This window comes from Anomaloglossus baeobatrachus, chromosome 2 (genome assembly GCF_048569485.1).
Source record: "Anomaloglossus baeobatrachus isolate aAnoBae1 chromosome 2, aAnoBae1.hap1, whole genome shotgun sequence".
Taxonomy (NCBI): domain Eukaryota; kingdom Metazoa; phylum Chordata; class Amphibia; order Anura; family Aromobatidae; genus Anomaloglossus; species Anomaloglossus baeobatrachus.
The window spans coordinates 468,115,331-468,403,688 of NC_134354.1; positions in this window are offsets into that span (position 1 = coordinate 468,115,331).

Consider the following 288,358-nt stretch of genomic DNA (forward strand, 5'->3'; position numbering starts at 1 on the left):
CCTTGTGACGACCTGAGATAAGAGGGCGTCACATTTGCGTGGGTTTCCTCTGGGTACTCCAGTTTCTTCCCATACTCCAAAGACATACAGATAGGGACTCTAGATTGTGAGCCCCAAAGGGGACAATGTTGCCAATGTATGTAAAGCGCTGTGGAATTAATAGCGCAACATAAAAAAATAAAATTATTATTATAATAATTTAGAAACAGTAATACTAATGTTTTAACTCAGGAAGAGTTCAGAAATCAATATTTTGTGGAATAACCATGATTTTTAATCACAGCTTTCGTGCATCTTGGCATGCTTTCCACCAGTCTTTCACACTACTTTTGGGTGACGTTATGCCACTCCTGGTATAAAAATTTAAGCAGTTCTTCCTTGTTTGATGGTTTGTGACTATCCATCTTCCTCTTGATTACATTCCAGAGGTTTTCAATGGGGATCAGGTCTCGAGATTGGGCTGGCCTTGACAGGGTTTTGATGTGGTCATCCTTCATTCACACATTGATTAACCTAGCTGTGTGGCATGGCGCAGTGTCCTGCTGGAAAAAACAGTCCTCAGAGTTGGGGAACAATGCCTGAGCAGAAAGAAGCAACTGTTTTTCCAGGATAACCTTGTATGCGGCTGATTTCATACGTCCTTTGCAAAGTTTAATCTGCCCAATTCCAGCCTTGCTGAAGCATCATCAGATCATCGCCAATCCTCCACCAAATTTCACAGTGGGTGCAAGATACTTTGGCTTCTACATCTCTCCAGGTCTCTATCTAACCATTAGACGACCAGGTGCTGGGCAAAGCTAAAAATTAGACTCATCAGAAAAGATTACCTTACTCTAGAAATTGGGCAGAATAAACTTTGTGAGGGTAACTAAAGATTAGTCTGGAGACCACATGGGCAATGCCATGAAGAGGCTATCTGAGACATCACATTGGTCCTACATTACTCTAGGGATTATGATTTGAGATGTTATGTTGTACATTGGCTGGTATCTCTCTCTAGTCTTCATTCTAGGTACTCTAACAATAACTGTGTTACATTGATTTGGTTGTTTAAACAGAAGTATGGCCTTTTCACTAGGATATCGCTGGATCTCTTTTTCATGGGAATGCCAGACCACATGCTACTGTAAGCAGTATTTGTTGCTTAAATGTGCTATTGTGGCATTTCTGGAATTACCTCACATTAAGCAAATCTTGGATTTCATTTGTGACTAATTGCAAAAAATGCTGCAAGAGGTAGATCTTAATAATTTGCATGTATTAGTGCATTCAGCATTGAAAAACATTCCTCAGACAAACTTTAATGACCTCACTGATATCATGAAGTATACTGTAAGGCTATGTGCCCACGCTGCGGAAAATGTGCGGATTTTGCCCCGGATTTCTCGCGGAAAAGCCGCGGATTTCCCGAAAATCTGCAGCAGCGGCACTTCCCAGCCATTTCTATGGCTTTTTGAAAATGCTGTGCCCATGCTGCGGATTTTTCCACAGCGGATTTGGTGCGGATTTTGATCCGGAAAAATCTGCAACATGTCAATTATTGTTGCGGATTTTGATCCGGATTTTGGCTTCAGAATTGGGAAAAAAAAATAAAAAATCCGCACCAAAATCCGCGGCAATTCCACGGAAAATCCGCGGTAAATCCGCGGCAAATCCGCACCTTTGAAAAGGTGCGGATTTTGCGGGAAAGCCGCGGATTTTCATGCAGAAAAATCCGCACCAACATTCTACCGTGGACACATAGCCTAAGTGGTTTAATGGGAACCTGTCGCCAAATTTGTTCCTTATAAATTGCGGCCACTAGCAGTGAGCCCTTATATACAGAATTCCGCTCTGTATAACATAAAAAAATCTTTTAATATATTCATCTGCAGGGAGGTCAGATCCTATGGGTGTCACTGGTTTCGGTCCAGCGTCTCCTCTCTTCCTTCCATCATCGTCCTCCTTCCCAGCTCTGGGTAGATGATGCATCCTCCATTGGGCTCCTGCACACATGCACTTTTCTCTGCACTGCTGAGGGCAGAGCAAAGTACTGAAGTGTGCATGTGTGAGTGTACTTTGACCTTCCCCCGAGCCTGTGCATTAAAGTACTTTGCTCTGTCCTAAGAAGGGTAGAGAGAACTGTAGGTGCACAGGAGCACAATTGAGGCCTAGGTTTGGATGATTTAAGACACGTCATCAACACGCAGCTGGGAGGATGGCAATAGAAGGAAGAGAGAAGGTGTCAGACCGAGACCTGTGACGCCTTATACAGACCAGCCTGGGCTCTTATATACAGTACTAGAAGGTGGCCCGATTCTACGCATCGGGTATTCTAGAATTTACGTATTGTCTAGTTAATGTATGATTTTTGTTATATATATATATATATATATATATATATATATATATATATATATATATATATATATATATATATAGATGTTGTTGTGTGCAGTTACCAAGTGTTTGTGTAGGGAGCTGTACATGTTCTGGGTGTTGTCTGGGTGTGGCGGGGGGTGAGAGCGGTGTTGTTTGTGTGTTGCATTGTGTGTGTTGCATTGTTTGTAGAGCGCTGTGTGTCTGTAGCGTTGTGTGTGTGTGTTGCGCGGTTTGTGTGGGTGTGGGGTGTGTGTGTGTGTTTTGGTGGGAGGTATGTTTTGTGCAATGTGTGTGTGGTGCGGCATGTGCGTATATTTGTGTGTGCCGTGGTGTTTGTGTGTGCAGCGTTTTCTGTGTGTGTGGGTGTCTGTGTAGGGCGGTGTTTGTGGTTCCCAGTGTGTGTGTGGTGTGTTGTGCAGTGCGTGTGTGGCGGTGTGTGTGTGTGTTTTGGGGGGAGGTGTGCACCCCCCATCGTGCTCCATCCCCCATGCTGTGCACCCCCCATCATGCTCCATCCCCCATGCTGCGCACCCCCCATCGTGCTCCATCCCCCATGCTGCGCACCCCCCATCATGCTCCATCCCCCATGCTGTGCACCCCCTATCGTGCTCCATCCCCCATGCTGCGCACCCCCCATCGTGCTCCATCCCCCATGCTGCACACTCCCCATTGTGCTCCATCCTCCATGCTGCGCACTCCCCATCGTGCTCAATCCCTCATGCTGCGCATTTCCCATCGTGCTCCATCCCTCATGCTGCGCATTCCCCATCGTGCTCCATCACCCATGCTGCGCACTCCCAAACGTGCTCCATCCCCCATGCTGCGCACCCCCCATCGTGCTCCATCCCCCATGCTGCGCACCCCCCATCGTGATTCATCCCCCATGCTGCACACTCCCCATTGTACTCCATCCTCCATGCTGCGCACTCCCCATCGTGCTCAATCCCTCATGCTGTGCATTCCCCATTGTGCTCCATCCCTCATGCTGCGCATTCCCCATCGTGCTCCATCACCCATGCTGCGCACTCCCAAACGTGCTCTATCCCCATGCTGCGCACTCCCCATTGTGCTCCATCCCTCATGCTGCGCACTCCCCATCGTGCTCCATCCCCATGCTGCGCACTCCCAAACGTGCTCCATCCCCCATGCTGCACACTCCCAAACGTGCTCCATCCCCCATGCTGTGCACTCCCCATCGTGCTCCATCACCCATGCTGCGCATTCCCCATCGTGCTCCATCCCCCATGCTGCACACTCCCCATCGTGCTCCATCCCCCATGCTGCTCATTCCCCATCGTGCTCCATCCCCTATGCTGTGCACTCCCCATTGTGCTCCATCCGACATGCTGCGCACTCCCCATTGTGCTCCATCCCCAATGCTGCGCACTCCCCATTGTGCTCCATCCGCCATGCTGCGCACTCCCCATTATGCTCCATCCCCCATGTTGCACACTCCCCATTGTGCTCCATCCTCCATGCTGCGCACTCCCCATCATGCTCCATCCCTCATGCTGCGCACTCCCCATCATGCTCCATCCCTCATGCTGCGCATTCCCCATCGTGCTCCATCCCTCATGCTGCGCATTCCCCATCGTGCTCCATCACCCATGCTGCACACTCCCAAACGTGCTCCATCCCCATGCTGTGCACTCCCCATTGTGCTCCATCCACCATGCTGCACACTCCCCATCGTGCTCCATCCCCCATGCTGCGTATTCCCCATCGTGCTCCATCCCCCCATGCTGCGCATTCCCAAACGTGCTCCATCCCCCATGCTGCGCACTCCCAAACGTGCTCCATCCCCCATGCTGCGCACTCCCCATCGTGCTCCATCCCCCATGCTGCGCATTCCCCATCGTGCTCCATCCCCCATGCTGCGCACTCCCCATCATGCTCCATCCCCCATGCTGCGCATTCCCCATCGTGCTCCATCCCCTATGCTGCGCACTCCCCATCGTGCTCCATCCCCCATGTTGCGCACTCCCCATCGTGCTCCATCCCCCATGCTGCGCACCCCCCATCGTGCTCCATCCCCCATGCTGCGCATTCCCCATCGTGCTCCATCCCCCATGCTGCGCACCCCCCATCGTGCTCCATCCCCCATGCACATCCTATCGCATACACGCACACATCCTATCGCATACACGCACACATCCTATCGCATACACGCACACATCCTATCGCATACACGCACACATCCTATAGCATACACGCACACATCCTATCGCATACACGCACACATCCTATCGCATACACGCACACATCCTATCGCATACACGCACACACACTGACGATATCGCACATACGCGCTCATAACATCCGGAGATACCACATGCTTCTGGCCATGTGATCCTCCAGCAGGTCCTGGAAGGTCACTGCACGCACAGGATCGCCGCCGAGAAGCAAGCGATATCACGGGATGTTGTGAATGTGTGGATGTGATCTGATGTGTGTGTGAGGTGTGTGTGAGAGTGAGTGTGATCTGATGTGTGTGTGTGTGTGTCTGTTCTTATGTGTGTGTGTGTGTGTGTGTGTGTGTTCCGCCACTGCAGGACCTTGATGCTCTCACCTGGGAGCCGGTGTACGCTGGTAACCATGCAACACAATATTACATGGTTACCAGCGTACCCCGCCCCCCGGTCGCGCGGGAGCCCACACCAGCGTACACCGGCATACGCTGATGTGGGCTCCCGGGGGTATAGCACTCACCTGGGAGTTGGGGCTCCGTGTCGTTTCGGGGAATGCGTGCAGGGGGCGGGGCCAGAGCGAGCGTGCAATGCGTGAGGGGGGCGCGGCGTAGCCGAGTTGCTAATGCGTGCAGGGGGCCGGGGCGAGAGGCCAATCCGTGTGGGGGGCGGAGCCTGGGTGAGCGGCCAATCCGTGCAGGGGGGCGGAGCCAAGGCAAGGCGAACGGCCAATCCGTGCGGGGGCGGAGCCGAGGCAAGGCGAACGACCAATCCGTGCGGGGGGCGGAGCTGAGGCGAGCGGCCAATCCGCTGTTTGTCACCGTAAGGACACAATTTTGGAGCAAGACAGACAGACAGACAGAATAAGGCAATTATATATATAGATTCTAGAATGCTAAATATAAGAGCTCACTGGTGGTGGCCACAGTCTATAAGGGACAAATTTGGTGACAGGTGCTCTTTAATTTCTTCATGTGTGCTCATAGTCAATGCTGAATAAATCAAGTTGTTTTAAAAAATATGTGTTTCCATGTTTTCATTATTTGTATATTATTAGCATGTTTATTGATTTTGTGATTTTCATAATTACATAACTTCTCCTTTTTGTTGTTGCAAATTCAATCTTGAGGAGTGTATTTACCATTGACAAATCATTGTCACCCATCTGACTCTGCCACTTCCAATAGAATTTTAGCAGAATATTATACTTTAAATTAATGCAGTTTGCTTGGAAAACTAATAATGTACTTCTGGACTAGTGATAGAATGCAAGCAATATATCAAAAATCCATTTCCTGGAATAAATGGATGCATTTTCACATTAGGTTGAGTCTGTAATGTACTATGTGGGTCAGTTCCTCTTCAACCTTATCTGGTGTTTTTATTACAGTGCCCGTTATCATATAACCATGAAAAATGTTATATTCACTCATTACTTCTTTAGTGCTTTTGTGTTCCACCTACTGCCCTTTGGCTCTTGGCCTATTTTCTCTTCTCGTACAATATCATGATCATTTGAGTTCTGACTTTACACGGTCTTCTGATTCACTGCATCATGCTATTCTACAATCAAGTCTACAGTATTTTAAACTGTCCCTGTATAGTCCTTTGTGTGTTTGAGATTCAACCTTCTATTCCTTCCCTTTTCATCTCCATCCCTGTCTGTTACCCTTCGCTCATTTCGGTTCTGCTTTCTCTTATTCTTTTGCGATTTCTCCTATTCTTTTCCGCTCTCCATGTCTTTTCCAATCCTTTTCTGTTTTGGAGTGAATGTTTCATGCACCAGTAAACCCACTCTATCATGCCACTGCCTTTTAATATCCAACTCAGTGCAACATCTAGACAATGCAAACCTTCAGTTTCAAACAGTAACCTTGCAGCACAGGAGGTAAAAAAAAATCTTTGGATGGATGAAGAACATTTAACTGGCTGCAGCATATTAGCCAGAAACAGAGTTAAAGTTCAACCGTCATTCTTCTTTGAAAAGCACTGTAACCCATGGCCACCAGCTTGTAAAATGCAAAAACGAATCTTTAATATGACAGCAAGGCCTAAACAGTCTAAATTATTAATGTAAACTGTCACATACATTTGTACCAAGAAGAGCTTTACTTACAGTTGACATGTGTAAGATCATTTTTTACGACAGTGGATTCCAGCTTTTGTTTCAATAAAATGTAGAAATGTGTAACTTTACTTAGCATTGAACAATGTAAAAATGTTCAATCATAAAATTTCTCTAATAATAAAAAACAAATTTAAGAGAATAAAAGAGAAATAATAGCATAAAAGTTAAAATAGAATAATGTATTAAGTTTTTCTATTTTTACATCTTTTTTTACAAGTAGTAGTATAAGTAATAGTAAATGCTATTAAGTATATGGGAATAATTCATTTCTCGATTTTTTTTTAATATAACCATTTGCTTTCATAATGATGAATGTAAGATTTTTTGCACACAAACAAAAAATCATGATCTGGTTCTAAATATGTTTTTTTATCTAATATATAAAGCTGAATGTGTGTGTGTGTGTGTGTGTGTGTGTGTATGTGTATGTGTGTATGTCCGGGATTGGCATCTGCACCGTCGAAGCTACAGCCACAAAATTTTGCACACTCACACGTCTGGACCCCGAGAGCGTCATAGGCTATGTTTTGAGGGGAAATTTTAACCCCATGCTTTACAGTTATTCGCCAAAAAACCTGCCTCCATTAAAGCGAATGGAGCTGGGAGCCACAGTGCAGCCAGAACTTCAGAAGAATGCGCAGCCACGCCCTTATATGGAATGTTGGCGTGTCACAATGCAGCCAGGGAAAGAGACAGACACAGACAGGGAAAGAGGCAGACACAGACAGGGTAAGAAAGAGACATAGACAGGGTAAGAGACAGACACAAAGAGACAGACACAGACAAAGAGACAGACTGACAGGGAAAGAGAGACAGGGAAAGAGAGGGAAAGAGAGAGACAGGTTAAGAGACAGACACAGACAGGTAAAGAGACAGACAAAGAGTCAGACACAGGGAAACAAACAGACAGGGAAAGAGAAGGAAAGAGACAGACAGGGTAAGAGACAGACAAAGACAGGTAAAGAGACAGACAAAGAGACAGACACAGGGAAAGAGACAGAGGGAAAGAGACAGACAGGGAAAGAGACAGAGGGAAAGAGGGAAAGAGACAGACAGGGAAAGAGACAGACAGGGAAAGAGAGGAAAAGAGACAGACAGGGAAAGAGACAGACAGGGAAAGAGACAGAGGGAAAGAGGGAAAGAGACAGACAGGGAAAGAGACAGACAGGGAAAGAGAGGAAAAGAGACAGACAGGGAAAGAGACAGACAAGAAAAGTGACAGACAGGGAAAGTGACAGAGATAGATAGACAAACAGGGAAAGAGATTGAGACAGACAGGGAAGGAGACAGACAGACAAAGAGATAGAGAGAGAGAGACAGAGAGATATATACAGAGAGGGAGACAGACATTATAATTACATTTATATCTATTTGTTTTGTGTTTTTTGTGTGCAGAATAAATTTTTGTTAATACAGTCTATTTTGTTAACAGCAGTTATTAACCCGGGCGAAGCCGGGTAGTACAGCTAGTGTACTTATAAAAAAATTTCAAAAATAGAACAGAGGAATGTTCACTCTGAAAAATAGGGAGCTCACGCATGTCTCATGCTGGAGCTGTATATGAATGATAGGAAGTCCAGTGTAGAAACAAATGTTCCAGGTAGGTATAGGTAAAATGTGACTTTTATTTATATAATGAAAATCTCCAAAAGTGTCAGATGGAATATAACCATAATGAAAAACAAAATATGTATATGCTAGGATCAAGCATGTAACTATTATATCCTGCATTACGGTTATATTCCATCTGGTACTTTTAGAAATGTTAAATATATAAATAAAATTTACATTTTACCTATACTTATTGTAAGGCCGGTGTCACACTTGCGCGAGACTCGCGTTGCATCACCCAGCACGGACTCACTCTCCTCACAGGAGTGGGTCAGTTGCATGCATCTCTATGCAGCTGAGATGCTCCTGTGAGGAGAGAGTGAGTCTGTGACAGGTGATACACTGCGAGACTCGCGCGAGATACACGCAAAGCAATCGAAAGTGTGACACCGGCCTAAGATGGTAAGTCTGGTTCTTGTAGTACTATGAGACTCATTGGGGCAAGCCTGTCTATTCACATACCTCCACCCATGGGTGTGTCTCATATGTTATAATGGTGTCTGTTTGTTTGACACATGGTCATTGTCTGAAGGCTGCTATGCCTCTGGAAAAAATCCCTGAGAGAGAGGATTTGCTTGTCATGATAAAATACATGTATAATTGATCACAATAGCGGGATCAAAAGTATGTATCATATGCTAATTATTGTGTCCCATGGTCTCATTTGCTAAAATATATCATATGGATGCAGGTAGAAGACATTACTTTTGAAATTGACAATTTTAATTTTTGATCTTAAACTGGTTGTCTATAACCAAAATATTGATGACACTTCCTAAAGATAGGTCACCAATATGAGATCGGTGGTAGTATTACACCTGGAGACCCTTTAGTCAGCTATTGCCATGTCCTGAGGCTTCTGAAAGTCACCACTGTACTGAGCTGGAAGAGTGTGGCGCCCCTAAGGCTTCAGTAGCCCCAGGGTAGTGCACCTCACCAGAGGTGCAGTATTCATCCCGGGGACAGAGGAGGTCATTGCTGGTAAACCACCACAGTCCACCACAGCACACAGTTAGATGTCCTCACACTGGGACTGGGCTAGGGTAGAGACTTGAGGGGTGGCCATCACTAATGTAGTGGACCCTCTGCTCATTAGTTCAGGAACCTGGTGGGGGAGGAACTTGACACAGGGGAGTGAGGTGACACATGCAAACTCAGACAGTTAGACGCTGACACTAGAAAGTGACAGACCAAGGAACAAATGAGATATGGGGAGAACACGGTCGCTGAGGGGAGATCTGCGCCATGGCTGCTTCAGGACCGAGCGCACTTCACATCCCGCCAGCAGAATCTGCCGGGCAGAGGAATGCAAGTCTTCTGGCCCACACAAAGTGCCTGGGGCAGAGCAGCACATAGAGCCAGGAGTCATGACAAAAGAGCGGCACCAGTAACGGACTCGCGCTGCCTGCCATACTGGACAGGAACGGAGACCTTCCATGGACTCAGGTCCCAGCATAGCTTCAAGCCACAGGGACTCACACAACAGTGCAAGTAGGAAGGACTCACCGGTTCTGACCTCCGATCTATCTAAGATCGGCTGGAGCCCATCACAGCTGAGTCCGGCAGTCCAAAGGTGGTGACATCTCAGGGAGTAAAGAACTTTAACTGCAACTCCTGTGTCGTACAATCCTTCCTGCTCCATAGCTGCCTAGCAGCAGGAGACTACAACTCCCAACCTCCCTTTGGGACTGAGCTCTGCCTGTAAAGAGCTGTACCAACATAGCTGCACTTCCATCTACCCTCAGAGGAAACCTCTTGCAGTGGTGGCTCCAATTTTAGCCGCACACCACATGTGTCGTTACGAATAACTACTATCCCCATCATCATCCCCCATTTATTGACACCGGCGGGGTCTCGGAACTGGGCCTAGCCGCTGTGACAACTACAATCCCTACATTGGCTCAGTGATGAGTTATTCCCCCCAAGACCCCGTGGGCACGTCAACTTGGCATCTTGAACAGGATTTCGTGCCTGCAACCATGGGTACTGTGCGTCTTCAAGAACTGTGTAAAATGCGTATTCTAAAAACAACCGTCATTATTAACCGCGTGGTGCGGGAGGAAGAAGGGGTGTGCCATCGTGGGTGGAACCCATCAAAGTGCGCAAACGGAAACCCAACCCCGGCAGTCGAGAGGAGTAAACCCCAGATTTCCCAAGAGAAACCAGAGGGCAAGAACATGTTGAATCAGGAGGAAAAATTCCTGCGCAGGAGACGGACCGGGTGTGAGCCCTGGCAGACAACAACCTGGAGCGCATGGTGGAAGCGATATGCTCTACTGGTTGTCCAGCGGCAACAACGGTAGTGTGGCCCACACTAAAATCGGAGCTCATAAAGGAGGAGATGGAGGAGCTCACACCAAAGACTGCTTCCTGTGACCAGGAGACACAGATTCATGTTCTCAGTTACGTCAGGCCCGGGCATGTGCACTACAATGAACTGGGAATCTGCAGACCCGAAGCCAAAAGAGAGTAAAAAATAATTGTGGAAATGTAAATAGTCATTTAACAGTATGCTGCTAGTGTTTTAATAAGTGTTTGGTTAAAATGGACATCTAGGCCACTGGACTATGTATGGCCAGGACTGCCTTGTACATAATTGGCACCTGTTGTGCTCCATACCAGAATTAACATGACCACAGGACCCCAAAAGCTGTCGCGCATTGCAGAAGTAACGAAGAGTGGTCTGGCATGCTCTAAAGCACGCCCAGAGCCTACGTTGGGGGTTTGAGGCAGGTCCCCCATACTGCTTATTTGTTGCTAATTGGTTGCACATGGTCAGAGCGATGCAAGGTTCAAAAGCAAATGATTTACTGCATTTTATGGTAGTAAGAGTTTTACCTTTTTTAATGTAGAAAATGTAAGCGTTTGTAACGTTCAAGAAACCATGCCTCCCATAAAGGGAAGAAATGTTAATGTTTGACAGCATCACAAAATTTTGCAGCCATAAACCATTGCATTGCTTTTTTTCCAGCTCATGGACGTGCTGGGATTCGCTGTGGGAGAGTGTGGCGCCCCTGAGGCTTCAGTCACCACAGGGTACTGCACCTGAACAGAGGTGCAGTATTCATCCCGGGTACAGAAGAGGTCATTGCCAGTAAACCACCACAATCCACCACAACACACAGTTAAATGCCCTCTCACGGGGACTGGGCTAGGGTAGAGACTTGGGGGGTGGCCATCACTAATGTAGTGGACCCTCTGCTCACTAGATCAGGGACCCAGCGGGGGAGGAGCTTGACACAGAGGAGCGAGGTGACACACGCACATTAAAACAGTTAGATGCTGACAATAGATAGTGACAGACCAAGGAAAAATTGAGACGTGGGGAGAACACGGTCACTGAGGGGAGAGCTGCGCCATAGTTCCCTAAGGACCGACCACACAGAACAGGGTACAGAGTCATAGGCTTGTGGGCACGTCACATCCTGCCAGCAAAATCTGTCGGGCAGAGAATTTCAAGTCTTCTGGCCCACACAAAGCGCCCGGAGCACAACAGCACATAGAGCCAGGAGTCGTGACAAAAGAGCGGCACCAGTAACGGACTCACGTTGCCTGTATTGGACTCAGGTCCCAGAGTAGCTTCAAGCCGCGGGAACTCACACAAGACAGTGCAAGTAGGAAGGACTCAGAGAACGAAACAACGGTTCTGTCCTCCAAACTATCCAGAATCGGTTAGAGCCCATGACAGCTGAGTCCGGCAGTCCAAAGGCGGTGACATCTCAGTGAGTAAAGAACTTTAACTGCAACCCCTGAGTCATCCAATCCTTCCTGCGCCATAGCTGCTTAGCAGCAGGAGACTACAACTTCCAACCTCCCTGTGGGCCTGAGCTCTGCCTGTGGAGAGCTGTACCAACATAGCTGCACTACCATCTGCCCTCAGAGGAAACCTCTTGCAGTGGTGGCTCTAATTTTAGCCGCACACCACAGGTGGCATCACGAATAACTACTATCCCTATCATCCTCCCCCATTAATTGACACCGACAGGGTCATGGAACCGGGCCTGGCTGCTGTAACAACCCCAATCCCTATCCCCCCCAAGACCCAGTGGGCGCATCAAGAGCATAGCTCTATACACCATGTATTGACCATCCTCTACGTACTGGATAGCTCCCATTCGTTTCATTAGGAGCTGAGCTGCAATAACCTAGAATAGCCACTATACAGTGTAAGGTGCTGTGCCATTCCAGTTCTGTAAACCAAACTTCCAATAACTGTTGGAAATGAAAACAGCTGATTGATGGGGATACCAAGTGTTGGACCTTTACCGATCTCATATTAATAACCTATCTTAAATTATTAGCTGAACAACTTTTGATATTTTTATTTTTTATTAAGAAGTTAATTTCTACTGCAGCTTCATGTCAGAAAATATCATAATCAGCAAGTGTGATCAGGAACCTTTATAAATTGTTAAAATGTGCTGTTTACAATTGATTCAAAGTAAATTGATTTTGTCTCGAATTTCACAAAAAATCCAAGAATTTAAATTATTGCAATTTGATTCACTCTAATTCGGCAAAGTAGCTGCTGGGTGGTTGTCATGTTGCTGAATTATTATAGGTCTACGAAGGGTTAAAACATATTATACCCACTTTGCCCTTCATCTATCCCACCACTGCAGCTGTTCACCCTGTCCTCTTTTGGCTCTTTTTATCTCTGGCACTAGTCGTCTTTGCTTCCATCTTTACACATAGATTTTAGCCGTATCTTTGTACACTTTCTACTAGCTTAGGATGTTTAGATAACACAATGTGAAACTTCATATTTCAATGGGGGATTCAAGTAATGGCTCTTGACTTGACAGAATTATGCAACCCTAATAGGACTCTAAGTCTTTTACAATGTAATATATAAAGCTGAGTGTATGTATGTGTGTGTGTATGTGTGTATGTCCACTAAAAGGAATCCGAACCGTCGCATTTACAATCACGAAATTTTTCACAGACACTCCCTGTGATCCAGGGAACGTCATAGACTATGTTTTGACGGCAAAAATTTAACCCCACGCTTTACAGTTACTCTCCAAAAAACCTGCCTACATTAAAGTGAATGGAGCCTGGAACTACGGGTTATTAATAGTGTCGCGGGTAGCGGGGCGCTGCGCTCGCAAGCGCTCGGGTCCGGCGCTGCTGCTGCCACTCGGTGGCTCAAGCGGTGGGCCGGATCCGGGGACTCGAGCGGCGCTCCTCGCCCGTGAGTGAAAAGGGGGTGGTTTGTTTGGGGATTTAGTCCGTGACGCCACCCACGGGTTGTGGTGAAGGTGGGCACCACCGCTGCTGGTGACGGGGATCCCGGGAGCGATGGTAGGGAGCAGCTGGGATGTTGTTTTCCCCCTCCATGGGTAGGGGTTGGTGGTCCCGGGGCCCGGTGGTGTAACGGGGAGGCAGGGTCGGTGAGGTGCAGGGTTGCAGGGACAGCGCGGCGCTGTGCCGGATGGCACGGGTGTACTCACTTAGCAAGAGATGCACAAAGTCTCCGGTAAACCAAACGGCTGGATGGATGGGTCCCGCAGCCGGCTACAGTGTCTCTCCCTGGACAGGTGATGGTGGCTTTCTTTCCCTGCACCTTTGTGTACTGAGTTGACTCCAATGGCTTCCCAATGGTAGTCCGCTCCCCGGTGTATAGATACCGGAGGAGCCTGTTTTGCCCGCAGGCGCTGGCCCTTCGATTTCTAGCCAGTGGCGGTGGCTGTGTATCCTCACGGTGTGAGCGGTTGCCTTCAATCGGGACTTGGTTGTTAGGGAACCCCGGGGGTTCTTGTCACATTCGGATTCGACTATTGATGGCGGCTCCAAGCCTGGTCGGGGTTCGATGGCCCTGCCTGTGTGCTTAGCTTCACTCCATTCCCCGGTCTGGTACCGGTGGGCCACTGCCCAGCCCCGGTCCTTACGGCTCTGCGGAGTTCCACCAACTCCTGCAGGCGGCCACCACCGTCTGCCAACCTTGCTGCCAGTGCCTGGGCTCCTACCCAGACACCTCAAGTGTTTACTCCTCTCACTTTCACCTCCAAGACTAATCTGTCACTTTTCCCGCCTCCAGGCCTGTGAACTCCTCGGTGGGTGGGGCCAACCTCCTAGCTCTGCCCCACCTGGTGTGGACATCAGACCCTGGAGGGAGGCAACAAGGGTTTTGGGTCTGACTAATGTAACTGTCCGGGGGTGGGGGTGTGTGTGTGTTTTGTCTGTGGCTACCTGGCTAGACCAGGGCGCCACAATAGCAGCTCTGATTGGTTGCTATAAGAACAAAGGACAGTCACAGTATAAGAAGCTTATGTGTGAGGTAATATGATGTCGGTGGGGAGACGGATAGAGAGAAAGGCAGAGAGAGACAGAAAGAGAGATAGAGACAGACAGAGACAGACAGTAAAAGAGACAGACAGAGACAGACGGTAAAAGAGACAGACAGAGACAGATGATGAAAGAGACAGACAGAGACAGACGGGGAAAGAGAGTGACCGGGGCAAGAGACTGACTGGGAAAAGAGACTGACTGGGAAAAGAGACTGACTAGAAAAAAGAGACAGACAGTTAAAGAGACAGGCAGACAGGGACAGAGACAGGCAGACAGGGAAAAAGACAGTCAGAGAGACAGACAAAGACAGATGGGGAAACAGACAGACCTAGATAGAGACAGACAAGGAAAGAGACAGACAGGACAACAGGGAAGGAGACATACAGCAAAAGACACAGGCAAAGAGATGGACAAAGACAAACAGGGAAAGAGACAGGAAAAGAGACAGCGAGGCAGACGGGGAAACAGACAGACCTGGGAAAAAGACAGACCTGGAAAGAGACAGATGGGGAAAGAAACATAGAGATAGAGACAGATGGGGAAAGAGACAGATGGGAAAAGAGACAGGTAGGGAAAAAGACAAGCCGGGAAAGAGACAGGGGGGGAAAGAGACAGACGGGGAAAGAGAGACACAGAGATAGAGAGACAGACAGACACAGAGACACAGAGATAGAGACAGATAGACTGATACAGAGACAGACAGAGAGATAGAAACAGACAGACAGAGACATAGACACAGACAGACAAGGAAAGAGACAGACAGAGAGACAGACAGACAGAGACACACAGACAGAGACTGGGAGAGAAACAGGGAGAGTTACTATCCCGGGCAACGCCCGGGTACTACAGCTAGTACAAGATAAGTACATGAATTGGTACTGATACCTTTCACAGGTAATAATTCCAGATAAACTGTAACCTTTTATTACTGGTTCATAGTACTGATTCTTACTGGCTTATAGTATATAAAAAAAACCTTTGCTTTAGATACCATTACATTCTCCTATTATTAATATTTTTTTTTAAATCCTGTCAATTTAGTATCTTAGCAATTGTGGTGAAAGAGTAGGACATTGAAGAGTAGATGACTAGATCTGCAGTGTGAATATATAGAGAAATGCTTTTTCCGACCTCTTTTGAAGTAGTCTACTTGACACTAGAGAATGTTGAGTGTAATTCACATTTACACTTCGAACTACAATAAGAGCTTTCAACTGCTCGAGTTGACCGCTTATTGCTAAAGAAGTGGTCCAACGAATAAAAGAAAATTTATATTAAGAGTATATCCAAAAGTGATAGTAAATTGTGAAGGGCAGACAGAAATACAAAGGCCTGCTGCAAAAACAATGACTAATTGCTGTTGAAGCTAGCAATCAAATTCTCACAAAAATGTGTCCTTCCGTCTCTTGGCTAAACATATCCATAAATTTGTGGTACAAAATGATCATCTTTTTAAGAAAGGCTGTCTCAGGTACCTTGTTTGTCAGTTTGTGTCTCCTATATATTTCTCAACTATTTTAGATTACTTGACCCCCAACTTGCATCTTAGATCAAAACTGATAACTGGCATCTGAATAGATCACACTATAAAGATAATCATTGTCCATATTATGTACTTTAAGCTATTAAATCAAATTTTTTATTATTATACTCATTTTAGAGCAATACTTTTTGTCAGACTTAAAGTGTAAATGTACTTTCAAATAACTTTTGAGAATAAGCTGGCCAATAATACATGGCGAAAAATACTAGTTCAGGCCATGATATGACTTGAATCCTGCAATTTTATCATTTATCCCCTCTGCAGACTATATCTCTTATTTTGCAATCCACTCTGAGCTGCTGGAAGGGGACTAGCTGCTGTGATCTTTCCCATACTCAGCACAATACACAGAAAGGAAATACGTCATTCCTTCTAGCACAAAGATAGAAGCAGCAACAGTATGGAGAAAGTTATATTGCAGACCTGAGCTGTCTGGATGTGACTCAAGCTCTGATATGCGGTAAAAGACTTGTTAGAAAGCTCACTAGGGTCCTTCTTTGTCCCCCTCTGTTTTCTCACTGTGCTTTTCAATATTCCTCCTCCTTCTCTCTCCATAGAGCATAATTGGCTGTGTCAAATGACACCACACTGAGGTGACAGTCCATCTAGATGGATTTCAGCTATTTTATTCAGAGTGGATGGTGAGCTTAGGATGCTGGGGGAGATTAAGACATGTCTTATAAGTAGAAAAAGAAGCAGATATCGCTGAAATATATTACAAAGTTTGTTTTTTTTCTCCACAAATACTGATTTATGTAAAGTTTGTTGAATATAAAGTTCTATCTTAAATACAGCATAATTTAATTTTTTGGTAATTATCAAGTATTGTTTAAAGCATTAGATTGCAACCTTTTTGAGAGTCACACTCAGGTTTGAGAGATAATCAGATAATATAATATATTCAAAGAAATCAATGGAGCCATATTGCGACTAATGACAGATTACTGATCATTAATAAGTTATCAACAGTCATGAAAGAGTTATTCTGACTCGTCTTGCTTCAAAATCAGGGAAACAAGCTGTGACAGTGACATCATGTCTAGAGATACCTGCAGGGATGCATGTGTGATCAGCAGGTGTTATACACCTGCTTTATTATAATGAGTACGACAGGTACTCAATATTTGCCATTCATGCACATTGCTACACATATCTGTATACTTGACATCACCAGTCCTCTTTGCCTTCTTGATATGGAAGAGAACAGAGCCAGATAATCCTTTCAGGCCAACCAAATGGCACAGACCTCAGATTCATGTTTAAAAAATGATCCAACTCTGCTACCATACTTGGAGATGAACAGCACCTTTGACATCATGTATGCAGATCATTTTTGTGAGGAATGCACCAATTACAAGTCTTGTGCACCTGTTCTGATAAACAAGAGTTGCGCAGAACTGTCACACACCTGTCCCAGATCTGGGCTTTGCTTTCCTCACCCTGGTCTGCTGAAGTCAGCTGTGATCCACATTGAGCTTTGCAGGTAGTCCAGCATGCTCTTACTGTATATGATCAACTGACTGGGCCAATAAAAGGCTCACCAAGATACACAGCTGTGTCTTGGTATTAAGACTTGTAGTGTGTCCTGAGTCCTGTTTGTGTGCAGCTTCCAGTACGTTTACTAACAGTTTCCTGTCTGCTTGCGAATTTCACTATTTCTGAAACCATTATACTGTCTGCCTGAGGCTTCCAGTACCTCTGCTGCTGGTTTCTTGTCTACCTATGGCTTCCAATACCTCTGCTTCTAGTCCTATATGCTAACAGCTTCCAGTTCCTCTGCTACTTGCTTCCCGGCTTCTAGGACCTTTACTACCTATTTTGTGCATGCCTCACCTGCGTTCTTCACTTATGCCAATGGCCCATGTACCCACCCCAAATTCGGTTTGGGAGGATCCACCTCATCAGGTGAGCCTAAACAAATACCTGTTGATCCACCTCATCAGGTGAGCCTAAACAAATACCTGTTGATCCACCTCATCAGGTGAGCCTAAACAAATACCTGTTGATCCCAAATTTGCCCCAGCAAATTTCTAGTCATGATGCACCACTCACCTCCAAAATTGGAAGCGAGTGGAGTCGGCGTAATCCTTAACAATGAACTGTGATTACATAACATTACTATACTTATGACTTACTTTTTTTATCACTAAATAACTGTTATTGGAGAATAGCGTGGAAGAAGGTAGGTCGGGAGGAGCAGTGGAAGTAGAGGAGTATGCAATTAGGAACAGTAAGCCTGGGACTTTTGAAGTGACCCGAAGAATACAGCACATAACAAGCCTGAACAAAGAGGTGGAGAAAGCTGTACACTGTGAGGGTTTACGTCATCAGAATTTAGGAGAAGACAGTCCCAGCAACACTTTTCTATTGCATTTTTCAAGGCTCATTCTCTTCCTTTTCTACTCTGTCCTGCTCATGGCTGCCTGCCATACCCAGAGCTAATGTGCTAAGCAAGTAGATAGTAGCAAGCTACAATACTGCCACTCGCAGTATTAATTTGCCTGCACTTTTATGTTATGATGAGATTATGTCCGCAGGGAGCAAATGTATATGAACAGCACCTTAAACTATAATGAGTGTGTTCTATTCCCAGAAAACAAAGAACACGTACATGAAAAAGGTACATTTCAATGAAGCATTGGTCCTGACCTTGTCGATCACCTACCCGTCATTCATCTATCACATCTGCTACCTAAAAATGGAAAGATTCAGTGAAGAAATCAACACCTGTCTTCTATTCAAGATTTCTACAGGACTATGTGATTCAGAGCATGAAGAATGACAAACAATTTGGACAACATAATCTTCTTTTTTAATCATTACTTATTTTTTAAAAAATTTCTTACTTATCATTATACATAGTAGTTTTCATTTAAATTGGTTTTCACAATGAACAGTATTTATGAATAGGGATGATCGAATACCTCAAATATTCGGCTTTGCGAGTATTTTCTGAATAGGTCGCCGCTATGTGAATATTCGATGCGCAATATAAGTCTATGAGAAGCCCGAATAGTTCCGAATAGTTGGTATTCGGGTTTCTTATAGACTTACATTGCGCATCGAATATTCGTGAATAGTCGAATAGCGGCAACCTATTCGGAAAATATTCGCAAAGCCGAATATTTGAGGTATTCGATCATCCCTATTTATGAACTATAGGATGAGTGATAAATGTATGATTACTGGAACCCCTAGCAGTGAATACGAGATGGAATAATGAGCGGCCTGCATTTTCAAAAGAGGAGAAGCCGCTGGAGCAGTGTGACAGCTGTGCAGTGCCATGCAGTGCCAGTGATCGGTGAGTATGAGAGAGGGGGTGAGAGGGAGAGACCGACCAACAGACCGACACAGAGAGAGAAAGACTCACATTGACAGAAAAACAGAGAGACCGAATGACCGACAAACAGAGAGAGAGAGACTGACAGACAGAGAGAGAGAGATATTTTTTAAACAGAAAGGAAATTACATATCTGAGCATGCTCGGTGGCTTAAAGACAGAACCGTCATCAGAATACGTCATTTGACAGATTCCACCGGATTCCGCCGCCCATAGGCTTCCGCCGATGCATCCGTTGCTGTCAGTTTTTTCACCACACAGAAAAAACGTTACATTCTGCGTCACTAAACAACTGATCCATCGCATGGCGGATGCAACGCAGGGCTATCAGTCGCAATCCATCGTTAATAGAAGTCTATGGGGAAAAAAACGGAATCCTGCAAAATAGTTTGCAGGATACCGTATTTACTCAAGATGACGGATTGTGACTGATGCAAAAAGACGGAAGTATGAAAGCGGCCTAAAGCTGACTTCAAGTTCTGGTTTGTTTCATATGTATTTCTTCACTTCTTGTTTCCACATGTGTTCCTTCATGCTTTTTTCCCCTACAATCCAAATTTACAATGTGCACATTCAAATAACAAGGAAAATCACTGCATGTGTGTTTAAAGTTTTGATCAGTACTGAATCTTGTGAATAAGTGATAAAAATTGTGTATCAGAAACTCATTTAATAGATTTGCCCTTAACTGTGTTACTATATAGTGACCATATTTAGCCAAAATTTTAATGAAATAGTGGCCAAAATGTGAAATAATCTGTGTTGGACAGATAAAATAATTTACTTTCAAAGACACTATTACAATTGAACAAGTTGAGTTTCTCCTGGTGTGTAGTAGTTGTGAAATTTGGGGGAGACCTGTGAAATGTTGATCTATATTTTACATCAGTATATTTATATTAATTATTAAATGTATGTTTTTACTCATAAATCCAGCATAGAAAAGTGAGGGACTAGTATTTTCTTTAGTACGTCATGTGTTGAGTGGTAATGACCATAGACAGTATTACTGACAGAATGAATGTGACAAGCACAGGCTTTACTCTGCACTTACCTCAACGTAATGTGCAATGTTCTTGACCCACAAGATGTTAAAAATGAAGCCTATTAATAGTGAAAGCTTGAAATGTATGAATGTGATAGACTGTACATTGGGAAATCTGCCAATATACTTGATGGAATCTTTTAGAATCTCCCTGAGGGACTACTGTAGTCCTACTTTGAAGTGAAGCCAAATTTGATATTACACAAAAATGGAGATATTTGTTAAAGGATGAATGATAGCTATATTATTTTAATTTAAAATAAACATTAACAATTTCTCTATGTTGGAACAGTTCTCCAAATGCTCAACATAATTTAGGCATCTTTGAAACAAGAATGTCAAACTTGGACACATACAGAATACTAATATAATTTATGTATCGAAGCACTGAGAAGTCTAGAGATCATCACTAGTAGAAACTGAAGTACAAAGACTAAGTACCTGCTGTTCACTATTAATTGGCAGATGAGAAAGAGAGAAACTGGCTAATAAATAATCAAAATGGCTAAAGGCCCTGTCACACACAGAGATAAATCTTTGGCAGATCTGTGGTTGCAGTGAAATCATGGACATATTGTTCCATTTGTACACAGCCACAAACCTGGCACTTATTGTCCACAATTTCACTGCAACCACAGATCTGCCGCAGATTTATCTCTGTGTGTTAGAGGTTAACTCCGGCACACTACCACTTCCCATATGCCCAAAAAAAGAAGGAATACAGTTGTTGGATGTCAAAAATCCTTTTTCTCTTATTTTATTTAGTGCCAAAAAGTGAAACAGTGCTGTACAATTGTCCGCCAGGAGTCGACGTTTCGGCTAGCAAGCCTTCATCAGGTCGGACAGGCTGAATATATTATTTACAAGTGAGAAAACAAAACAAAAGAACAAAGATAAATAAAATTAATGACATTGAATCAGTATGTTCATCTGGGTACAATAGGCAAAATTTGGGAACACGGAGAGAATCAGGGATGATGCCAAGAACATAGGAACAAGGGTACATCATACAGATATTGTAACATTGAAACACTGTGTACTATAAATATATAGGACCTAATAGTCATGGTGGTGGTGCCACATGGTAGCAGGGTGGAGGTGAGATACAAGAATTTGTGGAGTGTCCGCACAAAGTGCATGGTAAGGGTGCTCACCTTGGTTGGTAATGAGATGGTAACGTAATATAAATGCAGAGTAGTTGCAAGAATGTAGGGCCCTCCGTTTGGAGATAGCTGAAGGAGAAAGACAAGTAGAATGAGGGAAATTGTTTTGGTGGAACAGAAAGAGCACAGTAAGGAAAAGCTGAAAGTCGTGATCATTAAAACATACCCAGTGCCAGAAGCCGTGGAAAGCCCCGGGAGATCTATGGTATGTTGGATCCTACGAGGTTTTTGGACTAGGACCAGGGAGATTTGAGAAAGAGAGTATCAAGTATATCTAGAAGAATAGAAAATGTAAAATGATCAACTGGGCTATGGAGTATGTCTGCCTTAGTAAGTGCTCCTATTCAAGAGGTATAGTGGTGGTTACCTTGTTGGTAGGTTATATCCCTTTTGGTATATAGGGCCGCAATCGTGACCACGTATATCCCAGGTGAATGGCAGTTCTTGCAGTGGGATGTTGGTATCTATGGTTCCAATAGGACATCATATTATCAAACTCACCGTCGCCATAAATAGAGATAGCGAGTGTGGTAAAATGCAATATTACCTATTAGCTCTGAAAGTTTAGCCTAGGGGGATCGCTGCGGCTCGAGGTATATCCGGAAATGACTCTTATGGAGTAGAATAGACGTCCCAGATTCACGTGTAGAATCAGGATGGTATGCCTGATCGAGAATCTGTAGTCCCAGAAGGATGACATGAGAATAATGTTACCCACAATAGGAGGTGAAGACACAGTAACTAAAAAGGGAATTATAGGGAGTTACCTAGTAATTTTGTTAGGTGAAGTACTGTGATGGAGATTATATGAAAAAGGGACGTTCCTATAATGAGGAGTCAGGGTCCAGGATTCATCCCGGTGATCGAGATAAGGAGACTAACTGCCGCTTATAGCTGTATTGAAAGAAAGTGGAGAGGGATTAGGTGAGAATAGAGAGGGAGAGAGATGAGGAAGAAAGGAAAGAAAAAGTTACCTAGTGACTCTGAGGGATATGGCATGGAGGGAGGTCCGTTGGCCCAGGATAGAGTCAAATCTAGCTAGTCAGGGAGAGAGGAAGATTAGTGAAATGACGGATGATAGATATACAATGCGTTGGTGGTATAGGTATGGTAATGTCTGAGTGAGCCACCTTACCAGGCGCCAGTGGTGCCGCAGAGCTGGATCGCACGTCCTGTGGAGTGAAAGGAGTGCAGGAAAAGCTTCTATTTAACCCCGGGCGTGCTGTGACGTTACTTCCGGTTTTCATGTGGAATGGTGTCTGCTGGGAACCGGCGTCCTGCGCATGCGTAGGGGAATTCCAATGGTGGAGGTGGTGCCTCGTGGAACGCGGAAGTGGAGCCTTGGAACGCACATGTGACAGGCATGTGATGATGGGGGCGTAACAGTGAGTCACATGGCCGTGTGTCCGAGACCGTATCAACAACCGGACCCGGTTTACATGTTGCGGTGCAGAAGTGAGTGACATGCTGATATACCATTGTCACGCAGTGGTATTAGTTCTGTGAAGCAGAAGAAAGGAATTAGAATACAATGTAATACGACGGTCACATATTCACGTATTTAATCACATTTTTAACACCGTATTTGCGCTGTGAAAAATAAAATAATAATGAGGACACAATCAGTACATAGGATTTCACATATTTGGAAAAGTAGTGAATCGACTGTTTGGTCTGGTATAACCATATGCATCACTAAATGAGAGCTGAGTCGGAGATAGGGACTCCGGATGCCTATGATGGATTATGCATGTATATGGCCTACGTATGTATGTGATACGGATATACTAATAGTGGTATCGATACAATGGGTTCTTTGTCTCTTAATGTAGAGAGGATGGGGAAGAAAGGAAAAAGGGAAGTCCTACCACTTACATAAGAATGGGATTAAGCTATGTGAAAGGACCGTGCTTCAGTGCAACACTCTGGTCATTGGTGGATATTGTTATGCGGGCACTGCAACAATGGGGATCAAAAAGCTTGTTCATATCTCCGGTTCAGGCCATGGGGCTCAAGAGTGCCAAGGGTATGGATCCATCTAGCTTCCTTCTCCCGAAGGAGTTTGACCCTGTCGCCACCTCTGCGACTAGTGCCAACTACATCTATAACTTGAAACCTCAACTGTGAGATCCTATGTCCTGCTGTAATGAAGTGGAGGGGGATGGGAAGTAGGGTATGGCCGCATCTGATGTCCGATTTATGTTTGTTGATACGGTCTCGGATATGTTGGGTGGTCTCTCCAACATATCCGAGACCGCAAGGACACTTAATTAGATAGACTACAAATGAACTGTCACAAGTAAAAAAATTTTTAATTGGGAAGGCTCTACCAGTTCTGGGGTGTGTGAAAGAGCTCCCTTTCGTGATGTTCGAGCATTGGGCACATCTTAGACATGGGAAGGTGCCAAATTGCGGGTTATTGAGAAACCTCTGTCTGGGAACGTGATGACTGGGGCCTATATCAGCCCGGACCAATTTGTCCCTGATGTTTGGGGATTTTCTGTAACAAAAAAGTGGTGGTGTCTTGAATTCACTGATTTGAGGGTAAGCCAGGCCAAGAAGTGGCCAGTGCTTCAGAATGATTCTCTTGACCATTGGAGAGAAGGGGTGAAATGTGTTGATAAGGGGTATACGGTCTGATTGTATTTGCGGCCTATGGGATACGGGTCTCGTATTAGTCGCTATGTTATCAGGGTAGCCCCTCTGCCTGAACTTGTTGGTCATCTCAACATGTCTCGTCCTACGTGTGTTGTTGTCACTCACGATCCGATCCACCCTTGTATGCTGGCTGATGGGCAGGGAATTTTTAGTGTGTTTAGGGTGGTTGCTGGTATAATGGAGAAGACTGTTTTTGTCCGTGGGCTTGGTATAGATGTCAGTCGTAATGGAACCATCTCCGTTTTTGATGACCCAACAATCTAGGAAGTTGATCTTCTCAGTGCTATGATTAATGGAGAATGTTAAGCCTGGTTGGAAGGTGTTGATCTCTCCATAAAATGTGAGTAGGGAGTCTAGATCGCCGTCCCAGATCAGGAAGACATCATCTATGTATCTTCGCCAGATCAACGCGTGGCGTATGATCAGAGGGTGAGAATGTATGTACCTGTCTTCGAATGCGGTCATGAAGACAGTTCATTTGTAGTCTATCTAATTAAGTGTCCTTGCGGTCTCGGATATGTTGGAGAGACCACCCAACATATCCGAGACCGTATCAACAAACATAAATCGGACATCAGATGCGGCCATACCCTACTTCCCATCCCCCTCCACTTCATTACAGCAGGACATAGGATCTCACAGTTGAGGTTTCAAGTTATAGATGTAGTTGGCACTAGTCGCAGAGGTGGCGACAGGGTCAAACTCCTTCGGGAGAAGGAAGCTAGATGGATCCATACCCTTGGCACTCTTGAGCCCCATGGCCTGAACCGGAGATATGAACAAGCTTTTTGATCCCCATTGTTGCAGTGCCCGCATAACAATATCCACCAATGACCAGAGTGTTGCACTGAAGCACGGTCCTTTCACATAGCTTAATCCCATTCTTATGTAAGTGGTAGGACTTCCCTTTTTCCTTTCTTCCCCATCCTCTCTACATTAAGAGACAAAGAACCCATTGTATCGATACCACTATTAGTATATCCGTATCACATACATACGTAGGCCATATACATGCATAATCCATCATAGGCATCCGGAGTCCCTATCTCCGACTCAGCTCTCATTTAGTGATGCATATGGTTATACCAGACCAAACAGTCGATTCACTACTTTTCCAAATATGTGAAATCCTATGTACTGATTGTGTCCTCATTATTATTTTATTTTTCACAGCGCAAATACGGTGTTAAAAATGTGATTAAATACGTGAATATGTGACCGTCGTATTACATTGTATTCTAATTCCTTTCTTCTGCTTCACAGAACTAATACCACTGCGTGACAATGGTATATCAGCATGTCACTCACTTCTGCACCGCAACATGTAAACCGGGTCCGGTTGTTGATACGGTCTCGGACACACGGCCATGTGACTCACTGTTACGCCCCCATCATCACATGCCTGTCACATGTGCGTTCCAAGGCTCCACTTCCGCGTTCCACGAGGCACCACCTCCACCATTGGAATTCCCCTACGCATGCGCAGGACGCCGGTTCCCAGCAGACACCATTCCACATGAAAACCGGAAGTAACGTCACAGCACGCCCGGGGTTAAATAGAAGCTTTTCCTGCACTCCTTTCACTCCACAGGACGTGCGATCCAGCTCTGCGGCACCACTGGCGCCTGGTAAGGTGGCTCACTCAGACATTACCATACCTATACCACCAACGCATTGTATATCTATCATCCGTCATTTCACTAATCTTCCTCTCTCCCTGACTAGCTAGATTTGACTCTATCCTGGGCCAACGGACCTCCCTCCATGCCATATCCCTCAGAGTCACTAGGTAACTTTTTCTTTCCTTTCTTCCTCATCTCTCTCCCTCTCTATTCTCACCTAATCCCTCTCCACTTTCTTTCAATACAGCTATAAGCGGCAGTTAGTCTCCTTATCTCGATCACCGGGATGAATCCTGGACCCTGACTCCTCATTATAGGAACGTCCCTTTTTCATATAATCTCCATCACAGTACTTCACCTAACAAAATTACTAGGTAACTCCCTATAATTCCCTTTTTAGTTACTGTGTCTTCACCTCCTATTGTGGGTAACATTATTCTCATGTCATCCTTCTGGGACTACAGATTCTCGATCAGGCATACCATCCTGATTCTACACGTGAATCTGGGACGTCTATTCTACTCCATAAGAGTCATTTCCGGATATACCTCGAGCCGCAGCGATCCCCCTAGGCTAAACTTTCAGAGCTAATAGGTAATATTGCATTTTACCACACTCGCTATCTCTATTTATGGCGACGGTGAGTTTGATAATATGATGTCCTATTGGAACCATAGATACCAACATCCCACTGCAAGAACTGCCATTCACCTGGGATATACGTGGTCACGATTGCGGCCCTATATACCAAAAGGGATATAACCTACCAACAAGGTAACCACCACTATACCTCTTGAATAGGAGCACTTACTAAGGCAGACATACTCCATAGCCCAGTTGATCATTTTACATTTTCTATTCTTCTAGATATACTTGATACTCTCTTTCTCAAATCTCCCTGGTCCTAGTCCAAAAACCTCGTAGGATCCAACATACCATAGATCTCCCGGGGCTTTCCACGGCTTCTGGCACTGGGTATGTTTTAATGATCACGACTTTCAGCTTTTCCTTACTGTGCTCTTTCTGTTCCACCAAAACAATTTCCCTCATTCTACTTGTCTTTCTCCTTCAGCTATCTCCAAACGGAGGGCCCTACATTCTTGCAACTACTCTGCATTTATATTACGTTACCATCTCATTACCAACCAAGGTGAGCACCCTTACCATGCACTTTGTGCGGACACTCCACAAATTCTTGTATCTCACCTCCACCCTGCTACCATGTGGCACCACCACCATGACTATTAGGTCCTATATATTTATAGTACACAGTGTTTCAATGTTACAATATCTGTATGATGTACCCTTGTTCCTATGTTCTTGGCATCATCCCTGATTCTCTCCGTGTTCCCAAATTTTGCCTATTGTACCCAGATGAACATACTGATTCAATGTCATTAATTTTATTTATCTTTGTTCTTTTGTTTTGTTTTCTCACTTGTAAATAATATATTCAGCCTGTCCGACCTGATGAAGGCTTGCTAGCCGAAACGTCGACTCCTGGCGGACAATTGTACAGCACTGTTTCACTTTTTGGCACTAAATAAAATAAGAGAAAAAGGATTTTTGACATCCAACAACTGTATTCCTTCTTTTTTTGGGCATATGGGAAGTGGTAGTGTGCCGGAGTTAACCTCTAATGCTTGTCTTGATTTCTCCTGAGCACCTACAAGAGGTGATGCATGGTCTTTACCACTTTATTATCTCTGTGTGTGACAGGGCCCTAAGGCCTCCTTCACACATCCGTATCTCCAGTACGTGTAACGTCCGTTTTCACACGTACCGGAGACACGGACACATGTAGACTAGGGATGATCGAATACCGCAAATATTTGGCAATGCCCATATTCACCAAATAGGTCGCCGCTATTCGACGATTTGTGAATATTCGATGCGCAATGTAAGTCTATGGGAAATATTCGCAAAGCCAAATATTGCCGAATATTTGTGATATTCGATCATTTCTAATGTAGACCCATTAAAATCAATCGACTTGCACACACGTCCGTGTTATGACATGAATTGTGTGTTCATATGGAGCACACACGTGTCCATGTGCACCACATGGCAACATGTCCATTTTATGCGGACAGCTTGGATGTCACACGGACCGCACACTGATGTGATCCATGTGACATCAGTGTGACATGTCCAGAGGAAACACGTGTCACAGAGAAATAAATGTATTTTTATACTTACCTGTCTCTGACGCTGCTCTCACACTTGCTTCCAGGCCTGCTTATTATGCTCATGAATATTAACTGCACTGACTGTGGAACCGGAAGCAAGTGTGACAGCAGCGCCGGAGACAGCAGTGTCAGAGACAGGTAAGTATAGGTTTGTGATGTCTGTATGCTAATGTGACGCCCTGGACTAGCCAGGTAGTCCCAGACAGGCCCTTGCACAAACACCCGTCCCCTAACAAGGTAACAGCAGCCAACCTAAAAACCCTGAGTCACCCCTCTCAGGTATTGACGTTCACACCAGGGGGCGGAGCCAGGCAGTTGGCCATGCCCACCAAGGAGTTCGGATAGCCTTAGGCGGGAGAACACAACAGATCAGTTTGGAAGGGAGAGGAGTGAGGAGTAGTAAACGTCTGTCAGGGATCTGGGTCGTAGCTCGGATAACCTGTGGCCAGGAGGCAGACGGTGGTTGCTGCCTGTATGAGCCGGGAAGATGGCTGGTGGAACCGTAAGGGACCGGGACAGGTAGTGGCCCGCCGGTACCGAACCGGGGAACCGACTGGAAACTGGGGCACCAGGAGGGGTACTCAGACCCAGAACGAGGCCCAGAAGCCACTGGACCGAGTCGAATTCACTGATTGGGGTCTGGACCTTAGGTTCTTTCCCACCAAAGTCCCGACGGAAGACAACAGCCCAACAAGGGGGATAGAAAGCCAACGCTCAGGCAGAGAGATCCCATGGGCCAGCGGCTGCTGGCAAATGGGCTCTCCCGGCACACACAAAGCTGGGGAATGGACTACCATCGCTGAAGCTTAGGCAGTCAAAATCTACAAAATGAGGTGCAGGAGAAAGGCGGGATCCACCGAACCGGGTGGGGGACCAGACGCAGCCGGCTGCAGGCACCGACCAACATCTTTTTGGTTTACCTGAGACTCCGGTGTATCTGTCATAGTGAGTACAACAGTGCCCTCGGGCCGCGCACCGCACCGCACTAACATGCCCGCACCTCGCAACCACCGGGCCTCGGGACCATCACACCCTGCCCACGGAGGGGTCAACACCAGGCTGCACAACACCGTCCCCGGGAGCCTAGTTAATGGCAGCGGTGGTGTCCACACTCACCACAACCCGTGGGTGGCATCATGAACTTAAATCCCTAAACACCACGGCGCCGGCCGTCAACCTCCCCAACGAATACCAACCCCCTCTCACATAGCGCCAGCTTCCCTTCAGAGCGACGTGACCCTCGGGTCCAGAGGCGCTCGAGCCAATCACCAAACGAGCCCGGACCCGAGCGGCTCGGCTGCCAGCCGAGCCCCGGGGCGGTACTCTATCGCAATGTTACATGGATAGCACGTCAACAACACATGGAACACACACACAAGGAATCATGGCCAGACATACATACCTACACTACCAACTGTGCAAAACGTTCATTTTTTGCACGGATGTAGGAAGGGGGTCTAAGAAATGAAGGTCTTCCTTAGGCAACAACAATAGGACATCCCTCAGATGGTCTTCGGTTGGGTGTTTAAGGAATTGCATCGTCCAAAACATTGTAAATGTGTACCTCACTAAACCTTTAAAAAATGAGTAAGAGTATAAACAAGCAGAATTGAGAGGAGCTCAGAAGTAACAGAAGTTTGAATAAAAGAAGAGGATATAAAGAAACATATATGGCATGTAATGTGATGCCCTGGACTAGCCAGGTCGTCACAGGTAACACACACACACCCCCACCCCCACTAGACAGTAACATTAGCCAGACACAAAACCCTTGTTGCCTCCTTCCAGGGTCTGATGTCCACACCAGGTGGGGCGGAGCCAAGCGGTTGACCCCGCCCACCGAGGAGTTCACAGGCCTGGAGGCGAGGAAAGTGACAGTTCAGTTGAGGAGTTCAGTGGAGGAGGTTGAAGTGAGAGGAGTAAAGTAGAGAGTGTCTGGGTTTGTGGCCCAGGAACTGACAACAAGGTTGGCAGATGGTGGTGGCCGTCTGCAGGAGTGGTGGATCGACACGGAACCGTAGGACCGGGGTCGGGCGGTGGCCCACCGGTAATGACCAGGGAGCGAAGTGAAGCCAGCACACACAGTCAGGGCCATCGGACCCCGACTAGGCTTCGAGTCGCCGTCAACAGTCAAATCTGAGTGTGACAGGAACCCCAGGGGTTTCCTAACAACCAAAGACCCGTTAGAAGGCAACCATCTGCACCGTGAGGGTATACAGCTACCGCCAAAGGCTAGAGACCCAAGGGCCAGCGCCTGCAGGCAAACGGGCTCCTCCGGCATCCATACACCAGGGAGCGGACTACCGTTGGGGACCCATTGTAGTCAAGACAGTACACAAAGGTGCAGGGAAAGACAGCCGCCATCACCTGTCCGGGGAGAGACACTGCAGCCGGCTGTGGGACCCATCAATCCAGCCGTTGGGTTTACCGGAGACTTTGTGCATCTCTTGCTGAGTGAGTACACCCGTGCCATCCGGCACCTCGCCGCGCTGTCCCTGCAACCCTGCACCTCACCTACCCTGCCTCCCCGTCACACCACCGGGCCCTGGGACCACCAACCCCTACCCACGGAGGGGGAAAACAACATCCCAGCTGCTCCCTACCCTCCCCGTCACCAGCAGTGGTGGTGCCCATCTTCACCACAACCCGTGGGTGGCGTCACGGACTAAATCCCCAAAACAAACCAACCCCCCTTTTCACTCACGGGCGAGGAGCGCCGCTCGAGTCCCGGATCCGGCCCACCACTCGAGCCACCGAGCAGCAGCAGCAGCGCCGGACCGGAGCATTAGCGAGCGCAGCGCCCCGCCTCCCGCGACATGTAACATATCTTTAAAATTGTTTTATCTATTATCATAAGGGGGCTTTACACGCTGCAACATCGCTAATGCGGAGTCGTTAAGGTCACAGAATTTATGACGCACATCCGGCCGCATTAGCGATGTTGCTGCGTGTGACACCGATGAGCGTTTTTGCATCGTTGCAAAAACGTGCAAAATCGCTCATCGGTGACATGGGTGTCCATTCTCGATTATCGTTACTGCAGCAGTAACGATGTAGTTCGTCGCTCCTGCGGCAGCACACATCGCTATGTGTGACGCCGCAGGAACGAGGAACCTCTCCTTACCTGCCTCCCGGCCGCTATGAGGAAGGAAGGAGGTGGGCGGGATGTTCCAGCCACTCATCTCCGTCCCTCCGCTTCTATTGGGCAGCCGCTCAGTGACATCGCTGTGACGCCGCACGGACCGCCCCCTTAGAAAGGAGGTGGTTCGCCGGTCACAGCGACGTCGCCGGGCAGGTAAGTATGTGTGACGGGTCTGCGCGATGTTGTGCGGCACGGGCAGCGATTTGCCCGTGTCGCACAACAGATGGGGCCGGGTACCCACGCTAGCGATATTGGGACCGATATCGCAGCGTGTAGAGTAGCCTTTATTCCTCAAAACTCAGTATTTATTATTTAGCATATGTAGTAACAATTTTGTTATCCATATTTGGCTGCCCATAGACATCATCATAGTCAGTTCTTTGTTCTTTGTTCTTGAATTGTTAGTACATTCAGCACCAATGGCTCTTTAAATATTGATTTTTTTATGCAGATTATTCATCTACCACTCAGTAATGTAAGCCATTGCTATTTGAATTAAAATTGCTGTCGGTGAAGCGTCATATAGAAACCTAACATTTTTATTTAACATTTTTACAATTAACAATGCAGTTCAGTTTTTTTCTGATCAGTGTACAGAACAAGAGACCGAACCAAATTGTTGTTTGGAGGCAGAGCTGGATTAGCAGACAAAAACCTGGTTGTAGCAGAATTAAATGTATGAACAGCAGAAATGAGTTTGTCTGATGGCACACTTTAGACAGTCCAAGTCAGCTTGAAGGTAGCACTCCCTGAATCCTGAGGCCATGTGCATTCACCTAAGTAGGTCTTTAAGGCCTGGCTACATGATATCAGAGATGTGCACTGAATTACAATAGTAACCCAGCACACATTAGAACAAAAGTAGAGAGGAATACAGCTTCTGAAGATAGAACACACAGTGACCAACAGTTGGGTCAGAACAATTAAATTACAGTACCAACACTTTAGGGATCTCCAGAAGAGTCTGTAAGGCTATGTGCCCACGCTACGGATTTTGCGCGGATTTTGCCGCGGATTTGCCGCGGATTTACCGCGGATTTCCCGAAAATCTGCAGCAGCGGCACTTCCAAGCCATTTCAATGGCATTTTGGAAATGCTGTGTCCATGCTGCGGACTTTTCCGCGGCGGATTTGCCGCGGATTTTGATCCGGAAAAATCTGCAGCATGTCAATTATTCTTGCGGATTTTGGTGCGGATTTTGGGTATAGAATGGGGGAAAAAAAAAAAATCCGCATCAAAATCTGCGGCAAAATAGCGGTAAATCCGCGACAAATCCGCGGCAAAAATAAGGTGCGGATTTGCCGCGAAAGTCGCGGATTTTCATGCAGAAAAATCCGCAGGTACATTCTACCGTGGACACATAGCATTAAAGTAGATAGCGGATACCTGTGTTGTAAGGACACCTGACAAGCTATATATGCAGAAAAGCACGTGCATAAGTGGAGCTTGACAATCAAAAGACAACAGGTTTGAGAGTGCGGACAGCACCTGAGCACAGTAGAGATGAGCAGGTAAGTAAATACCTTGATGCAGTAGAAACAAGTGTGTGGACAGCACTTAGGATGAATACAGACAAGTGTAGCACCCTTAAGATATCAGGTGCCACAAAATGTAACCTGTGGAAACCCAAACCCCGGAATATCTGTGCCAGTCAACACACCAGCACCTTCAGGCCTTAATAACCTGGCAGCACACCCCAAGTGGCGTAGTCGAGAACTCTTTTATTTTTATTTTCCTTTTTATTTTTCACCCCTTTTTATCAGACCAACCCCCAGGGTCATGGAACCGGGCATCGGCCGCGACCATGACTGATCTCCCCTGCGCATTGAGTACCCCGCAGCCCTGGGGCGTCACACAAGTAACAAGACAGGTATATTAATGCAGCAGCATTGAGTGTTCAACACATTGAGCACATTGAATCAGCAAAGATAAGTAGGTAGGAAACTACCACTGATGCAGCAGAGTTGAACGTGAGGAAAGCACATTTCATTACCAAAGAAATTTAGTCAGTCAGGCATCTTGTTGTTCCAGGCTCAATTTGGAAGTGTGGTTTGACTCCTGCAAAGTATGTGGTGGCAGCATTTACTTGTTAGCTGAATATTAAGTTGCTGTGCAGTCATCAGAGGCGGTCTTAAAAGTACTTGGATGATGACATCATAGGTGTGCACCAGGTTACCATAGTAATCCAACATGCATTAGCACAAAGGGAGCGAGCTGCTGGGAAAGGAGGAATCAAAGACCAGAGCTGCAGCTGAGACCAACGAGTATGAGAACCTCTTTTTTTACAGCTCTTACCAGAAAGGTCAATAAATAAAGTGTCAAAGGGAAGTACGGATGGTACAGGCACTCTTAGGTTGACCCTAAGACTGGGGACCCTGTGCTGTCTCTTATCTCGAAAGTAATCTTGATGGTAGTCATGATCGAGCCTCCAATGTGGCCCTGTCTCCTGTCTAAGCCCTGACAATACCTCCCCTCACCCAGGGAGAGGGCCAGGAACCCAGTAACCAAAACTCCACAAATAATCACAGACAAGGGGGAACAGAAACTTGTACATACAGCACTCAAAATACACAGGATTGACAATAAGTGTATAGAGTGACAAAAAATGGGGGAACGTAACACACAAAAGGGAAGTGCAGCACAAATAATCATAAACAGGAGCAACAACAAGACCGGATTCGCATGAGCTAACATCGTCATGGAAAGGAAGAAAGGCATGCTAGATATAGGAATGAAACAGCTGCACATGGAAATAAGCAACCTGAGCATTTAGGTCCTGCTCACCAGTCTTCAGGGATTAACTCCTGCAGAGCTGGAGACCAGTGAACCAGAGCCAGCCAATGCCCGCCTCTGGCTGAACACTCCACCAGCCTCAGGTTGCTTGTCAGACTGACTCTACAGTGTGAAAGAAGTCTAACACCACAGTGGCAGCAGGTGTGTGAAGAGCTGAACATTGTGTGACATAAAGAGGATGCTTGATATGAAACTTCTTAAATAAAGTTGGAGCTTTATTGTGTTTTTTCATCTTTCTTCCTACTTTCCAGAATATGGTTAATTATTCCATATTATGATCCATAGCGGAGTAGGACCTGGCTTAATAGTGGTGTAAGATTTATTGAGATCTAGAAGACAAAGCAAGGAGATATGAAAAGCATTGGGAATTTTCAAACAGAAAGTGACCAGATTGATGTTCTCATTTATCTGGAATGGACCAAGGAGCTTAAAGGCCGCTTTACAGGCAACGACATAGCTAACGAGATGTCGTTGGGGTCACGGAATTCGTGACGCACATCCGGCCTCGTTAGCGACTTCGTTGCGTCTGAAATGCAGGAACGACCGTTAACGATCAAAATTACTCACCTTATCGTTGATCATTGACGCGTCGTTCCTTTCACTAATATCGTTGCTGCTGCAGGTACGATGTTGTTCGTCGTTCCTGCGGCAGCACACATCGCTATGTGTGACACCGCCGGAATGAGGAACTACATCGTACCTGAAGCCACCGACAATGAGGGAGGGAGGAGGTGGGCGGGATATTTCGCCCACTCATCTCCGCCTTTCCGCTTCTATTGGACGTCTGCCGTTCGACGTCGCTGTGACGCCGCACGAACCGCCCCCTTAGAAAGGAGGTGGTTCGCCATCCACAGCGATGTCGCAGGGAAGGTAAGTCCGTGTGCCGGGTGTTAACGATGTTGTGCGCCACGGGCAGCGATTTGAAGGTGACGCACAACCGATGGGGGCGGGTACGCTCGCTAGCGATATCGGTAACGATATCGCAGCATGTAAAGTGGGCTTAATAGTCAGCTTTTTGCAAGGAGTCTTTAACTTGATGTTTTTGCAGGAAAGCCAAACGTTGTCTCCAGAAGACATTTTTTGAACTGGTCAATAGTGTTTGTCAGCACTCTGCTTTAACTGCTGCCAAAATGGATTTCACTTCAGTTCAGATGTTATGTATGTCCTGAGAGAAACTGTTAACAGCAGGAAGTTGACTTTTATATGTTATGGGCAGAGAAAGAAGTGGATCACAACCATACACTGTGATAAAGGGAGTTTTACTGGAAGGTTCAGAAGCTGAATTGTTTTGGTCAAACTTAGGCCAAGGAATCAAATTCATCCATTTCTAATATGCATTAGAGAAAATTTGAAGGTATTGTTCCAGAGACGTAATTATAGTCTTTGCTTGATCTTTGAATTTGGAGATTAACTTGAGTCAGCTTTTTACAAGGAGTCTTTAACCAGCTGTTTTTTGAAAAGCCACCCCTTTTCTACAGAAGAGATGTTTGGAACTGTGATGATGTTTATCAGCACTCTTCTTTGCTTTAACAGTGGCTGCTACCAAATCGGATGACACTTAGTCCAGATCTTATGTATGTCCTGAGAGAAACTGTTCAAAGCAGGAAGTTGACTTTTACATGACAATTTTAGAAAAAAAAGAGAGTCCACACTGTGATAAAAGGAGTTTAAATAGAAGGTCCCGAAACAGATTTGTTGTGGCAAACTCAGCCCGTGGAATCAAATTTGTTCAATTCTCCCAGTATGCCTTAAAGAAAATCTTAAGGTATTGTTCATTAGACTGAATGATCCTCTTAGTTTAACCTTCAAATTTGCAAATGAAAGTTTAAGGCTATGTGCGCACGTTGCGTAATTACATGCAGTTACGCTGCGCTTTGTAGCGCAGCGTAACTGCATGCGTCCTGCGTCCCCTGCATAATCTATGAAGATTATGCAGGAGCCGTGCGCACGTGGTGTATTAGAGCGCAGCACTTCGGCTGCTGCCCGAAGCGCGCGTTCTAAGAAGTGACATGTCACTTCTTCCGTGCGCTTTGCCTGCAGCTCCTGCTCTGTCTATGGGAGGAGCTGCAGTCAGAGCGCATGGAATCAGCTTTTTTTTTTTTTCACTACGGACATTTTCTGCAGCGATTAGAAGTGCACGTGTGCTCTTCAGATCGCTGCAGAAATGTCTGCAGTGACTGTACGCAACGTGCGCACATAGCCTAAGAACCTTGCTCACTGCTGTTCAGAAACAGGAAAAAAATGTTTTCTCTGGTCTGAGAATATACACGTAAGAAGACTGTGGAAATGTCTCTGAGGAAAACTTGTTCTAATTATGAAGCACTAGGAGGAAATGGCACAAAAATGAAATATCTTGAAAAATAGGTTTAGTACAACTCTGATGGAAGTAAACCCTTGACCCTCAGGAAGATCTGAAAAAAAATTCAACCCCCTGAGTTTTAGTAAAGTAGGTGTTGGATGTAGAGGGCCAGAAAATTCTTGATGAGATTTAGAATGTGCACATTGAAAACAACTATGATGTCTTGTTTTTCCTTAGGCCACCAATAAAAAATGGTAAAGGAGTTCTGCTATTGCTTAACTTCTGGGTGACTGGAAAGATGAGAAGAATAGACCTGGCTCTCTCCTTTAGACTGGATGCAGTCCAGTTTCTGTACTCACTCTGTGGGTTGATCTGCATTAAGCTGTGCTCTGTTGATCCCACCGCTGGCACCAGTTGTGACGGGGTCCTTCTCCCATATCACACAATCAACAGAGTGAGAGATGAGTGAACAATCCAAAGAGCATTTATTCCATGCAAATCAAATGGTCCATAACATAATCCACAAAACAGATGGTAAATTTAGTCCAGTAACACAAATATAGTCCAGTAAGCGATAAATGTCCAGGTCTCTCTGAGAAGTCTTAGCTTCTCCCAGAGGATCAATCCTTCTCTCTTCAAGTTATCAAACAGACTGCCTCTTCCCCCCAGGTAAGCAGAGAGTTTACAGTAGGTGGATTCCATGCCCACCTCTCCCCAACACCTGAGGATAGAAGCATTTCAAGAAGCTATACCTTTGCACTATAGGGGGTGATTACATACAGACAATACAATGTACACACAAGCAGTACAAATAATGGACAGTGAACCAAGTTTAAAATAGTAATCTTTACAACATGATACACCTCCCCCAATATCCCACCATCACAAGTACTATGGTAACCTGATGTGCACTGGCGCAAAGGAAACCAGCTCCAAGTGAAGGAAAACACAAAACTGAGTAACATCCTGGTATGGAATATTTTAAGCAGAATTGAAGCATTAATATCCACTATTGGAACAAAGTTTCTCTCTTTGGGACCACATTGCTTCCAATTAATCAAGTGGAGAACTTTTACATGAATCTTATTATATTCCAAAATTTGTTTAATCTCATGCTTCACTTCAGGATCAGAAATAGAAAAATAAAAGCAAGAGAACTTGATGGTAGAGGAAAATATATTGAGAACCAATGGATGGAGTAAGTAAACATGGAAAGCATTGATAAGCTTTAGGGAGAAGGGTAGTTTCAAATGGAAGGTGACTGGATTTATTTGCTCATTTACTAGAAATGGGCCAATACATTTGTTTAGCCATCTTCCTGCAAGGAATATTTAACCAAATTTTCTATGTAGAAAGCCAAACTTTATTAATAGGAAAGATGTTGGGAGTAGGTCAATAGGTTTATCATCACCTTTCTTTGCTCTAGCCATGGCAGCAGCCGAATTGGATTGTGTGTATGTCAACGATATCAAGAGAAACACTATTAATAGCAGGATGTTGACCTTTAGATGCAATAGTTAGGGGAAGACAAGGCTAACCACCAAAGACAGACACAAATTGATTTTTCCAAAAAAACTTAAAAACAGAATTGTAGTGAGCACATGCAGACCATTGAAGCAAATCTAGTAAATTTGCTGATGGGCATTAGACACAATTCTAAGATGTTCTGTAGACTGATTTATGGTTTCAGTTTGTACATTACAATAGGGTGATAGGCCAAAAAGAAGTCTAAGGGGTACTTTGCACGCTGCGACATCGCTACTGCGATATCGTCAGGGTCAAATCGAAAGTGACGTACATCCGGCGCCGGTAACGATGTCGCAATGTGTAAAGCCTAGATGTGCTGATAAACGATCGCAAAAGCGTCGAAAATCGGTGATCTGTGTAGCGTCGGTCATTTTCATAATGTCGCACCAATAGGAGATACAATGTTGTTCCTCGTTCCTGCGGCAGCACACATCGCTGTGTGTGAAGCCGCAGGAGCGAGGAACATCTCCTTACCTGTCTCCACCGGCTATGCGGAAGGAAGGAGGTGGGCGGGATGTTTACGTCCCGCTCATCTCCGCCCCTCCGCTTCTATTGGCCGCCTGCTGTGTGATATCACTGTGACGCCGCACGACCTGCCCCCTTAGGAAGGCGGCGGGTCACCGGCCAGAGCGACGTCGCAGGGCAGGTAAGTTCGTGTGAAGCTGTTGTAGCGATAATGTTCGCTTTCGCTACAGCAGCTATCACAAGATATTGCATGTGCGATGGGGGCGGGTACTATCGCACTCGGCATCGCTAGCCGATGCTAGCGATGTCGCAACGTGCAAAGTACCCCTAAGGAGATGTTGAGAACTTTGAAACACGCCCTTCAAAACCAGGACACTAATGCCCGAAGCCTCACAAATAAGGTGGAGGAATTAGAATTAATATTGTTGGAAAAAAATTATGATATAATGGGGATATCAGAGACATGGCTGGATGAGAACTATGACTGGGCTGTTAATTTACAGGGTTATAGCCTATTCAGGAATGACCGTACAAATACGCGAGGGGGAGGTGTGTGTCTATATGTAAAATCATCCTTAAAACCCATCCTGCGTGACAACATATGTGAGGGTACTGAGAATGTAGAGTCCCTATGGGTGGAGATAAGGGGGGGTGAGAATGAATAATAAAAAACTGATAGGGGTGTGTTATAAGACGCCGAATAATATGGAAGAGGTAGAGAATCTCCTCATAAAGCAAATTGATAAAGCAGCGAGTCTCGGAGAGGTAATTATTTTGGGGGACTTTAACTATCCTGATAAAAATTGGGTTACAGAAACTTGCAGTTCCAGCAAAGGAAATAGATTTTTGATAACAATGAAAGATAATTACCTTTCACAAATGGTACAGGACCCCACAAGAGGGGCAGCACTACTAGACCTTGTACTAACCAATAGGCCAGACCGCATATCAAATATACAAGTTGGGGGTTACTTGGGGAATAGTGATCACAAAATAATACGTTTTCATGTATTCTTTAGTAAGATGTATAGTAGAGGGGCTACAAGGACACTAAACTTCAGGAAAGCAAATTTTAAACGGTTGAGAAATGATCTTAGTGCAATAAACTGGGATGATGTACTAAGTAATAAAAGTACACAAAGCAAATGGGAGACATTTATGAGCATCCTGAATAGGGCTTGTGCAGAAAATATACCCTATGTGGGAACAAACATGTTAGCAATAGGAGGAAACCCCTATGGCTAAATAGAGCTGTAAGGGAAGCAATAAAATAAAAACAGAAAGCCTTAAGCCCGCTTTACACGCTGCAATGTATCTTACAATGTGTCGGCGGGGTCACGTCGTAAGTGACGCACATCCGGCATTGTAAGGTACAGTGCAGTGTGTGACAGGTACGTGCGAATGCGATTGAACGGTAAAACGTTCATCGCATACACATCATACCTGTCTCTAGAATTGCATGTCAGATTGTTCATCGTACCCGGGGTAGCACACATTGCAGTGTGTGACACCCCGGGAACGATGAACAGATCTTATCAGCGTTCTGCGGCTCCCGGCCCACAATGCGGAAGGAAGGAGGTGGGCGGGATGTTTACATCCCGCTCAGCTCCGCCCCTCCGCTTCTATTGGCCGGCAGCCACGTGATGTCGATGTGACGCCGAACGTCCCTCCCACTCCAGGAAGTGGACGTTCGCCGCCCACATCGAGGTCGTATGGAAGGTAAGTATGTGTGACGGGGGTTACTCGTATGTGCGGCACATTCAACAAATTGAACGTGCCACACATACGATGGGGGCGTTGCAAATTGCATACGAAATCGTATGTGAAATTGCAACGTGTAAAGCAGGCTTTAAAAGAATTAAAGAGGGTAGGTAGTGATGAGGCATTATATAATTATAGAAAATTAAATAAATTATGTAAAAAGCAAATTAAGTTAGCTAAGTTTGAGACAGAGAGAATCATTGCGAGAGAAAGTAAAAATAATCCTAAAATATTATTTAACTAAATAAACAGTAAAAAACTGAAAAGCGATAGTGTTGGCCCCCTTAAAAATAGTCTTGGTGAAATGGTGGAGGGGGATGAGGGTAAAGCCAACCGCTGAATGACTTTTTTTCTACGGTTTTTATACAAGAAAATGCCATGGCAGATGACATGACCAGTGATACCATAAATTCACCCTTGAATATTACCTGCTTAACCCAGCAGGAAGTACGCCGCCACCTCGAAATCGCTAAGGTTGACAAATCTCCGGGCCCGGAAGGCATACACCCCAGAGTACTACAGGAATTGAGTTCTGTGATAGATAGACCATTATTTTTAATCTTCACAGATTTCTTAATAACAGGGTCGGTACCGCAGGACTGGCACATAGCAAATGTGGTGCCAATATTCAAAAAGGGGACAAAAACTGAGCCGGGAAATTATAGGTCGGTTAGTTTAACCTCTACGGTTGGTAAAATCCTTGAGGGTTTCTTAAGAGATGCTATACTGGAGTATCTCAAGAAAAATAACCTTATGACAGAGTATCACCATGGGATCGATCCTGTCAAACTAATTTGATCAGCTTCTATGAAGAGGTACGTTCAAGCCTGGACCAGGGAAATGCAGTGGATGTTGTGTATATGGACTTTTCCAAAGCTTTTGATATGGTGCCACACAAAAGGTTGGTACATAAAATGAGAATACAGTAATGGGGATAGGGGAAAATATGTGTAACTGGGTTAAAAACTGACTCAGTGATAGGAAACAAAGGGTGGTTATTAATAGTACGTACTCGGACTGGGTCTCAGTTCATAGTGGGGTTACACAGGGGTCAGTATTGGGCCCGCTTCTTTTCAACATATTTATTAATGACCTTGTTGGGGGCATGCGGAGGAGAATTTCAATATTTGCAGATGATACTAAACTCTGCAGGGTAATCAATACAGAGGAGGATAATTTTATATTACAGAGAGATTTATGTAAATTGGATTGGGCTGAGAAGTGGCAATTGAAGTTTAATGTAGATAAATGTAAGATCATGCACTTGGGTAGAGGAAATAAAATTAATAATTATGTACTTAATTGTAGAACACTGGGTAAAACAGACACAGAAAAAGACTTGGGTGTATGGGTGGATGGTAAACTTAACTTTAGTGGACAGGGTCAGGCAACTGATGCCAGGGCTAATAAAATAATGGGATGTATTAAAAGAGGTATAAGTGTTCATGAAAAAAATATAGTTCTACCTCTGTACAAGTCACTAGTGCGACCACACCTAGAATACTGTGTACAATTCTGGTCACCGATATTTAAGAAGGACATAGCTGAACTGGAGAGGGTGCAGAGAAGAGTGACCAAGATTATTAGAGGAATGGGTGGGCTGCAATACCAAGACAGGTTATTAAACTTGCGGTTATTTAGTTTGGAAAAATGAAGGCTTAGGAGGGATCTAATCCCAATGTATAAATATATGAGGGGACAGTACAGAGACCTTTCCAAAGATCTTTTTACACCTAGGCCTACGACTGGAACATGGGGGCATCCGCTACGTCTTGAGGAAAGAAGGTTTAATCATAATCACAGATGAGGCTATGGAACTCTCTGCCGCATGATGTTGTAATGAGTGATTCACTACTAACATTTAAGCAGAGCCTGGATGCCTTTCTTGAAAAATGTAATATTACCAGTTATGTATATTAGATTTTATGACAGGGTGTTGATCCAGGGAACTAGTCTGATTGCCGTATGTGGAGTCAGGACAGAATTTCTTTCCCCATTGGAGCTTGTTTGCCACATTGTTTTTTTTTGTTTTTTTTTTGCCCTCCTCTGGATCAACATGTTAGGCTACGGGTTGAACTAGATGGACTTAAAGTCTTCCTTCAACCTTAAAAAACTATGATACTATGACACAAATTCCACACAAACTTAAATCTATCAGAAGAACACTTGAACCAACAGTGGAGCACATGGAAATCCAAGTAATGAAACAAAATAAGTCATCTGGGAAAATTGATCCACCATGATCCAGATGGTATTGAATCCTTATGCCCAGATTTCATGTGAGATAGGTAACACCTGAAGAACGCGGCCAAGACACACCCGATGAGTAGATGTTACTAACTCACAGTTTCATTCTATGTTCACTAAGGCCATGTTACGTCACCGCCGGAGTCTGCTCCAGCGACTTCTGCTCCGATCACCAGGCGACGCCGTGTTCCTGCCGTGGATGGTGCTGGTGATGGGAGAGGAGTCGATGCCGGCGTCACCGGTGGGCGCAGGCTCCGATCATCCACTGGGCTGGGTTATCTTGGGATCTGCAGTACCGCTGGCTGACTGTGGGTGGCATGTGTATTCCAGCTGAAGTTGCCAGCGTTCAGCTACAGCCAATGGGCAGACACCACACCCTTCTTATTCCCCCTCCTGTCACATGACCACTGCCAGAGATAGTTCTGATTTTCCTGGCTCCTTTTACGTCCTATTGTTTGGTTATTCCTGTGTGCTGACTTCTGCGTGTTTTCTGACTACCGTCCTGCCTACTGTTTTTGTACCTCGCTGCCCGATCCGGATTTAACCTCTGCTATGTTTACTGACTACGTCACTGCCTGCCGATTCTGTCCCTGTTCCGCAATTCCTGGTTTGACCCTGCCTGACTACTACTCTGATCGGACTGCAGCCTTCCACAGGTAGTGATCACCAGGGCACTGTGTAATTCCAAATCCCTGTATAGGGGTTAAAGGGTTTCAGGGTTCTGGGGGTCCAGCTTGGTGAGTGGCTTCCCTCTAGCCTCCCCATTACAGCCCATCTGAGTCTGTGGATCCAGGCAGGCGTTACAAGCCATCAATACAAAATGGGAAAGAAGTTCACCAGAGACTAGCAAATTATGGGATCAAGATAAAAGAGATTAGTAGACAAGAGATTGTCCTTTACAAGGAACTCTAGATGAAGAAGAGATTGAGGTAAGGACCTATCCAGGCTCAATCATATGAAAGCGTTCTTTTTCAGAGGTGTCCCACGGATCAAAAGATGCGAATAGTGTGTCAGTACTATGTTTTGCTTTTTTTCTCAGGCAGGACAATAGGTGAAGATGAAGTTAAACCTTGAAAAGAAAAGTTATCACCGAGCTTCATTTAAGCCTGCTTTACACGTTGCAATTTCGCATACAATATCGTATGCGATTTGCAATGCCCCCATCGTATGTGCAGCACGTTCAATTTGTTGAACGTGCCGCACAGACGATTCACCCCCGTCACACGTACTTACCTACCATACGACCTCGATGTGGGCGGTGAACGTCCACTTCCTGGAGTGGGAGGGACGTTCGGCGTCACATCGACGTCACGCAGCATGCGGCTAATGGAAGCGGAGGGGCGGAGATGAGCGGGACGTAAACATCCCGCCCACCTCCTTCCTTCCGCATTGTCAGCAGGCACCGCGGACGGAGGTAAGCTGTCGTTCAATGTTCCCGGGGTGTCACACACTGCGATGTGTGCTGCCTCAGGAACATTGCACAACCTCACGTTCATTTTTTGAGGAATGAACGACGTGCATGCGATGAACGGATTTTCGTTCAATCGCAATTGCATGGAGGTTTTACACACTACAATCATACTTACAATGCCGGATGTGCGTCACTTACGACGTGACCCCGCCGACACATCGTAAGATTTATTGTAGCGTGTACAGCGGGCTTAAGATTTAGGCCCTGATTCATTTGCAGGTTTTTAAGCAACTTTCCTTTTTTGTCTTATGTTATTAGTTACAGTTATTGACTCCAAATCCATCCTTGAAAATGGAGCACACAATTCATGAATTTAGCACAAAGTAAAAAATGGGCTTTCCTCCTCTCTTGAACTTTTGCGTCTTTTGACACCAAAAATTGGAAAAATAATGCCACATTTTGAATATTCACGAAAATACACAAGTGATACTGGAGTAAAATTGCTCTAAATTTTCCCATTTTTTAAAAAGTTTCAATTGATGAATCAGGTGACATATCTGCTATTGCTAGACTGCTTACGAAGATTGTCTTTAAATACTTTAAATAATGTGCAAACAAAATAATGAATAGGGTGCAAATAAAGATGTCACAAACACAGAACTAGACAAACAAAAGGCGCAAAGGCAGTCATGATCAGATTGGTGATATTCAACATGTTTATAGTGGCTGGAAATTCTCACTAGGCACATTGCTCTTTTCAAGATGTTTCCACCCCTTCAAAACTAACTACCAGCTAAATGTTCTTGATCTCCATTGGAATAATTGCGTTCCACAGCAGAAAATTTCTTGGAGGAGATCTCACAGAGATTTTTTCTGGATTAAAGGAAAGTTTGTGAGGGATCTACATCAAGACAAAACAGTCTGTTCACATTTGAATGGTTTATAAGTAGAGCAAAGAAAAAACATGAAAAACTGAATGAGTTCACTTGGATTGTTGAGTCTGGAGTTGCGAGAATTAGCACCCTTTTGAATGAGAACTATAAAAGAAGCCACTATTTGAGACAAGTTCTTGATCAACTGACAATAATAGTTGGCAAAATCAAGAAATCTTTGAAAAACTTTGAGGCTTTTAGGTTGAGGCCAATCTATAGTAGCAAAAGTTGAATGTGTGAGACCAAATCTTGGGAAAACATTAGGATGTCATAAAAATAGAAAAAAGGTATTCTGATGAAGGACAATAGGGAAGATTTGATTAACAAAACTTTGGAACATTGCCACAGCATTGCAAACAGCAAAAGGCACTGCAAGATATTCATAGTGATCATTCCATGTGTTTAATGATTTTTTCAGTTTTGCTACCCTTTTTATTATGGTCCAGGTTGTAGGCACTAAGCTGGCATACTTTAATCACTGTTCACCTAAATAAAATATTTGACCTGTCTCCTTTTTTCTGGTATCTTTACCTCCTCCTTCAAACGCTTTCATAAATGTAAAGGGTGCTTGACATCACTAGCGAGATGTCGTTGGGGTCACGGAATTCGTGACGCACATCCGTCCTTGTTAGCGACGTTGTTGCGTGTGAAACGCACGAATGATCGCTAACGATCAAAATTACTCACCATATCGTTGATCATTGACACGTCATTCTAATCTCAAATATCGTTGCTGTTGCATGATGCAGGTTGTTCATCGTTCCTGCTGCAGCACACATCGCTATGTGTGACACCGCAGGAACGAGGAACAACATCGTACCTGCGGCCACCGGCAATGAGGAAGGAAGGAGGTGGGCGGGATGTTCCGGCCACTCATCTCCGCCCCTCCTCTTCTATCGGGTGGCTGCTTATTGACGTGGCTGTGACGCCGAACGAACCTCCCCCTTAGAAAGGAGGTGGTTCGCCGGTCACAGCGACGTCGCTAGGCAGGTAAGTATGTGTGACGGAGACTAACAATGTTGTGCGCCACGGGCAGCGATTTTCCTGTGATGCACAACCAACGGGGGCGGGTAGAATAAATTGGCCTTTATTCTATAAAAAATCCCTCTACCAGCATTTTACTGCTAACTACAGACCTGACTTTACTGTCTCTTTTATCTGTAAACTCCTGGAATACTTGGTCCACTATCATATTATATTCTGTCTTTCAGATAATTATTTGCCTCTTTTAGGCTATGGGCGCACCTAACCATATTTTGTGGCATCAAAAACACTGCGTTTCTGGCCACTAAAAACGCACAAAAACACAAGCGCAGCAAAAACATAGCGGTAAAACCGCTGTGTTTTTGTTTGCATTTTGCTGCGTTTTTGACTGAGTTTCACTGCGTTTTTGACCACTGCATTTTGCTGTTTTTCCAATACATTGGATGGGTGGAAAAAAGCAGCAAAACGCAGAAAAGAATTGACATGTCCATTTTTTTTTTCACTTCAAAAACGCAGCTTTAAAAAGAAGCTGTGTGCGGACAATCGAAATGAAAAGTCATAGACTTTACTGTGAAAGCAAAGTCAACCACATACCCTTACACCTTTTTTATTGGTTCTCCTCCTACCTCTCTGACGGCTTCATCGGTGTATCAATTGCTGTCTATTTCTCCATTACTGTCAGGGTTTCTCAGGATTCAGTACTAGGTCCCCTCTTCTTTTCTCTGTACACTGCCCCATTGGACAATCCATCAGCAGATTTGGTTTTCAGTGCCATCTCTATGCTCATGACTAGGGATGAGAAAACCTAACCGGTAAAGTTTGGGGTTTGTACTGGACGCCACGTTTTTGGGGCTTGAACTTCAACACAGACTGTTAAAACAATTCAGAGTCCAAGTTCAGAGTTTGGCTACAGATCGTATGCTAATAAAGTTTGTTGAAAAGTTTTATTTAAATAATTTAAAAAAATGGGGTGTTGTCGCCCCTATTTTTGTTAACTAGCCAAGGTAGAGCAGAAAGCTGGGGGCTGGTATTATCAGGTTGGGAAGGGCCACAGTTTTTTGGCCACTCCCAGTCTAAAAATAGCAGACCACAGCCGTCTCAGAAGTGGTTCATGCATTAGATGCGCCAATTCTGGGGTTGATGTCAGCTGGGAATTGGCAGGCATCAAGTTCAGGGGTTAGCAAGGGATAGGCAACTATCAGAAATCTCCATTACTAACCCAAAAAGTATAGCATTATAAATAACACACACAGGAAAAAAAAAGTTTATTTGAATAAAGACTCCCCCACACTTGCTCAATCACCAATTTATAAAAAAAATATTCCTATGAATCTCTGATGTAATTCAATTGGGAAATAAAGAATCCCCCACACTCCCTCATTCACCAATTTATTAATTGAAAATAAATCCTGGAAGGTCCAACATAATCAAATGGTGTAATGTCCCACGATTCCTATCCAATCTTATTGAGCTTTGTTCACAGAACATTCTCAGACCAAGGCAGGCTCAGAATTTCTCATGAGCTTGATGTAGATTTACAATTGAAGACCCTCTTTAAATTCTCTTTAATGCACATAGACATAGCTGTAGTCTCCAATAGAGATAGAGGATACACTCTTAATCCAGGTAGTTCAGATCCAGGGGAAGCGTATTAGTGTAGTCAAGCGGCTGGTAAGGCAGCAGAGTCTCAGCCTTTGGTTTGGAGAAGTTGTCCACGAAGTCCTGATAGGGAAAATAAATATTGGGTGAGATGACGGCACAACATAACACTAGAGAGGATAGGTGAGGAGGTAACACTTTAATGAATTTAATTTATTTATTAACATTAAAAAATCTCAGAATATTTTATAACAAAAATAGTTGTGCAAATCTAAACATCTATCCGTCCGCCCCACAAAAAAGTGAAGGCAAAAAAACAGTGATGAGGATCCCTATGGCCATAGGGATACAGTACTATGTGACTATCAACCATGTGTCAAGGTTAAAAATGACGATGATGATGAGACTCAAAGGATCTCTCGGGATCTGGCTGCTGTTTCTAATTAAAATGTCATGAGTGCACTTCGAGACTAAATAACTGGACAGCAAGTCAGTTACATCTATCTCCATGACTGGCTCTCACCAAGTAATCTTTATTATTTGAAAAAACTCTAGACCGAGCAGTGAGGGGGTGTAAACAAAAGTTTTAGTCCAATCAAGTATCACAGGGCAGGGCTTCATGACTTGGAGAGATCTACACATCCTCCTTGGATTGGTCAGTCCAGGCTCCAGGAATTTCTTTTGTATATCTGTCTTGGGTGCAAACAGGAAATGGCAGCCATCTTTACAATTACATGTGCTGGTATATACTGTGTCTAAGGAAAATACACTGAATATACAATATACATATATACATGTTAGTAAGAAACAAAAGCATTCACAAATATGTGTGTTAGTTTACATCTACTGAACTATATAACTGAGTCTATGAAATGGCTGAATTAAGTATTTTTGGATACTCAATTCTTTATCCTCAACAGTCCCCCCTAAAGACTTACTTCTGCCATTTCTAAATTCTAAGGGTACTGTGTTCCCTTAGGAAGAGAGGTAGAAAGATCTGTTGAAAAACCTGCCTAACTGAACGTTGAAACATGGGCGGAAGGGGAAAGGGGTTTTCTTCACCGGTTTGAGACCAAGGACTCCTAGGCGAGTCCTCACCCTTTGTAGTTGGACTTTCCCATGTCTCAATGTTCTTTAAGTCCTCTCTTCTAACTGATCTAGCAATGCTGGTCTAAGACTGTACAGGGTTTTCTGAAAAGGATAAGTATGAGCAGAACGCTCAGTGCAGCTCTGGTTGATCAACCCTTCTGCAATGCGAGGTGTGGATCCATAGATGTTTCTGCGGATTGGATCAGCTCCTCTAGTGTTGACTCATGGCTCTTTCTCGCTTGTCCTTTAGGATCATATGCTAATAGCTCTGATTTAAGATTAGAGATGAGCGAACCGGTCGCGGTTCGGCTCGAGGTCGGTTCGCCGAACGGAGCTCCCGTTCGAGTTCGGTTCGTCGAACGTTCGACGAACCGAACTCGAACCAATAGGCTATAATGGGAGGCAATCACAAACACATAAAAATGCATTATAAATGTACACATACAGTTAATAAACATTGCCATAACACTTACCGATACCCGCGATCCCTCCTGCACTCTGTCTCCTGCAGCTATTCCATCCGATGATCGCTGAATCCTCCCAGTGACCGGCACTGCCAGCAGAGATGCAGGACCTATCGTGACGTCAAAATAGCCATGTGACCAGTCACGTGGCTATTATCTCATTGGCTACAGACTGGTCACATGACTATGACGCGTGATGTAGGACCTGCGAGTGCATCTCTCCGGTACACGGTGCACATGTGTGTATCGCCGTGTACCGGCGACATGCTGTAGCACACGGTCGACTCCCCGTTCCGTTAGGGACCGGCTGACACAGCCGGTCATTAACGGAGATCACCGTTGCCATAGCAACGCCGTTAGCGGTGACGCCACCGCTATCCGCGGCTCTGGGAGCACCGTTGCTATGGTAACGCGTCTGTCAGCGTTACCGCTGTTACCGCTAGCAGCACTGATCACTCACGGAGTGAAGGCTGCACGCTGCTTCTCGTGCAGCTTTCACGGAGTGAATGCTCCACGGGAAGCAGCATCTTCCCCCATGCAGCAGTGATGGAGCAGAGCTGCATTTGTTGAACGAGAAAGACAGAAGACCATGGATCGTGGAGGGCTGACAGGGGGTAATAAAGATGGAGTCTCTAATGTGTCTGTGTATTTATTTCTATTAAAGTATTTTTTCTCTGTGTGGTGTCTTTTTTTTAACCCTTTATTGGAGATTCTTAATGGCTGGGTCAAACGTGCCTGACATTAAGAATCTCTGGCTTAATACTGGCTAGTAAAACAAAGCCAGTATTAACTCATGATTACCCAACAAGCCACCCGGCTCCAGGGCTGTTGGAAGAGTTGGATACAGCGCCAGATGATGGCGCTTCTATGAGAGCGACATTTTCTGGGACGGCTAAGGACTGAAATTCGCAGCAGAGGCGCCCAGAAACCTTGGGCTAACCTGTGCTGCGGATTCCAATCCCCAGCTGCCTAGTTGTACCTGGCTGGACACAAAAATGGGGCGAAGCCCACGTCATTTGTTTTTTAATTATTTCATGAAATAAGTGAAATAATTAAAAAAAACGGGCTTCCCTATATTTTTGGTTCCCAGCCGGGTACAAATAGGCAACTGGGGGTTGGAGGCAGCCCGTGGCTGCCTGCTGTACCTGGCTAGCATACAAAAATATGGCGAAGCCCACGTCATTTTTTTGGTGGGCAAAAAACTTCTGCATACAGTCCTGGATGGAGTATGCTGAGCCTTGTAGTTCTGCAGCTGCTGTCTGCTCTTCTCCATACAGACAGACAGCAGCTGCAGAACTACAAGGCTCAGCATACTCCATCCAGGACTGTATGCAGACGTTTTTTGCCCCCTGAAAAAATTATGTGGGCTTCGCCATATTTTTGTATGCTAGCCAGGTACAGCAGGCAGGTACGGCTGCCCCCAACCCCCAGTTGCCTATTTGTACCCGGCTGGGAACCAAAAATAAAGGGAAGCCCTTTTTTTATTATTTCATGAATTTCATGAAATAATTAGAAAACAAATGACATAGGCTTCGCCCCATTTTTGTGTCCAGCCAGGTACAACTAGGCAGCTGGGGATTGGAATCCGCAGCACAGGTTGGCCTGAGCTTTCTGGGCCCCACTGCTGCGAATTTCAGATGGCAGCCGCCTCAGAAAATGGCATTTTCATAGAAGCGCCTTCTTCTGGCATTGTATCCAACTCTTCCAGCACTTGCCTGCTATACCTGGCTAGCATACAAAAATATGGCGAAGCTCACGTCCTTTTTTTGTAGTTTTTTGGCAAAAAAATAAAAAATGCTTCCCTGGATTTTCCATTGCCAGTGAAGGTAACACCAAGCAGTGGGGGTTAGCAGCCAGTAGCTCCTTGGATTACCCTTAGCTAGCAATACAAAAAATGCAGCGGAAGCCCATATATATTCTTTTTAATTATTTATTTAAATAACTAAAAACAAAATGGGCTTCCCTGTATTTTGATTGCTGGACATCACAGTGCTGTAAAAATAAATCTTTAAAAAAATGACGTAGCGCTCTGCGGTATTTTTGATTCTCAGCGCAGATAAAGCAGACAGCTATGGGTTGCCACCCCCATCTGCCTGCCATTACCTTGGTTGGCAATCAAAATACAGGGAAGCCCATTAATTTTTTCTATTTAAAAAATAGTTAAAAAAAAAAATGACGTTGGGTCCCCCCATTTTTGATAGCCAGCTAGGGTAAAGCAGATGGCTGTAGCCTGAAAACCACAGCTGGCAGCTTTACCGTTGTTGGGGATCCAATGTGGAGGTCCCCTCAGGCTCTTTTTTATAATTATTTTATAAATATTAATAATTACACAATAAAAGTAGGGTCCCCCCCAAATTGGATCACCAGCCAAGGTAAAGCGGACTGCTGTGGTCTGGTATTCTCAGGGTGGGAAGGTCCATAGTTATTCGGCCTTCACAGCCTAAAAATAGCAGGCCGCAGGCACCCCAGACGTGGCGCATCCACTAGATGTGCCAATCCTGGCGCTTCACCCCAGCTCATCCCGTTCCCTGGTGCAGTGGCAAACGGGGTAATAAATCAGGTTGATACTAGCTGTAAGGTCACTTGACATGAAGCCCAGCAGTTTGTGATGTCATGGCGTCTATTAGATACCAACATCATAAACTGTCAGTACTAACAAAAAAAAAATCGACAAAAGAAATTTATTTGAAAAAACAGTCCCCAAAACATTCCCTCTTTCACCAATTTATTGTAAGAAAAAAAATAAAGGGGTCCCACGACGACTCTGGACCGTCTAGAATATGGGGGGAGACACTCAGGGAACGTATCCCCCATTTTCTATGAGTGCGGACCCCTCATGTGAGGAGTGTGGGTGCAATGAATCTGCACTCACTCTCCCCGGGTCCACAGCAGCAGAGTCCATGTCGTAATGGTTGCTACCAAAGCTGCAATGCCCTGCTCATGAGGTAAGGGCATGCCTAATCAGGAGAACTACTGTAGAGGAAGCTCTGCTCACTGGTATATAGGTGCTCAGAGGTAATAATAGATAAAATTAGTGAGCAACTTCGGCACTCTAAATCTCCCAGACTAAGTCAGTAAGTCACAACGGATAGTAATGCAAAATCACTCTTTATTGGTCCGTATTAAGAAAAAAATTTTTTTCATAAGCATATATGTTTTTGTCCAAAACAAGTTACAAATGACGTTTCGGCCTGAGCCTTCGTCAGATTGGACCTATCTGCATGTAATCATGAAAAATGACAATAATCAGTATCACATAAGAGTGAGAGAACAATAACATAAACTCGAACAATGTAGAGGTACAATTGGGATGCAGCAAAAAAATTGCAACACAGCAAGAAATTAAACACATGATACAAATGTCATAATACAGTACAAGGACAATATAGTAATGACAAATATGGGGTCAGAGTAGGCTTAGACAGCTCTGGTACGAAATAGATGTCAATCATAAAGTAACATGTGCAGTAGGTGTAGAGCTACACTATGCATGGCAGAGCTAATGGGTAGACCGACCATAGAAAAAGAACGGAGAAAAAGTGGAGAAAAAGTGGAGAAAAAATGGAGAAAAAAATGGAGAAAAAATGGAGAAAAAGTGGAGAAAAAGTGGAGAAAAAAATGAGAAAAAGTGGAGAAAAAGTGGAGAAAAAAAGGAGAAAAAGTGGAGAAAAAATGGAGAAAAAGTGGAGAAAAAATGGAGAAAAAGTAGAGAAAAAGTAGAGAAAAAGTTGAGAAAAAGTTGAGAAAAAATGGAGAAAAAGTGGAGAAAAAATGGAGAAAAAGTGGAGAAAAAGTGGAGAAAAAGTGGAGAAAAAGTGGAGAAAGAAATGTAGAAAGAGTGGAGAAAAAATGGAGAAACAGTGGAGAAAAGGTGGAGAAAAAGTAGAGAAGAAGTGGAGAAAAAGTGGAGAAAAAGTGGAGAAAAAAATGGAGAAAAAGTGGAGAAAAAGTGGAGAAAAAATGGAGAAAAAGTGGAGAAAAAGTGGAGAAAAAATAGAGAAAAAAAATGGAGAAAAAGTGGAGAAAAAATGGAGAAAAAGTGGAGAAAAGGTGGAGAAAAAGTGGAGAAGAAGTGGAGAAGAAGTGGAGAAAAAATGGAGAAAAAGTGGAGAAAAAGTGGAGAAAAAGTGGAGAAAAAATGGAGAAAAAGTGGAGAAAAAATGGAGAAAAAGTGGAGAAAAAGTGGAGAAAAAGTGGAGAAAAAATGAAGAAAAAGTGGAGAAAAAATGGAGAAAAAGTGGAGAAAAAGTGGAGAAAAAGTGGAGAAAAAGTGGAGAAAAAATGGAGAAAAAGTGGAGAAAAAGTGGAGAAAAAGTGGAGAAAAAATGGAGAAAAAGTGGAGAAAAAATGGAGAAAAAGTGGAGAAAAGGTGAAGAAAAAGTGGAGAAAAAATGGAGAAAAAGTGGAGAAAAAGTGGAGAAAAAATGGAGAAAAAGTGGAAAAAAAGTGGAGAAAAAGTGGAGAAAAAAATGTAGAAAAAGTGGAGAAAAAAAGGAGAAAAAGTGGAGAAAAGGTGGAGAAAAAGTGGAGAAGTGGAGAAAAAGTGGAGAAAAAATGGAGAAAAAGTGGAGAAAAAATGGAGAAAAAGTGGAGAAAAAAATGTAGAAAAAATGGAGAAAAAGTGGAGAAAAAGTGGAGAAAAAGTGGAGAAGAAGCGGAGAAGTGGAGAAAAAGTGGAGAAAAAATGGAAAAAAAGTGGAGAAAAAATGGAGAAAAAGTGGAGAAAAAGTGGAGAAAAAGTGGAGAAAAAGTGGAGAAAAAGTGGAGAAAAAGTGGAGAAAAAGTGGAGAAGAAGTGGAGAAGTGGAGAAGAAGTGGAGAAGTGGAGAAGAAGTGGAGAAGAAGTGTTTGTTCATGCCAGATGGGAGATAAATAATTTTTTACCGGCGCTGTCATTTACTGTAACGTGATCATCGGTGTACGGTGTATACCTGTGATCACGTGAGCGGGAACCGGAAAAACCATCCTGAATCATGATCTCCAGGGTCTCAGCTAGCCCTGAAACCCCGGAGATTTTCTGACGCCGGGGGGCGTTATTCACTTATTTCTGCCTGCTGTTTATAAACGGCAGATCAGAATAAGGCTACATTAACACGACCGATCCATTTTTGCGGTCTGCAAAAAACAGTCCGTTTTTTTTCACGGGTTCATCCGTGTGGCATCCGTTTCCGTTCCGTAGACGGTCCGTATGTCATCTGTTTGTCATCCGTGTGCCTTCCGTTTTTTTTGTGTACTGCAAAAAAACTGAAGGAGGGTAAATGCATAAATTTACCCAGGATCCATAGCTTCATCCTACACGAGGACGTCACATGTTCACTCCAGTGCCATTTTCTACAGCTTTTCACAGCGTAGAGCACTCTGGTGATTTTTCTTGTGCTTGTACACTTCATATCAGTCTTTTCTGTCATTATAATGGCAGAAAGACACATAATGTCCCACTCTCCTGCATTTTGTAATTTTGCACCCTTTGGTGCCTTTCATGTGGCACTAAGGGGTGCTTAGCTTTGTATTTAGCCAAAAAAAATGAAAAAAAAATGACGTAGGGTTCCCCCTAGTTTTGTAGCCAGCTAGGGTAAAGCAGATGGCTCCAGCCTGCAGACCACAGCTGGCAACCTCACCTTGGCTGGTAATCCAAAACTGAGGGCACCCCACGCTGTTATTTTAAATTAAATAATTTAAAAAAAAAACCACGTAGGGGTCCCCCCAAAATTGGATCACCAGCCAAGGTAAAGCAGACAGCTGGGGTCTGATATTCTCAGACTAGGGAGGTCCATGGTTATTGGACTCTCACCAGCCTAAAAATAGCAGGCCGCAGCCGCCCCAGAAGTGGCGCATCCATTAGATGCGCCAATCCTGGTGCTTCGCCCCAGCTCATCCCGCGCCCTGGTGCAGTGGCAAACGGGGTAATATATGGGGTTAATACCAGATGTGTAATGTCACTTGGCATCAAGCCCTGGGGTTGGTGAGGTCAGGCGTCTATCAGATACCCGACATAACCAACCCAGTCAGTAATAAAAAAAAATAGACGACAAACACATTTTTATTTGAAAAAACACTCCCCAAAACATTCCCTCTTTAACCAATTTATTAGAAAGAAAAACAAATCCAGGTCTGGTGTAATCAAGGGGTTGCCATGACGATCCACACTGTCCCAGTCAATGAAGAGCAGAATGTTCCCTATTGGCTGGGAGAGCAATGCAGTGACCTGAGCTAACATCAATGGGTCAGCCCAGGTCACTGCAGGGCATGACAAGTGCTGCTGTCAGCGAGGTACATTACCTGCGCTGATCTCCTGCACTGCCGACAGCACCTGTCACTGAGTTCAATGACCGCCGCCCTCACAGCCAAGTATCGCGAGAGGCCCGTGACGTCACCGCTAGTCAGTCTCGGGTCAGAAGCGAGAGAAGGTGAGGTGACAAGCCTCCATGGAGGACAGTGACAGCGCTGAGGTCGGGATGGCGGGACTTCATCACCGCAGGTAAGCCGAGCGGGACCATGTGTGCAGAGTGTGTCTGCAGAGTGTGTGTGCAGAGTGTGTGTGTGTGTGTGTGTGTGTGTGTGTACGTACGTGTGTACATGCCGCGGGCAGGAGGGGGCGGAGCGAGCTGAGCGGGGAAGTGTGGGCTTCCTGCACGTAACTAGGATAAACATCGGGTTACTAACCAAAGCGCTTTGCTTGGATACCCGATGTTTATCTTGGTTACCAGCTTGTGGCAGGCTGCCAGCGATGCCTCCTGCACACTGTAGCTGTAAAAAGCCTTGCTTTTTGCTGCTAGAACCGTTCTCGAACGTATCTAGAACTATCGAGCTTTAGCAAAAAGCTCGAGTTCTAGTTCGATCTAGAACAGCCCCCAAAATCACTCGAGCCGCGAACTGGAAAACCTCGAACCGCGAACCGAGCTCAACTCTATTTAAGATCTGGAATTGGAAAATACACCTGATTATCACACTATTCAGTTAATTATATAAAAATATACATGTCTGTGCTAAACCAAAAAGCATCTTACATAAAGACCTGTTTATTACGAAAAGAAAACAAATCATATACATTTTATACACGATTTACAAGTTTCCACTTTTCTATAAAATATACACTTTTTGTAAACCCATCTTTTTTTACATACCACCTTCATGTGCTTCTCAACAATAATGTCGTTTTCTGCACTGGAATACCTCTGACCAAAGCTGGAGAGAGATTTACACAACACGCACAGACTTGCATACAACGTGCTCATGATATACATTTATAATCAGTCTGCAGTCTCTAAGAATGGGTAGAACAGGTGCAGGGTGTTTCTGCGGATTCTTTACAGTTTTTTCTCACTTCGTTCTAGGCACTTGTCTTACAAGACTGGGTGAATCTGCCCACCTGGGTACTGAACCCTGGCATCACCAAACACACACTGACAATTGTCTTTCACAGATGTTACCTGGGCCATCATTAAGAAGAGTTCTCATGGCAGAGAAAGCTTACCACCCTTTGTCCACAGACCTTCCTCAGTCAGCTGGCTCCCTGCATGTCACACTCCATTCCTTGTTGAGTTGCTTGTTCCTGTAGGGATTTAAGAACACAAGGAGTGACAGAAGTCACTGACGTGACCGGTGTCACCGAGGCATGGTCTTTATGCATGGTGAAAGACTCTCAACTCTAGGCCCGTTCACTGCTTCTTAGTCAGTTGCACCTGTGCGAGGATCTCCATCCGAATCTATCAGCTCAGATCTAGACTTTCTTTTCGGCATACCTAATTCATTTGACAACAGGAAAAAATCTACAACCTACATACACATCTAAAAACTCTTACCCACTCCTGTTCTACCCATCTAGAGAGGCATTAATGCATCACTGTCTCCTGTATCAGTAGGATTGGAGGGAGTGGTCGAATTTAGACTACCTCATGTGGTGTAAACAGCAGCATATCCAGTGCAGAATCGACCACCATCTGGTTTCATCTATAAAAACAAAAACTAAAAAATATACATTAGATCATTCTTATAACTTTATCTCTGATCATAATACAGTTAGTGGTCATCTATACATCACATGACTGAAAATACTAAATAAATAAACAAACAAATAAACAAATAAGACAAGACTTTCCTATTTCAGTTAACAGATATGCCTCATAGTAATCTAATAAACATAGCCTGTGGGAAAAAGGTCAGCTTCAAAACCTATCTAATATGCCTACGGCACCCTCCAAGAAACTGGAGAATATAATTAATACCTTATTCCCCCCTTGTTTAATTGTTTATTTACCAATATGGCAAAAATCAGAGTTTTTATACTGGTATTCCCTAAAAGAAAAGATAAAACAGCAGGTAATAAATTAGCTACATACTAAAACCTAAAATGAACAAACACTGAAAATAGCGTATATCTTACAACAATATACATTGCTGGGGAATTTTAAAACCTTACAATAAACAACACTGTATCCATGAAGAAAAGAAAAACCTTTCATAGTAAAAATAACTGAGACGTGATTAAATGACAGCTGTGACTGGGTGACTAACCTGCAAAAATATATATATTGTTTAGAAATAATCGTAAAAACAGAAAGGGTGATAGAGTCACAAAATAAAAATATATTGTTCAAATAAATCGCCATTAAAAAAAACAAAACAACACAGAAATTAAATCGCACATCCCATGAAATCTTATATTCCCTATTCAGGTATAAGCAGTAAACTAAAAATGGGAAATCCTGAACTCTGAGGGTTAAACCAAACTTATGTCACTATTGGGGAAAGACAGATTCCATCAAGACACATTCCATCCTTTCTTATAACAAAGACATAGCAGTGAACACATCCATTTCCCATATCTACATTGGATGCATTATACATTTTTCCTTATTCCTTTTTACAAATGGATTTGATACATTTTGACATCAGTAGGGGTAAGTCATTTACAATTTTTGTTTTAAATTAACTAACACAGTACAAAGATATATATATTTACCTTCCTCTATTTTATTTTATGATATAATGCTGCAGGACTTCTAAAATACCAATTGATTTTATGTGAACAGATATTTCTATTCATCAATTCTGTATCTGTAACAGATCTGTAACAGATTTCTATTCATCAATTCTGTAAAAGTTTCACTTACTTATCTTTGACTTGCATTTATGGGATAGATGAGTAAACAAATATACTGTTTACACTTATTCAAATGTGTTAGTCATTTATACCACAGAACACCTCCCACCGGGGATGGGTGGAGAGCTTTGAACAAAGAGCCATTGCGAGGGGCATGGCTTATGATGTGTACTGCCATCAGTGGGTGTAGCAAGACGGCTGCCACAGGAAGTTCCAGGCACCTGTCTTCCGGGTGTAGCATCCATGTTGTGACTCCCTGGGTGTACTGGGAGTGGCTGGAACTACGTAGTAAACCAGGGATACTTTTAGTGCCTGTAAACCAATTTGCATTCCAACATAAAAAGAGAGACTTGATTAATACCAGATATAATGACTTCTAAAGGAAAACAATGAGGCACAGCTAGAGAAAAACATTTAGTGATTCTACAAACAGAAACACACAGTGAATAGGGTCTTTGTCCTCCAGTATACTCTCACTGGAGATTAATCTGAACTTCAATACATGGGTTGCAGCCTGCCATCTAGTGGTAGTCCAACGATTTTACACAACTTTTTGCAATCTTTTATATTTTTTCAGGTTTTTTTTTTGTAACTAGGGCGACAGCGTTCTCAGCTCCTACTAAGAAGAAACATATTTATTTTTTGAACAGAGTATACAGTGCTCTAATTGGACCGGCCGTTCCAACGGAGTCCTTTCTCGCCTCGTCCGCGTTTGTAATGCGCTGACAGTGACTTGCGTCTAATACGCAGGAGAATCCGCCTACTCCAGCACCCTTAACTTAACTAAAATGAAATCCTTTCCCGTCTTCTACGCAAACAGTGACTTGCGCCTGAACCGCAGGGGAATACGCTAATTCCACTTTAAGTTAACAGAACCCTTCCCGCCTCGTTTATTATCTATCCAATATTCAATATTCAATATTTAATATTTAATATTTAACAAACAGTGGCTGTGTCATCCGCAACACAGTGGAATCGCTAGTTCTCATACTTCTGTTCAAAAACAAACAATTTAAAAAGACTGAAAAACGCATGAACCCGTTAATTTCTCTCTAATCCAAACCAAAATAACACTTGTCTTTCTTTCAAATCATTACAACTCCTCCGATTGTTTTACTATACAAAGGCTGCAGCCCCCTCCACTGACCCCTCCTTTCTCCTCACTCCAAAGAGCTGCGCTGTTTTGACCCCCGGTCTCTGTCTCTTCACTCCTTGACCCCCCCTTGCTTCTCAGCTAAAAGAAAGCAGAGACGTAGCTGTGTAATTTGATCTCCGCTCTGTCTCAAGCAGCCGGTGGACATATGGTCCCCACCCCTTTTTTTTTTTCCTTTCCCTCAATGTAAAGACTGCAGGCAGTGGGTGATTGTTAACTTCCCCCCTGCTTTCTTTGTGTAAGAGACTGCAGGCACAGCGCGTAATACAACTCCCGCTCCCTGTCCCGTGTAAGCAGCCAGTGAGGGACTGACCCCCCTTCTTTTTCACAGAACAAAGACAGCAGCTGCATCCCTAGCCTCCGTTTCCTCTCCCTCCGTGAACAATAACAGACAATTAACTCTCCGAGAACCAAACAGAGTAATCACAAGCCTGATTAACCATACACTATATACAAATCAACAGCTACTCAAAAAGCCCCCCATTTCTACCTGACTTCGCAGGGCAGAAATACAGACAGTCAGATCCTTTAACACTTACGCCTAGTCCCTATGGGGACTGTGTCCTTTTCTAGATCACCGGCGAGTGACAGTCACACCGTTAGGTCGCCGGTGCACTACCATTCTCCGGACTAGTGACCACCCCTTTCGCCAGGTGTCTCTCGAACCACAGGTAAAACAGCACACACAATGTATATGATGCTCACCGTGGAATGGAGGGCGATCAATCCTATCGAGCGACCCCTGGATACTTGTGGAGTAGCCCCCAGACGTCCGGAAAATGGAAGATCTGACTCACCCTTCTCGGTGGTCCCACACTTGGCGCGCCAACTGTCAAGGTTAAAAATGACGATGATGATGAGACTCAAAGGATCTCTTGGGATCTGGCTGCTGTTTCTAATTAAAATGTCATGAGTGCACTTCGAGACTAAATAACTGGACAGCAAGTCAGTTACATCTATCTCCATGACTGGCTCTCACCAAGTAATCTTTATTATTTGAAAAAACTCTAGACCGAGCAGTAAGGGGGTGTAAACAAAAGTTTTAGTCCAATCAAGTATCGCAGGGCAGGGCTTCATGACGTAGAGAGATCTACACATCCTCCTTGGATTGGTCAGTCCAGGCTCCAGGAATTTCTTTTGTATATCTGTCTTGGGTGCAAACAGGAAATGGCAGCCATCTTTACAATTACATGTGCTGGTATATACTGTGTCTAAGGAAAATACACTGAATATGCAATATACATATATACATGTTAGTAAGAAACAAAAGCATTCACAAATATGTGTGTTAGTTTACATCTACTGAACTATATAACTGAGTCTATGAAATGGCTGTATTAAGTATTTTTGGATACTCAATTCTTTATCCTCAACACATGTATGATCCTCAATGTTTTCATAGTATAACATACAGATATGAACACTCAATCTCTTTCAAGCTACCCAGCTTGTTACCAGTATTTTAATACATCCATTCTATCTCACTTGCGCTCCTCAGCTTCTTTTGTAACATACCTTATAGCAGATTAAAGTTTTTTACACCCTTAGCAGTTTGTAATTATTCACTTTAACCTCTTTAATGCTATATAGTGCATCTTTTAACTTTTGTGGTATTTGAAATAAACTTTATTGCTTTCATGCAATTTTTCGTCACTTTATCACTGTGAGTTTGCCTTCACTTTTGGGGGGATTTTGAGATTTTTAAAATTAAGTAAATAAATACCAGGTGATATGCTCAGTCGACCGATCAATAACGCATTAACAGGCAACCCTGGCACACCAGCCTGACTAAAGAACTAAGGTGAGCTTCCAGGTTGCAGAATGGAGATGGAAAAGTACCAATTCTAAGAAGCACTTTACTGCATACAAATAGTCCCTCATCAATTTCAAGTTCATTCTTAGGGGTACTTTGCACGCTGCGACATCGCAGGCCGATGCTGCGATGCCGAGCGCGATAGTACCCGCCCCCGTCGCAGCAGCGATTTCCTTGTGATAGCTGCCGTAGCGAACATTATCGCTACGGCAGCTTCACATGGACTCACCTGTCCTGCGACCGTCAATCTGGCCGGCGACCCGCCTCCTTGTTAAGGGGGCGGGTCGTGCGGCGTCATAGCAACGTCACACGCCAGGCGGCCAATCGGAGCGGAGGGGCGGAGATGAGTGGGATGTAAACATCCCGCCCATTTCCTTCCTTCCGCATATCCTACGGAAGCCGCAGTGACGCCGGTAGGAGATGTTCCTCGCTCCTGCGGCTTCACACACAGCGATGTGTGCTGCCGCAGGAGCGAGGAACGACATCGGACTGTCGCGTCAGCGTAATCATGGATTACGCCGACGCTGCACCGATGATACGATTACGACGCTTTTGCGCTCGTTAATCGTATCATCTATGCTTTACACACTACGATGTCGCATGCGATGAAGTGCGTCATTTTCAATTTGACCCCACCGACATCGCACCTGCGATGTCGTAGTGTGCAAAGCCCGCCTTAGTGTTGCAAAACAAACTTACTTCTCATCTCTCATATCTTCCCTTTCTCACAACCCTAACCTGCTATTCAAGGTTGAACTAGATGGACTTAGGTCTTTTTTTTCAACCTATGCAACTATGTAACTATGTAACACTTTTAATTCTCTCCTCCCTCTCCTCTTATCTCAGCTGAAGACTTTCCCTCATTCTTCAAAGAAAGATTGACATCAGAGAAAGCTTTGATCTACAGTTGCCACAGCCTCTTCTCATAACCTTTCAGCCCTCTTCCTCCAAAACCAGCTTCTCCACTATGACAGAAGAGAAACTTTGATCTCTACTTTCCAGATTACATCTCACCACCTGTGCACTTGACCCGCTCCCATCCCACTTCATACCTAACCTCACCATCATCTTCATCCCAACACTAACCTATCTCTTCATCCTATCACTACCAGCTGGAGTCTGCCACTCATGCTTTAAACATGCCTTGATCTCACCCATCTTTAAAAATCATCCTTTGACCCATCCTCTACATCGTGTGCAGATTATTAGGCAACTTGTATTTTAGAGGAATTTTTTTATTATTGATCAACAACTATGTTCTCAGTCAACCCAAAAGACTCATAAATATCAAAGCTTAATATTTTTGGAAGTTGGAGGTTTTTTTTTTAATATTTGGCTATCTTAGGAGGATATCTGTTTTTTCAGGTAACTATTACTGTGAAGAATTATTAGGCAACTTAATAAAAACCAAATATATTCCCATCTCACTTGTTTATTTTCACCAGGTAAACCAATATAGCTGCACAAAAATTAGAAATAAACGATTCTGACATGCAAAAACAAAACTCAAAAAAATGAGTGACCAATATAGCCACCTTTCTTTATGATGACACTCAACAGCCTACCACCCATAGATTCTGTCAGTTTCTTGATCTGTTTACAATCAACATTGTGTGCAGCAGCCACCACAGCCTCCCAGACACTGTTCTGAGAGGTGTACCGTTTTCCCTCCCTGTAGATCTTACATTTTATGAGGGACCACAGGTTCTCTATGGGGATCAGATCAGGTGAACAAGGGGGCCACATCATTATTCATTATTTTTTCATCTCTTAGACCTTTACTGGCCAGCCACGCTATGGAGTGGTTGGATGCATGTGATGGTGCATTGTCCTTCATGAAAATCTTGTTTTCTTGAATAATACCGACTTCTTCCTGTACCACTGCTTGAAGAAGTTGTCTTCCAGAAACTGGCAGTAGGTCTGGGAGTTGAGCTTCATTCCATCCTCAACCCGAAAAGGTCCCACAAGTTCATTATTGATGATACCAGCCCATACCAGTACCCCACCTCCACCTTGCTGGCGTCTGAGTGGAGCTCTCTGCCCTTTACTGATCCACCATCTGGCCTATCCATCTGGCCCATCAAGAGTCACTCTCATTTCATCAGGCCATAAAACCTTTGAAAAATCAGTCTTAAGATATTTCTTGGCCCAGTCTTGACGTTTTATCTTATGTTTCTTGTTCAAAGGTAGTTGTTTTTCAGCCTTCCTTACCTTGGCCATGTCCCTGGGTATGGCACACCTTGTGCGTTTTGATACTCCAGCAATGTTGCAGCTCTGAAATATGGCCAAACTGGTGGCAAATGGCATCTTGGCAGCTTCAAGCTTGATTTTCCTCAATTCATGGGCATTTATTTTGTGCCTTTTTTGCCCAACACGCTTCTTGCGACCCTGTTGGCTATTTGCCATGAAATGCTTGATTGTTCGGTGATCACGCTTCAAAAGTTTGGCTATTTAAAGACTGCTACATCCCTCTGCAAGACATCTCACAATTTTGGACTTTTCTGGGCCCGTCAAATCTCTCTTTTTACCCATTTTGCTAAAGGAAAGGAAGTTGCCTAATAATTAAGCACACCTTACATAGGGTGTTGATGTCATAACACCACACCCCTCCTCATTACAGAGATGCACATCACCTGATTTACTTAATTGGTAGTAGACTCTCAAGCCTATACAGCTTGGAGTAGGACAACATGTATAAAAAGTATCATGTGATAAAAATACTCATTTGCCTAATAATTCTGCACACAGTATGTCTAGCTATTGCCCCATATCACTTTTCCCCTTTACCTCAAAACTACTGCAACAGTATTCATCTTGAACTGTCCTCCCACCTCATATCTAGCTCCCACTTTGACTGGTTACAATCTGCCTTCAGACCTCATTATTCAACTAAAAATGCATTAACTAAAGTCATCAATGACCTTATAACCACCAAAGCGAAGTGACTGTACTCTATCCTCCTCCTCCTCCTCTACCTTTCCTTTGCCTTGGACATAGTGGACTATTCCTTCCTATTAGAGACTCTTTCATCTCTTGATATTACAGACTTGACCCTATCTTTGATCTCTTCATACCTAGCAGACTAGACATTCAGTGTTTCCCACTCACACACCACCTCCTCATCTCGCTCCCTATCTGTTGGTGTCTCCCAATGTTCAGTTCTTGGTCCCCTGTTCTCCATCTACACTGTCAACCTGGGATAGCTCATTGAGTCCTATGGCTTTCAGTTTCATCCCTATGCCGACGACACACAGATCTACCTCTCCGGACTCGATATTACATTCTTAATAACCAGCATCTCACAATGTCTGTCTGCTATTTCTCACTTTTTCTCTGCTTGAGTTCTAAAACTTAACATGGAAAAAACAGAATTCAGCATTTTTCCCCATCACACTCAACCCGCTCAACAGACCTATCCATCAAAATCAATGACTGTTCCTCTCGCTATCTCGGGGAAACTCTTCAATGGCTGCTCCTCTCACTGTCTGAGGGCAACCCTTGACTCTGCTCTCTCTTGCAAGCCACATGCCCAAGCCTTTTCCACTTCCTGCCAACTCCAACTCAAAAATATTTCACAGATCCGTACATTATTTAACCAAGAATCTGCAAAAACACTAGTGCACATCCTTATCGTCTCCCGCCTCGACTACGGCAACCTCCGCTCTGGGTCCTCCTATCTTGCACTCTTGCAGCCCTCTAATCTATCTTAACCTCTTCACCCCTGGGAAATTTTCTGTTTTACTTTTTTTCCTCCTTTTTATTTTTCCATCAATATAGCCATATGGGGGCTTGTTTTTTTACAGAATGAGTTAAACTTTTTAACAACATTCATTCTGCCCCATGTTGTACTAGAAAACAGGAAAAAAATGTACAAGTGCAGTAAAATTGCAAAAAATGTGCAATTGCATGATTGTTTTTTATTTTTTTTATTTACCGTGTTCACTATTTTGAAGTTGACTTGGCATTATTATTCTTCATGTCAGTACGCATTCATAGAAACAAATATGTATAGTTTTACTTTTATCTAAGTGGTGGAAAAAAAATTAGCAGTTCGTAAAAAAAAAAAAAGAATTGTGCTTTTTTCACCATTTTCCAAGACTTGTAGATTTCTTACTTTTTAGGATCTGGGGCTCATTGATGGCTCATTTTTTCTGTCTTGAGCTGGCATTTTTAATTATACCCCTTTTGTATAGATGTTTTGATTACTTGTTATTGCATTTTAATGCAATGTTGTGGCAACCAAAACATAATGTAATTTTGGCATATATGTAATCTTCTCGCGACATCGTGTACCAAGCAGATTAATTTATTTTATAGTTTGATAGATCGTGCATATCTGAACTTGGAAATACCAAATATGTGGGGGTTTTAATTAGTGTATTATTTTCAAATGAGCAAAAGGGGGATAATTTGAACTTTTAGGTTTTTTGTTTTTTTTTCCAGATTTTTTCAAACTTATGTTTTACATTTTTATTCATTTTAATAGTTCCTCTAGGGGACTTTATGGCTTCACACTCCGATTGCTTCTCCTGATCAGAGTAATGCTGTGTTATTGTGAGTGCCAGCACTCTGCCGGCATTCACAGGAACCATGTCATAGCAATGATAGGAGTCATCATCTGACCCCACGCTGTCATGCCAACCCATTGCCACCCTGTGATCGCGTCTCAGGGCTGTCGATGGCACTGGGGAACAGCACAATCCCCATTAGAGCACTTTAGATCTCGCTGTCTAAGGGGTTAACAGGCGCATGTGGATCCAAGATCCACCCGCGCCTGTTAGCTGCACATGTCTGGTGATCGGATCATTAAAGGGACATAATATGTCCTTGGTAGTGAAGGGGTTAATGTCAGTTGTCTGACTAATCAACTTGTCCCCCCACTATTCCCTGGCTTCTTCACTCTGCCAATCCAATCACTTGATTCCCATTGCCTCAAGACTCCAGTTCAAAACCCTAACCATGACATACAAAGCCAACCACAACCTGTCTCCTCCATCTGTGACCTTATCTTCTGGTCCTTACCTTTATGCAAGCTCAAACTCTTGTTCTCCCCTCCCATCTTATTTGTTCTTCCCACAATCGCATACAAAATTTCTCCTGTCTATCCCCCATACTCTGGAACTCTTTAACGCAACATATCAAACCCTCGCTTACTATGGAAAAGTCCAAAAGGAATCTGAAGACCTACCTCTTCCGAGAAGCCTACAACCTGCAGATGGGGCTATAATAATAATAAATAATAATAATAATAAGAAGAAGAAGAACATGAAGGCTTAATCACATCAGTTTTAAAAGCATTGATGAATTGAGAAGAGGCAAAACTGAAAAATAAATGTCCATGAAATAAAGTGTTCAAACTTGTATGGAATTGGATAAGATGAAGCAGAATTGTGCTGACATTTATGGAAATAAGTTTCACTATAGTTTGAAAGACATTACAAAAATCTTTAGCCTTTTGGCCAGTAAAGAATCAATCAAGTTCTCAACAGCAGTGGAGTCTATCCAAAAACTTTGAGGACTGAAAAACTCAGGATTTCAAGAAGAAAGATAGAAGACAGACCACATATTTATCTTTAGTGGGATGTTATGTTAACCACAAGGAGATACCTACATCCTCACCTGGGGTTTGGAGTTTCCCTGTTTGACAATAAACTTGAGACTGTGCACATGGGTATAACAGCTCTCTACAATATAACCTAATTTGCACAGTCAGACAATGTGATCGCTCAGAAGATCAGAAAAAGGTAATTTTTATGGTATATTTGCATAGATTACTGCACAGTCATTCTGGGAGGAGACTAGGAAGGATCTCTGAATTCAGTAACTTGAAAATGTCAGACTTTTCCCTTAATCTCTCCTTGAAATGTAAATCCACTTTAGTAACAAGAGAAATTAAGTTGTTAAAGGAGGCCAGCATGAACCGATTGGAAAGATAAAATTTTATGCTGCTAGACAAGTGTAAAAGATAAAAGCCTGGTTATTAAACTAAACAGCATAAGATCTTACAGATTAGTTCCTTGTCTTTGGCAGAGAATAGAGTCAATAGCGAGCTGCTTTCGACCCAATTTAATGAACATTCTACGGAAAACAGAACAAAAAGGACAAGATGGAGCACATTTTAGGATAGTCTTGATTCCACAAAGGTGCAGCCTAGAAGAAGGCTTCCTATAACAGGAAAGAAAAGTTATAGGCTACTCTAGATCAGGACAAAAATATTGTTGCCAGCAAAGAAAAAAATGTACAGTGCATTGCACAGATTTAAAGAATTGTGACAGGATCTCTATCAAAATGAGCTAGCGTAGAGACATGTGGAGATAATACCAAAAGGAATGCCTCTCCTGAGAGAAATTGAGACAAATACTGCATTGCTAAAATGACGTAACTGGTGGTGGACAATGAATATTTATATGGGCTTAGAGTTTACACATAACCTGGACTACCTCCTGCTGACTCAAAGTTAGTTCTGCTGCCAGTCCTAGTAAATCCTCTGTATATAATGGCAATAGTGAAAATACTTATGCATCTTCTCCCCTTTCTCTCACTGTAGGGTCTCTCAAGGCTCAGTCCTTGGCCTTCTTCCTTTCTCTCTCCACACTGCCTCAATTGGACAGACCATCAGTAAATTTGGCTTCCAGTGCCATCTTTATACTGATAACAGACAACTATACACCTCATCCTCTGACCTCACCCCCGTTGTACTAAAGAACACCAGTGACTGTCTGTCTGCAGTTTCCAAAATCATATCTGCTTTCTATCTGAAACTTAAGGGTACTTTACACGCTGCGATATCGGTACCGATATCGCTAGCGAGCGTACCCGCCCCCGTCGGCTGTGCGTCACGGGCAAATCGCTGCCCGTGGCGCACAACATCGCTAACACCCATCACACGAACTTACCTTCCCAGCGGTGTTGCTCTGGCCAGCGATCCGCCTCCTTTCTAAGGGGGCAATTCATGCGGCGTTCATGCGGCATCACAGCAATGTCACACGGCAGCCATCCAATAGCAGAGGAGGGGCGGAGATGAGCTGCCAGAAAATGCCGCCCACCTCCTTCCTTCCTCATTGCCGGTGGACGCAGGTAAGGAGATGTTCGTCGTTCCTGCGGTGTCACACACAGCGATGTGTACCTGCAGCAGCAACGATATTTTGAAAAGGAGTGACGTGTCAACGAGCAACGATTTTTCACGTTTTTGCGCTCGTTGATCGTCGCTCCTAGCTGTCACATGCTGTGATGTCGCTAACGGCGCCGGATGTGCGTCACTAACGATGTGACCCCGACGATATAGCGTTAGTGATATCGCAGCGTGTAAAACACCCTTTAACCTTTCCAAAACTGAACTTGTTCTCCATCTTCTAACCTTCCTAAACCTGACATCCCCCTCTCTGTGTGCGGCACCATGATAACTCCTAGGCAGCAGGTTCGCTTTCTGGGTGTTATACTTGACACCAATCTTTCCTTCACCTCCTATATACTATCTCTCACCTGCTTCTGTCACTTGCACCTAAGGAACATTTCCAAAATCCACGTCTTTCTCACCATGGAAACTACAAAAACCCTCACAGTGGTCCTGATCTACTCCCGCCTTGACTACTGCAATTCTCTATTAATTGGTTCTCCCTAAGTAGACTTTCTCCTCTACAGTCCATCTGCAATGCAGCAGCAAGCGTTACCTATGTGGCTAATCGTTACTTGGACACTTTTGCTCTCTCTATGCCAGTTCTTACACTGGCTGCCCATATATCACAGGATCCAATTCAAATTGCTTGTTCTCACTCACAAAGCTCTCCACACTGCGGCAACCCCCTACATGTCCACTCTCATCTCTGCCTATCACCCTACCCGTTCTCTACACTCTGCAAACGACTTTGGACTGACATCCACACTAATCCGAACCTCTCACTCACACATCCAAGACTTCTCCTGAGCTGCACCAATCCTCTGGAATGTTCTACCCCAAGAAACTAGGATGAAACACAACTTAGCTTCAGACACTCCCTAAAGCACATCTTTTTAGGGTAGCCTATCACACTCCATAATTGAATTCAATTCACATTGAGTCCCTCCACTACTTCTCAGAACATAACTGTCCGTCAAACTGCACCTCACCCAAAAGGATCACAAAGATTAGCTGATGACTGGTTCATACAGCCTTTATCTATCCCCCATTTCTTTGAGATGGCTGGACTGTTGTTGTAAATAAGCACCTGTACCTTTGTCCCCCCCTCCCACCCCACCCCATTGTATATTGTAAGCTGTCATGAGTAGGGTTGTCTTTATTTTTGCTCTAATTATTGTATCTTCTATAACTCTTATTTGCTTGTTTATGAACTTCTGAATTGTAAAGCGCTGTGGAATATGTTGGCGCTCTAGAATTAAAGATTATTATTATAATTATCCAAGAGCTGAGTGCTCTGTTTTGCTCACCTGCTAACGTGAATTGACATCTTGGACTGATTTGGATAGTGCAGAAATGCCAGTGGAGCAGGATAACCAAAATGTGTAGAACTATGGAGCAACATATGTTGCGGATGGGTGCCGCCTCCGCTGCGCTACCGGGGCTGCTCCAGTGACGCTCGGGTCCGGGATCGTGTCTGGGGGCTCGAGTGGTGACCGGACCCGGGGCTCGCACAACCGCCCGTCCACACACACAGTGAAAGAGGGGGGTATTTACAGGGGAGATTGTCCGTGACGCCACCCGTGGGTTGCAGTGATGGGATGGTGGCACCGCCGCTGCCTCTCTGGGCCGACGTCCGGGACCGGTGATGTCGGGGGGCAGCAAGATGGTTCCCTCTCCACGGGTAGGGGTTTGTAGTAGTCCCGGGGCCCAGGTGTGGGTAAGGAGCAGGGCTGGGGCGTTGTCAGCAGGTTGGACCAGGTGACACCAGTGTACTCATGATTATGAATAATCCACACAAAGTCCGTACTGTAAACAAAGGCCGGATGCCAGTTGCCTCTGGAAGGGTGTGCTGGTCCTGCACACAGGTTAAGAATGTAGGAGCCCTTTCTCCTGCACTTGTGTCTTTTGGTGTGTGGATTAACCCCACTTGGAACGGGAGAAATCCGCTCCCCTGCCGCTTTGGACGCAGAGGGAGCCGTTGCCCGCAGATGCTGACCCGTGGGACTTCAGTGGGTTCTTGGTGGACACCCTGTCTCCCGCGTTGGGCTGCCGGTCTGCTCTATCTGGACTTCTCTCCTTGGGAACAAGGCCTGGTACCTTGTCCTGCTGGTCAATTAACAAGGGGCTTGAAGCTTGCGTCGTCCTAGGGTCCAGGTGCCCCTCCCGTGCACGGCCTCTGGACCGGATTCCCTCCGTCGGTACCGGTGGGCTACGACCCTGCCCCGGTCCACTGACTGAGTTGCCGTCTCCTGTGGCCCTACAGAGCCATCTGACACCTAGTTGGTCCTCTCGTGGTCCCAGGGCTCCAACCCTGACCACACTGCACTCCGACTTCCACTGATTAGACTCCACTCCACACTTCGAATATAACAAATGGCACTTCCTTGAAATGGAGAATATTGTGTAGATGGAAAGGGGTGCACTTAGTAGGCTCCAAAGCCAAGAAACTAAGTATAGACACAAGGCACTCCCAAAATTCTTGATGCTGTGATTTTATTTAACAGTGGATGTGCATAAATAACGTTTTCGGTCACAGAAGACCTTCATCAGTTGCACATGGGGAAACTGGATGGTGCTCGTGTCACAGCGCGGTATCCACCGCAGCATGGTAATGGCCATGCAGCGGTGGATACCGCGCTGTGACACGAGCACCATCAAGTTTCCCCATGTGCAACTGATGAAGGTCTTCTGTGACCGAAAACGTTATTTATGCACATCCACTGTTAAATAAAATCACAGCATCAAGAATTTTGGGAGTGCCTTGTGTCTATACTTAGTTTCCACTCCACACTTCAACTGACTCTGTCACTGAAAAACTCTCTTCTTTTTGTTCCTGCACCCTGTAACCTCAAGACCCTTAGGTGGGCATTCCTATCCACCTGGTCCCGCCCACTGGTGTGTACTGTGTGTCATGGGGGGCGCGACTAGGATTTGTGGCTGATGTTCCCCTGTGTGGGATGAGTGGTATAAATTCCCAAGGAGGAGGCGATTCCTGTACTCTTGGTGGGATGTACAGTCATCTGTGACTACCTGGTTTTGCCAGGGCGTCACACATGCACCTGAACGGTGCAATTACAGTGGAACCTTGGTTAACGAGAACAATCCGTTCTGGGAGTGTGCTTGTTAACCAAGTTACTCGTCGTGATGGTTACCGATATACATCCTGTTGCGGCGAACTACAAGAACCGTGAGGCCGGCAATGGAACAGAAGGTAAGGTAAGCATAATGCATGTGTGTTGTGTTTGTGCGTGTTTGTGTGTGCGTGTTTGTGTGTGTCTGTGTTTGTGCGGACTGGAAGAGCGGGTGAGAGAGTGGTGGATGTACGGAACTGGAAGTGTGTGCGGTGAGTATTTTGCTCGTACGGCAAAGCTTGCTCGTAAACTGAGTTACAAATTTACAGCAAGCTTTGCTCGTTAAGCGAAATACTCGCTAACTGGGTAAAGGCCCTGTCACACACACAGATAAATCTTTGGCAGATCTGTGGTTGCAGTGAAATTGTGGACAATCAGTGCCAGGTTTGTGGCTGTGTACAAATGGAACAATATGTCCATGATTTCACTGCAACCACAGATCTGCCAAAGATGTATCTCTGTGTGTGGCGGGGCCTTTACTCGTTAAGCGAGGTTCCACTGTACCTTGTTGTAGCAGAGATGAGTGAGCAGATAATACCCAGAAACAGCAAAGCAGCATTAGCTTAGTGCTTGGTAGATCTAAGGGAGCCTGCTTCTGAAGAGGGAAGACATGCAAACCGGTGTTGGGGACAATACATTGAGAAACAATATTTCTAAACTAATTGTGGTGTATGTTTTTTTCTGTCAATAGTAAGTCAAACTTTTTTAATAATAGTGGAAAAAAAGTGATGCATTTTAGTTTATTTTTGTTGTTTAATAAGATATCCATATATGTTTGTCAGAAATTAGCATAATTGTAATGATGCAGTATAAATAAATTACATTTTATTACAATACAGCAAAAATGCTCAAAGTGAACTTGCTTTCGGGAAATGACAGTCATAAGGTGGATATGGAAAGTGAGTTATGTGTCAAGCGTTAATATACAATCTGGAGCAGCCTGTCATAGGAAATGTGGAAATTGTATAAGTGGTGTGCAGTAGTAATGAGATACCCCAAGCTATGGGAAAAAAATTGCAGCATTACTCAATGGCATTCACACTGTCTGCTTTCTAGACAGTAGCAGTGACACATAAGGACATCATATTATAGCGAAATTAATTCCGTTGGCAGAGCAGCTCATATTTATTAATCAGACTCAAATCTGAGGGACTGGATGATGTATGATGGTGTATGATAAATATGATGAATTCTGATGAAGCAGCTGTTGACTTCATTTTCAATTTTTATTTGCAAACCTCATAAGTAAAGGAAACACAGAAATTTTTTTTGTTTAAGAAAAGATTTTAAATTATTAGTTTTCATTGCATTGCTGTAATAAGTATTTAATTTGATCTCGTAGCACAAATTTAGTAATTTCTTTTTTACTACATGCAAAGTGAAGAAAATTGCATAATTTCAAGTTTTCTGATATGTTTTTATTGGAAAGACATTAACCTAATTGAATTAAATTACAGTAAAATTAGGCAATGCAGTGTCTAGTATTTCAAACTTATGCCAAACTTCATGTAGGGTATAGATTCAAGTTGGCACCCAGAAAAAAAAGACAGAAGTGCTTTATTACTGTTTCTGTCTTCACTGTTTTCTTCTTGAGTTCTGTGTAAAGAATAGAGGCAGAGTTCAGGGCTGATGCCTGTATTGGTCATGTAACTAAAGTGATGACTGCGATACTTGTTACGGTTGCTGTGGCTCTGGAGACTATGTCCGGATTTCTTGCTACCTAGGCAGGTGCCATATCTAGTGGTTCGTGTCCTCGCACACTAGTGGAGCGAACGCAGGTAGGAGCTTTGTGCGGCTTACGCTGCTGTCCATCTCCTGGCACCACTAGAGGAACGGACCTAGGTAGGTGCCATTTCCCACTCACTGCTTTTGTCTCTGTGATCTTTAACAGAGACCATTCCACACACCCTCTAAGTAAGGGAGGAATTGCTTTATTTTCTAATTATATTCCTCTGTGAGTTTAACAGAGGTATTGCACTCTGCACTTGTGCTATTATTTTTTACAGTGGCACACTTATATACCCCTTATCCTCTGCCATAGTCTGCAGCAGAGTCTTTGCACGGTGGACCCTGACTGTCTGACATTCCTTTAGGTTTTATTATCAGACAGCCCCCCGTAAAAATACTAGTTTTACTTAAGAGCTGCATGGTCTAGACCTAGCAAAGTCCTTATAGTAACAGTGTTCATATCATCTGTCATTGGAGTGGTTATGGAAGTTAAAGGGAACCAATCGCCAGATTTTTTGTATATAACCTAAATCCAGTGCTATACTGGCACTATCAGGCTGATTCTATACATACCTTTAGTGGTCAGCTCAGATGCGTAGGTTTTGAAATCCAAGAAAGTAAAGTTTATAAAATCATTAACTTCTTAAGTGACAGCAGCTGAGGATCAGAAAATAGCAGGGGGGGTATTCATAGTTATCCCCTACCCCTGTTAAAATAGCATAAGTATTATACAATCGATTTAATTTTTGACTTGCAGGACCTGTGGTGAGGTCATACCCATGTGTCCAGAAGGGGCGGGGCCTCAGCCAACAAAGTTGATACCAGGAAGCAACATTTTGTGTTGGCTGAGGCCTCGCCCCTTGTGGTTGCATAGGTATCAACTCAGCACAGGTCCTGCAAGTCAAAAATTAAATCGATTTTAGAATATGTATGCAAATTCTAACAGGGGGAGGAGATAAGTATTACACAATTGATTTAATTTTTGACTTGCAAGACCTGTGCTAAGGTCATTCCCATGTGACCAGAAGGGACGGGGCCTCAGCCAACAAAGTTGATACCAGGAAGCAACATTTTTTGTTGCCTGAGGCCCTATCCCTTCTGGTCACATGGGTATGACCTCACACAGGTCCTACAAGTCAAAAATTAAATCGATTTTATAATACTTATGCTAATTCTAACAGGGGAAGGGGAAAGCTATTAATACCTCCACTGCTATTAACTGATCCTCAGCTGGTGTCTCTCAAGAAGCTGATGATTTTATAAACTTTACTTTCTTAGATTTCAAAACCTAAACATCTGAGCTGAAAACTAATGGTATGTAGATAAGAAGCACTGGCTTTAGGGTATATACAAAAATCCTGGTGATTGGTTCCCTTTAAAGAGAAAAAGTATAGTGTGGCGCCCTGGACAAGCCAGGACGTCAGAGGAACTGCAACAACACACCCCACACCCTGGTTAGGCACATTAGTCACACACGCAAAGCCTTGTTGCCTCCCTCCAGGGGCTGATGTCTACACCAGGTGGGGTGGAGCCAGGCGGTTGGCCCCAACCACCGAGGAGTTCACAGTCCTGGAGGCGGGGAAGGATGGAGTTGAGTTAAGGAAAGTGAAAGGAGAGGAGTGAAGTGGTAGTGGAGCAGACTGACCGTGTCCGGGTACATGGCCCGGGCACCCAAGAGCAAGGTCTGCAGACGGTGGTGACCGTCTGCAGGAGAGGCCGATTGACGCATAACTGTAAGGACCGGGGACGGGCGGTGGCCCACCGGTACCGAACCGGGGAGTGAAGAGAAGCCAGCACCATTTGGCAGGGCCTACGGACCCCGACCAGGCTTGGAGTCGCCGTTAAACCGGTCAAATCCGTCAGCAACGGGAACCTCCGGGGTTTCCCAGCAGCAAAGATCCGACTGAAGGCAACCGCTCAACCGTGAAGGGAAACACAGCTACCACCACAGCTAGAGTTCCCAGGGCCAGAGCCTGCGGGCAAAAAGGGGCTCCTCTGGCAAACACACCGCTGGGGAGCCGGCTACCGGTGGGAAGCCATCAGGGCTGAAAACACATCACAGGTGCAGGGAGAGACAGTCACCGCCAACCTACCGGGAGTGACCACCATAGCTGCTTGTGGGACCCGTCCATCCAGCCGTTTGTTTTACCAGAGACTCATGGCATCACAAACAGGATTCTTACCATTCTACCGCCTGGTAGAAGTGCGCCTTGTGTCCCGCCGGAGGTGTCCGGCCGAAAATTTTCAGAAGCCGCCATCTTGGGCGCGAAAAGTTCCCCGCTCGAGCGTCTTCCCAAGCAGTGGAGGCGCGAAAACCGAAGCTCCACCCCTGAAGAGGAGGTGCCGGAAAGAAACCAAGGGGGGACGGAAACAAGATGTCTGCGGCCGACGGAGCCACTGGAGGAGCGGTGGACGAAGCCACAGGAGTGCCTGTAGATGGGAATGGGCCTGGCCGTGCTCCGGCCGCAGAAGCGGGAGGGACTGCGGCCCCCGCCCTTGCTCAGGTGATGCCGTTCTCCCTGCCCTATGTGCCCGGAACTACCTGGCTGCCGCAGTATGACGGGAAACCTGACACTTTGCAGGTCTTCCGGAAGAAGCTTAGCCTGCTCCTAGAACTGTATCCCCTGACTGATAAGCAGCATGCAGTGGTAGTGCTGGGACAGCTAACCGGCGCGGCTGAGCAGGAGATGGAGACCTGGGCCGAGGGGGACCGATTCTCCGTGGCCACTATCTTTGAAAAGCTACAGATTGCCTTTGAGACTCGCACCGGAGCTGAGCTGCGAATGCAGTTTTACCAATGCCGACAGCGAACCTACCGACAGTATTAGAGACTATGCCCTGCGTCTGCAAACTTCTCTCCAAACGCTGAAGCGGGTGGATACCATCAATGATGCTGACAGTAACAAAATGCTGGTAGAGCAGTTCGTGCAGGGGATGAGATCCCCAGAGGACCGCAAACAGCTTCAGCTGTGGGCCTTAGAGCACCCTGATGTGGACTTTGCCATGTTGAAACAACGGGCCATTAAAGCTCTGCAGCCCCTGGCATCCGATGTCCCTGGAGCGGCCCCGTGGCCAGCTGAGATGGCTCCCATCGTGGTAGCCCCTTCTCCCCCAGCTCCCGCAGCGCCTGCAACTTCTGGCGGAATGATGGAGGAACTGGCTGTCCAAATCCGTCGCATGGATGGAGACCTCGCCAAAATCCTTGCCGCACTTCAGCCTCCAACGAGACCCAGGCCCCCAGGGGGGGTACAGCTCGCCGACCGCCCAGATGACGTACCCTGGATGCAGTGGAGGAGGGCCAATGATCCACGGTATGGACCTCCAATCCCGATGGTGTCCGTTAAACGAGCAACCCCTGGGGCCAAGGGACAATCCTCAGGAGTAGAACCCAGTGGCCCCCCCCCGACTAGCGGGACCGGTTCATCGGGGCCCGCCCCATCATCCCCCTGGCCGTGGACGGCATCCCGCTGATGGCGCTCCTGGACACTGGATCTCAGGTAACCACGATGCCATATACACTATATCAACGGTATTGGGGGAATGATGAACTTGCCTCTCCAGATGGCAGCATGACATTGATCGCCGCTGATGGCCTCCCCTTGACCCAAGTGGGGTACAAACGGGTGGCTATGACTGTGGGGCGGACCGAGCTGCAGCATCAAGGAATGATCGTGATAATGAATGACCCCAGCGATCATGATCCGAAGGTAGTGCTAGGAACGAATGTAATGGAGCATTGCATGAGTGAGGTGCTGACCCTACTACAACAGCTGGCCGCCACCGCAGCAGGAGGCCGACAGAGGGCTCTGCAGCGCAAGATTCGGGCCTTGATGTATCGGCAGCAAGTGAACTCTGAGGGAGGAGAGATTGGGGGAGTGAGAGTGATGGATGTTGCCCCTTTAATTGTGCCTCCCCGGAGCGAAATGATGATTTGGTATAGGGCAGCGGTAGGTCCCCAGGGACGTGATTACCCAGCCATGGTAGAGCCCATGCCCTCCGAACACTGGCCCACTGTAATGGCCGCCCGGGGAGTGGTAGACGTTAAGAAGGGGAGAGTGCCCGTGAGGGTGTTAAACTGTGGGGAGGAGGAGGTCAGGCTTCCCCGGTACGCTACCCTTGCCAAGCTGCTTACCCTGGACCCCCACGCCATCCAAGAGGCCGTTTCCCCGACCTCCCCGCCTTCCGAGAGTCACCACACGTCCCCTGAGCGGTTAGATGAGTGGTGTCGAGAGTTACACGTAGGCACTGACGATACCCCCACACATCACAGACGGGGTATACCGGGTAGTGCAAGAATATGAGCACGTTTTTAGCAAACACCCGCTTGATTTTGGGCGGATTAGAGGGGTCCAACACTACATCCCCACCGGCAAACACCCCCCCATTAAGGAGAGGTATAGACCTATCCCGCCCGCACACTATCAATGCGCCAAAGACATGTTGAAGAAGATGAAAGAGGCGGGGGTTATTCGGGATAGCTGCAGTCCCTGGGCAGCTCCACTGGTGCTGGTCAAGAAAAAGGATGGCACCATGAGAATGTGTGTGGATTACCGGAAGATCAACCAGATAACGCATAAAGATGCCTATCTTCTGCCCCGTATTGAAGAATCTCTAGCCGCGCTGAGAACCGCTAACTACTTCTCTACCCTTGACCTCACCAGCGGCTACTGGCAGGTGGCCGTGGCGCCCGGAGACTGTGAGAAGACCGCCTTTGCTACTCCCATGGGACTCTGCGAGTTCAACAGCATGCCGTTCGGGCTGTGCAACGCCCCTGGAACCTTCCAACGGCTAATGGAATGTTGTCTGGGACATCTGAATTTTGAGACCGTCTTGTTGTACCTAGACGGTGTAATTGTGTACTCACAGACGTATGAAGCCCACCTGGAGCACCTAGCTGAGGTGTTCACGTCCCTTGCCAAGTATGGGATGAAATTGAAACCCTACAAGTGTCACCTGTTGAAGCCCAGGGTGCAGTACCTCGGACATGTGGTGGGCACAGAAGGCATCGCCCCAGATCCAGAGAAGATCACTGCCATACAAGACTGGCCGAGACCGACCACGGTGATGGATGTGAGACAGTTCCTTGGTCTGGTGGGCTACTACCGCCGCTTCATCAAGGGGTACACGAGAATGGCTGCCCCCATGCAAGACCTCCTCATGGGACAGACCAAGGGTGGTAGACCTCCTGGAACCCCGTTGGCGTGGGGGGAAAAGCATGAAGAATCCTTCCGCCAGCTGAAGACGGCTTTGACCGGGGAAGAAATCCTAGCGTACCCCGACAACAGCCTCCGATTCATCCTCTACACCGATGCCAGCAATGTGGGCTTGGGGGCAGTATTATCCCAGGTCCAAGACGGAAGGGAGAAGGTGATCGCTTATGCTAGCCAAAAACTCCGACCTACGGAAAGGAACCCTGAGAACTACAGCTCTTTCAAGCTCGAGCTCTTAGCACTGGTGTGGGTTATCACCGAGCGGTTCCGCCATTACCTAGCAGCAGCAAGTTCACCGCTTACACGGACAATAACCCATTAACCCATCTGGATACAGCTAGGCTGGGTGCATTGGAGCAGCAGTGGGTGGCCAGGCTAGCAAATTACGACTTGACCATCAAATACTGGGCCGGCCGTACAAATGCTAATGCCGATGCACTCTTCCGGATGCCCCACCTGTCGGAAGAGGGGCCGGATGATGATGACCTCGAAGAGATCGAGTTGCCTGCGTTTCACCGGCCGCTAGTTGAGAAGTTGCGTGCCCATCAGCAACAAGTGAACCTAAACCCGCTGCCCAGTCAGGGGTGGCAAGAAGCTCAGGACCAGGCACCTGCTGTCCGCTTGGTCAAGACCCTGGTGGAACAGGGCTCTGCTGGGATAGACCCTGCCGCCCCTGCCGAGGCCCAACGCCTGTGGCGGGAACGAACCCGGGAAGTTGTATCAGGAGTTGATCAACCCGAAGACCCACGAGAAGGTTCGCCAGCTGGTGATTCCCCAGGCTAACGTGCCCACTATCTTACAGGCATACCATACCACAGGCACTTCGGATGGAAGAAGCTGGAAATGCTGTTGAGGGAGCGGTTCTATTGGAGTGGGATGTGGGAATCTGTGGAGGCCTGGTGCCGAGAATGCGGTCCCTGCGCACTGAGAAGAAGGGACGAGGCCAGCCAGAAGGCCCCTCTACGCCCAATCATTACGCATGAACCGCTGGAGCTGGTTGCCCTCGACCATGTGAAGCTCACTCCTAGCCGAAGTGGGTATACTTATGCTCTGACCATTGTGGACCACTATTCAAGATTCATGGTGGTTGTCCCAGTCAAGGACCTGACCGGCCGTACCGCCGCTAGAGCATTCCAGGCCTATTTCTGTCAGCCGCACGGATACCCAGAGAAGGTGCTCACTGACCGGGGCCCGGCCTTTGAAGCGGAGGTATTCCAAGAATTCTGCCAGTTTTACGGTTGCAAGAAAATTCGGACCATGCCTTACCATGCCCAAACCAATGGCATGTGTGAAAAGATGAACCACTTGATCCTGGGCCTCCTCAAGATGTTACCGCTGGAAGAGCGGAATCTGTGCCCGGAGAAGCTACATGACCTGGTCGATATGTACAACAACATCCCTTCCAGCTCGACGAAGTGCACACCAGCATACCTGATGAGAGCTCGGCCCGGTCGACTGCCAGTGGACCTAAAAATGGGGTTGGAGGCCCCAGAAGCACTCCCTTCGACTGCAGGATGGGATGCTCGGCGAAGAGCGCAGTACCGACAGGTCCAGGACTATGTGGAAAAGAACTTGTGTCGGAGTCGGAGGCAGCAGGAGCAGTGCTTCAACAAGAAGGCGCCTGCAGGTCTCTTTCAGCCGGGGGATGTAGTCTTGAAGCGAAAGCGAAAGACCCATAAGCTGGACGATCAATGGAAGAAGACCCCGTATGTAATACAACCCACCGATTGGGAGAATGGGAAAGCCTACCAGATCAGCCGTGACCAGGGGAAGACTTTGGCCACGGTTTCCCGAGACCACCTGAAGAAGTGCCCACCACCATTGAGGACGGCAACTGAAGCCCCGGCCACCGAACCGGTCGAGGAGAAGGAAAAAGGGGTAATCCACACCATGATGGGTGATTTCCCGGCCGATTGGCCTACACAGAACGGCGCCGTGATTCTTCCAGTAATACTGTTCGCACAACCCGTGGAGGAAAAAGAGATGGAAGTGGCCGTCAATGACCCAGCTCCCAGGGATGTGCCTGTACCCAGCTCCCCTATGCCTCTGCCTGCCCCACACGATAGCTGGGGGGAGGAACCAGATGTGTCCCCTGCCTCACTGCCTACCACCACAGACATTGGGCCCCGTAGGTCCACACGTCCCAACCTAGGTCGACCCCCGCTTAGGTACAGGGAGACTACCATTTAGGGGTGTGATCTGTTGAATGTATGAATAAGTAACTGAATGATAAGAAAAGTAATCAACCAAAGTTTATCTGATTTACAACCTTGATTGAACCGGCCGTTGCCGGCAACTAGTCCCCGTAGGGACTTTCTGCACCGCTTGCGTAAGAAACTGCTTACGGACACGCCCGAGAACTTGCAGGGCAACCACAAACTTGTGGCATGTAAATATATTTGTTTTATTCCGTGACCGCCTCCGGAGAGGCAGATTGGAGGAAGGGCCCGCAGCAGAGTAGGTTGGGGCCTGGTCACCACTTGGACCGGTGGCAATCCTCCGGGGGTCAGGGGTCCCCCATGGACGTGGGTCCCCTGAAAGGGACCGTACCCGCTCGGGCAGCCTGGTGATGGACTGGGGAAAGGGGTGCTGCCCACTTCTTAGGGGCAGCATCAGGGCCAGGTTGTTTGGGCGGGGGGAGAGCGGAAGCCGTTACCGTTAATAAAATTGACTACCGTTAGCAATGTTTAAGAAAGTGCCTCCCATAAGGGAAGATTTATAAAGTAATGCTTATGTTTAAATGTTTTATATGTTTCCCCTTTTTTTCTACAGTTACAAAATAAAACCGGTGATGGACGGGCAGCCCGCGGACGGTCTGCGTTTAACCAAGGGGGAATGTGGCGCCCTGGACAAGCCAGGACATCACAGGAACTGCAACAACACACCCCACACCCCGGTTAGGCACATCAGTCACACACGCAAATCCTTGTTGCCTCCCTCCAGGGGCTGATGTCCACACCAGGTGGGGTGGAGCCAGGCGGTTGGCCCCACCCACCGAGGAGTTCACAGTCCTGGAGGTGGGGAAGGACGGAGTTGAGTTAGGGAAAGTGAAAGGAGAGGAGTGAAGTGGTAGTGGAGCAGACTGACCGTGTCCGGGTACTTGGCCCGGGCACCCAAGAGCAAGGTCTGCAGACGGTGGTGACCGTCTGCAGGAGAGGCCGATTGACGCATAACCGTAAGGACCAGGGACGGGCGGTGGCCCGCTGGTACCGAACCGGGGAGCGAAGAGAAGCCAGCACCATTTGGCAGGGCCTACGGACCCCGACCAGGCTTGGAGTCGCCGTTAAACCGGTCAAATCCGTCAGCGACGGGAACCTCCGGGGTTTCCCAGCAGCAAAGACGCGACTGAAGGCAACCGCTCAACCGTGAAGGGAAATACAGCTACCACCACAGCTAGAGTTCCCAGGGCCAGAGCCTGCGGGCAAAAAGGGGCTCCTCTGGCAAGCACACTGCTGGGGAGCGGGCTACCGGTGGGAAGCCATCGGGGCCGAAAACACATCACAGGTGCAGGGAGAGACAGTCACCGCCAACCTACCGGGAGTGACCACCGTAGCCGCCTGCGGGACCCGTCCATCCAGCCGTTTGTTTTACCAGAGACTCCGTGTACGTTATTGGCTGAGTGAGTACCACCGTGCCGTCTGGCACCGCGCTGCCTCCGCGACCCTGCACCTCACCAAACCCCGCCATCCACCTTTCAGTCACCATCACCGGGCCCCGGGACCACCAAACCCCCCCCTACCTACGGAGGGGAGAGAAACATCTCGGCTGCTCCCTGTCATCGCTCCTGGGATCCCCATCCAGAGCAGCGGTGGTGTCCCAACCTCACCACAACCGTGGGTGGCATCACGGACTGACTTCCCAAACCCCAAAAACTATTTCCCTTTCACTCACGGGCGAGGGGCGTTGCTCGAGTCCCCGGATCCGGCCCACCGCTCGAGCCACCGAGCAGCAGCAGCAGCCGGACCCGAGCCGCGAGCGCGGTCGAGCAGCGCACCCCCCGCCCGCGACAATAGTGTAAAAAAATTAAAGCTATGTCATCACTTACCATCTCATCATAGTATGGGAACTATTCTAAGGGGATGTGCTCATGTGTGCGTATTGCATGCAGTTACGCTGCGTTCTGCACCGCAGCGTAATTGCATGCGTCCTGCGTCCCTTGCACAATCTATGGAGATTGTGCAGGAGCCGTGCGCACGTGGCATATTAGAACGCAGCGATTCGGCTGCTGCCCGAATCGCTGCGTTCTAAGAAGTGACATGTCACTTCTTTCGTGCGGTTTGCATGCTGTCTATAGGGAGAGGCAGCATGTAGAGCGCACGTTCTCTGCCGGCACCATGCGCTTCAGAACGGAGCTTTTCAGCTGCGCTCTGAAGCGCACCTTTTAGGTGCGGTGCAGAGCGCACACGTGCGCACATAGCCTAAAGCGGGCTTTACACGCTGCGACATCGCTAATGCGAACTCGTTGGGGTCACGGAATTCGTGACGCACATCCGGCCGCATTAGCGATGCCGTTGCGTGTAACATCGATAAGCGATTTTGCATCGTTGCAAAAACGTGCAAAATCGCTAATCGGCGACACGGGGGTCCATTCTCAAATCTCGTTACTGCAGCAGTAACGAGGTTGTTCCTCGTTCCTGCGGCATCACACATCGCTGCGTGTGACGCCGCACGAACGAGGAAGCTCCCCTTACCTGCCTCCCGGCCGCTATGCGGAAGGAAGGAGGTGGGCGGGATGTTACGTCCCGCTCAGCTCCGCCCCTCCGCTGCTATTGGGCGGCGGTTCAGTGATGTCGCTGTGACGCCGCACGGACCGCCCCCTTAGAAAGGAGGCGGTTCGCCCGTCACAGCGACGTCGCCGGACAGGTTTGTATGTGTGACCGGTCTGGGCGATGCTGTGCGGCACGGGCAGCGAGTTGCCCGTGTCGCGCAACAGATGGGGGCGGCTACCCACACTAGCGATATCGGGACCGATATCGCAGTGTGTGAAGTAGCCTTAAGACTTCAGTTTGAAAAAACAATGTGCTACTAAAAGGACATTTTTTGTTATTGTAAATTTGAGTTTTGTAATACTGTAAATATACACATGCATAATAAAAACAGTGCTTGAAAAAAAATGTAGCAGTTAAACCAGCTCAAATTAAAAATGTACGCATTTTTCCTTGTCATTAAAAGGATTGTCTCTAGAGGACTGCCCCGGTCTAGTTGCCCTGTTACGACATGTGAACAGGGCTTTACAAGATTCCATTCACATGATGGATAAAGAATACAGATTTCAGAGCATGCAGGGTATTTTTTTATCCCTTGTCGACACTGCATGTATTATTATGCTATATGTCTTGTCCCTGTTATGAAGCAGGCTCAAAAGCTGTGCCGGCATGATTGTTGGCAGATGATGGCTGTGTTTTTCATCCATCATCTGTCTCTAACAGCAGCAAGTGATATTTAGCTCTACCCACTTCTATCTACTTAAATGCCACTGTGATTCTCTGACAGCGATATATATACAGCATGATACAGGTTGGGGTGAGAGTGGTGGGGGAGAGTGTGACACTGAAAGAACCCCTTGCCTTTTATCCCCCCGCTACACTATGGAATACTATGTCATCCTTTTCATACTCATAGTATTCAAGTGTACGAAGTAACTCATCTTGTAGGATACTTACATATAGCTCAGCATTGTGACCACCATCAATCCTGGTCAAGTATCCAACGCCTTCCTCTACCAAACTTGACAGTTCCTTCAATTTATCTATCAGCTCCTTTTTTTCCTTGTTTCTTCCAGCCCATTTGCACCAATGAGAACATAGACTATTGACTTTCATCTCATCGATCCAAATTACCCTTTTCAAGAGATGAGCTGATCAGTTTAAGTTCGGGTTCGGTAGATTCAATCAGACTTTAGATAAAGTTCAGTTCGGCACCTGGACTTGACCTGAACCACATTGGACCTCATTGATTAGCTTGTTCGGCTCTCCCTCCACATACAGCCATCCATAAACAGAGCACTTCCAGGAAAGTGAGGGCGGGGGTTTTCATTTTTTTTTTGTGCACACTACATCGGATAACACTTATTTCACCCATGGTGCGAGCCATTCAATCACTGCAAACAGGTCGTTCTGGGCCGAGCACTGAGCGCACCTGTGAATACCGATGCTCATTCAAGTAGTTTGCACATGTAAAGCACCTCTAAACTCGAGTTCTCATTATTTTGTAATGTCTGTGTTCACTACGATCACCAAACTTTGCTTTTTGGGTTTGCTCATCTCTACTAGTTTCTATTCTTCTATTGTCCACTTTTTGTACCTTTTGACAAACTCGGGCCAATGCTTCTTATTACGATATTTAAGTTGATACTTCTTCACCTTTTTTGGGCCACCATTCCAGAGTTGTGTAATGTGCGTCAGCACGGTGTTTGTATTGATGTCCTTCTCCTCACTATATATGGGGGTTCACACTGTATACAGAGGGGCTATTTGGGGGTTCACATTGTGTATAGAGGGGCTATGTGGGGATTCAAATTATATATAGAGGAGCTATATGGGAGCTTACATTGTATATAGAGGGCTATGTGGGGACTCATGCTATATATAGGAAGTCTGTGTGGGGGCTAATCTGGTATATAGGGGGCTGTGTGAGGGCCCATACCGAATATAGGAGAAAGTTAGCATACTTAAATCTGCTCAATATTAAGTGATACAATTAATATCAATATAGAATTATATTTGTAATTAATATATTAATATAAATATTGAGCAGAATTAATTTCAGGCTATTGCTTTGGCCCTCAAAGGCGCTAGCCAATCAGTGGGTTTAGAATTGTGGCTTCACAATTGTTTTTTTGTAATAGCATACTGCAACCAGAAATGTAATTTAAAGGGAATAACTCCTTTAGTTGTCATAATCCTAAATTTGATATGAAGCTGAGTAAATTCTACTTATGTCAGTGACTCTTGCTTACCTTACCTCATCTTATCTTTATCCTTCCATGAGCTGGAAGAGTGGCATGGATCTTGAACATGTACTACTTTGTAAGTTGGGGAGTGGTTGGGTTTGACAAAGAAAATGGTATGGTATGGTAAAGGTATTGCATTATAATATAATGTGAAATGGCAATTGTAGCATCTAAGCATCAAAATGGTTGTTTATAGTTAGAGCAGCCAGAATGTGAAATGCCCTACCACAATAGGTAGTAATTAGAGATGAGCGTACTCGCAGATAACCGGTACCGGCGAGTCCCTGTTAATTTTTTTTAAAAAATACAGTTCCAGTCTGGAATCCGGTCACCATATAAGTCTATGGAGACCAGAATCTGGTGATTAAAAATGGTGGGGGAAGGAATGGGGGAATGACTGTGCTCACCGAGGCACCGTTATGGCTGTATACTCCTTCCAGGTCGCGCATTCCCTTCTGGAGCCGTTAATTGAATATTTCACTGCTTTCTCCGGCCACCAGCACCTGTGATTGGTTGCAATCATATGCGCCCCTACACTGAGTGACAGAGTGTTTGACACTTCCACTCACAGGCTGAAACTTCCACTCACAGGCGCTATGTGCGTCCAGATCATGCAGTAAAAATAAATAAATAAAACAATTGCTATAGGGTCCCCTCATATTATGATACTCAGCACAGATAAAGCCCATAGCTACAGGCTGCATTACCCAGCCATGCACTTATCTTGGCTGAGTATCAAAATAGGAGGAACCACTTGTGGCTTTTTTTTTTTAAACCATTTAAATAAATAATTAAAAAAACAGTGTGCTGGTATTCTCAGACTGGGGAGGCCTATGGTTATTAGACGCCCAGCCTAACAATAGCAACCTGTAGCTGTCCGAGATTGTCGCATTCGTTGAATGCGACAAGCTCTAGGCTTTACCCGGCTCTTTCCGATTTCCCTGATGCGGTGGCAATCGGGGTAATAAAAGGGGTTAATAACAGCCCACAGTTGACACTAAGTCCTAGATTAGTGATTGTAAGGAGTCTATGAGTCACCCCATCACTAATCTGTAAGTGAAAGTAAATAAACACAAATACTGACAAAATCCTTTATTTGGAATAAAATACAAAAAACACCCTCTTTCACCACTTTATTAACCCCCAAAACACCCATCCAGGTCCGAAGTAATCCACACGAGGTTATTCACTCAGGTTATTTTGCAGTCACAGCTGGAAATACCCATGGTCTTCTGCCTGTAACAGCAGGTATCTGTTACGGGGGCTGTCTGATTATAAAAACCAAAGGGATATCAGACAGTCAGGGTCCACCGTGCAAAGTCTCTGCTGCAGACTATGGCAGAGGATAAGGGGTATCTTGTACTACGGAAGCAGTACTGACACTGATACGTCTCAGTGACACTAGAGCCAATCACGGCGTGTACTGTTAAAGTCACAGCGACTACCGTATTTAGCATTAACGTAAAAGGGATAGGTTAATGAATGAGGAAGAGTATATAAGTGTGCCGCTGTAAATAGTAGTAGCACAAGTGCATAGTGCAATACCTCTGTTAAACTCACAGAGGCATATAGTTAGGAAATAAAGCAATTCCTCCCTTACTCGGAGGGTGTGTGGTATGGTCTCTGTTAATGATCACAGAGACAAAAGCAGTGAGTGTGAAATGGCACCTACCTAGGTCCGTTCCTCTAGTGGTGCCAGGAGACGGATAGAAGCGTAAGCCGCACAAAGCTCCTACCTGCGTTCGCTCCAATAGTGTGCGAGGACACAAACCACTAGATATGGCACCTTCCTATGTCCGCTCTACTAGTGGTGCAAAAGAGACGGACAGCAGCACAAGCCGCACAAAGCTCCTACCTATGTTCGCTCCCCTAATGTGCGAGGATACGAACAACTGCCAGACGCAGTATAAGGAACGTTACCCTAGCGGCAACGTCCACCTACGTGTAGAATCACAAGGCCAAGCCGGACCATGTGCCTCAGGCACCTGCCTATGTCCGCTCCACTAAGATGTAAGGATACGGACCGCAGCCGAAGCTGTAAGGTACAAGAACGCTACCCTGCCTGTAGCACTCACCTAGCATAGACAGAGAAATGCCTAGAGGGACATGCACAGAGCGTCTACTCTCATGCATGAACCAAGAGGACTGAGCACCGGGCGGCGTGCTTCAGGGTCTTATATAGACTCTGTGCCTCATCCAAGATGGAGGACACCAGAGCCAATCTGCTGCCAGAACGACAGCAATGACGTCACGCTGGCCTATCACCGAGCAAAGCAGCGACCAATCGGCATAGAAGGTGTCAGAGACATGTGACCACGTGTCACAAGCACATGACCAGCGGCCAATCAGCTTAGAAGGTGTCAGAGACATGTGACCTCATGTCAGCGATGATGTCACCCGCACATGTGCAATGGCTGCAAGATAGGACTTAGTCTCCAGCGCTTGCACATGTGCAGTAGCAAGAAATCCGAACATAGTCTCCAGTGCCACAGCAACCGTAACAGTACCTCCCCATCAAGGGCCCCCCTCCCGGCGATGCAGGTAATCGGAAACTAAGTCGGGAGCATGGACAGCCTCCTCAGGCTCCCAAGAGCGATGTTCCGGGCCCTAGCCCTCCCAATCTATCAAGAAGAACCTGCGCCCTCGAACCATTTTATAACCAACTATGGCTCGTACCTCATAGCTAGAGCGAGAGGAATCAGAGGCAGGAGAGTGCACTTCACGAGCGTGAGGTAAAATAGCCGGCTTTAACAGTGAGACATGGAATTTGTCATGGATCCTAAGATGGACGGGTATCTTCAATTGGTAGACTACAGGATTTACCTGTCGAAGAACCTCATAAGGACCCAGGAAGTGAGGAGCAAATTTGACAGAGCTCACTCTAAGTTTCACATGTTTTGCAGAGAGCCACACAAAGTCCCCCGGAGAAAAGACAGGAGCCGGGCGACGAAACCGATCGGACACCGTGTTCATACGGTCCTTAGCTGCTTGGATTGACTCTTGAGTCCAATCCCAAACCTCTCTGGGATTAGTTGCCACAAGAGGAGGAGGTGCAGCAGCGGGAAACGGTACCGGTACCCTAGGGTGTTGCCCATTATTGAGTACGAACGGTGTCTGCCCAGTGGCCTCAGCCAGCGAATTGTTACGGGCAAATTCTGCCCAGGGTAGGAGGAAGGACCAGTTATCGTGGTTCTCAGCAACAAAGTGTCGAAGGTATATAATCATGGATTGATTGGTACACTCAACCAAACCATTGGTCTCCGGATGGTATTCCGAAGAGAGATTCAACTAAATTTGCAGAAGGCTACAAAGATCTCGCCAGAAACGGGAAGCAAATTGCGGGCCTCTATCACAAATAATATGATCTGGCATCCCGTGAAGCCTAAAGACATGCTTGAGTAATATTTTGGCTAGTACCCTGGAAGATGGGATTCTTGATAACGGTACGAGATGAACCATCTGGGAGAAATGGTCCGTAATGACCCACACAACTCTATGTCCCTGTGAACACGGAAGATCACCCACAAAGTCCATGCCTACCACCTCCCATGGTCTATCTGGCACTGGTAAAGGATGCAAGAGCCCAGCTGGTCTCTGCCATAATGGACGGTTGCGAGCACACGAGTAGCAGGAACCGACATATCTCTTGACGTGGCTGGTTAAGTGTGGCCACCAATACCACCTCTCCAGCAACTCTCGTGTCCGTCTAATACCAAAATGCCCACCCACCTTTGAGGTGTGGGCCCACGATAGTATATCATTCTGACGATCAGGCGGAACAAAGGTCTTGCCCGGTGGGATTTGGTCTAACGTCACAGGGGAGAGTGTATGAAAAACCCTGGAGGGAAGGATAAGACGAGGTTCGTCAATATCTTCCTGGGTAGAAACCATAGAGCGAGACAGGGCGTCTGCCTTGTTATTCTTACTCCCAGACAGATAGTTGATGGAGAAGTGAAAGCGGGAGAAAAACAAGGACTAGCGGGCTTGGCGAGGATTCAGACGCTGAGCGGTTTGTAAGTACGTCAAATTCTTATGGTCTGTATAGACCTGTAAAGGATGTTTCGCTCCTTCTAGCAAGTGACACCACTCCTCCAAGGCTAATCTCAGGGCGAGCAGTTCCCTATCCCCAATGGTATAGTTTCTCTCTGCTGGTGAAAAGGTTTTAGCAAAGAAGAAACACGGCCTTTTTCTACCTACACCGTTCTTTTGATACAAGACCGCACCAGAACCCACTGAAGAGGCATCAACCTCCAAGAGTAAGGGCTTATTCTCATCGGGTCTTTGAAGAACGGGAGCAATTGAAAAGTGTCTTTTTACTGCCTCAAAAGCCTGGGATGTCTCAGTAGACCAGACTTTTGGATTAGCACCTTTCTTAGTCAAGGCCACCAAAGAGGCCACCAAAGTGGAGAAATGGGGTATGAACTGCCGGTAATAATTTATGAATCCTAAGAAGCGTTGCACCGCCTTGAAGTAATGAAGTTCGGACCATTCCAGGACAGCAGAGAGCTTTGCAGGATCCATAGCCAGACCCTCTTGTGAGATAATGTAACCCAAAAAAGGCAAGGATGACTGCTCGAATACACACTTTTCGAGTTTAGCAAACAATGAGTGCTCCCTTAAACGGGAAAGGACACGAACGACATCCTGACGATGAGTCTCCAGATCAGGAGAAAAAATCAGGATGTCGTCCAGATACACCACGACGGAGGATAACAGTAAATCCCTGAACACATCATTTACGAAGTCCTGAAATACTGCGGGTGCATTACATAAACCAAAAGGCATGACGAGGTATTCATAGTGACCGTCTCGGGTGTTAAAAGCGGTCTTCCATTCGTCACCCTCTCGAATTCGTACCAAGTTATACGCACCCCGCAGATCCAACTTCGTAAAAACCTGAGCTCCCCTCAGTCTGTCAAAGAGCTCCGAAATGAAAGGTTACGGGTATTTGTTCTTTATTGTGATTGCGTTGAGACCCCTGTAATCTATGCAGGGACGCAAATCACCCTCTTTCTTCCGATCAAAGAAAAACCCAGCTCCCGCGGGAGAGACAGACTTACGAATGAACCCCTTCTCTAAACTCTCTCTTATATAGGTCGACATGGCCTCCGACTCAGGTATCGACAGGGGGTAAACCCTGCCCTTAGGTGGAACCGAACCTGGAATAAGGTCTATGGTGCAGTCATACGGCCTATGGGGTGGAAGAACCTCAGCACCCTGTTTGGAGAACACGTCAGTGAAATCCAAATAGGGTGTAGGTATGGGAGAGAGATCAGTTGATGCAACCGCAATGACCTTAGGTGGTAAGGGAAGACATCGGGACTGACATTTCGAACCCCAACTAATAATGCTGTCAGACTCCCAGTCAATTAGAGGAGCATGAGTCCGAAGCCATGGGAGACCCAGAAGGACGTCGTCTATACCCTCAGGCAAAACAAGAAAAGAAATCTCCTCTATGTGACCCTGAGACAGGGAAAGGCGCAAGGGAACTGTCCTCAATGTAATGGAGTCAGACAACATAGTTCCATTAACAACATGGACATAGACAGAGAGATGCCTAGAGGGACGTGCACAGAGCGTCTACTCTCATGCATGAACCAAGAGGACTGAGCGCCGGGCGGTGTGCGTCAGGGTCTTATATAGACTCTGTGCCTCATCCAAAATGGAGGACACCAGAGCCAATCCGCTGCCAGAATGACAGCAATGACGTCACGCTGGCCTATTGTGGCGCCCTGGACAAGCCAGGGGCCACAGAGCACAACACCCACACACCCCACACTCCCAGCAGGCACACCAAAGCCAGAACACAAAACCCTTGTTGCCTTCCTCCAGGGGCTGATGATCACACCAGGGGGTGGGCCAGGTGGTTGGTCCCGCCCACCGAGGAGTTCACAGTCCTGGAGACGGGAAAACCAGGCAGATTAGTTTTGGAGAGGAGTGAGGACAGTTGAGAAGTGAAAGTGAGAGAGGAGAAAAGTGACAGCTAAGCAGCCTGAAGTTGGTCCGGGTGTGTGGCCCGGACAGAGCACCAAGGTTGGCAGACAGTGGTGACCGTCTGCAGGAGTGGCCGATTGGAGTCTACCGTGAGGACCGTGGACGGGCGGTGGCCCGGCGGTACCGGACCGGTACACAAAGAGAAGCCGGCACCATCTGGCAGGGGCTTTTCGGACCCCGGCAAGGCTAGGAGTCGCCATGAATTTGCCGAATCCGTTAGTGAAGGGGACCTCCTGGGATTCCAAACAGCCAAGTCCCGACAGAAGGCAACAGTCTAACCAAGTGAGAGAGACACCGCCACCGCCAAGGCAACCGTTTCTCAGGGCCAGCGCCTGCGGGCAAAAGGGGCTCCTCCGGCCAATATCGAAGCCGGGGAGCGGGTTACCGGTGGGAACCCATTGGAACCGTACAGACATCTTAGGTGCAGGAAAAGGCAGTTGCCACCAACCTGCTGGGAACAACAACACCACAGCCATCTGTGGGACCCGTCCATCCAGCCGTGTGTTTTACCGAGAACTGTGTCTTCATCATTGGGCTGAGTGAGTACCACCATGCCGTGCGGCACAGCGCTGTCCCCGCGACCCTGCACCTCCCCAGGCCCCGTAACCTGCCTGCCATCCATCCCTACCCCATCACCGGGCCCCGCGACAACCAAACCCCCTACCCACGGAGGGGAGAACTAACAACAAAGCTGCTCCCAGTCACCGCTCCCGGGATCCCCGTCTAGAGCAGCAGTGGTGTCACCAAAATCACCACAACCGTGGGTGGCGTCACGGACAATATCCATAATCAAAACCCCCACAACCAATCACCCCCCTTTTCACTCACGGGCGAGGAGCGCCGCTCGAGTCCCCGGGATCCGGCCCACCACTCGAGCCACCACCAAGCAGCAGCAGCGGCCGCAGCAGCAGCGGCAGCCGGACCCGAGCAGTGGGAGAGCGCAGCGTCCCCTCCTCCGCCCGCGACAACTTGGCGTCACGAACAGGATCCTACCGTTCTACCGATTGGTGGAAGTGCGCCTTGTGTGACCGCCGGAGGTGTCCGGCCGGAAAATTTGAAAAGCCGCCATCTTGGGCGCGAAGAGTTCCAGCTCGAGCGTCTCCTCGAGTAGTGGAGGCGCGAAGGCCTAAACCCCGCCCAGATAGAGGAGGAGCCGGAAAGAGGCTAAGGGGGACAAAATGGCGGCTGTCCGCATGTGAGCGTGGCTATAAAAGCAGGGACGCCAGGACCCTGTGGCCATCTTGCTGCTAGTTCCTGGAAAGCATCATTGCTGAGATGTCCGCTCCAGCTTACAACAGCGAGACCCCCACGCCCGGCACAGCGGCGTGGATGGAGGACCGAACTGCCCCGCTGAGTCATCGTCTGCAAGCCTCGATGCAGCTCCTCCTGGAGGAGTGGGAGGCCGACATGGCGGACGTGGTGGCTGCTATGCGGAGATGCGAGGTGGAGGAAGATCTGGAGGAACGGGTAAGAGACCCACGTCCCTGTATTCCCGATGGTTCGGCCACTGCGGCTGAGGGGCCCGGCCTACACCCGTTCACCCTGCTGCCTACCCCGCTACCCGCCTTAGCCGCTGCCGCCCCGCCACTAGGCCCGCTACCTGTCCAACCGGTAGCGGTACCCTGCCCGTCCGCCCAAGCGGACCAACCGGCTGCAGACGCCCGGGGCAGCCCTGAACTGCTTCCCCAGAGGCCACCGGAGCCTAGGCCCCTTAACGAAAATGTGTTGGAGGCCCCGGCAGTGATTGCGCCGGGTTCCGTGCCCGAGCCCGGGACGGTGGTGTGGATGAGGGCCAGAGTAGTTGAGTTCAACCAACGTCAACAGAATCAGATTTTCCAGATGATGGAGCAGTGGACCAGCGAGGTGGAAGCGCTGGTGGCGACTGTCCCGATGTATGCGATGGGAGCCGGCGTGATGGAGCCGATGGGTGACCCACGCCTCCATGTCCCACAGGGACCGGCCACTGCGGCTGGGGGGCCCGGTCCGGTCTCGGCTCTTGTATCGCCACTGCCATTACCTACGGGGCGTCCCAGTGTTGGTCGACCTGATCTGCTGCACCGTGCTACAACAGTGGAGCCTGATGTGCCAAGGGCCGGGGACCAGGAGAATGCGGCACCCAGCGTCGAACCCATCTCAGAGTTTGAGGGGGCAAGTGAGCGTCCCCGCTATGAAGGAGACCCGGTAGTTTTCTACACCCCACGCACCGGTGGGAACGGATACCAGGCACCCCTGTCACAAAAGGCATGTCAGTGCATGTTTGATATGCTGGTGGCGGAGGATGGGTCCGCCCCAGCTGAAGAATCAGGGTAAGGGCAGCGGAATGCCGTTGTCACCGTCCCCGTTGGGACTATGTGTGTGTTTTAAAGTTTGAAAGTTTGAAAATGATAAGTGAATGAAACAGAAGAAAGTTACCTGATTGTCAACTGTGATTTGGAACCGGTAATAGCCGGCAGCGGGTCCCCGTTGGGACCCCCTTCACTACTTTACATAAGAAACTACTTATGAACAGGCCCGAGAACTTGCAGGGCAACCACAAACTAGTGGCATGTAAATAAAAATGTTTGTTACAGCTCCCACCGTTACCGCCTCCGGAGAGGCAGATTGGAGGAAGGGCCCGCAGTGGAGCAGGCTGGGGCCCAGCCACCACCGGAACCGGTGGCAATCCTCTGGGGGTTTCAGGGGTTCCCCATGGACGTGGGTCCCCTGAAAAGGACAGAACCCGCTCGTGCAACTTGTGCAGGACTGGGGTCAAGGGGTGCTGCCTGGTTGCTTAGGGGCAGCATCAGGGCCAGGTTGCTTGGGTGGGAGAGAGCGGAAGCTGTAACCGTTTGCAACTGTTAGTAACTTTTAAGTAAGAGTACCTCCCGATGTGGGAAGATGTTATTATAATTGTATGTCTGTTACTGTTTTCTATCTTTTTTAGTTGGTGAAAATAAAACCGGTGATGGACGGGCAGCCCGCGGACGGTCTGCATTTAACTAAGGGGGAATGTGGCGCCCTGGACAAGCCAGGGGCCACAGAGCACAACACCCACACACCCCACACTCCCAGCAGGCACACCAAAGCCAGAACACAAAACCCTTGTTGCCTTCCTCCAGGGGCTGATGATCACACCAGGGGGTGGGCCAGGCGGTTGGTCCCGCCCACCGAGGAGTTCACAGTCCTGGAGGCGGGAAAACCAGGCAGAATAGTTTTGGAGAGGAGTGAGGACAGTTGAGAAGTGAAAGTGAGAGAGGAGAAAAGTGACAGCTAAGCAGCCTGAAGTTGGTCCGGGTGTGTGGCCCGGACAGAGCAGCAAGGTTGGCAGACGGTGGTGACCGTCTGCAGGAGTGGCCGATTGGAGTCTACCGTGAGGATCGTGGACGGGCGGTGGCCCGGCGGTACCGGACGGGTACACAAAGAGAAGCCGGCACCATCTGGCAGGGGCTTTTCGGACCCCGGCAAGGCTAAGAGTCGCCGTGAATTTGCCGAATCCGTTAGTGAAGGGGACCTCCTGGGTTTCCAAACAGTCAAGTCCCGACAGAAGGCAACAGTCCAACCGAGTAAGAGAGACACCGCCACCGCCAAGGCAACCGTTTCTCAGGGCCAGCGCCTGCAGGCAAAAGGGGCTCCTCTGGCCAATATCGAAGCCGGGGAGCGGGTTACCGGTGGGATCCCATTGGAACTGTACAGACATCTTAGGTGCAGGGAAAGGCAGTTGCCACCAACCTGCTGGGAGCAACAACACCACAGCCGTCTGTGGGACCCGTCCATCCAGCCGTGTGTTTTACCGAGAACTGTGTCTTCATCATTGGGCTGAGTGAGTACCACTGTGCCGTGCGGCACAGCGCTGCCCCCGCGACCCTGCTCCTCCCCAGGCCCCGTAACCTGCCTGCCATCCATCCCTACCCCATCACCAGGCCCCGGGACAACCAAACCCCCTACCCACGGAGGGGAGAACTAACAACAAAGCTGCTCCCAGTCACCGCTCCCGGGATCCCCGTCTAGAGCAGCGGTGGTGTCACCAAAATCACCACAAACGTGGGTGGCGTCACGGACAATATCCATAATCAAAACCCCCACAACCAATCACCCCCCTTTTCACTCACGGGCGAGGAGCGCCGCTCGAGTCCCCGGGATCCGGCCCACCGCTCGAGCCACCACCGAGCAGCAGCAGCGGCCGCAGCAGCAGCGGCAGCTGGACCCGAGCAGTGGGAGAGCGCAGCGTCCCCTCCTCCGCCCGCGACACTATCACCGAGCAAAGCGTCACAAGCACATGACCAACGACCAATCGGCATAGAAGGTGTCATAGACATGTGACCTCGTGTCAGCGATGATGTCACCCGCACATGTGCAATGGCTCCAAGATAGGACTTAAGGGGGCTTTACACGCTATGATATCGTTAATGTTTTGTCGTCCGGGTCAAGTTGTTAGTGACGCACATCCGGCATCATTAACGATATCGCAGCGTGTGACACTGACCAGCGACCTCAAAAATGGTGAAAATCGTTCACCATGGAGAGGTCATCCCAAAGTCAAAAATCGGTAAGGGTTGTTTATCCAGGTGGTTCATCGCTCATGCGGCAGCACACATTGCTATGTGTGACACCGCAGGAGCAAGGAACGTCTCCTTACCTGCCGCCGGCCACAATGAGGAAGGAAGGAGGTGGGCGGGATGTTACGTCCTGCTTATCTCCGCCCCTCCGCTTTGATTGGCCGGCCGCTTAGTGACGTTACGGTGATGTCGCTGTGATGCCGAACGTCCCTCCCCCTTGAAGGAGAGATTGTTCGGCAGTCACAGCAACGACGCCGACCAGGTAAGTATGTGTGACGCTGCCGTAGCGATAATGTTCACTACGGCAGCGATCACAAACAATCGCATGCGCGACAGGGGCGGGTGCTTACACGCTCGCTATCGCTACAAATTGCTAGCGATATCGCTACCGTGTAAAGCCCCCTTTAGTCTCCAGCGCTTGCACATGTGCAGTAGCAAGAAATCTGAACATAGTCTCCAGTGCTCGCACATGTGCAGTAGCAAGAAATCCAAACATAGTCTCCAGTGTCACAGCAACCGTAACAGTATCCTGACCTCAGGAGACCACAGAAAAGTCAGTGACCTCACCTACATCTGTGGCAGAAAAAACGCATTTTTTTGCCAAGAGATGCAGATTTAGTGCTGAAATTTTCAAATTATATCCATGCACGCAATTTACACCGCCTGGTAAAAAAGGCATCAATACTGCGGCAAAAACTGCGACAAAAATGCATCAAAAATACGTGTTTTTTTATCAGGAGGTGTAGATTGGGTGAAAGCGTATGGTGTAAAAATGTCATCACCAAATTTGCATCTCATGGCCCCAAAATGCAAAAAACCCTCTTTTTTTCTGCCAGGAGGTGCAAATTTGGTGCTGACATCTGGTGCAGACCATTTCAGAACCAAATGTACACCTACTGGCAGAAAACCGCAGCAAAAACCGTTGCAAAAGAATGTGTCAAAAAACCACGTTTATTTTCCATTAGGTGTAGATTGGGTGCAGGAATATGTGTAAAAATGGCATCACTAAATTTGCATCTCTTGGCCCAAAAATGCAAAAAAAGGTTTTTTTTTCTGCCAGGAGGATGCAAATTTGGTGCTGAAATTTGGTGCAGACTGTTTCAGCACCAAATGTGCTCTTCCTGGCAGAAAATCATGGCAAAAACCCGCTGCAAAATCTATGGCAAAAATTGTTTAAAAAAGACCATGTTTTTTTGCCGGGTGGTGTAGATTGGGTGCAGGACTATGATATAAAATTTTCAGAACCAAATCTACATCTCATCCCTGCAGTTTTCTGCCAGGAGATGCAGGTCTCACCCTAGGTGAGGTCGCTAACTTTACTGAGGTCACTTGAGGTCAGGTTACCTGCTGTTGTAGGTGAAGGAACATTGGAACCTCCAGCTGTGACCACAAATCTCCTGAGTGATGTCACCGCTAATCACTCAATCTCTGTCTGCACTCACAGTGGGCAGTCATGCTCTATGGCGGCTCGCTATGACTTATATGTAACAGAGCTGAATCGTCGAGGTACCTCGTGTGGATTACATTGAATCTGCAGGGGTGTTTTGGGGGTTAATAAAGTGGTAAAAGAGGGTGTTTTTTGTAATTTATTCCAAATAAAGAATTTTTTTGTGTTTGTGTTTATGTACTTTCACTTACAGATTAGTGATGGGAGTCTCATAGATTCCTGTGCCATTACTAATCTAAAACTTAGTAGCAGCTGTGGGCTATTATTAACCCCTTATTACTGCAATTGCCACCACACCAGAGCCACAAGAAGAGTCGGATAAAGTGCCAAGCTTGTCATATCTAATAGATCTTGGGTGGCTGCAGGTTACTATTTTTAGTTTGGGGTGGCCCAATAAGCATGGACCTCCCCGGTTTGAGAATACCAACCCCCAGCTGTCTTGCTTTATCTTGGCTGGGTATCAAAATTAGGGGGACCATATATTGTTTTTTTAAAATTATTTATTTAAATAATTAAAAAAAAAAGTTGCATGTGGTTCCTCTTATTTTGATACACAGCAAGAGAACCACAGGGCTGGGGGCTGTAGCTTGTAGCCATGGGCTTTATCTCTGCTGGGTATCATAATGTGGGGTAATCGTACGCCAATTATTTTGATTCCTTTATTTTTATACCACGATACTGACTCGCAGGCAGCGCCTGTGAGTGGTTGCAGTCAGACGCTGTTACACTGGCTGAGGACACATCTGACTGCAACCAATCACAGATGCCAGGATGGCCGGGGGCTGGGGAAAGCAGGGAAAGCAGTGCATATGCGATGAGCGGCTCAGGAAGTTAATGCAAGACCTGGAATCAGTTTGCTGCCATAATAGAGCCTCAATCAGTATGAAGCACTCACTTCATTCCTATTTTCTTTATTTTTCCTTTATTATTTTTTTTAAATTTCTTGAGTGCCAGATCCAAATCAAACACCCAAAATTCTGGGCCCGGCTCCGGCACCCGAGTGCCTTTGAAACTGCGCTGATCCGAACTTTTACAGTCCAGGTCCACTCATCCCTAGTAGTAATGGCAGATAATATAACAGCATTTAAACCACCACCCCTGAGGGGGGATTTCAGCACTGGAGTGGCATTTTAAAGGTAAGCTCCCTGCCATATACTCACCTTCCGGCATCTTTATTGTTAATAGCGCCATATTGTGATAGTACCTTCAGTAGTTACATCATAAGCTCTCAATGCAAGTCTATGAGAGCCTGAACGAGGCTCTGATAGACTTGTATTGAGTTGTGACCTCTACTGCACTTCATGAAAAGCTGCAGCAGGCAAAAATTGCTGGAGCCTGATGGAGCGGCAGCAATAACGGGTGAAGCCACTGGAAGGTGAGTATGAGAAAGGTAGCAGAGGACTGGGATTTAAAACATCACTCCAGTGTTTAAATAAAAAAATATATAGAAAATGTATAACTGGTGGAGAACGGTTGAGCTTGGACCTGTGTCTTTTTTTCATCCTATGTTACTATATCAAATATTTATTTTGTATATCCATTTACATGTATGTTTCATTTGTTTATTTTGCGGTACTGTGTATGTGCTACTATTTATAATATTTTCATTTTCAACTCACATGACATAATAAAAGATTGTACCCTCCCACTCCTGACAAGTTTTCAAGTTGTTAAACTTCAGTCTGGGCATTTTGCCAGATTAAATAAACTCTACAACAAATCTTTGCCAATTTTACAGTAGCATAAGAGGAGTTGCCAAATTAAGCTTGCATCTGGACGGTGGAACAAAAGAATTCCGCTATTCAATATTTGTTTAGAAAATGATTTCAGCTACTTGTGGGAACTTACAAACAATCAAATATTTATACTTTTTTTAATTAAGCATGTTCATTAATAAACAGTGAACATGAAAAACTTACTTTAGAAACGAATGACATTTTATGTAACTATTTCTTGCGGCAACCATTCATTTGTGCCATTTTTAGCTTCTATTTCACATTATAATGCATAGATATATTTCAAAGAACTTTTTACTAGGCTGAAATAAAAAATGCAGCAATTCTGTCATTGTTCTTTTAGTTTCCATTAGACAAAGCTAACTTTGTGGCAAGAATGACATGTTCACTTTACTATATATATACGGTACATACAGTGCCTTGAAAAAGTATTCATACCATGTGAACTTTCCGCATTTTTTTTACATTGCACAACCACAAACTTAACTGTATTTTTTGGGGATGATGTGACATACCAAGCATTTCTGAAGTTTAAAGGAAATGATACACGTTTGTCTCAATATTTTAAAATATAAATCTGAAAATTGTGACGTGTATTTATCTTCAGCCTCCTCTCGCTTGATACTCTTAAATGAAACCCTGATTGACCAATTGCCTCCAGAAGTCACCTAATTAGTAAATGGAGTCCACATGTGTGTAATTTATTCTGAGTATAACTACAGCTGTTCTGTGAAGGCTTCAGAGGTACTGTGGGACCCTCCAGCTGTGACCGCAGGTAAAATGAGTGTCTGCCTGAAGACGCAGTGGGCGGTCATGTTATGTAATGTGCCCTCACGATGCAACTTTAGTATATATTTGTCGCGGGCGGGGAGGGGGGCGCTGCGCTCACCACGCTCGGGTCCGGCGCTGCTGCTGCCTGCTGCTTGCTGCTCGCTGCTCGGTGGCTCAAGCGGTGGGCCGGATCCGGGGACTCGAGCGGCGCTCCTCGCCCGTGAGTGAAAGGGGATAGTTTTTGGGGTTTGGGAAGTCGGTCCGTGACGCCACCCACGGTTTGTGGTGAGGTTGGGACACCACCGCTGCTCTGGACGGGGATCCCGGGAGCAATGACAGGGAGCAGCCGAGATGTTTTCTCTCCCCTCCGTGGGTAGGGGGTTTTGGTGGTCCCGGGGCCCGGTGAGGTGACTGGAATGTGGATGGCAGGGTTTGGTGGGGTGCAGGGTCACGGGGGCAGCGCGGTGCCAGACGGCACGGTGGTACTCACTCAGCCAATAATGTATACGAAGTCTCTGGTAAAACAAATGGCTGGATGGATGGGTCCCACAGCCGGCTGCAGTGGTCACACCCGGTAGGTTGGCGGTGGCTGCCTTTCCCTACACCTGTAGTGTGTTTTCGGCCCCGATGGCTTCCCACCGGTAACCCGCTCCTCAGCTTGGATATGCGCCGGAGGAGCTCCTTTTGCCCGCAGGCTCTGTCCCTGGGAATTGTAGCCTTGGCGCTGACTGTATTTCCCTTGACAGTTTGGATGGTTGCCTTCAATCGGGTCTTTGCTGCTGGGAAACCCCAGAGGTTCCCGTCGCTAACGGATTTGACCGGTTTAACGGCGACTCCAAGCCTGGTCGGGGTCCGTAGGCCCTGCCGAATGGAGCTGGCTTCTTTTCGCTCCCCGGTTTGGTACCGGCGGGCCACCGCCCAACCCCGGTCCTACGGTTCCGCGTCGATCGGCCTTTCCTGCAGACGGCCACTACCATCTGCCAACGTTGCTGTATGTGCCCGGGCCATGTACCCGGACACGGTCAGACTGCTCCTCACTTGCCACTTACTCCTTCACTCTCCCTAACTACACTTCTTCCTTTTCCCGCCTCCAGGACTGTGAACTCCTCAGTGGGTGGGGCCAACCGCCTGGCTCCACCCCACCTGGTGTGGACATCAGCCCCTGGAGGGAGGCAACAAGGATTTGTGTGTGACTGATGTGCCTAACCGGGGTGTGGGGTGTGTTGTTGCAGTACCTGTGACGACCTGTCTTGTCCAGGGCGCCACATTCCCCCTTGGTTAAATGCAGACCGTCCGCGGGCTGCCTGTCTATCACCGGTTTTATTTTGTAACTGTAAAAGTGGTAGAAACAGGTAAAACATCAAACATAAGCATACTTTTATGAAACTTCCCTTAACGGGAGGCACTTTCTTTAACGTTACTAACGGTACATTTTTATTAACAATACACGGCTTCCGCTCTCCCCCCGCCCAAACAACCTGGCCCTGATGCTGCCCCTAAGAAGTGGGCAGCACCCCTTGCCCCAATCTATCACCAGGCTGCCCGAGTGGGTACGGTCTCTTTCAGGGGACCCATGTCCATGGGGGACCCCTGACCCCCGGAGGATCGCCACCGGTTGTGGTAGTGGCGGGCCTGGGCCATCCCTTTCCTCCAGGCCCATCCTCCAAAACAGCCTCTCCGGAGGTGGCCACGGAATAAAGGCCAGAAATTATTTACATGCCACAAGTTTGTGGTTGCCCTGCAAGTTCTCGGGCATGTCCGTAAGTAGTTCCTTACGCCAATGGTGCAAAGGGTCCCTTCAGGGACAACTTGCCGGCAACGGTCGGTTCAATCACGGTTGCTAATCAGGTTACAGTTCGGTTGATTCATTTTCATTTACTCACTTAACGGTGCTGGTGGTCCCAACGGGGACAATGGTGTAACGGAAGGACCGCTAACTCACTTCAAATCCACCACAGCGGCCGGAGGAGGGGGCTGGGCCGGTGCTTAGGCCTCCTGACTGCCCCTCAGTTTGGCGTCCAGGGCAAACCAGCCCCTCTCTCCGCAATGCCGCGTATACTGGACCAAATCCCCTGGCATCAGGTTACAGCCCGGGTGGTCCTCTGGTAAGTGGGCATTAACGTCCCGGCGGGCTACAAAAACTTCGGCCTCCAGGCCCGGCTCATAGATGAACCCGTATCCCCAACGGACATCAAATTTTCTTACTTGCCCCTCATGGATCGGGCCCCGTACCCGCAAGGTGGCTCTGCGGAGGCTTTCTTTTTCTTGGATGGTGCGGGCTATCAGTGCATCCTTCTGCCACTCCCTCTCCGCAATTTCTCGGCCCAGCGGGGTCGGTTCCCTGTCACAGTAAGGGGCTACTGCTTGCCCCTGCACGCAGGTCGGGCCCCGCGAGACTTCCACCATGCTGCCCACCACTTGTGCCCTCTGTGGAAGATCCCACGGTGTCATGGCCTGGGGCGCTGCCTTGCAGCAACGATCCAGCGCAGCCTCAGCCGAGATGTGGGGGATGGGTACAGGGTTACTCTCCCACTTGACCTCCGCCTCCTCCTGCCCGGGACGGGCTGCCGGGGTCGGTACGGGACCAGGCACGGTCACTGCATGTGCCTCCGGTACATCTTCGCTGACGGGCTTGGTCTTCGGCAGCTTTCAGGGAAGCGGTTCAGGACAGTTACGGGCTTCAGCTGCAAGTCGGTCCGCTTGGGCGGACGGGCAGGGTACCGCTACCGGTTGTTCGGGTAGCGGGCCTAGTGGCGGGGTGGTAGCAACTAACACGGGGTAGCGGGGGAGGAAGCAGGGTGAGTGGGTGCAGGCCGGGCCCCTCAGCCGCAGCGGCCGATCCCTTCGGACTACAGGGGCGTGGGTCGCTTACCCGCTCCTCCAAATCTTCCTCCACCTCACATCTCCGTATAGCTGCCACTACGTCCGCCATGTCGGCCTCCCACTCCTCCAGGAGGAGCTGCATTCGGACCTGCAGGCGGCTGCTCAACTGGATGGTCCAGACTTCCACCCACGTCGCGGTACCAGGTGCGGGCGCGGGGACTACGGTGTTGCCGGACGGACTATGCATCGTTGCAGCGGCCTCTTCCAGGAACCAAAGATGGCCGCAGAGTCCTGGCGTCCCTGCTTTTATAGCCGTGGTCTACATGCGGCCAGATGCCATCTGCCCCCCCTTTGGTTTCTTCCCCGCACCTCCTCTTCAGGGGCGGAGCTTCGGCTTTCGCGCTTCCACTGCTCGGGAAGACGCTCGAGCGGGGAACTCTTCGCACCCAAGATGGCGGATGCTGAAATTTTTCGGCCGGACACCTCCGGCGGGACACAAGGCGCACTTCTACCAGGCGGTAGAACGGTAAGATCCTGTTCGTGACGCCAAGTTGTCGCGGGCGGGGAGGGGGGCGCTGCGCTCACCACGCTCAGGTCTGGCGCTGCTGCTGCCTGCTGCTTGCTGCTCGCTGCTTGGTGGCTCGAGCAGTGGGCCGGATCCGGGGACTCGAGCGACGCTCCTCGCCCGTGAGTGAAAGGGGATAGTTTTTGGGGTTTGGGAAGTCGGTCCGTGATGCCACCCACGGTTTGTGGTGAGGTTGGGACTCCACCGCTGCTCTGGACGGGGATCCCGGGAGCGATGACAGGGAGCAGCCGAGATATTTTCTCTCCCCTCTGTGGGTAGGGGGTTTTGGTGGTCCCGGAGCCCGGTGAGGTGACTAGAATGTGGATGGCAGGGTTTGGTGGGGTGCAGGGTCGCGGGGGCAGCGCGGTGCCAGACGGCAAAGTGGTACTCACTCAGCCAATAATGTATACGGAGTCTCTGGTAAAACAAACGGCTGGATGGACGGGTCCCGCAGCCGGCTGCAGTGGTCACTCCCGGTAGGTTGGCGGTGGCTGCCTTTCCCTGCACCTGTAGTGTGTTTTCGGCCCCGATGGCTTCCCACCGGTAACCCGCTCCCCAGCTTGGATAGGCGCCGGAGGAGCTCCTTTTGCCCGCAGGCTCTGGCCCTGGGAATTGTAGCCTTGGCGGTGACTGTATTTCCCTTCACGGTTTAGACGGTTGCCTTCAATCGGGTCTTTGCTGCTGGGAAACCCCGGAGGTTCCCGTCGCTAACGGATTTGACCGGTTTAACGGCGACTCCAAGCCTGGTCGGGGTCCGTAGGCCCTGCCGAATGGTGCTGGCTTCTCTTCGCTCCCCGGTTCGGTACTAGCGGGCTACCGCCTGACCCCGGTCCTATGGTTTCGCATCAATCAGCCTCTCCTGCAGATGGCCACCACCGTCTGCCAACGTTGCTGTATGTGCCCGGGCCACGTACCCGGACACGGTCAGACTGCTCCTCACTTGCCACTTACTCCTTCACTCTCCCTAACTGCACTTCTTCCTTTTCCCGCCTCCAGGACTGTGAACTCCTCAGTGGGTGGGGCCAACCGCCTGGCTCCACCCCACCTGGTGTGGACATCAGCCCCTGGAGGGAGGTAGCAAGGATTTGTGTGTGACTGATGTGCCTAACCGGGGTGTGGGGTGTGTTGTTGCAGTACCTGTGATGACCTGGCTTGTCCAGGGCGCCACATATTAAAGCCTGTATCATCTTGGGATCTCGTGTAGATTACGTTGGACCTGGGTGTTTGAGGGCTTAATAAATTGGAGAAAGAATGTAGTTGTTTCAGTATTTTATTTCAAATAATGGATTTTTTTGGTGCTTGTGTTTCTTTCTTTTCACTTACAGGATTAGTCATGGTGGGGTTTCATAGACTCCTACTCATTACTAATTTAGGGCTTAGTAGCAGCTGTGAGCTGTAATTAACCCCCTTATATTATCCTGAGTGCCATCGCACCAGGGCAATCAGGATGAGCCCGGTAAAGTGTCAGAATTGTTAAATCAAACGAATGTGACAATTCTGGGTGGCTAAAGGCTGATATATTTAGCCTGGGGGGCCCATGAACCATGGACTTTCCCAGCCATATATATCATATATAACAGCTATTTTTTTAAATTATTTATTTCAATATTTTAAAAAAACCCACATGGGGTCCCTCTTATTTTGATACGCAGCCAAGATGCCAAGATAAGCACACAGCTGGGGGCTGCAGCCTGTAGCCATGCACTTTATCTGTGCTGTGTATCACAATATGGGGGATCCTATACCATTTTTATTTATTTTTTATACCGCTATAGGGATGCAGACAGTGTGTGGGATTCCAACCAATCACAGCCACTGTCACACAGAGTGGGAGCGCGATCTGACCGCAACCAAAGACACTGGGAATGACAGGGAGGGGAAGCAGTGGATATGTATGAGAGTTAAGAAGTGGACCCAGAAGTAGTGTTACAGACAAGAGACAGGTCAATACGTATAACGGTACTGCTTTATTTCCTTATTTTATTTCTTTTTCCTTTTTTAAAAAATTTCTATCATCTAGGTGTCTGAACCCGAACAGTAACACAGACTTCCCTGAAAAGTCTGTGTTCGGGGTCCGTGCATGGACACTAGGTATCCGGTATGGACCCTGAACTTTACAGTTCAGGTTTGACCATAACTACTTACCATCTCTCATGGCAGACTGTTCCACTCATTTATCACCTTCACTGTCAAAAAGTTTTTTCTAATAATCTTTAACTTCTCCTTTTTAGTTTACTTCCACTGCTTGATTGTGCAAATGAGAATAAGGATGATTCCTCTACACTGTGACATCCCTTACGATATTTGTAGACAGCTATTAAGTCTTCTCTTAACCTGCTTTTTTGCAAGGTAAGCATTTGTACTGTAGATCCTTTGGTCATTCCTTGTAGTTTGCAGTCCTCTCACCATCCTGGTAGCTCTTCTCTGAACTTGCTCTAGTTTTTCAACGTTTTTTTTTTAAATATGGTGCCCAGAATAGGATACAGTATTCCAAATGAGGTCTGACTATGAGATCAGTAACAGAATGGATAGCGTGGGTAGGGTGATAGACAGAGATGAATGAGAAGATGTAGTGCGGTGCAGAACTGTGAATAGCTTTTTGAATGACAGAGATAAGTTTGTATTGCATGCTGTAGTGGATGGGCAACCACTGTAATGATTTGAACAAGGTAGAAACAGTTGAGCAAAAATATAACCCTGGCTGCTGCATTCAGCATGGATTGTGGAGGAGAAATTTTGGTATAGAGACAGACTGATCAGTAAAGAGTTACAGTAGTCCAGATGAGAATGAATAAGAGCAACAGTAAATGTCTTTGCAGTTTCAAAGGTGAAAAAAGGTCAGATTCTATAAATGTTTTTAAGATGCAGGTAACATGAGCTCATTAGTGGTTGGATATAGGAAATAAAGGACATTTCTGTGTCAATTATAACCCCAAGACAGCGAGCATGCTGCTTGGGAGTTATGGTTGAACCACCAAAGGTAATTGAAATATAGGGTATAGATTGGTATTAGTGGAAGGAAACATGAGAAGTTTATTTTTGGAGAGTTTCAGTTTTAGAATGAGGGATGACATGGTGTTGTAAACAATGGACATACAATCCCTAGTGTGTTGTATCAAGGTGAGGGTAATGTCTGGAGAAAAGGTGTATAATTGGGTGTCAACAGCATAAAGATAGTACTGAAAATCAAATCTGCTGATGGCGTGACCAATGGGGCAGTGTATAGAGAGAAGAGGAGGGGATCTAGGACTGAGCCCTCAGGAACCCTGATAGTTGGGGTGATGAGGAGAGGGGTAAGAGCTGGCAAAGTATATAGATTGAAGGAGCAGTCAAAAAAGTAGGAGGAGAACCAAGAAAGAGCAGTGTCCTTGAGGCTGATGGAGCGGAGCATAGTGTGGAGGATTTGGTGATCCACAGTGTCAAATGTGACAGAGAGATCTAGGAGAAACAGACGTGACTAGTGGCTGTTAGATTTTGCTGTTAATAGGGCATCAGAGACATTAGTATGAGTGGTTTCAGTAGAGTGTAAAGAGCGGAAACTAAATTGTAAAGGATCAAGAAGAGCATTATTAAGTATGTCGTGAAACTCAAATGACACAGAAGGGGGGCGCAAATGGTATCTTATCCAGTGGTACAAGAATGAATTTAATTAGGTGCACTAACCTGGTGCGGTTGTGTTGTAGACTATAACCACGTTTTGATGAAGGCTGCTGCAGAACCCAGGAAGATAGCATTGGAGGAGATGGAAGAAAAGGGTTAACCCACGCTGCCAGAAGACGATCACTGAAGATCAATGGGGATTAAGACATCGGATTTTATTGTTCTACGTGTTTAGAAGCTGTATAACCCCTTCTTCAGGAGCAAAAGTCAATAATGTACATTATTGATTTTTGTTCCTGAAGAAGGAGTTATACAGCTCCTAAAAGCGTACAACAATAATATCCGATGTCTTAATCCCCATTGATCTTCAGTGATCTTCTTCTGGCAGCGCGGATTAACCCTGTTCTTCCATCTCCTCTAACGAAGCAGAGCATTATCTGAGAGATTGTGGATTAGACTGGAGTGAACCAAGCATTCCAAAAGTTCTATTTATCTGTCTATCTAGCTAATCTATTATCTATCTCTATCTATTATCTATCTCTAGAGCACTCATTAGTGTCCAAAAATGCTTGAGAAAAACTTATGCAAGAACCCACCAAAAAGAGGCAAAAATGCAGCAAAACTCATGTTTTAGCCATTATGTATTTCCTGCCGAGAGATGCAGAAATGATGCAGGAATTTCTGCATCCAAATACTCAACATGTGCACATACCCATTGTCATATACTGAACAAATTTGGCCTTTTCGGAAGAGTGGCAAAAAGAAAGACATTTTTGAAAGCAATCTATAAGAAGTACCATTTGGTCAGATGAGACCAAAGTAGAACTTTTTGGGATAAATGCAAAATGCTATGTGTGGCGTAAAACTAACACTGCACATCATCCAAAAAATACCATCCTCATCATCAAATGTGGTAGCATCATGCTATGAGGATGCTTTTCTACATCAGGAACAGGGAAGCCTGAGTTGATGGGAAGATTTATGAAGCTAAATACAGAGCAGTATTGGAGGAAAACCTGTTAGAGACTGCAGAAGTCTTGAGACTAGGGCATAGGTCCATCTTCTAGCAGGAGAACAATCCTAAACATACGGCTAGAGCTGCAATGGAATGATTTAGATTAAAGCCTATCTATGTGTTTGGATGGCCCACTCAAAGTCCAGACCTAAATTTCATTGAGAATCTGTGGCAAGACTTGTAAATTGCTGTTCATAGAGGCTCTCCATCCAACCTCACTGAGCTAGAGCTAGTTTGCAAAGAAAAATGTGAAAAATTTCAGCCTCTTGATATGCAAAGCTGGTAGAGACATACCCCCAAAAAGTTGCAGTAATTGTAACAAAAAAATAGTCCTACAGGGTATTGATTCATGGGTTCTGCATCCAAATGCACACCACAATTTTCAGATTTATATTTTTTAAAATATCTAAAAAACCATGCATCATCTCCTTTGCGCTTCACAAATGCTACGTTGCTAGAATTTCCTTTCCTGTCCTTTGGGTATTACTGTGGAAGCGCACTCCACTGCTCTCTCCTTGGCTGCTCCCCCAGCATTTCAGTGGTATTTGTGCATGCTTAGGAGCTACTGTGACGTGACCCCTGTCCCACACATGCCCCAATGACTGGTATGTATGACTGTATGTATGACTGTATGGGAGAGTTGAGATGGTACACGCATGCGCCGCTGTTGGCAGCCCCATTTATTTGCTGGCATTCATTGACGCACACCATGGATTTAAAAACTAGCCTCCATTCCCCTGTGCAATTAACTTTTCCTTCCCCTGATGAAGCAGACAAAGTAATATTGCGAAACATGCGTTGGTGATGTCTCCTTGAAGGGACTTGTGCTGTGGCTCAAGCTTATTGGGTCTATCTGACAACATGGGTATGTACATTTACGTTACGCATGGCCTTGTGATCTTTACTGAGAATATCTCACACATTCAGAGGCTCATTTGAGGCAGACTTATCTGTGACGCACAGTGAGAGGTGCTTTATATGTCCACATAGAAAGCACAAGTATTTCTTATGCAGGACTTATGCTATTTTGGGCATCATTGATTGTAGACCTAATTTACAATGTTTTAATATAATGTTAATGCACACTCTTTTTAGGACTTTATCAATACCACCAGTGAACTGTTGTTTGCCTCAGGTTGTTTTACTTGTTCCATCTTTTGTCCCAATTTTTTGCATGTGTTTTATATTAAAAATGTTTTTGCATGTTATTAATTATATACACTAATAAATTATATATTTTTATCTATGTAATTTTTCAGGTACGCTTGTATACAGACTCCCCTCTCATGATATTACATGATGGATAAAAATCCGACAGTATTTTTAAACATTGATGATACCAAGAAAGGGGCAAGATTGTGGACTATAAGAAACAATGGTCAACAACAGAAAACAGTGCAGCAGATGAAAGAAACAAATGGCTCAATCCATGAAGACTGGTGTTGTTCACATTGGCTTTGATGAGAAGACGTGCGGAAGTCTGATGCTCCTGATTCATGAAGAGGTGCCTCTTCATGAATCGGCTGCATTTGACAAGTGAGTTACTGGAGTGAGATTTCTTAGAAAAAACTCAAGATTAATACGTTAAATGAGCATATGCCCTATAATAAGTAGATAAATATTAGTAGTCCATATAAATAATATAGAGTACATAGTTAACAATGTTTGCTAAAAAATCATAAAATCCATCCCACCGTGACAAGATGCACCCAGTCGGAACGGTCCTACTCTAGTATTGAAACCTTACCTTGCATCAATGACATTAATGTTAAAAAGCGCAAAGAAGAGTTCTCCAACTACAGTACCTGTCCATGGGAAGCTATATAGATGAAATATCTATCTTCGAAAAAGAGACCACACCCCCATTTGTACAGAGTAGAAAAAAATAAATAAAATCAAGTAGTCTTCTGATTAGCTAGACATTTATTCTGAAGTAGAACAACGACCCCAAACATGCAGACAATGTCATTAAGAACATAGCTCTATCAACTCTTTAGTGTTTGCTTCTAGGACCTCCAGATCTGTCCCTATTCAAATTCTAAGAATAAGTCATCAATATCCTTATAGTAGAGCAACCGTTTTATGCCGAATGTTCATATGATATTAACTGTGTTTATGTAGTGTGTAGTGATGAGCGAGCCCTAAAATGCTCAAGTGCTCGGTACTCAAATCAAGCAGGCCAGACATTGAAACGGGCTCAATTTGAGTAACAAGTACAGACAAAGTCAATGGGAAATCTGAGCATTTTTCCGGCGAATCCACCAGGAGGTCGGGGGGCAGTAAAATCATTGAAATGGATGGAAAGAGTACTCAAATGGAATGGAAACAGCAAGGGGAAGGTGCCTAAATGCATCTCTGACTCCCAGGTCGTTGCTAGGAACAATGGTGTAAGAATATTGCACCAATTTTTTACACAGTGACAATGAAACATACAAAACCAAAGCTTAAATGGATTGTGCAGAAAAGCATGTTGGGAAACCTTTTTTTCCCCTGTATATTGGCATGTATATAAGTTAAATTAAAAAAGTGAAAAAATACACCTTTTTCACTGTGCATTTAAATATCATTACTAACTGTATACATTGCACATTTGGTAATTTTTACTGCTTTTATCATTGCTGCTTGTATGCGCTGTGCATTTAATGATTGCTGATACTCACAGGCATTGTGCACTTTATCATTACTGCTACTTACTAGAGATGAGCGAACCGGCCGTGGTTCGGCTCGAGTTCGGTTCGTCGAACGGAGGTCCCTTTCGAGTTCGATTCGTCGAACGTTCGACGAACCAAACTCGAACCTATAGGATATAATGGGAGGCAATCACAAACACATAAAAATGCATTATAAATGTACACATACAGTTAATAAACATTGCCATAACACTTACCGGTCCCCGCAATCCCTCCTGCACTCTGTCTCCTGCCGCTATTCCATCCGATGATCGCTGAATCCTCCCGGTGACCAGCACTGCCAGCAGTGATGCAGGACCTATCGTGACGTCAAAATAGCCATGTGACCAGTCACGTGGCTATTATGTCATTGGCTACAGACTGGTCACATGACTATGACGAGTCATGTAGGACCTGCGAGTGCATCTCTCAGGTACACAGTGCACATTTGTGTATCACCGTGTACCGGCGACATGCTCTAGCACACGGTCGACTCCCCGTTCCGTTAGGGCCCGGCTGACATAGCCGGTCATTAACGGAGATCACCGTTGCCATAGCAACGCAGTTAGCGGTGACGTCACCGCTATCCGCGGCTCCGGGAGCACCGTTGCTATGGTAACGCGTCTGTCAGCGTTACCGCTGTTACCGCTAGCAGCACTGATCTCTCACGGAGTGAAGGCTGCACGCTGCTTCCCGTGGAGCCTTCACGGAGTGAAGGCTCCACGGGAAGCAGCGTCTTCCCCCATGCAGCAGTGATATAGCAAAGCTGCATTTGTTGAACGAGAAAAAAAAAAGACCATGGATCGTAGAGGGCTGACAGTGGGTAATAAAGATGGAGTCTCTAATGTGTCTGTGTATTTATTTCTATTAAAGTATTTTTTCTCTGTGTGGTGTCTTTTTTTTAACCCTTTATTGGAGATTCTTAATGGCCGGGTCAAACGTGCCTGACATTAAGAATCTCTGGCTTAATACTGGCTAGTAAAACAAAGCCAGTATTAACTCATGATTACCCAACAAGCCACCCGGCTCCAGGGCTGTTGGAAGAGTTGGATATAGCGCCAGATGATGGCGCTTCTATGAGAGCGCCATTTTATGGGACGGCTGCGGACTGAAATTCGCAGCAGAGGCGCCCAGAAACCTCAGGCTAACCTGTGCTGCGGATTCCAATCCCCAGCTGCCTAGTTGTACCTGGCTGGACACAAAAATGGGGCGAAGCCCACGTCATTTGTTTTTTAATTATTTCATGAAATAAGTGAAATAATTAAAAAAAACGGGCTTCCCTATATTTTTGGTTCCCAGCCGGGTACAAATAGGCAACTGGGGATTGGAGGCAGCCTGTGGCTGCCTGCTGTACCTGGCTAGCATACAAAAATATGGCGAAGCCCACGTCATTTTTTTGGTGGGCAAAAAACTTCTGCATACAGTCCTGGATGGAGTATGCTGAGCCTTGTAGTTCTGCAGCTGCTGTCTGCTCTTCTCCATACAGACAGACAGCAGCTGCAGAACTACAAGGCTCAGCATACACCATCAAGGACTGTGTGCAGAAGTTTTTTGCCCCCTGAAAAAATTATGTGGGCTTCGCCATATTTTTGTATGCTAGCCAGGTACAGCAGGCAGGTACGGCTGCCCCCAACCCCCAGTTGCCTATTTGTGCCCGGCTGGGAACCAAAAATAAAGGTAAGCCCTTTTTTTATTATTTCATGAATTTCATGAAATAATTAGAAAACAAATGACGTATGCTTCGCCCCATTTTTGTGTCCAGCCAGGTACAACTAGGCAGCTGGGGATTGGAATCCGCAGCACAGGTTGGCCTGAGCTTTCTGGGCCCCACTGCTGCGAAATGCAGTCTGCAGCCGCCTCAGAAAATGGCACTTTCATAGAAGCGCCATCTTCTAGTCCTGTATCCAAGTCTTCCAGCACTTGCCTGCTATACCTGGCTAGCATACAAAAATAAGGCGAAGGTCACGTCCTTTTTTTGTAGTTTTTTGGCAAAAAAAATAAAAAATGCTTCCCTGGATTTTACATTGCCAGTGAAGGTAACACCAAGCAGTGGGGGTTAGCAGCCAGTAGCTGCTTGGATTACCCTTAGCTAGTAATACAAAAAATGCAGCGGGAGCCCATATATATTTTTTTTAATTATTTATTTAAATAACTAAAAACAAAATGGGCTTCCCTGTATTTTGATTGCTGGACATCATAGTGCTGTAAAAATAAATCTTTAAAAAAAATGAAGTAGTGCTCCGCGGTATTTTTGATTTTTGATTGATTGGTATTTTTGAGCGCAGATAAAGCAGACAGCTATGGGTTGCCACCCCCATCTGCCTGCCGTTACCTTGGTTGGCAATCAAAATACAGGGAAGCCCATTAATTTTTTCTATTTAAAAAATAGTTAAAAAAAAAATGACGTTGGGTCCCCCCATTTTTGATAGCCAGCTAGGGTAAAGCAGATGGCTGTAGCCTGAAAACCACAGCTGGCAGCTTTACCGTGGTTGGGGATCCAATGTGGAGGTCCCCTCAGGCTCTTTTTTTATAATTATTTTATAAATATTAATAATTACACAATAAAAGTAGGGTCCCCCCAAATTGAATCACCAGCCAAGGTAAAGCGGACAGCTGTGGTCTGGTATTCTCAGGGTGGGAAGGTCCATAGTTATTGAGCCTTCACAACCTAAAAATAGCAGGCCGCAGGCACCCCAGACGTGGCGCATGCACTAGATGCGCCAATCCTGGCGCTTCACCCCAGCTCATCCCGTGCCCTGGTGCAGTGGCAAACGGGGTAATAAATCGGGTTGATACTAGCTGCAAAGTCACCTGAGATCAAGCCCAGCAGTTTGTGATGTCATGGCATCTATTAGATACCCAACATCATAAACTGTCAGTACTAACAAAAAAAAAATCGACAAAAGAAATTTATTTGAAAAAACAGTCCCCAAAACATTTCCTCTTTCACCAATTTATTGTAAGAAAAAAAATAAAGGGGTCCCACGACGACTCTGGACCATCTAGAATATGGGGGAGACACTCAGGGAACGTATCCCCCATTTTCTAGGAGTACAGACCCTTCATGTGAGGAGTGTGGGTGCAATGAATCTGCACTCACTCTCCCCGGGTCCACAGCAGCAGAGTCCATGTCGTAATGGTTGCTACCAAAGTTGCAATGCCCTGCTCATGAGGTAAGGGCATGCCTAATCAGGAGAACTATTCTACATTTTCAAATATTGGTATTTGCTGATATTATTGCTATTCCACCTACTATATATTGGGGATAGGATCTTGGAGATGGAATACCCCTTTAAGTCCAGTTATCCAGCTGAATGAATACTTAACAACAGAGCTCGCTATTTAGATGTGTTTTCTTGTGGCGTATAACGGACTCTCATGTTTGGTAGTCATTCAGCAGGGAAACTATAAAAGCAAATCCCTCCATTTGGAAATGTAGTATATAGCTCTCCTGATCAATTATGTTCCTTACCTCATGAGCAGGGCATTGCAGTAATAATAATAATTTATTCATTTATATAGCGTTATTAATTCCATAGCGCTGTATGTCTTTGGAGTGTGGGAGGAAACCGGAGTACCCGGAGAAAACCCACGCAAACACGGGGAGAGCATACAAACTCCTTGCAGATGGTGTCTTTGGTGAGAATTGAACCCAGGACCTCAGCGCTGCAAGACTGCATTGCTAACCACTGAGCCACAGTGCCGCCCAATTAGCTTACAGATGCATAACCACCACTCACTGTGTCTGAACACAGGAAGCTGAGTTGACAGCCGCTCTGTGCATGCGGCAGTGTTTATTGTGAAGGAGAGGGCCGTGGGGGGATTAACGCTGCACAGGTACCGTGGGACACCGGGGAACACCGGTGGGGTTATAGGGGGTGACCTGGCAGGGCCTGGGGAGGAGTTTTCTGTCGCATGTGTCATGGCACATGTGACAGAAATCAGAGGAATAGGGTGAATGCGGCCGGCGCGCTGCTGTGCGTGCGGCCATCTTGGATTTCTGGGAGGGCATCAGGTGGGAGCACTTTGGCGACACCGGGGGACCGGAGGGGACCGGGGAGGAGATTTATCATGTTTGTTCATGCCAGGTGGGAGATAAATAATTTTTTACCGGCGCTGTCATTTACTGTAACGTGATCATCGGTGTACGGTGTATACCTGTGATCACGGGAGCGGGGACCGGAAAAACCGTCCTGAATCATGGTCTCCAGGGTCTCAGCTACCCCTGAAACCCCGGAGATTTTCTGACGCCGGGGGGCGTTATTCACTTATTTCTGCCTGCTGTTTATAAACGGCAGATCAGAATAAGGCAACATTAACACGACCGATCCATTTTTGCGGTCTGCAAAAAACAGTCCGGTTTTTTTCACGGGTGCATCCGTGTGGCATCCGTTTCCGTTCCGTAGACGGTCCGTATGTCATCTGTTTGTCATCCGTGTGCCTTCCGTTTTTTTTGTGTACTGCAAAAAAACTGAAGGAGGGTAAATGCATAAATTTACCCAGGATCCATAGCTTCATCCTACATGAGGCGGTCACATGTTCACTCCAGTGCCATTTTCTACTGCTTTTCACAGCGTAGAGCGCTCTGGTGATTTTCTTGTGCTTGTGCACTTCATATCAGTCTTTTCTGTCATTATAATGGCAGAAAGACACATAATGTCCCACTCTCCTACATTTTGTAATTTTGCACCCTTTGGTGCCTTTCATGTGGCACTAAGGGGTGCTTAGCTTTGTATTTAGCCAAAAAAATGAAAAAAAAAATGACGTAGGGTTCCCCCTATTTTTGTAGCCAGCTAGGGTAAAGCAGACGGCTGCAGCCTGCAGACCACAGCTGGCAACCTCACCTTGGCTGGTAATCCAAAACTGAGGGCACCCCACGCTGTTATTTTAAATTAAATAAATAATTAAAAAAAAAAAACACGTAGGGGTCCCCCCAAAATTGGATCACCAGCCAAGGTAAAGCAGACAGCTGTGGTCTGATATTCTCAGACTAGGGAGGTCCATGGTTATTGGACTCTCCCCAGCCTAAAAATAGCAGGCCGCAGCCGCCCCAGAAGTGGCGCATCCATTAGATGTGCCAATCCTGGTGCTTCGCCCCAGCTCATTCCGTGCCCTGGTGCGGTGGCAAACGGGGTAATATATGGGGTTAATACCAGATGTGTAATGTCACCTGGCATCAAGCCCTGGGGTTGGGGAGGTCAGGCGTCTATCAGATACCCGACATCACCAACCCAGTCAGTAATAAAAAAAAATAGACGACAAACACATTTTTATTTGAAAAAACACTCCCCAATACATTCCCTCTTTAACCAATTTATTAGAAAGAAAAACAAATCCAGGTCTGGTGTAATCCAAGGGGTTGCCATGGCGATCCACACTGTCCCAGTCAATGAAGAGCAGGATGTTCCCCATTGGCTGGGAGAGCAGTGCAGTGACCTGAGCTAACATCAATGGGTCAGCCCAGGTCACTGCAGGGCATGACAAGTGCTGCTGTCAGCGAGGTACATTACCTGCGCTGATCTCCTGCACTGCCGACAGCACCTGTCACTGAGTTCAATGACCGCCGCCTTCACAGCAAAGTATCGCGAGAGGCCCGTGACGTCACCGCTAGTCAGTCTCGGGTCGGAAGCGAGAGAAGGTGATGTGACAAGCGGCGGCCATGGAGGACAGTGACAGCACTGAGGTCGGGATGGCGGGACTTCATCACCGCAGGTAAGCCGAGCGGGACCATGTGTGCAGAGTGTGTGTGCAGAGTGTGTGTGTGTGTGTGTGTATACGTACGTGTGTACATGCTGCGGGCAGGAGGGGGCGGAGCAAGCTGAGCGGGGAAGTGTGGGCTTCCTGCACGTAACTAGGATAAACATCGGGTTACTAACCAAAGCGCTTTGCTTGGATACCCAATGTTTATCTCGGTTACCAGCTTCTGGCATGCTGCCAGCAATGGCTCCTGCACACTGTAGCTGTAAAAAGCCCTGCTTTTTTCTGCTAGAACCGTTCTCGAACGTATCTAGAACTATCGAGCTTTAGCAAAAAGCTTGAGTTCTAGTTCGATCTAGAACAGCTCCCAAAATCTCTCGAGCCGCGAACTGGAGAACCTCGAACCGCGAACGGCGCTCAACTCTAGTTGTAAGCCCCTCTCAAATTAACCAGTCGGGGACAAGGTTCCAGACATTGTCCCAATTTACTGCCCAGATAGAGCGAAATGGAAGCCCAATGCGGGGGATAGGGTGTCCACCAAGAACCCACTGAAATCCCAAGGGTCAGCTTTCGCAGGCCACAGCTCCCAACACAAATAGAACCGGGAGTGGACTTCTCCGTTCCATACAAAGTCGTCCAAAAGAGAAGGAAACACAAAGTGTAGGAGGAAGGGATATCTGTTCATCAGTCTGGGTGCGGGACCCGAATGCACCATCCAAGGGCAGCTGGCCACTGGCAACTTGGTTTACTACTGGACTTGTGTGAAATTACTGAACTGTGAGTACACCATTGTCCCCCGGTCCAGCCCGGAGTGCCACCTCCTGCAGCCATCACTCCCATGTTCCATCCGCGGGACTACATCTCCCCTACCCGTGGAGGGGATCCTCCCTTGCTGCCCTGCTCCATCGGCCCCGGGCACCCCATCACCAGGCAGCGGCGGTGCCACCATCCCTCACCGCAACCCATGGGTGGCGTCACAGACACAACAACTCCCCTGTAAATACCCCCTTTCTAACGGTTGTGAGGACGGGCGGGATTCATGGGAACCCCTTGGATTACACCAGACCTGGATTTGTTTTTCTTTCTAATAAATTGGTTAAAGAGGGAATGTATTGGGGAGTGTTTTTTCAAATAAAAATGTGTTTGTCGTCTATTTTTTTTTATTACTGACTGGGTTGGTGATGTCGGGTATCTGATAGACGCCTGACCTCACCAACCCCAGGGCTTGATGCCAGGTGACATTACACATCTGGTATTAACCCCATATATTACCCCATTTGCCACCGCACCAGGGCACGGGATGAGCTGGGGCGAAGCCCCAGGATTGGCACATCTAATGGATGCGCCACTTCTGGGGCGGCTGCGGCCTGCTATTTTTAGGCTGGGGAGAGTCCAATAACCATGGACCTCCCTAGTCTGAGAATATCAGACCACAGCTGTCTGCTTTACCTTGGCTGGTGATCCAATTTTGGGGGGACCCCTACGTGGTTTTTTTTTTAAATTATTTATTTAATTTAAAATAACAGCGTGGGGTGCCCTCAGTTTTGGATTACCAGCCAAGGTGAGGCTGCCAGCTGTGGTCTGCAGGCTGCAGCCGTCTGCTTTACCCTAGCTGGCTACAAAAATAGGGGGAACCCTACGTCATTTTTTTTTTTCATTTTTTTGGCTAAATACAAAGCTAAGCACCCCTTAGTGCCACATGAAAGGCACCAAAGGGTGCAAAATTACAAAATACAGGAGAGTGGGACATTATGTGTCTTTCTGCCATTATAATGACAGAAAAGACTGATATGAAGTGTACAAGCACAGGAAAATCACCAGAGCGCTCTACGCTGTGAAAAGCAGTAGAAAATGGCACTGGAGTGAACATGTGACCGCCTCATGTAGGTTGAAGCTATGGATCCTGGGTAAATTTATGTATTTTCCCTCCTTCAGTTTTTTTGCAGTACACAAAAAAAACGAAAGGCACACAGATGACAAACAGATGACATACGGACCGTCTACGGAACGGAAACGGATGCCACATGGATGCACCCGTGAAAATAACTGAACTGTTTTTTGCAGACCGCAAAAATGGATCGGTCATGTGAATGTAGCCTTATTCTGATCTGCCGTTTATAAACAGCAGGCAGAAATAAGTGAATAACGCCCCCCAGCATCAGAAAATCTCTGGGGTGTCAGGGATATCTGAGACCCTGGAGATCATGATTCAGGACGTTTTTTTCCGGTCCCAGCTCACGTGATCACAGGTATACACCGTATACCGATGATCACGTTACAGTAAATGACAGCGCCGGTAAAAAATTATTTATCTCCCATCTGGCATGAACAAACATGATAAATCTCCTCCCCGGTCCCCTCCGGTCCCCCGGTGTCGCCAAAGTGCCCCCCCTGATGCCCTCCCAGAAATCCAAGATGGATGCGCCGGCTGCATTCACCCTACTCCTCTGATTTCTGTCGCATGTGCCATGACACATGCGACAGAAAACTCCTCCCCAGGCCCTGCCAGGTCACCCCCTATAACCCCACCGGTGTTCCCCGGTGTCCCACGGTACCTGTGCAGCGTTAATCCCCCCACGGCCTTCTCCTTCACAATAGACGCTGCCGCATGCACATAGCGGCTGTCAGCTCAGCTTCCTGTGTTCAGACACAGTGAGTGGTGGTTATGCATCTGTAAGCTAAATGGGCGGCACGGTGGCTCAGTGGTTAACACTGCAGTCTTGCAGCGCTGAGGGCCTGGGTTCAATTCTCACCAAGGGCACCATCTGCAAGGAGTTTGTATGTTCTCCCCGTGTATACGTGGGGGTATTCCGGTTTCCTCCCACACTCCAAAGACATACAGCGCAATGAAATTAATAACGCTATATAAATTAATAAATTATTATTATTAATGCAATGTCCTGCTCATGAGGTAAGGAACATAACTGATCAGGAGAGCTATATACTACATTTCCAAATGGAGGGATTTGCTTTTATAGTTTCCCTGCTGAACGACTACCAAACATGAGAGTCCGTTATACGCCACAAGAAAACACATCTAAATAGCGAGCTCTGTTGTTAAGTATTCATTCAGCTGGATAACTGGACTTAAAGGGGTATTCCATCTCCAAGATCCTATCCCCAATATATAGTAGGTGGAATAGCAATAATATCAGCAAATACCAATATTTGGAAATGTAGAATAGTTCTCCTGATTAGGCATGCCCTTACCTCATGAGCAGGGCATTGCAGCTTTGGTAGCAACCATTACGACATGGACTCTGCTGCTGTGGACCCGGGGAGAGTGAGTGCAGATTCATTGCACCCACACTCCTCACATGAAGGGTCTGTACTCCTAGAAAATTGGGGATACGTTCCCTGAGTGTCTCCCCCCCATATTCTAGACAGTCCAGAGTCGTCGTGGGACCCCTTTATTTTTTCTCTTACAATAAATTGGTGAAAGAGGAAATGTTTTGGGGACTGTTTTTTCAAATAAATTTCTTTTGTCGATTTTTTTTTTTTGTTAGTACTGACAGTTTATGATGTTGGGTATCTAATAGACGCCATGACACCACAAACTGCTGGGCTTGATGTCAGGTGACTTTACAGCTAGTATCAACCCAATTTATTACCCTGTTTGCCACTGCACGAGGGCACGGGATGAGCTGGGGTGAAGCGCCAGGATTGGCGCATCTAGTGGATGCGCCACGTCTGGGGTGCCTGCGGCCTGCTATTTTTAGGCTGTGAAGGCCCAATAACTATGGACCTTCCCACCCTGAGAATACCAGACCACAGCTGTCCGCTTTACCTTGGCTGGTGATCAAATTTGGGGGGGACCCTACTTTTTTTGTGTAATTATTAATATTTGTAAAATAATAATAAAAAAAGAGCCTGGGGGGACCTCCACATTGGATCCTCAACCACGGTAAAGCTGACAGCTGTGGTTTTCAGGCTACAGCCGTCTGCTTTACCCTAGCTGGTTATCAAAAATGGGGGGACCCAACGTCATTTTTTTTTAACTATTTTTTAAATAGAAAAAATTAATGGGCTTCCCTGTATTTTGATTGCCAACCAAGGTAACGGCAGGCAGATGGGGGTGGCAACCCATAGCTGTCTGCTTTATCTGCGCTGAGAATCAAAAACACCGCGGAGTGCTACGTCATTTTTTTTAAAGATTTATTTTTACAGCACTGTGATGTCCAGCAATCAAAATACAGGGAAGCCCATTTTGTTTTTAGTTATTTAAATAAATAATTAAAAAAAATATATATGGGCTCCCGCTGCATTTTTTGTATTGCTAGCTAAGGGTAATCCAAGCAGCTACTGGCTGCTAACCCCCACTGCTTGGTGTTACCTTCACAGGCAATGGAAAATCCAGGGAAGCATTTTTTATTTTTTTTGCCAAAAAACTACAAAAAAAGGACGTGACCTTCGCCATATTTTTGTATGCTAGCCAGGTATAGCAGGCAAGTGCTGGAAGACTTGGATACAGGACTAGAAGATGGCGCTTCTATGAAAGTGCCATTTTCTGAGGCGGCTGCAGACTGCATTTCGCAGCAGTGGGGCCCAGAAAGCTCAGGCCAACCTGTGCTGCGGATTCCAATCCCCAGCTGCCTAGTTGTACCTGGCTGGACACAAAAATGGGGCGAAGCATACGTCATTTGTTTTCTAATTATTTCATGAAATTCATGAAATAATAAAAAAAGGGCTTCTCTTTATTTTTGGTTCCCAGCCGGGTACAAATAGGCAACTGGGGGTTGGGGGCTGCCGTACCTGCCTGCTGTACCTGGCTAGCATACAAAAATATGGCGAAGCCCACATAATTTTTTCAGGGGGCAAAAAACTTCTGCATACAGTCCTGGATGGAGTATGCTGAGCTTTGTAGTTCTGCAGCTGCTGTCTGTCTGTATGGAGAAGAGCAGACAGCAGCTGCAGAACTACAAGGCTCAGCATACTCCATCCAGGACTGTATGCAGAAGTTTTTTGCCCACCAAAAAAATGACGTGGGCTTCGCCATATTTTTGTATGCTAGACAGGTACAGCAGGCAGCCACGGGCTGCCTCCAACCCCCAATTGCCTATTTGTACCCGGCTGGGAACCAAAAATATAGGGAAGCCCGTTTTTTTTAATTATTTCACTTATTTCATGAAATAATTAAAAAACAAATGACGTGGGCTTCGCCCCATTTTTGTGTCCAGCCAGGTACAACTAGGCAGCTGGGGATTGGAATCCACAGCACAGGTTAGCCCGAGGTTTCTGGGCGCCTCTGCTGCGAATTGCAGTCCGCAGCCGCCCCAGAAAATGGTGCTCTCATAGAAGCGCCATCATCTGGCGCTGTATCCAACTCTTCCAACAGCCCTGGAGCCGGGTGGCTTGTAGGGTAATCATGAGTTAATACTGGCTTTGTTTTACTATCCAGTATTAAGCCAGATATTCTTAATGTCAGGCACGTTTGACCCGGCCATTAAGAATCTCCAATAAAGGGTTAAAAAAAAACACCACACAGAGAAAAATACTTTAATAGAAATAAATACACAGACACATTAGAGACTCCATCTTTATTACCCACTGTCAGCCCTCCACGATCCATGGTCTTCTGTCTTTCTCGTTCAACAAATGCAGCTCTGCTTCATCACTGCTGCATTTTGGAAGACGCTGCTTCCCGTGCAGCCTTCACTCCATGAGAGATCAGTGCTGCTGGCTGCTAGCGGTAACAGCGGTAACGCTGACAGATGCGTTACCATAGCAACAGGGCTCCGATCATGTGATTCCCGGAGCCGCGGTTAGCGGTGACGTCACCGCTAACTGCGTTGCTATGGCAACGGTGATCTCCGTTAATAACCGGTTGTGTCAGCCGGTCCCTAACGGAATGGGGAGTCAACCGTGTGCTAGAGCATGTCGCCGGTACACGGCGATACACAAATGTGCACCGTGTACCGGAGAGTGCAATGACAGGTCCTACATGACGCGTCATAGTCATGTGACCAGTCTGTAGCCAATGAGATAATAGCCACGTGACTGGTCACATGGCTATTTTGACGTCACGATAGGTCCTGCATCACTGCTGGCAGTGCCGGTTACCGGGAGATTTCAGCGATCATCGGATGGAATAGCGGCAGGAGACAGAGTGCAGGAGGGATCGCGGGGACCGGTAAGTGTTATGGCAATGTTTATTAACTGTATGTGTACATTTATAATGCTTTTTTATGTGTTTGTGATTGCCTCCCATCATTTCCTATTGGTTCGAGTTCGGTTCGTCGAACGTTCGCCGAACTGAATTCGAACGAGACCTCCATTCGACGAACCGAACTCGAGCCGAACCACGGCTGGTTCGCTCATCTCTACTTACAACCTTCATCACCCTAGGGTCCAAGCACCCCGACTGTGCACGGCATACGGACCGGATTCCCGCTGTCGGTACCGGCGGGCTACAACCCTTCCCTGGTCCACTTTAGGTCTCCCACAACCGGATCACCATCGCCTGTGGCTCTGCTCACTGTTTGCCAGCTAGCCAGGTAGTCCAAGTACTATGACCCCTGACTACACTGCTGTCAGCTCTCCACACTACCACCTGAACTTGATCTATCACTCAGACTCCTCTCAACTCACTGACGTGTTCCCGCCCCTGACACCTCAGGACCCCTAGGTGGGCATTCTCATCCATCTGATTCTGCCCACTGGTGTGTCCTTATAATCATGAGGGGGTGGCTAGGATTTAATGGCTGTGTGTTATGCCTAAGTGCGGGTTTCTGATGGTGACAAGGAGAATGTACATATCTGTGACTACCTGGTTTTGCCAGGGCGTCACACACTGACTTTAGTTTATATACAAAAATCCTGGTGATTGTTTGCCTTTAAGACTGGGTACGTCTTGGTGACATGGTGCTTAACGATCCATGACGTACCCAGTACATCATGGCGAAATTGCGGCTCCGGAGCCCCGGTGAGTGCGATTGGTTCACACAAACCTTAGGTTCGGGAAGGAGGGGACCTCTGCCTGACCTCAAGAGGGGTGATGCTGTGACGCCTTGGCCTTTCAGGTCGTCTCAGGGTATTGTGCAATCTGCCCTTCTGTGCAATATCCACCTCCTCCTTGGTTACTGGTCCCTAACCAATGGTGTTGCCAAAACCAGTTAATCAAAATCCTAGGAACACTCTACACCACACCCACCAGACACACCAGTTGACGGCCTGAGTGGAATAGGGTCGCCCACTTGGGGAGTTGGTTAAGGAGAGTTCAGGTGTGTCAGGAGTAGGTCAGTGTAGTGTTGGAAGTGAAGGAGAGAGGAGGTCAGGAGCTGGGCTCCTTTGAGGTACTAGGTAGCAGACGTTGGTCTGGGCCTGGTAGGAGCTGGACCCCCAGTCGCAGGGGATCATGACAAGGGGAATATATTGTCATGGAGGACAGCCGGCGGCCTTGTACCATCACCGAGCTGGGACCAGGGCATGACGGGGTACGTGGGTCCTAGGTCAGGGAGTATCTTCAGGCAACCTGACTATTCACCCGACGAGAATGGAGCCTTCAAGATCCTCTCACTACCCGCTCCAAAATTGGGGTACTAGCGCAACGAGGGGGATAGGACTTTCCACTAAAACGGTCCAGGAAATCCCAAGCGAGAACCCTGAGAGCATGCTCCCTTAGTTAGCCACACTAGGGATCGGGACCTGACTAGTTTAAAGATCTAGAGGCCAACTAAGAAGTGAACATGGTGCCAAGGGAAAGGTCACAGATCATCAGGCAACACCAGTAGAAATGGGACCAAACGTGCTCCCCCTCAGTAGCAGCAGTGTCCAGAACTTTGGTTTACTAAGTTGTCGGTGTCAGCATTATTGGACTGAGTGAGTACGCAAGTGACCCTTACATCCCTATCACCATCACCGAGTCCCGGGGCATTCCCCCTACCCGTGGAGGGGTTAAACACCTGGCTGCCCACTCCATTGCCACCGGGTACTCCCCAGCTGCAGCGGTGGTACATCACCTTACCACACACCACGGGTGGCATCACGAACTGTAAATACACCATCCCCTGTAAATATCCCCTTAATTCGAGTGGCCTCATGACCCCCGGGTTCAGAGACCCCTCGAGCCACCGTGAATCCGGATCCGAGCAGCCCAGCTGCTGACGTGAGGGCTGCACAATGCCTCATCCCTGGGCCTACGGAGGCTGTGTATGGCTGACGAATGCCGCTCAGCCAATCACAGCCACTGTAATGTTTCAGCCATTGAAAATGCCTGAAACATTGAAATCCAGCCATGATCAGTGCAGCTATAGCACTGATCATTGGCTGGAGCTGGGTGATCGCTGCTTCACCCCCTCCCAGTTCTGATTGGAGAGACCGGCCTTGTGACCGATCTCTCCAATCACTGTGGATCTGAGGCCGGTGACCACTCCACTCAGCTTCACTCAGTCCGTGGAAGCTGATGAGAGCGATCCCTTCAAGTGGCCTGGAAAGCCCCTGCTCGCCCAATCGGCTGCCCTGACCCAGATCCCCTGCCACCGCCACCGATCCACCGCCAATCTACTCTATCTGCTGCAGCCCCCTCCATCTGCCACCGCATCTCCCCCATCAGCCGCTGCCCCCCTCCGTAAGCTGCTGCCCGCTCTCTCCCATCCTCATCTGCTGCACCCTCCATGATCTTTCACCCTCACCAATCTGCTGCCGCTCTCTCCCATCTCACCCTCCTGGATCTGCTGCCCGTTCTCTCCCATCTGTCACTCTCCCCGATCTGCTGCCCACTCTCTCCCATCTCACCCTCCACAATCTGCTGCCCCCTCCACCATCTCTCACTCTCCTTGATCTGCTGCCTGCTCTCTCCTATCTCACCCTCCCCGATCTGCTGCTCCCTCCACCATCTCTCACCCTCCCTTATCTGCTGCCTGCTCTCTCCCATCTCTCCCCCTCCCTGATCTGCTTCCTGCTCTCCCTCATCAGCCACTGCCCCCCTCCCTGATCTGCTGCCTACTCTCTCCCATCCTCTTCATCTGCTGCACCCTCCCCCACCTCTCACCCTTCCTGATCTGCTGCACCCCCACCCCCACCTATCACCCTCCCCAATCTGCTGCTTCCTCCACCCCCTCTCACCCTCCCTAATATGCTGCCCCCTCCACCCCCTCTCACCCTCCCTGATCTGCTGCTTCCTCCACCACCTCCCACCCTGATCTGCTGCCCGTCCTCTCCCATCCTCTGCCGCCCTCTCCCATCCTCCACCGTGCACTCTCCTATCCTCCATCCAGCTTTTTTTCCGTCCCACCTAGTCCCCCCCCCTTTTTGCAGCACATCCGTGCATGCGTCCTGATTTTTTTTTATGTAAACTAAGAAAGAAGTACAAATAAACTTAGTTTAGGGCCAGTAAAATTATACTGTAGTAATTGTCAACTACAGTATTTTTTACTGAATATTGTAAGGGTCAGCCCAGTGGCACACATGAGAGTGATGCACGAGTCTCACATCGCATCATCCGGCATGGTCGCTCTCTTCCAGACAGGAGTGTGTGGCTGTGGCGGATGATGCGATGCAAGATTCGTGCATCGCTCTCACGTGTGGCACTTGCCTTAGTGTCAGTTGCAGGCGCTCATATTATTTTTTTTTTATCTTTTTTTTTACTAATGTCCGTATTTTTTATTTCACCAAACTAATTTTTTTGTATGGGGGGTCTAGTTTCCAAAATGGGGTCACATGTGGGGGAGCTCCATTGTTTAGGCACCTCAGGGGGTCTCCAAACGCAACATGGCGTCTGCTAATAATTCCAACCAATTTTGCTGTGAAATGGTGCTTCTTCTCTTCTGAGCCCTGCCGTGCACCAAAACACTTGATTTCCACTACATATGAGGTATCTGTGTACTCAGGAGAAACTGCACAATACGTTTTATAGTGCATTTTTTTCCTTATATCCTTGTAAAAAAAAAAGCTACCTTGTTGAAATAACAATTTCGTGGTAAATAAAAATATATATATTTTTACAGCTGAACATTATAAACTTTTGTGAAGCCTCCAGGGGTTCAAAGTGCTCACTAAACAACTAATTAAATTCCGTGAGGGGTCTAGTTTCCAAAATGGGGTCACTTGTGGGGGAGCTCTATTGTTTAGGCACCTCAGGGGGTCTCCAGACGCAACATCGCATCCGCTAATGATTCCAGACAATTTTGTTTTAAAACAGTCAAATCATGCTCCTTCTCTTCCGAGTCCTGCCGTGCACCCAAACAATTGATTTCCACCACATATGAGATATCGGGGAAATTGCTCAATTAATTTTATGGTCCATTTTTTCCTAATGCCCTTGTGAAAATGCTAAATTTTATGGCTAAAGTAACATTTTTTTTGTGAAAAAGTAAAATTTTCATTTTTTCCTTCTACATTACTTTGGTTGCTGTGAAGCTCTTAAAGGGTTACTAAACTTCTTGGATGTGGTTTTGAGCAGAGTGTGGGGTGCAGATTTTAGAATGGGGTCACTTTGGGTATTTTCTGTTGCCTAGGTTTCTCAAATCACTCCAAATGTGATGTGGTACCCAAAAATTTTGTTGGAAAAATGAGAAATTGCTGATGAACTTTGAACCCTTCTAACTTCCTAACGAAAAAAAAATTGTTTCGAAAATTGCGCTGGTGTACAGTAGACATGTGGGAAATGTTATTTAGTAACTATTTTGTGTGACATATCTCTCAGATTTATGGGCATAAAATTTCAAATTTTGAAAATCGCAATATTTTCAAAATTTTCGCCAAATTTCTGAAGTTTTCACAAATAAACGCAAAACATATTGGCCTAAATTTACCACTGACATGAAGTACAATATGTCATGAAAAAACAGTGTCAGAATCGCCAGGATCCGTTGAAGCGTTCCAGAGTTATATTCTCATAAAGTGACACTGGTCAAAATTGAAAAAAATGGCCGGGTCTTTAAGGTGAAAACAATCTGGGGGCTGAAGGGGTTAACTATTACATAAGAACTAAAATAGTCATATGCCAAAACTGTGAGCATAAAACTAATACAACTTATACATCTGGCTTAATAGGAAAAAAACCTCTGGAATTCAGACAATAATAACAATAAAAAGTGGCTTGGCTCTTAGATAGTTAATGCTGTCTTTGAATCACATTTACTTTATAAACGTTCCTGACAATGCAAAACTTTACAGATTTACACTTAATAGAAACATTGTATAGTAAATTACTTTTTTCTTCCCTGAATTTATTTTATTTGTACCAGGCACAGAGATTCCTCACTTGAGCTGCTCTGCTGAGAAATATCTCATTACATTAAAATGCCTTAAGAAAGAAAGCTAAAATAGATACTTTGTGCACTAGACTTTGCTTTTTACTCTTGCCAGTATGTCATCCCTAAGGTATTATAGCCTTATCAATAGACTACAATGGGACGACAAGCGGAATAAGATCACTTGCTTGTTAAGATAAAGGCTTTGCTTGTTCCAGTTGTTGGCTTATCAAGATTTATCAGTAAGCTTTGTAGGACTGCATCTAAATAGTTCATTGATTTGTAGCTTATTCTGAATTGTCATAGTTGCACAAGTAACAGCTTGTTGGTTTGACAATCAAAGCTTTTTTTCTTAATCGATAAAAACAGACTCAATGAAAGTGCCAAGGTGTTCACAACTATGCTGTAAGTCAGCAAACTTAGTAACGCTGTCAGGCTGAATTGAAATGAAATAGAAATCATACTCATACAACTTTATGAATAGAAATAAATTTGCACATATTCTGTTAAATACATGGCAAAAATGTAAAAAATAAAAACAAGTATAAAAAGTATTAAAATAAATGAAAACAGCCCCACATGTTTCTCGGCTGTTTTTAATCCAGTAAACATGCGGGGATTGCCTGCCAATCACGGAAATGCCATAGCCATGTTGGCTACTCTCATTACTATGATTGGCAGGCCACACCGCGTCATCAGTTCTATATAAGACCTAGTGACGTGATACTTGGCTCAGTCTACTCTGAAAAAAGTGTAGGGAGAGCTGCTGGAGAAGGGATAGTGTATTAGAGTGATTATTGCTTTACAGTCCTTGCTGCTACAACATAAAAAATATATTCTATTCTCTAATAATACCACAGATAGCTGTGTTTTGTGTAGGGAGAGCTGCTGAAGAAGGGATAGTACTTTACGGTTATTATTATCATACACTCCTTGCTGCTGCAACATAAAAAATATACATTCTATTATCTAATAATAACGCTGATAGCTGCATTTAGTGTAAAGACAGCTACTGGAGAAGGCATAGTGTATTAGAGTGATTATTGCCTTACAGTCCTTGTTGCTGCAACACAAAAATATATTCTATTCTCTAATAATACCACTGATAGCTGCAGCTAGTGTAGAGAGAGCTGCTGAAGAAGGGATTGTGTATTAGAGTTATTATTGTCATACACTCCTTGCTGCTGCAAGCTAAAAAAAATATATTCTATTTTCTATTAATACTGCTGATAGCTGCATTTAGTGTAAGGAGAGCTGCTGGTGAAGGGATAATGCATTATATTATTATTGACTTACAGTCCTTGCTGCTGCAACATAAAAAATATATTCTATTCTCTAATAATACCGTTGATAGCTGCATTTAGTGTAGGGAGAGCTGTTGAAGAAGGAATAGTTTATTAGAGTTATTATTGTCATACGCTCCTTGCTGCTGCAACATAAAAAAATCTATTATATTCTTTATTAATAACGCTGTTAGCTGCATTTAGAGTAGGGCTAGCTGCTGGAGAAGGGATGGTGTATTAGGCATCTTTCACAAGTCAGTGTTTAAACATGTATGTTTCACACGCACCAGTATGGCTATACGTGTGAAATTTGTTTGTCATATGCGTGACATCCGTGTTTGCATACCTGTGACAGCCCTGTGATAGAAAGATAGATAGATACATAGATAGAACAGATAAAATAGATGGAGAGATATAAAAAAAAGAAAATAAAGTACATATAGAAAGAAAAGAAAGAAAGAAAGAAAGAAAGAAAGAAAGAAAGAAGAATATATAGAATATCTAAATAGATGAAAAAAAAAACGGACGTGTGAAAGAGGCCTAAGAAGGAGTGCCTTTTTTTGTATGGCACATGCTATACATTGAATGAGAGGAATCCAGCATGGCTTCATAAAATATGTAAATTTGCCTTGGGAGAGATGTAGAAATACTTACTAGGTTATATCATGATTATTGATCAAAAGGTTTTGCTAGCTGTTTATGTCTGTACAACTGAGTGGCGGTGCATTATTATAACTCTACATGGCGGTTCTATTAAGGAAATGATCCAGTTTCAAGTTGAAGTGCATTTTTTTCTAACAGCACGCTATAGCAATACTTCAATGAAATATCTTCAGTTGTGTAACCAGTAAGTGCTTAAGTTCCTGATGGTTCCTTTTCAATGTGGCATTGGCATGCTGCAATTTACCATTTGCACATGATAGCAGCTCTCTATGATTATTGTCTCTAATGGCTCTTTTGGCTGCTACTTCAAAGGTTCATTATTACTGAATCTTATTTTTTGTGTATATCTGCTGCCTGTGAATGGCTTTGTAGATCACCTCTTATTCAAATAAATTACTAGCCCCTTTTATTTAATGTCAAAAAGCTGAATTGTTCAATGTCTGCTTTATAAACTGTTATGTATTAATCATGGGGTGACACTAAGCTACATCTGTTTTTTTTAGCACCATTAATTCCTAAAAACATTTTTGCCAAGAATTGGGCTACCTTTACCATTGACAAAGTTTTTAAAGATGATTAAGAAATACCAATGTGACCTATACATTTTGAGAGTAAAAAGCTTTTAATACAAATTTTTAATAAGAGAATTTTAGTCTCGAAACGCGTAGGATAAGTGTTTCCAATTCGTAACCTTTCTAATTTTAGAGCATATCAATTTAGGATCTTTTTATAAAACATTTTTGTGTTAGCTGCATTTCTCTCCATTTTTTTCCATTATTGCTTAACCATTCCAGGAGCCTTTCCGTGCACCGTGCTGATTGGGAATTCATCACCTGAGCTGGGGAGCTGATGTGAATACTTTCTTTTTCTTATGCATCTTTTAACTGTCATGTACCACTTTTAGAAATGTACACCAGGCATGAGCTGGCGTACATATACCGTGTTTTTCCAAAAATAATACCTCCCCCAAAAATAAGCCCTAGCAGAGATTTTCAGCATTTTTTGAGTAAGAGTTAAATATAAGCCTTACCCCGAAAATAAGCCCTAGTCGTGGTTCAATAATGAATTGTCTGTGTGGCTAAAAAAGTTAAATATACTGCAGGACACTTCATTATAGACAGCGGGCACCCTGCAATCACACTCACCCGACGCCGAGCAGAAGACTGCAGTGGAACGCACCCCAACACACATCCGATCTTACACACACACACAATCAGATCACATACACAAATTACACAAACACCACATCCAGCGACACCAATTTTTTCTCACCAGCAGAATCCTGAGAGGCAGTGCAGTGGAGCACAAGAACCTGCCGCAATGCTTGCTTACAGGACCTGAGACACGTGACGTCCTCCCAACGTTCCCTGGGGCCGGAAGCGTTCTGTAACGCTGGAAGTGATGAATGAGTGAGTCAGTGACTGAGTCTATGTGTGTGTGATCTGATGTATGTGAGTGTGTCAGTCAGATGCCAGAGAGGACAGCGTGCAGCATATCTGCTGAGAGCACCCACCGGAGATCACAGGGAGGACTTGGGAGCCACGCAGACGTCTGGGTCTGGTAAGTATGAGTCTCCTGGGAAGTGGGGGGGGGTGTCTGTTTTTTGGGGGTAAACTTACTCCCAACCATGTTTCTCCAAGAATAAGATTATCTCCAAAAATAAACCCTATTGCTTTATTGGGGGGCAAAAAAAGTATAAGACAGTGTTTAATTTTTGGAAAACGACGGTATGTTATAGATTACCCTCCTTTTGAAGAGTAGATTATGAGTTTGTTCGGTGCACTTATCTAGTAATGCTATTAACGTAAGATCCCTGTACCCAGTTTTATACTCACCACCTGCTGTCTTCAGCATTTTCTCAGTGCTGCTTCATTCCCATACCACCATCTTATGACGTTTTTACTGATACCATTTTGGGGTAGATAGGATGTTTTGATTGATTCTTATTGCATTTTAGTACAATGATGCAGCTGGAAAACAATTCTGCTGTTTTGGTTTTTTTTTCTTGTTATGCTGTATACCTGTATGATTAATTTATTTTATATTTTGATAGACTGGAATTTTACAAAGTTGGTATAGTAAGAGAAGCATAAAGGGTGGGTAAAGAAGAGCTAAGGGAACCCCCGTAATTAATTGCTTAGGCCCTCTACCAAATCACAAGAGGATCAAAAAATAAAATTTATATCCACCTTCAATCACGAATGGTCTAATATGCATAGAATTCTGAGCCTACATTGGCCCATGCTTAAAATGGAACCCTCACTATACAATTAATCATTATATATCATGTAAAAGTGCTAATGTGGTGTATTACGCTACGTGTGGTTGCCCAAAGATTTACATGGGACTCACCTCTAAAGAGCTAAGGGTTAGGATTCGTGAGCATGTGCTGGACATTGACGCAGCCAGGGTAGCCAAGGATGTTACGATTCTTAAGACTATACCGCACCACTTTCTCGATCACCATAATTATGACCCAAGATTATTAAGGGTCAGGGGCATTGACTTAGTACAAGGGGGCATAAGGGGAGTGACCTTAGAAGATCTGGGCTCAAAGGGAGGCAAAATGGATTGTGTCCATGGGCACTCTTGTTCCTAACAGATTAAATGAATCACTAAGTTTCTCGGATTTCCTATGACACGTTTACTTGTCAGATATATTTGTTTATCAGCATCTATTATAGTTATTATGCATATACCTTATTTGTATTATTTTATTTTTTCACCATTTTTTTCTTCCTTTTTTGCAATTGCTAGTAACTCATAACATGACCTTTTGGTTCTGTCGAAATTGTATTATATAGAGATCTACATGTCAGGATATGATGCAAGCAAGGATACAGCTACTGGAATACCCTATGATGTGACATATGTATTACTACTAAATCTTATTGAATTGATCTATATATCCTCTGATGTATTTGGTCTTATTTTATATATTTCTCCCTCTCATACTCGACATCAACATAGCGGTGGCATGTTTGCCCTGTCACCATGGAGATACTTCCTGGTGTCCAGGAAGGCGTGCTCCCCACTGACACCGCAGCAGTGATGGACGACGTCACGGGGACAGGGTGCATGCGCCACGATCTCACTCTCATTCGCACATCAGTACCATGTCACATGGTATAAAAGGTCTTGGAAGCCCAAAAACGACATTCCTCTTGATAAAGCAAGCAAACAGGACTCGAAATGCACATTGAGGTATCTAGTTTGGAATCTTCTGTGGTCTTCATTCATCTCCCTTGGTAACATTCTATGAACTTCATCCAGATAGCACTGGCTGTTTATTTACACTGATCATTTGTTTGACACTCTAGATCTACTACCTCTTACTTGCTATAACTGACGCATTTTGAATGCAGACACAGCATCATTCTGGCTCTTTTCTTTTTTTGTGAAACTCCTGAATTTATATTCATTGACAATGACACATGTCCAGAAAATACTGTATTTTTCATCTGGACTTTGTACTTGGGATTCTGAGCTCCTGCAGCTGTTAGAGGCAGATGATGGCTGAATAATTCAGCCATCATCTGCTGGGAAAAATGCAGTGTGAATCAGCATCTAATGCAGGATCATGACATATGATGTAACTTTATGTCATATCTTGGAAACAGGATAATGTAGGCGTTGCTATTTACCTTGAAGTAAGGACTGGTCTAGTCCTAAACAGATTAGTTACTTATACACCTATGACATATGACACCATAACTTCTGTGCTTCCATGGCATTACTCAAGTTAAGGGTATGGTTCTACTAACGTAAAGCTTCTGATGAGAGAGCATTGGAAACTATATGCTAATGACCCTCTGCTCCGGGTTTCAGCCGAGGGTCATGCGACTGTGATGCGATCTTGCGATTGGATCACAAGTGCGGAGAAGAGGGAGGGAGTACTTTCTCCCCATCTCGTCTGTTGCCTGTCTCAGCATATATATTGCACTGCAGTCGGATTACATGTGAGTGCAGTGCGATATTTCACACGCTCCCATAGACTTGTATGGAGGTGCATGAGGCGAGACTTGTTGCAAAACGCAGCATGCTGCGATTCATTCCTCATGCCGCTATGGCATGAGAAATCAGTCGCAGATGGAAACTGCCCCATAGTTTTGCGCTGGTGCGAGTGGAATCCGATGTTTTATCGGATTGCACTCGTCCGTGCAAATCGCAAGTGGAACCGAATCCTAATACAAACAGACGTGTTGGTCTATCAAAACTGGACAAATGCATGTGATATAGTTTCTTTTCGTTTACCCTTCCTTCCTATTTCCCTGGCAGAAGATAAAAATGATCTTTAGTTGGGGAGTTTGTAATCTAATTTCATTACATGAATTTAGGTCAGAATCTGGTGTCATTTTGGTCCCAGGTTAAACATAACCATATTAAACTATTGGATTCCTCTTTTTCATAACCGCTCTGTGTTTCTTATAATGTACATTTCACATGAATATAAGCCTTTTGAGACCTTACACAATGTTATTAGCACTTTCATTTGAGGCAAAACAAAAAATGAGTGCTTCCATTTTCTTTGCAGCGATCAATATTGATCTTAATTAACTCTGTCCACTGCAGAGCAATGCATTGCAAGAGTGCTACAAGTGATTAAATTAAGAGGGATTGTTCTTTTGCTGAGGTAATGAAGCTCATTTATCGAAATAAGTGTGTTTTCAACCTTCTGCTTACAGTTTTTTTTTACCATTATGAAACTGAAGATTTGATTTTTCAGCAGTGAACTGATACTCAGCTTAGAAAAAAAAATAAAAGGTTGTGCTCAGTTTTAAGTCACCTCGCCTTATTTTGTTACAATTAATTACTTCCCAAAAAAATCAGAGAAATAGAGGCTTTGTATAACTTCAGGGGGACGTTAGTATATTTGAAAAGCAATACAAATATTTCCCATGTTAAGACTATGTAAATGATCAGCGTGGTAAATTGCTGGTAATCCTTGATCAAAGTGTCATATTAAAAATTAAACCACTTTGCATTTTTAATAATTAATGCTGTAATAATTACTGGTGTTTTGCTGTAAAATTGGGTAATTAAGGCATTGATGTGCAGGTTTTTTCCACTTTTACTTATGCATTGTTATTTCATTGAAAAAACGTTGATTTATCGGTCTTGATAAACAACAAAGACAATTTCAAATACATTTATCGAAAGATGTATAATTTGCTGCAATGTTAAGAGATAAGTATAGCGGAAGTGAATACTGTATATGATTTACACTGGGGTGAGAGCTTCTTGCAAATTAATGTTATGACACAACCCTGTAAGGTATAAGAAATACTTTATGTTTTTTGTAAGACTTTACCCATTTGTGACACTATGACACTCATTGCACTGGTTGCCCACCTGGTACAGAATACAACATACATGTATCATTCTCACCTACAAAGTTCTCCAAAGTACAGCAACATCCTATGTTGAGGATAAAGAATTGAGTATCCAAAAATACTTAATTCAGCCATTTCATAGACTCAGTTATATAGTTCAGTAGATGTGAACTAATACACATATTTGTGAATGCTTTTGTTTCTTACTAACATGTATATATGTATATTGCATATTCAGTGTATTTTCCTTAGACACAGTATATACCAGCATATGTAATTGTAAAGATGGCCACCATTTCCTGTTCTCCACCCAAGACAGATCGACAAAGAAATTCCTGAAGCCTGGACTGTCCAATCCAAGAAGGATATGCAGATCTCTCTACGTCATGAAACCCTGACCTACGATACTTGATTGGACTAGAACTTTTGTTTACACCCCTTTTACTTCGTGGTCTAATCGTCCGAGAATAAAGATTTTCAGTCTTGCCTCAGCCTTGGTCGTGAGAGGAAGAGTTTTAATTGATTTCCAATTAATTATCATTCTTTTTCGCCGTGCACAAACGACATTTTAATTTGGAACAACGATCAGATCGGAAAAGGGATCACTTGTATCTCATCCCCAACAACTGGAGGCACTGCTGAGATACCGTAAGAAAGATTGGCCGAACTTCTATCTCGGATCCGAGGGATCGTTTCCTAGTACCCACAGGCCGCCGAAACAGGAGCTGATCACTCAAAATCGCAGGTAAGTGTCATATATAATGTATATGAGAACTGCCTGCGGTTTCGGAGACTTGTGGCGAAAGGTCTGATCCCTGAACTGAGGAAGGGGTTGACGCTATTGACCCTTAGCGGGCTTGAATCTTTCGCCGGTAGTCTAAGAACAAAGAGACGGACCCAGACCCCATAGCGTCATAGGGTCCGTGGGTCATACGATCTGATCGTTTGTTTTTTTTTATTGCTAATTGTGAACGGTGTTTTTAGCTTCATAGATAGCTTGTAGATTCTACGCTCTGATCTAGTTTTCAAAGAGTTAATTGTCTGTAGTTTTTTCTTCTTCGCTGTGAACAAAGAAAGCAGGGGGGTTGATAGTTAATCCCCCCTTGCCTGCATTTCTTCACTAAGAGGAAAGTTTGTGTGAGTTAGAAAGCGGGGGGGGGGGGGGGTTGTCGATCGCCCACTGCCTGCAGTTTTTTTTTCTTCTTCACTGAGAGCGAAGAGGCAGACTGCGGGGGTCTGGTTCAGCCCAGGGATATCCATGACAGTCTTTCTATTGAGAACAAAGAATGCGAGGGGGGGGAGCAGAAGCCCACTGAAGCAGCTACATCTTTACATTCTTACACTCAGAGGAAGCAAAAAGGTGGGGGCCATATGTCCACCAGCTGCTTGAGACAGAGCGGAGATCAAGTTACACAGCTCGGTCTCTGCTGTCTTTTAGCTAAGAAGCAAGGGGGGTGGAGGGTGAAGAGGCAGATACCGGGTGTTAAAACAGCGCAGCTCTTTGGAGCGAGGAGAGAGGAGGGGTCAGTGGGCTAATATACAGGAGGTGGCTGCAGCCTTTGTATACTACATTAAGTTGTAATGATTTGAAAGAAAAACAAGTGTTATTTCGGTTTGTATTAGAGAGAAATTAACGGGTTCATGCATTTTTCAGTTTTTTTAACTTGTTTGTTTTTGAACAGAAGTATGAGAACTAGCGATTCCCCTGTGTTGCGGTTAACACAGCCACTGTTTGTTAGATATTGAATGTTGAATATTAGATATTGAATATTAAATATTGAGTGTTGAATATTGAATATTGGATAGATAATAGACGAGGCGGGAAGGGTTCTGTTAACTTAAAGTGGATTTAGCGTATTCCCCGGCGGTTTAGGCGCATGTCACTGTCTGCGTGGCAGACGAGGCGGGAAAGGAACTCACTTTAGTTAAGGTAAAAGTGTCGGAATTAGCGTATTCCCCTGCGTATTAAACGTGAGTCACTGTTATGAGGCGGTAGGTCTTCATAACGAGACGGGAAAGAATTTCGGTTGGAGCCGGCCGGTCCAATTAAGCACTGTATACTCTGTTCAAAAGATAAATATGTTGTTTTTAGTAAAAGCTGAGAACGCTGTCGCCCTAGTTAAAAAAAAAAAAAAAACGGAAAAAATATAAAAGATTGCAAAAAGTTGTGTAAAATCGTTGGACTACCACTAGATGGCAGGCTGCAACCCATGTATTGAAGTTCAGATTAATCTGTAGTGAGTTTATAATGAAGGACAAAGACCCTATTCACTGTGTGTTGCTGTTTGTAGAATCACTAAATGTTTTTCTCTAGCGGTGCCTTATTGTTCTTCTCTAGAAGTCATTATATCTGGTGCTAATCATATCTCTCCTTTGTATGCTGGAATGCAAATTTACAGGCACTAAAGTATCCCTGGTTTACTACGTAGTTCCAGCCACTCCCAGTACACCCAGGGAGTCACAACATGGATGCTGCACCCGGAAGTCAGGTGCCTGGAACTTCCTGTGGCAGCCGTCTTGCTACACCCACTGATGGCAGTACACCTCATAAGCCACACCCCTCGCAATGGCTCTTTGTTCAAAGCTCTCCACCCATCCCCCGGTGGGAGGTGTTCTGTGGTATATATGACTAACACATTTGAATAAGCATAAATAGTATATTTGTTTACTCAGTTATCCCATAAATGCAAGTCAAAGATAAGTAAGTGAAACTTTTACAGAATTGATGTGGAAAGATATCTGTTTACATAAAATCAATTGGTATTTTAGAAGTCCTGCAGCATTATATCATAAAATAAAATAGAGGAAGGTAAATATATATATCTTTGTACTGTGTTAGTTAATTTAAAACAAAAATCGTAAACGACTTACCCCTACTGATGTCAAAATGTATCAAATCCATTTGTAAAAAGGAATTAGGAAAAATGTATAATGCATCCAATGTACATATGGGTAATGGATGTGTTCACTGCTACGTCTTTGTTATAACAAAGGATGAGGTTTTTTTTCTTCTTCCTCTCTCGCTTTTAAGAGACAGGGATGGAATGTGTCTTGATGGAATGTGTCTCTCTCCAATAGTGACGTAAGTTTGGTTTAACCCTTAGAGTTCAGGATTTCCCATTTTTAGTTTGCTGTTTATACCTGAATAGGGAATATTAAATTTTATGGGATGTGCGATATAATTTGTGTTGTTTTGTGTTTAATGGCGATTTATTTGAACAATATATTTTTATTTTGTGACTCTATCACCTTTTCTGTTTTTACGATTATTTCTAAACCATTCATATATTTTTTGCCAGTTAGTCGCCCAGTCACAGCTGTCATTTCATCATGTCTCAGTCGTTTCTACTATGAAAGGTTTTTCTTTTCTTTATGGATACAGTGTTGTTTATTGTAAAGTTTTGAAATTTCCCAGTAATGTATATTGTTGTGAGATGTACGTTATTTTCAGTGTTTGTTCATTTTAGTATGTGGCTAATTTATTACCTGCTGTTTTATCTTTTCTTTTAGGGAATACCAGTATAAAAATGCTGAATTTTGCCATATTGGTAAATAAACAATTAAACAAGGGGGGAATAAGGTATTAATTATATTCTCCAGTTTCTTGGAGGGCGCAGCAGGCATATTAGATAGGTTTTGAAGTTGACCTTGGTTTTGAAGTTGACCTTTTTTCCCATAGGTTATGTATATTAGATTACTATGAGGTATATCTGTTAACTGAAATAGGAAAGTCTTGTCTTATATGTTTATTTGTTTATTTATTTGTTTGTTTATTTATTTAGTATTCTCAGTCATGTGAGGTATAGATGACCACTAACTGTATTATGATCAGAGATAAAGTTATAAGAATGATCTAATGTATATTTTTTAGTTTTTGTTTTTATAGATGAAATCAGATGGTGGTCGATTCTGCACTGGATATGCTGCTGTTTACACCACATGAGGTAGTCTAAATTCGACCACTCCCTCCAATCCTATTGATACAGGAGACAGTGATGCATTAAATGCCTCTTTTTATGGGTAGAACAGGAGTGGGTAAGAGTCTTTAGAGGTGTATGTAGGTTGTAGATTTTTTCCTGTTGTCAAATGAATTAGGTATGCCGAAAAGAAAGTCTAGATCTGAGCTGATGGATTCGGATGGAGATCCTTGCACAGGTGCAGCTGACCAAGAAGCAGTGAACGGGCCTAGAGTTGAGAGTCTTTCACCAATACCGACCATGCCTTGGTGACATTGGTCACGTCAGTGACTTCTGTTACTCCTTGTGTTCTTAAATCCCTACAGGAACAAGCGATACAACAAGGAATGGAGTGTGACATGCAGGGAGCCAGCTGACTGAGGAAGGTCTGTGGATAAAGGGTGGTAAGCTTTCTCTGCCATGAGAGCTCTTCTTAATGATGGCCCAGGTAACATCTGTGAAAGACAATTGTCAGTGTGTGCTTTGGTGACACCGGGTTCAGTACCCAGGTGGGCAGATTCACCCAGTCTTGTGAGACAAGTGCCTAGAACGAAGTGAGAAAAAACTGTAAAGAGTCCGTAGAAACACCCTGCACCTACTCTACCCATTCTTAGAGACTGCAAACTGATTATAGATGTATATCATGAGCACGTTGTATGCAAGTCTGTGCGTGTTGTGTAAATTTCTTTCCCGGTTTGGTCAGAGGTATTCCAGTGCAGAAAACAACATTATTGTTGAGAAGCACATGAAGGTGGTATGTAAGAAAAATGTGTTTACAAAAAGTGTATATTTTATAGAAAAGTGAAAACTAGTAAATCGTATAAAATGTATATGTTTTGTTTTCTTTTTGTAATAAACAGGTTTTTATGTAAGATGTTTTTTGGTTTAGCATAGACATGTATATTTTTATATAATTGACTGAATAGTGTGATAAACAGGTGTATTTTCTAATTCCAGATCTTAAATCAGAGCTATTAGCATATGGTCTCCAGTCAGGAGACTGATTGATCCTAAAGGACAAGCGAGAAAGAGCTATGAGTCAACACTAGAGGAGCTGATCCAACCACAGAAACATCTATGGATCCACACCTCGCATTGTAGAAGGGTTAATCAACCAGAGCTGCACTGAGCGTTCTGCTCATACTTATCCTTTTCAGAAAACCCTGTACAGTTTTAGACCAGCATTGCCAGAACAGTTAGAAGAGAGGACTTAGAGAACCTTGAGACATGGGAAAGTCCAACTACAAAGGGTGAGGACTCGCCTAGGAGTCCTTAGTCTCAAACCGATGAAGAAAACCCCTTTCCCCTTTCCGCCCATGTTTCAACGTTCAGTTAGGCAGGTTTTTCAACAGATCTTTCTACCTCTCTTCCTAAGGGAACACAGTACCCTTAGAATTCAGAAATGGCAGAAGTAAGTCTTTAGGGGGGACTGTTGAGGATAAAGAATTGAGTATCCAAAAATACTTAATTCAGCCATTTCATAGACTCAGTTATATAGTTCAGTAGATGTGAACTAATACACATATTTGTGAATGCTTTTGTTTCTTACTAACATGTATATATGTATATTGCATATTCAGTGTATTTTCCTTAGACACAGTATATACCAGCATATGTAATTGTAAAGATGGCCACCATTTCCTGTTCTCCACCCAAGACAGATCGACAAAGAAATTCCTGAAGCCTGGACTGTCCAATCCAAGAAGGATATGCAGATCTCTCTACGTCATGAAACCCTGACCTACGATACTTGATTGGACTAGAACTTTTGTTTACACCCCTTTTACTTCGTGGTCTAATCGTCCGAGAATAAAGATTTTCAGTCTTGCCTCAGCCTTGGTCGTGAGAGGAAGAGTTTTAATTGATTTCCAATTAATTATCATTCTTTTTCGCCGTGCACAAACGACATTTTAATTTGGAACAACGATCAGATCGGAAAAAGGATCACTTGTATCTCATCCCCAACACCTACATTTCCAAAGTACTCAGTGCAGTGTCTGCAAGGATTGACACTGCCAGGCTGGCACACAAAAAGTTCCAGGGCCAGCCCAGCAGTGTCACTGCTAGCAGACAGTGCACTGTGCGCGGCCATGTCTGTTAAACTGATGGCCATAAAGCAATGCGTCCTGCACAGTCAAATGCCCGCCGGAGAGAAGTTGGATGAGAGATAAACAGGGGAGGTGAGTAAGGCTTGTTGCCAGCTTTCCCATATTTAAAATATCTCTAATTTATCTGTGTTTGTGCATGTATTATGTGTATATCTATGTCAGTGCATATGACTGTGTATATATTTATGGCTGTTTTATATATGTTTTTGTGAATTTATTGTCAAATATGTATAAGTAGTTATTCCTGCATGTGTATGCATCTGTGTATATGTTTGTGTATATACATGACTTCGTGTGCATGGGGCCAATGTAGACTCTTTTGCAAGGGGCCCACGAAAACCTGGAGCCATCCCTGTTTAGTAGTAATGTCCCCCATCCTGGTCTTCATCTTGTAGTAATGTCCACCATCCAAGTCCCCATCTTGTAGTAATATCAATCATCCTGGTTGCCATCTAGTAGCAATATCCACATTTATGAGTAATGTCTCCTATCTTGCTCCCCATCATGTAGCAATGTCCCCCATCCTGGTCACCATCTTGTAGTAAAGTCCTCTATTCTGTAGTAATGTCCTCATTATGGTCCACATCATTTAGCAATGTATCATTCTGTTCCTCATCTTGTAATAATGTCCCCCCATCCTTGTCCCCATCTTGTAGTAATGTCACCCATCTGGTCCCCATCTTGTAGTAATGTCCCCTTTCTGGTCATCCCCATCCTGTAGTAATGTCCCCATCTTCTGGTATTATCTCTATTATAATCCTAATCCTGTAGTAATGTCTGAATCCTTGTCACCATCTTGGAATAATGTTCCCATTTAGTAGTAATACCTTCCCTCTATGTCCCCATCTTGTAATAATGTTCCCATCTAGTAGTAATGCCTCCCCTTCAGGCCCCCTTCTTGTAGTAATATTCCCAATCCTGGTCCCCCTTTTCTACCAATGTTCCCCATCCTGTAGTAATGTCCTATAATGTGGCAATGACACTGAATTAGGGCTGGATGCACCACGCTGGATTACAGGAGCCTGTACCAGCCTGTATTACAGTTGTATGCACGAGGATATTTTAGCCCTGTATATACCAAGCTGTAGTAGGACTGGATGCACGAGGCTGTGTTAGGCCTGTATGGACAAGACTGTATTAGTGGTGTATGAACCATGATGTTTTAGGGCTGGATGCACAAAGCTGGATTACAGCAGAAGGGACCAGGTTTTATTAGGATTATATGCACGAGGCCTTTTTGGACCAGCTGGATGCATGAGGCTGGGTTAGAGCAGTAGGGATATGTTTGTTTTAGGGCTGGATGTACAAGGCTGGATTAGAGCAGTATGGGCCAGGCTGTTTTAGGGATGGATGCACGAGGTTGGATTACAATACTATTGACCAATATATTTTAGGCCTGGATGTACAATACTGGATTACAGCCCTATGGACCAGGATGTAATAGGACTGGATGCAAAAGACTGGATTAGATCAGTATGGACCAGTCTGTTTTAGGACTGGATGCACGAGGCTGCATTACCGCAGTATGGCCCAGGCTATTTTAGAGCTGGATGCACAAGGCTGTATCACAGCAAAATAGACCAGGCTGTATTAGAACTGGATGCACAAGGCTGAATTACAGCAGTATGGAACAGGCTGTTTTAGGGCTAGATGCATGAAGCTGCATTAAAAAGTATGTACCAGACTGTATTAGGACTGGATGTATAAGGCTGTGTTAAGCATGTTTGGACCAGGCTTTATTAGGGTCGGATGTATAAGGCTGGATTAGAGCAATATTGACCAGGCTGTTTTTAGACTGGATGCACAAGGCTTAATTAGAGAAATATGGACAAGGCTGTTTAAGAAATGGATGCATGAGGCTGGATTAAAGCAGTATGGACCAGGCTGTTTTAGGGCTTGATGCATAAGAATTAATTACAGCAGTATGTATCAGGCTGTTTTAGGGCTGGATGCACGAGGCTGGTTTAGACCAGTAAGGACCAGGCTGTTTTAGGGCTGGATGCACGAGGCTGGATTAAGGAAGTCAGCACCAGGAAGGATACACACAGCTCAATTGGGCCTGTAAGTGTGGGTCCCCTGAGGCTTCAGTCACCACAGGGTACTGCACCTCACCAGAGGAGGTCATTGCCGGTAAACCACCACAGTCCACCAAAACACACAGCCAGCTTGGAGGTGAGCTGGCTAATTAAGTGGGTGGGTGGAGAGAGCAGTACAGAGAGAGAGTCAGCAGTTTCACGGCAGACAGTCTGGGGGAAGGAGAGAGAAGCAGAGCTGCAGGTGAGAGGTCCTGGGGATGAGAGGCTGCAGGAATTTGTCCGAGGATGAGGAGTGAGTACAGACTGGGGAGCAAGGCGACACACACACACAGACAATCAGTCAGTGACGGTTAGTCAGCAACTAGGAAACACGGTCACTGAGGGGAGAAATGCGCCATGGCTCACTCAGGACCGAGCGCACAGAACAGGGAGCCCTAGGCTGGTGGGCACTGCATGTCCCGCCAGCAGAATCCACCAGGCAGAGGATTTTAAGTCTTCTGGTCCACACAAAGCACCCAGGGCACAGTAGCATATAGAGCCAGGAGTCGTGACAAAAGAGCGGTACCAGTAACGGACTCGCGCTGCCTACCATATGGGACAGGAATGGAGCCCATCCAAGGAATCAGGTCCTAGCATAGCTTCAAGTCGCAGGGACCAACACAACACGGTGCTAGTAGGAAGGATTCACATAACGAAACTGGTTCTGACCTCTGAACTATCCCGGATTGGCTGGAGCCCGTGACAGTGGAGTCCGGCAGTCCAAAGGTGGTGAAATCTCAGTGAGTAAAGAAATTTATCTGCAACCCCTGTATCATCCAATCCTTTCTGTGCCTTAGCTTCACAGCAGCAGGAGACTACTACTCCCAATATCCCTGGGGCCTGAGCTCTGCCTGTGGAGAGCTGCACCAACCCAGCTGTGCTACCATCTGTCTCAGAGGACATCTCCCGCAGTGGTGACTCCTATGTTGGCCGCAAACCACAGGTAGCGTCATGAATACAAACTCTATTCTCCCCTGTAAACAGCCCCTCCATCTTTATTGACACTGCCGGGGTCACGGAACCGGGCCTGGCCGCTGTTACATCCCAAACCCATAAACCGGCCTGGTGATGAGTCATCCTCCAGACCCCCGTGGGCACATCATATGCACCACCCTGGAATAGAGAGGTCTGTACAAGGCGCAGAAGTTTTAAAAATGGGGGCACAACCTGTGATCTGGTCTATGTACAGGCCAAGTCACATTGTATGTCGGCTAATCCCCACCATGCCAAGACTTGGCATGGCTGTGATGGCTGCGGAAGTGCCTATATCCAAAAAGCTGGTTGATTGGCTGCGCTGCAGCCTTCAACAATCTTTATTAGTAGATAAACAGTACACAAACTCAAACATGGACTTTTTTTAAAGTCTGTGTTAGGCTATATGGGCATGTTGCGTGTTATCATGCTTTTACGCTGCGTTCTCCACTGCAGCGTAAAAGCATGCGTCCTGCATCCCCAGCACAATCCTGCATACCCAGCACAATGAAGATTGTGCAAATTCAATCCGCATGTTGAGTTTTAGAATGCAGCGTTTCGGCTACTGCCAAGACGCTGCGTTCTAAAAAGCAACAAGTCACTTCTTTTGTGCGTTTTGGTTGCATTTTCCACCCACTTTCTTTCTCTCTGTCTGTCAATGTCGGTCTCTCTCTCTGTCGGTCGGTCTCTCTCTCTCTGTCAGTCTATCCCTCTCCCCCCCTCTCTCATACTCACTGATCACTGACCGATCACCAGCGCGGCGCTGCATGGCTGTCACACTGCGGCGGCTTCTCCAGCTTTTGAAAATGCCGGCCGCTCATTATTCCATCTCGTATTCACTGCTTCCCCCACCCACCAGCGCCTATGATTGGTTGCATTCAGATGCACACCCATGCTGAGTGACAGCTGTCTCAATGCAACCAATCACAGCCACCTGTGGGCGGGTCTATGCGTGGCGCCCTGGACAAACCAGAGGCCACAGAGCACAACATCCACACACCCCACACTCCCGGTCAGGCACACCGAAGTCAGACACAAAACCCTTGTTGCCTTCCTCCAGGGGCTGATGTTCACACCAGGGGGTGGGCCAGGCAGTTGGTCCCGCCCACCGAGGAGTTCACAGTCCTGGAGGCGGGAAAACAAACAGTTTAGTTTTGGAGGTGAAAGTGAGAGGAAGGAAAGTGGTAGTGGAGCAACTAACTGACAGCGTCCGGGTGTGTGGCCCGGGCGAGACAGCAAGGTTGGCAGACGGTCGTGACCGTCTGCAGGAGTGGCTGATTGGAGTCTACCGTAAGGATCGTGGTCAGGTGGTGGCCCGGCGGTACCGGACCGGTACGCAAAGAGAAGCCAGCACCATCTGGCACGGGCTTACGGACCCCGGCAAGGCTAGGAGTCGCCGTGAATTTGCCAAATTCGTTAGTGAAGGGAACCTCCTGGGTTTCCCAACAGCCAAGTCCCGACAGAAGGCAACAGTCCAACCAAGTGAGGGAGACACCGCCACCGCCAAGGCAACCGTTTCTCAGGGCCAGCGCCTGCGGGCAAAAGGGGCTCCTCCAGCCCATATCCAAGCTGGGGAGCGGGTTACCGGTGGGAACCCATTGGAACCATCTACCGTACATAGGTGCAGAGAAAGGCAGTCATCACCAACCTGCCGGGAGAAACAACACCGCAGCCGCCTGTTGGACCCGTCCATCCAGCCGTGTGTTTTACCGAGAACTGTGTCCTCATCATTGGCTGAGTGAGTACCACCATGCCGTGCGGCACAGTGCTGCCCCCGCGACCCTGCACCTCACCAGGCCCCGTAACCTGCCTGCCATCCATCCCTACCCCATCACCGGGCCCCGGGACAACCAACCCCCTACCCACGGAGGGGAGAACTAACAACAAAGCTGCTCCCTGTCACCGCTCCCGGGATCCCCGTCTAGAGCAGCGGTGGTGTCACCAATATCACCACAACCGTGGGTGGCGTCACGGACAATAATCAAAATCCCCACAATCAAAATCCCCTTTTCACTCACGGGCGAGGAGCGCGGCTCGAGTCCCCGGGATCTGGCCCACCGCTCGAGCCACCACCGAGCAGCAGCGGCAGCCGCAGCAGCAGCAGCAGCGGCCGGACCCGAGCAGTGGGAGAGCGCAGCATCCCCTCCTCCGCCCGCGACAACTTGGCATCACGAACAGGATCCTACCATTCTACCGACTGGTGGAAGTGCGCCTTGTGTGACCGCCGGAGGTGTCCGGCCAGAAAATTTGAAAAGCCGCCATCTTGGGCGCGAAGAATTCCCGCTCGAGCGTCTCCTCGAGTAGTAGAGGCGTGAGGGCCAAAACCCTGCCCCAGTAGAGGAGGAGCCGGAAAGAGACTAAGGGGGACGAAATGGCGACTGGTCGCATGTGAGCGCGGCTATAAAGGCAGAGACGCTAGGACTCTGCAGTGATACTGGGTTCCTGATAGACTTTATTGCCAAAATGCACAGTCCGACCCCCAATGAGGACACCCCGCGCCCGGCACGGCGATGTGGCTGAAAGACCGGACCGCCCTGCTGAACAAAAGTCTGCAAGCCCACATGCAGCTCCTCCTGGAGGAGTGGGAGACCGACATGGCGGACGTGGTGGCGGCTATGCGGAGACGTGAGGTGGAGGAGGATTTGGAAGGGAGGCTGAATGACCCACGCCCCTGTACCCCTAGCGGGTCGGTCATCGCGGCCGAGGGACCCGGTCCATCCCTGCTCGCCCTGCCTACTCCCCCACTACCCGTGTTAGCTGCTGCCGCCCCGCCACTAGGCCCGCTACCTATTCAACTGGTAGCGATACCCTGCCAATCTGCCTCGGCGGACCGACTGGCTGCAGACACGTGGAGTCGGCCTGAATCACCCCTGTGGGAACCGCCAGGATCGCAGCCCATTAGTAAAGACGTATCGGAGGCCCCGGCCAGGATGGCACCAGGCGCTGTGCCCGAGCCCGGGACCATGGAGTGGATGAAGGCCAGAATAATTGAGTTTAACCAAAGCCAGGAGAACCAGATATGCCTTATGATGGAGCAGTGGACCAATGAGGTGGAGATGCTGATTGCGACTGCCCCGGTGTACGGGATGGGAATAGATGTGACGGAGCCAACAGGTGACCCACGTCCCTATGACCTAACAGGACCGGCCACTGCGGCTGAGGGGCCCGGCCCAGTTTCGACTCACGCGTCACCCTTACCATTACTTATGGGGCGCCACAACGTGAAGCCACCTGACTTACTGCCCCACACTACCGCAGAAGAGTCTGATGTGCTGGATACTGGGAGCCGGGAGACTGCGGCAGCTGGCGGCAACCCGCCTGACGCAGAGACAAGTGAGAGTGACTCCAGTGACTCCAGCTCCGGTGCTGAGCCCACCCTTGAAAGTGAGGAGACAAGTGAGCGTCTCCGCTACGTGGGAGAACCGGTAGTTTATTACACTGCGCGCAATGGTGGAAACGGATACCAGGCACCCCTTTCACAGCAGGCCTGCCACTGCATGTTTGATATGCTGGTGGCAGAGGATGCAGCCGACTCAGAGGACTCAGAGTGATGGCAGCGGAATACCGTTGTCCTTGTTCCCGTTGGGACCACCAGTGTGTTTAAAGTTTTGGAAAATGATAAGTGAATAATCTACCGATGAAGTCATCTGATCTGCTGCTGATTTGAACCGGTCGTTGCCGGCAACTGGTCCCTGTTGGGACCCCCTTTACAATTTTTGCATAAGGAACTTCTTATGGACAAGCCTGAGAACTGGCAGGGCAACCACAAACTAGTGGCATGTAAATAATGTTGTTATGGCATCTACCGTGACCGCCTCCGGAGAGGCAGATTGGAGGAAGGGCCCGCAGTGGAGCAGGCTGGGGCCCAGCCACCACCGGAACCGGTGGCGATCCTCTGGGGTTTCAGGGGTTCCCCATGGACGTGGGTCCCCTGAAAAGGACAGAACCTGCTCGGGCAGCTTGTGCTGGACTGGGGTCAAGGGGTGCTGCCTGTTTGCTTAGGGGCAGCATCAGGGCCAGGTTGCTTGGGTGGGAGAGAGCGGAAGCCGTAACCGTTACGCAACGTTTAAGTAAGAGTACCTCCGATGTGAGAAGATGTTATTTTAACTGTAATCCCTGTTTTACCGTTTTTCTATTTTTCAGTTTGTGAAAATAAAACCGGTGATGGACGGGCAGCCCGCGGACGGTCTGCATTTAACTAAGGGGGAATGTGGCGCCCTGGACAAGCCAGGGGCCACAGAGCACAACATCCACACACCCCACACTCCCGGTCAGGCACACCGAAGTCAGACACAAAACCCTTGTTGCCTTCCTCCAGGGGCTGATGTTCACACCAGGGGGTGGGCCAGGCGGTTGGTCCCGCCCACCGAGGAGTTCACAGTCTTGGAGGCGGGAAAACAAACAGTTTAGTTTTGGAGGTGAAAGTGAGAGGAAGGAAAGTGGTAGTGGAGCAACTAACTGACAGCGTCCGGGTGTGTGGCCCGGGCGAGACAGCAAGGTTGGCAGACGGTGGTGACCGTCTGCAGGAGTGGCTGATTGGAGTCTACCATAAGGACCGTGGTCGGGCGGTGGCCCGGCGGTACTGGACCGGTACGCAAAGAGAAGCCAGCACCATCTGGCAGGGGCTTACGGACCCCGGCAAAGCTAGGAGTCGCCGTGAATTTGCCAAATTCGTTAGTGAAGGGAACCTCCTGGGTTTCCCAACAGCCAAGTCCCGACAGAAGGCAACAGTCCAACCAAGTGAGGGAGACACCGCCACCGCCAAGGCAACCGTTTCTCAGGGCCAGCGCCTGCGGGCAAAAGGGGCTCCTCCAGCCCATATCCAAGCTGGGGAGCGGGTTACCGGTGGGAACCCATTGGAACCATCTACCGTACATAGGTGCAGGGAAAGGCAGTCATGACCAACCTGCCGGGAGAAACAACACCGCAGCCGCCTGTGGGACCCGTCCATCCAGCCGTGTGTTTTACCGAGAACTGTGTCCTCATCATTGGCTGAGTGAGTACCACCGTGCCGTGCGGCACAGCGCTGCCCCCGCGACCCTGCACCTCACCAGGCCCCGTAACCCGCCTGCCATCCATCCCTACCCCATCACCGGGCCCCGGGACAACCAACCCCCTACCCACGGAGAGGAGAACTAACAACAAAGCTGCTCCCTGTCACCGCTCCCGGGATCCCCGTCTAGAGCAGCGGTGGTGTCACCAATATCACCACAACCGCGGGGGGCGTCACGGACAATAATCAAAACCCCCACAATCAAAATCCCCTTTTCACTCGCGGGCGAGGAGCGCCGCTCGAGTCCCCGGGATCCGGCCCACCTCTCGAGCCACCACCGAGCAGCAGCGGCAGCCGCAGCAGCAGTGGCCGGACCCGAGCAGTGGGAGAGCGCAGCGTCCCCTACTCCGCCCGCGACATATGTAGTGCAGTAAAATAAATAAATAAATTAAAAAAAAACAGCGTGCGGTCCCCTCCAATTTTGATACCAGACAAGATAAAGCCACACGGCTGAAGGCTGGTATTCTCAGGATGGCTCTGCTGCAAGTCTATGGGGATGCAGCAGAACCTAAAAAGGAGTGATCACACCTTGGAGAGCTGTTGAACCAAGTGGACTGACATGAATCATGGCTCCAACACGAGAAATGTCAATTAAAACAAAGGAGAGGATTATCAAACTCTTAAAAGAGGGTAAATCATCCAAGGTGTGATCACTCCTTTTTAGATGCAAACTAATGAGCAGATCTTATTTGATGCAGGTGTTAGTTTTGGGAATGAAAATTTACAGGGTGATTCCATCATTTTTTCCTCATAATTGAGTGATTCCATAATTTTTCCTCCTGTTTGGCTTTGAAAAGTAACAGTTACTGGCTAGCACATTATGTTTTCATGATTTGTTTTCGTGTTTCTTAAAGCCAGAAAGTTGCCATTTGAAATGACTTTAGTTTTATGCCATGTCTGTGATCTGCTTTTTTTAAGCAAAAGTAAATTACTGAATGAGCATCCTCAGAGCCAGGTGATTCCATAATATTTGCCAGGGGTTGTAGAACAAATCTCTGTCTACAGAAGAGTTGAAAAAATGTTATACATAATTTTATGTATGAGATTATGTCTCATTGTATTAACGCGCCTATTTAGATGCAAATTATAACTATATAGGCAAAAATGTTATTAACTTTAAAGATTTATTGCTGTAAAACAAGAAAAAAATACATTCCTTCAATATCCACCAATCTATTGCAAATGTTCCAGTAGTCTGCTTGGTATTTTTTAACAAGCAGTCAGCATGTGTCCACTGCAATCAATCAGTAGCATTAGCTGTTATGTGATAAACTACTCACATGCCACATGCTAAGCCATTATGTCAGCAAGTACGTCATGTGACCTCTGAGGCCACTTATTGACTGCAGCAGTTATTTGCTTGTAGCTTGTAAACTAAAGTTACAGTAGAATCTGTACTAGATTGATAGGGAATTGAAGCTTTTTTCTCTGTTTTATGGCATTATTTATGTTGTTTTCCCACTGCCCCACCCCTCAAATTGCAAAGCCTCTGTAATCTCATTTTGTGAAATATATTTTAGGTACCATATTCATGTTTGTATTTCCTAATGAAACCCTTTTATCATGTTGCCACATATCAGGAACAAAAATCGGTATGCACTGCAAAATAGGTTGTTTTCTGACTGGTAAAATAGTGAAAGAAAAATAGTGTGCAAGTTGGCTAATGTAAAAAGAATGTGTATTTAAGTCTACAAAAGTATTACTTTACGAGTACGGTTCCACTTGCGTATAGCGTCCAGTGTGAGAGCATCAGAAGCTATATGTTAATGACTCTCTGCTGCGAGCGTCAGCCAAGGGTCATGTGTGACGCCCTGGGTCACAGAATAACATCACATATACACACACCCCCTCCCCTGGTCAGGAACACCCGTCAAACAAAAACCCTTGTTGCATCCCTCCAGGGTCTGATGTCCATGATGTCCACACCAGGTGGGGCGGAGCCAAGCGGTTGGCCCCACCCACCAAGGAGTTCACAGGCCTGGAGGCGGGAAAAGGGAGTGCAGTTGAGTTAGGAGGAGAGGAGAGTTGTAGTTTGGAGTTGGGAGTTGAGGAGTGGAATTGGAGACTGTGTGTGTCTGTGTCGGAGCCCAGGCACTATCAGCAAGGTCAGCAGACGGAGGTGGCCGTCTGCAGGAGTAGGTGGACGTCTGCGGAACCGTAGGACTAGGGTCGGGCGTTGGCCCGCCGGTACCGAACCAGGGAGCGGATTGAAGCCAAGCACCAAGGCAGGGTACTCAGACCCCAACTAGGCTTGGAAGCCACCATAACGGTCAAATTCTCTGATTGCGGTCTGGACCTCAGGGGTTCATTCCCAACCAAGTCCCATCAGAAGGCAACAGCCCAACCTGTCCGGATAAGAGCCACCGCCAATGGCCAGAGATCCAAGGGCCAGCGCCTGCGGGCAAAACGGGCTCTCCCGACATGTACAAGCCGGGGAGTGGACCACCCGTGGGAATCCATAGGGGTCAAACACTTACACACAGGTGCAGGGAACGACAGCCACCATCAACCCGTCCGGGGAGAGTGAAGATACCGCATCCAACTGCGGGCCCCGTCCATCCAGCTGTTTGGTTTACCAGAGACTCTGTTATTGACTACCTGAGTGAGTACACCAGTGCCATCCGGCACAGCGCTGCATCGTAATGCTGCCCCGCATCCGCACTGCCTCCCCGCATCGGCACCTGCACCTATCCTCTACCCACCAACCAATTCCTCCCAACCGGGGTCCCGGGACTAACAGCCCCTACCCACGGAGGGGCCAACACCTCAGCTGCTCCTCGCCATTGCTCCCGGGAACCCCCGTCACCAGCAGCGGTGGTGCCCACCATCACCACAACCCCGTGGGTGGCGTCACAACCGACATCCCACTGCCAAACCTCCCCTTTTCACTCGTGGGCGAGGAGGCGCTGCTCGAGCCCCCGGGTCCGGCCCCGTGCTCGAGCCACCAAGGAGCAGAAGCACCGGACCCGAGCGCCAGAGATTCCCCAGGCGAGCAGCGTTCCCAAAACCCCTCCACCCGCGACACATGCGACTGTGATCTGATCTTCCAATCGTATCACAGCTATGGAAAAAAGGGGGAAAACACTTTCTCCCCATCTGCTTCCCGACCTGTCTCTGCATACACTACATCACATTGTGGTCAGATTACATGCGAATGCAGTGCGATGTTTTACATGCTCCCATAGATTTTTATGGGGTGCGTGAGCCGAGACTCGCTGCCAAACCCTTCATGAGAAATCAATTGCAGATGGACACTGCCCCATAGTTTTGCACTGGTACGAGTGCAATGAAATGTTTTGTTAGTTTTCACTTGTCCTTGCAAATCGCAAGTGGAACCATATGTGCCCACGATCAGGACTCTGCGTTCAGAACGCAGCGAGTCATGACCTGCGCACGTCTCCTCCGCAGGAGAATGCAGGAGACCGCAGCTGACTGTGCCCACAATCAGGGTTCAGTGCGCTGTCGTCTCCTGCTTGTATTCTCCCTATGGAGGACGCATGCAATTCCGCAGAAAACAATTGGCATGCTGCTTTCTCGAAAAACGCACCTCAGGTCAGTGTTTGCTGCGTAAAAAAGAAGCACAGTGGGCACGGGATTTCTAGAAATCCCATCCACTATGCTTTACTGTGCACTGCAGCATTTTAGACGCAGCTGACGTGTGCTGCGTCTAAAACGCTGCTAACACTGATCGTGGGAATACACCCTTAGACTCAGACTTTTTGCTTTTAGGTACTATTGCACAGTTAAGACTGCAACCTTTGCACCAGGAGCATAAATAATGTCCGATGGGCTCTGGTGCAAGATTTGGAGCTCTTGTATCCTTTTAAAGTGAACCTGTTAGGTGCAATATGCACTCAGAACCACGAGCAGTTCTGGGTGCATATTGCTAATCCCTGCCTAACCATCCCTGTAAATAGCAACATAAAAAAAGGGATCTTTAATAAAAGTATTTCTAAAGATTCTTTCTAATATGCTAATGAGGCCAGAACTAGTCACAAGAGCATTAGTTCCCTTGGTTAGTCAGCCCCCTTAGCATGTTAGTACACTACTGTGGGCGTACAAACATGCTAATGAATGCGCAGCATCAGAGTCATGGTCGCTCTCATCTCCACCACCACCGCTGGTTTTCGGCTCAGTGTGCATGATTAGAACATCCCAGGACATCCGGTCATGTGCACTTCACCAGTTTGAAGCTGGGACACGTACACCCGGCTTCATAGTGTGCATGATTGGAAGTCCGAGATCTCTGATCTTGTGCACTGAACTGAAATCCAGCATCGGGCATGGGACTGACAGACAGATCAACTCCCCAACTCTTATTGCACCCCAGTACACAGTCTAGTTTGTGTACCTGTGTACAAGTACCTCATACAGCAGTGGGGGTGCTGCCATTACCATGTATTGTGATCAAGTAAAGGACAACAATTTTGTCCTTATACTTGACCACCAACATGTTGTCACTACATCTGGCTCTGCTCTCACCCTTTCTGAGCAGTTATTCAATTGGCGTCCTCTCTGGTTTCATCATACATTACCACATGCTGACATAGATATGGCAGAGAGGAATTTGAAGAGTGGAACACTGATGAAGAAGTTATCTACATACAGGTGATAACCCTGATCCAACAGTGGGTGCACCAAATCCCAGAAAATGTTCCCACTTATTCCAAGGACAGGTGCATAAGGCATGTGTCCTTCCCCTAATAAACCCTAAAAATGGGGGTGTACCCTGAGGTACTCTCGCACACCTTGTGCAATTTTATTCCATACCTTGTCCTTTTACTCGGCAAGTACTGCCAAAGTTTCAGCCTCTTTTTGAAGTGTATTATGGATTCTTCTATGCAAATGTCCCTTTTGAGAATTTACACCTCAGCAAATTTATTGCTGAAGGGATCAATGAGATGCTGAATTTTGGAAAATTGGTTACATTTGGGGTTTTTAGGGGGAACCATGAACATTATCCTTAAAATGCAAAAATTTGGAATGGTCTCAAAACGTTTCCAGGTTATAGCCATGTGGAAAACTGGAGTGGTATATAAAACATCAACACTCCAATATTAAAGGGAACCTGTCACCAGATTTTTCACTATTAAACTAAAAGTGTCACCTTCTGCAGTTCCTGGGTTGCATTCTATGAAGGTGCACCTTGTGCCCTGACTCCCCTTCCAAACTCCAAAAATAACTTTATAAAACATGACCCCTATGTATGCTAATTACCTGTGGGGCTCAGATGGGTGTGCTCATTTTCTGCTCCTGTCCCCCCTCCTGCCGCTGTTCGCCGTCCTCCCTTCTTGATTGACGTGATGACGCCTCCGTCATCATCCTAGTTCCATTTTCAAATCTTGCGTCTGTGTAGTTATGTTGGCTCACGCAGGCGCAGTTCACTCTTCCATATCGAACAGAAAACATAGCTGTCATCGCGTGCGCTGGTGAGCTAAATGCCCAGGCACGAGATTATGGTCAGGTACAAGGATGACGCTTGTGAGGTCATGCACAGCGCCGACCATAATCTCGTGCCTGCGCATTTAGCTCACCGGTGAGGGCAGCTATGTTTTCTGTATGATACTTAATTTGATATTTAATTTGAGAATATTTATTCTTGGTTCTAATTTTATAAAATATAATACAAATAGAAATGAAAAATAGAAATGAAAAAATATTTAAAAAAATACATATATATTCATTTATTATAACCAATATTATTGAATATACATTTAAACCCGGTCCAGTAATTTAAAGAAATTGATTATTTATTTGTATTACAAAAAATAATTTTTATGAAAGCAATACTTTTATAACATGTATGCTTGGTGCTCAAGTAATTTAAACACCTGTGTTGTCCATCAGTAATTGTGTATAAAACTTGTAGTGCTGCCTTCCCAGCATCATGATTAAGGGTGATTGTTTCACCTGAAACGCGTAGTGCTGGTCATGCTATCCGTTGTTTCTGCATGCTAAAATAAAGACCGTAGCTTTCCTCGCTGAAGAGCTGGACTTTTCTTCTTTCTTCTCTTGCAATATTGGGCTGTGGCAGCGCCTGTCTGTGCTCCAGGGAGAAGCCAGGAGTGAGCTTATACACGGTGAGCTGATACATATAAATTGGATATTTTACTGTCCCTAATCTAGTCTATCAAGTAATTTAATCTATTATTTTTATTTGCTTCTTTTTTTTACACTTGTGGAGAAATAAAGCAACAAGTAGATGCCAATAAGTGATATGCATCACTGAGCAACGTTCAGCAGCTGCATAAATGTAGTGCAAAAGGGGAGAAAAAATTGGACAGGAAAAAAAAGTCCTGGCCAAAAGTGAGCATGGATGCCGATCAGTGATGTGCGTCACAGATCAGTGACTCTGCGGCTGCATTAAGCATTCATGAATGAGGTGCAAAAGGGGGGAAAATGCACAAGAAAAAAAAAGTCCTGGCCAAAAGTGAGCACGGACACTGACCAGTAATGTGCATCACTCATCAGCGCTCGGTGGCTTCAGGATGCATGCACATAAGTGGTGCAAAAGAAAACAAAAATGAAAAAGACAAAATGACTAATCAAGTATGGTGACAGATGGGGGGCTTGGAAATGAGTTAGGAAGAGGGAAGAGGATTGGGATGGACTGGAAACAAGCCCATGAAATGAACAAGCCAGGAAGATCTTTCTGCTTGTCTTCAGTCAACAATGTGAAGACTGAAAAGACAAAAGGCACTAGGGTACTAACGTTAAAAAACGTTTGTAGGAAATATCAGATGTGCTCACCTGATGCAGTTGTGAAATAGTCACAACTGCTATTGACAGTGTGTAAGTTATGGCTGCAGCAGGCACCACAAGGAGGTTAGCGTCAAAAATCAAATAGGCGTGGACTCCCATGCTGTCGGTAGAAGATTGTCAGCAGTAATAGTTAGATGATCATCTTTTTACGACAGCATGGGAGTCCACTTCTATTTGATCGTTTGACGCCTACATCAAACGGGTGGCACGGTGGCTCAGTGGTTAGTACTGCAGTCTTGTAGTGCTGGGGTCCTGGATTCAAATCCCACCAAGGACATCTGCAAGTAGTTTGTATGTTTTCCCAGTGTTTGCGAGGATATCCTCTCACACTCCAATAACATACTGCTAGGGAATTTAGATTGTGAAGCGCCATGGAATTACTGGTGCTGTATAAGTGAATAAATATTATTATATTATGTTTAATCTCTATTTATTAAGGTTTTAGAATAACAACAAAAGTGTCCATACAAACATTGCTTATCAACACATCCAAAGCATAGACATAAAACCTGAAAAATAAGAGTACCCCATCAGGTAAAAAACAGCAGTTGCTATTCAGACGAAGTACTCTATATGTTTTGAGGAAAAGGTCATTTACCAGTGTCTTCAATTCTTGTATACATTAACTAGAAAAATACAAAAAGAGGAGTGAAAAAAATATGGGAGAAGAGGTGATGGGATGGAGAGAGAAAAGAGAGAGGAGAATGAAAAGAAAAAAAATGCGGAGGGGATTGCATCAGATAATAAAAGGTGACCCTCCCCTATTGTGCATATATACTGATACTGCCTCAGTCTCCCTCCCAATCTCAGAATGCCCCCCAAGGGAACACACTCCGGGGGAAAGATCCAGTAGGAGGGGAGAGCCAGTGCGAAGGAAGGAGCAATATTCTCAGAAGCTAGGGAACAGGGATCAGAATGCCGGAGAGTCGAAAAACAGAACCCAGGGGCTCAATATTTTTAGGAATTTGTCTGTAGTGCCATTAAATTCTGCGGTCAGGTCTTCCATCTTATAACGGCTTTTCATCTCACCATACCACTCCTCCAGAGTTGGGGACTGTAAGGACCTCCAATGCCTGGGCATAACCATGCAGGCTGCAGTCAGACAAAATCTCAGTAGCCCATTCTTCTGGAACCCGACCCTGGGAAGACAGATAAGAAGGCCACCTGTGGCGTGGTAGGAGTATTATCCCCACTTGTTTTATAATGAACAGAAACAACAAAATCCCAAATGCTTTAATTCCACTACAGTTCCACCAAATCTGTAGAATGCTAACTTGCTCCGCTCCACACCTCCAACACCGATTGGGAACGAAGGGAAAGATGGCGTACAGTGCAGCAGGGCAACGGTATCAACGGGCTAATGACATACCTGTGCCAAGGCCGTGGGGATTACTTGTCATCGGGCTGCGGTGGCTCTGCTTTGGAGAACACCGCGGTGGCAAGGCCCGGTTCCGTGACCCCGGCGGTGTCAATCCATAGGGGATGGGGATAGTAGTTCATGAGCCACCTGTGGTATGCGGCAAGTAGGGTGCTACCGCTGTGGGATGGGGGCCTCTGGGACATATGGTGACGCAGCTTAGATGGTATAGCTCTTCACAGGCACAGCTGGGCCCCAGGGTGGATGGTGGTAATAGTAGTAGTCTTTGATGGCGGGCACAGGCGAATAACGGAGCAACACAGGGATGCAGTCTCAAGGTACTTACTCACTGTAGCCAGTTCCAAGGTTACACACACACACACCAGGGACTGCCTTTGGAGTGCCGGGATTCACCATGATGAGCTCCAGCCGATCCCGGGTAGTTCGGAGGTCGAGTCGGGTGCACCTTTCTAAAGTATACCCTTTCCTTGCCAAATCCTGTGCTAGTTTCTCCCTCCTGTATTGCACCTTCACTCACTAAACCCTGTATCAGTGCCCGTGAACCCTGTGGAGTAGTGTGAAGCTCTATCCCTTTGGTCCTTGAGGGTCACCTTCCAGTGAATTTGTGTGCAGTGGTAGCTTCAGTGCGTGCAGACACCTCAGCCGCTGGTTTTGCTAGTGGAGCCCATAGGTTATACTGCCCTAGCCTAGGGACCAGTCCCCGTTTTGCAGCCAAGTTCTTCCACCCAAAGATTATATGTGGAACAAGGCTATGTTAGCTCCCGTAGTCTCTAGGACCCCTTCTGTTTGTGCCCAGGCCGAGCAGTACCTGCTCCAGGCCGTGGGTCTTAGCTCCTCTACTGCTCCTCTTTCTCTTCTCCATACTCTACACTGTGTTCCAACTTGTACTGTGTTCCCAAACCTAAGACTCCACCTCCCCAGCCTGGCTTTAGGTATAATCACGCCCTTGCCATGTCTGATGAGGTGTGTCTGAGCCTGGGTGTCGTGCTGTGTGTGAACCGGTGTTGACCTCCTCCTTTCCCGAGATGGAATACCACACCTCTGGCTGAGGTGCAGTACATCTATGGTGACTAAAGCCTCAGGGGTGCCACATTAATATCTTCTAATGTTTCTCCTGAGCCACGCAGGCCATAGAGAATATGTGTGTAAATAGGAATGTCTTACCCCAATTGGCCTCTGAGATTTTTGTCCCCAGCTTCTCATTCCATCTCTCCATGAAGTTAGTACTTACTCTTTCAGTGTGTTGGATGAGTAGAGTCTAGATGGGGAGACTGTGTGTGCCGGCAGTGACTCCAAAAGAAATAACTGCTCAAATTATGTGGCAGCAGAAGAAGAACTCCGTTCCCGACCCCCCCAGACAGAATAGATCGAAACTGGAAATATTGGAACCACGGAAGAGGCCCCTCCTCCTCAGGGGCAGCCAATTCACCATAAGTTATTGCCACTGAGAATATGGAAAAAACGAATATCCTCACTTGACCTTCTACACAGAAAAAAATCCACTCCCCAGCCAGGGGGGAAATCTGGATTATAGAAAAAGGGTGAAAGGGGTCTAGGACCCCAAGAGGGAGGGCCACTACTAGCTTCCCACATCTTCAGCACAGCTTTTAAAAGGTCATCATGAGGGCCAAGTGAACCTCTATTTTTGGGATTGATCCAGGAAAGATAGTGCAGTAGGATAGTGGAGGAGTCCTGCTCTAATCCTACCCACTGTTTTGAGGACCTGTGGTGGTGCCAATCCAAAAGTCTGGTCAGAATAGCCACTTTGTGATACAATTTAAAATTAGGGAGGCCTGCCCCACCTGAGCACTTATGTCTGAATAGTGTATTCCTACCTATTCGGGGCCTACCTCGAATTATAAATTTTCTAGGACTTATTCCTAGAGAAATGTAAGAGGTACAAAATATCAAATAAAGAAGTTGTCCATTTTTTAACTAAAATACATGTGTTTGAAGTTAAAAAAAAAATCATTTTTGCAATCCAGTTAAATAAAACACACATTGGGACCGTTTGATGTTTACAGATTTTTTTTGTTTCCTTGCACATTTAATTTTGATGTGGTCTGTAATTTTTAAGCAATTAAAAAAACATAAAAAAGTTAGAAACTCTCCCTTTGTTCTGCCAAGATTAGCTCTCTGACCAGTTCTAAATAAACTCATTCTGCATTCAGCAACAGGCTGTGCAACATAGGGACTATAGAAAGCAAATGGTGCAAATTTTTTAATAAAACTTAATTGCAAAAATTTACATAATTTTTAGCCAATTTAAGCAGGAATTTTTTTTTTCCTAAGATGGCCAACAGCTTTAAGAAAAAAGTTATCTTCCTCCAAATAAAGTGTAGGGAGAAAAATCACATCCAATGGATGCGCCATTGCTGATGCTTTACCCTGCTCATGCCCTGATGTGATTGCAATCCAAGTAGTATATGGGGTTGATGTCAGCAGTGATTTGTCAAAAATCACAGCTGTTTTTAAGCCCTACGTTAGTAATGGGGAGGCGTCTAGGCGTCTATTAGACATTCAGTTGAACTTGCTGCCAGATTTCCAGACTGCTGTGTGGCCATGTCCCACAATCCGACAGTCCAACAGAGAGTTGAACTGAGTTCACTGAGGGCAGCAAGGGAGCTCCCGGCTGTGAATTCCAGTAGCCTGATTGATGAACTACTGTGGCACTGTTTCCTGCAATCTGGCAGTCTGGCAGTTCACTAGCAGTCACACTTGGTACCATGGGAACCCAGCTATGACCTCCGGTGAATTCACTGACGTCGCTACTTCTCACTGCCCTCAGGGGGCCCAAAGGCTGCAGTAGTGAGTGGTCATGTTTTCCATCCCTTCAGCCTCTGGATGTAGCAGAGCCAGGATCATCATGGAACGTTGTTGTCGATTATGTTGGGCTTGCAAGGGTGTTTGGGTGGTTAATAAAAGAGTGAAAAAGGTTGTGTGCATTTTTTTGTTCCAAATAAAGGATTTTTCAGTGTTTTTGTCTATTTCTTTAAACTTACACGGTTAAGGCCGCTTTACACGCGTCGATTTATCATGCAATCGCATGTGCGATCGCACCCACCCCCATCGTTTGTGCGTTACGGGCAATTTTTTGCCCGTGGCGCACAAAGTCGGTAACCCCCATCACACGTACTTACCTCCCGAATGACCTCGCTGTGGGCGGAGAACATCCTCTTCCTGAAAGGGGAGGGATGTTCGGCGTCACAGCGATGTCACACAGCGGCCGCCCAATAGAAGCAGAGGGGCGGAGATGAGCAGGACATAACAGCCCACCCACCTCCTTCCTTCCGCATTGCCGGCGGGACACAGGTAAGCTGTGTTCATTTTTCCTGGGGTGTCACACGGAGCGATGTGTGCTGCCTCGGGAACAATGAACAACCAGCGTGCAGAAGGATGCTCGATTTATCGAAAATGAGTGACGTGTCAACGAGCAACGATAAGGTGAGTATTTTTACTCATTCACAGTCACTCGTAGCTGTCACACACTACGATATGTCAAACGATGACGGATGTGCGTCACTAACGACGTGACCCCGACGAAATATCGTTAGTAGTGATGAGCGAGCATGCTTGTCACTACTCGGTACTCGCACGAGTATCACTGTACTCGGGCTGCTCGGCGGGGACCGAGTAATCTCGCGATACTCGTGCTTTACTCGTGGTCTTCATTTCTGCATGTTGGCGCTCTTTTGAGAGCCAGCCCTCATGCAGGGATTGGCTGGCAGACCACTGCAATGCCACAGCCCTGTTAGTTGTGGAATTGCAGTGATTGGCCGGCCTGCACAGCGTCACCGAGCCTTTATATAGGCCGGCGCGCTGTGCTCTGCTCACAGCTATTCTGACAGTGAGTGTAGGGAGAGTGTCGCCGATTCAGGGAAAGCTTTGCGGCCCTTTATAGCTTTTTCAGTTGCAGGGCTGCAAACAGTGTGACCAAAAGTCCTTCTCAGGACTATTCTAGTTGTATACAGGCAGGCAGGGTATAGCCAGGTCGGCGTACAGTAGCAGAGTCCTTCTCAGGACTATTGTTGCTATATACAGGCAGGGTATAGCCAGGTCTGAATACAGGCTAGTGACCAAAAGAGTCCTTGTCAGGACTATTGTAGCAGTATACAGGCAGGCAGGCAGGCAGGGTAGTGGTGACCGTATACCAGCCTTCATATCTGGGGCTGGTGTACACAGTGTAAAACAGTCCAGATAGTGTCTGACTTGTCTGTACTGTAATTGTCGCTCCCCAAAAAAACCTGTTAGGTTATTATTGCGTCCGTGCTTGGTTTTTAAAACCGCACGTGTGTGCCTGTTGGTGGCAGCGTACAGGTGCACTGGTGTGCGTTTTTACCAAACTATTATATAACGCACAAGTGTAGTGTATAATACACGTCAGTCAGCAGTGGCTGATAGTGTCAGAGTTCTTAATTTTTGCTCCTAAAACCTGTGTTAGGTTATTATTGCGTCCGTGCTTAGTTTTTAAAACCGCACGTGTGTGCCTGTTGGTGGCAGCGTACAGGTGCACTGGTGTGCGTTTTTACCAAACTATTATATAACGCACAAGTGTAGTGTATAATACACGTCAGTCAGCAGTGGCTGATAGTGTCAGAGTTCTTAATTTTTGCTCCTAAAACCTGTGTTAGGTTATTATTGCGTCCGTGCTTGGTTTTTAAAACCGCACGTGTGTGCCTGTTGGTGGCAGCGTACAGGTGCACTGGTGTGCGTTTTTACCAAACTATTATATAACGCACAAGTGTAGTGTATAATACACGTCAGTCAGCAGTGGCTGATAGTGTCAGAGTTCTTAATTTTTGCTCCTAAAACCTGTGTTAGGTTATTATTGCGTCCGTGCTTGGTTTTTAAAACCGCACGTGTGTGCCTGTTGGTGGCAGCGTACAGGTGCACTGGTGTGCGTTTTTACCAAACTATTATATAACGCACAAGTGTAGTGTATAATACACGTCAGTCAGCAGTGGCTGATAGTGTCAGAGTTCTTAATTTTTGCTCCTAAAACCTGTGTTAGGTTATTATTGCGTCCGTGCTTGGTTTTTAAAACCGCACGTGTGTGCCTGTTGGTGGCAGCGTACAGGTGCACTGGTGTGCGTTTTTACCAAACTATTATATAACGCACAAGTGTAGTGTATAATACACGTCAGTCAGCAGTGGCTGATAGTGTCAGAGTTCTTAATTTTTGCTCCTAAAACCTGTGTTAGGTTATTATTGCGTCCGTGCTTGGTTTTTAAAACCGCACGTGTGTGCCTGTTGGTGGCAGCGTACAGGTGCACTGGTGTGCGTTTTTACCAAACTATTATATAACGCACAAGTGTAGTGTATAATACACGTCAGTCAGCAGTGGCTGATAGTGTCAGAGTTCTTAATTTTTGCTCCTAAAACCTGTGTTAGGTTATTATTGCGTCCGTGCTTGGTTTTTAAAACCGCACGTGTGTGCCTGTTGGTGGCAGCGTACAGGTGCACTGGTGTGCGTTTTTACCAAACTATTATATAACGCACAAGTGTAGTGTATAATACACGTCAGTCAGCAGTGGCTGATAGTGTCAGAGTTCTTAATTTTTGCTCCTAAAACCTGTGTTAGGTTATTATTGCGTCCGTGCTTGGTTTTTAAAACCGCACGTGTGTGCCTGTTGGTGGCAGCGTACAGGTGCACTGGTGTGCGTTTTTACCAAACTATTATATAACGCACAAGTGTAGTGTATAATACACGTCAGTCAGCAGTGGCTGATAGTGTCAGAGTTCTTAATTTTTGCTCCTAAAACCTGTGTTAGGTTATTATTGCGTCCGTGCTTGGTTTTTAAAACCGCACGTGTGTGCCTGTTGGTGGCAGCGTACAGGTGCACTGGTGTGCGTTTTTACCAAACTATTATATAACGCACAAGTGTAGTGTATAATACACGTCAGTCAGCAGTGGCTGATAGTGTCAGAGTTCTTAATTTTTGCTCCTAAAACCTGTGTTAGGTTCTTAGTGCGTCCGTGCTTGCATTTAAAAACCGCACGTGTGTGCCTGTCGGTGGCAGCGTACAGGTGCACTTGTGTGCAATTTCCAGAAACTTTGATATAACGCACAAGTAGTGAATATACACGTCAGCAGTGCACAGCATTGCAAAATGCGCAAGGGCATTGGCAAGGAACAAGGAAGTGGACGTGATGGTGGTGCAGGCAGAGGCCGAGGTCGTGGGCAAGCTCTAATTTCGCCACAACAAAGGGCCACATCTAGTCGCTCGCACGTCCTGTCCCAAATTCTTGGGGACCGCAGCAGTACACCGCTCTTGAACCAAGACCAGTGTCAACAGGTTGTTAGTTGGATAGCGGATAATGCTTCCAGTCAGATTGGCACCACCACAAACACTCTGTCTTCCACACGGTCAAGTGTCAGTAGCCGTGATACTGCACCGCACATTTCTGAACCTGATCCTCCTTCCTACCACCAGGCTGAGTACACGTCCTCCTCGGACATTAATGATCCCACACTTGGACACTCGGAAGAGCTGTTCACGTTTCCATTCACACATTCTGGCCTCTCGCCAGCTCATATTGAAGTGGGTCATGAGGAGATCGTCTGTACAGATGGCCAAATATTTGAGCAGCCACGTTCTCACGAAGTTGGCAACGTGTCTCAACAAGTGGTGGACGATGATGAGACACAATTGTCAGCAAGTCAGGAGGAGGAGCAGGGTGCGGAAGAGGAAGACGACGTGGTGGATGATCCAGTAACTGACCCAACCTGGCAGGAGGATATGCAGAGCGAGGACAGCAGTGCACAGGGGGAGGGAGGCGTAGCATCACAACAGGCAGTAAGAAGCAGGGTGGTGGCCCCAGGCAGAAGTCAGGCAACCGTTCCCCGGAACAACACGACGACACAAGGTGCCTGTACAAATGTTAGGTCTTCACGAGTCTGGCAGTTTTTTAAGTTGGATCCAGATGATTCAAAAAAGGCCATTTGCAACACCTGCCGTGCCAGCATCAGCAGGGGTACCAAAACTAGCAGCCTGACCACCGCCAGCATGATCAGGCACATGTCAGCCAAGCACCCGACTTTGTGGGAAGTACAACAGAGTCGAGGAGCAGTGCTTGCTGATGTCACTGCTACGTCTTCGCTGGTTGTGCATGCGAGCCAATCCTCTGTCCATGCTGCCTGCGAACAAGCCTCCTCCACTCCTGCACCTGCAGTTGCCTACGCAGAAAGAACACCATCATCAAGCACGTCCTTGTCCCAGCGCAGCGTTCAGTTATCCATTCAGCAAACCTTTGAACGCAGGCGCAAATACACTGCCAACACCCCACATGCCACAGTTCTAAATGCTAACATTTCGCGACTGCTTGCGCTGGAAATGTTGCCTTTTAGGCTGGTGGAGACAGAAGCATTCCGTGACCTGATGGCGGCAGCTGTCCCACGTTACTCGGTCCCCAGCCGCCACTATTTCTCCCGGTGTGCCGTCCCCGCGTTGCATAACCACGTGTCACAAAACATCACACGTGCCCTGAACAACGCTGTTTCACCCAAGGTCCACCTAACCACAGACACGTGGACAAGTGCTTGTGGGCAAGGCCGCTACATCTCGTTGACGGCACACTGGGTTAATATTGTGGAAGCTGGGACCCAGTCTGAGCGAGGGACGGAACACGTCCTTCCCACACCAAGGTTTGCAGGCCCTACCTCAGTCAGTATTTCACCCACACTCTACAGCTCCGGAATGTCATGCTCTTCAGCCTCCTCCTCCTCCTGCGCATCCTCATCCACTGTGCCCTCCACACCAGTCACAAGCTGGAAGCACTGCAGCACTGCCTCGGCGAAGCGGCAACAGGCTGTGCTGAAGCTAATCTGCATAGGTGACAAACCCCACAATGCAGAAGAGCTGTGGACAGCTCTGAAACAGCAGGCAGATCACTGGCTCACACCTCTGAACCTAAAGCCAGGAAAGGTCGTTTGTGACAATGGCCGGAACCTGGTGGCGGCTTTGAGGCGAGGCCAGCTGACACATGTTCCATGCGTGGCCCATGTGCTCAACCTCGTGGTTCAGCGGTTTATAAAGTCATACCCAGAGCTGTCTGATCTGCTGGTAAAAGTTCGCCGCCTGTCTGCACATTTTCGAAAGTCACCTACTGCTTCAGCCGGCCTTGCCGGCTTTCAGCGCCGTTTGCATCTTCCGGCTCACAGACTGGTGTGTGATGTCCCCACGTGTTGGAATTCAACTCTGCACATGTTGGTCAGGATATGTGAGCAGAAGAGGGCAGTTGTTGAGTACCTGCATCACCTAAGCCGTCGGGAAATGGGTCAAACTCCACACATAACACCTGAGGAGTGGAGATGGATGTCAGACCTATGTACCATCCTCCAAAACTTTGAGGACTCCACCAAGATGGTGAGTGGTGATGACGCCATTATTAGCGTCACCATACCGCTACTCTGCCTTCTAAAACGGTCCCTGCTGAAAAACAAACATGATGCATTGCAGGCGGAGCGCGATGAGTTGCAGCAAGAAACAGTAGTGGGTGTGGGTGATAACACACAGCCCAGCCTCGTCTCATCACAACGTGCAGTGGAGGACTATGACGAGGAGGAGGATGAAGACATGGAGCAACTCTCCGGCCAAATTGAGGATATGACATGCACACCAGTCATATCCTCGATTCAGCGTGGCTGGCCAGAGGACAGGGTAGATGAGGAGGAGGAGGAGGAGGAGGAGGAGGAGGACAGCATGTTCAGTCATCTTGTTGGTCAGGCTACTGAAGTCCTGGCTGTTAAGAGTCTGGCGCACATGGCTGACTTTATGGTAAGCTGCCTGTCTCGTGACCCTCGCGTTAAGAACATCTTGGCCGACAATCATTACTGGTTGGTAACACTGTTAGACCCACGCTACAAGGAGAACTTTTTGTCTCTTATTCCCGTGGAGGAGAGGTCAACCAAAATGCAGCAGTTTCGGAAGGCCATACTCACGGAAGTAGGCAAAGCATTCCCCTCACAAAACGCTAGCGGCATAGGTCAGGAATCAGTGGACAACCGAGGCGTACAGCCGAGAGAGGCACAAGTCCAATCCGCCAGAGGTAGGGGAACAGTCTTTAAGATGTGGGACAGTTTTCTCAGCCCCTCACGTACCACAGCCCCTGAGGTGCGGGGTAGTGCCACAAGAAATCCTAAGTTTGCCCAGATGCTGAAGGAGTACCTTGCAGATCGAACAACTGTACTCCGACATTCCTCTGTGCCTTACAATTATTGGGTATCCAAGCTGGACACGTGGCATGAATTGGCTCTCTACGCCTTGGAAGTCCTGGCCTGCCCTGCTGCTAGCGTTTTGTCAGAGCGTGTTTTTAGTGCCGCAGGTGGAATCATTACAGATAAACGCACCCGCCTGTCAACTGAAAATGCTGACAGGCTGACTCTGATAAAGATGAACAAGGGTTGGATTGGGCCAGACTTCACCACACCACCAGCAAATGAGAGCGGAATTTAAAGTTTGCCATGTACCTCCACTCACCCATGGGTACACTTCTCGACTTTGGATAATCGCTGGACTGCTCCTCCTTCTCCTCATGCGCCATCATGATGACCGTTACAATAGTTAGGTCTTTGTTTCAGGTATACCCCCAGTGGTAAATTTTTTCGCCCATTCTTTGCAGAATGGACATTACAACGACAGGAGACCCGCTCCTTTGCAATGGGAACAATGTTTTGAGGCCCTCATGCACGTCTCTACCCAGGGACAACGTGGAGCCTCCCAATTTTTGGCTGCCCTGCCTAAGGGCTATACTGAAATACACCCACTTCCTTAAAATGGACACTTAATGTTTTGAGGCCCTCATGCACGTCTCTACCCAGGGACAATGTGGAGCCTCCCAATTTTTGGCTGCCCTGCCTAAGGGCTATACTGAAATACACCCACTTCCTTAAAATGGACACTTAATGTTTTGAGGCCATCATGCACGTCTCTACCCAGGGACAATGTGGAGCCTCCCAATTTTTGGCTGCCCTGGCAAAGGGCTATACTGAAATACACCCACTTCCTTAAAATGGACACTTAATGTTTTGAGGCCCTCATGCACGTCTCTACCCAGGGACAATGTGGAGCCTCCCAATTTTTGGCTGCCCTGGCAAAGGGCTATACTGAAATAGACCCACTTTCTTACAATGGGCACTTCAGGTTTACAGGCCATAATGCACGGCTCTATCCAGGGACAATGTGGAGCCTCCCAATTTTTGGCTGCCCTGGCAAAGGGCTATACTGAAATAGACCCACTTCCTTAAAATGGACACTTAATGTTTTGAGGCCCTCATGCACGTCTCTACCCAGGGACAATGTGGAGCCTCCCAATTTTTGGCTGCCCTGCCTAAGGGCTATACTGAAATACACCCACTTCCTTAAAATGGACACTTAATGTTTTGAGGCCATCATGCACGTCTCTACCCAGGGACAACGTGGAGCCTCCCAATTTTTGGCTGCCCTGGCAAAGGGCTATACTGAAATAGACCCACTTCCTTCCAATGGGCACTTCAGGTTTACAGGCCATAATGCACGGCTCTATCCAGGGACAATGTGGAGCCTCCCAATTTTTGGCTGCCCTGGCAAAGGGCTATACTGAAATAGACCCACTTCCTTACAATGGGCACTTCAGGTTTACAGGCCATAATGCACGGCTCTATCCAGGGACAATGTGGAGCCTCCCAATTTTTGGCTGCCCTGGCAAAGGGCTATACTGAAATAGACCCACTTCCTTACAATGGGCACTTCAGGTTTAAAGGCCATCATGCACGTCTCTATCCAGGGACAATGTGGAGCCTCCCAATTTTTGGCTGCCCTGCCTAAGGGCTATACTATAATACACCCACTTCCTGACAATGGACACTTAATGTTTTGAGGCCCTCATGCACGTCTGTATGCAGGGGCATTGGTGAACCTCACAATTTTGGACTGCCCTGGCAAAGGAAAATACTACAAAGACTCACTTCCTCAAAATGGGCACATTAGACTCAAGAGGCCTTCATGTACGTCTCTTCTCAGGGACATCGGAGTGCCACACAATGTTTTCACGTAAAATCTTTCATGTATTAATCTCAAAAAGTAACATACACCAGATCTATCTCACTATTGGGTATGTGCCCTTAACATTTCCGCCATGAAAAATCATTTTGGGGTCATTTTGGAAGGTTTTCTGGTGAGTCCGTAAAAATGGCGTAAAACGCGGACAAAATTGTTCACAGCTGTGACTTTTGAGTGATAAATGCTTCAAGGGGTCTTCCCCATGCTGTTGCCATGTCATTTGAGCACTCTTCTGAGACTTTTGTGCCATTTTTAGGGTTTCTCCATGCTGCCGGGAGGTCATTTCACAAAAATACTCGGGTCTCCCATAGGATAACATTGGGCTCGTTGCTCGGGCCGAGTACACGAGTATCTTGGGAGGCTCGGCCCGAGCTTCGAGCACCCGAGCTTTTTAGTACTCGCTCATCACTAATCGTTAGATATATCATAGTGTGTAACGGACCCTTTAGTAATGAGGGTGTCTCATAGACGCCTCTGATTACTAATCTAGGGCTTGATGTCAGCTATGATGTTTGACAAATCACAGCTGACATCAACCCCATATATTACCCCAATTGCCTCCGCACCAGAGCAATCAGAAAAATCCGGGTAGAGCACCAGAATTGGCGCATCTAATGCAACAGTTCTGGGCTACTGCGTTATACCAAAATAAACAAAAAAAGTGGCAGACAGGCAGCAAGCGTTGCTGGACTGCCCATTTTCCTATATGAGAGGACTGAAAATAGAAAGAATAAATAAACATAGGGAGGGTTTGATCAAACTGTAGACTTTATTACAAAGGGTTGAGAAGGTTTGGGGAAAAAATCTTTATAGTGGGAATACCCCTTTAAATATTTTACACAATTGTATACTGCAATTCAGTCTCGAATATCCAAGAATTTAAGTTGACTCCCTAGGGAAAAGCTTGACTTACAGTCTGTTCTGTAAGATATTTACTATCTGAGATATAGCGCAAAAGGTTGTTTGATATACTAGATTTTTTCCTACTTAGAGATAAAGTAGTCTTTAGAATTAGTGTTTCCACATTAATCCCATCTGAAATGTCTAAATATGAACTCTTCATCTGCATAAGTTTTTCACTGTTGCTGCAGTACGACGACAGATTTATTTTACCCTGAGCTATACGCTTGGATAACTGTCAGCCTTTCACTTGATCAAAGAAGAACACTTTTAGTTAATGTCAAAAGACCCATTCTTACTCAGTTACAACCAGAGACGCATTGGGAGAGAAAAATGCTCAATTAATCTCTCATAACTCACATTATATGGCTTGTAAAGCAATATTGATAAAACTATCATCCTATAAAAAGATTGTGGATGTAGAACTGAAAGTTATTACTGGAAAAGTTATCACCAGGATATCGTCATTCTACATCTTCTATTTGGGCATATGGTCATCAGTATTAGTTGGTCTAAGTAGAGCAGGACAGCTAAAGACAACTTTTTTTTTTTACATTTTTTTTCTTGTGTTATTTGTTGATGCTTTATCGCCAAATTCTTTCAGGTGGCATACATTTATGATATCTGCACACAATTAAAAATGCTGTTTATGTTTGTCGTTTTGCTCTAAAAGGGGCAAAAAAGTTAAAAATCTCATAATCCATTCAAATGTCACGCGGAACTCTAAAATTAGTGTAAACATTTCTAGCATGCAAAAAAAATCACTCCAAATGAGACAGGAGTAGATTTGTGCAAAAATGTTGTGACTTTCCAAAAATTTGTAAATAACCCATCAGCCACAAACTTCTGAATTACAAAAAACATATCCAGAATTTAAAAGATAAAAAAAACAGACGAATAAGTAGAAAATAGACTTCAAAATAGGCACAACTTAAAAGAGGAATTTATGAAAAACATAAAACATCCTACAAAAGAAAAACTAGATAAAAAAAAACGCTTATATATTATACTAGCTGTAGTACCCGGCATTGCCTGGGATAGTAACTGTCTCTCTGTCTGTCTCTCCCAGTCTCTGTCTGTGTGTCGCTGTCTGTCTCTCTGTCTGTCTCATTCCTTGTCTGTCTGTCTCTCTCTATCTTTGTGTCTGTCTCTATGTGTGTGTCTGTCTGTTTCTCTATTTCCCCGTCTCTCTTTGCCCCTCTGTCTCTTTGCCCCTCTGTCTCTTTGCCCCTCTGTCTCTTTGCCCTTCTGTCTCTTTGCCCCTCTGTCTCTTTGCCCCTCTGTCTTTTTGCTCGGCTGTCTTTTTGCCCGGTTGTCTCCTTGCCTGGTTGTCTCCTTGCCCGCCTGTCTCTTTGCCTGGCTGTCTCTGTGCCCGGCCGTCTCTTCGCCCGGCTGTCTCTTTGCCTGACTGTCTCCTCGCCCATCTGTCTCTTTGCCCGGTCTGTCTCTTTGCCTGGTCTGTCTCTTTCCAGGTCTGTCTCTTTGCCCAGTCTGTCTCTTTGCCCGGTCTGTCTCTTTGCCCGGGCTGTCTCTTTGCCCAAGCTGTCTCTTTGCCCGGGCTGTCTCTTTGCCTGGGCTGTCTCTTTGCCCGAGCTGTCTCTTTCCAGGGCTGTCTCTTTCCAGAGCTGTCTCTTTCCATGTCCCTCTTTGGCCGTCTATCTCTCTGTCTCTTTCCCCATCTGTCTCTGTCTGTGTCTGTCTGTCTGTCTCTTTCCCCTCCTGTCTCTGTCTGTGTCTGTCTGTCTTTCTTTTTCTGTCTCTCTCTCTATCCGTCTCTCCACCGACATCTTATTACCTCACACATAAGTTTCTTATACTAACAGCTTATTTTGTTCCTATAGCAACCATTGACAGTTGCTATTTATAGCCTGTAGTTCCCACCTCCATTCAGTTTAATAGAGGCAGGATTTTTGGACAGTAAGTGTAAAGCGCGGGGTTAAATTTCCCCGCCCAAATATAGTCTATGACGTTCCCTGAGTCACATGGGCTGTCTGTGCAAAATTTTGTTATTGTAATTGATATGTTGCGGATTCCTTTAGCGGACACACACACACACACACACACACACTCACACTCAGCTTTATATATTAGACTATATTATAAAAGCACATAATTCAAAAAACAAAAATAATGTTTTATTGAAAGGTGCAATGGACATTCTCTGCAAGGCTAATTAGATCATTTTTTAATAATCACCATACAAAGACACTCATAATATAAATATAAACTTCTTAACAAAAGCTTGCAATAAGTAAATAAATCGTAATAGTATAATAGTATATTTAAATAATATAGGCTACTTAGTTAATGCAGCAATTTCAATACATCACCCCCCCCTCCTATTAGATGGTACATTATCAATGACCCTAAAAGGTAGCTGACTAACCAAGTGTTCCTTATCTTTAAAATGCTTTGGAAAAGGCAAATTCAGAAGGTCAGTTCTAAAGACAAAAATAGTTACTATGGATATATGAGCTGAGTTCTCTACAACAGAGGTGTTTGAATATTGAATACAATCTTCATTGATGTTTATTTGGCTAATTTAACCGGAATTGTCCTTGTGTAACGTTAGTCACTACCTTATTGGGTAGCATGGGTTGAAGGTTAGTCAGGAAAGCCGGGGTCTGGTAACAGGAGGTCATGTATAATCACAAGGGGTAATCAGGGGCATAGTCAGGTCACAATCTGAGGGTCACAATCGCAGAAGAGCACTTAGTAAATGGAGCAAGTAGAGACGGGGTCAGGCAACAGTCCAGGTAAAAAGCAGGAGAATAGGACAGGAATAGGGAGCGGGCAGAAGGAAGTCCAATAACAGTCCAGGATCAGAATACCAAGATCAGAACACAATTAGACACACAAGCTACAGAAGAGCCAAACAATACAACTGGCAAAGTTCTGGGGGAGCATGTGTACCGCCCCGGGGCTCGGCCGGCTGTCCAGCCGCTCGGATCTGTGCTCGTCGGTGGGTGGCTCGAGCTCTCCATGGACCCGGGGGTCACGTCGCTCTTAAAGGGAGTTGACACTACACGTAGGGACTTCGGTGGGGACATCCACGGCCGGAGCCGCGGTGGTTTGTAGGAGATTTAAGTTCGTGACGCCACCCACGGGTTGTGGTGAATGGATGGACACCACCGCTGCTGTTTACTAGGCTGCCAGAGACGGTGTTGTGCAGCTTGGTGTTGGCCCCCTCCGTGGGTAGGGGGATGATGGCCCCAGGGGCCTGAGGGAGGTGCTGAGGCGAGGGGACGGATGCATGCTGGGGTGACGGTGCGGTGCGGCGCGGTGCGCGGCCCGAAGGCACTGTTGTACTCACTATGAGAGAACACGCTGAAGTCTCTGGTATACCAAACAAGATGGTGAACGGTGCCGGCAGCCGGCTGCAGTTTCCCCTTAACAGGTTGGTGGTTTCCGTCTTTCTCCTGCACCTCTATTGTGTGAAAGTTATGACTCTTATGCCTAAGCAACGGTAGTCCGCTCCCCGGCTTGCTGTGTGTCGGGAGAGCCCTGTTTGCCCTTTGGGTCTCTATACCTTGGCGGTGGTTTTACCCTAATGGTTGGCCTGTTGTCTTCAGTCGGGTCTTGTGTGGGAAAGGTCCTAAAGTCCAGTCCTCAATCAGTTGATTTGACTTAGCCTAGTTGTTTCTGGGCCTCGGACTGGGTCTGAGTACCCCTCCTGGTGCTCCGGTTTCCAATCGGTTCCCCGGTTCGGTACCGGCGGGCCACCGCCCGTCCCCAGTCCCTACGGTTCCACCAGCTGTAATCCCAGCTCCTGCAGGTGGCCACCACCGTCTGCCTCTTTTCCAGAGGTGACTGGGCTCCAACCCAGACACCTGGTGTAGACTTTGGCAGGCCTGATCACAGGTCTGCCAATGAACTTGACTCCACTTCACTCCACTGTCAAGACTAGACTACAACTACTATTTTTCCCGCCTCCGGGCATGTGAACTCATCGGTGGGTGGAGCCAACTGCCTGGCTCCTCCCCCCTGGTGTAAACATCAAACCCGGAGGGTGGTGACAAAGGTTTGTAGTTTGGCTGCTGTTACCTTACGAAGGGGGGGTGTGCATGGGACTACCTGGGACGACCTGACTAGTCCAGGGCATCACACATGCTCAGTAAAGAAACCTGACCAATTACCTAGAAGATGGAACAGCTGAGTAACCGGCACCTCCAAGAACCAACCTGGACTCCAGTATAGTGATCAAGCTACCAGTTCAGTATCAAGGGCGGTGCCGCAGAACATCTCCAAAGGCAAGATGCTCTGCACAAAGGAATAGAGACACTGCCAGATCTGTAAGTGCCGTAGAGCATCTCCATGTCTGTGAGATGCTCTGCACAGAGAATTGTTACATCTTGTTGATGCATTGTTGGTATGTGATGATCCCAAAGATCATGTGTGTAATATGTCTACCATGATGGCTCCTGACTAGCATGTTCTTCAGACTCCGTAGTTGTAGACAGGGGCGGACTGGCCCACCAGGAGGTCGGGAGAACCCTCGGTGGGCCCCTGCTATTGATGGCCACGCCCCCTAGGCCTCGCCCCCCTACACCCCTTGGGCCCCTATGGATATGTGTGAGAGGCCCTCCCCCGGCCGGTAATTTCACTAATCATATCGGCACATTGCCGATATGATTAGTGACAATCACATTCCCTCTGCAGCGGCAAGCAGGGAGAGTGATCTCCCTGCTCTCCCTGTTTTCACTGTCAGTGCCGCGCGACTCTGACTCATCTGCGCAGCCAGCGACACTGCAGGAGGAAGCAGTCTCACAGTGATGACTGCTTCCTTCCTGTGCAGGTGCTGGCAGCATCGCGCTGCGGAGGATGGACCCGGCGTCGCCCCAGGCCAGGCTGCAGGAGCAGCAGCACGTGAGTATAGAAGGCGAGGGTCCCGAGAGGGTAGGGTGCGGGGGCCCGGGGAGTGAGCAGGGCCCCGGGGAAGGTGCGGGGGCCCAGGGGGGGTGTACGGGGGCCCAGGGGGGCAAGCAGGGGCCCGGGGGGAAGGGGCGGTTGGGCATGTGGAGACTGTGGGCAATCAGATCAGTAACATTAACCCTTATTCCATCGAAATGTCTGCACAGTCAGGGGTGGGATTCAGCCGGTTCTGTCCAGTTCTGGAGACCCGGTTGTTAAAATAGCAGATCCCAGAACCGGCAAGAAACAGCTCCAGCGATCCGGTTTCCTGTATTCATTTGTGTTAGTGTCTCTTTAAGACACTGACACAAATGAATCCCTGTACCTCCGTATGCGCCGCACTTCTGGGTTCAGTGGACCCTGACCCGGCGTGCAGCGACGTGCTGACGCTACAGAGGTCACGGCAGTGTGGGGAGGTAGTTCCTCCTGCTTTCTGTCAGCTTCAGGCCCTGTGCACACTAGACGTTTTTGCTGCGTTTTTAGCGGCGTTTTTTATTGCGTTTTTTTGCAGAAAACTATGTGACATTGCTTCCCCAGCAATGTCTATGGGTTTTCAGAAGTGCTGTCCGCACACAGCGCTTTTTGTAGCTGCGTTTTTGTGGTGACCACAAAAACGCAGCATGTTAATTATTTCTGCGTTTTTCACTGCGTTTTCCACCAATTGAGTTCAATGAGATGTTCAAAAACGCAATGAAAAACACAAATTGCAAATATAGCTGCGTTCCTATGACTAAAAACGCGGCTCTAAACGCAAGGGGTGGGAAGTGCAGTGACGTGTACAGGAAGAGGATTCCTTCTGTTGGTAAACACAGAAGCGTGAATCCTCCCGGTATCGGCACCGCCGCTTCCATCTCCCGTCCGGTGCCATGTCTGCTCCCATGCGGCGCCATGTACGGGCAGGAGATGGAAGCAGCTGCAAAGTCATATGTGAACAGTAGAGAAAAAAATGCCATACTCACCTGTCTGCAGCCTCCCAGTGCCATGTCCACTCCCACCTCCTCTCCCAGTACCGCCACCCCTGCTCCGGGTGTGTGCAGATGGCCGGGACACCTCCAATAGCTGCAGCACCTGGCGCTGATCACCTGATGCGGTCACCTGACGGAATCAGCTGACAGTGACAGCGGTGACGCTGGCTTTTTACTACCCGGCCGGCTAAACTATCAGCTGATGCCGTCAGGAGACTTCATCAGCTGATTACCGCCGGGTACTGCATTGATCGGTCTGACAGGAGTCTGCACTGAAGTATGTATTTTTTTTTGCACGGATGCATCAGCTGATTGTATAAACGGCTTTTATACAATCAGCTGCTGTGTCATGGAATTCACATTTTTGATCCTGGCACATCATCTGATCACTTTGCCTTCCAGCAAACCGATCAGAGGATATTGGATTGGACGGCGTGGGACCCTTGACCCAGGATTACTGCGGAGGAAGGGGTTCTTTATTTCAATAAAGATGGAGTCACTAATTGTGTTGTGTTTTATTTCTAATAAAAATATTTTTCTGTGTGTTGTGTTTTTATTTTATCTTTACTAGAAATTCATGGTGGCCATGTCTAATATTGGCGTGACATCATGAATTTTGGGCTTAGGGCCACTTGATAATATACAGCTAGCCCTAACCCCATTATTACCCAGCGAGCCACCCGACATCAGGGCAGCTGGAAGAGTTGGATACAGCGCCAGAAGATGGCGCTTCTATGAAAGCGCTATTTTCTGGGGTGGCTGCAGACTGCAATTCACAGAGGGGGTGCCCAGAAAGCTTGGGCACCCTGCACTGCGGATTCCAATCCCCAGCCGCCTAGTTGTACCTGGCTGGACTCAAAAATTGGGCGAAGGCCACGTCATTTTTTTTTTAATTATTTAATGAAATTCATGAAATAAAAAAAAAGGGCTTCTCTATATTTTTGGTTCCCAGCTGGGTACAAATAAGCAGCTGGGGGTTGGGGGCAGCCCATAGCTGCCTGCTGTACCTGGCTAGCATACAAAAATTTGGCGAAGCCCACGTCATTTTTTTGGAGGGCAAAAAACTCCTGGATGGAGCATCTGAGCCTTGTGGTTCTGCAGCTGCTGTCTGCTCTCCTGCATACACTAGTGGAGAATGAAGAACATATTGAAGAAGGAAATGACATCAGACCTTTGTTTTCAACAATCTTTAATGGCATTGTTCACTGATAAAAAAAAGCATAAAAAATCAGTGAGCAAAAATGCAGCTAAAAACGCAGTGTGAAAAAAACACCTAGTGCGCACATACCCTTAGTGTGCAGAGAGCCGCGGAGGACGGAAGACAGGGGAGAGGCCACCGGTGCTTGGAGCAGGTAAGCGCTCAGTGAGCCGAAGAGGCAGGGAGAGGGGCAACATAAGATGGCAGCTATATGTGGCTATATGGGGAGAGGCCACATAAGATGGGAGCTATATGTGGCTATATGGGGAGAGGGCCACATTAAGATGGCAGCTATATGTGGCTATATGGGGAGAGGGGCCACATTAAGATGGTAGTTATATGTGGCTATATGGGGAGAGGACCCGCATTAAGATGGCAGCTATATGGGGAGAGGGACCACATAAGATGGGAGCTATATGGGAAAAGGAGCACATGGGATGTGATCTGCTTTGGAAAGAGGCCATAATGGGATGGGATCTTCTGGGGAAAGAGGCCATAAGGGGATGGGATCTGCAGGGGAAAGAGGCCATAATGGGATGGGATCTGCAGGGGAAAGAGGCCATAATGGGATGGGATCTGCAAGGGAAAGAGGCCATAATGGGATGAGCTCTGCAGGGGAAAAGAGGCCATGATGGGATGGGATCTGCAAGGGAAAGAGGCCATAATGGGATGAGATCTGCAGGGGAAAAGAGGCCATAATGGGATGGGATCTGCAAGGGAAGGAGGCCATAATGGGATGAGATCTGCAGGGGAAAAGAGACCATAATGGGATGAGATCTGCAGGGAAAATGAGGCCATAATGGGATGAGATCTGCAGGGGAAAAGAGGCCATAATGGGATGGGATCTGCAGGGGAAAGAGGCCATAATGGGATGAGATCTGCAGGGGAAAAGAGGCCATAATGGGATGCGATCTGCAGGGGAAAGAGGCCATAATGGGATGAGATCTGTATGGGGAAGGTCGTCCTTTCCAATTTTAGCAGGGCTCCTTTAGTAATAATTTTTAAAAACTGTAGAAAAATCATTTAATACAATATGACTGACAGTAACAGGAACAACTGGTGCTAGACAGGAGAGGAAGGGGAGATTTTACTTTAAATTACTTGTATTTTTTGGTTGAGGAAATTGCGTGAAAATGGGTGTGGCTAACAAAATGGGTGTGGTTATAGAATGGGTGTGGTTTTCAAATGGGCGGGGTTTACAGAGAACCTGTTAAAAATTTGAATCCCACCCCTGCTATATACAGTACGGTAACTGCATGGTGCTGGTGGGCCCCAAGATTGATTTTTCCTGGTGGGCCCCAGGTACTCCAGTCCGCCGCTGGTTGTAGATATGTAATAACAAAAGTATGTTAAACATATTGTCCAAGAGGGATGTCAAGTTGCAAGATATTCCAGTACTTCATAAGGTACATACACATTTTGCAATATTTTTAACTAAATGAGATGATGAACCTTACCCCGTTCTTATTATTCCTATCTTCTTCATGTCATTGATGTAATAGGGCAGTCCTGTAGAAAAATCTTTCCTTAAGATAGCATCTATGGACAAATTTCTCATCAAATTCTCTGTCATGGACTTTTGTCCTAAGGACAGAAGCTTGCAGTTCAAAATCAGTATCTTTGGAGTATATTCTTCTTATCCAGAGAAATTAACAAGAAGGAACACCATTGATCTCACAGGTGGGAAGACTGTGTAAAGGGTAAAGAGTTTACCACTGTAGGTTTCTAAAAAACAACTGTTTATATAAAATCCTGATTTTCCACATTTAGAAGAATATAAGAATAAAATTTGTCTATTTTGTAAATTTAATACTTATGTCTTTATAATTCAATTTTTGCATAAATATACATACATCTTTAGTAGAGCTCTGCAATTTAAAGAGAATATTGTCAATGTACTCCAGAATTATATATGGTCAATCTAGTGATCCTGGATCCGATAGGGAGATGTTTCACAGATCCACAGCTCCAGGAACAGAGTTAAATAGGAGAGTGCCCAGGATGCCCTCATTGCAGTCCATTAGAGATGTAAGTAGAAGGAACTTTTAAAAAGATTCAAATTGTAGGTTAAGGCAAATTGTAAAATTTGAAGAATAAATTTGCCTATCTTTAGATCAGTAATTAATATCCTCAGAAAAGTATTGTGGTGTTTCAATCCTATCCATGTGTCAAATGGAAGAATACAAGGATTCACCATTACAACTAAACAGTTGGGTGTCAGTGTATATTTGTATGCAATCAATTTTTTTTCAAAACATCACTTGTATGTTTAAGATAAGAAGGGTGGCTTTCAATAAATGGTCTCAGAGTGTAATCAATAAATATACATATTGGTTCACATACGTTGTTAATACTAAATACAGTAGGTATCCTGTTAGGTCTTTGTGAACTTTGATAACATGTAAAACATAGATATAAATGCTTCCTTAATGAAAATAAAATATTTTCTTTTTGGTGATGACACCATGTTGGATTGCATACTCCATAATCATGAAGAGTTGATTCATGTAACTGGACAGGGGATCGAAGATAAGTTTTTTGTATGCCAACTGATTATGAAAGTGGAGCATAACCACTTTAAGTATTTTGACCATATCATCATTTTTGTGCATATGTTTAAAATTATAGCTGTATAAACCTGAATGCTTATACAGTTAGGTCCAGAAATATTTGGACAGTGACACAATTTTCACGAGTTGGGCTCTGCATGCCACCACATTGGATTTGAAATGAAACCTCTACAACAGAATTCAAGTGCAGATTGTAACATTTAATTTGAAGGTTTGAACAAAAATATCTGATAGAAATTGTAGGAATTGTACACATTTCTTTACAAACACTCCACATTTTAGGAGGTCAAAAGTAATTGGACAAATAAACCAAACCCAAACAAAATATTTTTATTTTCAATATTTTGTTGCGAATCCTTTGGAGGCAATCACTGCCTTAAGTCTGGAACCCATGGACATCACCAAACGCTGGGTTTCCTCCTTCTTAATGCTTTGCCAGGCCTTTACAGCCACAGCCTTCAGGTCTTGCTTGTTTGTGGGTCTTTCCGTCTTTAGTCTGGATTTGAGCAAGTGAAATGCATGCTCAATTGGGTTAAGATCTGGTGATTGACTTGGCCATTGCAGAATGTTCCACTTTTTTGCACTCATGAACTCCTGGGTAGCTTTGGCTGTATGCTTGGGGTCATTGTCCATCTGTACTATAAAGCGCCGTCCGATCAACTTTGCGGCATTTGGCTGAATCTGGGCTGAAAGTATATCCCGTTACACTTCAGAATTCATCCGGCTACTCTTGTCTGCTGTTATGTCATCAATAAACACAAGTGACCCAGTGCCATTGAAAGCCATGCATGCCCATGCCATCACGTTGCCTCCACCATGTTTTGCAGAGGATGTGGTGTGCCTTGGATCATGTGCTGTTCCCTTTCTTCTCCAAACTTTTTTCTTCCCATCATTCTGGTACAGGTTGATCTTGGTCTCATCTGTCCATAGAATACTTTTCCAGAACTGAGCTGGCTTCATGAGGTGTTTTTCAGCAAATTTAACTCTGGCCTGTCTATTTTTGGAATTGATGAATGGTTTGCATCTAGATGTGAACCCTTTGTATTTACTTTCATGGAGTCTTCTCTTTACTGTTGACTTAGAGACAGATACACCTACTTCACTGAGAGTGTTCTGGACTTCAGTTGATGTTGTGAATGGGTTCTTCTTCACCAAAGAAAGTATGCGGCGATCATCCACCACTGTTGTCATCCGTGGACGCCCAGGCCTTTTTGAGTTCCCAAGCTCACCAGTCAATTCCTTTTTTCTCAGAATGTACCCGACTGTTGATTTTGCTACTCCAAGCATGTCTGCTATCTCTCTGATGGATTTTTTCTTTTTTTTCAGTCTCAGGATGTTCTGCTTCACCTCAATTGAGAGTTCCTTAGACCGCATGTTGTCTGGTCACAGCAACAGCTTCCAAATGCAAAACCACACACCTGTAATCAACCCCAGACCTTTTAACTACTTCATTGATTACAGGTTAACGAGGGAGACGCCTTCAGAGTTAATTGCAGCCCTTAGAGTCCCTTGTCCAATTACTTTTGGTCCCTTGAAAAAGAGGAGGCTATGCATTACAGAGCTATGATTCCTAAACCCTTTCTCCGATTTGGATGTGAAAACTCTCATATTGCAGCTGGGAGTGTGCACTTTCAGCCCATATTATATATATAATTGTATTTCTGAACATGTTTTTGTAAACAGCTAAAATAACAAAATTTGTGTCACTGTCCAAATTCTGGCCCTGACTGTACGTTTGAGGCATATCACGGGTCTCGTGACATGTATTAGTGTGGTAAGGAAAGTGGAACCTAAAGATATCAACACCCTATATGAAGTTCTTGACTCCTCAGCCATAAGGACCAAAAAATAGAGGTTGAACTGACTGAAATATCAAAAATTGTTAAAAGGTTTACAAAGGGCCGCACACGCTTCAAATTACTAAGACATTTGGGTGGGATCACAAAATGATCAAAAGTATTATTACAAATTGTCAAAAAGGTTGAAAAAACTTGTTGCAAAAAAACTGTACATCAGTTCTCTCATGTTCCAGAACTGCAACCTTGTGAAATGGCTAAATATATGTCACGCCCCAGGGCAGCCGAGCTGTTCGGATCCGGGCGGTCCGGGGCTCGAGGGGTCCCGGATCCGGGGTCCCGATGGGGGGCACCATCGATCAGTTTTAAATAAAAGGAAAATAATAAAAATAGTCTGACTACGCCACTCGCGGTGCACGGCCAGGGATGATATGGCCGCCGCTGCCGGTCCTCTCTGGGGATGATGGATGGGGCAGCGTGGATGTTGAAGCCCTCCGCGAGTAGGGCTTTTCCCCAGGTGTAAGTAGGGGTTAACGTGGAGGTTCAGGGAAATAACTCAGTCCAGAAAGGGGAGTGCAGTTTGGTGGCTTTTACTTACAGCTGGGTTCTCACCCTGGGGATGTGCTGGATCCCAAGTGTGCCCAAGTCCTGTGTCCCTGTGTCAACTGACCTGGTACAACTCACCCACCAATGCACTCGTGTGTGTGTGTGTGTGTGTGAGGGTCCTCCCTGGCTTAAAGCACCCGGAGATCCGTCTGGTGTCTGGGTCCTGTCGCAAGCAGCTTGGACTTTTTAAGGGAATATGTCCCGGTCCTCCTTTTGCTGCTGATGCCTCAGACATTAGTGGTGGCAGAAGAGTCCTGGAAACTCCCCTGCCTAGTGGAGTTAGATAAAAAGAACCTGCAGACAAAAAAGTGCAATAGGGTCTTACCCTGACAGACAGGGGGTGATAAAGGAGATGATCCTACTCACCAAAGATGGTTGTGAAAGGCACAACTCCTGTAACAGCATAAATCCAGATCAAAGGCAGCAGTACCCCAAGTGGCTGATAACAGAGAGAAGTTGTAGAAAGGGGCTTTGTAAACCACGCCAATGTCACTGATGAAATCTTGGATTAATGTAAACTTTTTATTCTTGCACAGGTCTACGCGTTTCAGGAGACTCTGCTCCAAACTCTAGATTCTATAGATGACTGGAGGACAAGTGTGGTTAGTCCACACAGCCAAGGAAGAACTCAGTGTATCTACGCATTTCAGGAGACTCTGCTCCAAACTCTAGATTCTATAGATGACTGGAGGACAAGTGTGGTTAGTCCACACAGCCAAGGAAGAACTCAGTTCTACACTGAGTTCTTCCTTGGCTGTGTGGACTAACCACACTTGTCCTCCAGTCATCCCTAGAATCTAGAGTTTGGAGCAGAGTCTCCTGAAACGCGTAGACCTGTGCAAGAATAAAAAGTTTACATTAATCCAAGATTTCATCAGTGATCTTTGGCGCGGTTTACAAAGCCCCTTTCTACAATTTCTCTCTGTTATCTGCCTAGTGGAGTTAACAGATGGCTTGAAGTCCTGGTCTGTTCTGGGATCTGCACCCAATGCGTGCAAAGTACTGGGAGTCCTGGATTTCCACCCCCACAGGATTTCACTGCTCCTGGAGCTTGATCTCTTGCTCTCCAGCTGCTTTCTCCCCTGAGTGGCTGATGTTTCTCCTCAGGTCCTGGCGGTGTCTTTACTACTACTCCGCCGGCTTTCTTACTCCTCACTCTCCATTCAGTTTCCTTCTCTTTCTCTGTGTCTCAAGATTCCTTTGTCTGTCTTGACACCTTTGCTATCAACTCTCTCCTTTTTACTACTGCTCACTTCAGACTCCTCTCAACCACCTTCTCCCTTTTCTCTCCTCTTTTTCACTCTCTACCCACACCCCTCTGGCCACTCGCTCTTCCCCCAGGTGGCTGCCTGTTAGCTCACAGTGCCCAGCCCTGTCACCTGGTTCTAAGTGTAAGTGTCCTGGTGTGCTGGTGTGTGTACTGACTGGCACAGTTATATAGGACCCGAGTTGTTACAGTGATGTTACCTTCTTTTGTGACACCTGGTTACCGCAGGGGCATCACATGTACATGGTGTTCATTGCTCAGAGACATGGCCAAGGTGACTGAAATCTGACCACCATTGAACAAGACACAAGTTTAAACATCATGACTGGGCCAAGAAATATTTAAAGACAAATGTTTAAATGATTTTATTGACTTATGAGGTGACAGTGACTCTTCATGGATCAGATCGATGTGCTATTGATGAGCACAGACAGCCATTCAATCAGCAGCAATGTGCAGTTGGGCTACTGCTATAAACTGAAATAAAAAATGATGGGGTAGTTGAATCTTTTAGGGTTAGAAATTGACTAAAAATCAACTCCCAAACCTACAGCCAGTTTTAAGAAGACACTTTCTTCAAGCAGTGGTAAAGAAAAAAGGTCTTCATCTTTCATGAAAACCATGATATTTATGTAGGACAATGCTCAAATTCCATGCATCAAAGTGTTTACTGCTTGGCTAGCCAGTAAAAACCTTACAGATGAAAGAATAATAACAAGGCCCCCTCCTCACCTGACCTAAGCCCTATTGAGAATTTGTTGACCCTTCTTAAATGTGAGATTTACCTGGAAGGAAAACTGTTCACCTCTTTGAATAGTGTCTGTGAGGTCTGTGAGGGTATGATTGGTAGAGTTGAACGAACCAGAGATTCAGTTTTTGAACTGAACACCAAATTTGATAATCAAGGTTCGGGTTGAAGGATCAGATGCTGTACATGCGAACAAAATTCATGCGAGCATTGCTTTGCTCAGGTACACTTGGTGCTCAGCCCTATGTGAGCTGTGTGCAGTGTTTGAACGGCGCACACTGGGTGTAAAAACAGCGTGCTTGGATGTAGTGGGCAACAAAAAAGAAAAGTTTGAAAAAGCTCATACACCCTTCCCTGGAAAATATGAAAAATATCCAGCAGCTTCATCCAAGACTTTAAAAAATTTATTTTTATTGAAATATAATTAAAAAGTCCAAAAGTCACATGGAGTAAATGGATCAGACAGAGGACGCGTTTTGAACGTCTAGTTCTTATTCAGTCTCTAACAATACTGAGGACTAGGGCTGGTTAAAAGCAAGACTCCGACCATACATTGGTTCAGAAAAGGGGAGGAGGGAAACAGCCCATAAGTAAGTGATAGTAAATGGAAGAAAAAACAAATATAATACTAAACAAGTATCACACAAATGTGTACATGATTTACAAAAAGGGGAAAACCGCAAGAAAGATATTACAACAATAATACAGAGAAGACATATAAAACATCCATCATATGCATATGGGCACGTGACTTCTCACTTTTTAGATATATGTAAATGGATTCACATAAGAAATAATTCCCAAGTGGATGTTCACGAGATGTATTCTGGAATAACAGCTTCAGTTTGCTACTTCCAAGAGGCATTTTTCCTTTTTTCATTCCGGTAACGCATGCATATCCCAATCAAAGCTTGTGCACTTTATGAAAGCATTCGGTCTTATTCTGGAAAAAAGCTTCTTCCAATTTACTGCTTCCTGAGAGCATTCTTGCTTTTCTAATTCAATAACGCATATATGTCTTAATCAGAACACATGCACTTTTCGAAAGCACTAATAATAGGAAGAGAAATCACATCAATTATCATCAGAAAATTTTTTTGGGATACAGTAAGGAAAAAATACTATCAAAAAATACTACCAAAATTTTCTGATGATAATTGATGTGATTTCTCTTCCTATTGTTAGTGTTTTCGAAAAGTTCATGTGTCTGATTAAGACATACATGCGTTACCGCATTAGAAAAGCAAGAATGCTCTCAGGAAGCAGTAAATTGGAAGAAGCTTTTTTCCAGAATAAGACCGAATGCTTTCATAAAGTGCACAAGCTTTGATTGGGATATGCATGCGTTACCGGAATGAAAAAAGGAAAAATGCCTCTTGGAAGTAGCAAACTGAAGCTGTTATTCCAGAATACATCTCGTGAACATCCACTTAGGAATTATTTCTTATGTGAATCCATTTACATAAATCTAAAAAGTGAGAAGTCACGTGCCCATATGCATATGAAGGATGTTTTATATGTCTTCTCTGTATTATTTTTGTAATATCTTTCTTGCGGTTTTCCCCTTTTTGTAAATCATGTACACATTTGTGTGATACTTGTTTAGTATTATATTTGTTTTTTCTTCCATTTACTATCACTTACTTATGGGCTGTTTCCCTCCTCCCCTTTTCTGAAACAATGTATGGTCGGAGTCTTGCTTTTAACCAGCTCTAGTCCTCAGTATTGTTAAGGTACCGTCACACTAAGCAACTTACCAGCGATCCCAACAACGATAGGGATCGCTGGTAAGTTGCTAGGAGGTTGCTGGTGAGCTGTCACACTGCGACGCTCCAGCGATCCCACCAGCAACCTGACCTGGCAGGGATCGCTGGAGCGTGGCTACACGAGTTGCTGGTGAGCTCACCAGCAACCAGTGACCAGCCCCCAGCGCCGCGTGGAAGATGCTGCGCTTGGTAACTAAGGTAAATATCGGTAACCAACCCGATATTTACCTTGGTTACCACTGCACGGAGCTACACGTGCAGAGAGCAGGGAGCAGCGCACACTGAGCGCTGGCTCCTTGCTCTCCTAGCTACAGCACACATCGGGTTAATTACCCGATGTATGCTGCAGCTAAATGTGCACAGAGCAGGGAGCAGCGCACAATGCTTAGCGCTGGCTCCCTGCTCTCCTACTTACAGCACACATCAGGTTAATTACCCGATGTATGCTGCAGCTAAATGTGCACAGAGCAGGGAGCAGCGCACAATGCTTAGCGCTGGCTCCCTGCTCTCCTACTTACAGCACATATCAGGTTAATTAACCCGATGTGTCCTGCAGCTAGCTACATGTGCACAGAGCAGGAGCCGGCACTGACAGTGAGAGCGGAGGAGGCTGGTAACAAAGGTAAATATCGGGTAACCAAGGACAGGGCTTCTTGGTTACCCGATGTTTACATTAGTTACCAGCCTCTGCAGAAGCCGGCTCCTGCTGCCTGCACATTTAGTTGTTGCTGTCTCGCTGTCACACACAGCGATCTGTGCTTCACAGCAGGACAGCAACAACTAAAAAATGGCCCAGGACATTCAGCAACAACCAACGACCTCACAGCAGGGGCCAGGTTGTTGCTGGATGTCACACACAGCAACATCGCTAGCAACGTCACAAAAGTTGTTCGTTAGCAGCGATGTTGCTAGCGATGTTGCTTAGTGTGACGGGGCCTTTAGAGACTGAATAAGAACTAGACGTTCGAAACGCGTCCTCTGTCTGATCCATTTACTCCATTTGACTTTTGGACTTTTTAATTATATTTCAATAAAAATAAATATTTTAAAGTCTTGGATCAAGCTGCTGGATATTTTTCATATTTTCCTGACCTAGTTTTGTCGACTTCTCAGCTCTGCACGGTCGAAGGTTGGTGTCTCCTAAACAGGTGAGCTGGAATTCATTTTTGTTTTTTACCCTCCCCTGGAAGTATTCTGCATATGGCTGGCTATATGTGGGCAGAGACACAAATTACCAATTAGTGACTTGATACGGGTTTCACGTTAAGCTTGAGCCTGAGGGACTAGGCTCGTTTGCTGCCAATGAACCGAACCACCAAAGGTTCGCTCATCTTTAACCCCTTAAGGACGAAGCCAGTTTTGTACTTAATGCCCAGGCCATTTTTTGTAATTTTGACCAGTGTCAATTTATAAGGTTATAACTCTGGAACGCTTCAATGGATCCCAGTGATTCTGAGATTGTTTTTTCATGACATATTGGACTTCATGTTAGAGGTAAATTTAGGATGATTTTTTTTATTTTATTTGTGAAAAATCTGAAATTTGAGAAAAAATTTTTAAAATTTTGCAATTTTCAAACTTTTAATTTTTATGCCCATAAACCAGAGAGATATGTCACACAAAATAGTTAATAAATAACATTTCAAACATGTCTACTTTAGATCAGCGCAATTTTTGAAACAAAATGTTTTGGGGTTAGGAAGTTAGAAGGGTTCAAAGTTCATCAGCAATTTCCCATTTTTTCAACAAAATTTACAAAACCTTTTTTTAGGGACCACATCCCATTTGAAGTGACTTTGAGAGGCCTGGGTGAAAGGAAATACCCAAAAGTGACACCATTCTAAAAACTGCACCCCTCAAGGTACTCAAAACCACATCCAAGAAGTTTATTAACCCTTCAGGTGCTTCACAGGAACTAAAGTCTTGTGGAATGAAAAAAATAAAAATTAACATTTTACCTAAAAATGTTGCTTTAGCACTAATTTTCTTACTTTTTCAAGAGGTAACACCAAAAATTGGGCCTCACACTTTGTTACCCACTTTCTTATGAGCACGCCAATACCCTACCTGTGGTCAGAAACCTTTGTTTGGGTAAATGGGAGGGCTTGGAACGAAAGGAGCAATATTTGAATTTTGGAAAGCAAAGTTGGCTGAAACAGATTGCGGGCACCATGTTGCATTTACAGATCCCCTAAACAGCAGGAACCCCCCTCAAGTGACCCCATTTTGGAAACTAGAGCTCTTAAGGCTTCTATCGAGGGGTATAGTGAGCATTTTGGACCCACAGGTACTTCACAGATTTTGATAGCGTTACGTTGTCATATTGAAAATTGTCATTTTTTTCCCAAAAATGTTGCTTTAGCATCAATTTTCTCACTTTTTCAAGAGGTAATTCCAAACATTTTACCCAAATGTTTGTTACCCACTTTTTCTATGAGCGCGGTGATACCTCACATATGGTCTGAAACCTTCGTTTGGACAAATGGGAGGGCTTGGAACGAAAGGAGCAATATTTGAATTTTGGAAAGGAAATTTGGCTGAAAAAGATTGCGGGCACCATGTCGCATTTGGAGGACCCCTAAGGTACATACAGTTAGGTCCAGAAATATTTGGACAGTGACACAATTTTCGCGAGTTGGGCTCTGCATGCCACCACATTGGATTTGAAATGAAACCTCTACAACAGAATTCAAGTGCAGATTGTAACGTTTAATTTGAAGGTTTGAACAAAAATATCTGATAGAAATTGTAGGAATTGTACACATTTCTTTACAAACACTCCACATTTTAGGAGGTCAAAAGTAATTGGACAAATAAACCAAACCCAAACAAAATATTTTTATTTTCAATATTTTGTTGCGAATCCTTTGGAGGCAATCACTGCCTTAAGTCTGGAACCCATGGACATCACCAAACGCTGGGTTTCCTCCTTCTTAATGCTTTGCCAGGCCTTTACAGCTGCAGCCTTCAGGTCTTGCTTGTTTGCTTGTTTGTGGGTCTTTCCGTCTTAAGTCTGGATTTGAGCAAGTGAAATGCATGCTCAATTGGGTTAAGATCTGGTGATTGACTTGGCCATTGCAGAATGTTCCACTTTTTTGTACTCATGAACTCCTGGGTAGCTTTGGCTGTATGCTTGGGGTCATTGTCCATCTATACTATGAAGCGCCGTCCGATCAACTTTGCGGCATTTGGCTGAATCTGGGCTGAAAGTATATCCCGGTACACTTCAGAATTCATCTGGCTACTCTTGTCTGCTGTTATGTCATCAATAAACACAAGTGAGCCAGTGCCATTGAAAGCCATGCATGCCCATGCCATCACGTTGCCTCCACCATGTTTTACAGAGGATGTGGTGTGCCTTGGATCATGTGCCGTTCCCTTTCTTCTCCAAATTTTTTTCTTCCCATCATTCTGGTACAGGTTGATCTTTGTCTCATCTGTCCATAGAATACTTTTCCAGAACTGAGCTGGCTTCATGAGGTGTTTTTCAGCAAATTTAACTCTGGCCTGTCTATTTTTGGAATTGATGAATGGTTTGCATCTAGATGTGAACCCTTTGTATTTACTTTCATGGAGTCTTCTCTTTACTGTTGACTTAGAGACAGATACACCTACTTCACTGAGAGTGTTCTGGACTTCAGTTGATGTTGTGAACGGGTTCTTCTTCACCAAAGAAAGTATGCGGCGATCATCCACCACTGTTGTCATCCGTGGACGCCCAGGCCTTTTTGAGTTCCCAAGCTCACCAGTCAATTCCTTTTTTCTCAGAATGTACCCGACTGTTGATTTTGCTACTCCAAGCATGTCTGCTATCTCTCTGATGGATTTTTTCTTTTTTTTCAGCCTCAGGATGTTCTGCTTCACCTCAATTGAGAGTTCCTTAGACCGCATGTTGTCTGGTCACAGCAACAGCTTCCAAATGCAAAACCACACACCTGTAATCAACCCCAGACCTTTTAACTACTTCATTGATTACAGGTTAAAGAGGGAGACACCTTCAGAGTTAATTGCAGCCCTTAGAGTCCCTTGTCCAATTACTTTTGGTCCCTTGAAAAAGAGGAGGCTATGCATTACAGAGCTATGATTCCTAAACCCTTTCTCCGATTTGGATGTGAAAACTCTCATATTGCAGCTGGGAGTGTGCACTTTCAGCCCATATTATATATATATAATTGTATTTCTGAACATGTTTTTGTAAACAGCTAAAATAACAAAACTTGTGTCACTGTCCAAATATTTCTGGACCTAACTGTAAATAGCAAAAAATCACAAGTGACCCCATATTGGAAACTAGGCCTCTCAAGGAATTTATCTAGATGTTTGGTGAGTACCCTGAATCCCCAGGTGCTTCACAGAAGTTTATAACGTTGAGCCATGAAAATAAAAAATAAAATTTTACCACAAAATTGTTACTTCAACCAGGTAGTTTTTTTTTTTCACAAGGGTAACAGTAAAAAAGTTCCTATGAAATTTATTGTGCAATTTCTCCTGAGTTTGGTGATATCTTATATGTGGTGGAAATCAACTGTTTGGGCACATGGCGGGGCTCGGAAAGTAAGGAGTGCAGTTTGACTGCAAAATGGGCTGGAATCAATAGTGGACACCATGTTGCATTAGGAGAGCCCCTGAGGTGCCTAAACAGTGGAGGTCCCCCACAAATGACCCCATTCTGGAAAATAGACCCCTCAAGGAATTTATCTAGATGTTTGGTGAGTACCCTGAACCCCCAGGTGCTTTACAGAAGTTTATAATGTTGAGCTGTGAAAATAAAAAAAATAAATTTTTACCACAAAATTGTTACTTCAACCAGATAGCTTTTTTTTTTTTAACAAGAGTAAAAGGAAAAAAATCAGCATAAAATGTATTGTGCAATTTTTCCTGAGTATGCTGATACCTTATGTGTGGTGGAAATCAACTGTTTGGGTGCACAGCAGGGCTCGGAGGGGAAAAAGTGCCATTTGACTGAACATTTGGCTGGAATAATTAGTGGACGCTATGTCGCATTTGGAAAGCCCCTAAGGTGCTTAAACAGTGGAGGTCCTCCACAAGTGACCCCATTCTGGAAACAAGACACCTCAAGGCTTTTATCTAGGTGTATATTGAGCATTTTGAATCCACAAATACTTCACAGGGTTTGATTAGCTTGCCATATTGAAAATTTTCATTTTTTTCACAAAAATGTTTCTTTAGCATCACATTTTTCATTTTTTCAAGAGGCAACAACAAAATGTGGACCCCACAGGTTGTTATCCAATTTCTTGTGAGTGCAGGGATATCCCATATGTGGCCAAAAACCTCTGCTTGGATAAATGGGAGGGCTTGGAATGGAAGGAGCACCATTTGAATTTTGGAAAAGTTGAAATAAATTGTGCGCACCATGTCACATTAGCAGGGCCTCTTGGGTACCTATAGATCAGAAACCCCCCACAAGTGACCCCATTTTGGAAACTGGACCCCTCAAGGATTTTATTCAGGAGTATAGTAAGCATTTTGAATCCACAGGTACTTCACAAAAATGTTGCTGTAGCAACAATATTTTCACTGTTAGGCTATGTGGCCATGACCAGCGACACGGCGTCTAGTACACAGTGTCAGCCTTCCGCAGAGATGTGAGTGTTGTCCACGGGAAAACGCAGCTGCCCATGCCAGGATGGGTTCAGGCTGTTATGGACTTTAGTTCTATTCTACCTGCAGAGAACACTCATCTCCACAGCATAAATTGACAAGCTGAGGCTCGGGAAGCTGCGCCACAGGTCAGTTTATGCTGCGGAGAAAAGAAGCACAGTGGGCATGAGATTTATAAAAATCCTTCCACTGTGCTTCTACTGCACAACGCAGCGCTATGGATGCAGGGAAAACACTGGGTCCAAAATGCTGCAAACCCTGATTGTGGGCACATAGCCTAAAATGCTACAATGGATAAATAGATAGATGTCAAACATATATAACGTCCCACCCCCTGCATATTCTAAGCTGGCGCCCTTTAGTGCCTTTCATGTGGCACTAAAGAGTGCCTAGTAGAGTTGAGCGTGGTTCGCGGTTCGCGGTTCTCAAGTTCGCGGTTCGAGTGATTTTGGGGGGTGTTCTAGATCGAAATAGAACTCGAGCTTTTTGCTAAAGCTCGATAGTTCTAGATACTAGCAGGGCTTTTTACAGCTACAGTGTGCAAGGAGCAATCCTGGCAGCCTGCCAGAAGCTGGTAGCCAAGATAAACATCGGGTATCCAACCAAAGCGCTTTGGTTAATAACCCGATGTTTATCCTAGTTACGTGCAGGAAGCCCACACTTCCCCGCTCAGCTCACTCCGCCCCCTCCTGCACGCGGCATGTACACACACACACACAAACACACACGCACACACGCACACACACACATGGTCCCGCTCGGCTTACCTGCGGTGATGAAGTCCCGACCTCAGCGCTGTCACTTTCCTCCATGGCCGCCGCTTGTCACATCACCTTCTCTCGCTTCCGACCCGAGACTGACTAGCGGTGACGTCACGGGCCTCTCGCGATACTTGGCTGTGAAGGCAGCGATCATTGAACTCAGTGACAGGTGCTATCAGCAGTGCAGGAGATCGTCACCGCAGGTAATGTACCTCGCTGACAGCAGCACTTGTCATCCTCCTGCAGTGACCTGGGCTGACCCTTTGATGTTAGCTCAGGTCACTGCACTGCTCTCCCAGCCAATGGGGAACATCCTGCTCTTCATTGACTGGGACAGTGTGGATCGTCATGGCAACCCCTTGGATTACAGCAGACCTGGATTTGTTTTTCTTTCTAATAAATTGGTTAAAGAGGGAATGTTTTGGGGTGTGTTTTTTCAAATAAAAATGTGTTTGTAGTCTATTTTATTTTATTACTTACTGGGTTGGTGATGTCGGGTATCTGATAGACGCCTGACCTCACAAACCCCAGGGCTCGGTGCCAGGTGACATTACACATCTGGTATTAACCCCATATATTACCCCGTTTGCCACCGCACCAGGGCGCGGGATGAGCTGGGGCGAAGCACCAGGATTGGCGCATCTAATGGATGCGCCACTTCTGGGGCGGCTGCGGCCTGCTATTTTTAGGCTGGGGAGAGTCCAATAACCATGGGCCTCCCTAGTCTGAGAATATCAGACCCCAGCTGTCTGCTTTACCTTGGCTGGTGATCCAATTTTGGGGGGACCCATACGTGTTTTTTTTTTAAATTATTTAATTTAAAATAACAGCGTGGGGTGCCCTCAGTTTTGGATTACCAGCCAAGGTGAAGCTGCCAGCTGTGGTCTGCAGGCTGCAGCCGTCTGCTTTACCCTAGCTGGCTACAAAAATAGGGGGAACCCTACGTCATTTTTTTTTTCATTTTTATGGCTAAATACAAAGCTAAGCACCCCTTAGTGCCACATGAAAGGCACCAAAGGGTGCAAAATTACAAAATGCAGGAGAGTGGGACATTATGTGTCTTTCTGCCTTTATAATGACAGAAAAGACTGATATGAAGTGCACAAGCACAAGAAAATCACCAGAGCGCTCTACGCTGTGAAAAGCAGTAGAAAATGGCACTGGAGTGAACATGTGACCGCCTCATGTAGGTTGAAGCTATGGATCCTGGGTAAATTTATGCATTTACCCTCCTTCAGTTTTTTTGCAGTACACAAAAAAAACGGAAGGCACACGGATGACAAACAGATGACATACGGACCGTCTACGGAATGGAAACGGATGCCACACGGATGCACTCATGAAAAAAACCGGACTGTTTTTTGCAGACCGCAAAAATAGATCGGTCATGTTAATGTAGCCTTATTCTGATCTGCCGTTTATAAACAGCAGGCAGAAATAAGTAAATAGCGCCCCCCAGCATCAGAAAATCTCTGGGGTCTCAGGGCTAGCTGAGACCCTGGAGATCATGATTCAGGACGGTTTTTCCGGTCCCCGCTCACGTGATCAAAGGTATACACCGTACACCGATGATCACGTTACAGTAAATGACAGCGCCGGTAAAACATTATTTATCTCCCATCTGGCATGAACAAATATGATAAATCTCCTCCCTGGTCCCCTCCGGTCCCCCGGTGTTGCCAAAGTGCCCCCCCTGATGCCCTCCCAGAAATCCAAAATGGCCGCGAGCATAGCAGCGCGCCAGCCGCATTCACCCTACTCCTCTGATTTCTGACGCATGTGCCATGACACATGCGACAGAAAACTCTTCCCCAGGCACTGCCAGGTCACCCCCTATAACCCCACTGGTGTTCCCCGGTGTCCCACGGTACCTGTGCAGCGTTGATCCCCCGCGGCCCTCTCCTTCACATTAGACGCTGCCGCATGCACAGAGCGGCTGTCAGCTCAGCTTCCTGTGTTCAGACACAGTGAGTGGTGGTTATGCAACTGTAAGCTAAACGGGCGGTACGGTGGCTCAGTGGCTAGCACTGCAGTCTTGCAGCGCTGAGGTCCTGGGTTCAATTCTAACCAAGGACACCATCTGCAAGGAGTTTGTATGTTCTCCCCGTGTTTACGTGGGTTTTCTCCGGGTACTCCGGTTTCCTCCCACACTCCAAAGACATACAGCGCTATGGAATTAATAACGCTATGTAAATGAATAAATTATTATTATTACTGCAATGCCCTGCTCATGAGTTAAGGAACATAATTGATCAGGAGAGCTATATACTACATTTCCAAATGGAGGGATTTTCTTTTATAGTTGCCCTGCTGAATGACTACCAAACATGAGAGTCCGTTATACGCCACAAGAAAACACATCTAAATAGCGAGCTCTGTTGTTAAGTAGTCATTCAGCTGGATAACTGGACTTAAAGGGGTATTCCATCTCCAAGATCCTATCCCCAATATATAGTAGGTGGAATAGCAATAATATCAGCAAATACCAATATTTGGAAATGTAGAATAGTTCTCCTGATTAGTCATGCCCTTACCTCATGAGCACGGCATTGCAGCTTTGGTAGCAACCATTACGACATGGACTCTGCTGCTGTAGACCCGGGGAGAGTAAGTGCAGATTCATTGCACCCACAATCCTCACATGAAGGGTCTGCACTCCTAGAGAATGGGGGATACGTTCCCTGAGTGTCTCCCCCCCATATTCTAGACGGTCCAGAGTCGTCGTGGGACCCCTTTATTTTTTTTCTTACAATAAATTGGTGAAAGAGGAAATGTTTTGGGGAATGTTTTTTAAAAAAAAAATCTTTTGTCGATATTGTTTTTTGTTAGTACTGACAGTTTATGATGTTGGGTATCTAATAGACGCCATGACATCACAAACTGCTGGGCTTGATGTCAGGTGACCTTACAGCTAGTATCAACCCGATTTATTACCCCGTTTGCCACTGCACCAGGGCACGGGATGAGCTGGGGTGAAGCGCCAGGATTGGCGCATCTAGTGGATGCGCCACGTCTGGGGTGCCTGCGGCCTGCTATTTTTAGGCTGTGAAGGCCCAATAACTATGGACCTTCCCACCCTGAGAATACCAGACCACAGCTGTCCGCTTTACCTTGGCTGGTGATCAAATTTGGGGGGGACCCTACTTTTTTTGTGTAATTATTAATATTTATAAAATAATAATTAAAAAAGAGCCTGGGGGGACCTCCACATTGGATCCCCAACCACGGTAAAGCTGACAGCTGTGGTTTTCAGGCTACAGCCGTCTGCTTTACCCTAGCTGGCTATCAAAAATGGGGGGACCCAACGTCATTTTTTTTTTAACTATTTTTAAATAGAAAAAATTAATGAGCTTCCCTGTATTTTGATTGCCAACCAAGGTAACGCCAGGCAGATGGGGGTGGCAACCCATAACTGTCTGCTTTATCTGCGCTGAGAATCAAAAATACCGCGGAGCGCTACGTCATTTTTTTTAAAGATTTATTTTTACAGCACTGTGATGTCCAGCAATCAAAATACAGGGAAGCCCATTTTGTTTTTAGTTATTTAAATAAATAATTAAAAAAAATATATATGGGCTCCCGCTGCATTTTTTGTATTGCTAGCTAAGGGTAATCCAAGCAGCTACTGGCTGCTAACTCCCACTGCTTGATGTTACCTTCACTGGCAATGGAAAATCCAGGGAAGCATTTTTTATTTTTTTTGCCAAAAAACTACAAAAAAAGGACGTGAGCTTCGCCATAATTTTGTATGCTAGCCAGGTATAGCAGGCAGGTGCTGGAAGAGTTGGATACAGCACCAGAAGATGGCGCTTCTATGAAAATGCCATTTTCTGAGGTGGCTGCAGACTGCAATTCGCAGTAGTGGAGCCCAGAAAGCTCAGGCCAACCTGTGCCGCGGATTCCAATCCCCAGCTGCCTAGTTGTACCTGCTGGACACAAAAATGGGGCGAAGCCTACATCATTTGTTTTCTAATTATTTCATGAAATTCATGAAATTATTAAAAAAGGGCTTCCCTTTATTTTTGGTTCCCAGCCAGGTACAAATAGACAGCTGGGGGTTGGGGGCAGCCGTACCTGCCTGCTGTACCTGGCTAGCATACAAAAATATGGCGAAGCCCACATAATTTTTTCAGGGGGCAAAAAACTTCTTCATACAGTCCTGGATGGAGTATGCTGAGCCTTGTAGTTCTGCAGCTGCTGTCTGTCTGTATGGAGAAGAGCAGACAGCAGCTGCCGAACTACAAGGCTCATCATACTCCATCCAGGACTGTATGCAGAAGTTTTTTGCCCACCAAAAAAATGACATTGGCTTCGCCATATTTTTGTATGCTAGCCAAAACCAAACCAAAAATATAGGGAAGCCCGTTTTTTTTAATTATTTCACTTATTTCATGAAATAATTAAAATACAAATGACGTGGGCTTCGCCCCATTTTTGTGTCCAGCCGGGTACAACTAGGCAGCTGGGGATTGGAATCTGCAGCACAGGTTAGCCCGAGGTTTCTGGGCGCCTCTGCTGCGAATTGCAGTCCGCAGCCGCCCCAGAAAATGGCGCTTTCATAGAAGCACCATCATCTGGCGCTCTATCCAACTCTTCCAACAGCCCTGATGGGTAATAATGAGTTAATACTAGCTTTGTTTTACTAGCTAGTATTAAGCCAGAGATTCTTAATGTCAGGCACGTTTACCCGGCCATTAAGAATCTCCAATAAAGGGTTAAAAAAAAGACACCACACAGAGAAAAAATACTTTAATAGAAATAAATACACAGACACATTAGAGTCTCCATCGGAAAGCAGCGTGCAGCCTTCACTCCGTGAGTGATCAGTGCTGCTGGCTGTCAGCGGTAACAGCGGTAACGCTGACAGACGCATTACCATAGCAACGGTGCTCCCGGAGCTGCGGTTTGTGGTGACGTCACCGCTAACTGCGTTGCTATGGCAACGGTGATCTTCATTAATGACCGGCTGTGTCAGCCGGTCCCTAGCGGAACGGGGAGTCGACCGTGTGCTAGAGCATGTCGCCGGTACACGGCGTACACAAATGTGCACCGTGTACCGGAGAGATGCACTCGCAGGTCCTACATGACGCGTCATAGTCATGTGACCAGTCTGTTGCCAATGAGATAATAGCCACGTGACTGGTCACATGGCTATTTTGACGTCACGATAGGTCCTGCATCACTGCTGGCAGTGCTGGTCACCGGGAGGATTCAGCGATCATCGGATGGAATAGCGGCAGGAGACAGAGTGTAGGAGGGATCGTGGGGACCGGTAAGTGTTATGGCAATGTTTATTAACTGTATGTGTACATTTATAATGCGTTTTTATGTGTTTGTGATTGCCTCCCATTATAGCCTATTGGTTCGAGTTCGGTTCGTCGAACGTTCGACGAACCGAACTCGAACGAGACCTCCGTTCGGCGAATCGAACTCGAGCCGAACCACGGCCAGTTCACTCATCTCTAGTGCCTAGCCTTGTATTTAGACCAAAAAGAAAAAAAATAATTAAAATAAATGATGTGGGGTCCCCCCTATTTTTGATAGCCAGCTAGGGTAAGGCAGACAGCTGTAGCCTGCAAACCACAGCTGACAGCTTCATCTTGTCTGGTGATCAATTTGGAGGGCTCCCCAAGCTGTTTTTTTTTAATTATTTATAAATAAATAATTAAAAAAACAATCAAACGTGGGGTCTACCCAAATTAGATCAGCAGCCAAGGTGAAGCTGACAGCTGGGGTCTGGTGTTCTTAGGGTGGGGTCATGGTTATTGGACTCTTCCCAGCCTAAAAATAGCAGGCCGCAGCCGCCCCAGAAGTGGTGCATCCATTAGATGTGCCAATCCTGGTGCTTGGCCCCAACTCATCCCGTTGCCCTGGTGCGGTGGCAAATGGGGTAATAAATGGGGTTGATACCAGATGTGTAATGTCACCTGGTATCAAGCCCAGCAATTAGTGATGTCACGGCGTCTATCTGATACCATACATAACTAATTGACAGTAATAAAAAAAAAATTGACAACAAAAAAAAATTTATTTGAAAAAACACTCCCCAAAATATTCCCTCTTTCACCAATTTATTGAAAAGAAAAAAAAATCGGGTCCCTGTAATCCATTTTGGATGTCCCACGATGATTCTGGACCTTCTAGAATATGGGGGGCACGTTCAGGGAATGTATACCCCATTTTCTAGGAGTTTAGACCCTCCATTTGAGGAGAGTGGGTGCAAAGAATTTGCACCCACCCTCCCCGAGTCACATCTGCAGTGTGCCGAGCAGCAGCAGCCAGCGTCTCTGAACACAGGAAGCTGAGTTGTCAGCTGCTCTGCATGTGTGACCAGCGTCTGCTGTGAAGGAGTGGGGATCGCGGTGGATGAAGGCTGGAAAAGGTACAGGGGACACCGGGGGACACTGGGGGGATATAGGGGGTGACCTGGCAGGACCTGGGGAGCAGTCATAGCACATGCAACAGAAACCAGAGACCAGAGGAAAAGGGTAAATGCGGCCGGCGCGCTGCTGTTTTAGCCGGTGTGCGCGCGGCCATCTTGGATTTTTGGGAATGGGGGGTCGGGGGGGACACTTTGGCGACACCGGTGGACCGGAGGGGACCGGGGAGGAGATTTATCTCCCTTCTGACATGTTTGTGTATGCCAGATGGGAGATAAATCATTTTTTACCGGCGCTGTCATTTACTGTAAGGTGATCATCGGTATACAGTGTATACCGGTCATCACATGAGCGGGGACCGGAAAAACCGGCCTGAATCATGATCTCCAGGGTCTCAGCTACCCCCGGCAGCTGAGACCCCAGAAATTTTCCGACTCTGGGGGGCCCTAGACCCTTTTTTCCGACCGCCGTTAAAAAGCGGCAGATCGGAAGAAGTACCCTAATTTGTCGGTCGTTAAGGGGTTAATGATTGGTGCTGATCGAACACTTGATCATCAACAGAATAAGAAAATTGACAAACGCCGTTGCTAGAAGGCTTATGACTCATTGAAAATAAGGTTGGCTATATTGGTCAGTGGTATTTTTTCTTAAAATATCAAAAATCTATTTTTATACATTTTGAGTTGTTTGGATATTCTTCTCACTTAAAGAGATGAAAATAAACAATTGAGATAGTAAAATTTACATTTTTTACTTGGTTGTATAATAATTATGCACAATTATAGTTGCCCAGTAATTATACGGACACAGATATTCTCCAAAGACAAAACCTCACTTTTACGTTTTTAATATTTGGGTTTCAGGTTTATATATATTTTGGATTGATCTATAGCAATGTAGTTGTTAAGAAAATAATAATCAAAAATACAAATTGTCTAAAAATTGTACATACAGTGTAAGGGCGGCTTTGCACCTTGCAACATCGCACGTGCGATGTCGGTGGGGTCAAATCGAAAGTGACGCACTTCCGGCGTCACTTTCGACATCGTAGTGTGTAAATGCTAGATGATATGATTAACGAGCGTAAAAGCGTCGTTATCGTATCATCGTTGCAGGCTCCGACTTTTTCATAATGCCCCGACAGGTACAATGTAGTTCCTCACTCCTGCGGCAGCACACATCGCTGTGTATGAAGCCGCAGGAGCGAGGAACATCTCCTTACCTGCCGCCGGCGTCTATGAGGTAGGAAGGAGGTGGGCGGGATGTTTACATCCTGCTCATGTCCGCCCCTCCGCCACTATTGGCCGCCTGCCGTGTGACGTCGCTATGACGCCGCACGACCCGCCCCCTTAGGAAGGAGGCGGGACGCCGGCCAGAGAGACGGACGCAGGGCAGGTGAGTGCATGTGAAGCTGGCGTAGCGATAATTTTCGCTACGCCAGCTATCACAAAATATCGTACCTGCAACGGGGGCGGGGACTATCATGTGCGACATCGCAGCATCGGCTTGCGATGTCGCAACGTGCAAAGCCCGCCTAAGGCTAAGTTTACACGATGAATTTTTGGTGAGTTTTGTGGCAGATTTTCTGTAGCATTTCCATACCTATTAGGTGACTTGCATTTTTTTTTATTGAATTTTTTAGGGCTTTTTTTAAACCTGTTTTGATTGCATTTACACTTTTTAAAGATGGATTTTATTTAGTTATTGAAAATCTATGGGAAAAATCCACAAGTTGCAGATTTTAAAAATGCACCAAAGATGAGTTTACACAGTGTAAAAGAAAATGCAATGGGCATGAAATTTCTATGAATCCCATCCACTTTGCTGGTGCTCTAAGATGCTATATTTGTTTGCATAGCAAAAATGTGCAGCATCAAAAACTCACTTATAACTCTATAGGGAACTGAACCTTGGGTTATGAGCACACTGTAATTTTTGATACATTCTAATATCAGAAGTTTTATTATAAGAAATGGTTACAGGAAATTACTTCTTTGGGCTATGTATACATGCAATCTTTTTGCTGAGTTTCCTGAGCTGAAACTTGAGTGTAAACTCCAAGGTTTTGAGTATTTATTTCCTGAATTGTTCTTGAATAATTACAAAGTTTTTTTTCCCCCTAAGCATTCTTTTCAGCCTTTTGATTGAACCTTGTCTTGTTTGGATAAGTTTGCTTCAGGAGCCTCTTAAAAAAGTGACATGCTCTTTATTTTTTCCACCAGGTGTTTTACAAAACCTTTTAAGAAAAAGCTAAGAAAAATCTTTTAGAACAGTGAAGCAGATTTGCCATAAAAGGATTTTGGAGAGTTTTCCAGTCATTTTTAACCAGTTTTTGAAGACAATCCTAAAGGATCCACTAAAAAACTCCAAAAAAAGTTGGTGTGAATATACTTTCAGGCTATGAGCAGATAGAGTCCGCTTGTTGAGTTTTTTCCGCAGAAACTGATACAATCTTCCAAATTTTTTAAATGTTTTAAGATTTGGAGAATTTCTGCTCAGTTTCTGCTACAAAACAAAATGTTTTCATTGTGATCTTTTCCCACCATCTTTGAGTGGGTCTAATTAAAAATGGCAAAACAATTGCTAACAAAATAATAGTCCTATTCAAATGCATGGGAAAATATTTGATTTTCATGTGTTCAGGCTTTTAAACTTTTCATAAATGCTTCAAGCTATCAAGATGCTAAGTATTTTTTGAGATTAATGCAGATTCTTCAGACATTTTCTGCTATGAAGACTCTCATTTTGCTTTTATTTTAAAATCAATGGGAAGTCAAAAAAGGAAGGTCTTTTTGAGCATTTTGTCAAACGTTTATGTGATGTGGTTCCATTTTGTAAATTTTGTTGGAAAAATGAGAAATTACTCATACATTTTGAAACCATCAAACTTTCTAATAAAAAAATGATGTTTCAAAAATTGTGCTGCTGTAAAGCATACATGTGGAAAATTAATAATAATAATAATAATAATATTATTATTATTAATTATTATTATTATTATTATGTATTAACTATTTTGTGTGACAAAACTCTCTGGTTTAAGGCCATAAAAATAAAAAAATAAAAACTGTGAAATGTTAAAAAATTTCCCCAAATTTCTGATATTTTCAGAAATACAAAAAATATCATTCCAAATTTACCACTATCAAAAAGTACAATATGTCATGAAAAAGATTCTCAGAAACACCGGGATCTGTTGAATTTTTCCAGACCTATAACTTCATAAAGTGACACTTGTCAGAATTGAAAAAAAATGGCGTAGTGATGAACGTGAAAATAGGCTCGGGGTTGAAGGGGTTAAATTTATTTTGAGATATTTGGAATTCCCATGCCTTTGTATTTCCTTAATTCTTAACTTTGTAGTAGATTTAATCCCAGAAGCTTTCAACTGAAGTAAGAACTGCTCTAACAGTTTGGGGGCTCGTCCAGGATATCCAGAAAATCTAAAAGAACTGAAACAAGGGATGAGATGAGAGACAAAACAAATGTGGTAGATAAGCCATTTTCTTGCACATACTCTCCTTCTCTAGGAAACCTTTACTTGGTTAGGTTTTGAAGGTTAGTACAGTTATTTAAGATAAAAGTTCCTGGGATTCCATGTATGTTTATGTGTGTTTAAAAGAGTTGTTCACAATACCTAGAAATGTGATTGCGTAATTGTGAGTAGGCAATGAAAATTGCCAAGACCTTTTTACCTAGTTCACTAACAAATTTACAGCAGGCAGTACTAACTAACAATACCTAGAAATGTGATTGTGTAATTTTGAGCAGAGAATGAAAACTGCCAAGACCATTTTACCTAGTTCACTAGCAAATTTACAGCAGGCTGTACTAACTAACAATGCCTAGAAATACTTCAAAGTATCAGGCAGTTCATTAGAGCTCTGCCTAAGCAGTGGCTATTATTAAAGTCCTGACACATACAAAGCCCTGGTTGATAGGACACATCTGTTTACTGCAAGCTGTTGGGTAAGATACAACAACAATCCTTGCCTAAAAAAAATGAAGAATGGAAAAGTAAGAAAGGAACATGTGTGTGTGATGTGTGGAGATCAAGTGTGTGTGATGTGTGGAGATCAAGTGAGAACTGTTGTCTTCCAGGTAACTTCTCTCTATGATGATCCTTTTGAGGCATGGTCCAACGTAGTGTGTTAAAGAAGCCATGATAAGTCTGGTGAATTAACAAGGGCCAGAGATTAATCGGGATGCTACTGGATATGTTTCTGCCTATACTGTCTCAGCTCTCCAGAACCCACAAAAAAACTGTCAAACATCCAGAAGACACAGCTCAAGGCCACTGTACTCATTCCAACAACTGCAGTCTAATTTCATATAGATACTCAAGATAGACATACATGAGTATATTCTTATCTGTGTGGATTGCTTCTTAAAATGGTCTAATGTCTGTCCCTGTGTCAAAGCACCCAAAAGAAAAGCAGTAATCATAATCATATAGCTGAAGTCAGAAATGGTGTATTGTTAGGGGGTTCAAAAGCTGATGGAACGTAACAGAGGACACATTTTGCATGAGAAGTATTGGGGAACATTTAGAGATCAGAGCAGGCATTACTTACCCCATACCATCCTCAGAGCAAAGGGAAAGTTGAAAGGCTGAGTGGAACACTAAAGTCAAAGATACAGAAAATGGTTGTACAAGAAAGGAGGCTGGGACTGAAAGTCTGCCAATAGATTTATATTGCATCAGAATGACTCCTAGCAGAAAGATAGGGTTCTTTTAATATAAAATTCTTTTTAGTAGTCCACCTAAGGCCCCCTTCACACGCACGTGCCTCCAGTACGTGCTAGGTCCGTTCCCGCATGTACCGGAGATACGGGCACACGTGTACCCATTAAAATCAATGGGTTTATGTGCACGCACGAGTTCAGCCATTGGCCCATGCCTTCGTGTGGAGCAGACGTGAGCCCGTATGCTCCATATGGAGGCATGTCAGTTTTTCTCCGGCAGCACTGGTGTCATGCGGCCCGCACACGTACCACACGGATGTAGTGTGGATGCGGTCCCACGTGACACGCGCCGGAGAAACACACGTGTCATTGTGAAAATAAAAAAAAAACATACACACCTCCACCAGCCCTGCAGTCTCTGCCGCGGTTTTAACCTGCATCCGACCCCCTGTGAATTTGAACAACGCATCTTCTTCACTGGGGGCCGGAAGCAGCGTCACCGGGGCGTGGCCTGTGTTGGACACTGTCATTCAGCACACGCAAGTGCCACAAACACAGCACAAGGGGAGCAAACCACCCCTTTAATATGTCCGTGAAAAAACAAACCTTTTTTTCACGTGCGTGTGAAGGGGGCCTAAGATAGGCTGTATTTCTGTCAGCAGGTGTCTGCTTAATTTTTTTTTAAAAGGGAAGAGTGGAAAGAGTTATTAATTCTACAAGCAACAGGAAGTTGCAAGTTAATCATCACTGGATTAAGGATTTTAATCATTTCTAAAACGGCCTACAAATTTAGGTGCAAATGACTCGCCCACCCCAGGGCCTTAGGTGACTCGGTGTCGGGACGGACTAGTCCGGGGTAGTCAGCGGTGGCGGGGCCCGACTCCGTGACCCTGGTTGAGTCAATTAATATGGCGGCTGTGGGGGTGATGATAGTGTTAAAGTTTATAAAAGATTTGTGACGCCACCTGTGGTAATTTGCAGCTATGGAGCCGCAGCTGCTGGGAGGGACCCCCAGGGTTGATGTTATGGCAGCTAAGGTGTTTCTTGCTCCCCACAGGTAGAGCGGGTACCCCGGGGCAACCTTTGGTGCTTGGTAAAGTCTATGGTGTTTGTGGACGAGGTGCAGGGCCGACAGGGCAGTGGAAAGGAACAGACACAGACAGTAATTTCCTTTTACCTTCTCCTTTATTTGTCCGACCAGTGAAGTCCAGGGAGCCTGTTACAGGTGGTAATGGCGATCCAGTGGCCTGGAAGCAGTCAGGGGTCTCACACTGGCCAGGTGAGTAATGAGGCCTGCTCCCTACGCTCTGTATGTGTAAACATGGTCCCACTGTTTCAATATACTGAGACCTGTTCTGCTTCTCTCTGAGGTAATTTGTTACCTCTCCCGTATGGTGGGCTGTGTGGACTGTCAAAGGTGCCGTTCTTTCTATCTGGGCTCCTAGCCCTGGCTTTGCAGCTGCACCTCCGGGTGCGGGGTGGACAGAGACCTGCAGTCCTCTTGTCCTCCGGATGGGACCACCGGTACTCAATATTCAATTTCTTTAGCTATGACGTTGGAGTGAGCTGGCTGCTCTCCACTCCCAATGTTCTCCTCCTTTTTGCCTCTCTGTGGATGTGTTTTTCTGGGCCGAACAATCTAGCTCAGCTTCCAGCTCACACATGACACTACTCGAGTCCTTGTCTCTCTGAACTCTCCTCACAGACTAACTAACTCCTCCCCCAGGTCAGAGCTTGAGGAATCCTCCCTGGAACTTCAGGTTTAGAGCTCCCTCTGCTGGCCTGGGAGAGAAACTGTGTTGAATGATGGTACTTACTGGCCAATGGATTTCCCCAGCTACCTCCAGGCTCAGCATTAACCCTTTTGAGGAGGGCAACACTGCTGTGGCAACCAGACCGCTGGGGCGCCACACAAACTTCATAGACGGGACCTTTAGGGATAGATTCTTTGAGTACAACCATACAAAATCCCCCTTCTTAAAGATACAAGTTTTCCTACTTTTGCAGTTAGTAATGGTTTTTTTTGGCCCATTCACTAGCTATAAAAAGACCCCTTTCAACCTTCTTCCAGACTCTAATTAATATGGAATAAATCTTCTCCTCTTCTGGCACAGAGGACTGTCATGCTGAAAAGTTCCCAAAAGGTGGATGAAAACTGTCTGAAAAAAAAAGTGATGACCTAGTAGCTGTAGAGGTACAGTTATTTAGTGCAAACTCGGTAAGGCCTCTGCCACACTTCCGCAAAAAACACGTGCGTGTCTCACGTTCCATTTTTCGGGTCCGTGTTCTGTTTTTTATGACCATTTTGCCGGTACGTGTGACATCCATGTGATGGCGTATGCTGGCCGTGTGTGCATGTGGAATGTCCGTGTGTGCGTGAGATACGTGCGTGTAATGTCCGTGTGCTGTCCGTTTGAATTGATCCATGTGTGAGGCAAAATGTCTTTGCTACATACCCGCTGACAGCAGACACAGAGTCGCGCGATGAGAACGAACTCAGATGAACTTCACCCGACTTCATTTTCATACCATGGCTCTGTCTGTGTGTGGCATCCTGATTAGCGGTCACCTGTGAAGGACTCACCGGTGACGGCTAATCCCCTGAGTCACTGAAGTTAGCGGCGTGTTTAGCGCTGCCGTCACTCAGGCTACCCGCGGCTAGCTGGAGTCCTCCACCTGAGTCCGCAACTCACCTGTGACTTCATTGCAGATCACACAGCTCACTTCAGTCACTTGGACGACTTGCTGTAACAGTTGGAGGATCCAGCGGTGGCCGCAATTAACCTGAGTGACGTCATCGTTGATCACGTGGCTCACCTCATTTGCTGCGTGGAGCTGACAGAAAGCGGTTATGGTCCGTGGCCGCTCCTGTCAGCTTCATGTAGCAGAGCTGAGAGCGTCGTGGGACCTCCGTGGATTACACCGCAGCTGGATGGGTATTTTGGGCTTAATAAATTGGTGAAAGAGGGTGTTTGTTTTTGTGTATTATTTCAAATAAAGAATTTTTTGGATGTGTGTGTGTTTATTTTCTTTAACTTAAAGGTTAATCATGGAAGGTATCTCGGGGAGACGCCTGTCATGATTAACCCCTTATTATCTCAACTGCCACCGCACCAGGGCAATTCGGGATGAGCTGGGTAGAGTCCCGGACTGTCGCATCTAATGGATGCGGCAATTCTGGGTGGCTGCTGGCTGATATTGTTAGGCTGGGTGGCTCCCCATAATGTGGAGCCCCCCATCCTGAGAATACCAGCCTTCAGCCGTGTGGCTTTATCCTGGCTGGTATCAAAATTTGGGGGGACCGCACGTCGGTTTTGTTTATTTATTTATTTATTTGACTGCATGATATAGACCCACCCACCGGTGTCTGTGATTGGTTGCAGTGAGACAGCTGTCACTCAGTGTGGGGGCGTGTCTGACTACAACCAATCATTGGCGCCGGTGGGCGGGAAAAGAAGTGAATACGAGATTGAATAATGAGCGACCGGCATTTTCAAAATAGTAAAAGCCGCCGGGGGTTTTTGACTGCTGTGCAGCACAGCACTGGTGATCGGGGATCGGTGAGTATGCGAGAGGGGGAGAGACCGACCGACGGACAGAGAGAGGGACAGACAGAGAGAGACAGACAGACAGAGCGAACATCTGACAGAGAAAGATACAGAACGATCGACAGAGGGAGATTGACCAACATCGCATCCAGAATTCACAAAAAAAACGGACACGGACGGTACGGGTAGCACACGGACATGCTACGTGTCACATACGTGCAGATACGGACTCATTGACTTTAGCGGGTCCGTGCCTGTGTGATGCCAGAGAAAAATAGACATGTTGAGCATGTGGAAAAACACACACACGTACAAACTACACGTCACACGTTCCGTGTAGTTTTACAAGTGTGTGCCTGTTACCATAAGGAAACTAGAGTATGATCTCCAGCACTTCAAAGAAGGTTAAAAATATTTATTGAGGTTCTATTAAAAAAGATCCATCGATCATGAAAACAGTGAGGGGGGACACATTAAGAGAAATCCAACATGTTTCAGCTAGTAGAGCCTTATTCAAGGATTGCACTTACATGTCTAATGTGCACACAGATATACTGAAAAGTCTCACTTGGAATGGAAAGGAACCTGGAAACAATATCCAGTAATTGCTAGTGGAAAAGTCTCTATAGCAGGCACCTGAAAAAATGCATGTATGAAACACCCAAGTAAAGTGAACAGGTGCATATAGGTGCGTGCACAGATAGACAAGAAAAAGGATATATATAAGATAAAAAATACCAAAAATTAGTACAGATAAAAACGAAACATATATATAATACAATACAAAAAATAACATTCAGTTATATTGCAAAATGAGATCCTGCCGAACATTAAGACCTAGGGGTTGGCGTGTAGCTAGTTTAAAAATCCAGTAAGATTCACAATTTAGTATAGTTCTATGATAATCTCCACCTCTGGCTGATTTGAAAACTCTTTCAATACCTTGAAATTTAAAGGCAGAAATATCACCCCTGTGTACATTAATGAAATGTCTTGATACTGCTGATACATTAACAGCTTGCAGATTACAGGCATCAGATAAATGCCTTCTGATGCGCTGTTTTAGTGGACAAATAGTACAACCTACATATTGAATGTTACATTGTATACATTGTATCAGGTAAATGACTCCTGCAGTGTTACAATTAATGTAACTTTTCATAGAAAAACTCTCTTGTGTTACACAGGAATGAAATGTTTTAGATTTGATCACATATTTACAAGAGAGACATATACTGTGTCCACAATTAAAAAAACCTATGCAATTGAGCCATGTAGGTCTTTTGGGAGAAATTTCATTTACCATGCTTGGTGCTAATAAATTGGATAGTGTAACTGCCTTTTTGGCCACACATTTAATTGTATGAGTTTGTAAAATTTGATTCAGTTTATTGTCTTGCTGTAATAAAGGTGTGTATTTATTAATAATACCGGTTATGAATTTGTATTGTGGAGAATATGCAGTGGAGAAAACAATATTATGTGTAGTAGAGGTATACTTGGATTTATCCAGTAAAAGAGTTGGTCTATCTATTTTGTCAGTAATTGCTATAGCCCTGTTCAGACTCCACTCAGGATATTTTCTTTTTCGGAGTCTATTTTTGATGTTATATGTCTCTTTAATGAAATGTGTTGCATCAGAGCAGTTTCGTTTTGCCCTTATTATCTCTCCTACTGGAATATTTCTTACTACATGGGGAGGATGACAAGATGTAGCCTCTAAAATTGAATTAGCATCAGTATTTTTTCTATATGTTGTTACCTCTATTTTCCCTTTATTGGCTGTAAAATTAATATCCAAAAAATTAATTTGGGTATTATGACTAGTGTATGTAAACTGTAGATTGGATACATTATTATTTAGATGATTAACAAATGCTTCTGCTTCTAGGACAGTGCCTTTCCAAATAAAGATACAGTCATCAATATAACGCCCAAAAAAAATTATTTTATCTTGAAAAATGTTCTGAGAATGAAAAATAAAATTCTCTTCAAATACTGCAACCACAATGTTAGCTAGGGAGGGCGAAAATTTACCTCCCATACTGACTCCTTTTCTCTGTAGGTAAAATGAATTATTGAAGCAAAAATAGTTGTGTGTTAGCAAGTAGTGTACGGAAGAAATCAAAAAATTGCATAGCTCCGAAGAATATGTACTGTACCTGTGTAAAAAATATTTTAGGGATTCCAAAGCAACATGATGCGGTATGGAGGGATACAGGCTAATAATATCGCAGGTAAGACAACTGTAGTCATTTTCCCATTTGATCTCTGTAATGTCTTTAATCAGAGCTTTGGAATCTCTAATATAGCCAGGAATTTGTTTAACAAGTGGTTGCAGTAAATGATCCACCCAGGCTCCTAAACGTTCATGTAAAGAGCCCATACCTGATATAATCGGTCGAAATGGGGGAGGAAAAATACATTTGTGGATTTTGGGCATAGCATGGTAAATTGGGATGGTCGGTGTTTCCACTAGTAAATAATCAAAAATCTTTTTACTGAAAAAACCTGCTGTTAGCCCCTCTTGTAAATGTTCAAACAGTTTTTTCTTATAGAATGGTGTGGGATCTCCTTTAAGCAATAAGTAAGTATCCTGATCTTGTAGGATTTTAAGATTCTCCCTGAAATATAAACCTGAATCCATTGTTTGTTTTGGATTCAGGTTTATATTTCAGGGAGAATCTTAAAATCCTACAAGATCAGGATACTTACTTATTGCTTAAAGGAGATCCCACGCCATTCTATAAGAAAAAACTGTTTGAACATTTACAAGAGGGGCTAACAGCAGGTTTTTTCAGTAAAAAGATTTTTGATTATTTACTAGTGGAAACACCGACCATCCCAATTTACCATGCTATGCCCAAAATCCACAAATGTATTTTTCCTCCCCCATTTCGACCGATTATATCAGGTATGGGCCCTTTACATGAACGTTTAGGAGCCTGGGTGGATCATTTACTGCAACCACTTGTTAAACAAATTCCTGGCTATATTAGAGATTCCAAAGCTCTGATTAAAGACATTACAGAGATCAAATGGGAAAATGACTACAGTTGGCTTACCTGCGATATTATTAGCCTGTATCTCTCCATACCGCATCATGTTGCTTTGGAATCCCTAAAATATTTTTTACACAGGTACAGTACATATTCTTCGGAGCTATGCAATTTTTTGATTTCTTCCGTACACTACTTGCTAACACACAACTATTTTTGCTTCAATAATTCATTTTACCTACAGAGAAAAGGAGTCAGTATGGGAGGTAAATTTTCGCCCTCCCTAGCTAACATTGTGGTTGCAGTATTTGAAGAGAATTTTATTTTTCATTCTCAGAACATTTTTCAAGATAAAATAATTTTTTTTGGGCGTTATATTGATGACTGTATCTTTATTTGGAAAGGCACTGTCCTAGAAGCAGAAGCATTTGTTAATCATCTAAATAATAATGTATCCAATCTACAGTTTACATACACTAGTCATAATACCCAAATTAATTTTTTGGATATTAATTTTACAGCCAATAAAGGGAAAATAGAGGTAACAACATATAGAAAAAATACTGATGCTAATTCAATTTTAGAGGCTACATCTTGTCATCCTCCCCATGTAGTAAGAAATATTCCAGTAGGAGAGATAATAAGGGTAAAACGAAACTGCTCTGATGCAACACATTTCATTAAAGAGACATATAACATCAAAAATAGACTCCGAAAAAGAAAATATCCTGAGTGGAGTCTGAACAGGGCTATAGCAATTACTGACAAAATAGATAGACCAACTCTTTTACTGGATAAATCCAAGTATACCTCTACTACACATAATATTGTTTTCTCCACTGCATATTCTCCACAATACAAATTCATAACCGGTATTATTAATAAATACACACCTTTATTACAGCAAGACAATAAACTGAATCAAATTTTACAAACTCATACAATTAAATGTGTGGCCAAAAAGGCAGTTACACTATCCAATTTATTAGCACCAAGCATGGTAAATGAAATTTCTCCCAAAAGACCTACATGGCTCAATTGCATAGGTTTTTTTAATTGTGGACACAGTATATGTCTCTCTTGTAAATATGTGATCAAATCTAAAACATTTCATTCCTGTGTAACACAAGAGAGTTTTTCTATGAAAAGTTACATTAATTGTAACACTGCAGGAGTCATTTACCTGATACAATGTATACAATGTAACATTCAATATGTAGGTTGTACTATTTGTCCACTAAAACAGCGCATCAGAAGGCATTTATCTGATGCCTGTAATCTGCAAGCTGTTAATGTATCAGCAGTATCAAGACATTTCATTAATGTACACAGGGGTGATATTTCTGCCTTTAAATTTCAAGGTATTGAAAGAGTTTTCAAATCAGCCAGAGGTGGAGATTATCATAGAACTCTACTAAATCGTGAATCTTACTGGATTTTTAAACTAGCTACACGCCAACCCCTAGGTCTTAATGTTCGGCAGGATCTCATTTTGCAATATAACTGAATGTTATTTTTTGTATTGTATTATATATATGTTTCGTTTTTATCTGTACTAATTTTTGGTAATTTTTATCTTATATATATCCTTTTTCTTGTCTATCTGTGCACGCACCTATATGCACCTGTTCACTTTACTTGGGTGTTTCATACATGCATTTTTTCAGGTGCCTGCTATAGAGACTTTTCTACTAGCAATTACTGGAAATTGTTTCCAGGTTCCTTTCCATTCCAAGTGAGACTTTTCAGTATATCTGTGTGCACATTAGACATGTAAGTGCAATCCTTGAATAAGGCTCTACTAGCTGAAACATGTTGGATTTCTCTTAATGTGTCCCCCCCTCACTGTTTTCATGATCGATGGATCTTTTTTAATAGAACCTCAATAAATATTTTTAACCTTCTTTGAAGTGCTGGAGATCATACTCTAGTTTCCTTGTCTGTGTTCTGCCTGAGGCCAGGGCAGCTCCGTGCACAAACACCGATCCTGACCTGGACTTTAGGAAGGGTGAGCTGAACTACTTTTTCTATTTTCTGTCATTGCCTTTTACCATAGGGTAACATTGGTGTACGTGTCTCCATGCCGCTGGTATGTGCAAAAACGTACAAAACACGTACCGGCAGCACGGATGTGTGTTGGAGGCCTAAGAGGTAGAAATCAACCCAGTCATCTTGATTAATGGAAACAAAACATCTCAAATATTGCTTTGCCTATTGGTTCACCCTTTCTGTTTGCCAATTAGTCTCAGGATGATAACCTGAGACAGCTTGATACTTAATCTGATGGAAAAACTTTTCATGTCTAGGTCTCAATCGTGTGACGTTTTGCTGCGAGGTCAGTTTCCTTCCCTGCTTAATCACAGCCTGGATGGTTTCTGCTCTACTGCTGATGATTCTCTAATTCTTAAGTCTTCTTTGGTTTGTGCATAGTCATGTGTTCTTTCCTATCACATCCCAGATAGGGCTATTTTTACTCACCTTTCACCAGCTTTTCTGCTGGCTATATTCTAAGATGGATAGTTGTTGGATTCTACGCTCCTCACTTAAGTGCGTCTTGCGGAATTCTCTTTATTTCTTTATGCTGTAGTTTGTTTGTGTGTTTTCTTTCCCAGAATTTCTTAACATTTTGTTATGTTTTGTATTTATGGGGTTTCCACATAATCTATAATCTTCTGGGTTTCTTCTGTTTTCCTCAATCATCCTAGTATGAATGTGTGAACACATTTTTAGCCCTGAGTCTCACCTTCTGCGTGTGTGCACGTCCTTTATGGGCATAGTTATTTTATACTACACTTTGTTTATAATTGATGGTGCAGTTAAAAACAGAGGGTAAGCTGCCTTCCTTACGTGTAGATCTGAAGGCGACTTTGAGCTTGGGCACTATTGCATAACTTTAAGGTGCCAACCTCTGTGGTAAGGCAGAGAGAAATCAGGGTAAGATTTAGGGCTTCTCTTATGGACCTGTGGATTGCAGGGTCCACACCTCTCCCTGATTGTTCATCTTTGTGTGAGTGATAGAGGTCAGTCATAACAAAACTATGCCAAAATCTAGTCAGAAATCGAGCCCCTCTATCACAAATAATGTTCTTGTGAATAGCATGAAATTTAATGATATGAGAAATGAACAGATTTGCTAATCTCTTAGCAGTTGGGCAACTTTTGAAGAGGAACTAAATGAACTATTTTGATAAAACAGTCCACTACTACCCACACAATTGTAGCACCACCAGAGTTAGATCAGTGACCAAGTCCATGAACAAATTGGCCCAGGGCTGTGATTGAACATCGTTAGGCAAGAGATAACCTGCTGAAGCTTGATGAGAGGCTTTTCCTATGGCACAAACTTTAAATCTATGGACATAATCCTCAATGTTCCTATGAGCATTCTGCCACCAAATGATTTACAAAAAGATTTTCAAATGACAGAAGAACACATCATTCTACTGTTTAGCACCTGGGGGTTCAGGGTACTCACCAAACATCTAGATAAATTCCTTGAGGGGTCTATTTTCCAGAATGGGGTCATTTGTGGGGGACCTCCACTGTTTAGGCACCTCAGGGGCTCTCCTAATGCAACATGGTGTCCGCTATTGATTCCAGCCCATTTTGCAGTCAAACTGCACTCCTTACCTTCCGAGCCCCGCCATGTGGCCAAACAGTTGATTTCTACCACATATAAGATATCACCAAACTCAGGAGAAATTGCACAATAAATTTCATAGGAACTTTTTTCCTGTTACCCTTGTGAAAAAAAAAGCTACCTGGTTGAAGTAACAATTTTATTTTTTATTTTCATGGCTCAACGTTATAAACTTCTGTGAAGCACCTGGGGATTCAGGGTACTCACCAAACATCTAGATAAATTCCTTGAGAGGCCTAGTTTCCAATATGGGGTCACTTGTGATTTTTTGCTATTTACAGTTAGGTCCAGAAATATTTGGACAGTGACACAAGTTTTGTTATTTTAGCTGTTTACAGAAATACAATTATATATATAATACGGGCTGAAAGTGCACACTCCCAGCTGCAATATAAGAGTTTTCACATCCAAATCGGATAAAGGGTTTAGGAATCATAGCTCTGTAATGCATAGCCTCCTCTTTTTCAAGGGACCAAAAGTAATTGGACAAGGGACTCTAAGGGCTGCAATTAACTCTGAAGGCGTCTCCCTCGTTAAACTGTAATCAATGAAGTAGTTAAAAGGTCTGGGGTTGATTACAGTTGTGTGGTTTTGCATTTGGAAGCTGTTGCTGTGACCAGACAACATGCGGTCTAAGGAACTCTCAATTGAGGTGAAGCAGAACATCCTGAGGCTGAAAAAAAAGAAAAAATCCATCAGAGAGATAGCAGACATGCTTGGAGTAGCAAAATCAACAGTCGGGTACATTCTGAGAAAAAAGGAATTGACTGGTGAGCTTGGGAACTCAAAAAGGCCTGGGCATCCACGGATGACAACAGTGGTGGATGATCGCCGCATACTTTCTTTGGTGAAGAAGAACCCGTTCACAACATCAACTGAAGTCCAGAACACTCTCAGTGAAGTAGGTGTATCTGTCTCTAAGTCAACAGTAAAGAGAAGACTCCATGAAAGTAAATACAAAGGGTTCACATCTAGATGCAAACCATTCATCAATTCCAAAAATAGACAGGCCAGAGTTAAATTTGCTGAAAAACACCTCATGAAGCCAGCTCAGTTCTGGAAAAGTATTCTATGGACAGATGAGACAAAGATCAACCTGTACCAGAATGATGGGAAGAAAGAAGTTTGGAGAAGAAAGGGAACGGCACATGATCCAAGGCACACCACATCCTCTGTAAAACATGGTGGAGGTAACGTGATGGCATGGGCATGCATGGCTTTCAATGGCACTGGGTCACTTGTGTTTATTGATGACATAACAGCACAACAGACCTGAAGGCTGCGGCTGTAAAGGCCTGGCAAAGCATTAAGAAGGAGGAAACCCAGCGTTTGGTGATGTCCATGGGTTCCAGACTGAAGGCAGTGATTGCCTCCAAAGGATTCGCAACAAAATATTGAAAATAAAAATATTTTTTTTGGGTTTGGTTTATTTGTCCAATTACTTTTAACCTCCTAAAATGTGGAGTGTTTGTTAAGAAATGTGTACAATTCCTACAATTTCTATCAGATATTTTTGTTCAAACCTTCAAATTAAACGTTACAATCTGCACTTGAATTCTGTTGTAGAGGTTTCATTTCAAATCAAATGTGGTGGCATGCAGAGCCCAACTCGCGAAATTTGTGTCACTGTCCAAATATTTCTGGACCTAACTGTATATATTGTCAAACATTGTGGAGGTTCAAAGATGCTTTGGGTTTGTTTTGCTGTTTAAGCAATTGGGTGCCATGACTTTGTGCAAGGCATCATGCAATCTGATTGATAGCAATTATTTATTCCAAAGAGTGTACAACCAAACCAAAAATTTTGTCTGGTCCATTTTTAAGGTTTTTTGCAAAATTATGTCAAGTTTGCATTTTTTTTCTCAGTTTTTTGTGTTGTTCCAATAAACACAAAGAAAATAAACATGTGTTAAAGTATGGAAGTAATTAATTTCTTCGGGCTTGCAAAAAGTTGTTGAGGGGTTATGGCTTAGATGGATGGTTTCTGTGAGTATGTTTACTTATTACGCAGCTGTGTATTCTATTTGATCTCATGCCAGAAATACCTAAATTTATGCATGGTAAGCCCATATTTCTGAAGTATATATAGACCTAATGTTCATTAAATCCACTTGGAGAGCTTTGGAAATCACATGCCTGTGTATTCTTTAATTCTCACAGGCACCATAGAATGAATAGCAGATACTTTTAACTAGAGTTAGAACTGCTTCATCAGTTTGGGGGCTCATCGGGAATATTCAGAAAACCTAAAAGAACTGAAAATAGGGATGTTTTATGGAGAAACAAAAATGATAGGTAATTAAAGTGTCGCTTTTTTTATTTTTGTATTATTAATAGTGATTATGGAATCAAGTATTTTTAATACAAATTTAATTTCACTGTTTATGTAGTTTTTAGTTAATTCTAGTTTTACTGAAACACTGAGGACTTCCATCTTGGATTTTCTGTGTGTAACGACAGTTACTCACCTGAAATATGGCAGCCCCTGTGCATAGAAGACAGTTGTCGCTCTCCGACCCCATACTGCAACACTGAGAGCTTCCTGCTCGGAGCTGGACATGCCCCCTGGGCTGTCCAGATCACAGCAGAAGGAGATCGCCGCCATCTTTGAGGAGCTCACAGCATATGCTGTGTGCTGCACCTTCCCCCTGTCACCCACTCAGTATGTGTGAGTACCGGTGCCGAGCCACCGACACTATCCCCTCCACCCACCACTGCTACCTACCCTCCACGCTGCCGTTATTCTCCCCACCTCCCCCCCCACTTTCCTCGCTGCCACTTCCTTTAGTATAGAGCGGAGTGCAGTATACATTGGTGCGTAGTATACAGTGGCGCACTATGCCAATGGTCCTCGGTGATACTTTAGACATTAGGATCACTTTGCGGTCACCAACAAAATGGCTCCACACTGTGATCCTAACCTTCATACTCCCTTATCCTTTTCGAAACACCCAGAATGGGAGGGGGAGGCATGACATCACACACAGAAGAGCAGATTTCACCCACTTTTACTGCAGTTGTAATGTGTGTAAGTTCTACAGTAGTTCTACAGTAGGACTTCAGCAGCTGCTCCTCCTAGTGTTTAAGAGTGGAAAGTATCAAACTTTTATTTTTTTTTTTTTTACATTTTTCTCAATTGAAAACAAATAATATTTTAACATAAAATTAAAACATTAATACTTTACAGTTTTTCAGTTATTTAATTTGTATTTTTTTACAGCACCTTCCCTTTAAACCATTGCCTTACTTGTACTCTCCTGAAATTTTTTGTCCATTCAGGTTTTGGAGGTTAGTACAGATATTTAGGATAACATTTTCTGAAATTCCATGTGTGCGTGTGCGTGTGTGTGTGTGTGTGTGTGTGTGTGTGTGTGTTGTGTGTGTTTAATTGTCTATAGGAATGTTTAAGTGTATGGACAGTGTCTTGTCTTCTCTCATTGTGAGTGTTCTGTTATTGTCATGTGTGAAGCCCCGCCGGTGTTGTGTCGGTGCATTACCTTCAGGGACTCCACGTAGCTGGATCTGGTCACAGGTAGGAGATCTTCTTCTTGTCGTGACGCCACTCTCAGTATTGCGGCCAGTAGGGACCGCCACTGCAGGTTGAGGGTCGCCTGGGGCTGATGGTATGTGCAGTTAGTTGGAATAGCCTCCTGAGAGTGAGGCAAGCCCCAGGGCCCGATGTAGGTGCGTAGTACCACAAGGCGCAGAATAACTCCACACAGGCAGAATGTCTTTCAGGGTTTTTACTCACTTCAGGTGGCAGGGTGAGTAACCCGGGCGTAGCTGGGATGAACCAGATGGGAACCAGGTATCCTTCAGGCTGACTTTATGAGGGTGACTACTGACTCGCCTTCCTTAGCCCTTGGTGGTTTGGGGTGACCCCGACTTTGAGTCCCTATGGGGGTCACCCAGGGAAGATGCTGCAGCCTCTCTCCCCCTTTTGTTTGCCGTTTGCTTGTTCCCCGGACCAGGCCACTCCAGCTGCTTGCCTCCTGTGACCTATGGGCCCTCACTGCGGTTACGTGGCTGCGGCTTTTGTGGTGTTGTGGTGTGGGCTTTGAGAGCCCCACACCGGCAGGTTTAGCAGAAGAAAGCTGGATCTATCTTCGCTTCGGGATCTGCCGCCCGGTTGGGCCTGGTGCTCTCTAGCAGTCTCCTTACTTCCCACTCCGTGCTTTCTCTCTAGCTGAAGCTGGCTTTCAGGTAGCACTCCTAGTTGACCGTTCTCCCCCGTCAGTAGCCACTGCGCGGGCGCTGTTAGACAGCATCAACCCCACAGGTCTGCTCCTCACTGAGCCCTCTGGAGTTCTCTTCTAACTGACTCACTGCTCCTCCTCTCCTGTTCTTGCCTACGCCACCTAGCAACCAGACTCTCCACCACACCCCTTGAGAGGAGATGGAGGCTTTTGGCCCCCTCCACTATTCCAGTGAAGGTCAAGGCTTTGCCCCCTCCTGGGACCCCCAGGGGTCCTCTCAAAGGTACATGTGTGAGACCTGATCACTATGCGCCTGTGTTCCACACCCCGGTCAGCCTTCTGGATTACCTGTATTGTACTGTCCCCAGCATGGGTGCAGTACTCAGTGGTGCCTGACCAGGTCAGGGGCGCCACATTCCCCCTTAGTTATCACCAGCACGTCCTCGGGCTGCAAGACAACATTTTAAAATGCATAAAACATTAAAACATGTAAAACATTTTTAAAAGCACCAGGTACCATACATCACCACCCTCCACCCACAAGTCCGTTAACCCACCCAAAACCCTTTCACGTTGGCCGCGACTTCAGCCACTTCTGGCAGGAGGTAGAGGCGGCTTTCATGGGCTGGTGGTCTTCAGGGTATACCTGGCCTGGTGGATCCGCGCCTTCAGCCTCTTCTGGCAGGATGCAGAGGCGGCCTCCACTGTTGGTGCTGACCAGGTACCCTCTTTGTGGTGGTGAGCCAAGGCCCCATAAACAGGCGTGCTCTCTGGTTGCAGGTGAGCCAAGGCCCTATATACGGACGGGCTCCTCCTGGTTGCAGACGAGCCAAGCCCCTAGACAGGCTGACTCTGGTGGTGGTGGTGCCCTCTGGTGTAACTATTTACACTGCGAGAGTTTGTGGCTATAGCCAGTTCATAGCCTTAAGGTTTATGGTTTTCTCACAATAGTTTTTGTGGGCACATGCTTAAACGTGAACGTTGCAAAACAAAACTTTTCAAAACTTCATCTGGTAACTTCTTTCTTTACTTTACTTTACTCTACTCCTCTTTACCAGGGCTTGGGCCTGTATGGCGGCGGCACCTACTGCTTTCCTGCTCTTTATCGTCGTCTGTGGTCGTTTCATCTGTAGGTTCCTTGTCTTTTCTCTCTTGATCTTCATCTGTGTCTCTATCTCTGTCTTTTCTTTCTTGTAGCATGGGGTGGCTGTAAGGTTTGCTGGTACATAGTGCTACGTCAAGCGCGTACAGTCCTCTTTCGCCTTCATGCATAGTGAATTGTACTGAATCCCCCATCTTTAAGTTTCTGCCAGGGTGTCCTCTAGGCAGATGAGCGCTCACATCTCTTCTGTTGACAAATATCCCTTCTTTGATACCAGGGGCTACAATAAAGCCGTATCCGCTTTTCAAGTTGAAATCTTCCACTACTCCTCTGCAAAGGGGTCCTCTGGCCTGGGCTCTGGACCTTCTCAGTAACCTTTTCTCCTGTAGGTCTCTGGCTGCAACTTCCCTCTGCTCTGGAGATTGTGGTGCAGGGGACAGCGTTGTTCTGTTGCGACGCCTTGTCTTGCGGCCTAAACTCTGCGTGGTACAGCTTGCAAACTCCCAGGTGAGACTTTTAGGCAGATCTTCGTCAGCGGACGGTGTCAGGTCTTCCTCATCCCAACGGGAATAGGGTAACATCTCCGGCTCTGGGTATGGCTCTGGAGTCAGCTCCTCAGCTTCCTGGCCTCCTCTCCCCCTTAGTTCTTCTTGGCACTCCTTTGGTGGCAGTGCTGGGGATGGGCTTTCTTCAGCTGGTCTGGGCGGTGGACTCTCTGGCGCGGCTGCAGGGGTTGCCTGAATCTCCTTGGGGGTATGCGGAGGGAGCAGATACCGATCCACCATCTCTTGTGGGAACTGGGCCTCTAGGTCAGCCTTCAGCTTCCAGTATTCGGGGTCCTCTCCTATCAGGGTCTTCCTAGCAGGGACCTCTTTGGACTGGGGAGCGGTGTCTGCTCTGGCCTTGCAGGCCGGGGTAAATAATGAGGTAATCTCTTGGCGGGCCGCGCCTGGCATGGCGGCGGCCTGGTCTTGGCGGGCCGCGCCCTGGATGGCGGCGGCCTGGTCTTGGCGGGCCGCGCCCTGTTTGGCGGCGGCCTGGATCAGTGTCGCTGTTGCAGGGGGCTCTGTGCAAGCTGGGCTGGACGTCGCTGCAGCAGTCTGGGCTTGGCGGGCCGCGCCTGGCGTGGCTGCGGCCTGGTTCAGCACCTCACTTGCGGCGCGGACGAGCGTTGCTGCGGCGGTGGGGTCTCGGCGGGCCGGGCCTAGCAGGGCGGCGGCCTGGGTCAGCGTTACGCCTGCGACGCGGATGAGGGTCGCGGTGGCAGCCGGTTCTTTGCGGGCCGGACTGGGCGTTGCTGCAGGGACCGGGTCTTGGTGGGCTGAGCAGGGCATCGCTGCGGCCGCTGGGGCTTGGAAGGCCGCACCTGGCGTGGCTGCGGCCTGCTTCAGCGTCGCCGCACCGGACGCTTCTTCGGGGACCGCGGGCGTGGCAGCAGGGGTCGGGGCACTTGCGCTGGCCGGGGCATCACTCGACTCACCCACCGGTGGCAGCATCGGGGTCTGCGTCATCGCCGTCCTGTCTGGCACTCGGCGCGCGGCTCTCCTTTCATAGGCCCGAACCGCGGCAGCCATCTCCAGCAGTTCCATTCGTTCTTCTCTAATCTGCTCCACGACCCGGTTCTCCAGTCGGTCGCAGAACTGGGCCAGCTCCCGATACCACCAGGCAGCGGAGCCCGGTTCTGGATTTCTGCGGTCAGACGCCATTTCTTCTGCGCCCTCTTCTGCACGACTCTCCAGCTGTGGACTCGCCGTTGCCTCTGATAGCAAGCTGTTCAGTTTCTGCTCTGCCTCTTTCAGCAGCTCCTCTCCCAGCAGCAGGCTTGTGGCTCTCTATCCTTCCCGCCGTCTCTGGACGCTTCCACTCTCATAGCTGGCAAGGTCAGAACTCTGCAGGGGATCTCTGGGTAGCCACACCTCTTCGTGGGCGGTAACTTCTTCCAGCGCGGGCTGCTGTTGTTTTTCAGCGCGCTTTTCATGGTGGCAATATGGCGGCGCTTCCAATTTTTCAAGCGGACCGCCTAGGCACATGGTCACCTGTCTGAACAGGTCTAGTCCTTATCCTGTTCGTGACGCCAGATGTGAAGCCCCGCCGGTGTTGTGTCGGTGCATTACCTTCAGGGACTCCACGTAGCTGGATCTGGTCACAGGTAGGAGATCTTCTTCTTGTCGTGACGCCACTCTCAGTATTGCGGCCAGTAGGGACCGCCACTGCAGGTTGAGGGTCGCCTGGGGCTGATGGTATGTGCAGTTAGTTGGAATAGCCTCCTGAGAGTGAGGCAAGCCCCAGGGCCCGATGTAGGTGCGTAGTACCACAAGGCGCAGAATAACTCCACACAGGCAGAATGTCTTTCAGGGTTTTTACTCACTTCAGGTGGCAGGGTGAGTAACCCGGGCGTAGCTGGGATGAACCAGATGGGAACCAGGTATCCTTCAGGCTGACTTTATGAGGGTGACTACTGACTCGCCTTCCTTAGCCCTTGGTGGTTTGGGGTGACCCCGACTTTGAGTCCCTATGGGGGTCACCCAGGGAAGATGCTGCAGCCTCTCTCCCCCTTTTGTTTGCCGTTTGCTTGTTCCCCGGACCAGGCCACTCCAGCTGCTTGCCTCCTGTGACCTATGGGCCCTCACTGCGGTTATGTGGCTGCGGCTTTTGTGGTGTTGTGGTGTGGGCTTTGAGAGCCCCACACCGGCAGGTTTAGCAGAAGAAAGCTGGATCTATCTTCGCTTCGGGATCTGCCGCCCGGTTGGGCCTGGTGCTCTCTAGCAGTCTCCTTACTTCCCACTCCGTGCTTTCTCTCTAGCTGAAGCTGGCTTTCAGGTAGCACTCCTAGTTGACCGTTCTCCCCCGTCAGTAGCCACTGCGCGGGCGCTGTTAGACAGCATCAACCCCACAGGTCTGCTCCTCACTGAGCCCTCTGGAGTTCTCTTCTAACTGACTCACTGCTCCTCCTCTCCTGTTCTTGCCTACGCCACCTAGCAACCAGACTCTCCACCACACCCCTTGAGAGGAGATGGAGGCTTTTGGCCCCCTCCACTATTCCAGTGAAGGTCAAGGCTTTGCCCCCTCCTGGGACCCCCAGGGGTCCTCTCAAAGGTACATGTGTGAGACCTGATCACTATGCGCCTGTGTTCCACACCCCGGTCAGCCTTCTGGATTACCTGTATTGTACTGTCCCCAGCATGGGTGCAGTACTCAGTGGTGCCTGACCAGGTCAGGGGCGCCACACATGCAATTTCCCTAACTAACCAAAATAAGTGATATATATTTGCAGCTGTAGAAAATCTTTGAAACAGTATCTTATAGTAGTGCACATAGAACATAATAGCTGATTTAATTAAAAGAAGCACACACTAGTTCTTTCCCTTGATAAAGTTTGGAGTTTCTTTCTTCCATAGAGGAAAGGAAATTCCAGATATCTGGATTTGAGCTGTAGATCTTTCCTCCTGTGATTTATAGTCTGCCTCTAGATATGGGCAAATAAAAGAATTCAAGCTTTAAAATAACAGAGAATGTACAATGTACTCACACCTTGATATTTATAGTTTACGAAGCAAGAGAATTAAGGTAAATTAAATGCTATAGAATTAGTTGAGTGACACAAAGCTTGCTAATATAATAATATAATTTTTCTAGGTAGGCTATAAAAGGTATCCCTCCTAAATTACTTTTGTCATTCTTGGGGCATAGTATTTCAATAGAATTTTCTGGCTCACACGGTACCTCAATATTACCTTGTATTGTACATTGAGTGACACTGAAAATTAGTTTTTGTGGTTAATCAGTTTCATAACAGACTAGAGAATTGCTTTATATTATTTTGTAATTAGTTTCATAGGAGGGGTCTGGAAACTAAGGGCTAGAGGATTTCCAAGGAGCTGGAACTAGTACCAAAAGACCCAGAGTGGCTTTTTATAGTAAAGAGGTATGGAGGACAGTTTTAGTTGTATTGAGCGGTAGATTTAAGAAAATGAAGGAATTCTACAGGAAATGGAGGAAAGAGAAGAACAAAAAGAATTGAACTGGTTGCATACATCACTCAACTTTTTATAATACTTTTTTGATATCAAACCATCCTTTGTTATTATAGTCATGCGTATTATGCGTTTTATATGCCCACATCCAGCTCCCATTTTTGAATGTTTTTAATCACTTAATGTTTTATGCATTTTCTCCCGAACCCCCTTTGTTCCCCCTCTTTTGAAAATAAAATATTTTGCCCAATTAATTTCCTTTCCTCCTTTTTTTGTATCACCCAACTTTGCCTTCCAGTCCCAAGGATCCACCTGTTTCCTGACTCAATACATTTTACACAGAGTTTTAGGCCAGAAAATACAAACAATGTGGCTGGGGAAGGGGATAGGGAGCACATTTAAGACATTATACAGAACTGATTACTTGGACTGAATTCTTCAATCTGAAATCTAGTGCATAATTATAACTACAAGGATTAATACTGACTGACTTCAAAGAAAAAATAGTTACAGATTATCTGAATTGACATGAAAGATGGAAGAAAAGTAAAAAAAAGAGCTGACAAAGTAAAGACTGCTTTACAACCACCGATATCGCTAGCGATCTCGTTAGCGATGTGACACGCCCAGATCGTTGTTACGATTTGCCAAGATTGCTCATAGGTCGTTTTATAGCGGTCACACGTACACATCTCACAAACTACGCTACATCGTTCAGCAATATATTGTTTGACCAAGGCGGTCGTGTGGATGTTGTTCGTCGTTGGCATGGTGTCAAATGTAGCAATATGTCTGCTGCATTCCAAACGACGAACAATATTTTGAAATTGAACGACATGTCAACGATCAACGATTTTTACCCTATTTACGATCGTTCAGAGACGCAGGTAGGTGTCACACGCAATGACGTCGCTAACAATGACGGAAGTGCGTCATGGAAACCGTGACCCCGACGAAATATCATCAGATAAATCGTAGAGTGTAAAGCGGCCTTAACACATTTTGTTTCTTACCATGATTGTTCTTCTGTTATTTCTTCCTGTCTAAAGGCATGTGTGTATTAATTATATTCCGACATTTTTACTCTAATATGTAATATTACTCTAATATGTAGTATGCCTGGATTGTATTATTCTATGTATGAGCTAAAAGAAGAGCTATAATACAAATAGTAATATGAGTTTGTGAAAAGGAAAAGAATAATGTAAATGCAAATAGTATATCGTTACTTGTAGCACAGCCAGCAGCGTAGCTAGCAGGGGTCAGTGGGTGCAGTCGCCCCGGGCCCTGTGCTCAGAGAGGGCCCACCAGCAGCTACAATACTGTTAATTATATAAGTCACACTGTACCTTTAAATATAGAGGCTTGGATGCATCACGATGTACAGTATCACAGTGGCGTTTCCAGGTCCTATCACACCGCGCACCTGTCTGCAGAGGATTCCCGGCTTTTCCTCCAGGACCCACAATGCTCTGTGCCATCTCTGCCTTCCTCTGCTGTCTCTGTGATTTCCTCCTGATGCACAGGGCACTCAGGGCTGGTAGTAATATTTAGATAGCATGAAAGATTGTGTACATAGAGAGAGGGAAGTGTGTTGCTCTGGAGGCACTTGACAGAGTGTTCATTACTGTGCAGTGTGGGGGCTATACACCGTGTGGAGAATTATTAGGCAAGTTGTATTTTAGAGGATTTTTTTTTTATTGGTCAACAACTATGTTCTCAATCAACTCAAAGCTTAATATTTTTGGAAGTTGGAGTGGTTTTTTTTAGATTTGGCTATCTTTGGAGGATATCTGTTTATGCAGGTAACTATTACTGTGCAGAATTATTAGGCAACTTATTAAAAACCAATATATTCCCATCTTTCTTGTTTATTTTCACCAGGTAAACCAATATAACTGCACGAAATTTAGAAAAAACATTTTGACATGCATAAACAAAACCCAAAAATATTAGTGACCAATATAGCCACATTTCTTTATGCTGACACTCAATAGCCTACCATTCATAGATTCTGTCAGTTGCTTGAACTGTTTATGATCAACATTGCGTGCAGCAGCCACCACAGCTTCCCAGACACGGTTCCAAGAGGTGTTCTATTTTCCCTCACTGTAGATCTCACATTTTATAAGGGACCACATGTTCTCTATGGGGTTCAGATCAGGTGAACAAGGGGTCATGTCATTTTTTCATCTTTTAGACCTTTACTGGCCAGCCACGCTGTGGAGTAGTTGGATGCATGTGATGGAGCATTGTCCTGCATGAAAATCATGTTTTTCTTCATCAATACCGACTTCTTCCTGTTCCACTGCTTGAAGAAGTTGTCTTCCAGAAACTGGCAGTAGGTGTGGGAGTTGAGCTTCACTCCATCATCAACCCGAGAAGGTCCCACAAGTTCATCTTTGATGATACCAGTCCATACCAGTACCCCACCTCCACCTTGCTGGCTTCTGAGTCGGAGTGGAGCTCTCTGCCCTTTTCTGATCCAGCCTCTGGCCCATCCATCTGGCCCATTAAGAGTCACTCTCATTTCATCAGTCCATAAAACCTTTGAAAAATCAGTTATTTTCTTGGCCCAGTCTTGACGTTTTATCTTATGTGTCCTGTTCAAAGGTGGTCGCTTTTCAGCCTTCCTTACCTTGGCCATGTCCCTGAGTATGTCACACCTTGTGCTTTTTGATACTCCAGTAACGTTGCAGTTCTGAAATATAGCCCAACTGGTGGAAAATGGCATCTTAGCAGCTTCACGCTTGATTTTCCTTAATTCATGGGCAGTTATTTTGCGCCTTTTTTGCCCAACATGCTTCTTGCGACCCTGTTAGCTATTTGCCATGAAACGCTTGATTGTTCAAAAGTTTAGCAATTTGAAGACTGCTGCATCTCTCTGCAAGACATCTCCCAATTTTGGACTTTTCAGAGCCCGTCAAATCTCTCTTCTGACCCATTTTGTCAAAGGAAAGGAAGTTGCCTAATAATTAAGCAAACCTTATATAGGGTGTTGATGTTATTACACCACATCCCTCCTCATTACAGAGATGCACATCACTTGATTTACTTAATTGGTAGTTGGCTCTCAAGCTTATACAGCTTGGAGTAGGACAACATGTATAAAAATTATCATGTGATCAAAATACTCATTTGCCTAATAATTCTGCACACGGTGTATAGTATAAGGGCCTGACAACATGTATGCTATGAGGTGATGTGTGTGGGGGAGGGGGGGCTATTACACTGCAGTGTGAGGGCCTGATAACATGTATGTAATGAGGTAATGTGTTTGGGGGAGGGGGGCTATTACACTGCAGTGTGAGGGCCTGATAACATGTATATAATGAGGTGACATGTGTGGGGGAGGGGGGCTATTACACTGCAATGTGAGGGCCTGATAACATGTATGTAATGAGGTGATGTGTGGGGAGGCGGCTTATACACTGTGCAGTGTGGGGGGCCTGATTAACATGTATGTAATGAGGTGATGTGTGTGGGGGAGAGGCGCTATTGCATTGCAGTGTGAGGGCCTGATAACATGTATGTAATGAAAAGATGTGTGTGGGGGAGGAGGGCTATTACACTGTGCAGTATGGGGGGCCTGATAACATGTATGTAATGAGGTGATGTGTGTTGGGGAGGGGGGCTATTACATTTCGCAGTGTAGGGGCTTGATAACATGTACAGTTAGGTCCAGAAATATTTGGACAGTGACACAAGTTTTGTTATTTTAGCTGTTTACAAAAACATGTTCAGAAATACAATTATATATATAATATGGGCTGAAAGTGCACACTCCCAGCTGCAATATGAGAGTTTTCACATCCAAATCGGAGAAAGGGTTTAGGAATCATAGCTCTGTAATGCATAGCCTCCTCTTTTTCAAGGGACCAAAAGTAATTGGACAAGGGCCTCTAAGGGCTGCAATTAACTCTGAAGGCGTCTCCCTCGTTAACCTGTAATCAATGAAGTAGTTAAAAGGTCTGGGGTTGATTACAGGTGTGTGGTTTTGCATTTGGAAGCTGTTGCTGTGACCAGACAACATGCGGTCTAAGGAACTCTCAATTGAGGTGAAGCAGAACATCCTGAGGCTGAAAAAAAAGAAAAAAATCCATCAGAGATAGCAGACATGCTTGGAGTAGCAAAATCAACAGTCGGGTACATTCTGAGAAAAAAGGAATTGACTGGTGAGCTTGGGAACTCAAAAAGGCCTGGGCGTCCACGGATGACAACAGTGGTGGATGATCGCCGCATACTTTCTTTGGTGAAGAAGAACCCGTTCACAACATCAACTGAAGTCCAGAACACTCTCAGTGAAGTAGGTGTATCTGTCTCTAAGTCAACAGTAAAGAGAAGACTCCATGAAAGTAAATACAAAGGGTTCACATCTAGATGCAAACCATTCATCAATTCCAAAAATAGACAGGCCAGAGTTAAATTTGCTGAAAAACACCTCATGAAGCCAGCTCAGTTCTGGAAAAGTATTCTATGGACAGATGAGACAAAGATCAACCTGTACCAGAATGATGGGAAGAAAAAGTTTGGAGAAGAAAGGCAATGGCACATGATCCAAGGCACACCACATCCTCTGTAAAACATGGTGGAGGCAACGTGATGGCATGGGCATGCATGGCTTTCAATGGCACTGGGTCACTTGTGTTTATTGATGACATAACAGCAGACAAGAGTAGCCGGATGAATTCTGAAGTGTACCGGGATATACTTTCAGCCCAGATTCAGCCAAATGCCGCAAAGTTGATCGGACGGCGCTTCATAGTACAGATGGACAATGACCCCAAGCATACAGCCAAATCTACCCAGGAGTTCATGAGTGCAAAAAAGTGGAACATTCTGCAATGGCCAAGTCAATCACCAGATCTTAACCCAATTGAGCATGCATTTCACTTGCTCAAATCTAGACTTAAGATGGAAAGACCCACAAACAAGCAAGACCTGAAGGCTGCAGCTGTAAAGGCCTGGCAAAGCATTAAGAAGGAGGAAACCCAGCGTTTGGTGATGTCCATGGGTTACAGACTTAAGGCAGTGATTGCCTCCAAAGGATTCGCAACAAAATATTGAAAATAAAAATATTTTGTTTGGGTTTGGTTTATTTGTCCAATTACTTTTGACCTCCTAAAATGTGGAGTGTTTGTAAATAAATGTGTACAATTCCTACAATTTCTATCAGATTTTTTTGTTCAAACCTTCAAATTAAATGTTACAATCTGTGCTTGAATTCTGTTGTAGAGGTTTCATTTCAAATCCAATGTGGTGGCATGCAGAGCCCAACTCGCGAAAATTGTGTCACTGTCCAAATATTTCTGGACCTAACTGTATAAAATGAGGTGATGTGTGTGGCGGAGGGATGCTGTTACACTGCAGTGTTAGGGCCTGATAACTTGCATGTAATGAGGTAATGTGCGTGGGGGAGGGGAACTATTACATTGTGCAGTTTGTGGACCTGATAGCATGTATGTAATGAGGTGATGTGTGTGCGGGAGGGGGGCTACTACTCTGTGTAGTGTGGGGGTCTGATAACATGTATGTAATCAGGTGATGTGTGTGGGGGACTATTACATTGTGCAGTGTAGGGGCCTGATAACATGTATGTAATGAGGTGATATATGTGGGGGAGGGAAGCTATTACACTGCAGTGTGAGTGTGATGCCCTGGACTAGCCAGGTAGTCACAGGTAGGCCCTTGTACAAACACCCATTCCCCTAACAGGGTACCAGCAGCCAACCTAGGAACCCTGAGTCACCCCTCTCGGGTCTTGGCGTTCACGTCGGGGGGGGGCGGAGCCGGGTGATTGGCCACGCCCACCGATGAGTTTGGATAGCCTGAGGCGGGAAAAACACAAACAGATCAGTTTTGGAGGTGAAAAAGTGTAGTAGTAACGAGTAAACATCTGTCAGGGGTCTGGGTCGTAGCCCAGATACCCTGTGACCAGGAGGCAGACGGTGGTTGCCGCTTGAAGGAGTCGGGAAGACGGCTGGTGGAACCGTAAGGGACCGGGACAGGGTAGTGGCCCGAGCCGGGGAACCAACTGGAAACCGGAGCACCAGGAGGGGTACGTAGACCCAGAACGAGGTCCAGAAGCCACTGGACCACGTCGAATTTACTGATTGAGGCCTGGACCTTAGGTCCTTTCCTGTCCCAAGACCTGAAAGACGGCAACAGCCCACTGAGGGGGATAGAAAGCCACCGCACAGGCAGAGAGATCCCAAGGGCCAGCGTCTGCGGGCAAACGGGTTCCCCGACACACATAAAGCCGGGGAGCGGACTACCATTGCTGAAGCATAGGCAGTCAAATTCTACAAAGCGAGGTGCAGGAGAAAGGCGGGAACCACCAAACCGGGTGGGGGACCAAGCGCAGCCGGCTTCGGGCACCGACCACCATCTTTTTGGTTTACCAGAGACTCCGGTGTATCTGTCATAGTGAGTACAACAGTGCCCTCGGGCCACGCACCGCGCCACACCAAGATGCCTGCACCTCGCATCCGCTGGGCCCCGGGACCATCACCCCCTGCGCACGGAGGGGTCAACGCCAGGCTGCACAACACCATCCCGGGAGCCTAGTTAACGGTAGCGGTGGTGTCCACACTCACCAAAACCTGTGGGTGGCGTCACGAACTTACATCCCTAAACACCACGGCCCCGGCCGTGAACCTTCCCACCGAAGATCACCCTCCTTCACGTAGCGCCAGCTTCCCTTTAGAGCGACGTGACCCACCCACCGAACGAGCCCGGACCCGAGCGGCTTGGCTGCAGCCGAGCGCGGGGCGGTACACATCGACTCTTCTGGCGTCATGAACAGTATTCGAACCCATCCACTTACCGGTGGAAGTGTGCCTTGAAGAAAAAGTCAGTGGTGACCTGTTAAAAAAATTGAAAAATTTCAGAATCCGCCATCTTGTCACTATCCCTTGGCGCGAAGTTTCCCACCAGACCCATCTTATCCGCGAGAGTTGAAGCCCCGCCCCCCTGGGAACAGAGCGGTACAGGAAAGCGTGCGGCTGAAAAGTGAGGCCGAACAGAAAGAGCGCCGAGTGCCACGAAAAGACCAAGGGGGAGCGGGTGATTCGGCAGCTGCTGATGACCGCGGGAGAAGGAAAGGATGTCGGCGTTCCGGGAGGCGAGCGAAGCCGTGCCCGTCACCGGAGTGGCGGGACCCAGAAGCGTCAGAGGCGAAGTGGTTTTTGATCCAGAGGACCAAAGCCCGAATGAGCTCCCCGCGGGAACCGCTGCCTGGTTGGAGTGGGAGCTGGGTCGATTCTGCATCCGGGTAAGAGCGCAAACCTTGCAGCAGGTGCTCGATTGGAAGGCGGAGGTCCGGAGAATGGTTGCCGTGGTGTGAGCCCGTGAGCAGAGGGCCGCCACAGCCGTGCAGCGCCGAGACAAAGCCACGCAGACCCCCCTGTCGTCCCTCATTAGCTGGGAGCTGGAGCCCGCCAGTACCGTGACCAGCGAGCCCGGGGTAGCACAACTCATGTAAGAAGAAGTACCGTGTATGCTGCCCCCGCCGCCATTCCCGATGGAAGTTTACAGCCCAGAGAAATACTGCACTTGGAAAGGGAGCCCGATAGCCCGTCCGACGATGGCGCAGTGCAGTCCCCTGCAATGGTGAGAAGTACCACAAGTTAACCCCTGCAGTTTCAAAGTTTTAAAGTTTTAAAGGTGCAAGTTTTAAAGGACCCGCTCCTGCAGCAAACCTCTTGCCTTTGTTGAACGTCCTTATGTTCCCGGGAGATGCCATTCAGCACACGGATGGAAGTAGGAGGACCCTGCCCTGCTTCTATGAAAGCGCCATTTTCTGGGGCGGCTGCGGACTGCAATTCGCAGCAGAGGGGGTATCCAGAAACCTCGGGCTAACCTGTGCTGCAGACTCCAATCCCCAGCTGCCTAGTTGTACCCGGCTGGACACAAAAATGGTGTGAAGCCCACGTTGTTTTTTTTTTAATTATTTCATGAAATTCACGAAATAATTCAAAAAAAGGGCTTCCCTATATTTTAAGTTCCCAGCCGGGTACAAATAGGCAGCTGGGGATTGGGGGCAGCCCGTAGTTGCCTGTTGTACCTGACTAACACACAAAAATATGGCGAAGCCCACGTAATTTTTTTTTCTTAGTTTTTTGGCAAAAAAAAAAATGCTTCCCAGGATTTTCCATTGCCAGTGAAGGTAACACCAAGCAGTGGGGGTTAGCAGCCAGAAGCTGCTTGGATTACCCTTAGCTAGCAATACAAAAAATGCAGCAGGAGCCCATATATATATTTTTTTTAATTATTTATTTAAATAACTAAAAAAAAAAAAATGGGTCTTCCCTGTATTTTGATTGCCTGACATCACAGTACTGTAAAAATAAATCAGTATAAAAAAATGACGTAGCGCTCCGTGGTATTTTATGATTCTCAGCGCAGATAAAGCAGACAGCCACGGGATGCCACCCCCATCTGCCTGGCATTACCTTGGCTGGCAATCAAAATACAGGGAAGCCCATTAATTTTTTTTATTTAAAAAAATAGTTTAAAAAAAAAAAAATGACATGGGGTCCCCCCATTTTTGATAGCCAGCTAGGGTAAAGCAGACGGCTATAGCCTGAAAACCACAGCTGGCAGCTTTACCGTAGTTGGTGATCCAATGTGGAGGTCACCCCAGGCTCTTTTTTATAATTATTTTATAAATAATAATAATTACAAAAAAAAGTAGGGTCCCCCCAAATTGGATCACTAGCCAAGGTAAAGCGGACAGCTGTAATCTGGTATTCTCAGGGTTGGAAGGTCTATAGTTATTGGTAGAGTTGGGCGGATCGGTCATAATCCGGGTCCGGCGGATCCGGATCGGGTTGCTGCCGAAGTTCGGATCCGATCCGGAATCCGCGGCCATGTAAATGAATGGGCAGCCGTATCCGGGATGAGAGAGAGAGAGAGAGACAGACAGACAGAGACAGAGAGAGAGAGAGAGAGAAAAAAAAAAATAGAATCCCGGATCCGGATCGTGCAGCCCGAATCCCGGGTACTGGTCGGACTCGGATAGGGCGCTGAAACCATGCAGATCCGGATTTTGCGGATTCAGGTCCGCTCAACACTAGTTATTGGCCCTTCACAGCCTAAAAATAACAGGCCGCAGGCGCCCCAGAAGAGGCACATCCACTAGATGCGCCAATCCTGGCGATTCACCCCAGCTCATCCCGTGCCCTGGTGCAGTGGCAATCGGGGTAATAAATGGGGTTGATACTAGCTGTAAGGTCACCTGACATCAAGCGCAGCAGTCTCTGATATCATGGTATATCACATACCCGACATCACAAACTGTCAGTACTAACAAAAAAAATAGACAAAGAAAAAGTTATTTGAAAAAACACTCCCCAAAACATTCCCTCTTTCACCAATTTATTGTAAGGAAAAAAAATAAGGGGGTCCCACGATGACTCTGGACCGTCTAGAATATGGGGGGGGACACGCTCAGGGAATGTATCCTCCTTTTTCTAAGAGTGCAGACCCTCCATGTGAGGAGTGTGGGTGCAATGAATCTGCACCCACTCTCCCCGGGTCAACAGCAGCAGAGTCCATGTCGTAACTGTTGCTATCAAAGCTGCAATGCCCTGCTCATGAGGTAAGGGCATGCGTAATCAGGAGAACTGTTCTACATTTCCAAATATTGGTATTTTCTGATATTATTGCTATTCCACCTACTATATATTGGGGATAGGATCTTGGAGATGGAATACACCTTTAAGTCCAGTTATCCAGCTGAATGAATACTACACAACAGAGCTCGCTATTTAAACATGTTTTCTTGTGGCGTATAACGGACTCTCATGTTTGGTAGTTGTTCAGCAGGGCAACTATAAAATCAAATACCTCCATTTGGAAATGTAGTATAGCTCTCCTGATCAACTATGTTCCTTACCTCATGAGCAGGGCATTTCAGTAGCTTACAGATTCATGGTTACCGCCACTCACTGTGTCTGAACACAGGAAACTGAGCTGACAGCCGCTGTGTGCATGCGGCAGCATCTATTGTGAAGGAGGGGGCCGCGGGGGATCAACGCTGCACAGGTACCGTGGGACACCGGGGAACACCGGTGGGGTAATAGGGGGTGACCTGGCAGGGCTTTGGGAGGAGTTTTCTGTTGCATGTGTTATGGCACATGCGACAGAAATCAGAGGAGGAGGGTGAATGCGGCCGGCGCGCTGCTGTGCGCGCGCCCATCTTGGATTTCCGGGAGGGGGTCGGGGGAGGGCACTTTGGCCACAGCGGGGGACCTGAGTGGACCGAGGAGGAGATTTATCTCCCATCTGACATGTTTGTTCATGCCAGATGGGAGATAAATAATTTTTTACCGGCGCTGTCATTTACTGTAGCGTGATCATCGTATACGGTGTATACCGGTGATCACGTGAGCGGGGACCGGAAAAACCGGCCTGAATCATGATCTCCAGGGTCTCAGCTACCCCCTGAAACCCCGGAGATTTTCTGACGCTGCGGGGCGCTATTCACTTATTTCTGCCTGCTGTTTATAAACAGCAGATCAGAATAAGGCTACATTCACACGAGCGATCCGTTTTTGCGGTCCGCAAAAAAAGGTCCATTTTTTTCACGGATGCATCCGTGTGGCATCCGTTTCCATTCCGTTCTGTATATGGTCCATATGTCCTCCATTTGTCATCCGTGTGCCTTCTGTTTTTTTTTTGCGTACTGCAAAAAAACTGAAGGAGGGAAAATACATAAATTTACCCAGGATCCATAGCTTCAACCTACATGAGGCGGTCACATGTTCACTCCAGTGCCAGTTTTTACTGCTTTTCACAGCATGGAGTGCCCTGGTGAATTTCCTATGATTGTACACTTAATATCAGTCTTTTCTGTTATTATAATGGCAGAAAGACACATAATGTCCCAGTCTCCTGCGTTTTGTTATTTTGCACCCTTTGGTGCCTTTCATGTGGCACTAAGGGGTGCTTAGCCTTGTATTTAGCCAAAAAAATAAATAAATTTTAAAAAAACATGACGTGGGGTTCCCCCTATTTTTGATAGCCAGCTAGGGTAAAGCAGATGGCTGCAGCCTGCAGACCACAGCTGGCAGCTTCACCTTGGCTGGTAATCCAAAACTGAGGGCACCCCACGCTGTTATTTTAAATTAAATAAATAATTTAAAATAAAAAAAAACACGTGGTGGTCTGTTACGAGGGGGACCCGGGGAAGCGTGCCAAGATGGGGAATGGACAGCTTCCGCCGGTCAAGGTCCACTGTGCAGTGTAAGGGATCGCTGCTATGGTGGGTGAAGAGTGAGCGGGTTGCTGCTAGCGATCGTCTGGAATGTCACAGACGATCTACGTACACCGGTCTGCCCTAACCCGTGAGGGTTGTATGGCAGGGATCACACGGCTCGGTGTACCTGTTGCACGGGGAAGCACAGAGGTGCCCACGCACGTGTGCCAGTGGAAATCACGAGAATATGGCATGAGGGTAGCACAGAGGTGCCCACGCACGTGTGCTTTCAATAACCAGGTGAGTCCGGTGGAGACTCGAGGAGCTCACCTGGAACAGGAACACGGCCTGTCGAAGGAGCTACTGCCGGAGCAGCAAGGCAGGGACACGGCCTGCAAACCAGGTGCTGCCTAAGCAGCAAGGGCCAAGCCCACGGAAGACGATAATACCTGAGCAGTGGCGTGGCAGCACGCTGCCAGACATCCAAACATAGAAGGACGGTCGCGCGCCGCCATGATGGCAGGAGGAGCTTTTAAGGAGGTGTCGCTCCAGCCAAGGGCGGGCGCGAGGCGGAGATGACGGACTTGACCCAATCAGGATCCACGACGTCCCAGCCTGGCCAGTCAGGATTCACCACGTCACCAGCCTCGTCATCAAGCCGTGTGACGTGAGTGGGCGAATCAGGACCCACCAAGCATTGCACATGCTCACCCTCCTGCCTCTGGGAAATAGAGGCGGGATCCTCGGTCTCACAATGTGTAGAGATAACGGGAGTCTCACTGCTTCCCTGAGCAGAAAACCTCTGCACGTTGCACAACCTCACAGACCTTCGGGGCTGCTGAGCAGGAGGAGCTGCGGCAGGCAAGGAATGGGAGACCGCCTCATTTCTTGCAACAGGAGTACCACTAGGTGTTACCCTTGTGCTGCCTCTCTGAGGAGGTTTCTCCTGCACTCTGCGCAGTCTGGCAGACCTTCGGCGCTGCTGAGCAGGAGCGCTCGTGGCAGGCAAGGAGACTGCCTCATTCCTTGCCACAGGAGAGCCACGAGGTGTAACATTACCCCCCTGTCTAGGCCCCCCCTGCCCGTGCTCGAAGGCCGCTATCAAACCCGGGGCGTGGATATGATCCTCCAATTCCCAGGATCTTTGCTCCGGACCACGGCCGACCCACTCCACGAGGTAGTACCTCCTGCCCCGTATGACTTTTGTCTCCACAAGCTTCGCCACCTCAGGGTCTTCGGACGGAGAGTCGGTTTGAGGCGTCAGGGACCCCGAGAAGTTATTAAGTCGTACGGGTTTCAGGAGGGACACGTGAAAGGTGTTGGCTATAGCCCAGCGTGGAGGGACCTGGAGTCGGTATGCCACCGGGTTTACCTGCTCTAGTACTTTAAACGGACCCAGGTACCTAGGGGTGAACTTGGCTGCCTGTACCCGTAGGTTAACATTCTTAGAGGACAGCCACACTAGGTCACCAGGGGCGAAGGATGGTGCCGGGCGGCGGCGCACATCAGCTGTTGTCACCATCCGGTCTTTAGCCCTCTTAAGGGCCTCTTGGGTGTTATCCCAGATCTCCCGGGCCTCGGTCGCCCAATCCTCCACTCTAGGATCGGGTGACGTAATGGGCATCGGAACCGGGATTCTGGGATGTTGTCCGTTATTGAGCAGGAACGGAGTCTGGCCAGAGGATTCATGGACCGAATTATTAATGGCAAATTCGGCCCAAGGAAGGAGGTTAGCCCAGTTGTCGTGGTGCGCGGAGATAAAATGGCGGAGGTAAGTTACCAAGGTCTGATTGGTCCTCTCCACCAGTCCATTGGTTTCGGGATGGTATGCGGAGGAGATGTTCAGCTCTATCTGCAGGAGCTTACAGAGCTCTCTCCAGAAGTGAGACGCGAACTGGGGACCCCGGTCACTCACCACCTTGTCAGGCATGCCATGCAGCCTAAATACATGCCTAATGAATAAGGTGGCGAGAGCACGTGACGTCGGGAGTCGTGGGAGAGGCACCAAGTGGACCATTTTAGAGAAGTGATCCGTGATGACCCATACGACCTTGTGGCCTGCTGACTTGGGCAGATCTCCCAGGAAGTCCATTCCCACCACTTCCCAGGGACGATCCGGCACTGGCAGTGGGTGAAGAAGACCTGCCGGTCTCTGCCGGGACGGCTTATTCCATGCACACGACATACAGGCTCCCACATACTCCTGTATGTCCTGGGGTAGTCTCGGCCACCAATAGTGCCTGGTCACAAGGTCTCTAGTCCTTTTGACCCCAAAGTGACCCCCGACCTTGGAGGCATGGGCCCACGATAGCACCTCATTCCGTAATTCAGGGGGAACGAGGGTCTTGCCATGTGGCACCTGGTCCAAGGAAGTGGGAGTGACCATCCTCAAGCTGTCCGGGGGTAGTATAAGACGAGGCTCCTCCTCGTCCTCCTCCAACACAACCATACAACGTGACAAGGCATCGGCCCGTACGTTTTTCTCACCGGCCAGGTGGCAGATAATAAAGCGGAACCGGGAGAAGAACAAGGACCAACGGGCCTGCCTTGGGTTCAGGCGTTGTGCTGTCTGGAGGTATGTGAGATTTTTATGGTCGGAAAATACTTCAAATGGATGCTTCGCACCCTCCAGGAGATGCCGCCATTCCTGGAATGCCAGTTTCATCGCCAGTAACTCCCTATCCCCTATGGAGTAGTTCCTCTCGGCCGGAGAAAAGGTTTTGGAGAAAAAGAAACATGGATGTTTCCTTCCTCGTTCGTCTTTCTGGTACAGGACTGCACCAGCACCGACCGAAGAGGCGTCTACCTCTAGTATGCAGGGTTTGGAGATGTCTGGACGATGAAGGATGGGAGCTCTGGAGAAGTAAGTTTTGAGGGTGTGAAATGCCTCTACCATTTCCCGTGTCCATGCTTTGGGATTAGCGCCCTTGTGGGTAAGGGCAATGATGGGTGCTGCCACCATCGAGAAGTTGGGAATGAACTGGCGATAATAATTGATAAACCCCAAGAATCGCTGGATCGCTTTCAGCGAGCGGGGCTCAGGCCATTTCATCACTGTCTCCAACTTCCCCGGATCCATTGCTAACCCCTGACTGGACACTATATACCCCAGGAACGGCAAGGATTCACGTTCAAAAACGCACTTTTCTAGCTTAGCATATAACGAATGAGTGCGGAGTCTCTTAAGTACTCGGATGACATCCCTCCGATGGGTGGCAAGATCGGGGGAGAAGATAAGGATATCATCCAGGTATGCAACCACGGAAAGATACAAATCCCGGAAAACATCATTCACAAAGTCTTGAAATACGGCGGGGGCATTGCAGAGTCCGAAGGGCATTACGAGATACTCGTAGTGACCGTCCCTGGTGTTGAAGGCGGTCTTCCACTCATCGCCCTCTCGGACTCGCACTAGATTATACGCCCCGCGTAGATCCAGCTTCGTGAAGATCTTTGCCCCACGGAATCGATCAAATAACTCCGTAATGAGGGGCAAAGGGTATTTGTTTTTGATCGTGATTGCATTTAATCCCCTGTAATCGATACAGGGGCGTAGATCCCCTTCCTTCTTTTGCACGAAGAAGAACCCCGCACCGGCCGGTGAAATAGACTTGCGAATGAACCCTTTTGCCAGGCTGTCCTGAATATATTTGGACATAGCCTCCGTCTCTGGAGCAGAGAGGGGATACACTCTGCCCCTAGGGGGCTCGGAGCCTGGCTTCAGGTCTATTCGGCAATCGTATGGCCGGTGGGGAGGAAGGGTATCTGCGGCCCTCTTGGAGAAGACGTCCCTGTAGGCCTCATAAGGTGTCGGTAAACCTGGCTCCCCTGAGGACCCAACCGACCTAATGGTAGCGGGTGGTTCGGTAGTCACGAGGTGCTCCCTACAGGATCCTGCCCATGATGAGATCTCCCCTGTTGCCCAGTTGAGTATAGGAGCATGCTGTCTCAACCAGGGGAGGCCCAGTAGGATCTCATCCGTCCCCCCTGGAAGCACCAGGAAGGACACCTGCTCATGGTGTCCTGGTGGTACTTCCATCCTGAGAGGGATGGTGATCTGGGTGATGGAATCGACTAGTAGGGACCCGTTGACTACCCGAACCCTGAGTGGCTTGGGCAAGAGAACCAGGGGAACTGAGTATCGGGTTGCCAGGGAGGTCGAAATGAAATTGCCATCAGCGCCTGAGTCCAGGCAGGCCAGAGCAGAGAAGAGAGTAGTGCCAAACTGCAACTGGGCGCTGATAGTCAACCTAGAGGGAGAAGCAGCGTCTAGGAACCCCCTCTGATGGAAACTAGACGCTGTCTTTTCCCGACGGTTTGGGACATCGGGTAGCTATGTGTCCCCTCTGCCCACAGGAAAAGCAGATGACACCAGACCGAGAACCTGGGGTAGAGGAGACCGCTTTGGACACCTCCATTGACTCCACGGAGTCGCCTACAGAGCTGGCTGGGAGACCTGTCTGGTGGAAGATGGGAGCCAGACGCTTTTTAGGCCGTGAGGACGTGGGTGCTGAAGAGACCTCGAGCCTCCGCTCCGCCTGGCGGATGTCTATGCGAGAGGCAACCACAATCAAGGACTCTAAAGTAGCAGGCACCTCACGCGTGACCAGTGCGTCTTTGACGAACCCTGCCAGACCCTCCCAGAACACAAGGACAAGGACCTTATCCGGCCAGTCCAGCTCTGCGGCAAGTGTCCTAAAGTGTACGGCAAAGTCCCCGACTGAAGCGGACCCTTGCCGAAGTCGTAGGAGGCGCAGCGCGGAGTCGTGGGTGACTTGAGGCCCGAGGAACACCATTCTCATGGCCCCAAGATAAGATGCTAAGTTATTCACCACCCGATCTCCGCGCTCCCACAACGGCGTGGACCACTTCAGCGCTCTCCCTGTGAGCAGGGACTGGACGAAGGCTACCTTCGCCTTCTTGGTAGCGTAAAGAGTCGCGGACAGCTCTAAGTAGGTGGTGACCTGGTTTATAAAGCCACGGCACTCGGAGCTGTCCCCGCTAAAGCGCTCTGGAAGCGCAAGGCGAGGAGACCTTCCGCCCAATAGCACAGCCTGGGTAGCCGCCTGGGTGGCGACTGTCGTCAGAGTAGTCTTGTCGGAGGAAGACAGCTCCACTGCTGCCAATCGTGATTCCAACTGCTGCACATAACGCAGCAACTGCTGCTGCTCTTCAGCCATAGCCAGACCTTTGGCACGACCGTAATGTTACGAGGGGGACCCGGGGAAGCGTGCCAAGATGGGGAATGGACAGCTTCCGCCGGTCAAGGTCCACTGTGCGGTGTAAGGGATCGCTGCTATGGTGGGTGAAGAGTGAGCGGGTTGCTGCTAGCGATCGTCTGGAATGTCACAGACGATCTACGCACACCGGTCTGCCCTAACCCGTGAGGGTTGTATGGCAGGGATCACACGGCTCGGTGTACCTGTTGCACGGGGAAGCACAGAGGTGCCCACGCACGTGTGCCAGTGGAAATCACGAGAATATGGCACGAGGGTAGCACAGAGGTGCCCACGCACGTGTGCTTTCAATAACCAGGTGAGTCCGGTGGAGACTCGAGGAGCTCACCTGGAACAGGAACACGGCCTGTCGAAGGAGCTACTGCCGGAGCAGCAAGGCAGGGACACGGCCTGCAAACCAGGTGCTGCCTAAGCAGCAAGGGCCAAGCCCACGGAAGACGACAATGCCTGAGCAGTGGCGTGGCAGCACGCTGCCAGACATCCAAACATAGAAGGACGGTCGCGCGCCGCCATGATGGCAGGAGGAGCTTTTAAGGAGGTGTCGCTCCAGCCAAGGGCGGGCGCGAGGTGGAGATGACGGACTTGACCCAATCAGGATCCACGACGTCCCAGCCTGGCCAGTCAGGATTCACCACGTCACCAGCCTCGTCATCAAGCCGTGTGACGTGAGTGGGCGAATCAGGACCCACCAAGCATTGCACATGCTCACCCTCCTGCCTCTGGGAAATAGAGGCGGGATCCTCGGTCTCACAATGTGTAGAGATAACGGGAGTCTCACTGCTTCCCTGAGCAGAAAACCTCTGCACATTGTGCAACCTCACAGACCTTTGGGGCTGCTGAGCAGGAGGAGCCGCGGCAGGCAAGGAATGGGAGACCGCCTCATTTCTTGCAACAGGAGTACCACTAGGTGTCACCCTTGTGCTGCCTCTCTGAGGAGGTTTCTCCTGCACTCTGCGCAGTCTGGCAGACCTTCGGCGCTGCTGAGCAGGAGCGCTCGTGGCAGGCAAGGAGACTGCCTCATTCCTTGCCACAGGAGAGCCACGAGGTGTAAAAGTGGTTCCCCCAAAATTGAATCACCAGCCAAGGTAAAGTGGACAGCTGGGGTCTGGTATTCTCAGACTAGGGTGCTCCAAAGTTATTGGACTCTCCCCAGCCTAAAAATAGCAAACCGCAGCCGCCCCAGAAGTGGCGCATCCATTAGATGTGCCAATCCTGGTGCTTTGCCCTAAGTCATCCCGTTGCCCTGGTGCGGTGGCAAACGGGGTAATATATGGGGTTAATACCAGATGTGTAATGCCACCTGGCATCAAGCCCTGGGGTTAGTGATGTCACGCGTCTATCAGATACCCGACATCACATACCCAGTCAGTAATAAAAAAAAATAGACGACGAACATTTTTATTTGAAAAAACACTCCCCAAAACATTCCCTCTTTCACCAATTTATAAGAAAGAAAAACAAATCCAGGTCTGGTGTAATCCAAGGGGTTCCCATGACGATCCATACCATAGTCAATGTCCCAGTCAATGAAGAACAGAATGTTCAATATTGGCTGGGAGAGCAATGCAGTGACCTGAGCTAACATCAATAGGTCAGCCCAGGTCACTGCAGGGCATGACAAGTTCTGCTGTCAGGCGCTTAGCGAGGTACATTACCTGCGGTGATCGCTGCACTCCTGATAGCAGAGCTGTCACTGAGTTCAATGACAGCCGCCTTCACAACCAAATATTGCGGGAGCCTGTGACATCACCGCTAGTGACAGTCTCGGGTCGGCTGCGAGAGGAGATGTGACAAGCAGCGGCCATGGAGGACAGTGACAGCGCTGACGTCGGGAGGGCAGGACTTCATCACCGCAGGTAAGAACGAACAGATGATCTCCCGGTGGCCGGCTAATGAGAGCGATCAGCTGATCATTCACAATAGCCGGCCGCTGAGAATGTGGAGTGCGAGGTGGGTGGAGCCAAGTGGGGCATTGTGTGCAGGCAGCAGAGTGCGAGGTGGGTGGAGCTGAGTGGGGCCATGTTTGCGGGCAGCGAAGTGCGAGGTAGGTGGAGCCGAGTGGGGCCAGGTGTGTGGGCAGCGGAGTGTGAGGAGGGTGGAGCCAGCCAAGCGGGGCCATGTGTGCGGGCAGCGGAGTGCGAGGTGGGTGGATCCGAGTGGGGCCATGTGTGCAGGCAGCGGAGTGCGAGGTGGGTGGAGCCGATTGGGGTAATGTGAGCGGGCAGCGGAGTGTGAGATGGGTGGAGCCGAGCGGGGCCATGTGTGCGGGTGGTGCAGTGCGAGGTGGGTGGAGACGAGCGGGGTCATGTGGCGCTGAGGACGTCAGTGTCGGGGACAGGTGAGTGTGAATCTGTGTGTGTATATGCCAAGTGCAGGAGGGGGTGGAGACAAGTGGGGAAATGTCGGCTCCCTGCACACGTAGCCAGGGTAAACATTGGGTTACTAACCAAAGCGCTTTGCTTGGATACCCGATATTTACATTGGTTACCAGCTTACCGCAGGCTGCCAGCGATGGCTCCCTGCACACATAGCTGTAAAAAGCCATGCTTTTGGTGATTGAACCATTCTCGAACGTTACTCGAACTGTCGAGCTTTTAGCAAAAAGTTCGAGTTCGATCGCGAGCACCCCCCAAAATCACTCGAACATAAAATTGGCGAACCTCGAACATCGCTCATCTCTAGTATTTTTATTACTTTCTGCAAAGTCAAAAGTTGACATACCTTTTATTAGTATTTGTTATCATTGTCCTTAAACTGTATGACTTGGGTCAAACATTTTGGATATCCTTCCACAAGCCTCTCACAATAGTTGGTAGTAACAATTTGGGCCCATTCCTCTTGACAAAACTGGTGTAACTGATCCATGTTTGTAGGCTACCTTGCTCGCCCCTGCTTTTTCAGCTTTGGCCATAAAGTTTCAATAGGACTGATATCAAGGCTTTGTGATGGCCACTACAAAACATTGACTTTGTTATCCTTAAGCCACTTTGTAACCAGTTTGGCAGTATGCTTTAGGTCATTCAAAAGGAAGAGAGTTCTGGCACACTGTGCTGTTTCCCAGAATAAGGAAGATACAAAATTCAAGTCGTTTTAATCTGTTTTTTCTTTATTGGAAAAAATGTTGTGCTGTACATGAGTAGAAAATCCGCCAGGACGTTTCGGCCCTAGGCCTTCATCAGGTCGGACAATCTGACTGTCATATTATTATATGTGAACAAAACAGAAAAACAGATATCAGCAGGTGTACATAATATATACAGTAGTGACAATCCAATGAGAATAACATGGTACATTTTTTGAGGAGATATAACATAAAGGGCAAAGGTCACAACAAAATATGTCATATAATATGTCATATTACTGACAATAAATCTAATGTTAATAGAACTAATGTTAATAGCCTGGTAATGTATATGGCAACAAGAAAGGGCCCTAAGTAACAGTGTGATCTACTATTAGGAGGAAAAGTGACTCACCCATGTCGAGCAAAGATCCGTAATGAAGGGAAAAAGAAGAGAGAAGAATCACCAGTCGTCATAAACAAATATGATCCAGCATGAAATCTAGTCCTGTGGTGAAAAGGGAGAAGAATAAATCAAACGGCCTATATAGCACAGGGAAAGGGTGTCGTATATATGTGCATACCTGCTGGGAGGTATAGACCTTGGAAAAGTCCTGTGGGGTGATTCAGTAGACTAGAGTATCCTGTACAAAAGAAGTGTATATGTTATATAAAGGAAGGAAGCGGATATCTGAATGGAATGTGTGTGTATAGGCTAAGTATGGTCAATACCTGCATGGATGTAATTAGGCTAAAGGTCTATTGGTTACTAAGGCTCTGGGTCCGTTACTTCCGGATTGGATAATTAGTGTACAAACCACATAATAAGTACTGCTATTGCTATTGCCTATGGCAATGGATATATCTGTGAACAACAATAGATGGACATAGTGTGTCATATGGTAAATATGGTATGGCGGGATATAATGGGAATGGTATATTACCAGTAAGGAACTGCTAGTCCGCAAGAATGCCAGTTAGGTTAGGGTGCTTATACTGGTGGCAGTAGTATATCTGCAATATAACTGATATGAAATACCATAGTTAATTAAATGAATTAATAATCCTATGTTGAAAATAGTGATACGTCTATCTAATTGGAGCAGGGATATGTATGTATGTGATAAGTACAACTGGTACCTTTGTGGATTATTAATCCATTTAATTAACTATGGTATTTCATATCAGTTATATTGCAGATATACTACTGCCACCAGTATAAGCACCCTAACCTAACTGGCATTCTTGCGGACTAGCAGTTCCTTACTGGTAATATACCATTCCCATTATATCCCGCCATACCATATTTACCATATGACACACTATGTCCATCTATTGTTGTTCACAGATATATCCATTGCCATAGGCAATAGCAATAGCAGTACTTATTATGTGGTTTGTACACTAATTATCCAATCCGGAAGTAACGGACCCAGAGCCTTAGTAACCAATAGACCTTTAGCCTAATTACATCCATGCAGGTATTGACCATACTTAGCCTATATACACATATTCCATTCAGATATCCGCTTCCTTCCTTTATATAACATATACACTTCTTTTGTACAGGACACTCTAGTCTACTGAATCACCCCACAGGACTTTTCCAAGGTCTATACCTCCCAGCAGGTATGCACATATATACGACACCCTTTCCCTGTGCTATATAGGCCGTTTGATTTATTCTTCTCCCTTTTCACCACAGGACTAGATTTCATGCTGGATCATATTTGTTTATGACGACTGGTGATTCTTCTCTCTTCTTTTTCCCTTCATTACGGATCTTTGCTCGACATGGGTGAGCCACTTTTCCTCCTAGTAGCATATCACACTGTTACTTAGGGCCCTTTCTTGTTGCCATATACATTACCAGGCTATTAACATTAGTTCTATTAACATTAGATTTATTGTCAGTAATATGACATATTTTGTTGTGACCTTTACCCTCTATGTTATATCTCCTCAAAAAATGTACCATGTTATTCTCATTGGATTGTCACTACTGTATATATTATGTACACCTGCTGATATCTGTTTTTCTGTTTTGTTCACATATAATAATATGACAGTCAGATTGTCTGACCTGATGAAGGCCTAGGGCCGAAACGTCCTGGCGGATTTTCTACTCATGTACAGCACAACATTTTTTCCAATAAAGAAAAAACAGATTAAAACGACTTAAATTTTGTATCTTCCTTATTCTGGGAAACAGCACAGTGTGCCGGAACTCTCTTCCTTTTGAACATTATATTTATTTTTTCCAGAGCACCTGCCTAAGGTGATGCTAGGTCTTATCTCTATTTGGATTGTTTATTTTTCGACCTAAGCTCCCTTGTTTCCCGATCACGACAATCCTAAGTTTTCTACATGTCACAACCAAGTTTCTCGGTTTTTTCCTACAATGATGAGGAGACAAATAACATAGTCTCCAAAGTCACAACATCCAGTACTTTTCTTAACGTACCTACGGATGAGATACGCAGAAGGGATTATGAAAAAGAAGTACAAAGACACGCCGCTCTCGATCTTCACTTGGGTACATTAGCAGAATACCATCGTACAAAACGGATACCACGAGGCCTACGTGTTTCATTAAGACCTACTCTATTTTCAGATAATAATGAATATTGTGACAAATTTGAAGCTATAATTAATAAATGCTCCATGGACATCATAACCCTGACCATCGATCATCTTCACAAGGAAATTGAACAAATATCTAATAATATCAAAACTACTGAAATTCAACTCAAACAAGTTCTTTCTACTACGGACTTTGATCAACTAAGAAATAAAACTCAGGAATTCATCAATGAGTTCAGGAAAACATTAGAAAACAGGAAACGCCAGAAATTTTTGAGGGATCAAGAAGATTACATGAAAGGCACAGTTTATAGATGGCGATCAGGAGACTCATACAGTTTAAGACGCCCTTCCAGATACACAGGATACACGTCATCAGGCAGCTCGGACAACGAATTTCGACCCCCACGACAACAACCTCATTTTTTAGGACCACGACGTCAACCAGGAAGAAAACGAGGAGGGGGCGCAGATACCACTCGCTATCAACGGGAGAATCGGGTGTGGACCAGGTCCCAGGTAACTCCGACTTGATTTATAACATCTCATCCTACACCTTGTCCCCCGCCGAACACTTAGTCCTACAGAAGGGCCTTTCTTTTAGTCCGACCCCCCCGTTATGACACCTTTAAGGTTGAACAAGAGCTTAACCGTTTATTTAGAACTGTACGTTTAAAAGCTCATTTTGATAAGAAAGGTGATACTGATGTTCCCAATACAATATCTTATGCTGATGATTTAATTTTTTCCTTGAAGGGACTTAACTTACAATCTACTAGCTCCTATATGCCTCCCAGGTCTTATCATCCTGTGGAAACTTTTGTCTCCCTTGTGTCTAATGATGTCCAGGCACTTAATAGGAAAATTAACACAGGTGAATTTCACCTTAAAAATAATCTCACGGTTGAGGAATCCAGGGCCCTTAATACCCTTAGGAATAACCAATCTATAATTATTAAACCAGCCGACAAGGGCGGGGCCACGGTTGTCCTCGATCACTCTTATTATGTCTCCGAGATTCTTAGCCAACTCTCTGATGCCACAACTTATGAACCTATTTCCATTGATCCCACTTCCCGCATTTCGTCTCTTATCAAATTAGTAGCCAAACGATACCATGATCTAGGTATCATTGATCAAAAACTCAGAGATTTTCTACACAATCCACATCCCGTTACTCCCATCTTTTATACCCTTCCCAAAATCCATAAGCATCTCACCCATCCTCCAGGAAGACCAATTGTCGCCTCAACCGATTCTGTCCTCTCGCCGGTAGCTAAGACCATAGAAAAAATTCTTTCTCCGTTCATTCCCCTGACTCCATCATATATCAAAGACACTTCACACTTCCTTGAGATACTAGCCAACTTACATCATGTTCCACCATCATCCCTTTTGGTCACATTAGATGTTAATAGCTTATATACGAGCATCAATCACGAAGAAGGATTACAGGCAGTTAACTGGTTTCTAGAACAATATACGACATTATCAACTGATCATAGATTGTTCTGCACCGATATGCTTAGGATTATTCTAGAACAAAACTTTTTCCTTTTCCAGGATCAGTACTATGTTCAGCGGAGGGGGACCGCGATGGGCTCTAATGTCGCGCCCCCCTATGCTAACATATTCATGACACACTTTGAGGACAGATTCATACATTGTCATCCCCTGATTAATCAGCACGCCCTACTGTGGCGTAGGTATATTGATGACGTGTTCATGATCTGGAATGGTGACCTCGATTCTCTTCTCTGCTTTCACAATAACATCAATAGTCTCTTACCCGGCCTTACTTTCTCTCTACATCATGACCTGGACCAGATTAATTTATTGGACTGTCTAGTCATTAAACACAATGAAGGTATTCTCACCACTGACATGTATACTAAACCGACTGATAGGAATAGCTTGTTACACTTTTCAAGCAATCATCCCAGACACACAAAACAGTCCTTGCCCATCTCCCAACACGTCCGGGTTGACAGACTCGTCAGCGATAGTGAAACCAAAATTCAAAGACATCAAGAAATGAGCAATAAATTCAGACAAAGGGGCTACCCCTATAACATAGCCATCAGGAGTACAACCAAATCTGGGGGGCATCAGGACTCAAAAGAAAGAGTGCATTTTATCAACACCTATCATCCCTTTTCGCCCCTACTGAAGAATATCATCTTACGACATTAGCCCTTGTTGGGACTCTCATATCCACAAATTAAGGAATTCCAGAATCCACCATTAGTCTGTTATAAGAAATCACCAAACCTAAGGAACAGACTTATTCAGGCGGATATAGGTCCCTCCACTACGACCCCTAGACAGCAGTTCATCAATAATCCTCAATTTGGAACATTCCCATGTTTAAATTGTGCCCAATGTTCCAACATCAACAGAGGCAATACATTCACACATTCTAGGACGGGGAAAGTCTTTCAGATCAAAGGTTTTTTCACCTGTGATAGTACACATGTCATCTACTATATCAAATGTCCATGCGGTCTCGGATATGTGGGGGAGACTACCCAGCATGTCCAGGACCGCATCAACAAACATAAATCCGACATTCGGTGCGGACGAACGCTATTACCTATTCCACATCACTTCCTTACGGCAGGACATAACGTGTCCCACTTAAGATTCCAGGTCATTGACCAGGTTAACATTAATCGACGAGGAGGCGACAGGGTTAAACGCCTCCTCGAGGTTGAGGCTAGATGGATACACATGTTGGGCACCATGGAACCCCATGGGCTCAACCGGAAATATGAGACAGGTTACTGATGGACTCCAATTTGTTTTAATTTTCTGGTCATCTGATGACACACGTTGTGCCCATGGTATCTCATGGCTATTTCATGACATAAGGCAACTTATAACCTCTTATAATGATATATGTTACCATATAACTTGAAAAGTTTTCATATATTTCTGTATTTGATGTTTTTCCCTTATAGGCCACTTGTGAATAACACTAATGAATTTCTTATTCTGTAACATGATATACATATTTTGTAATCCTTTAATCCGTGTATCCCTCTAATTCCTGCTTTTCTCTTTACAGAATTAGCCATCCCGTGTAGAACTCCAACTGTTATCACCCACCAGTGACACAGTGCACTTATAGCCTGTCAGCAAATCTCTCAGCACCGGATTCACTTTATAATGTATGGCCCCTATAGGCCTCCATACCACCAGAGCTGTATAAGCAAGTGCAATTTTCATTTCACATTGATTACCTCCACTTCCGCGTTCCAACTACCGGATATGACACACTACCAGCGTGACTCACAGCCCAGGGATACTATTACTAGTGCACATGCGTGCCTTGCGTTCCACGCCGGCATGCATCGCTTCTGCGTTTCACAGACCGGATATTACACTCCTGCCTCTTACCTCATTTAAGCCGGCTCTCACAATACTAGCCTGCACAGGACGCGCAGCACGCACAATCACCATGGCACATGGAGGGTAAGTGACTCACCCAGCAGCTTGGTATCTCTCCCTTATCTCTCTAATAGTCTTTTTTCTTTACAAAACTCTCTCTTATGTTCTTATTCCGCTCTTAGGGGTGCTTCACACACAGCGAGCTCACTGCCGAGATCGCTGCTGAGTCACGCTTTTTGTGACGCAGCAGTGACCTCATTAGCGATCTCACTGTGTGTGACAATGAGCAGCGATCTGGCCCCTGCTGCGAGATCGCTGCTCGTTACACACAGCCCTGGTTCGTTTTCTTCAAAGGTGCTCTCCCACTGTGACACACAGATCGCTGTGTGTGACAGCGAGAGAGCGACAAATGAAGCGAGCAGGGAGCAGGAGCCGGCGTCTGACAGCTGAGGTAAGCTTGTAACCAAGATAAACATCGGGTAACCAAGGTGGTTACCCGATATTTACCTTAGTTACCAGCCTCTGCAGCTCTCACGCTGCCTGTGCTGCCGGCTCCGGCTCTCTGCACATGTAGCTGCTGTACACATCGGGTTAATTAACCCGATGTGTACTGTAGCTAGGAGAGCAAGGAGCCAGCGCTCAGTGTGCGCGGCTCCCTGCTCCCTGCACACACAGCTAAGCGGTGTGCGCTGGTAACTAATGTAAACATCGGGTAACCATACCCGATGTTTACCTTAGTTACCAGTCTCCGCAGCTTCCAGACGGCGGCTCCGTGCAAGCGCAGCGTCGCTTGCACGTCGCTGCTGGCTGGGGGCTGTTCACTGGTCGCTGGTGAGATCTGCCTGTTTGACAGCTCACCAGCGACCATGTAGCGATGCAGCAGCGATCCTGATCGCTGCTGCATCGCTAAGTGTGAAGGTACCCTAAAGGCCCCGTCACACTAAGCAACATCGCTAGCAACATCGCTGGTAACGAACAACTTTTGTGACGTTGCTAGCGATGTTGCTGTGTGTGACATCCAGCAACAACCTGGCCCCTGCTGTGAGGTCGTTGGTTGTTGCTGAATGTCCTGGGCCATTTTTTAGTTGTTGCTGTCCTGCTGTGAAGCACAGATCGCTGTGTGTGACAGCGAGACAGCAACAACTAATGTGCAGTGAGCAGGGAGCCAGCTTCTGCTGAGGCTGGTAACTAATGTAAACATCGGGTAACCAAGAAGCCCTGTCCTTGGTTACCCGATATTTACCTTTGATACCAGCCTCCTCCGCTCTCACTGCCTGTGCTGCCGGCTCCTGCTCTGTGCACATGTAGCTGCAGCACACATCAGGCAATTAACCCGATGTGTGCTGTAACTAGGAGAGCAAGGAGCCAGCGCTCAGTGTGCGCTGCTCCCTGCTCTGTGCACATTTAGCTGCAGCACACATCAGGCAATTAACCCGATGTGTGCTGTAACTAGGAGAGCAAGGAGCCAGCGCTCAGTGTGCGCTGCTCCCTGCTCTGTGCACATTTAGCTGCAGCACACATCGGGTTAATTAACCTGATGTGTGCTGTAACTAGGAGACTGGGGGCTGGTCACTGGTTGCTGGTGAGCTCACCAGCAACTCGTGTAGCCACGCTCCAGCGATCCCTGCCAGGTCAGGTTGCTGGTGGGATCGCTGGAGCGTCGCAGTGTGACAGCTCACCAGCAACCTCCTAGCAACTTACCAGCGATCCCTATCGTTGTTGGGATCGCTGGTAAGTTGCTTAGTGTGACTGGACCTTTATTCTCTGTTATCAGCCAGCCCCACTGGAGTTACCCTTATCTCCTTGACACGTTATCTCCAGCAGGATTTGATCCAGCCTCCTGCAGCAACTGGTAATATATTCCATTTCACTGATCCTATTGATTTACTCAGCTTATCACAGCCTCTTATGTTGTTTATCTCTGCAGATCTGCTACTGCTACCAGTATAAACAATTGACTTTACTTAGTGTCCCCTTAAGCTGGGTTTACACACTGCAACATCTCAAACGACATCGCTGTAACATCACCGGTTTTGTGACGCAATAGCGATGTTGTTTGCGATGTTGCAGTGTGTGAAACCTATCAGCGACCTGGCCCCTGCTGTGAAGTTGTAATCATTACAAATCGTTCAGGACCATTCCTAGGTCCTTTGTTTCCCGCTGTGCAGCATGAAGTTTCAGTGTGTGAAGACTTTGCAGAGACTTTGTTAGCAACTTCCCTTTCAAAAGGCTGCTTATCAACGTCCCCAACAACCAGCTAGGTCGCTCTGCAGGTCCGGATCGCTGTTGAGTTGTCGGCCAGGTTTGCCTGTTTGACAGCTCACCAGCGACTTAGCAGAGACTTAGGGAGGTCGCTGTTAAGTCACAAAACCGGTGACGTTACAGCGATGTCCTTTGCGATGTTGCAGTGTGTAAACCCAGCTTTACTGGAAGTTTCACTATAGGTAACATACCAACTTCATTATATTATGCAATATTTTCTTTACCCACATGATATACTATATCTACCTATTGTTGTTCACAGACTTATTATTGCTAATGGTAACAGCAGTACATTTTAAGGTGGCCATGACAGTGTAAATCTAACCTGTGTTTACGGATCTGGATCCATAGCAACAATCAGGCTTTCAGCCCCAATACATCCACAAAGGTACCAGTTGTACTTATCACATAAATACATATCCCTGCTCCAATTAGATAGACGTATCTCTATTTTCAACATAGGATTATTAATCCATTTAATTAACTATGGTATTTCATATCAGTTATATTGCAGATATACTACTGCCACCAGTATAAGCACCCTAACCTAACTGGCATTCTTGCGGACTAGCAGTTCCTTACTGGTAATATACCATTCCCATTATATCCCGCCATACCATATTTACCATATGACACACTATGTCCATCTATTGTTGTGCACAGATATATCCATTGCCATAGGCAATAGCAGTACTTATTATGTGGTTTGTACACTAATTCTCCAATCCGGAAGTAACGGACCCAGAGCCTTAGTAACCAATAGACCTTTAGCCTAATTACATCCATGCAGGTATTGACCATACTTAGCCTATATACACATATTCCATTCAGATATCCGCTTCCTTCCTTTATATAACATATACACTTCTTTTGTACAGGACACTCTAGTCTACTGAATCACCCCACAGGACTTTTCCAAGGTCTATACCTCCCAGCAAATATGCACATATATACGACACCCTTTCCCTGTGCTATATAGGCCGTTTGATTTATTCTTCTCCCTTTTCACCACAGGACTAGATTTTATGCTGGATCATATTTGTTTATGACGACTGGTGATTCTTCTCTCTTCTTTTTCCCTTCATTACGGATCTTTGCTCGACATGGGTGAGCCACTTTTCCTCCTAGTAGTATATCACACTGTTACTTAGGGCCCTTTCTTGTTGCCATATACATTACCAGGCTATTAACATTAGTTCTATTAACATTAGATTTATTGTCAGTAATATGACATATTATATGACATATTTTGTTGTGACCTTTGCCCTCTATGTTATATCTCCTCAAAAAATGTACCATGTTATTCTCATTGGATTGTCACTACTGTATATATTATGTACACCTGCTGATATCTGTTTTTCTGTTTTGTTCACATATAATAATATGACAGTCAGATTGTCCGACCTGATGAAGGCCTAGGGCCGAAACGTCCTGGCGGATTTTCTACTCATGTACAGCACAACATTTTTTCCAATAAAGAAAAAACAGATTAAAACGACTTGAATTTTGTATCTTCCTTATTCTGGGAAACAGCACAGTGTGCCGGAACTCTCTTCCTTTTGAACATTATATTTATTTTTTCCAGAGCACCTGCCTAAGGTGATGCTAGGTCTTATCTCTATTTGCTTTAGGTCATTGTCCATTTGGAAAACCCATTTCTGTCCAAGCTTTAAGTTCTTGGCTGATGTCTTGAGATGTTGCTTCAGTATTGCCACATAATCTTCTTTCCTTATGATGACATCTATTTTGTGAAGTGCACCAGTCCCTCCTGAAGCAAAACAGCCCCACATCATGATGTTGCCACCCCCGTGTTTTTTTTGTACAGTGGGGATGGTGTTCTTAGGCTTCAAACAATCTCCCTTTTTCCTCCAAATGTAACAATGGTCATTATGGCCAAACAGTTCAATTTTAGTTTTGTCAGACCACAGGACATGTCTCCAAAAAATAAGGTCTTTATTCCTGTGTGTATTTCAAAAAAATAACCTGTTTTTTTATGATTCTTTTGGAGTAATAGCTTCTTCCTGGCAGACTGGCCTTTCAGTCCATGTTGAATCAGTACTTGTTTCACTGTGGATAATGACACAAGCTTACAAGCTTCCGCCAGCATCTTTACAAGGTCTTTTGTTTTTGTTCTTGGGTTGATATGCACATGTCTGACCAAAGCACGTTCAGCTTTGGTACACAGAACCTGTCTCCTTCCTGAGTGGTATGATGGCTAGACATTTCCATCTTGTTTGTACTTGCATATAATTGTATAGATGAACGAGGCATATTCAGGTATCTGGAAATTACACCCAAGGATGAACCAGACTTGTGCAAGGTCACACTTCTGTTCTGGAGAGCTTGGCTGATTTCTTCTGACTTTCCCATGATGCTACACAAAGAAGCAGTGTGTTTCAGGTGTACATTAAAATACATCCACAGGTATGTCTCTAATTAACTCCAATGTTGCCAATAAACTTATCTGAAGCTTCCAAAGACATGACATCATCATATGGGCTGTCACATATTGTTTAAAGGCATAGCACTATAAGTGTATGTAAGCTTTTGACTTTGCAGAAAGTAACAAAAATGCCAACATTCTCTCTCTCATTATTCGGGCATTTGGCAAATATAAATAAATTTGATAATCCTAATTGACCTAAAACTGGAATGGTTTCTTCTGATTTCATGTCAGAGAGTGAGAAAAACATGCATATGTGTCCTTTAGATAGTGTATTTAAACTTCTGGTTTCAACTGTGTATTCTCAAATTCTCATAGTAGCTTGACTTTGTGAAAGAGGAGAGTTATCGATTGCTGAAATTTGAATGGGAAAGCCGAGAGAAGATAAATCATGTCTGCAGTTTTTGGCAAACTCATGATCAATTAGGCTTAAAACAGAACCTGAATCTGAGAATACAAGCATACAGATAAAATCAGACATTCTACAATGATACCTTTAAGAAAAAGCTGGATGCTCGTACAAGAGACAATCTCTGTCTTTTAGAACCTGCATCTTTAAATTCAAAAGTCTCTTTTTTAGAAACTCATTTTTATGTTTTAAAACACTGAGCCAAGATTTGACCAGAGATACCACAGTATAAACAAAAATGAGCTGATGCTCCGAGTTTTGTACCTCATCTGGTATCTCTGGAATCACCAATTTGCATAGGTTCACAAATTTTAGCCAATAGCAAGGGGGATGCACTTGAAATACCTTTATATGTATATCTGTCTCTCAGGTATCTTCCTAATGAAACAACAAGTGTCATATAGTCTTCCAGGGTCTGTGGACAAGAACTGTAGACCATTATAGTCTTAATCTGATTTGAAACTCCCTGACAGAATTAACTCTGAAGAGCTATGTAGTTCCAAGAGGTCTCTACTGCCCAACATCTAAACTCTGAGCAATAGTCCTCAGCTTTTTGACCTCCCTGAACCAAATTACGGATATTGGATTCACCCACAGCGACTTTATCAGGGTCATCATAAATGAGACCAAGAGTCAAGAAAAATATCTCACCAAAAGATAACACCAGAAAATATTCAAGCAAGGAAAATGCCTAAGCCTGAGGATCCCCACAAAGCAATGACAATATAATGCCCACTCACTTACTTTTAACTAGAGTTGAGTGATGTTCGAGGTTCGGCAATTTCATGTTCGAGTGATTTTGGGGGGGTGCTCGAGATCGAACTCGAACTCAAGCTTTTTTCTAAAAGCTCGACGGTTCGAGACCGGTTCGATCAACATTAACGTGGCTTTTCACAGTAAGGTTATGTGCACATGTTGCTATCTGCATGGGTCCTGCGTCCATAGCACAATCCCTCTACCTTTCCTACTCACCGATTACGGGCGCCTCGCTCCACGTCTGTCACGAATCTGAGGTGTCTTTTCCTCTTTAGAAAATGGCTGCTGCTTCATTAGTCAATTAGTTATTCCGTGCTTTCCCCGCCCACCGGCACCTATGATTGGTTGCAGTCAGACACATCCCCAAGGGGAGTTACAACTGTCTCACTGCAACCAATCACAGCCATCGGTGGGTGGGTCTATATTGAGCAGTAAAATAAATAAATAAAAAAAAAAAATGCGGTTCCCCCATATTTGATACCAGCCAGGATAAAGCCGCATGGCTGGAGGTTGGTATTGTCAGGATGGGGAGCGGCACGGTATGGGGAGCCCTCTAGCCTAGCAATATCACTCAGCAGCCGGCCGGAATAGCCGCATCCATTAGATGCGACAGTCCCGAGTACTCTACCCAGCTCATCCCGAACTGCCCTGGTGCGGTGGCAATCGGGGTAATAACGGGGTTGATCATGCCAGGCGTCTCCCCGAGACACCTTCTATGATCAACCTGAAAGTGAAAGTAGATAAACACACCGCGAAAAATCCTTTATTTGGAATAAAAGACAAATAAAACACCCTGTTTCACCCCTTTATTAATCACAAAATACCCCTCCAGGGCCGATGTAATCCACATGACACTGTCAGCTCTGCTCCCTGAAGATGTAGCAGCACCGTAGAACACCGTCGCGCTGTATCAGGTCCACGTAGCAATGAAGTGAATCGCGCTGTCAGCAGAGACTTCAGTCAGCACTGCAGGCTTCAAGATTACAAAATCTGCCCATCTTTATTAATAGAGGTAATAGCTCAGTAGATAGAGCGCGCCCCTCTGAAACATTAGGTAGCGAGTTCTAGTCCTGGTGAAGAATTTTCTTTTTTTTTAATTATATCGTGCAGTGAAATAAATAAATAAATAAATAAAAATTAAAAAAAATGCGGTTTCCCCCATATTTGATACCAGCCAGGATAAAGCCGCATGGCTGGAGGCTGGTATTATCAGGATGGGGAGTGCCACAGTATGGGGAGGCCACCATCCTAACAATATCACCCAGCAGCCGCCCGAAATAGCAGCATCCATTAGATGTGACAGTCCCGGAATTCTACCCAGCTCATCCCGAATTGCCCTGGTGCGGTGGCAATCGGGGTAATAATGAGTTTAATCATGCCAGGCGTCTCCCCGAGATACCGTCCATGATTAAACTGAAAGTGAAAATAAAGAAAAACACACCGCGAAAAATCCTTTATTTGGAATAAAAGACAAAAAAACACCCTGTTTCACCCCTTTATTAAACCTCAAATACCCCTCCAGGTCCGACGTAATCCACATGACACTGTCAGCTCCACTACAGAACACGAGTACTCTGTATCAGCTCTATGAAGCAATCAAGTGAATCGCGCGTTCAGCAGAGACTTCAGCAATGCAGAAGTCAAGATTACCAAATCTGCCTCTCTTTATCATTAGAAGCAGTAACTGAGTGGATAGAGCGCTCGCATAAGTAAAAAGTATTGGGTCACGAGTTCTAGTCCCAGTAAAGATTTTTTTTATTTTAAATTATATTTATAATATATATAATATATTTATAATTATAACTTATTTATGCACTGAGGGGAGGAGACGGACATCAGCTGTGAGCTCTCTCTCTCTCTCCCTTTCTCTCTTTCCTTTCTCTCTCTCTCCTTTCTCTCTCTCTCTCCTTTCTCTTTCTCTCTCTCCTTTCTCTTTCTCTCTCTCTCCTTTCTCTCGCTCTCTCCTTTCTCTCTCTTCTTTCTCCCTCTCCTTTCTCTCTCTCTCCTTTCTCTCTCCTTTCTCTCTCTCCTTTCTCTCTGTCCTTTCTCTCTCTTTCTCTCTCCTTTCTCTCTCTCCTTTCTTTCTCTCTCTCCTTTCTCTCCCTCTCCTTTCTCTCTCTCCTTTCTCTCTCTCCTTTCTCTCTCTCCTTTCTGTCTCTCCTTTCTATCTCTCCTTTCTCTCTCCCTCCTTTCTTTCTCTCTTTCCTTTCTCTTCTTTCTCTCATTCCTTTCTTTCTCTCCTTCTCTCCTTTCTCTCTCTCTCCTTTCTCTCTCTCCTTTTTCTCTTTCTCTCTCTTCTTTCTCTCTCTCTTCTTTCTCTCTCTCTCTTCTTTCTCTCTCTCTTCTTTCTCTCGCTACTGTCTCTCTCTCTCTTTCTCTTTCTCAGACCTGGCGATGATCAGCTGATGCGGTCACCTGATGGAATCAGCTGACACTATAAGTCGAGCGGTGAGGCCGGCTTTTACCGCCCGGCCAGCTAAACTATCAGCTGATGCCATTGGACAGGAGTCTGCACTGAAGTGTGTAGTTTTTTTTTTTTTTGCACTGATGCATCAGCTGATTGTATAAAAACCGTTTATACAATCAGCTGCTGTGTCATGTGATTCAAGCCCTTGAACCTGACACATCATCTGATCGCTTTGCCTTCCAGCAAACCGATCAGATGATATTGGATCCGGATTGGACGGCGCGGGACCCTTGACCCAGGATTACTGCGGAGGGGGGTTCTTTATTTCAATAAAGATGGAGTCACTAATTGTGTTTTGTTTTATTTATAATAAAAATATTATTCTGTGTGTTGTGGTTTTTTTTATCGGTACTAGAAATTCATGGTGGCCATGTCTAATATTGGCGTGACACCATGGATTTCGGGCTTAGGGCCAGTTGATAATATACAGCTAGCCCCAACTCCATTATTACCCAGCAAGCCACCCATCACCAGGGCAGCTGGAGGAGTTGGATACAGCTACAGCGCCATAAGATAGTGCTTCTATGAAAGCGCCCTTTTCTGGGGCGGCTGCAGACTGCAATTTGCAGCAGAGGGGCCCAGAAATCTCAGGCCAATCTGTGCTGTGGATTCCAATCCCCAGCTGCCTAGTTGTACCTGGATGGACACAAAAATATGGCAAAGCCCACGTCATTTGTTTTTTAATTATTTCATGTAATAAGTGAAATAATTAAAAAAAGCGGGCTTCCCTATATTTTTGGTTACCAGCCGGGTACAAATAGGCAGCTTGGGGTTGGGGGCAGCCTGTAGGTGCCTGCTGTATCTGGCTAGCATACAAAAACATTGCGAAGGCCACATCATTTGTTTAATTATTTCATGAAATTCAGACAGCAGACAGCAGCTGCAGAACTACAAGGCTCAGCATACTCCATCAATGACTGGAGTTTTTTGCCCACCAAAAAAATTACATGAGCTTCGCCATATTTTTGTATGCTAGCCAGGTACAGCAGGCAGGTACGGCTGCCCCCAACCCCCAGCTGCATATTTGTACCCGGCTCTGAACAAAAAATATAGGGAAGCCCGTTTTTTTTAATATTGCATGAATTTCATGAAATAATTAAAAAACAAATGACGTGGGCTTCGCCCCATTTTTGTGTCCAGCCAGGTACAACTAGGCAGCTGGGGATTGGAAGCTTTCTGGGCCCCTAAGCTGTGAATTGCAATCCGCAGCAGCCCCAGAAAATGGCGCTTTCATAGAAGCGCCATCATCTGGCGCTGTATCCAACTCTTCCAACAGCCCTGGAGCCGGGTGGCTTGCTGGGTAATTATGAGTTAATACTAGCTTTGTTTTACTAGCTAGTATTAAGTCAGAGATTTTTAATGTCAGGCAAGTTTGACCCAGCCATTAAGAATCTCCAATAAAGGGTTAAAAAAGACACCCCACAGAGAAAAAATACTTTAATAGAAATAAATACACAGACACACTTAGAGACTCCATGCTTATTACTCCCTCTTATCCCTTAACGATCCTGCTCTTCTGTCTTCTTTCTCCTTCAACCCATGCAGTTCTGCTACATCAGCAGCGCTGCATGGGAGGAAGATGACAGGCTAAAGCAACGGTGATCTTCGTTATTGACCGGCTGTGGCAGCCGGTGAATAACAGAACGGGGAAGCAGAACGGGGAGTCGACCGTGTGCCAGAGCATGTCGCCTGGAGAGATGCACTGACAGGACCTAGCATGACGTCAAAGCCATGTGACCAGTCGGAAAGTCCTATCATCAGTGCTGGTTACCGGGAGAACGCAGCGATTATCAGAAGGAAAAGTGGTGGGAGACAGAGTGCAGGACGCATCGCGGGGACAGGTAAGTGTTATGGCAATGTTTATTAACTGTATGTGTACATTGATAATGTGTTTTTATGTGTTTGTGTTTGCCTTGTTTGCCTCCCATTGGTTTCAATGGGGTTCGAGAGGTTCGTCGAACGGCTTGCCGAACCGAACTCGAACGCGGCCTCTGTTCAACAAACTGAACTGAACTCGAGCCTCTAGAGGGTGGCTCATCTCTACTGTTAAATCCAGAGGAGACATGACATACAGTACAGACCAAAGGTTTGGACACAGCTTCTCATTTCTACAACAACTATTAAGAGGAGACTTTGTGCAGCAGGCCTTCATGGTAAAGTAGCTGCTAGGAAACCACTGTTAAGGACAGGCAACAAGCAGAAGAGACTTGTTTGGGCTAAAGAACACAAGGAATGGATATTTAGACCAGTGGAAATCTGTGCTTTGGTCTGATGAGTCCAATTTTGAGATCTTTGGATCCAACCACCGTGTCTTTGTAGAAAAGGTGAACAGATGTGCTCTACATGCCTGGTTCGCACCATAAAGCATGGAGGAGGAGGTGTGATGGTGTGGGGGTGCTTTGCTGGTGAGACTGTTGGGGATTTAATCAAAATTGAAGACATACAGAACCAGCATGCCTACCACATCATCTTGCAGCGGCATGCTATTCTATCCGGTTTGCGTTTAGTTGGACCATCATTTATTTTTCAACAGGACAATGACCCCAAACACACCTCCAGGCTGTGAAAGGTCTATTTGACTAATAAGCAGAGTGATGGGGTGCTATGCCAGATGACCTGGTCTTCACAGTCACCAGACCTTAACCCAATCGAGATGGTTTGGGGTGAGCTGGACCGCAGAGTGAAGGCAAAAGGGCAAACAAGTGCTAAGCATCTCTGGGAACTCCTTCAAGACTGTTGGAAGACCATTTCCTGTGACTACCTCTTGAAGCTCATCAAGAGAATTCCAAGAGTGTGAAAAGTAGTAATCAAAGCAAAAGGTGGCTACTTTGAAGAACCTAGAATATAAGACATATTTTCAGTTGTTTCACACACTTTTTTTTTATGAATTTCTTTCCACATGTTTTCATTCATAGTTTTGATGCCTTCAATGTGAATCTATAATTTTTAGAGTCATGAAAATAAAGAAAACTCTTTGAATGAGAAGGTGTGTCCAAACTTTTGGTCTGTACTGTATGAAAAAATAGAATTTACATGAAGAAAAAAAAGATGTAAAACTAACTTCTGTCCCCGTAGACGCAATCTGGCAACATTACTTTGGGTTCAAGCATGATACCCTATGGACCTAAATTAGTAGGAATAGTCGAATATGTGGGTTGTTGTGACTTGGTGTCCGCAACCTTCAAGGTAAATGGGTGTAGTTGTGCCGCCAAGGTGTTCACTGCATCCATGCAAAGGCCCCAGAACACACAGTACAGGTTGGCTTGCTATAATGTTATGTAGTGAAAAAGGAGATGGAGAGACCGCACTCCACAGGTCGCACCACCTCAGACATGTCAATGTAAAAGGCCATCAAGTGGTTCACAGTGCCTTCTTAAGGACCTGAGAGGAGTCTGCTACATGCTGCCAACAAGGGTAGAGAAAAGTGAGCAAGAACAAATACAAACCCAGAGTGAGATAAACTGAAATAAAAAACAAGGAAGAGAAGCTGGGAAGGAAAACAAAACAAACTCACAGCAGGCACTCAACTAGTGTTTACGCAAAGATAAACCCTAAGATGAAGGTCTGGAACTCCCAGAGATCAAAGCACATAGAGCTAAAGCCAGCAGGGAAGTGAGGTGTGAGAGGAACATATATAACCCAATCCAGAATGTAATAGGGCAAACCACAATGGGGAAATGAGAAACACCTGGAGAGGACCAAACCAAGAAAAGAAAACAAAGACAATAGAACCAGCAGCATGTGGACATGGAACAAAAAGAAATAACCCAGCAGAAAGAGTAACCAATCACAAAACAGTAGGTCACTGGATCCAATTCCCCAAACCAAGCAATGACACAAGTATGACTTCCTTGATTACAGATTTACCTCACAATTAAGAATTATGATAATGCCTAATCAATAATAAGCAAATTTGTTTGATAAGATATATCACAAAGTTTCTTATTTTCATGCATATAATTGATTTATAAATAAAAATTAAAACAACACTTAAGGGTGCTTTACACACTGCGACATCGCTAGCGATATCGTTAGCGATGTGACACACCAGATCGCAGAAAATAGTTGCCGAGATCGCACATAGGTCATTTTTGTAGCGCCGGTCACATGTGCAATCTCGGCAAATCGTATATGCGATCTGGTGTGTTACATCGCTAACGAGATCGCTAGTGATGTCACAGCGTGTAGAGCACCCTTTACACTTTAAGTTAATATGAAATCGTTATGCAAAGTACAATGAATGACTGCATAAAAATTAAATCCAAAGGTCCCAACTGCGCGGGGTTCAGCGGGTCAGTCCCAGATTGAGTTTTCATGCTGCTATCCTGGATGGTCTGCTGAATGTCCTTCACTGCTATCATGCCTACTCTGATATCTCCTCCTGCCAGGATAGAAAGAAATGGTAAATGATTTGATCATCTTTCACTTCTTTACAAGTTGGGAAGTAAGCAATTGGTCAAGACTCCAGTAAGCAATAAGAAATTGTTTTTTGAGAACAATATTTTATATTTTATTAAACTTGCTAATTTGGATGCTTGGTGCATCGTTACCTGCCACTACCTCCCTCACTTCTGATTGACAGCATTGGCTAGCCTAAGCTTTCTCTGCTGTCAGTGCTCGACCCAGGAAAGACAGTGCATTGAATCACTGGTGAGGCAAGTTGGGGATGCATGCAAAACTAAGTGGCAGAAGGGTGCACTGAGCATCTTTACCCCAACAAGTGTGCACAAAGGATCCTAACTAGTATGTTTTATTAAATGTCAGTTTCTGCAAAATGGAGTCAGCAATTAGAAAAGTAAAGGTGCCTTTTATAGGGGCTGTATCCTCTACAAGGCTATGGGCTTAGTCTATACTCTCAGTTTGATGAAGACAATGCCAGACATCAGCAGGGAGATTTGGAGTTAAAACAATCTTTACAGGCAAAGAGCACAAAAGATTTTCTAGTTTGAGGAACCAATGATCATTTCCATCATTCAAGGATAACAGAATTTATCTATGTTTTACAAATCAATATGGCCAGGAAAAGCTGAAAGCTTAGACTTTCCCTTTCACCTTAATGAACCAGAAAACAACTGGCGATCAATACCTAATCTAAGCAGAATTGTGCATGACCAACACAAATAATTTAATCAGACATTGTAGAAACAGGTTAGAGTATATTAAGTATTTGGAGCTGAAATTTTTTCTATTTGCTCAATTCTGATGACCTAAGATATTATTTACATTAATAAGAGTAATATATAGGTAAACTGGTAGGAACATAACATAGATCAACTACCTTTAAATGTAAGTGATCACCCATATCAGTCACCCATTTCAATAATCTGTATACTAAATACTTGGTTTACTTAGTATTTATTCACATGAATGAAGTGAGCGTGTTCTTTGAATGTACGCCAAATAGAAGACAAACTAAACACTGTCCATTAGGTAAAACTGCCAATTCTCTCTAAGAAAAAAACAATAGCTCATCACGCTTGTCGGTTATATGGTCGGCCAAAAACCTTATACCCTCGGGGTCATAAATCCAGCTTAGGCGACAGGAGAGAGGGAGAATGCAGCACATCCATCCGGTAAATATATTACAAGACTATTGATTGAGATTCATTAAAACGAACAATGTTCCAGAAAAACATGATAAAACTGATGTATTTCTGGCAAGAAAAACTCCCTTAATGATATGATGAAGGATGTTTTTTTGCCAGAAACGAATCAGTTTTATTTTTATTTGGGTGTTGGAACATTGTTCATTTTAACGAATCTCAATAAATAGTCTTTTGATATACTTACCAGATGGAAGTGATGCATTTTCCCTCTCTGGCTAATTCTTTAGTTCAATGTTTTCCTCATTTTCTTCCGCATTCAAAGTCAAAGGGTGCATGAAAAATGGAAAGCATTCAGACATTAAGCTCATTCACCACGGTTGGAAAATGGTCTTTTTTCCACCGGTGAAGCATAGAAAAGTACTGAATCGGTCATCTGAATACAATCTTAGGCCATACTCATATACAGCATGAACACCTCATCTCAATTCAAATCGAAGCTCTGCCGAAACCTATTTTCATGGTTCTGGAGACCTGTTCTTGGGATCATTGTGGGTTCCAGCAGCCAGATTCCCAGTTATGAGTAACTTATTATTTATCCATTGGATATGGAATAACATGATTACGAGAATAAAGCTTTAAGATAATGAGAATTAGAATTGCCTGTCATCTTTTCTGTTGTTAATCTAAAACATGTATTGGTGAAATTCTCTTTCTGTTCAAAAATAAAATACTAGGGTTCCGCAATTCCACCTTTATTTAGAAAATTGAAAAACAAACAGGGGGAATCATTTTTATCACTAGCACTTTGCTAATGAACTGAAAGAAAAGGAAGAGTAAAAAAACTGATTTATTTATCACAATAGCACTTTTTTAACTAAAGGACAAAAACTAGTAGGCGATTGCTTTATCAATAATATCATTGGACACAAATCAATGAGATTTTTTTCTTTTTCAGATATTCGCATAAATCCCAGAACTGATAGTAATTCAAGTTTTGTTTTGACAAAGGAGAAAGTTTCCTCTTTCTTCCCTGTGTTGATGATAAGTAGGATTAGAGATGGCTCATTTCAATAGCTAAACCACCCTATGTTTCTATTAGAAAGAGAGAGAAGGGGGCTTGCTTAGCTAGTGAAATAATCCTGTCAGCTGCCCCTCTTCACACACGGCACTGGTTATATGGTCACACAGGAAACGCAGTAATATTTTGAGCTCAAACTGGGAAAAAAGCTGCCAGAACCAAGCCATACTGTGATCAGGATATCTTTGGTAATACAAGTAGATTATCAATATTATTATATTGTGGTTGGCATATTGTAGTGATTAAGTGCACAACCTCCAACGGCCGGGAGACTGGAATTCGAACCTCAGCCCTGCCCAGCTGGAAATAATACCAGAAGAGATCCTTGGACAAGACTCCTTACACCATGATGCCTACCTCAATAAAACATGAGACTTTCAAGAAGAAAGAGAGTCATGCCAGGAAAAACATTGTCCGTATTATCAGGATTCATGTCAGATGTTGAGGAACAAGGACAATCTGATGATAAATGGGCTACTGGAACAAAACCATACATAGACAATGCAAGAAAATCTGGAACTGATGAAATGCGACTACAATAGCTGACCGAAAAAGAGAGGCTATATGAAGTGTATGAGGAAACTATGAATGGATACAAGACCTGCATGTCCATTGACCGAGAAATAACTAGTCACCTAACAATTCAATGTCATTAAACGGAAGCTGTTATCACAACTTAAGATGAATAAACTGCAACTCACATCCACATCACAGGAAGACCTGGAGAAACAACATACAGTGCCTACAAGTAGTATTCAACCCCCTGCAGATTTAGCAGGTTTACACATTTGGAATTAACTTAGCATTATGACATTTGGACTGTAGATCAGCCTGGAAGTATGAAATGCACTGCAGCAAAAAAGAATGTTATTTCTTTTTTAAATTGTGAAAAGTTTATTCAGAGGGTTATTTATTATTCAACCCCTCAAACCAACAGAATTCTGTTTGGTTCCCCTAAAGTATTAAGAAGTATTTCAGGCACAAAGAACAATGAGCTTCACATGTTTGGATTAATTATCTCTTTTTCCAGCCTCTTCTGACTAATTAAGACCCTTCCGAAACTTGTGAACAGCACTCATACATGGTCAACATGGGAAAGACAAAGGAGCATTCCAAGGCCATCAGAGACAAGATCGTGGAGGGTCACAAGGCTGGCAAGGGGTACAAAACCCTTTCCAAGGAGTTGGGCCTACCTGTCTTTACTGTTGGGAGCATCATCCGGAAGTGGAAGGCTTATGGAACTACTGTTAGCCTTCCACGGCCTGGACAGCCTTTGAAAGTTTCCACCCGTGCCGAGGCCAGGCTTGTCCGAAGAGTCAAGGCTAACCCAAGGACAACAAGGAAGGAGCTCCGGGAAGATCTCATGGCAGTGGGGACATTGGTTTCAGTCAATACCATAAGTAACGTACTCCACCGCAATGGTCTCCGTTCCAGACGAGCCCGTAAGGTACCTTTACTTTCAAAGCGTCATGTCAAGGCTCGTCTACAGTTTGCTTATGATCACTTGGAGGACTCTGAGACAGACTGGTTCAAGGTTCTCTGGTCTGATGAGACCAAGATCGAGATCTTTGGTGCCAACCACACACGTGACGTTTGGAGACTGGATGGCACTGCATACGATCCCAAGAATACCATCCCTACAGTCAAGCATGGTGGTGGCAGCATCATGCTGTGGGGCTGTTTCTCAGCCAAGGGGCCTGGCCATCTGGTCCGCATCCATGGGAAGATGGATAGCACAGCCTACCTGGAGATTTTGGCCAAGAACCTCCGCTCCTCCATCAAGGATCTTAAGATGGGTCGTCATTTCATCTTCCAACAAGACAACGACCCAAAGCACACAGCCAAGAAAACCAAGGCCTGGTTCAAGAGGGAAAAAATCAAGGTGTTGCAGTGGCCTAGTCAGTCTCCTGACCTTAACCCAATTGAAAACTTGTGGAAGGAGCTCAAGATTAAAGTCCACATGAGACACCCAAAGAACCTAGATAACTTGGAGAAGATCTGCATGGAGGAGTGGGCCAAGATAACTCCAGAGACCTGTGCCGGCCTGATCAGGTCTTATAAAAGACGATTAGTAGCTGTAATTGCAACCAAGGGTTATTCCACAAAATATTAAACCTAGGGGTTGAATAATAATTGACCCACACTTTTATGTTGAAAATGTATTACAATTTAACTGAGCAACATAACTTGTTGGTTTGTAAGATTTATGCATCTGTTTATAAATCCTGCTCTTGTTTGAAGTTTGCAGGCTCTAACTTATTTGCATCTTATCAAACCTGCTAAATCTGAAGGGGGTTGAATACTACTTGTAGGCACTGTATGGAACCTTCTGAAAATCCTGTTGGAATCTTGCAATTAGAGAGTACTGCAGATGATATGAAACAGAAAATCATAGATTAGCTAAACATAATGAACCCCAAAGTTCAACTGCCAAGGCCCAGCAGAGAAAAACCACCTGACAGTATGCTAGAACATGCCAATAGAGCACTTGCATCAATACCTACCTTGGCTATAGAACCAAGAAGAACTTAGCCTCTGCCCCTCTTAGAAAAGAAGGTTGGAGACAAAGATCAAGGTGACATGAAGAGGGATAGTGTGTTAGAGGGATAGAAGAAGGGATAGTGTATTAGAGTCATCTAGGAAGGAATAATTGCCCAACAGTCCTTGCTGCTGAAAAATAAAAAAATCTATTCTATTCTCTAATAGTAGGGGTCATAGCTTTATTAAGTATACAAATAGTTGCCGGAGAAAAGGTTAATTTAGCATTAGATGCATCTAGGCAGGGGTTATTGTCTTGCAGTCCTTGCTGCTGCAACGTAACATCAAAAGTACTTTTCAGACCTACATTTATTCTACTCTAATCCTTATTAAAACTGCTCTTAGCTGCATACCTAATTTAAAATGCATAAGGCGTGCAGTAAGGGACGGAAAAGTGGACATCCTGCTGATGGGGATGCATGATGGTGGTCATAGGCCAGTGCAAACGGTCCGATGTGGGAGAACAACAAATACATTCATCATCTAGTCCTAGCTTCCTGTCCCACTTTGCAGGACAGAGCAGGGCACCAATGTTTTAGCTAGAATTGTGAAAACATGTGGTGGGTTGGATGGCAGATAATGCTTCCAGTCTGTTTCCCAGCACCACCCTGTCTTTCACATTGTCCAGTCTCACATTATTCACACTCTGTTCCTTCTTTCTCCCACCATAGTGAGTTCCAGGAGACAAGTGATCCCACACTGGGACACTTTAAGGACAACTTTATGTATTGATTCTGGCCTCTGGCAATGAAAGTTACAAGATGGACAAGAGGAGATTGTGTGCTGTGATGCTCAAATAATATCTTATTTTGGTGCTGAGATTTTGTCTACAAATATTTGTGCCATGGTCAAAAGAAGAAAATGGTGGGGAATGGCAATTACTGTCTCAAGTGATGCATAATCATGAGATACAGTTGCCAACAAGTCATGTTGTTAAGTGAACAAGTCAGGAGGAGGACCAGAGGAGGACCAATGGACCAGAGTGCAGAAGTGGAAGATGAGGTGGTGGACTATGAAGTCTCTGATCCAACCTGAAAAGGAGGCATGCAGAGCAAGGACAGCAGTGGACAGAGGGAGGGATTCATAGCACCACAAAAGCAAGAATGCGGCAGTGAGGTGGCCAAAGGGAGTAAGCATTATACTGTCTCCAATAGCACATATAAGTGGCAAGTTACCAGGACATGGGTTAAGTGTTCCCAGTCTGGCGCTTTTTTAGAAAGTGTGCACAATAGAAAATCAGTGATTTGCAACCTGTGCCATACAAAGATCAGCAGGGGCCTTATCACTACCAGACTCCACCACCACCAGCATGCTCAGGCACATGTCATAAAAGCACACGACTTGATGGACTGAACTCCTGGGTTCACAATCAGTGTCTGCTGGTAACACCACTGTCTCTTCCTCTGTACTACAGTCAGGGCCAGAAATATTTGGACAGTGACACAAGTTTTGTTATTTTAGCTGTTTACAAAAACATGTTCAGAAATACAATTATATATATAATATGGGCTGAAAGTGCACACTCCCAGCTGCAATATGAGAGTTTTCACATCCAAATCGGAGAAAGGGTTTAGGAATCATAGCTCTGTAATGCATAGCCTCCTCTTTTTCAAGGGACCAAAAGTAATTGGACAAGGGACTCTAAAGGCTGCAATTAACTCTGAAGGCGTCTCCCTCGTTAACCTGTAATCAATGAAGTAGTTAAAAGGTCTGGGGTTGATTACAGGTGTGTGGTTTTGCATTTGGAAGCTGTTGCTGTGACCAGACAACATGCGGTCTAAGGAACTCTCAATTGAGGTGAAGCAGAACATCCTGAGGCTGAAAAAAAAGAAAAAATCCATCAGAGAGATAGCAGACATGCTTGGAGTAGCAAAATCAACAGTCGGGTACATTCTGAGAAAAAAGGAATTGACTGGTGAGCTTGGGAACTCAAAAAGGCCTGGGCGTCCACGGATAACAACAGTGGTGGATGATCGCCGCATACTTTCTTTGGTGAAGAAGAACCCGTTTACAACATCAACTGAAGTCCAGAACACTCTCAGTGAAGTAGGTGTAACTGTCTCTAAGTCAACAGTAAAGAGAAGACTCCATGAAAGTAAATAAAAAGGGTTCACATCTAGATGCAAACCATTCATCAATTCCAAAAATAGACAGGCCAGAGTTAAATTTGCTGAAAAACACCTCATGAAGCCAGCTCAGTTCTGGAAAAGATGAGACAAAGATCAACCTGTACCTGAATGATGGGAAGAAAAAAATTTGGAGAAGAAAGGGAACGGCACATGATCCAAGGCACACCACATCCTCTGTAAAACATGGTGGAGGCAACGTGATGGCATGGGCATACATGGCTTTCAATGGCACTGGGTCACTTGTGTTTATTGATGACATAACAGCAGACAAGAGTAGCCGGATGAATTCTGAAGTGTACCGGGATATACTTTCAGCCCAGATTTAGCCAAATGCCGCAAAGTTTATCGGACGGCGCTTCATAGTACAGATGGACAATGACCCCAAGCATACAGCCAAAGCTACCCAGGAGTTCATGAGTGCAAAAAAGTGGAACATTCTGCAATGGCCAAGTCAATCACCAGATCTTAACCCAATTGAGCATGCATTTCACTTGCTCAAATCCAGACTTAAGACGGAAAGACCCATAAACAAGCAAGACCTGAAGGCTGCGGCTGTAAAGGCCTGGCAAAGCATTAAGAAGGAGGAAACCCAGCGTTTGGTGATGTCCATGGGTTCCAGACTTAAGGCAGTGATTGCCTCCAAAGGATTCGCAACAAAATATTGAAAATAAAAATATTTTGTTTGGGTTTGGTTTATTTGTCCAATTAATTTTGACCTCCTAAAATGTGGAGTGTTTGTAAAGAAATGTGTACAATTCCTACAATTTCTATCAGATATTTTTGTTCAAACCTTCAAATTAAACGTTACAATCTGCACTTGAATTCTGTTGTAGCAGTTTCATTTCAAATCCAATGTGGCGGTATGCAGAGCCCAACTCGCGAAAATTGTGTCACTGTCCAAATATTTCTGGACCTAACTGTACGTGCTTGCCAATCCACTGTCCAGGATGCAGGTGTGGTTGCAAACACCCTGCATTTGTCATTGTACATTGGCATGCATCATCAGCCACCATGTTCAGTTCTTTGTCCCAGAGCAGCGTGCAGCTCTCCCTACTTCAGGTCTTGCAACGCAAGCAGAAATATGCAGATACCCACCCACATGTCCAAACACTAAACACTTGCACTTAGTGCATACGTTTTGTCAGTGTAACATTTTAAAATTGTGAAATAATGTATTCTGAAGCCATTCTCTATATCTCTTTCATTGTGTATTGCAATCCCTGATTTAAATTTTTGCTAGGCCTTGCGTTTAGTGTATAGCCTTTACCACTGTAGGAGTCCCACTAACTTTTAAAATTGTCAAAAATGTATTCTGAGGCCTTCCTCTACGTGTCTTCCTGGGTGTATTGCAATCCCTCTTTAAAATAAATATGGTGAAATACAGTGAAAGGTGGCCCGGCTATTAAGGCTAAGTTCACACTTTGCATATTTGCTGTTCTTTTTTTATTCATTTTTTTCATGAGTTTTATGCAAATTAAAATATGATTATTACAGTACCTGCAATACTAGATTTTTTTAAATCTAATGAACATAATTGTTTTTTTTTCTTCTGACTGAAATGGAAAACTGCTGTGTTTTTGAAAGAAGCAGCATATAAATTCTTTTAGTATTTTTCTAACTTTTTTTCAACATTCAAAGCAATAAGAAAGTACAAAAAAGAAGAGAAAATGCTACGTGAAAGAGGCAGGGTTACATTTTTTCACTGTTTAAATTTGTCTTATATACATACCATTATATTGGAAAGAATATTTCCTAATAAACTTTCCTGTAAAATCAATTTTAGCTTCAGTTTTCTATGATTTACTGTAGTGTTACTACGTAAAAGTGGTGTAATACTCTAACAATATTGTTCCCAGCAATGACCTGGGAGTCAATGATATATTAATGCTTGTTTCCCATGCTGTTCCCATCCCACTTGAGTGATGTTTCCATCCAATTTCAGCAATCTTACAGGCCCCCAGACTTCTTGGGCGGGTTTTCCCAAAAAATGTTTGAGTTTCCCATTAAGGCCTAGGACACATGGAGAGAAAAACAGTGCAAGTGGAATGCGATAAAAAAATTACTTTCCACTCGGACAAATATTACTGTATGTGTCCGCTCCCATGAGCGATTATTATTAGAAAACAGTCGCATGTTGCTAGTGGAACGCGATCCTGTTCCACTCCCACCAATGCAAGTCTATGGGGCGAGAGAAACATCGCACTGCTCTCGCATTAGGCCCATTTCACAAGTCAGTGAAAAACACAGACGTTCTTCACTGACAAGTAAAACACCCACATGTCCCTCCATGTGCCGTTATTCATGGCACACATGGGTTATCTATGTGCAATCCGAGCTCCGTTCTCTGTGGTCGGTAAATGCACATAGCGATCAACTCACCTGTGCCTGCTCCTGCTCTCCGTGGTGCTGAAGAGTCCAGCCAGCGCTGACCCCGGCTGCAGCTGCTTCCGGGTCAGCTATTTCGTGCATTCATGAATATGCACGACAATAATGAGCCAGCTCAGAAGCAGCAGGCAGCATAGGCTGCACAGAGTGTTGCTGGAGAAGGTGAGTATAAAATTATTTTTATTTTTAATGTAAGTTTTTTTCTGGTACGTGTTTCACGGACAACACCATAGTGTGGTCCGTAGAACATCAGTGATGCCAGATAAAAAAAACCATGTCTCCGGCAACCATGGACACGCGTATACGCCGTACGGAGACACTGTCAGAGAAAAATCACTGATGTGTGAGCAGACCAATTGATTATAATGGGTCTGCGTATGTCAGTGATTCTGATACGTATAAAAAAAGCACATACGTGCCAGAATCACTGATGTCTGAAACAGGTCTTACACTGGTGTAATGTGAGAGCAGTGCGATTCTCGCATCAGCCGGCAACAGAGGAGATATGGTGATAAATTCCTCCCTCCTCTCCAGCTGTGGTCCAACCACACGATCGGACCACAGTTGCATGACCCTTGCATGACACTCAGCTCCCGCTGTGCTGTGAGCGTGAGCTGAGTGTCATGCGAGGACTCGCACATTACCCTGTGTGGCCTCAGTCTAAGGCCAGAGTCACACTTGCGAATGCCTCGCTTGTATCTCGCGGAAGTCTCTCATTGAATTACCCGGCACGGCCACACACTCTCCAGACAGGAGCATCTCAGCTGCATAGAGATACATGCAACCGACCCGCTCCTGTCCGGAGAGTGTGCGGCCATGCCTGGTGATTCAATGAGAGACTCGTGTGAGTTACACGTGAGGCACTCGCAAGTGTGACTCCGGCCTAACTTCTACTTGTTACTCGAGTCGACCCCGTCCGAGCATCCGACCTGCTCGATTTGAGTAATGACCACTTTTAGTGACCATATTTTAGTGCTCATTTATCACTATTAATTCATGATAGTAATTGTATATCATTTTCACATACAGAAAGTATAAAGACTACATAGTGTTCTTCTGTAACTTTCGCCTTTCATATTTTATTATGAAATATATGCAAATATATGAACCCGCAAAAATCTGTTAAGAGTTAATGAAATATATAAGTACTCAATAGAAACAGCATGTTAAAGGATCTTTTAAAACTATAATATATGAACATCTTTTTGAATTGCTCATATAACAGCTTATAGTAATGGCATGACTACAATTTATAGTCTTTTATTTCAGCTATAATGTGAAGGATTACTGCTTTATATTTATTTCTCTTCTGCCAAGTACTTTACCTTAGAGAATTGTAAAAAGCAATGTAGTCTTTGTGACACTCGTGAGAGGAGCTTGTCACGAAGAATAAGCTATCTGTCCATCTTGCATGTAATCAGCACCTCAGTGTGGAACTAATAAACACTATACTTTATCTCTGTATGAAGTCAGAGTCTACAACAGGCAGGATCCATGTATCTCCAGAGATGTATAAAAATCACATTAATTTACAGTAAGTACACCAGTATTATCATGTAAAATGGTTTACTATATTTTTTTCAAATTAGTATGTGGGTTCCCTTTTTAGAATGAAGTAGCAATCTTGCAGCTGAACAAGTTTTTTTATGTTTTTGCAACAGTGGCATGACACATTTCTAAACTATCTTTAAATGGGTTTTTCCACCAATAAAGTTCATTAAAAAGTTGATTTCAATCTATAGATCAAGGTATAGTAATAATAATTTACACAATTGTATGTGATTAAAAAATGTTCTTGTTCTCAGATAATCTTATATATGTGCTCCTGCTATGTATATAGGCATATTTGGAAGAAAAAAAAAAGAAAAAGAGATATTTAGCTTATGTATTGGCCAATGCATGTAAGCCCAGTAACCAGCAGCAAGGTATATCTCTATATACCAGGAACCTAACTTGAAATACCTCTATCTGGTTTAAAAACCTACATGTCTGGGCAACTGCATTGTAGCCTGCAGCTGTATGTGTCCTGTAGTTATAATATATTTTCAGCTAGCACCTGTTCACACTTGTTGGATGTGCTGGTCAGTTTTTTTTATATATTAAGTCACATATAAAACGCAGACATGCAGTGTCGGCGCCATTTTGAGAATGTGAAACATTAGGGAAGGTGCTGTGGCTGATGCTGCAGCCAGGGCTGCTAGACAGCTTAGCTAGGGGTTTAATAATAGGTAGTTGAGATATATAGGAGAGCGATAGAGCAATGTAGGGTAAGCTGGGTGCCACAACTTGGCATTTAGTGTTCGAGTTCGGTTTGGTTCATCGAACGGCGGGTGTGTTCGTCTAACATTCATCTAACACTTTCAAATACCTTCGAAAACCATGGAAAACAATGGCAGGCAAACACATACAAAAATGCACAAACACATATTATGCTCACCTTACCTTCCGTTCCATCGCAGGCATCCTGGGACTTGCAGTTCGCCGGTACAAGATGTGTATTGGGTAAAAATAGCAACCGATGCTGAAACTTTCGCTGCCAGAGCGTTGACGTCAAAGGCAGGAGCCGCTTGTCTCTGATTGGCCAGCACGCTGCCTTTGAGTAGTGTCTGACAGAGGAAGTTCCTCCCTCTGTCAGACGCTACTCAAAGGCAGCGCGCTGGCCAATTAGAGGCAAGCGACTCCTGCCTTTTTCAGCGGACGTTACGGCATCGGTCGCGATGGTTACCCGATACACATCTTGTACCGGCGAATTGCAAGTCCCAGAAAGCCGGTGATGGAATGGAAGGTAAGGTGAGCATAATATGTGTGTGTGCATTCGTGTTTGTGCATTTTTGTATGTGTTTGTGTTTGCCTGCCATTGTTTTCAATGTTTTTCGAAGGTATTTGAAAGTGTTAGATGAATGTTAGTCGATGTCACGCTCCCCAGCTCCCGTGCCACGCTCCTCGGCTCCCCTGCCACGCTCCCCGGTCCCCCGCTCCACAGCCTCCATACCTGCATCCTCCAGGCAACCCGGTCCGCACTCCCGGCGCCTGTCTGCGATGCTGAGCCAGCCCGGCACTCCTGCCTCCTGTGCACCGCTTCCTGCTCTGGCTTCTGGCACCCGGGCCCGGCGCATGCGCACTAGGGCGCGCGCGCAGTCATTGACCCTCTCTTAAAGGGCCAGCGTCCTCCAACGGGATATTGAAGATTCAGGTACAGGGTATATAGGGGGTTCCTTTCCAAGTGGGCGAGGCCTGTTCGGGTTTGCTAATCTAGGAGTCAGGTCTTTGTTACATGTCGTGGCTCTCTTATTGCAAGGAATGAGGTGGTCCCCCATTCCTTGTCTGCCACGAGCCCTCCTGCTCAGCAGCACCAAAGGTCTGGGAGACTGCGGGAGTTGCCTTCTCAGAGACACAGCAGAAGGGTGACACCTAGTGGTTCTCTCCTTGCAAGGAATGGAGCGGTCTCCCATCCCTTGCCTGCCACGAGCTCTCCTGCTCAGCATCACGGAGGCTCTGGGAGGTTGCGCAGTGTGCAAGGAGTAGATGCTCAGGGAAGCAGCAAGACTTCCCATGTCTCTGCACATTGTGAAACCGGGGATCCCGCCTTTATGACCCAGAGGCAGGAAGATGAGCATGTGCTCCACGTGATGTCTTCTGATTCGCTCACTGATATCACACGGCCCGATGACGAGGCTGGTGATGTGCTGAATCCTGACTGGCTGGGCCAGGACGTCACGAATCCTGATTGGGTCACGCCCGTCTCGCGCCCGCCCTTGGGTGGAGCTACACCTCCTTAAAAGCTCCCTCTGCCATCATGGCGGCGCGCGACCGTCCTTCTATGTTTGGATGTCTGGCAGCGTGCTGCCACGCCACTGCTCAGACATTATTGTCTTTTGTGGGCTTTGCCCTTGCTGCTCAGGCAGCACCTGGTTTGCAGGCCGTGTTCCTGCCTTGCTGCTCCGGCAGTATCTCCTTTAACAGGCCGTGTTCCTGTCCCAGGTGAGCTCCTCGAGTCTCCACCGGACTCACCTGGTTATTGAAAGCACACGTGCGTGGGCACCTCTGTGCTACCCTCGTGCCATATCCTGTGACTCCCGCTGGCACACGTGCGTAGGCACCTCTGTGCGTCCCCGTGCAACAGGTACACCGATCGAGAAGCCCCGAGCCATACAACCCTCACGGGTTAGGGCGGACCGGTGTACATAGATCGTCTGTGACATTCCAGACGATCACTAGTAGCAACCCGCTCACTGTTTCCTGACCATAGCAGCAGTCCCTTACACCGCACAGTGGACCTTGACCAGCGGAAGCTGTCCATTTCCCATCTTGGCACGCTTCCCCGGGTCCCCCTCGTAACATTACGGTCGCGCCAAAGGTCTGGCTATGGCGGAAGAGCAGCAGCAGTTGCTGCGTTATGTGCAGCAGTTGGAGTCACGATTGGCAGCAGTGGAGCGGTCTTCCCCCGATAAGGCTGCTCTTGCAACAGTCGCCACCCAGGCGGCTACTCAGGCTGTGGAATTGTGCGGAAGGTCGCCTCGCCTTGCGCTCCCAGAGCGCTTCAGCGGGGACAGCTCTAAGTGCCGTGGTTTCATAAACCAGGTTACCACCTACTTGGAGTTGTCCGCGACTGATTACGCTACTGAGAAGGCGAAGGTAGCCTTCGTCCAGTCCCTGCTCACAGGGAAAGCGCTAAAATGGTCCACCCCGTTGTGGGAGCGCGGAGATCGGGTGGTGAATCACCTTCCAGTTTATCTTGAGGCCATGAGAAAGGTGTTCCTCGGGCCTCAAGTCACCCACGACTCCGCGCTGCGGCTCCTACGCCTTCGGCAAAGGTCCACTTCAGTTGGGGACTTTGCAGTACAATTCAGGACACTCGCCGCAGAGCTGGACTGGCCAGATAAAGTCCTGGTCCCTGTGTTCTGGGAGGGTCTGGCAGGGTTCATCAAAGATGCACTGGCCACGCGTGACATGCCGACCACCTTAGAGTCCTTTTTTCGGCTTGCCTCTCGCATAGACATCCGCCACGCGGAGCGGAGGCTCGAGGTCTCTTCTGCACCCACGTCTACCTGGTCTATAGAGCCTCTGACTCCCCTTCCCCACCAGACCGGTCTCCCAGCCAGCTCTGTTGATGACTCTGTGGAGCCAATGGAAGTCTCCAAAGTGGTCTCCTCTACCACAGGTTCTCGGCCGTCGGCCATTTGCTTTGCCTGTGGGCAGGAGGGACATGTAGCTACCCGATGTTTGAAACCTTCGGAAGAAAGTCAGTGTCTTGTTTCACCTTCAATCAGCGTGAGGAGGGTCATTTCCACTTCCCAAGACCAGGTGCCACCTGGTAAGACCCTCACTTCCTCTGACTCACGGAACGGTGTGCTGTCATGGGATCAGGCCTTCAAAGTTGGAGTCCACTTCGGGGTCGACAGGACCAGAGACCTAGGGGTCAGGCATTATTGGGGGCCGGCGGTAGCCCAGGATGTACAGAATAATATGGGAGTCCGTACGTTGTGTGCGTATAATAAACCGTTCAGGCGGAGGCCTGCGGGTCTTCCACATCCTGTGCCATCTTTCGCACCTGGTGACCTAGTGTGGCTGTCTTCTAAACATATTAACCTTCCGGTACAGACAGCCGAGTTTGCTCCTAGGTACATTGGCCCGTTTACAGTAATAGAGCGGGTAACCACGGTAGTATATCGACTCCAGCTCCCTCCGCGCTGGGATATTTCTAATACGTTTCATGTATCTCTTCTGAAACCCGTACGACCTAAAACCTCGGGGTCCCTGCTGTCCCAGGCCGACTTCTCGTCCGACGACCCAGAAGTAGCAAAGCTAATAAAAACAAAAATCGTACAGGGCAAGAGGTACTTCCTCGTGGAGTGGGTCGGTCGTGGCCCGGAGCATAGTTCCTGGGAATTGGAGGAGCATGTCCACGCCCCCGGTTTGGCAGCGGCCTTCAGGCGCAGGCAAGGGGGGAGCCCTTGACGGGGGGGTAATGTTACACGTCGTGGCTCTCTTATTGCAAGGAATGAGGTGGTCCCCCATTCCTTGTCTGCCACGAGCCCTCCTGCTCAGCAGCGCCAAAGGTCTGGGAGACTGCGGGAGTTGCCTTCTCAGAGACACAGCAGAAGGGTGACACCTAGTGGTTCTCTCCTTGCAAGGAATGCAGCGGTCTCCCATCCCTTGCCTGCCACGAGCTCTCCTGCTCAGCATCACGGAGGCTCTGGGAGGTTGCGCAGTGTGCAAGGAGTAGATGCTCAGGGAAGCAGCAAGACTTCCCATGTCTCTGCACATTGTGAAACCGGGGATCCCGCCTTTATGACCCAGAGGCAGGAAGATGAGCATGTGCTCCACGTGATGTCTTCTGATTCGCTCACTGATATCACACGGCCCGATGACGAGGCTGGTGATGTGCTGAATCCTGACTGGCTGGGCCAGGATGTCACGAATCCTGATTGGGTCACGCCCGTCTCGCGCCCGCCCTTGGGTGGAGCTACACCTCCTTAAAAGCTCCCCCTGCCATCATGGCGGCGCGCGGCCGTCCTTCTATGTTTGGATGTCTGGCAGCGTGCTGCCACGCCACTGCTCAGGCATTATTGTCTTTTGTGGGCTTTGCCCTTGCTGCTCAGGCAGCACCTGGTTTGCAGGCCGTGTTCCTGCCTTGCTGCTCCGGCAGTATCTCCTTTAACAGGCCGTGTTCCTGTCCCAGGTGAGCTCCTCGAGTCTCCACCGGACTCACCTGGTTATTGAAAGCACACGTGCGTGGGCACCTCTGTGCTACCCTCGTGCCATATCCTGTGACTCCCGCTGGCACACGTGCGTAGGCACCTCTGTGTGTCCCCGTGCAACAGGTACACCGATCGAGAAGCCCCGAGCCATACAACCTTCACGGGTTAGGGCGGACCGGTGTACATAGATCGTCTGTGACATTCCAGACGATCACTAGTAGCAACCTGCTCACTCTTTCCTGACCATAGCAGCGGTCCCTTACACCGCACAGTGGACCTTGACCGGTGGAAGCTGTCCATTTCCCATCTTGGCACACTTCCCCGGGTCCCCCTCGTAACAGGTCTCCCTGTGCCTTGTCCCGTACTCACCTATCTCTCTTGTAGAGTCGCTCCTGTCTCGCCAACCAGTCCTGACGGTTCCAGAACCCCGAACGGTGACTGACCGCCATCTCGTCAGTCCCTACCATCTCCGATCCCTGGATCCGTGTGGTGACCGATCTCCTCGCTCAGCTGGTTCCGGACTCTGCCTGACATCATCTCGGCCTCCGAACCTGAGCTCTGTCACCCGGACTACCTTCAGAGACCCCGTGGTCCCAGGGACTTCTTCACTCCACTCCTCTGAACGGACTGTCCTGCTACCCGTTGTGCTCCGGCTACCGGGCACCTTGCCCTCGGTGGGGTGCTCAGTCCAGTGGATCCACCTCCTGGGCCTACCCGTCCTCCTGGTCCTAACAGTAAGAACAGGCCATGGATCCCGCCGAAGCACTAGCATCCCAGCTGGCCGGATTGCAGCAGGAACTCGGACGACAGCGCGAGACCCAGTCCCGCATGCTAGCCTTCATGTCCTCGGTGGACACCCGCCTGAATATGCTGCAAGCAACAGCCACGTCCCTGGCATCTCAGTCTTCACCAGCACAGCCCACGGCCGCAGTTCCCGTGGCAGCTTCCTCGGAAGCCTCTAAACTCCGTTTGGCCTCTCCACTCCGATATGCCGGAGATCCTAAGACCTGCAGAGGATTCTTGAATCAGTGCTCCCTCCACTTTAAGCTGCTTCCGCATCTGTTTGCCTCCGACCAAGCCAAGGTGGCGTTTGTGATGTCCCATCTAGAGGGTGAGGCCTGGATGAACCCCTTGTGGGAGAAGGAGGACCCTGTAACTACTAGCATCCAGGAATTCCTGCAGGCGTTTAGAACCACTTTTGACGAACCCGGACGTGCCGCCGCGTCCGCCTCATCACTCCTCAGGCTACGTCAGGGGACCTTGACGGTGGGTCAATATGCCATCCGCTTCCGCACCTTGGCCTCAGAATTAGGGTGGAACAATGAGGCCCTAACCGCCACCTTCTGGGAAGGACTCTCCAGTCGTATTAAGGACTAGCTGGCTGGCCGCAATGTTCCTTCCACCCTGGATGCCCTGATCGCACTAGCCACCCGCGTGGACCTCCGTTTTCAGGAACGATCCAAAGAGGTGTCCCGTGAGAGACATCCGATACGGCATTCCTCTCCTCCGCACAAGCCCGCCGTACCTCAGTCGGCGTCGTCTGGCGTCTCTGTCCACGAGCCCATGCAGATTGATCGTTTGCGGCAGTCCGAACAAAGCCAAGCAGAACGGCTCGCCAAGGGCCTCTGCTTCTACTGCGGAGAGGGCACACACCTGCTACGTTCCTGTCCAGAGAGGCCGGGAAACTCCAAAGCCTAGGGTTGGTAGGAGAGGCCACCCTAGATACTGGGACTCTCTCAGACCCGGTTACGTGGACTGTTCAAGTGACAGTGGGAGAGACGCGGTTCACGGCAGAGGCGTACCTCGATTCCGGGGCAGCAGGCAGTTTCATCCAGCAGGCCATGGTGGACAAGTACCAGGTGCCGGTTACTTCACTCGACAAACCCCTCATGATTGCCTCTGTAGATGGGAGACCCCTCTCTGACACCATCTCATGGATCACCAAGCCTGTAGCACTACGTATCGGTGCCCTGCACACCGAGAAAATCACTCTCTACGTCCTCCCGCACATGTCTCATCAAATCCTGCTGGGACTCCCCTGGTTACGGACACACGAACCGTCGGTCAGCTGGCGTGCTGGCGAAATTACCCGATGGGGCTCCTCTTGCCACGAGAACTGCCTGAAGTCCATACAGCCCATCCGACGACCTCCGGTCCCGGAGTCCCTACCAGGACTGCCTTCGGTTTATTGGTCCTTCGCGGACGTTTTTGATAAAAAGGAGTCAGAGGTACTGCCGCCACATCGTCCTTACGACTGTGCCATCGACCTACTCCTGGGAACCATACCACCTCGAGGACGGACATGTCCTTTGTCCCCTGCTGAACAGAGATGAGCGAACCGGTCGCGGTTCGGCTCGAGGTGGTTCGCCGAACGGAGGTCTCGTTCGAGTTCAGTTCGTCGAACGTTCGACGAACCGAACTCGAACCAATAGGCTATAATGGGAGGCAATCACAAACACATAAAAATGCATTATAATGGTACACATACAGTAAATAAACATTGCCATAACACTTACCGGTCCCCGCGATCCCTCCTGCACTCTGTCTCCTGCCGCTATTCCATCCGATGATCGCTGAATTCTCCCGGTGACCGGCACTGCCAGAAGAGAAGCAGGACCTATCGTGACGTCAAAATAGCCATGTGACCAGTCACGTGGCTATTATCTCATTGGCTACAGACTGGTCACATGACTATGACGCGTCATGTAGGACCTGCGAGTGCATCTCTCCGGTACACGGTGCACATTTGTGTATCGCCGTGTACCGGCGATATGCTCTAGCACACGGTCGACTCCCCGTTCCGTTAGGGACCGGCTGACACAGCCGGTCATTAACGGAGATCACCGTTGCCATAGCAACGCAGTTAGCGGTGACGTCACCGCTAACCGCGGCTCCGGGAGCACCGTTGCTATGGTAACGCGTCTGTCAGCGTTACCGCTGTTACCGCTAGCAGCACTGATCACTCACGGAGTGAAGGCTGCACGCTGCTTCCCGATTGTAGTGAGGATTTTAGTGAGGATGAGGTGCCCCAGCCCATCAAGTGATGGGCTGGGGCACCTCATCCTCACTACAATCGTCACTACTACTACAATAGTGAGGATTGTAGTGAGGATGAGGTGCCCCAGCCCATCAAGTGATGGGCTGGGGCACCTCATCCTCACTACAATTGTCACTACTACTACACTAGTGAGGATTGTAGTGAGGATGAGGTGCCCCAGCCCATCAAGTGATGGGCTGGGGCACCTCATCCTCACTACAATCCTGAAGTGCAGTTTCTTCAAATTCATTTAAAGGCACTTGTAACGCTGAAATTGCTGCTTATAATTTAAGCCTCTATTAAAAACCTCTTATCAGCGCTGGTTTATTGGGGATTTATTGGGCTGACAGGGGTAATAAAGATGGAGTCTCTAATGTGTCTGTGAATTTATTTCTATTAAAGTATTTTTTCTCTGTGTGGTGTCTTTTTTTAACCCTTTATTGGAGATTCTTAATGGCCGGGTCAAACATGCCTGACATTAAGAATCTCTGGCTTAATACTGGCTAGTAAAACAAAGCCAGTAATAACTCATGATTACCCAACAAGCCACCCGGCTCCAGGGCTGTTGGAACAGTTGGCTACAGCGCCAGATGATGGCGCTTCTATTAGAGCGCCATTTTCTGGGACGGCTGCGGACTGAAATTCGCAGCAGAGGCACCCAGAAACCTTGGGCTAACCTGTGCTGCGGATTCCAATCCCCAGCTGCCTAGTTGTACCTGGCTGGACACAAAAATGGGGCGAAGACCACGTCATTTGTTTTTTAATTATTTCATGAAATAAGTGAAATAATTAAAAAAAAACGGGCTTCCCTATATTTTTGGTTCCCAGCCGGGTACAAATAGGCAACTGGGGGTTGGAGGCAGCCCGTGGCTGCCTGCTGTACCTGGCTAGCATACAAAAATATGGCGAAGCCCACGTCATTTTTTTGGTGGGCAAAAAACTTCTGCATACAGTCCTGGATGGAGTATGCTGAGCCTTGTAGTTCTGCAGCTGCTGTCTGATCTTCTCCATACAGACAGACAGCAGCTGCAGAACTACAAGGCTCAGCATACTCCATCTAGGACTGTATGCAGAAGTTTTTTGCCCCCTGAAAAAATTGTGGGCTTCGCCATATTTTTGTATGCTAGCCAGGTACAGCAGGCAGGTACGGCTGCCCCCAACCCCCAGTTGCCTATTTGTACCCGGCTGGGAACCAAAAATACAGGGAAGCCCTTTTTTAATTATTTCATGAATTTCATGAAATAATTAGAAAACAAATGACGTAGGCTTCGCCCCATTTTTGTGTCCAGACAGGTACAACTAGGCAGCTGGGGATTGGAATCTGCAGCACAGGTTGGCCTGAGCTTTCTGGGCCCCACTGCTGCGAATTGCAGTCTGCAGCCGCCTCAGAAAATGGCATTTTCATAGAAGCGCCATCTTCTTGCGCTGTATCCAACTCTTCCAGCACCTGCCTGCTATACCTGGCTAGCATACAAAAATATGGCGAAGCTCACGTCCTTTTTTTTGTAGTTTTTTGGCAAAAAAAATAAATGCTTCCCTGGATTTTCCATTGCCAGTGAAGGTAACACCAAGCAGTGGGGTTTAGCAGCGAGTAGCTGCTTGGATTACCCTTAGCTAGCAATACAAAAAATGCAGCGGGAGCTCATATATATTTTTTTTAATTATTTATTTAAATAACTAAAAATAAAATGGGCTTCCCTGTATTTTGATTGCTGGACATCACAGTGCTGTAATAATAAATCTTTAAAAAAAATGACGTAGCGCTCCGCGGTATTTTTGATTCTCAGCGCAGATAAAGCAGACAGCTATGGGTTGCCACCCCCATCTGCCTGCCGTTACCTTGGTTGGCAATCAAAATACAGGGAAGCCCATTAATTTTTTCAATTTAAAAAATAGTTAAAAAAAAAATGATGTTGGGTCCCCCCATTTTTGATAGCCAGCTAGGGTAAAGCAGATGGCTGTAGCCTGAAAACCACAGCTGGCAGCTTTACCGTGGTTGGGGATCCAATGTGGAGGTCCCCCCAGGCTCTTTTTTTATAATTATTTTATAAATATTAATAATTACATAAAAAAAGTAGGGTTCCCCCCCAAATTGGATCACCAGCCAAGGTAAAGCGGACAGCTGTGGTCTGGTATTCTCAGGGTGGGAAGGTCCATAGTTATTGGGCCTTCACAGCCTAAAAATAGCAGGCCGCAGGCACCCCAGACGTGGCGCATCCACTAGATGCGCCAATCCTGGCGCTTCACCCCAGCTCATCCCGTGCCCTGGTGCAGTGGCAAACGGGGTAATAAATCGGGTTGATACTAGCTGTAAAGTCACCTGAGATCAAGCCCAGCAGTTTGTGATGTCATGGCGTCTATTAGATACCCAACATCATAAACTGTCAGTACTAACAAAAAAAAAAAATCGACAAAAGAAATTTATTTGAAAAAACAGTCTCCAAAACATTTCCTCTTTCACCAATTTATTGTAAGAAAAAAAATAAAGGGGTCCCACGACGACTCTGGACCGTCTAGAATATGGGGGGGAGACACTCAGGGAACGTATCCCCCATTTTCTAGGAGTGCGGACCCTTCATGTGAGGAGTGTGGGTACAATGAATCTGCACTCACTCTCCCCGGGTCCACAGCAGCAGAGTCCATGTCGTAATGGTTGCTACCAAAGCTGCAATGCCCTGCTCATGAGTTAAGAGCATGCCTAATCAGGATAACAACTGTAGAGGAAGCTCTGCTCACTGGTATATAGGTGCTCAGAGGTAATAATAGATAAAATTAGTGAGTAACTTCGGCACTCTAAATCTCCCAGACTAAGTCAGTAAGTCACAACGGATAGTAATACAAAATCACTCTTTATTGGTCCGTATTAAGAAAAAAGTTTTTTTTCATAAGCATATATGTTTTTGTCCAAAACAAGTTGCAAATGACGTTTCGGCCTGAGCCTTCGTCAGATTGGACTTATCTGCATGTAATCCTGAAAAAGGACAATAATCAGTATCACATAAGAGTGAGAGAACAATAACATAAACTCGAACAATGTAGAGGTACAATTGGGATGCAGCAAAAAAATTGCAACACAGCAAGAAATGAAACACATGATACAAATGTCATAATACAGTACAAGGACAATATAGTAATGACAAATATGGGGTCAGAGTAGGCTTAGACAGCTCTGGTATGAAAGAGATGTCAATCATAAAGTAACATGTGCAGTAGGTGTAGAGCTACGCTATGCATGGCAGAGCTAATGGGTAGACCAACCATAGAAAAAGAACGGAGAAAAAGTGAAGAAAAAGTGGAGAAAAAGTGGAGAAAAAGTGGAGGAAAAAGTGGAGAAAAAGTGGAGAAAAAGTGGAGAAAAAGTGGAGAAAAAGTGGAGAAAAAGTGGAAAAAAAATGGAAAAAAAGTGGAGAAGAAGTGTTTGTTCATGCCAGATGGGAGATAAATAATTTTTTACCGGCGCTGTCATTTACTGTAACGTGATCATCGGTGTACGGTGTATACCAGTGATCACGTGAGCAGGGACCGGAAAAACCGTCCTGAATCATGATCTCCAGGGTCTCAGCTAGCCCTGAAACCCCGGAGATTTTCTGATGCTGGGGGGCGCTATTTACTTATTTCTGCCTGCTGTTTATAAACGGCAGATCAGAATAACGCTACATTAACATGACCGATCCATTTTTGCGGTCTGCAAAAAACAGTCCGTTTTTTTTCACGGGTGCATCCGTGTGGCATTCGTTTCCGTTCCGTAGACGGTCCGTATGTCATCTGTTTGTCATCCATGTGCCTTCCGTTTTTTTTGTGTACTGCAAAAAAACTGAAGGAGGGTAAATGCATAAATTTACCCAGGATCCATAGCTTCATCCTACATGAGGCGGTCACATGTTCACTCCAGTACCATTTTCTACTGCTTTTCACAGCGTAGAGCGCTCTGGTGATTTTCTTGTGCTTGTGCACTTCATATCAGTCTTTTCTGTCATTATAATGGCAGAAAGACACATAATGTCCCACTCTCCTGCATTTTTTAATTTTGCACCCTTTGGTGCCTTTCATGTGGCACTAAGGGGTGCTTAGATTTGTATTTAGCCAAAAAAATGAAAAAAAAAATGACGTAGGGTTCACCCTAGTTTTGTAGCCAGCTAGGGTAAAGCAGACGGCTGCAGCCTGCAGACCACAGCTGGCAACCTCACCTTGGCGGGTAATCCAAAACTGAGGGCACCCCACGCTGTTATTTTAAATTAAATAAATAATTTGAAAAAAAAAACACGTAGGGGTCCACCCAAAATTGGATCACCAGCCAAGGTAAAGCAGACAGCTGGGGTCTGATATTCTCAGACTAGGGAGGTCCATGGTTATTGGACTCTCCCCAGCCTAAAAATAGCAGGCCGCAGCCGCCCCAGAAGTGGCGCATCCATTAGATGCGCCAATCCTGGTGCTTCGCCCCAGCTCATCCCGCGCCCTGGTGCGGTGGTAAACGGGGTAATATATGGAGTTAATACCAGATGTGTAATGTCACCTGGCATCAAGCCCTGGGGTTGGTGAGGTCAGGCGTCTATCAGATACCCGACATCACCAACCCAGCCAGTAATAAAAAAGATAGACGACAAACACATTTTTATTTGAAAAAACACTCCCCAAAACATTCCCTCTTTAACCAATTTATTAGAAAGAAAAACAAATCCAGGTCTGGTGTAATCCAAGGGGTTGCCATGACGATCCACACTGTCCCAGTCAATGAAGAGCAGAATGTTCCCCATTGGCTGGGAGAGCAATGCAGTGACCTGAGCTAACATCAATGGGTCAGCCCAGGTCACTGCAGGGGATGACAAGTGCTGCTGTCAGCGAGGTACATTACCTGCGCTGATCTCCAGCACTGCCGACAGCACCTGTCACTGAGTTCAATGACCGCCGCCTTCACAGCCAAATATCGCGAGAGGCCCGTGACGTCACCGCTAGTCAGTCTCGGGTCGGAAGCGAGAGGTGATGTGACAAGCGGCGGCCATGGAGGACAGTGACAGCGCTGAGGTCGGGATGGCGGGACTTCATCACCGCAGGTAAGCCGAGCGGGACCATGTGTGCAGAGTGTGTGTGTGTGTGTGTGTGTGTGTGTGTGTATGTATGTATGTGTACATGCCGCGGGCAGGAGGGGGCGGAGCGAGCTGAGCGGGGAAGTGTGGGCTTCCTGCATGTAACTAGGATAAACATCGGGTTACTAACCAAAGCGCTTTGCTTGGATACTTGATGTTTATCTTGGTTACCAGCTTGTGGCAGGCTGCCAGCGATGGCTCCTGCACACTGTAGCTGTAAAAAGCCCTGCTTTTTGCTGTTAGAACTGTTCTCGAACGTATCTAGAACTATCGAGCTTTTAGCAAAAAGCTCGAGTTCTAGTTCGATCTAGAACAGCCCCCAAAATCACTCGAACCTCCAACTGGAGAACCACGAACCTAGAACCGCGCTCAACTCTACTGCTGAAACAAGAGCCATGTCTGCCTACATCACTGAGAACCTGGCAAGGGCATTTATCCGGAGATCATCCTCTCCTGCTGGAGCAGGCTTCTTCTTCGTTAAGAAGAAAGAGGGCGACCTGCGCCCCTGCATTGACTACCGGGGATTAAACCAAATCACCGTAAAGAATAAATATCCCCTGCCGCTCATCCCCGAATTGTTTGATCGGCTTAGAGGAGCTCGTGTGTTTACCAAGTTGGATCTTCGTGGTGCCTACAACCTGGTCCGCATCCGCTCTGGGGACAAATGGAAGACCGCATTTAACACTCGCGATGGGCACTACGAGTATTGTGTGATGCCCTTCGGCCTGTGTAACGCACCGGCAGTCTTTCAAGAATTAGTGAACGACGTGTTCCGGGACCTTCTCTACGTCTGAGTGGTGGTATATTTGGATAATATCCTGGTCTTCTCTCTGGACCTCCAGACCCACAGAGAGAACGTGCAGCTGGTACTACAAAGGCTTAGAGAGAATCGCCTGTATGCCAAATACGAGAAGTGTGTCTTCGAGCAGTCCTCTCTTCCCGTCCTGGGTTACGTAATCTCCGATACCGGCCTGCAGATGGACCCGAAGACGGTCTCTTCCATTCTCAACTGGCCCCCTCCTTCCGGACTGAAGGCAATTCAACGTTTTCTTGGCTTTGCGCACTATTACCGTCAGTTCATCCCTCACTTCTCTGCCTTGACTGCGCCTCTCTCTGCCTTGACCAAGAAGGGGGCTAATCCGAAGGACTGGTCACCTGCGGCCGACTCCGCGTTTGGCTCCCTGAAGCGGGCATTTGCTTCCTCTCCTGTGCGCCACCGTCCTGAGTTAAACCGACAGTTCACCTTGGAAGTGGATGCCTCCTCCTCTGGAGCCGGGGCAGTGCTCATGCAGAAGTCCTCCACCAGAAAGATGGTTACTTGCGGTTTCTTTTCCAAGAGCTTCTCAGCGCCTGAACGCAACTACACCATCGGTGACCGAGAGCTATTAGCAGTCAAACTGGCTCTGGAGGAATGGCGCTACCTTCTGGAGGGAGCAGTGTACCCCGTGATCATTTACACGGACCACAAGAACCTGGAATACCTGCGGTCTGCTCAGCGACTGAACCCACGACAAGCCAGGTGGTTCTTGTTCTTTGCCAGGTTCGATTTCCAACTCCATTTTCGGCCCGCGGATAAGAATGTGCGAGCAGATGCCTTGTCCAGGTCATTCGTGCCCATGGAACAGGAGGAGGAGACATCCCAACCCATCATCTGCCCAAGTAAAGTCATTCCAGTGGCTCCTGTCACTCTGGCCCAGATACCGCCCGGGAAGACCTATGTCTCTGAAATTGACAGACAAAAAGTCTTGCACTGGGGCCATGCCTTGAAAATAGCCAGCCATGCTGGTCAGAAGAGAACATGGAGTACAATTGTACGTCACTATTGGTGGCCATCCCTTCGCACGGACGTCGTGTCCTTTGTCTCAGCCTGCTCCTCTTGTGCCTGGAACAAGACGCCCAAACACCTGCCATATGGTCGTCTTCTGCCGCTGCCAATTCCCTCCGTTCCGTGGCAACACATTGCAATGGACTTTATTACAGACTTGCCCTTGTCCTCCGGACACACTGTCATATGGGTCGTGGAGGACCGTTTCTCCAAGATAGCTCATTTCGTCCCTATGGCTGGACTGCCCTCTACCCAGGAGCTCGCTGACGCCTACATACAGCACATCTTCCGGTTGCATGGTTTTCCATCACACATTGTGTCCAACAGAGGAACTCAGTTTACCTCGCGCTTCTGGAGGGCTCTCTGCAAACATCTGGGAGTCGCGCTGGACTTTTCTTCGGCCTACCATCCTCAGTCGAATGGCCAAGTGGAACGAGTCAATCAGATCCTGACCTCCTTCTTGCGTCACTACGTTAACACCCATCACGACGATTGGTCCATGCTCCTTCCTTGGGCTGAATTCTCCCATAACCATCACGTCAGTGAGTCCTCCTCCAGCTCTCCCTTCCATGTCGTTTACGGACTTCAGCCTTCCGTCCCATTACCTGTATCTTCTTCCTCGGATGTCCCTGCTGCTGATACCGTAGTCCGTGACTTTTCAACAATTTGGGACTCTGTCAAGACGTCCCTTGGACGCGCTTCCCTGCGGATGAAGAGACACGCGGACAAGAAGCGTCTGGATCCTCCGTGTTTCTCTCCAGGAGATCTGGTCTGGCTTGCTTCCAAATATGTCTGATTGAAGCTACCATCGTACAAGCCGGGTCCTTGATACATCGGGCCGTTTAAAGTCATCGGCAAGATCAATGAGGTCTCCTACAAGCTGCAGCTCCCGGCCACGATGAGGATACTCAACTCCTTCCACGTCTCCCTGCTCAAGCCGGTTGTCCTTGGCCCCTTCTCCGCTGCTGCCAGTTCTGCTCCACCTCCTATTGCTGACGATGACATCTATGCGGTATGGGATATCGTGGCCATGAAGACCGTGTGGGGCCGACAGTCCTTCCTGGTGGACTGGGCTGGGTATGGTCCTGAGGATAGGTCCTGGGAACCCCAGGAGAATGTGGGTACTCCTCTGATACGTGCCTTCCTGTCCCGGATGCGGGGAGGGGGGCGTGGGGGAGGGGGTACTGTCACGCTCCCCAGCTCCCGTGCCACGCTCCCCGGCTCCCCTGCCACGCTCCCCGGCTCCCCTGCCATGCTCCCCTGCCACGCTCCCCAGCTACCCTGCCACGCTTCCCCGCTTCCGTGCCACGCTTCCCCGCTCCCGTGCCATGCTCCCTGGTCCCCCGCTCCACAGCCTCCATGCTCCCTCACCTGCGTCCTCCAGGCAACTAGGTCCCCGCTCCCGGCGCCCGTCTGCGATGCTGAGCCAGCCCGGCACTCCTGCCTCCTGTGCACCGCTTCCTGCTCTGGCTTCTGGCACCCGGGCCTCGCACATGCGCATTAGGGCGCGCGGTCATTGACCCTCTCTTAAAGGGCCAGCGTCCTCCAACAGGATATTGAAGATTCAGATACAGGGTATATAGGGGGTTCCTTTCCAAGTGGGCGGGGCCTGTTCTTCGTGTTTGCTAAGCTAGGAGTCAGGTCTCCCTGTGCCTTGTTCCGTACTCAGCTATCTCTCTTGTAGAGTCGCTCCTGTCTCGCCAACCGGTCCTGACGGTTCCAGAACCCCGAACGGTGACTGTCCGCCATCTCGTCAGTCCCTACCATCTCCGATCCCTGGATCCGTGTGGTTACCGACCTCCTCACTCAGCTAGTTCTGGACTCTGCATGACATCATCTCGGCCTCCGAACCTGAGCTCCGTCACCTAGACTACCTTCAGAGACCCCGTGGTCTCTGGGACCTTGCCCTCGGTGGTGTGCTCAGTCCAGTGGATCCACCTCCTGGGCCTACCCGTCCTCCTGGTCCTAACAGTCGAACGTTCGACGAACACACCCGCCGTTCGATGAACCAAACCGAACTCGAACATTAGGGTGGTGACTCATCTCAAATTATTAGCTAAAACTGGCTGCTGTAAATTTGCTAGAGAACTAGCTAAAAGATCTTGGCAGTTTTCATTGCATAGTCAAAATTTCGCAGTCAATCACATTTCTAGGTATTGTTAGTTAGTACTGCCTGCTGTCAGTTTGCTAGTGAACTAGCTAAAAAGGTCTTAGCACTTTTCATTGCCTACTGAAAATTCCGCAGTCAACCACATTTCTAGATATTGTTAATTAGTAGTGCCTGCTTTAAATTTGTTAGTGAACTAGGTAAAAAGGTCTTGGCAGTTTTCATTGCCTGCTTAAAATTACGCAGTCAACAACATTTCTAGGTATTGCCAGTTAGTACTGCATGTTGTAAATTTGCTAGTTAAGTAGCTAAAAAGGTCTTGGTACTTTTCAGTGTCTGCTCCAAATTACGCAGTGAATCCCATTTCTTGTTATTGGTACTTTTTAGTGCCTTCACAATATTGCCAGCTCAGGCAGGAAATAAATAATTTATCTTTTGTGTAAGGTGTCTGACAGGTGTCGCCATAGGGTTGCAAAACATCTGTTTCAAAGGGGAAGGATACATTAACCATGACTTGTAAATCACGATGAGGTTGTGGTGAAAAAGTGAATAGGCGGGGTATTGTAGGTGTACATGTGGGAAGTTCTGTTAGTCAAAGCTCTAGTGAGCAAGCACCAGATCATCCTATCCCAAGAGAAATGAGAACAACTTCTGTTACTGGATAGCCTACGCCACTAGATTTTTTTGGCAGCCATACATCGTTTCAACTTCCAAATAAGGCTGATAAACAGCATGTACTAGAATGGATAGCAAGCGCTGC